Source organism: Amyelois transitella, chromosome 2, assembly GCF_032362555.1.
Source record: "Amyelois transitella isolate CPQ chromosome 2, ilAmyTran1.1, whole genome shotgun sequence".
Lineage (NCBI taxonomy): Eukaryota > Metazoa > Arthropoda > Insecta > Lepidoptera > Pyralidae > Amyelois > Amyelois transitella.
In genome coordinates, this window is record NC_083505.1 from 13,560,644 (window position 1) to 13,842,500 (window position 281,857).

The following is a 281,857-nucleotide window of genomic DNA, read 5'->3' on the forward strand; positions in this document are numbered from 1 at the left end:
CCAAGACCCAGGCCAATCAGAGAAAGTTCGTTTCTCATCATGCCCTACCCGGGATTCGAACCCGGGACTTCTGGTGTCACAGACAAGCGTACTACCGCTGCGCCACAGAGGTCGTCAAATGTTACTGTACTTCTGAGATTTTAACGTTTTACGCCTTCTTATGTCCCGACAAATACACGAAAATAATAAGCAATTATGTTCATGTAGTGTGACCAACTTATTTATTAATTTAAAAATTAATTATAATTTTAATTATAGCAAATGGACTTCTTTACAATCGAAAATAACCATTTAGTAATGATGATTTCACTTCGAGATTTGCTTTCATAGATATGATTAAATACGATACAGCAAGGAAATGCTACCGCCGTCTTTGCCAGGGCGGCCATTTTAATTTTGGTTATCTTTTTTTTTATTTATAAATACATTAATAAATATCACATAAATTACGTCTTTCATCATTAATGTTCAGACAGAAATTAAATTCAGAATAATATTTTTGTTACCAAATAAACATAATGACTATGTAATGCAAAATTTCAGACAAGTGTGTCCCCGCTCCTAACTTTAAGCCGGCCGAATTAAACTGAACTTTCCAATAGCAGTTACACGGAACACCCGCGCACAGTTAACCGTTTAGTGCACATCATTGAATGCAGCCGAGAAGTGCTTGCGGTGATAATTGGGCCTAAGTTTTGGTGTTCAAGTTCTGAGGTTTCGTTTGGTGGTATTCACGACGCGATGTACGTTAGCTAAGTTTTCAGCTAAGGTGTTGTTGGGGTCATGTGAGGAGCGATATAAGGTTTTTTGTTCTTTTTTTTTTCGATCTAATCGAAAATCTGTGTCTTTTATATGTATATTTATTTTTTTCACTTATGTATTGATCAAACCAAAGCGCGCTACCTTTTGTAAAACGTCATACGCGTCAGCCAAATATATACTTACTTAGTAGTAATGACTTTTAAGAAATTCATTTTATTCATGGAAAAATCTATGTAATTGAAAAAATGTAGTCTTTAGTTCCAGTTAAATAAAGCAATTTTTTAAATAATTTGATTATAAAAGTAATTAACCTTTGCAGCGTAAAAGAGCAGCACTTAGCCGGCTAGTGCCCGCTATAGTATTAATGAACACCACTTCTTCACATTCCGCGCCGCTTAACAAGATGATACAGAATTCAGAACAAAACCAACAACTCGTTTTAATTATGTAACATTAACACTGTGAGCGCTGCCTTCGCGAAAACTCCATATCTGAAGAAACAAGAGCATTTGTAGCGCAATAATTAATTCATAGTCGTTGCGGTGACGACCCCCCTCCCCGCTCCCGACCCGCCTCACCCCCGCTCGTCTCTGCACCAAATTAGCACCCACACGACGCCTAATGACACACAAGTTTGGGAAACTCCAGCCTCTCATATTTTCGCCGAATACAAAATTACATTTTGAAACGAGATTGCACTTTTCGTTTCCTGACGCGGTTTTCAACTCGCGACTTAATGGAATTGAGATAATTTGGCCTGTTTTCGTATAATTAAGGTGAACAATAAGGCCGGCTGCGCGCGGACCAACTTTTCGAATTAATTAAAAAGATGGCGCTGGCTTGCGTCACCACTTCCGGAAAATCGCCGCTAACTAACCCGCCTATCTCACATCTACAAAGGTCGGACAAAACTTTAATACGCTTTAAAAGTTCCCGAATATTTCACTGTTTTAGCCACTTAAGACAAATTGCTTCGGCCGTTTTAGGGATTTTTTCCCGGGCAAACTCGTTCGCGGGAAGGGTGTAATTTCACCGTTCGTTGGTTTATTTTGTGGGTGAATTTCGTGTTTTTCATCGGGTCGACGCCTTGGTAACTCGCTTGCAGCAAACGAGGCTTACGACTTACCTTTTGAGGTTATAAATTATGTCTGCTGAAACTTATACCTGTAAGGCATTTAACTGAAGTATTCAGAGCTGTATTTTTTAACTTCATTTATGAAAGTTTTAATACTGATTGACATGCGAAACTGTAAAATATTTGAACTTACATAACTGCGATGTAATTTAAGAGAAATGGTACAACACGATATTTGGGAATATATAAAATGAAAAAAAAAAATATAAAATTTTAAAAATTTAATAAATAAGTATGCATAGGTATATATGGGACAAATTACACAGATTGAGTTAGCCTCGAAGTAAGTTCGAAACTCGAGATACTAACTCAACGATACTATATTTCATAATAAATACTTATATCGATACACATCCAAGACCTGGGTCTTTCTGGGCCTTTCTCGTTCAAGTTAAAAGTTCGTTTCTCATCATGCCCCAACCAGGAAATTTTTCCCTTCATGAATTGGATTGGTACTTGATAGCTATTTATAAACCTAAATGGCCGCCGAGTACACTATACCATTCTATCGAGAATCACTGAGGACGCTTTATACTCGACTCGGAATAGAAACCGAGTAATAATCCTTACACTAAGAGCATCTTCGGAACTATTGTTAAAGATAACAATTAGTTCTATAGTTCTCCAAGGGCCGTGAAGTGTTGTATATACGTTTCACGTCTTTATCGTTTACTGGGAGACAGAGCTAAGAGCCAACAGTCTCGAAAGGGCTACGTTCAGCTGTGTCCCTTTTGTAATTGAGATTCATATTAGACAAAGGCCATGACGTTTAGCTGTATGGGTTAGTGATAGAATTGGTTTAATGGGATGTAGAATCTTAAGTTTATAAGCCTTCCTCTTGATACTCTCTTAGAATGTACAAACCTTTCTTTTTATGCCAGCATGTAAAATTATTTTAGGCAGTGCTAAGAAGCAAAAAGTTTTTCATTTCAAGGCTTACAAATTGAGATTCTTCTTTAAGGCGATAGGTAAGCAACTTGTCACAATTTAATTGTCAATTCCATCATAAACTAGCTAAACGTGGCCTTTCAGACTATTCTAGTTTGTTGGCTCTGTTTACACGGTAAAGGATAAAGACATACATATATGGAGCATTCCATTTCAAGTGCCGTGTGATTCCCGGCACCAATAGAAAAAAGAATAGGACCACTCCATCACTCTCCCGTGGATGTCGTAAAAGGCGACTAAAGGGTAGGCTTATAAACTTGAGATTCTTCTTTTAGGCGATAGGCTAGCAAGCCGTCACTATTTGAATCTAAATTCTATCTTAAAGCCAAATTGCTGAATGTGGCCTATCAGTCTTTACAAGACTGTTGGCTCTGTCTACCCCGCAAAGGATATAAACGTGATTATATGTATGTATGTATGCATTCCATTTCAATAACAACACAGAAGCAATTCGCGTGACCCCTCCCATGCACGCCGCGGTGTCCGATACAAGACGGCAGTAAACCCGCGCCACTCCATCCACGATCACATAAATATCGCGCACTCAATAAAATCACCAAACAACTTCTATATATAAATTCGATTGGACCTTAACTAGTTGGAATACGATCGAGAATCGTCCGGTTCCGCGAAACGCGAATCAGTCACGTATGGGTATCGGTTGTTTACGATAATTTGGAATATCCGCGCGTACGCCGCGCCGATACCAAAGTTGACTCGCGAAATGTCCGGTGTTGGGAAAAATACAGAAATAAATATTATTTTACCTGTTATATCTGCTATGTCAGCTTAATAGCATTGTGATTTCCATGATCACACGAAATGGCCTTTGAGTTTTATGGTATTATTCTATCTGTGATAAGATGTTATAGTTCCTAGGTCAAACCCCGCCATTACGCTTCGAAATCAGTTTAATTTTCCGACAATTTTCTCTCCTATCCTTGATCCGTTTTGATATCACCTTCTCTTCTTGATTTAAACACAATTTTCAACTAAAACGATTTACCTAAGCCATGACTTCGGCGCCGAAATTTCTGCGTGCCATTTCAAAATCGGGCCACTTTGTAACGCTCGTTTTAGGAATAATGGCGAGTGTGGGCGCATCCAAATGTGACGCAGGCGGATGGCTGGTAGGTATTTTCAATGATTTCACACCGATTTATATAAAATGAATCGTGACAGGACAGGACTTTCGTGATTTACCTTACTAATCTATCCACCATATGGAGCAACTTTGACATACATACATATGGTCACGTCTATATCCCGTACGGGGTAGACAGAGCCAACAGGCTCTTTGAATCGCGATATTTTTAAGAAAAAATGGTAAATACGAGCGCATTCTTATGTCAAACGCGCGCATGATTGGTATTTTAAAATTACGTCACTCTAATCCAAAGTCTTTCGCGAAAATGAACAGTAAGAGTGGGGATTAATAAATAAATATATGTATACGGGACAAATTATACAGATTGAGTTAGCCTCGAAGTAAGTTCGTGACTTGTGTTACGAGATACTAACTCAACGATACTATATTTTATAATACTAAATACTTGTATAGATAAACCTCCAAGACCCTCAATCGGAGAAAGTTCGTTTCCCATCACTCCCTGGCCGGGATTCGAGCTCGGGACCTCCGGTGTCACAGACAAGCGCACTACCGCTTCGCCACAGAGGTCAAATTGGGATTTTGGTAAAATGGGGATTTACCTAACATACCGTAGGTACCGTGCCTTTAAGAAAATTGAGCTGTGACTTGATGCTTCATTCCTGCTGCGGGTATGGACGCACCTTTATGTAACATAAGCGGCTGGCTGGCATTATGTGTTTTTTTTTCCACATCCACGTGTTTATAAAATTTACATTTATAACTACTCGTAGTGTTATAACTAGTGGGAAAGGTCGGAGTGGGAAGGCCTAGACGAACGTATCTTGATCAAATTAAGGACGTCCTGGCAAAGGGTCAGGTCAAAAGTACCCGAAACCGCCGAGCTTGCATGAAAGGAGTTATGACTGTGGATGGAGCGAAGGAAGTATGCAGAGATCGTGGCAAATGGAAAGATGTAGTCTCTGCCTACCCCTCCGGGAAAGAGGCGTGACTTTATGTATGTATGTAACTAGTATTGTATCTAGTCATTTTGATTCTCTATAGTTTTAGAAATAATAGTAAATGTGGCCGCATCCTAATGTAACGCATTTTGATGGCTGGTATTTTGAATTATTCCTCACGAGGTTATCGCGTCACGTTTGATACGTGCGTGCGGGAGAGGCGGATAATCTTGAGTTATTGGAGAGACAACTCATATTTTGTTAATACACTTTGAAGACAGATTTCCTCGAGCAACATATATACATATAATCACGTCTATGCACCTTGCGGGATAGACAGAGCCAACAGTTTTGAAAAGACTGAAGGTTCACGTTCAGTCAAACTAATAAAATAATTTTGTAAATTGACGCAGAGGTAGATATAATTAGACTTAAGTTATGTTGACGTCAATTTTTGAAAATAAATCTATTCTATTCTAATCTAAATAGTAACAGGTTTCTAACCCATCGCCTACAAGAGGAATCCTAAGTTAATAAACCTGTTCCTTAGTCGTCTTTTACGACATCCATGGGAAAGAGACGGAGTGGTACTATTCTTTTTTCAATTGGTGCGCGAGAACCACACGACACGCTTAATAAATTTTTTTATATATCGGTTTATGGTGTGGCCGGTAAGATTTACTTCGGAGAAATAAGTTCCCAAAAAGTTTTATATCATTTTTAAAATTTTTTGTACAGTTATTTTTAGTATTGCTACATATTATGAAGTAAAGACTGTTAACTGTGTATATGTATGTGCTAATCACGGAAAGCTGTGGATGGATTTTGATAAAATTTGATGTATCTGAAAGAGTATTTTTTTCTCAGAAAGGTTTTTATCTATAAATGCTACACGTGCGAAGCCGGGGCGTTTCGCTAGTATTATTCAATATAATAGATTCCGTCTCTATTTCTACTCCTTATTTTGTGCCGGAAGGACCCTAAGCACATCACTTCCGGGCCCACCGGAACTCACACAATGACCGTAGTGTGAATAGACGTATACTATGTTGTATTATTATATACTGAAGCCAGTGATGTGCATTCCACATGGACGGAAAGATATATCATCATCTCCTGACATTACTCCATTTGTGTTCTGCTTGTTCTGAGTTATACCTCTGGCCATGATTTGGATAAAACGAAAGTTGCCTTAATTGTCTGTTACGATATCCACGAAAATTGGTCAGAGTGGTTATTATCTAAAGTATCAAGAACTATATAATATAAAATTATAAGAATCTGAAAACCAAAAGGCACTATCTGAGCTAGCGAGCACCATCTTAGGCCTCATCTTGCTTACCACTAGAATGAGGACAAACGCGCACTCAAATCTATTATACCTATATACAAAAGACATATGATACTAAAATTAGACAAAAACTTATGATAAACATACTAACAAACATGACGTTAAAATTTCAAGGCACTTCACGAGAAACCTCCTTTCACACTCGTACGTAACACGGTCGCTGCAAAACTTCAGGAACTTTGTTCAGAATTTTTCACTTTTTTTTTCGTTCCGTCGTCACGGAAACTGCAAGTTGCTCAAAATAGAGCAAGCCGACGCGTCTGCGCCTCAAAGTTAAAAGTCTTGCTCCTTTTATATTGAACAAGGCATTCGATCAAAAGTCCGCCAGCTTTTAGTGTGAGAACGATTCGATTTTATATTTTGTTGTGTTTGGGTTTTGGTGAGGTAACCTTAATCCAAAAATTATATACTACACGGGAATATGTTTTGTCAATGGTGACATTTGTCAGCACGCTAATTTCAACTGGATGTCATATCCATCCATTGATTGGGAAAAAATATGTTTTAATTTTTTTTTGCCTTTAGCTAATTTCTTATTTTTATGTATTTTACTAGAGGCCGCCCGCGACTTCGTCCGCATGGAAACCCTATCAATCCCGCGGGAACTCTGGGATAAAAAGTAGCCGCTATGTGTTATTCTGGGTCTTCAGCTACCTACATACCAAATTTCATGGTAATATATTTACTGATAAACTTGGGACTCTTCTTTTAGGCGATGGGCTAGCAACCTTTTTTTTTCTCACACTAAGCCAAACAACTGAGCGTGGCCTATCAGTATTTTAAGACTGCTGGCTCTGTCTGACGTGATGAATGAAAAAAAATCATATTTTTTATTTGGTTAATTTAATTAAACTCTATTGCATGAACATAAACATAACATAAGTCTCATTAACAGTGACTAAGATCACAGGTTTGCACTTTTTTCAATCCTCATAGCTAGTGAATATATTGATTTATTTTATAAACTTAAACACAATCAACAAATTCAAGCATATATCCGAAAATCTATTCGTTTGAACATTATACTTCGCAACTTCGGAGTCGTTGCTATTCACGGTCTCATTCCTCACATGATAAGTCCTAATAAGCCAATTGTTACGTATTTTTACTCGTGAGCTATTTCTAAGAAATCCATATATATATTATCAGCAAATGTAGTACTAAATTTATCTAACAGGCGACGTTGACATGGCGACAAGAAGCACCTCCAATTTGTGGAAAATTCTCTTGAATATTATAAATATACTTTTATTATTTCACTGGAGGTCGCCCACGACTTCGTCCGCGTGGAAACCCAATAGAAAAAGAAAAGGAGCACTCCATCTCTTTCTCATGGATGTCGTAAAAGGCGACTAAGGATTGTAAACTCTTGTTTTAGGTGACGGGCTAGCATCCTGAATCTTAATTCTATTATTAAGCCAAACAGCTGAACAAGACCTATCAGTCTTTTCAAGACTGTCAGCTCTGTCTATCGCGCAAAGGATATAGACGTGACTAAATATATTTAAGTAGATTATTATACATCTTGCTCTCTCTCTCTCACCATGAAGAATAAGATAAAGTTAATACTTACACAGAAGGTTTAATATCGATGTCTTAATGATATATTTATAGATATTTATAAATAATCATACAATAAAACCACAGGATAGCTTGGACACGAATGACATGTATTTTCAAGATGCGCGCGCATGGGACGCCGCACCACAGATAAACAAGAACATAACAAGAAAGAGTTTGTATAACATTTCAAACTTCTTTGAACATATATATCATTCCTCCACACTTATTTTAAGAACCTGTTGAAAATTATGTACATTAATCATAATACTTATTAGATACATTTAAACTAAAAATAACAACTTGTTAAATTAGTAGATATTAATTACAAATACTTTCTGTAATCAACCCGTGGAACATTTCGTCTAGGGCGAGTGAGAGTTTCCGGCGGATCTACCACCGTTGCATCGCTACTGACGCCCTGCACTTGCTCAGAACTATGCTCGGCTGAGGAGTCATTTTCAATTTCAATGATTCTCTCACTTTCCTCCTCCTCACAGTCTCTGCCAACTTCCCTGTCTCTATTATTTGTTACATGCTGAGGTTGTGAACTCATTTGAGTTTCATCACTTTGAGTTATCGCAGCCGGTTCTTGGGAAGAGACAGCAGTAACAGGACTCGAAAAAGAAACATCATCAAGCAGATGGCCATCAGCTACTTCATTCTCACCGCCGGTATAATTAAGCAGTTGATCAACATGCCTGATACAATATTCATCTAAACTATCTATAAAAATTTTGTACATTTTGTTACCTACTTTCTCTTTAATTATTCCTAGTTGCCAAGTTTCCATCCGCGCACTATACCATCGGCACCACACCTTGTCTCCTATACCAAACGATCGCCTACCCGGCACAGGCACTGAGCTGTGCTCTCTTTCCGATGGCAAAATAAGGTCGAGACGAGTACGAAGTTTACGACCAAACATTAACTTGGCTGGCGTTTCTCCGGTGGTACAATGCACGGCATTTCTATAATTGAATAAATATCCTAAAAGATGTTCCTGAATTTCGCACAGACTTAAATTTTCTTTAAGTATACATTTTAACATCTTTTTACATGTTCTGACAGAGTTTTCGGCTTGTCCGTTACTAGGAGGGTGGTAAATAGGTGACGTCATATATTTGATACCATTTGCTGAGCAAAATGACCTAAATTTGAGAGAATTTATTTTCGTGTCGTTGTCAGATACTAAGACGTCTGGAATACCAAAAGTAGCAAATAATACTTTAAGCTTAGTAATTAAAGCGGTCGTTGAAGTTCCATTGTGCATATACAAACACTCCAACCATTTGCTATGTGAATCCACAACCACCAAGTATACCCTTTGCCCTATAGTCATATAGTCGATGTGTATGCGCTGCCACGGGCGGGCGGCGGCGGGCCAGGGCGCGGGCGGGTCGCGCGGCGGGGCCCCGCGCGCCGCCACGCACGCCGCACACGCTCCCACCCAGCGCTCGATGTCGCCGTCGATGCCCGGCCACCACATTCTACTACGAGCATTACTTTTACTCTTGGTTATACCTAAGTGGGAATCGTGCAATTCCTGTAACATCTTATTTCTAAGCTTTGAAGGTATCACTATCCTATGTCCTCTCAAAAGACAACCATTCTCAAACTGCAAATCCGATTTACATTGGAAATACGGTAAAACAGACGTACAACTAATTTTTCTGGGCCAACCATACTGCAAATATTTTACTACAGTCATTATGGTTTCATCTTGTTGGGTCGCTAGTATGATATCTTTCAAGGCGGTAGCCGGTGACGCCGCGTCCAAAAATTTCAGGGCATAAAGACTGTCGACATCCTTACCATTTTCGTCGATTGACTTTACCTGTAAAGGAGCGCGTGAAAAAAAATCTGCTACTGCATTGTTTTCGCTAGATACATATTGTACTGTATAATTATAAGCCGATAATATAATCGCATACCTTTGCAAACGCAAGGCTGTAGTTATCGGTATACCGGACTTATTGTTAAATATCGATACTAGCGGCCTATGATCCGTTTTTAAAATGAAAGGATCATCACGGCCATAAAGATACTGGTGAAATCGCTTGACGCCAAATATAATGGCGGTCGCCTCTTTTTGAATTTGGCTGTAATTTCGTTCGCTAGCCGCTAGGGATCGCGATGCATATGCCAGGGGCCGCTCGGCGCCGTCAGCAGCCCGCTGAGCCAGCACCGCGCCGAGCCCGGCCGGGCCGGCGTCCACGCTCAGCACGAGCCGCGCGGCGGGGTCGAAGTGCGCCAGCACGCGCTCCGAGGCTAGCTCGCGGCGCACGGCCGCCATGCTGCGCCGTTGTCGCTCTCCCCACTCCCACGGAACATCACTTCGCAATAGCTCGTGAAGAGGGTTCAATAATGAAGACGCATTAGGGATAAAATTTCTATAATAGTTAACTACACCTAAGAACCTCTTTACCTCACTGACGTTAGTCGGGTCTGGCGCGTTTAGAATAGCCTTCACTTTATCGGGACAAGTTTGAAGTCCTTCCTTGCTAATAACATAACCTAAGTATTGTACGCTTTCCTTGAAAAACTCGCATTTTTCTTTTTGAAGTCTTAATCCAGCATCATTCAGCCTACTCAGAACTTCGTGCAGTCTCTTTAAATGAATATCCGAATCTGATCCGGTTATACAAATATCATCCAACCAGACACTTACCCCTTTAATGCCTGAAAGCAACGACTCCATTGACTTCTGAAAAATTGCCGGCGCGTTCGCCAAGCCGTAAACTAAACGAGTATATTTAAAAAGCCCTTTATGCGTATTAATTGTAGTGAGATCCTGAGACGATTCCTCTAATAAAAATTGATTGTAGGCATTTTTTAAGTCAATTTTACTATACCGTTCACCACCTCCAATTTTCGCGAACACTTCCTCTATACGAGGTAACGGATATTTATCAATAATAAGATCTTTGTTTAATGTAATTGAAAAATCACCAGCAATCTTGACTTGACCATCGCTTTTTAAAACGGGAACAATAGGTGTAGCGTAGTCAGAATGGTTAACGGGAACAAGAATACCTAACTTGACTAATCTATCAATTTCTTGTTCTACTTTTTCTCTGAGAGCAAAGGGTACACTTCGTGGTTTAAAATATTTAGGATTGGAGTTATCCTTAAGCTGTAATTTAACTTTAAACTTATTAAACGCACCCAGCTCGTCACGCCACAAGTTCGAAAACTTTGCCAGTAATTGCTCTAACTCATTCTTATTTGTAACAGAGCATAAGCCGCTTGTTATCACTAAATTAAATGCAGACATAAAATCCCTACCTAATAGAGGAGGACCTCCATTTCTCACTACAAAAATCTTTAATTGCTTTTTTGTATTACTATAGAACACTTCAATAGTAAAATATCCTAACGGAATTATTTTACTTCCATCATATAGGCACATTCTTAAATAACTCTGGTGCAATTTATAGGTTGAAAAATATTTTTCATACAATTTCTCGGAAATTACGCTATTACCAGAGCCTGAATCTAATTCCATGGAAATAATTTTACCACCTAAACAAACATCAATCAAAATTGGCTTATCGGTTACATACCTCAAATTAAAATTTTGACATTCCTCACAATTCAAGGCAATGTTTTCAGGGGCTTGATATTCCATTGTCGAATTGCAATGATGAATCTGATGGTCGGACGATTTTTTAGCCGCTGTACACACTTTCTTCAGATGGCCTTTGACACCACATTTCTGGCATTTATAAGTCTTGTAGCGGCATTTGTCACTTGTGTGATTTTTTAATCCGCAAACCAAGCAACGACATGATATATCCGCTACGTCGCCGCGCGCCGCGCCGGGCCGCTGTTGATCGCCTCGGCCGGTTTGAAATTTTGCTCGCAGTATCGGCTCTTCCTTCAATATAGCAGATTCTTCTTTACACATGACTTTCGCCTGCTTAGCACAGGCCGCTTGCTCCGCTAACTCTATAGCCCTCGTCAACGTCAGCGTCGACGCATTTTGCTCAAACAACTTATCGCGTTCCGGGCCGGCGCCCAAGCCGAGGACGAAACGATCCCTCAGATTCGTTTCCAAAGCGGTGCCAAAGTCGCAATAGCTTGCCAGACCTCTCAGTCGCGCCGCCCAGTCTCCTAATTTCTCGCCTGGACTTCTACTAGCTCCGTAAAATATCGCCTTGTCAACAAATGAGCCTTGTCTTGGTTTAAAATGACTATCGAGTAACTCAATTAATCTTGTGAAACCTAATGTGTCCAATTCCAAGGGATACGCTAAATTACGCAACAAGCGATATGATTCTTCATCAAGATGAGTTAAAAGAATACCGCTTTGGTTTTCTTCCTTAACGCTGTTGATCTTTATAAATTGCGTCAACTTACCCTTGAATATAAGCCATTCGCTTACTTTGTGATCAAAAATCGGTAAGTTCCCTAGGAATGCCATTTTCCTTCAATATTGTGGATAAATTGATCCCATTCGTCGCCAAATGATATATTTATAGATATTTATAAATAATCATACAATAAAACCACAGGATAGCTTGGACACGAATGACATGTATTTTCAAGATGCGCGCGCATGGGACGCCGCACCACAGATAAACAAGAACATAACAAGAAAGAGTTTGTATAACATTTCAAACTTCTTTGAACATATATATCACTTAACCCTCAAAATTCTCATGTTTTTTCGTGAAGTACCAGATGGGGGTCGTCATGGCGACGGTGCCGGCTCAGCGGGCCCAATTTGCGCGGCGAGCCGACTGCACTCATTACTAAGGGTTTTATAGATCGAGCCAGAAGGGGTTAAGCTAGACTTTAATAGGGACTAGGATTCGCTCACGAATCTGCACAATGGTTGAGGAATTGATGCGTGATATTTTTGTTTCTATATTTGGTTTTATGGTTACTGAAGGATCGACTGACAGATAATGTTCTATGGCATTAAGTCCTGTTGTACATTTTACGTACATTAATCCAACTAATATTATAAATGCGAAAGTTTGTGAGTGTAGTATGTCAGTATGGATGTTTGTTACTCTTTCACGCAAAAACTACTGAACCGATTACCATGAAATTTGGTATGTAGGTAGCTGAAGACCCAGAATAACACATAGGCTACTTTTTATCCCAGAGTTCCCGCGGGATTGATAGGGTTTCCATGCGGAAGAAGTCGCGGGCGGCCTCTAGTTTTAAATAAATAAGTATACCAGTATATTATAAACTCATGTAGGTAATTATTCTGTGACCTGCGTGGTTTAATAAGACCACTCTTCTTGCTCCTCATAATAGTAAACGACAACTAAGGCACATTCCTCTAGCACAAGCGTCCATGATATGGTCTATCAATGATGAACAAACATGGAGTTTTCCAGCTGTTCTCCTCACAGATTATAAATCTGAAACACGAGCAGGCCGATCAGGGGAAAACTCGCAAAGCGATGACCTACTACCCTGCCACAGTCTAGGTCCCAATCCCATCATTAATCATACATACATATAATCACGTCTATATCCCTTGCGGGTTAGACAGAGCCAACAGTCTTAAAAAGACTAAATGATAGAATTGAGATTCAAATAGTGACAGGTTGCTAGCCCATCGCCTAAAAAAAATAATCTCAAGTTTGCAAACCTATCCCTTAGTCGCCTTTTACGACATCCATGGTAAAGAGATAGAGTGGTCCTATTCTTTTTTGTATTGGTGCCGGGAACCACACGGCATCCATTATTCAACCATAGCATTTTAACATTCATTTTTTATTTCTAATAGAAAACTGCTAGGTAGTCTTATTTCATTTCGAATTCCATGTTTATGTGACTATAAATTGAACTTCCAGAGGTTTTCCATTAAACATTCTGATTGCCGATCTCGTTGTGGGCAAACTTATCGCATTAAATACAGTTTCACACAACGAATCCAAAACTACTAATGATAATGCCCATTTTGCGGAGTGCTGTACGTAAACATGCGAACTTTTCTAATTAGCCACTTTGAGAACTCGCTCATAATAACTAAATGCCGGCGCTGGTTTTGTTTGAATTGGATAGTCGATTCAAACATGTGCCGTGTGGTTCCCGGCACCAATACAAAAAGAATAGGACCGCTCCATCTTTCCCATGGATGTCGTAAGAGGCGACTAAGGGATAGGCTTACAAACTTGGGATTCCTTTTTTAGGCGATGGGTTAGCAATCTGTCACTATTTGAATCTCAATTCTATCATTAAGTCAAATAGCTGAACGTGGCCATGGCCATTCAGTCTTTTCAAGACTGTTAGCTCTGTCTATTCCGCAAGGGATAAAGACGTATACGTAAGTACGTACGTATTCAAACACACTCACATGGCATCACGCCTCTTTATTTATTAGGCAGAGGCTTTTTAACTTGCTTCGATACCTATGTATATACATACATACTTCTTTCGCTTCATTAACTGTCATCCACGTTTTCATACAATCTTGTCGAATTACGGTATTCTTGACTAGTCAGTTAATGAAAACACAAAATAGCTAAACGTTAGTGGGTTAGAAACGACAACGCTCGGTATCCCTATGGATTTCGTCAAATTTTAAGGTCAACAGGTCAGGTAAGGTCACAGGTGAAGCTCGTTTGAAGTGGTTAGCGTTTAAATATTGTAAACGTTCTAGTGAATAGGTAGATTAAGGCAAGAATACCTTTAATGGATAGTTAAGAATATACATGAAGCAAAAAATGTATGCAGAGATCATAGCATTCTTCTTTTAGGCGGTGGGTTAGTACTATTTGAATCGCAATTCTATCAGTAAGCCAAACAGCTGAACGCGGCCTTTACTTTTCAAGACTGTTGGTTCTGTCTACCTCGCAAGGGATATAGACGTGATAATATGCATGCATGTAGGGATCATAGCAAGAGGAACGAAGAAAGGTGGCCCACGATTTCTCTCTTTTCATTCATATCTTTTAGAACTTGTCAATTTGGTTTTCAAAATGGGCAAAGAATTTTAGAACTGAGTATCACTTACAGCTTTTAGAAAACTACGCGATATCCATTCATTGAAAATGCGGTAACGAGGTGTATCCAAATATTTCAAAGCATTAAAAAACAAAGTAAGATAAGTCCGCCATTGCAAGTGATTTGTTTCTTTTATAACTATGTGCTTACTATTTTCTTGTTACTTTGTAAATTTCTATACAATAAAGATATTACAAACAAACAAATTAAGCATAAATCGTAATCTTCATAACGAGCAGCCAAAAGGAACACCTAACACCTTAACAAGTTTTCTGTTTGCGAGGATTTAAGCGCGGCACTGATTGCTTCCAGCTTTCCAATTAAACTTGCGGCGTGACCTGAACATTTAAATTAGTCGCGTCTTCTTGCTAAAGTTTCTTATTCCCCCACTACCACGGTTATAACTATAACTATTACTAGTAGTAATAAGTATAATTAAGGACGTCCTGGTAAAGGGTCAGGTCAGTACCCGAAACCGCCGAGCTTGCATGAAGAGAGTTATGAATGTGGATGAAGCCAAGGTAGTATGCAGAGATCGTAGCAAGCGGAAAGAGGTGGTCTCTGCCTACCCCTACGTTAAAGAGTCGTGATTTGATGTATGTAAGTATTACTAGTAGTGAATAATTTGTTGCTACTCGTAAATGGGTGACTGAGGTCCTTCAGACGAGGGCGATAAATCAGACACGTGAGTGGCCGATTAAGAATGGAATAATTTATTTAACAACAGTATTGCTTATATACGAGTACTAAATATAAAATGGATCGTATTGTATAGTGATTAAGCAAGCTCAATGCATAATCCGATGTAATATCACAATTTTATATCTTGCAGTAACAGTGGAGAAATTATGGGCGACGTTCAGATTGGTATGTGACCGGATTGAGATCCAGATATTCATTCAGCCGTGTGGTTCTCGGCACCAATAAAAAATGAATAGGACCACTCCATATCGTTCCCATGTATGTCGTAAAAGGAGACTTATTGATAGGCTTATAAACTTGGGATTCTTCTTTAAGGCTATGGGCTAGCATCATTAAGCCAAACAGCTGAACGTGGCCTGTCAGTCTTTTCTATAGATTTTCTATAGATGTAGACGTGATTGTCTGTAAATATATAAGATCAGATAGTGACATAATACTCATATTTTTTAAATTAAAAAAAAAAAGGAAAATAAGTTTTAAAAGGATATTCGACTAAAATCGTTCGTATTGTTAATACATTTTGTTGTTATTATTATTAAAATGACAAAATTTTGTAGCTGTTCAAGTTGATTTCCGATAATCTGTTCTGAAAATAAGCCCGATCGCTAATTGAGCAATACTGTCGAGCAATAATTTTATTGGGATGTAATGAAATCGAAAATTTACTGGAAGCAAATTACTTGAAACTTGCGATGTTTGCTCGGAGCGAGTTGTCGGGGAGACTTGTTCATTGTCATTGCTTAATTGTAGGTTTAATTTATTGTATTGTAATTAAAACTGTGGCATTACTATTTTCCCGCGACTCCGTCCTTGTAAAACCGAAATATGTATAATTTCCGTTACTGTGGAAATTTCGGTTAATACTACTTATATTATAAATGCGAAAGTTTGTATTTCAGTATGGTTTTTTGTTACTCTTTCACGCAAAAACTACTGAACCGATTACCATGAAATTTGGTATGTAGGTAGCTGAAGACCCAGAATAACACATAGGCTACTTTTTATCCCAGAGTTCCCGCGGTATTGATAGGGTTTCCATGCGGATGAAGTCGCAGGCGGCCTCTAGTTTTCTCATAGTGCAACAAGACCATATGCCCAATTTCAAATCTTTAAAGGGCTCTCAGCAGTTTGGACTGAGCTTTGACAATTCAGTCAGTCAGTCAGTGCCCTCTTTTATATCTTAAGGATATAATAAATCTAGTGGTGATAAATTGTGTATGTTAAATATAAGTCCAAGAAAATCAACCTGATAAATTTCAATTATATCATCAGCTGGATAGCATAATACTGAAAGGCAAAATCTAATCAAAAGCCACTATTAGCTTTGTCTAATTCCTAGAGTATAAAGACAATGTGTGTATTAGAAAAGCCAATAATCACGAGAGTTCATTTCAATTAACTAGTATTTTGATATATTCCTTATATGCAACAAACGTAAAATTCCTTCATTCAAATCCCTTTTGACACAATATCAGTGCGGAAGCCAAGTACTATCATTTAGAGTTCACCAAAGTTATTTGTCAGTTGCGGCTTCTATATTTGAACTTTGGAGCATTTAATGTGAACACCACTTTACATGTACCGTGCACAATAATCGGAAGGAGCTTTTGTTCCCGGGACACAATGCCTCGCCAGGTATTAAACAGTTCGGACTTAAATTGAAAATTTTCGTCGAAGCGCGGAAATAATGGGGAATACGTAAGGCTAGTTTCAGAATGACGCCGGCGAGACGCGCCGTCGGCCAGCGCCACACGCGCGCTTTACTGAAGCGGAGCGTGAAACGAGTATCGAGTTTCCTTCTAGAGTATATGCACATTGGCAACAAAGACGTGCGCCTCACGATCGGCGCGTTTGAACTGATGTACTATGTCGATTTGTGCTAGTATATACGTGTCAGCCGCACTCACGAGCGCGACGCGGCTGGCAGAATCCCCGTAGTTTATATGTAAGTTTCTGGCGCACCTGCAATGTCGTCCGAGACTTGAAATTGTCAGCATCCCAAGTCGCATTGAACCACACCTTTACGACTTGTGTAATCTCGCGACGTTAGAAGCCAGCTTTACTAGTATAATTGCGGCACGCGCGTGTGTGAAGCGCGTCTCGCCAGCGTCACTCTGAATCCAGCCTTATAGAAGTCGAGATATTGTTTAAGGCTTTTATTAGTCGGTAACGAAATTACGCTCGAAGGGTTTGGAGCTCGCACGCTGATTTATAATGTTTATTGTAAGGTGGAGGGTATTGTTGGTGCCCTTTGTTTTACTTTATATATGTCACCTAAATTTTTCCTGGTCCCTTGCTCTTGACAAATTAATCAATATTTGACTTGGAATAACGTATGCATCAAATTTGAACGTTTCGAGCTGATGTATAGACAAAACGCCTTAACTAAACTTATTTTTTTCAGTACTTAACACACCATGGGAAATACATAGACGTAGAAAAAAAGGCAGACGGAAAAGGCCAGGCAATTGAAGCACCAATATTATGCCAGCCCATTGTATATGTATATATGCACGGCTCACGCACACATTCTCACCGTGTGACAGTTGGCCGCCATTACGTCATAGATTACGTCACGAAATGGCAAGTTTTCTGTCACTCACGCAAGCCTACAGCGCCGCTATTATAATGCTTCACTTTTTTAAGCCACACTCAGTCCGCCTTTTTTTCTACGTTTATGGGGACATGCTTACTTTTTAAATGTAACAAAAAATCGTACGTATATATAGAACTGCTAAGCTCGCGAGCCGCCCGCGCTCGAGAGCAAGTCAAACACCACTCGCGGAATGATGTTTGTCAAAATAAAGGACGCGGACAAAAGGTCTTCGGGAGTTCCCGACAACGAATCAAGAATAGTGGGTAATGTTTTTGGATGCTAACTAAAATTGAGCATGAATAAAGAGAGTAAAGAATGTATCTGCTTTCTTCAGGAAGAGGCGTGATTTTATGAAGCTATGTAAAGATTTCATTAAAATACTGCCGTGTAGTTTCCGGCATTTTAGAATAGAACCACTCTATATCTTTCCCATGGATGTCGTAGAAGGCGACTAAGAGATAGGCTTATAAACTTAAGATTTCCCTTAGAGGCAATGGGCCAGAAACCTGTCTCTATTTTATTCTCAATTCCATCATTCCACCGTACAGCTGAACGTGACTTTCAGTCTTTTCAAGACTGTTGGCTCTGTCTTCCTTGCAAGAGAAAAAGTCGTGACTCTACGCATGCATGTATTAAAAATGCACAGCAAAAAGAAATGAAGAATAAATAAAGAAAATAATACATTATAAAGAACAAAGGTAGAAAATGGGTTTGACATGAGATAATTTCGATATTTAATTTAACTACGAGTGCCTATTTAGGAATTTGCACCTTAAACGTAAGGTTGAAATTGGTTCAGATATATTATACCATCCTGATAATGGTACGTAGACCTTTGTCTGTGTGTCTGAATAGCACTTGGCCAGTTTAAGATTTATACAGATTTCGTAATCACACTAAATATTAATTATAATTGCAACTTTCAGCTTCAATCTCATATTATAATATTTATAACAATATTTTAATATCAATATATATCAATTCCATTTATTATACCGTCAGTCAAAAACCATACTCAATCAACCGTATTTATAGCTGCAAATTTAACCACTCTTAATTAGTCAATGCCTGATTGCAAATGTATTCATCCTTCCATGGTGACGGCTTTGCGAATTAGAGTGTATACCCGGCTAAATTATAGAGCCGTGTTCTGTACACGCCGTGTCCATTATTCAGCGCTCATTATTCACGGTCGTGTATTCATTACCGCTCGCAGTGAGAAGGGGGGGGTGACGAACGGGTTTACCCGAAATAATGAGATTTTTCGATTGCCAGTACTTAATGATCGGTTTTAAACGTTTCAATTCGTTTTTTTTTTAATATTCTACTGGAGTGTTTCGGTGGCCAGTCTTATTTACTTTTTCAAGTATGATTACTTTTTTTGTGGAGATGAAATTCAGTATTTATTACACTTCAATTTGTTCCGAGAAACTTTTTTAATCTGTTCTTAGTGAGTATTTATTTTATCTATTTAATCTGAAATTCACGAGATTTATGGTCGGGCAGGTAGCCAATGTAAAAAACTTATATTGTCTTGCTTGCTGTCTCAAACTTTTGAAGGAAGGTAACATTTAGAAATTCTTTCTTTCGAGGGAGGTTACGTGATTGTACGTTAATAAATAAAAAACCAAAATTATTTACCATCCAATAAAAACAACACACCACTGACAGGTGAAATTCGCTTCCAGCCGTCATTGGCGAAGTCAGAACAAATGAACATTTCGATTTCGTTACGTTAATAAAATCATTGCTCGACGGGACGGCTTAATTAGCAATTCGGTTAACTTTGGATGCCTATTGGCAGGAATGGATTTAATAAATAAAAAAAGTGTCATAAAATCAACCGCGCCCTTTGGTGCCCGGCAACAATTAAAAAAAAGAATAGGACCACTCCTACTCTTTCCCATGGAAGTCGTAAATGGAGACTTAGGGATACGCTTATAAACTAGGGATTCTTCTTATAGACGATGGGCTAGCAACCTGTCACTATTCTCTCTTCTCTAATCTCAATTCTATCATCATGCCAAAAAACTGATCTGTCGGTCTGCTGTCTGCTCCGCAAATGATATAGACGTGACTATATGTATGTATGTAACATGAACCTTATTATTGAATATACAATCACCAGTTAGCTTTAGAACAGGAAAGTTTCGCCCTAGAATTCGATGCATTTTGAATTGTCGTCATATTTATTTTATTTCATTTTTATTTCAAGCATCAGGACTTATACAAATTTTGTTAGTATATATATAATTTCATGAAATACTAAGACATAAAATAAGTCCAGATTATCTTAGTCATGGAATAAGAAATAACTGCACTTGTAACTAAGAACCGCCAATGGTATGTGGTAATATACTAAATTTTCGTCGTTATTAACACAAATGACTCACCCCGAACCTGATCAAATAGGGAACGACCCGACGAAAGGTCAGGTCAAGTTTACTCTAAACCGATGAGCTGATGAAATGATACATGATGAGAGTGATGAATTTAGTTGAAGTCAAAAAAATTGTGACAAGTGGAAAAATTTAGTTTCTGCCTAATAAGGTAATAAGGCTTCATTTTACATACAAACATATCCTCACTTCCATATCCCTTGCTAATTCAAACTAATGTTCTTTCTTATGCTTATTATGGCAAGTTCTTTTAAGTATTTTCAAAAGATCTATAACGTAAATTCTTAGATCACTCATCAAGTAATTCGGTGTTTCATCAAGGAAGCTACGACCGGACGAGTTAAGGCGTTGAGAGCGGTGACAGCGCTAAGCCCTACAAAAGAACGGCTCAGCGAGTTTACTTGGGACCCTCAGTGTTACAGGGCGGATGACATCTTCTGTTGATAAACAGGATGTGTAAGAGATAATAAAAGGAAATTTATGATTTCTTTTACAGTTTATGTTCATCGTAATCTAGCTGAACATAACATTCGAGTCTTGTTACTATTTACTCTGTCTAGTTAGGGAGAGACGTGGTATGTATGTTTATTGATTTTATTCACGTTTAAGACTTCATTAATGCACAACATTTTTATCCACGAAGTTAGTTACTAATTGGTGTACCATATTTATTTATGTTACTTATTTTTTTTTCTAGGAAGGGAGATTATTATCTGACCGTAAAAATGGGACAGGGCCGGCCTCGTTGAATTTTTAAGGGCCAAATTTCGAATGTCTTAAAAAAGTGAGATATAAGGAGTGAGTTTGGAGGAAGCGTGAGAGGTTTGTAAGGATCGTAGCAAGTGGCAGTTTGTAGTTTCTGTCTACCCCAACAGTAGATAGGCGTGATGGTATGTATGTATGTATTTTTCCTATAAGCCCCAAGAAGCTAAACATACTATTCAAATTAACTGAAGCTTCTTTAATACATCTATATCATCAGATTTCCTACTAAATGCAATACAAACCATAATATAGGCACATGACCAAACACAGGCGCCCCAACTAGTCGTACTAAATTGCGCAATTTCTGCTTCTTACATTACTTAGAATTACCCCACATTCTGGATGCGGGATCAGGCCGGCAGTCCGGGACGCGGTCACCGCACACGCATGAAATATTGCGGGAATTCCCGCCTTCGGGTTATTTGCAAGGTCTAGATTTAGCCCTGGGACAGATAGGGTAATGGAGAGGAGATTGTTAATGTATTTTGCTTATGTGTTTCGCTGAGATGTTTAACATTTGAAATTTATCTTAATCTAAATGAAGACATTTTTGATACGTTGAACTTGGGATTCTTGTAGATGATAGGCTAGCTCTATCACTATTTAAGTAAATCTCAATTTCATAATCTGCCATCATAATCTATACAGCTGAACGTGACCTGTCAGTCTTTTCACGGCTGTAACAAATACCAGCGCCCTTTTCGGGAGTCTGTTCATTTTGAAGAGTTCCGTTCCGTTATGCTCTTTTTATGGGATTCTGTGTCCGTTTTGGAAAGAAAGTTCCGTTCTTTTAAAGGCTAAGGGCTTAGAAAGTTTGTAGCTTGTAGCTTTTGCCAAATATTAATATATTATATCAATGATATATAGAATCTTGCAATTAAAAATAACGTGAAAGTGTGCCGGCGAAGGCCTATTTTCTGACTAAAATATTCATTTTGATTTTGTGTGTAATTTTTTATTATGATTATTGTGCACTATTTTAACATGACACAGGAGTGGATAGATAACTCAATTCCTGTTCTGTAAATAACCACACGACTCGTACCAGCGCATTATCACTTTGTTATAAATATTTAACTCTTGCTGCTCTTAATAATTTAGCATTTACGAGGACATGAACATGACAATCATCTCAAATGGATAGCTTCTTGTGTTTATCTCATGAATAATATCCGCACATCACGACGTCATTTCGCCCCACTGTTATTACAATGCGGCTGTCATTCAGACAATGCTCTTAACATATTGGATCCCTAACACGTTTCCTCGGCCTAAGACGGACGAAACCGGACGAGCCCCATTCACTTCGCATGAAATATTGCCCCCCCACCCCCCCAAACTCTGGACCGTCCGGATACCTTACGATCGAGTGTGGGAGTGATTTTACTAATTGTCCCTCAGATGTCCCTTATAATTTGGCGCGTAACGCTGGGATAGGTGCGGGCTTGGAAGGCGATTGGGATTAGGGTGACCAAGCTTCGAGAACATTGGGAATTTATTGAGCTTTGAAATGATAATATCTTATGTTTAAAAATTTGTGTTACTTTTAGGCGATGGGCTTAACAGTCTGTTTGGCTTTTGGGTCTTATGACTATTGGCTCTGTATACCCCGCCTTGGATAATGACATGAAATGTTCTTGTGGTTTCCTGGAAGAGATTGTTTAATGCGATCACGCCGCCTTTTGTACAAAACCTTAGGATAAGTTAAGTATAAGTAATTGTTGTCATAACTATCAAAACATGTGAAATATACATGTAATGCAATTGCCTATTTTTTCTGACTTATAATCAAACATAACATGTTTAAGATAGACAGTAGTTATTTCCTCAATATTTACCTTAATATAATTCTTAAAAAACCACTTAGATATCAGATGATAATTATGGAATCGTTTATAGTAGATAATAGCTTTCTATGTTTGCCAATTTATTCATGTTTATATATGACGCAGTTCTAATATTTATTACATCTCATGCTCAGTCTGTAATCGCTTATAAATATTAATTGAAATAATCACCAACACTCCGTGATGATATAAATAATTCACCTCGCCAATTCTGGAAGCATTTGTGATGTCAGCTTTCCCACAGATTCCTGCCGACATAGCCACCTCTAGGCCGAAGTTACGAATTAATCCGAAAGCCTATTAATTAAGCTTCAAGGGCTTTCATGCGATCGGAATGGAGCCACACTTAGTTGTAAGATTTACTGGACCGCAGTGTAATCGAAATGGCTGACATTTTTGTTTGTTTGTGTGTGTCGTAAATTCCCTTAAGTTTATTAATTACATACCTAAACTGAATGTACTTATTAATATGGAGACCTAGATCAAATTGGGAGCGTTTTAGCAGAAGGTATGTCAAGAGAATTTGAAACTGACGAGCTTGCATGAAAAAAGCTTTGAATGTCATTCACATTCATAGCTTCTTTCATGCAAAAAAATTAGACATTGCATACGGTGAAAATGTCTCTTATTATTAAAAAAAAAAAATTATTCTTTTGTTTTGTTAACTGAAACTTATCAATAGATTTGGATGAAACTTGGCGCAGAGATAGGTTAAACCTTTAAGAGAACCGTAGTTTTTCTCATATAAATTCTAACAATAGCTTAATCCCAAGCATACGTCTAATAGATAGTGACAAAAAAAAATTACCAGCTAAATATTTTATACATTCCTTCACCGCTGCAATACTGAAACTTTCGACACGAAGCTTGTGTCCCACTTTGAGACAACACGGCGTACGGCCTCGCACGTCGTGACTGAAGCCGTCAAAATAGTTGGAAATAACAAATTCTGCCGAGAAAGGAAGTGCGGGTGACCTTTCATACGATAACGCCTATCAGGGGAAAGCGGGCAAATTAATTTTGTCACTCACGGGGTAGACAGAGCCAAGTCACAAGAGTCGAAGGCAATGGTTAGCACCACCTTTTTGTACAAGAAAATAAGCTTCCTTTTATTTTTAACATTTTTTATTTGCCACTAGATGAAAAACAACTTGCACTAGATAATAATGTGCCTATTGCCCTTAGTTGCCTTTTATAACATCGATGGGACTTTATCGATTATAAAGTGATGGGAACCATACAGCACAACCTAATATATATTTTTTTAATTTCATTTCACCACTTTCTTGATAGACACTGATGAAATTTTACATACACTTGCCACGAACCCCGCATACTTCTTTCGCTTCATCCACATACGTAACTCTCTTCATGCAAGCGCGTCGGTTTCGGGTACTCTAGACCTGACCTGGCCTTTCGTCAGTACGTCCTCGATTAAAAAAATTAACGGTACAATATTCCGCAAATCTAAACACCATTTCTTCTCAGCTCCTTGTCGGACAATAGGCGGCACGCACGCGCAAAGAAAGCGTATGAGTTCCTTCACGGCGAAAATAAATTCCTCGTGAACGCTTTCTCTTCACATGCAAATTATTATTATTGTGGGGTTCGCATATTAGCCGCCTTTTACCGGCTTATTTTCAATTGAACGTTTCGTATTGGATTTCCTGAATTGCCTTTTGTAATTGTGCGTAGGGGCGTTATATAAAAATCAATACTTAGAAAGTAAAGTTATACTTCTAGGCAGATGCTCATAAACTTCTTGTTCAAATTAGGCTAAGTATTTTGGTAGTAGAATAGGACCACTCCATCTCTTTTCCATGGATGGCGTTAACGGCGACTAAGGGAACGGCTTATGAACCTAGGATTCTTCTTTTAGGCGACGGGCTAGCAACCTGTCACTATATGAATCTCAATTCTATCATAACGCCAAACAGCTGAAAGGGGCCTCTCAGTCATTTCAAAACTATTGGCTCTGTCTACCCAGCAAGGGATATAGACGTGATTATATGTATGTATATGTATCATGACAAAATAATACGCTTGCCATACATACATATATGAATGCAATGCATAATATTAGTGACATCATCACGGTTTTCCGGAATCACGTGGCGTGTCTAAATTGGCATGCCAAATGCCACGCGAGTCATCCACTCATAAAGGCTACATCCGATCAATGTTTATTTCCAATGGAACATTCTAGTTTCTCTCTGTATCTGTGCGATTGGAAATGTAATATTTAGAATTCAATACCAGTTTGAACTTGCCCATAGTATCAGGTTTAGTGAACTAAATAAAATGAAAAACTTTACCTTGGAAACTAAGCTTTTCTACGCTGCAAAGAACAATCTCACTCCCAATACCTTTTAACCCGCGCTAATTTTTATCCGCGCGGATTTAGCGACACCCACAAAAAAACACATGTTTTTCGCAAGTCCCAAGGCAACTATAGTTTTTACCGAGCTGAAAAGCACCCTATGCCCTTATCCAGACTCTTAATTATATACGAAAATTTTCAAAAAGATGACGCCTGAAGATAAACAAATAAACTTTTGTCTACCGTTCGGTTCAACTGACGTCACTCGTGGGGATTTGAAAAAAGGCCAGGACACGAGTGTAAGTTACTTACTGGTCTTACTGGTCGCCTATAACAGCAAGATTCCCACAGACGCGCCGGGCTGCCTGAGGGCATCGTGGTGAAATACCCATCCCATCCCATCCCATGATGCCCTCAAAATGGCAAGAAGGGTACACTAAGGTGTTTTAGTGGGTAGGCTGGTTCATTAGGTGCCAGGAGTCCCACACTGAAGACCCGGGGGGTTGTCCGTAAAAAGGATTTCCCCTTCGATGATAAAAATATATATATAAATATGTTTCATTAGAATAAGTATTTAAGTAGTAGAATAGGACCACTCCATCTATTTCCCATGGATGTCGTAACAAGCGACTAAGGGATAGGCTAATAAAATTGCGATCCTTTTTTTAGGCGATGGGCTAGCAACCTGTCACTATTTGGATCTCAATTCCATCATCAAGCCGAGCAGCTGAACGTGGTCATTCGGTCTTTTCGGGACTGTTGGCTCTGTCTATCCCGTAAGGGGTATAGACGTGACTATATGTATGTATGTATGCAACTATGACGTCACGCGGCTACAAAATTCGTCAGTCCGGGCCGTGTCCGGTTCTCCGGCAATCTGTTGCAGTGAAGTTAGTATTGCGAATTTAGCCATTCATTACAGCTCGTGTGACGCGATGCGTTACAACCAGATTGGTTTGCATATTCATTTCGGCCGGAATATTTCTCTTTAATTAAACCTAATTTTGACATTAGGCAGTCTGTGTTATGCGGGATGTTTTAGCGCTTGCTTTTGCGTAACCTACTTTGCGTATAGCGTATAGAAGCACATTTGTCTAATTATAACTTCCATGCTAGTCTTAAAAGGAAAAAATCTTACTCTTATAAGTTAACTAGCTGTCTCTCTCGTCATTGCAAAAGTCAATCAAGAGAAAGGAAAATAACGTAAGATTGTTTTAGGCGATGGGCTAGCAAGATTGTGACAGATGTCACTATTTGAATCTCAACCCCATTAATATACCATACAGCTGAACGTGGCTTTTCAGTCTTTTCAAAGACTTTTGTCTCCATTTACCCCGTAAAGTATAAATACTTGATTAAATGTATGTATGTATGTATTAAGCGCCTCTTTACACTAATTAAAACTGCTTTTAAAACGGAGCCGTTGTGATAGAACTTTAAAATCGCAATTCAAATTCAAAATTCAAATTCAAAATTTTTATTCATTATTATAGGATATTATTATATCGCTTAATAATTGTCGTATGGTTTAACAACTTGGTTGACGTCAAATAAATTACTTAAAAACTAAGTTTACTGCCGCTTCCAAGGCGTCAGTGCAGAAGAAGCGGTAACAAACTGCACTGCAGCATTTTCATCAACAACGTCAACTTCACAATATTAAATTATACTTAGAATAGAATGTGGACGGGAGAATACATTGTTCACGGGAGATTTATATATTTATGAGATTTAATATTGAAAAAAGAAATATATATATATATATATTATGAATTGCCAATTTTAAAAAGATTTATGTACAGAGTGTACTGAAATTTTGATTTAAGTTCAAATTAAACTACAATTAATTACGAGGTTCCTGTGCCAAGCTCGAGCCAGATGTTTTTATCATTAAGGTAATCATCAGTCCTATAATAAGCCTTCCCACAAAGTACTTTCTTTACATACTCTTTGAATTTTCGGTTGGGCATATCAAGAACAGACTCCGGCAACCTATTATAAAATCGTATACAGTTCCCCATAAATGATTTACTGACTTTGCTAAGCCTATGAAACGGCATGACTAATTTATGTTTATTACGTAAATTTCTATCAGTTGTGGCACTAACTTTTTGAAAAAAGAGGTATTTTTCCTAACATACATTATAAGATCAAAAATGTACTGGGACGCTACTGTAGGTATGTTTATTTTCTTAAAGAGTTGTCTTAACGAGTCTCTTGGTCCTAAGCCGTAAATTGCGCGAACGGCCCTTTTCTGAATTATAAAAATAGTTTGTATATCAGCCGCGCTACCCCATAAAAGTAAACCATAAGATAACAAGCTATGAAAATAGCTAAAATATACAAGCCTAGCTGTAGCTACATCTGTCAATTGTCGGATCCTCCTAACAGCATAAGCGGCAGAGCTAAGTCTATTGGATAGTTTAGAAATATGAGCACCCCACTGTAGCTTTGCATCAATTATAATTCCTAAAAACTTTGTATTTTCAACAAATTCTAATTTCTGGCCTTCCAGTGTTATGTCAGTATTGGCCTGCCTTACGTTTGGAAGGGTAAATTTAATGCATTGGGTCTTATTAGCATTTAAAAGAAGATTGTTGGTTGAGAACCAGATAGATATGGCCGACAGTATATTATTAACCGAACTTACATTTTCGCTATGGCGATCTAATTTAAATATTAAAGAAGTGTCATCGGCAAACAGCACTATACCCGCCTGTTTTTCCACCATAAAAGGCAGGTCATTGACATATACCAAGAAGAGGAATGGTCCTAAAATTGAGCCCTGAGGAACACCCATTGAGACGCTTGATCCGCTTGACTTTACTCCATTAATATCTACAGTTTGAAGCCTATCAGTCAAATAGGATGCCATTAGTTTAGTTGATTTGAGGTCAAACCCATATTGACGAAGTTTACGCAAAAGTGTCTGATGATCTACGCAATCAAATGCTTTAGAGAGATCGCAAAAGACTCCAACTGAATCCTGTGAACTCTCCCACGCGTCATAGATTTGAGTAACAAGTGCTACTCCCGCATCAGTGGTGGACTTCCCGGCAGTGAACCCATATTGTTGGGAATGGAAAATGTTATTGATTTTAAAATATTGTTGCATTTGATTAAGCATCATCTTCTCAAACACCTTGCTCAAAACTGGCAATATAGAAATAGGTCTATAATTGCCAAGGACTGTTTTCTCCCCTTTTTTGAATAGAGGTATTAATTTGCTACATTTCATTAAATTTGGAAAAATACCCTCATCAATACATTCATTAAATATAAAAGCTAGATCAGATGCAATAATATCTATGATTTGACTTATGATACTAACAGACATACCCCAATGGTCTTCAGACTTTTTCAAATTAAGTTGTTTGAACGCCTTTAATATATTATCAGAGTTAACATATTTAAATTTAAAGACAGATTTGATGGGAGTTGTGTTATTATTAAGTAGGGTTTCAGCGCGCAATGGACAAGAGTCAACGTCAGAAGTTAGCTCCACAGGGATTTTTGCAAAGAAATTATCAAAAGCATTTACTATGTGCTGAGTTTTAGAAATACTTTTGTTACCGGATGATATTTGTTTAATACTGTCTCTATCTTTGATTTTGCCAGATTCTTTATTAATAATGTTCCATGTTTCTTTAATTTTATTTGGTGCGTTGTTTATTTTACTACTTATGTGCAAAGACTTAGCTTGCCTGCAAACTTTTTTAAATAATTTTGAATAATTTTTGACATATTCTACAAAACTGGGGTCAAAATTGTATTGTTTCTGGGCATATAAGTCATATAACTTATTCCTACTCTTGTGAATACCTACTGTAGCCCATTCACTGAACTGTAATCTATTACGAATATTGACTTGTTTCTGCTTGAACCTTTTTGAGTATTCAGCAGAAATCATATCAAATAAATTGTTATAATGTTCATTAGGATTATTTCCAGAATATGTTAAAGTATTTAATTGATTTGCAATGTTTATTTTAAATTTTCTTATGTTTTTGGAAGAAAGAGGTCTACACATAATTTTATCATTATTTAAATTGTTTAAGGACTCTTTCTCAAAGGTAACATATTGACCGGTGTGATCCGAGGGCAATTTGTGAATAATTGATTTCCGTATATAAAGATTATTGCAAAAAAAATTATCCAGACACTTGGCAGATGTAGATGTTATTCGGGTTGGTTCGAAAAAAACATACTCTAAATTATAAGATTTAAACAAATTAATAAATTGTATACTAACGGTTGATTTAACTAAAATGTCAATGTTAAAATCACCACAAATAATTAATTTTTTATTACATTTTGAGGTAACATGTAACACTTGATCCATTATTTTTAAAAATTGTTTAAATTCACTGTTTGGGGGACTGTACACACAAACAATTATATGATGATCTAGCTCGGCACAGGTCACTTCGGCACACCGCTCAACCGAAAGTCTGGTTATGTCTGTTCGCTCTTTACAGCGAAGACCGCATTTGATAAATATCATAGACCCACCTCTAATTGCAGACTTTCTGTTTAAGCAGCTCACAATATTATAATTGTTTAGGCTGAACATCATCTCCCCCTCCATGAGCCAATGCTCAGTCAAACATACAATGTCCACATTTAATTCTTCTACAACTAGTTGTACTTCTAATTCTTTGCCGGGAAGACCTTGTATATTTTGATGGATAATTCTTAACCCTCGAGGGTTTCCCGTTGTCTGAGTGTGCAGTTTAAATTAACTGTCAAGTCAACAGAGTTACCATCACACAGAGTTGGCAATTCTGTAGTCAACTTATAATTAATATTTCGCTTACAATGTAAACTCGTCCAAACATTAATATTACTAGCTACCAATGTAGCAATTTTGTTCTTATGGTATCTGGATAGAAATATTCTATCATTGGTCTTAAAACAATCACCTATGAAATTGTTTGTGTCAAAAAACACAAATTTGTCACTGTGACGACATGTCAACGAATGCATAAAATTATTGAGTAGGTGAATGTTTTTATTAAGTTTTGGAGACTGGCAACTCATATATGGAAAAGCACATAAAATTATTTGGTTAACTTTTAATTTATTCAAAGATTCAAAACAGTTAATTATATCTTTCCTGCCAATTTTAAAACTATCACCAATTAATATTACTATGGTGGATTTATTATTTAAATTTACATTATTAATTCTCTTAATAATTTGGGTAAAAGATGCATTTGGCATGCAGTAATTTATAAAAGACTGATTTAGGGTATCACAGAAATATTTACCCATATTGCTACCAATACCGTCTGAAAATAGCACTGTATTATAATTATAATGAGGTTTACAGGGTTCAGAGTTGGAATAAGTATCAAGCAAATTACCGGCACTGGGAGTGGGTGAAAGCAAGGTAGAATCATTGATATTGGGCTTGTTGAATTGCCCGCAGGTACATTCTTTTGATAAGAATTCAAGAGTCTCCTGGTTAAATGTACTGTCATGAATCAACTTTTCTACAGCCAACAGATGCTCAGTATTTTGCTGTCTTTGTTTATCATATTTATTAAACAGTTTAGAATAGTCATCCTGTAATTTTATGACATGAGTCTCCAATCTGATCCTATCAACCTCATATGCCTCTTGATTTTCTACCATTTTTTGATTGCAAGAGCTGATTTCCCTTTGTAACCTACAGTTCAATGAACTGCTTTTTATTAAGCATGATTTCCTAATGTTATTATTTTTTAATTGATATTTACATTTCCTAATTTTTTTAGAGAGTTTTAGGTATTTTTTTAATTTATTATGGCTCATATCAAGTTTTGGTTTGTTTTTATACATATTATCATAAGAAGTGTCACTAGTGAGATCAATAATTGAGGAATCAACTGAGGGTGACATAAGTCTACTTTCAATGAGCTCATCAAAGAGGCTGGACACCTCCTTTGACTGATGCGACTGGGCATCTTGCTCGTGTCTATTTATCAGCTCATATGCCTCACTCAGCTCCCTTTCTAATTCAGTAACACGTCTGAGTGTCTGCTCATACGTATCACTGCATTGGCGGAAAGAATCTACCACTAAATTAAGTCGGTTAAGCTGCCCGGTTAAGTCATCACAATTATTAAGACTCTCAGCAAGATGTTGTTCGAGCTTTAGATTTTTATTTCGCATCAATTCATATTCACGTTCATTGTCTTCCCTTTCCAGTAATAATTGCTCATTGTCCTTTTTCTCAGCCTTGAGTTGAACTAAGGCTTCCTTCAGTTGCATTTCCAGCTGACGAGCGGTCACAGCACGGGTTGAGGACGACATATTTTACAAAATAAGATGTTATAAGTATAAGGAAGACAATGAGAGTTTGATGTGTGTAAAATAATACCAGCAAAACCGACTACCGTACTAAAACCTAACCTAATTCAAAAGTAAACAAACGTCAAATTCGGTATAGGAAATAAGTGATTTCGTAAGATATTTAATAAAAATTACGCAAAACAGTGCACAAGGACGCGGTGATTGATATAAATTCGTGAGGAAAAGTAACTATTGTACAGTTCTTACCTTGTAAAAGTTGTAAAATAAAACCGGCAACAGTTACCCACAGAACGTCAACTTTGAACACTATCTTTTCACAAGATACACCGAATTTGACCTTAAAAATTAAATATTACAATTACACTATGTGCATTCAATGAATTTATTTTATTTTTTACTTATTTTTAGTGTATTTTAATTAAATTTACAAATTTTAAATACGGAGCAATGAATATGACAATTACGCTCCGGGGTTGCCAGCCGCCAAAAAAAGCAGAATGTTGGAAGAACTCGGTAACAGAATGCTGTAGGAATCCGAAATTCCCAATGTTCATGTTTCACACGGTGTCGTATCATATTTCGAGAGACGATGGCTCGGCCTGAAGAAGACGGCGGCGGAAAATAAAATAAGATACGGAGGTATCACTTCTTACACTTTTAACTTTTTAGGGACAAATGCTGGGAACTTACCTAATATATAGTGACCTAATTTCTTTTGTGATTGAAGAGTTTTTTAGAGGTTTTTATATTGTACAATTATGGTGCGTTTTTAATTTTTCATGTGATGGCAAAAAAGATGCATTAACGAAATGCTATCTTCAAGCTAGCCAGCTCCGTCTTTCCCCGTTATAAATAAAAACGTAATGTATGAAAGAAAAAAGGATGTACATAAACTGAAGCTTTGACTTGTCTCTCCATTAAAGATGCATACATTCTTAATTTAAAAGGTGTATCTTCTGTGCTCTTTTTTATTTTGCTCAATTGAGGTGAGACGGCGCATTAGTCAAGCGTCCGATGCACGCGGTCGTCCCACTCTTGCGTCACTTGATGTATGTGCGTCCCGCTCTAACATACATACATACATACATAAAATCACGCCTCTTTCCCGGAGGGGTAGGCAGAGACTACCTCTTTCCACTTGCCACGATCTCTGCATACTTCTTTCGCTTCGTCCACATTCATAACTCTCTTCATACAAGCTCGGCGGTTTCGGGTACTTTTGACCTGACCCTTTACCAGGACGTCCTTAATTTGATCAAGATACGTTCGTCTAGGTCTTCCCACTCCGACCTTTCCCTCCACACTCTCCTTGTATATCTGCTTAGTCAACCTGCTTTCATTCATCCTCTCCACATGACCGAACCATCTTAACATACCCTTTTCTATTCCTGTAACTACATCTACTTTCACATCACAACATTCCCTTATCACGCTGTTCCTTATCCTGTCACTCAATTTCACACCCATCATACTCCTTAACGCTCTCATTTCCACTGCATTTATTCTGCTTTCATGCTTCTTTTGCCATACCCAACTTTCACTCCCATACATTAATGTCGGGACCAACACGCCCCTGTGCACAGCCAGTCGAGCCTCGCTAACGTTCCTTGATATATGTGCGTCCCGCTCCCACCGTGAGATATGTGTGGCCGGCGCAGAAGATGCACCTGATTTGTAACCCTAGAGGTTTCTTGCACTGTTTTGTTCAGTAAAAGTTGTTATTCTTAGAAGTGCATGTTCTCTGTCATATTTTGTACCAGTCAGTAGAGTAACCGTCTAAAGCCACATTAAAGTTTGGACGATTTTGGAAAACATTGAAGAATATTTTTAACAGAGTTTATCTTACTGTTGATAATGTTCAGAAGTATGTAGGGGTCGTGGTGAGTGGAAAGCTGTAGTATCTGTCTACCCCTCTGCGATAGAGACGTGACTTGATATGTATTAATGATGTGGAAATCTTAACATTTAAAGTTCTTTTTAATTTGGGAAAACATCGAAACACATCATTTATTAATATAAAAAAAGAAACTAATATAAAAAAAATCCTGCAGTAATATTATTCCAAACAGTATTATCGTTCTCTTTAATCCACATGGTCATTAAAGTTTCAATAACGTCCGTATACTCAACAATTCTAATACTAGAAAATGCTATAAACTAAAAACGTATAAACAAAAGCAAAATTTCTTGATAATATTTCAATTTTACACACCTCATTTCCTAGAAAACGGAAATACCTACTATATAATTCATGTTTTAACAGTAGTACACAGGAATATTAAAATTTCCTAAGCACCATGTTTTGTAGGCTACGTGTACCTACGTTCCACCAGTATTTACTCAGTTCATCTTACAGTATACCCGGCTCGCGTAACTGAAAACAATTTAACAGACAGAACTTATAACTGAGCGTCACAAAGTATTTAGGGCACAGAAGAGTATACAGTGAAACCAACCACCAAAAGTAGTAATTCTATAATTAAGACAAACCGGTGAACGTTGCTTATCAGTCTTTTTAGCTCTGTCTACCCCGCAATGGTTATAGACGTGATTATATGTATGTATGTACGAAGAAGCTATCTTATCTTATGTCAGTGGCCTTTTTAACCGACTTCTAGAAAACAAGTGGTTCTCAATTCGACTGTATTATATTTTTTTATATGTGTTACTGATTGATTGATTAACATTAACAGCGCAGCTATTTTTTATTATTAATGAAAACGTTTTCCCAATTGCCCACGGGAAAATAAATAAACGGGTATTTTATTGATTTTCTTAATAATTCTTAAAATGCTATAATATTACAAGAATTCTTAGAATTTTAGTTCCACCCAACATACAATTACTGTTAAATATTGCCACTATTTAATTTTTAAGGTTTCTTCAGATGTACGTTACTAAAATAAAACGAGATCTCGTATCTGTTAATATTTTATAATTTAAACATACTCAACTTTATTCACAGTGTTAAATCTAAGTGAGTGTACCTATTTCACACAACACTCGTGTATTCGGGCTCCGACGGACATAAAAGCTAGGGCTTCGCTGAATGAGCACCCTACACGAAACCATTTTGCCACAACCGAGACACGACCCGCCGCCTGAGAATCCACAAAATTACAAAACCAGACAATACAATCGCTAAAAACGTCATACATTGCCGTTTTAATTCGAAGTAGAAGTCTATTTGAGGTGTGAAAACAGTAATGGTATTTACATGCGGAGATGGAGTCGATGTTTATAATTTACAAGCACATCCTTTGAGTGCGGCATGAAGACACCAGCTACTTACACACCGACATTGTAAGCTATTGTTTTAAACAAACTTCATTGCTGGCGCGTCGAGCAGCTCTCGGGACGTCTGCGCCTGTTAACAGACAATGTATATTGTGGAGACTCGAGTGGGCATTCTGTGGCACTTGCGCTACAAGAAGGGTACTCCACTTTGATAATGATAGTTTTGACATGAAAGAGAAAAACGTTATTATGCGAGCACTGAGCCAAATCAATTAGGATGATAGTTCGCCTCTCATGTCAGATGATTTTAATAACAATATTGCCTTTGAAAGGCACGTTAGCATATTATTTTTTATCATATAAAATGTTTAGCTAACATTTTGAAAACGTTACGGTGTTTTTACTATATTTGAAATTATCGAAGTAATAAAATGAAACATAATATGGTTTTACTTTGATGTATTTTTAACATACAGTTTCTTTCAACGTCAAGTGTGCAAATAAGTATTTCGGAAAAAAAATCTGTAAAAGAATCAAATAATTTTGTACGTATTTTAAGAAGGGGTAAAAAAATACAAAGTGAGACAAAGGTGACATGTTAAACATCTCAAATAACATTATTTATACGAAAGTTTATGAAATGAAAGATGATAATACATGTTCTTTTATGAGACACATTTTAATGTATTCGTTTGAGAATTCTGTTGGTTTATTAAAATACAGCTTCTGAGGTAATATAGGCCTTTACTTTTTAGTTTTCTCAGAATCCTTAAGTCACGCCGGAGACTTCAGGTTATTAAATAATGTTTTGACAAAAATATATGATGAAATGTAATTTAAGTATCAATTTCTATGGTATTATTATTAAGAAAATGTAAGATTTTCGTACACATGTTTCAAACGTTACGGAGATTAAACAAGTAAAGTCAGTGATTTTGAGACGTTCCATTTATGAAATCAGATACCACTGGCCTGAGATTTAGCAGCTTTATTTAGGTCTATCGTCATTATAAGTGTATATATCAGAGTAAGACGGGTTAAGTCTTTTTTATATGCATATAATGAAATCGATTCTATAAGGAGTTAATTGATAGCAATAAATTGGTAATGTGTGTGTGTGAGTGCATATACGTAAGTCTTGCTAATGGCCGCCTTCCGTGCATGGCAGGACGCACGAATTTAGTGCTAGCCTCTTGCCACAAAATAAATCCAACCCTAATCTAAATTACAAATCAAAATTATATTTATTGCTAAATTTTGCCACTTACCGTTTAAAAATTGTTGTGCCGTGTGGTTCCCGGCACCAACACAAAAAAAAAGAATAGGACCACTCCATCTCTTTCCCATGGATGTCGTTAAAAGCGACTAAGGGATAGGCTTACAAACTTGGTACTCCTTTTTAGGCGATGGGCTAGCAACCTGTCACTATTTGAATCTCAGTTCTATCATTAAGCTAAATAGCTGAACGTGACCATTCAAGCTTTTCAAGGCAGTTGGCTCTGTCTACCCCGCAAGGGATATAGACATGACCATATGTATGTATGTATGAAAAAATATTTAAAACAGTTATCACGATCATCTGTGAAATGCTTTGCTAATAATGCGGCTTTCGGTAAGCATTTCTTTAAATTTCCCCGGAGCAAAGTTCGAATTTACTAATAATATAATTAAATATTCATGAATTCAACAACTCAGCCAAACAGGGCGTTATATGTAGTACTAGCTGACCCGCGCAACTTCGTTTGCGTGTATCCCGCTACTTCGACAAATACAGTCAACGCACCAACACATATTGGATACGCCAATCTCGATCTTGGGTAAGGCGAACCTCACGCTCTGCTGAAGATTCTCTCTCTCTCTCAGCTCTTACACCATCTCGAAGCTGACTGAGTCGCGCCTCACGCTCTATTGACGATTCTCTGTCCCTCTGAACCCTACGCCTATCTCGATCTCGGCTGCGGCGGACCTCACGTTCTGCTGAAGACTCTCTCTCTCTCGCAGCTCTATATCTATCCCGAGCCTGACTGAGGCTTTCCTCACGTTCCGTTAACGATTCTTCATCTCTTGCTGAACGTGTTCTTCTGGCATTCACTGTACTACGACCTATGTTAGAACGTCCACGTCTTCTAGGCATGACTATATTTAATTATTACACACACATTATGACACTAACTCCCATATTATTCGCATGTGCCTCAGTAAAAAAATATCTAAATATGTACTTAGAAACAAAAGAAAGATACCTATTCTATTAAGTTCTTTTTCTGAACTTATCTTACCTTAAATTACGATTTTTTTTTTAATTTAATTATTTCCCTAATATTAAATTGACCTAACTTTAAATTTTAACCAAAATCTTAATAGAAAATATCAATCCATAAATTACGGTTTTATATTTTAAAAAACTAATCTTACTAATAAGTGCGATTTAATACTAACCTTAGAATACAATACCTACTATTATCATACAATTATTGTTGTCGCGCTGAAAAGCACGTTTTATTTTTCTCAAAGAGCTGCGATAAATAAACGCGTCCGATCGCTTCCAATTTCAAAGTGCTAATGGGGAGCCGCTGTTTTTTTTTTTTTTGACTATGAGAACATAGTTTGCCTGAGGGGCATTCACTATTACAGCGGGACGTTTTTAGGCGAGGGCTTGATGCTCCTCCTAACAGCCTTAGGGAGCCGCTGCCGCCGACGCGCTATTTATAGAGACGCTGCCCCCGCCGTCGCGGCCGGCCCGTACCGTGCCGCAATACTAATATCGTGATATCTCCTAAACTATATGTCTAAATAACACACTGTAAACTGCAAAAATAATCTAAATTAAATGCTCGTGATGATGAACTTACTTATTTTGATAAGGATATATGTATTATTGGTTATATCACCAGTTAAACATCACCCAACGAATTAAATGTTTTTTTAATACAGAAAAGTAGTTTTTGTGACTTAAATAAAAAAGCTGGATATATGTCATCGCGGACTTTTTTGTAGAACTAATAAAGACCAATGTTTTTGCTATACATTGTTCTTACTTGTATCCAACGGTATAAGCGGCGCACGCACAAATGCAATCTTCAATTAGATTTTTTTTCTGACTTCTTGGACATAAATCGCTATAACTCAGCTAATATAGTTTTAATGTATTTCAATTATATATAAAAACCTGTCGGAGAAAATACTCTTTCTATTAGTGAAAATCGCATCAAAATCCGTTGCGTAGTTTTAAAGTTTTATGCATACGAAGGGACTACAGACAAAATGGGCGACTTTGTTTTATACTATGTAGTGAAGTAAATGATAAATAAATCATTGCATATTATTCTCAGTCTGGCAGGGCCGAAACCAAAGGATTATTGCGAATGCGTCAAAATTATTTGAACGTGTCTATAATTATGCAGGGAATACTCATAATTAAATAGGCTAATTAGATAGCACGAGCCTCTAACGGTGTTCTGATGACACCCGCCATTTTGTTAAGCGCTAAAAACATATACACATATCATATCTTTATTCTTCACGGAGGAGACTGAACCAAGAAACCAACGGACAGAACTATCGCTGTCCCGTTTTACGTCATAATAAAAAACGAAATAGCAATAGTTAAACAGATGAACGCGTGGACTTTCAAATAAATGCCTATGAGCTTAATCTAACCCATTAGACATAAATAAATGCTAAAGTGTGTTTCATTTTGTTGTGTGTATGTATTTGGCATAATGTTCTTTATTTAAAATCTGTCAAATATCTCATTTTGTTATGTGTATGTATTTGACATAATGTTCTTTACTCCAAATCTGTCCAATATCTCATTTTATTATGTGTATGTATTTGACATAATGTTCTTTACTCCAAATCTGTCAAATGTCAATATTATCCCGGACACAATAAATATGGCCGCCTGTTTGACGCCCGCCGCTAATCAAGCCAATTACAGCCGATGTTAGCTTTGTTTGACTGATTATAATTAAGTGAATTGCGACTGTTACGAATTCATTTTAACGATTGATAAATATTTACTGTTCACTTTGTTCATTATTGCATTAAGTGTAATTATTTAAATTTTAATATTATTTTTGAATAATTATTTACAGAGGATTACCTACCAAGCTTCCATGATTTATAACTTAATTATTACATATTAATTTTGTATTGGGTATTTAATGTTGACCTTTTTTTAAAAAAAATATATAATTTTCAGTAATAAGATATAAAGTTTTAACATATATATTCATTAACATCAAGGAAAATAAGAATAAAACTTCAAATAAAGAGAAATTCAGTACAAGGGCACTTCTAGAGATATTTGTGTATTGCTTGTGTACATAATTATTAAGATACTAGCTTTTGCCCGCGGCTTCGCCCGCGCAAATGTATTTTCGATTATAAGGATACGCCATATAATTTCACCCATTTTTTAATCCCGTATCGTGCGGGACTGTGAAGTTTATATTTGATTTAAATTCATATGGCTTCTCCCGTCTTGTTCCGTCTCCTCTCGTTCTCCCAACCTGTTGTGTCCCGTCCTGCCCCGTCCAGTCCTATCCTGTCCCATCCCATCCTATTTAGTGCCATCCTGCTTTCCGCAACTGATACGTATTTTTTACTAACCAATATTTAAGACTTCTCGCACTTCGACACCCATCAAAAAACGAAGTTTTATACAAACTTCCAACCCTTATTTTTCGTCCTTGAGATGCAGTTTTCAAAATCCAATGTTTTGATGATTTATTTCTTACTAACCAAAATTTAATTCTAAAATTTCATGTGCCTAACGTTAAAACTGACGAAATTTCATACAAATTTACAACCCTTATTTCACCGGGATAGGAATGCAATTTTTAAAATCTTATTACTGTATTCGAATTTTTTACTAAACAAATCTAACATTTCATGTGTCCAACATTAAAAATGACAAAGTTTCATACAAACTTACCACCTCTATTTCACCCCCTTAGAAATGCAATTTACAAAATCTAATTAATGAATTATTATTTTAATCTAACCGTAAATTTAAATCACAATTTTCTGGTGTCCAATACTAAAAATGACGAAGTTTCATACAAACTTGCAACCCCTATTTCACCCCCTTAGGAATAGAATTTCCAAAAATCCTTTCTTAGTGCATCCCTCCTAATTAAAATCTACCTTTCTGATAAATTTCATCTTTATTGGCTCAGTAGATTTCGAGATTTCGTGATTCCTAATTTCGCTTTTATAGATCTGATGATGGTATTCCAGGGAAATCAAGGGCAAACCTCAAATTTACAGGCAATTACGTTTTTGACAATTTCATAGATCTGTTTAAGTATTTGCGTCTGATAGTCATCATCCCATGTGAATGAGCTGATGATGGAAGGTACAACTCCTCAACGGTTAGGAGTTGAAAGAAAATTCTTACGAAGTTATACGTACATGTGAGGCTATTAGGTTGACCTGATAATAAAAAGTAAATCTCATTAACGTTAAGAATTTAGGTGAAAATGGATGCGGACAAATTTCGTCTCTTCACTTGTTTCCTTTTAGCTGTTTGTATGGGTAGTGTTTACACAAAATAGGGATTTAAAGGCGTGATGTTATTAATGTTATGCATGTATGTACATAATTATGTATGTTATTATGTATGTTAAAGAGACGACTGAAAGTTGTCATACAAAGTCTTTTTTTAAGGATGGGAAATCATCAAATGACCTCTCCCGCTCTGGGTGGAACGGAAGGGAGTGTAAGACTTTTACTGACTAAAACCCACCTCGTTCCTTCAGTTGCCCTTTGCGTTCCGGGGCCACGGTATCTCGTTAGAACTTTCCCGCAGCCCCGGCTCAGTTTATCCCGTTTCCCCCCTTGGGGGTTGACATTTCAAAAATCCCTTCTTAGTGCTCACTTATGTTACTAAAGGAACCTCTGTTCAAAATCTCAGACTCCTATACCGAGCGGTTTCGGCTGTGCGTTAATAAATCAGTCACCCAATCGCACCCTCTAAATCACGATTGGAGGGTAGTTTGAAAAAACTTATAATGTCAAACATATTTACTTGCCTATGTACGTGTTCATGCCAAGTTTCAAGTTTATAAACCCAAGGAATAAGATTTTTCATAGAAACGTTTTTACCCCTTTTCCCCCCCTTGGGGGTTGAATTTCCAAAAATCCTTTCTTAGTGCTCCCCTACATATCCCAAGGAACCTACATTCCAAATTTCAGCTGTCTACGACCAGTAGTTTCGACTGTGCGTTGTCTGTCAGTCAGTCACTCAGTAACGGAAGAGTTTTATATATATAGATAAACTTACTGACATTAATGAACCTTAAACATATTCATTCGAACGAACATCTATATATATAAAACTCTTCCGTTACTGAGTGACTGACTGACAGACAACGCACAGTCGAAACTACTGGTCGTAGACAGCTGAAATTTGGAATGTAGGTTCCTTGGGATATGTAGGGGAGCACTAAGAAAGGATTTTTGGAAATTCAACCCCCAAGGGGGGGAAAAGGGGTAAAAACGTTTCTATGAAAAATCTTATTCCTTGGGTTTATAAACTTGAAACTTGGCATGAACACGTACATAGGCAAGTAAATATGTTTGACATTATAAGTTTTTTCAAACTACCCTCCAATCGTGATTTAGAGGGTGCGATTGGGTGACTGATTTATTAACGCACAGCCGAAACCGCTCGGTATAGGAGTCTGAGATTTTGAACAGAGGTTCCTTTAGTAACATAAGTGAGCACTAAGAAGGGATTTTTGAAATGTCAACCCCCAAGGGGGGGAAACGGGATAAACTGAGCCGGGGCTGCGGGAAAGTTCTAACGAGATACCGTGGCCCCGGAACGCAAAGGGCAACTGAAGGAACGAGGTGGGTTTTAGTCAGTAAAAGTCTGACACTCCCTTCCGTTCCACCCAGAGCGGGAGAGGTCATTTGATGATTTCCCATCCTTAAAAAAAAAGACTTTGTATGACAACTTTCAGTCGTCTCTTTAACATACATAATAACATACATAATAACATACATAATTATGTACATACATGCATAACATTAATAACATCACGCCTTTAAATCCCTATTTTGTGTTAACACTACCCATACAAACAGCTAAAAGGAAACAAGTGAAGAGACGAAATTTGTCCGCATCCATTTTCACCTAAATTCTTAACGTTAATGAGATTTACTTTTTATTATCAGGTCAACCTAATAGCCTCACATGTACGTATAACTTCGTAAGAATTTTCTTTCAACTCCTAACCGTTGAGGAGTTGTACCTTCCATCATCAGCTCATTCACATGGGATGATGACTATCAGACGCAAATACTTAAACAGATCTATGAAATTGTCAAAAACGTAATTGCCTGTAAATTTGAGGTTTGCCCTTGATTTCCCTGGAATACCATCATCAGATCTATAAAAGCGAAATTAGGAATCACGAAATCTCGAAATCTACTGAGCCAATAAAGATGAAATTTATCAGAAAGGTAGATTTTAATTAGGAGGGATGCACTAAGAAAGGATTTTTGGAAATTCTATTCCTAAGGGGGTGAAATAGGGGTTGCAAGTTTGTATGAAACTTCGTCATTTTTAGTATTGGACACCAGAAAATTGTGATTTAAATTTACGGTTAGATTAAAATAATAATTCATTAATTAGATTTTGTAAATTGCATTTCTAAGGGGGTGAAATAGAGGTGGTAAGTTTGTATGAAACTTTGTCATTTTTAATGTTGGACACATGAAATGTTAGATTTGTTTAGTAAAAAATTCGAATACAGTAATAAGATTTTAAAAATTGCATTCCTATCCCGGTGAAATAAGGGTTGTAAATTTGTATGAAATTTCGTCAGTTTTAACGTTAGGCACATGAAATTTTAGAATTAAATTTTGGTTAGTAAGAAATAAATCATCAAAACATTGGATTTTGAAAACTGCATCTCAAGGACGAAAAATAAGGGTTGGAAGTTTGTATAAAACTTCGTTTTTTGATGGGTGTCGAAGTGCGAGAAGTCTTAAATATTGGTTAGTAAAAAATACGTATCAGTTGCGGAAAGCAGGATGGCACTAAATAGGATGGGATGGGACAGGATAGGACTGGACGGGGCAGGACGGGACACAACAGGTTGGGAGAACGAGAGGAGACGGAACAAGACGGGAGAAGCCATATGAATTTAAATCAAATATAAACTTCACAGTCCCGCACGATACGGGATTAAAAAATGGGTGAAATTATATGGCGTATCCTTATAATCGAAAATACATTTGCGCGGGCGAAGCCGCGGGCAAAAGCTAGTTTATATATAAAACTATGTATCATATTTCCACTAAATCCTTTGTGAATATAGTCAAGGCGATAATAGTATTATGAATTTCAAAATAACCTAGCACAAATTCTGCAAATACATAAATGAACAGCAACAACCTGCCATTAGCAGCCAATTGAAAATGAAAACAAATCAAATGGCAATTTGCAAACATTCAAATTTGGAATTCAATTGGATAAAAAAAAATAGTTTTCGATTGGCCACTCGCACACAAAGAGCTATATCAATATTAATAACAGTAAAAGTAAATATTTGGCATTGTTATAGATTAACTATTGTGCAGAAACAAAGGCGCGCTGTGATTGGCCGGCTCGGACATGGTTACCAGAATTTGTCACGTACGGGCTGCGAATAAAATAAAAAGCCGCTCGCGACCTGATTGCGTGTTTAGAGTGTATCTATGTAAAATGATTTGACCCTTAAATTAATTAGTTCCACTTGCTAGCAAATTTATATAATTTAATCTAGGCATTGTAAAGTTAGGTACATACATATATCATGTACCTTACAAAATAAACGAAGCTGATAGTAAAAAAAGCCATGGTCCACGGTCAGAATGCTGAAATCGAGATGCAGTTAATGTCAGGTTGCTACGCTTTGGTCAAAAAGTCTACCCGGACCGAGAAATTATTCTATTTTGAATGAAGTATTTGAAGGTGGACCTTGAGACACTTAAATAAATGGAATTGTTATTCATAATTCCCTGATTTATAACCTGATTCTGGATGAAATTGTAAGAAACGCAACGTATTCCGTTGAATCTAAAATGGTTGATATTAATCCGATGAAATAATTTACGTCGGTGAAGTTACACAACGTTTTCTACCAAAATATCGTGAATACAGACGTCATGCATTTTATTACAGTTTTTATTGAGCGATTACATAAATTTACTTTAATGTGCCGTGTGGTTCCCGGCACCAATACAAAAAAGAATAGGACCACTCCATCTCTTTTCCATGGATGTCGTGAAAGGCGACTAAGGGATAGGCTTATAAACTTGGGATTCTTTTTGAGGCGGTGGGCTAGCAACCTGCCACTATTTGAATCTCAATTCTATCAATAAGCCAAATAGCAAATCGTGGCCATTCAGTCTTTTCAAGACTATTGGCTTTATCTACCCCGCAAGGGATATAGACGTGACCATGTGTATGTATGTATTTAGACTGAGCCAACAGTCTCAGTTCTGTTCAGCTGTAAGACTCCTTAATAAAAGAAATAAGACCTTTTTTTCTGTACAATAATTGTTTTGTACCAAGCCTCTAGAGACGAACGAATCATATTAAGGCGAAGTTTATTTGCAAAAGCAAATTTGTGATGTACGCTGAGGATATACAGTTTTGCGGTTATTAATGTTATCAATCCTAAACCCGGTGTAACATTCATACAACCGTCACAGTTCAAAGTTTACAAGTTATGTTTAACTTATAACCTGATAGTCTATAATTGAAGCGTTCTCATAGCGACTACTATAATTGTTTACCATACTATTAAGTTAAGCTTACAATTTAAAACTTAATCAAATTTATCTTATAAGCTTAAATAGAAAAGCGTTTCAACATCTGTTTGATTAGAGATAAGATAAATTCAAATTATTCATTACTATGGGAAATTTCAAACATTAGGTATACACATTTAATAATTGTCATATCTCTTGGTTTCACAAACAACTTGGTTTAAAACCAAGTTTACTGCCGCTTCCAAAGCATCGGTGCGGAAGAAGCGGTAACAAACTGCACTTTAGCATTTACTTCAATAACGTCATATTAAAGCAAGATAAGATAAGATTAAAATATTTAGAACTAGTAATGGTTTTTATGGTCTATAAATATATAATTTACTAGATTTCGCTCGCGGCGTTTAAAAAACCGTTGTTCACATTATGTGTGTTAAAAATTATAGTGTCGAGAGGTTACACGTAAACATTCAATCTTACTTTCACATCTACAACATTAATATGGATATACATTCATACATACATATCATCACGTCTATATCCCTTACGGGGTAGACAAAGCCAACAGTCTTGAAAAGACTGAAAGGTCACGTTCAACTATTTAGCTTAATGATAGAATTGAGATTCAAATAGTGACAGGTTGCTAGCCTGTCGCCTAAAAAAGAATACCAAGTTTGTAAGCATATCCCTTAGTCGCCTTTTACGACATCCATGGGAAAGAGATGGAGTGGTTCTATTCTTTTTTTTTATTGGTGCCGGGAACCACACGGCACCACATATATTAATATGGATATAATAAGTGTAGTAGGCATAAGTCTCGTACCTGGTTACCAAAGATCAGTTACGAACGTGGATTTAAGAAAAAAATACTATACCAAGCGAGTCCCAGACCATAAAGTATAAGCAGAAGAGGTAAGAGATAAGATAAGAGGCCGAGAAGAGAGGAAGAGGCAGCAGATAGAGCTGGAAAAAGTAGCTGTTAATAAAAGACGAGCTTCCATTAATGAATTAGCATACAATAGCAGCATTTAGAGAACAATTCACTACGATTGAACTGTATTTGTGTTTATCATTAGCTCGATCTAAATTTCCAACCGTAATCAAGAAAAGAGGTTCTAAATTCGAAAGATGATTCAAAAGATTGTACTCTGTAAGTTTATGTGGCCCATTAAGAGTTGAAAATGAAATGAAATTTACAAAGATGATGAGATTAGAAAACGGTCCAATTTTTATTGAAAAAAGGGTAGCAAATTATTTTCCCTAATTTTAATGCTGTCCTTATTAAAAGAAGCAATTTAATTACTATCTAAGATTGTTTCGTGGAATAAAAAATAATTTGTTTTATCCCTTTTTAATTTCATCTTTGATATTAGAGGTAAAAGTTTGTTTTGAATTGGTTTTGAAAAAAAAAACAACTTTCCTGTAAGAATTTCTTAATTATTTCATAAATGAATTTGATTTAAAATATAACCAGTTTTACAAGAATAAAATTTAATAAGGTCAAGATATTAATGGTAGACTTAACATCGTAGAAGTGCTACGCCGTAGCGATATTCGTAGCAGTGCTACACTATTCGTAGCATGTATAGCAATGCGACACACTTTTATTACTTTCTTGTAGGCTCTTGAGTGCTTTCGATTTTTTTTCATTATAAGTCGTGTGGTGCCAAGCATTTTATAACTTGGCAAATCCATCTATTTCTCGTTGACAAAAGAAACTATGGGAATATTTTTTTTTTAAACTAAAATTAGATCTAGGTGAGGTCTATGTAACCTGTAAAAACCCTCTTGTAACCATAGGGGGACCCCGAGCCCTAAGGAGGACTACGTAAATAAAAGAGATAAAAATAATCAAAATATATCTGATTAAGTTATTTCTTTAGATGTTGTACATTTCTGAGAAAAGCTTGAGGCATTACGAGCTAATAAAGAGATAAAATATCAAGAACAATACGTTTAATGTTGTAATTAAGGTACTTATAATTATTTCCCCGAATCGAAACGTTCCGTTTGAGATTTGACTTTATACAAAAAAGTAGGGTGCCATCAAAGACTTGAATTGGCTCACAATTCGTTATAAAAATTCATGGAAGCAGATGTGTAATCGCCGGTATAAGTGAATTTTTTAAGTCTATTCATTTGACAAAATTTGTATATTTTGAACAAAATTAATTAAAAGAATCCAAACAAATAAAGTAAAAGTAATTTTTTCACAGAATTCTTTTTTAACATAATACATACAATTGCATTTTTTTAAACAAATACCGGTGAAAATAGCTCACTGTCAGTGATAATTTTTTAAACATAACAATAATGTTTATTAACAGCAAAAAAGGTAATTCCAGTAAATTTTCTTCATTATTATTTTTTCAAAATCTACGCAACTATATTAAATGCTACTGACCTCCCCATTATAACCTTTTGAAAATAAGTTTATAATATACCTTTCCGCAGTTTAGTTATTTTGAAAAGCAAAACCTTGAAGATTCTTACGCAAGTTCATGTTTCTTCATTACATTTTTTCATTTTTGTTGTTGAGCGAACTCCGAGCAAGGTAAAGAGGGGGTGTCTGGAGGGCCGACTAATTAATACATACCTAATTAAGAGAGCCTCTCAAAGAGATCCGCAGGGCCTTCAAAGGAAATGTGACGTGATATTTGTAATTTCGGTACGAACATAACCGTGGCAGATATAATTCGGAAAAAAGTTACGTTTATGTCAACAAGTTTTTTCAAGGAAATATATTTGTCGAAAATATTTTCAGGTTGAATTAGAGGGTTGGCCTTTCTCTCGATCTAAAAATAAACTTGCCAATTGAATGTTGCGAGCTTTCTGGGCTTGTAAGGACCAAAAAACTAGATTTTTTTTTAATTTTATTGAGATTGAATACTACTAGGTACACGGAAAAATTAAACAACCCAGCCTTAGTATAGTAGAAGTATACTAAGTAGGCTTGCTATATTTGAATCTCAATTCTATCATTAAGCCAAACAGCTGAACGTCATCTATCAGTATTTTTAAGCCTGTTGGGTCTGTTTACCCCGCAAGGAATATAGACGTGATTATATTAGCAGAGTAGCCCATAATCTTTCATAGTAACCTGACCGAACTTCAAACAATGTTGAAATATTTGTCTTTGAATCAATTTATTTATTCAACCATGGATGAAATTTGATTCTGTAAGTCCAACATACCTAATTCCGTGATCACATCAAGTATCACACGTTAAGTTCGTATCAAATCTCCAAAAAACCTAGCTTAATTAACTTGATGGTTATGAAACTGTGCAGATTTTTATTGAAAGTGCGCTCTCTTATGAAGATTCCACTTCACAACTCTTTTGTGCCCGATTCTAATTAATTCTTCAGGAATCCGGCTTATACCGGTTCGGAGCGGATTGTGGCGGGAAGATGACGACATGTCTTTTCAATTAATTTGTTTAATTACGAATATTAGCAGCCGCCGCATTGTTTAATGTGCAAATTAATTTCATGAGGAAGTTTAATTTTAGCAATAAATCCCTTTATCTTCTCATTTCTGTATTGACTTTTGTTTGCGACATCATACACCAATAATGTTAAAATAATATTAGTTCCAATTTTAGTTAAAAAATATCATAGTGCTCTCGAACCTATACTTATAGGCATTCACGGAAATTATCACTCACGGAAAATTATGAAACAGGCTGGTTTGGGTACGTGGGCGAATCTGCGTATATATCCTAATACCATACTAATATAATAACATACTGTCAAACTCTTCTATCACTAATAGTAGCTTTTATTTTATTAAATTTTAATGTTCACTAGAAAGTGCCGTGTGGTTCTCGGTACCAATAAAAAAAGAATAGGACCACTACATCTCGTTCCCATGGATGTTGTAAAAAGGCGACCAAGGGATAAGCTTATAAACATGGGATTCTTCTTCTAGGCGATGGGCTAGCAACCTGTCACTATTTCTCAATTCTATTATTGAGCCAGGCAGCTGAATGTGGTCTATCGGTCTTTTCAAACTGTTGGTTCTATCTACCCCGCAAAGGACATAGACGTGATCATATGTATGTATGTATGTAGAAAATATGAAACGACTGATATTTACATTTTTCACACTTCGAATTAATCACAATTCACGATATTTGCACTTCATCCGGCCGGATTCACATTTTTATTTGAAGCAAGCACCAATTTATCAATTCCGCTGATATTTTAATGCTAATTTGCATTTTACACGAGTTATTTACTGCGACCGTTATTCATTGCCGAATTAACGCCGAATAGTGAATGCACACTGACGTGAAGTTAAATAAATACGTTCTGACGAGAGCGTAGTAACTGATTTTATCACTGTGACATACGATGATATTGAAAGAACGTAGGTACGACGAAAGGATTTTAATTAGTCATGGATTTTGTGCCGTGTGGTTCCCGGTACTATTACAGTGCCGTGTGGTTCCCGGTACTATTACAAAAAAGAATAGGACCACTCCATCTCTTTCCCATGGATGTCGTAAAAGGCGACTAAGGGATAGGTTTATTAACTTAGGATTCCTCTTTTAGGCGATGGGCTAGCAACCTGTCACTATTTGAATCTCGGTTCTATCATTAAGCCAAATAGCTGAACGTGGCCATTCAGTCTTTTCAAGACTATTGGCTCTGTCTACCCCGCAAGGGATATAGACGTGATCATATGTATGTATGTATGTATGTATGGATTTTTTAGAAAAATATTATAATATGAACCTCTTAAAATTTTACTAGATAAATGTGAAATGTTTAGATATTTCCAGTTTCACCTTAGGCTGCACTGAAGCACGGAATCCTTTTTTTGACAAATCTGTTTATCTTTATGGTCCTTGGCATCTTCAATTTTTTATCCATTTGGCATTCATATCTCATTAAGAAATATGTTATTCAGATCAGTGAGAATGCCACAAAATAACAAACAAATATGGCAAATATTGAAAATTATCGGAGGCTATAAACGGGAGCTTAATGGCGGCCTCGTAAAAAGCTATTTATTTATTTTAGCTTATATTTCTATGCAATAAAGATATTACAAACATACAAACAAACAAAGCTGTTTGAAAATGTGGTAAATAAGCACTAAAGTGACACACTGATTTAACATTAGGGCAAAACATAATTTTATACTTGTAGGGCAGTGTTTACAATGAAAATACATAAAAGAGGAATTGATTTACTGACTGACTGACATATATACGCTCAGCACAAACCACTGGGTTAGAAATTTAAAACTGCGGCGGGATCGAAAAACGAGATATTTTTTTTTTATAGAAATAAATAATTCATGTCATCCATTCGTGGTTTAAACTGTGTGTCTACTTACCTTGAAATAGGTTTATGTAAATTGGTTTATGAATCAATCTAAAAAACCACTACAGCTAAATACACTAACTTATATTTATAACCTAGAACTAAACAGGAAAAGTCAACATTTTTATAGCGATCATGTAGTGGTTCAAATAGCTGGAACCGGTTTGAAGCGGCCCGAAGTGGTTCGGGCGGGTTAAGGCAAGAACTTTTGAAATCAGTGTTTTATAAGACCAAAAGGGTTTAGAATACTTAGGCTTAAAGTACGGTAACTAAAAACATAGTTACATGCGAAAAAATTTTGTATAACTACTGTCGAGTGGCCCAAATGGCTGGAACCGGTTTGAAGCGGTTCGAAGTGGCTCGAGCGGGTAAAGACTAGAATTTGCAAAATGAGCGTTGTAAAGCACGTCGCATGTCGGAGCGGAGTTAGGCCGCAGTGGAGCGCTTTAAATTGATATTCCTAGTGTAATAAAAATGTTTAATAATTGGACCTAATTATACATGTATCGGTAAGCTTTAATGGAAATAAAATGGTTCCTTTTGGCGGTTCGTGATTGCGTATTGCGATGTAGGCAGCAGTTTAAAAAGTAACATTATCATACATACATATGGTCACGTCTATATCCCTTGCGGGGTAGACAGAGCCAACAGTCTTGAAAAGACTGAAATGGTCACGTTCAGCTTTTTGGCTTAATTATAGAATTGAGATTCAAACAGTGACAGGTTGCGAACCCATCGCCTAAAAAAGAATCCCAGGTTTGTAAGCCTATCCCTCAGTCGCCTTTCACGACATTCATGGGAAAGAGATGGAGTGGTCCTATTCTTTTTTGTATACACATACATATGGTCACGTCTATATCCCTTGCGGGGTAAAGAGGGGATGGAGTGGTCCTATTCTTTTTTGAATTGGTGCCGGGAACCACACTACACTAACATTATCATATTTTTTTTAATTTATCAATTTATAAACGACACTGAACGGCTTCTTTAAGCTATTATGAGTGATATGATGGATATGTATAGAGATAAATTAATTTTCTTGTATTTTGTTCTCTATTAGTTATTGAAAGCTAAAATATACAGAATCTCTAATGTTCCAAAACATGATGGCTACAAAAATAAAACAATTTTCCATTACGTTATCTGTTATGTCAGTAAATTCATTCATATATTTTCGAACAAGATGACTTTGCAAAAATGTACGTATCATATCATATGCATACCAATCAAAATTGTGTCTCACCGCCATACTATTATGGATCAATTTGTTTTAATCATAGCTGTGTGTGTAACCCGCTCCCAATCTGAATGTATTGTACGATGCGGCCGTACAAATTGGGGACAATGTATTGTGTCTATCTATCTGGTACTCGGTTCCACGGAAACCTATACATGACAAGGACTGGTTTGGATGTTAGGCCGTCTACTTGTTTATGTATTGTAACGATATATGGTTTATACTTTATTTATTATTTGTTTAGACTTAGACTAAGAGGAAACTTTGTAGAATGGCTCCACTAATTTCTTAAGAAATTTGTTCTAGTAGTGTTTATAGTTGGTTCCAATCTTTGCCATATACTCACACTTTTAGTTTGAAGGTAGTTACATAAACATTCAATCATTTATTGCATTGTAGGTACCTATAACAGTAAAATTATGTACCTTACTATGATTTCAGTTTGAATTTTGAATTCAAAATTTCATCTCAATTACATTTTTATTATATTAAATGCAGCCGCTTGCACTTAAAATCACTAGAGACGTCTCAAATTTCAGCAGCAGTCAATCGAAAGATTCATCTCTTTCTTGAGTCTTTCTTCATAGAAATGTTTTTTATCTCTTACGTGGTAGATAGAGCCAACAATCTCGACAGTTGGCCCACGTTCAACTGTACGACTCGAAGGTGGATTGAGATTCGAACAGTGACAGGTTGCTAATAAATCGCCTTAAAGAAACAACCCAAGTTTATTAGCATAAACCATTAGCATCTTTCTCCTTGAAGAAATTCCCCCCACTTATAACCCTTAAGCAGTTAATTTAGAATTATTTCTCTGATCTCCCAAACGGATCATCTCTTCATTATTATTATTAACGAGAAGAGACGGGACAAGACGGGAGAAGCCATATGAATTTAAATCAAATATAAACTTAAAACAGTCCCGCACGATACGGGATTAAAAATGGGTGAAATTTTATGTCGTATCCTTATAATCTCAAATACATTAGCGCGGGCGAAGCCGCGGGCACAAGCTAGTTATTATTAATTTTATCCGATCTGATCCACTCTGAAATATTTTCTATTCCGTTCTGACCCCTCGTCCCCACTGACTGGGGGATCAGAACGAAATACATATTATTAAAATAAAACTGATCCACCAGGGTATCACATCGTGGGGATCAGATCTGAATAACTCTTAATCTTAACTTAGTACACTGTTTATAGTTACTACTTTCATACAAGTTATTACTTCGTGCCGCTGCGCCCCTTTTCACAGCCGGTGGAGCCCTATAAGGCAGCCCTGGGACTTCGCCTTTAAGCTATTACAGAGCTCACTAAGTTAAATAGTTTTCTCTGGCGGCTACTTGCTGGATATCGTGCCTATAGCTACTCGTAAACACACGCCCTCTTAATTATTGTTACTCTAGTCCTAATAAAGGTTTGTAGTTATTCTATACATACATACATACAATCACGTCTATATCCATTGTGGAGTAGACAGAGCCAACAGTCTTGTTAAGACTGATAGGCCACGTTGAGCTATTTGGCTTTAAGATAGAATTGAGATTCAAATAGTGACAGGTTGCTAGCCCATCGCCTAAAAGAAGAATCCCAAGTTTATAAGCCTACCCCTTAGTCTACTTCTACGACATCCATGAGAAAGAGATGGAGTGGTCCTATTCTTTTTTGTATTTGGTTATAGTTATTCTATGGATATTAAAATTATCTCTCGTCTCTCTTACCTGCGATGTTTTACCTAAACGTCGCTACTTAGATACCTGATCCTTAACTTAAGTAATATTTGTGTAACGAGACACAAAGTCAAGCTTGTTTATATAAATAACACCCACATAAGGACTAATAAAACCTACGCTTGCCTTTGTAAGTAGGTAAAACATTTTCACAAAGACATCTTTAATATATATACTTAACCTTTAACTGGTGACAAGCGGTCTCACAGGCCGAGCGGTGTCAGTAAAACGTCATTTCATCCCCTTCCCTGCGCTTCCTTTGTTTCAACGTCTAAGTAGCTGTAAATTTAGATGCGTCCACGCCGTAGATTGACAGAGTGACAGTTGTGTCGTATTGTCTTTTATTCGTAAATTACAACAACATAAAATTCGGCAGCGGTCTCTCAGACCTCGACGTCGTCGTCGACGTCACCACTAACGTAACTTTTTTACGTAATTTCGCTATATTGCTTTTTCTTGTTTTTACGGTAATAACTAAAAATGAGTAATTCTGCACCTCCAAAAAAGAAGCGTAAGGAGTCAGGAGTTGGAAATGTACTGTCAAATACTCAAATTGAAGCGTGTCTGGCACGGGACGACTCAACTGGGTCGCAAGCAGAAAATGTTCCTGAAAATTTCATCCCGGAGTGTTGGGTTCTGATTTTCCACCTGAACCTCAAAACTTAGAGCATAGGCCGAAAATACAGAAAACCTGTGCCAGTTGTCCTCCTAAATTAAATCGCAAATCAAATTACTAATGTTATACATGTAAAAAGTATGTGTGCTTGCAATGTGCCAAACAATTATGCCCCGACAATCAATAAAAATAACCAAAGTTTGACAAATGCCAGTTTTTTTTCAAATGATACGTGTGATTAAATAATTTTTTTTTATTGATAACAGTATCGTAACTATAAGGAAAAAAAGTATTTTTGTTGAAATTATCTTGATTTAATTTTTTTTTTGTGTGATTATTGATCTCATCTTTAAATTTTAGTTTTTTGTTCCTAATTACATTTTAATAGCATGTTAATAATTAAAAATAACATTCAGAGTCCATTGGATGATTTTATTTTATCCTTTTATACATTAATCAACTGTTTTTAAAAACAGAGGTAAGCTATCATAGATACTTTCGATGCTATAGACTATTTAACAGCAGCGGCTTCTCAGGCCGCGCGTCACCAGTTATGTTACACAAAAACCATGTCACCCGTCAAAGGTTAAATGCATACACTTAGTCACGTCTATATCCCTTGCGGGGTAGACAAAGCTACCAGTCTCGAAAAGATTGAAAGTTCACGTTCAGTTTTATGGCTTCATGATGGAATTGAGATTCAAATAGTGACAAATTAATTGCCCATCGCCTACAAGGGGAATTCCAAGTTTACGAGTATATCCCTTAGTCGCCTTTTACGACATCCATGAGAAAGATATGGAGTGGTCCTACTCTAAAATAAGAAGAACTAAATAATATCTAATACCTTAACACTAACACCAGTGCAAGTCTTAACAAGGTGGTCCCAACAAGCCTTTATGTTTATTTGTCTGCGAGAACGACTGAACCGCGCAAATTGAATTCCACGAGTTTCGCAATGCACTTAAATTACGCCGACTGCGCAGGTTACTTTACTTTAAGGCTAGATTTTCGGAATATGCTAATGCTGGAAGGAATTACGTTTCATTTCTTGTATTATGTTAAAGAAAAAAAAATTTAAAGTAATACGTTTAGTAGTAATGGCTACCTCAATGGTTATTCGGAAGCGACTCTAAGAAAGTTCCTTTTAAATTTATACAAAATTTTGTTTGACTAGGAGACGGCTAAATACAGAAACACAATTAATATCTAGTGCATCTAATGATTGGTCCATCCATCCATCCATATAATCACGTCTATATCTCTTGCGGGGTAGACAGAGCCAGCAGTCTTGACAGACCACGTTCAGCTGTTAGATTTAATGATAAAATTGAGATTTAAATAATGAGAGGTTGCTAGCACATTACCTAAAAGAAGAATTCCAAGTTTAAAAGCCTATCCCTTAGTCGCCTCTTACGACATCCACGGGAAATTAGATGGAGTGTTCCTATTCTTTTTTACGAGTAATAAGTTGGTGCCGGGAACCACACGGTTTCTTCTCTTTTATAATACGATCTATTCTCTTTTATAATAAAAATAATTGATCAAAATGATTCAATACCACAAACTCAGTTATATTTCTAGTCAGTATACATACAAATTGCAGTAAAAATATTTTAAAGCTACAAAGTGATGCAGTAGTGTAACTTACACTGCGTCGCTTGTAACAGTGTAATTGTAAGTTGGTTCTGCCTCCCGGCGTTGCTTGCTGCGGCCGTAATAACCCTAAACACGGGTTGTTCGTGAATTATGTTCCCAAATTATATGCACTGCCCCCGAATGACGGGCCAGAGAAAGCTTTTAAGGATTTATAGTTCAGCCAGGCTTACAAAAATATTTTTTTTTTGGCTTTCATTTATTTTACGGAGAATATGTAATGGATGCATTAAACTTATATTGTTTATGGATGACTTTTGCTACAAATTTTTATTTTGTACACACAAAAAAATCGTTGTCTATTCTTTTAAGCAGAGGTGACAAATAATAGTTAGTTAATTTTTTTTAAAGTAAATTCGTAGTTAAATAATTTTTTAAGTTCAATTAAAAACGGGTTCCATGATTTCGTCATGACAATAAAAAAAGAAAACAAGAAATTTTTTTGTTGCCGTGTGGTTCCCGGCACTAATACAAAAAAGAATAGGACCACTCCATCTCTTTCTCATGGATGTGGTAAAAGGCGACTAAGGGATAGGCTTACAAACTTGGAATTCTTTTTAGGCGATTGGCTAGCAACCTGTCACTATTTGAATCTCAATTCTATCATTAAGTCAAATAGCTGAACATGGTCATTCAGTCCTTTCAAGACTGTTGGCTCTGTCTACCCCTCAGGGGATATAGACGTGACCATATGTATGTATGTTATTTTCTCCATCCTGTCCCCAGAGCCGCATTTTTCCACGTTCGTGCCGCGTGCCGATGTTATCCGTAATCTCACAGCAATTTCATTCACTTAACACCAAATTGCTGACCATCAACCCCCCAATGCCTTACAATTGTTTGGTCGTATCTTGATTGAAGCTAGAGACGGTGGTCGAATGGGTGAGGTGACCGGTTAAAATGCGTGATGCGCAGAGTTCAGAGACACAGGTTCGTATCCCACTTCGACCATATACTATTTCCAAAGTTATGTACGTTAGTTTCAAAAGTGAGGAGTGAGGGAAACAATTGTGAGGTATATATATTGTGGGGTGTTATTATACTCGTATTAGTATAGATATGTGATGTAATAGACAAGATGCATATAAAATACAAACGTCATTGTAAGCATACTTCACGCTGCCTTCCACAGACACGATCTATTCAGAGTATGAAAAATGAGATAGAGAGTGATTGGCTCATCAACAAAGAAGAGAACTTATTAAATCAATATCTGAAAATTAAATCATTAACACGAGCCCCGAAATTACTTTATTATTCAACATAAAATATACTATATAATTAAACTTAACAGTTGTCACGGAAAAAGAAAATTTTCGAAGTAGTACCATAATTCTCTTATAAGTAATAATTAATACTCTTATAAGCTATGTCGTTTTAATTACAGCTATTAAAGTCACGTAGTTTTTGGTGGTATGTAATTTCGTGAATAAGTGAGCAGTAGTAGGACGCTTTATTTGCCAAGTTGTGTAGAATTTCGGGGTTGGTAAATATTAAGTGGTGTTTGAGCCTTGTACAAACGAACTAGTTTATATTGTTATTGATTGAGCAAATTAGGATTACAATGGAAGCTTTTACTTATCTAATTGGTATCTGATCGCCTTTTACAGTAGGTACTCTGGCCAGGGTAACTTGGCAATGAGTTAGCGACTACAACCAGTATTCAAAGCTATTCATATATACATACAGTCACGTCTATATCCCTTGCGGGGTAGACAGAGCCAACAGTCTTGAAAAGACTAATAGACCATGTGTTTCTCAAACTAGAATTACCCCATTAGCGGGATAATGAAGTTGATTATTAAATCTGCTAAAAATTATAATGTCAATGAGAAAAATAAGCGAAATAGTTATTGCTTCATCGCTAGACATGATTTCAGTTCATAGCGATAAAATAAATAAGTCCAAAAATTGATGTATTTAAAATTCTTATAAATATGGGATTCTTGTATAAACGATGAGCTAACAATCTATTCCTGACCCTTTCTCAATTACAATTAAATGTGAACTTTTCGTACGAAAGTCCCTTTAAATCTTGTAAGAGAAAATGCCGTGACATGTGTGTTCGAAATCTTACAAGAACCAACAAGACGGCTCACCTAACTCGCTTGTTTAACCCAAAATCGTTCTACACAAAAATGAATGTAACAAAAAAAAATAATCCGCGACGACCGTCAAGAGTGAGCACGAACGAAATTAAGTGTCAGGAGCAGTACATAAATCTTATCAGAGGGCACACGCTCTGTGATTTTAAACAATCATGTTGCGAGAAAAAGTACACCCCCCACAATAGGCGCCGTGGACTGAAAGCATGAGTTATGAGCGCGCGGCGCTCTGCGGTCGCGGGGTACAACCAAATTAGGATAAGAACTTACCATGTGATTTTTCGGCCAGCGTTTTGTGTGCGGTCGAAATGTTGGGTTGATGGCTTATTGGGTTGGGGGTGTACAGATATTTTGATTTTAAGTGATATTTATCTATTTTTTCACCTTCTTTACTGCCATTTCTTTCTATAATAATATATATATATATATAAGGGACAAATTACACAGATTGAGTCAGCCTCGAAGTAAGATCGAGACTTGTGTTACGAGATACTAACTCAACGATACTATATTATAATAAATACTTATATAGATAAACATCCAAGACTCAGGCCAATCCGAGAAAGTTCGTTTCTCATCATGCCCTGGCCGGGATTCGAACCCGGGACCTCCGGTGTCACAGACAAGCGTACTACCGCTGCGCCACAGAGGCCGTAAATCTATATCTATTGCGTAAATGTATCTTATCAATTGTTAATTATTATAATATAAACTTGAACAATTTTGAAATTATTAGAAGGAGTGAATATTTATTCCCGTTTTATGACATTTACAAAAGAGATTCATCATCGTTATCTTGACATTAAATCTACTGCAGGAAGAACAAAAACTTTCCTAAAATACATATTTCTAAATCTTTTACATGATTCAATACTATTTATCGCTTGAAAATCATGATACCAAATTTTATTTTAACTTTCATACATACATATAATCAATCTATATACCTTACGGTGTAGACAGAGCCAACAGCCTTAAAAAGACTGAAAGGCCACATTCAGCTGTATGGCTTTATAATTGAATTGAGATTCAAATAATGACAGGTTGCTTGCCCATCGTCTGCAAGAAAGAATTAGCCTTTCCATTAGTCGCTCTATGGAGTGGACCACTCCATAGATTTCATAGTGACGGGAACTACACGGCAAACATCATTTTGAGCCGGTAACAGTTCACACCTTCATTTTACCGTTAAAATACATACTCTCACCTGATATTTTCCCCAGTCCAGGCTCTTTAGTGCAACATTATTACTTACTTGAAATATTTTCTCGCAATTTTCGCCGCAAGTGCGCCGATGCGGTGCGGTGCGGCGCGGTGTGGAGTAAATCGAATGTCGTCATATAATAGAACGGACTCGCTCGCGCCCGTGAAATACTCTACGTAGCGAACGCCAAGCGACCTCGATATTAAATGGTGAATGTGTCGTTCAATGTTCCTTTTTTTTTGGTTCAAATATCAAACATTTCTTCAAGGGATCTGCAGAATATCATAGAATAGAATAGATTTATTTTCAAAATTGAATACAAAGTATCACTTATTGACGTCACGTCACTTAAATCTAATTTTATCTACTACCGCTACCAAAGCGCATCTGTAGAAGAAGCGGCGGAACAAACTACACTGCAGTATTTTCACCGGACGTCAATTTACAAATATAAATCGTGGACGAATGCACATTGTCTAAATTAAAAATATGAATGAATATAAAACTAATTATTTCAATAATGTATGCGTTAATTCCCGTTAGCATACATTAATAATTATGCAACGCGAAAGTTAAGTTTGAAAAAAGACACATACTATTTAACTAGTCAAAACGTCAAAAGATATCTTAATTAAATTTACATACATATTGTCACGTCTGTATCCCTTGCGCGGTATACAGAGCGAAACAGTATCCAAAAGACTGACAGGCCACATTCAGCTGTATGGCATCATGATGTAATGGAGATCAAATATGTTTTTTTTTCCGTATATTGTCAAAAGGACTAACTAAAATTATTTTAGATAATTGCCAACGCCTAATGTCCTCTCTTCCCATGGATGTCGTAAAAGGCGACTAAGGGATAGGCTTCAAAACTTGGGATTCTTTTTTAGGCGATAGGCTAGAAACCTGTCACTATTTGAATCTCAATTCAATCAATAAGCTAAATAGCTGAACGTGGCCATTCAGTCTTATCAAGACTGATGGTTCTGTCTACCCCGCAAGGGATATAGAAACGTGATGATATGCATGCCAACGCCCAATGTCCTCTATACCTTATAATTACCATGTGAATAATAATTGATCAAGTGTACACCGAGCCTAATTTCTCCATTCGATTCTCTCGAGCGCTCATTATGTCAAGATAATCTGCTGTGTAATCTAACTACATAATCTGATGCCATCTATTGTAATTTCATCAACACACACACACAAAGTAACAGATTACAGAAAGATAACAATATCTTCTTGCTATGGAGAGGCGGTTAGTCGTTTGTAAATCTGTAAATCTTCTTGAATGAAATGGTTTAATATCTGAAAATGAAAGTAAATCGATGGTTTTATAAGTGAATAATTACAAAAAATGTGAAATAGCGCCTTATATAAATACCTAAGATTGTGTAAGTTTGCGAGTCCCTGGATTAATAAAAGTCATTACTTAGTTTTATTGGTGACTTTTATTAATTAGTTTAAGATTAATTCTCAAGGATTACCTTAGGTAGTGAATTGAGAACTAATCTCGTATCGAAAAACTCGATCAGATGGTCAATGTAAAAAAAAAGGATTAATTTTATTTATCAAGAAATAGTCAAAGAAAAGTTTAATAAAATGTGATTCTATAAGACAATGCTATAATATAACAATATCTTCTTGCTATGGAGAGGCGGTTAGTCGTTTGTAAATCTGTAAATCTTCTTGAATGAAATGGTTTAATATCTGAAAATGAAAGTAAATCGATGGTTTTATAAGCGAATAATTACAAAAAAATTGAAATAGCGCCTTATATAAATACCTAAGATTGTGTAAGTTTGCGAGTCCCTGGATTTATAAAAGTCATTACTTAGTTTTATTGGTGACTTTTATTAATTAGTTTAAGATTAATTCTCAAGGATTACCTTAGGTAGTGAATTGAGAACTAATCTCTTATCGAAAAACTCGATCAGATGGTCAATGTAAAAAAAAAGGATTAATTTTATTTATCAAGAAATAGTCAAAGAAAAGTTTAATAAAATGTGATTCTATAAGACAATGCTATAAGCAACCTGTAACTTTTTGAATCTCAATTCTACCAATAAGTATTACAGTCTTTTCAAGAATGTTGACTATGTCTACCCCGTAAGGAATAAAGACGTGATTTTATGTATGTACGATTATTTAAGATAAATAAATCTTACTACAACATGCTTTAGTAACTTATGACTAGTTACATCTGTAAAGACATTAATTTGTTATACAAAGCTGACAATCCTGTTACAATTCGTAACGTTATATCAATATTATTAACTCGGGATCAAATAAGCGTCGCCGTGAGAGACGGCGGGAGATGTGTTGAGGTGTTCCCGAGTTTGAGAATGGGACTGAATATTATTTTAGTATCAGTTATTTAGAGCACCAACTCCACGTAGAAAGTGGGGAAAGGTAACGACAAAGAAGAAGTTATTTGGAGCACAATTCAGTAACCATCATAGAAGATAATATAATAAATTGCTTCGAGGCTGTGCGGTTCTCGGCACCGATAGAAAAAAGAATAGGCTACTCCGACTCTTTCCCATGGATGACGTAAAATACGACTGAGGGATAGGCTTATAAACTTGGAATTCTTCTTTTATTTGTCACTATTTGAATTTCAATTCTACAATTAAGCCAAACGTGAACGTGGCTTATCAGTCTTTCAAGACTGTTGGCTCTGTCTGCCCCGCAAGTGATATAGACGTGATTAATATCGATACTTCTAGAAACTCATGGTGTAGAATAATTTTAACGCTTTTATTATCAAATTGAGACTCAGATAGGTAATTTATAATACTAACAATGCAATTGTTAACTCCTCACAAAAATATAATAGAAACCAGATCGGCGTATTCAATTGATATCAAAAAAAATCAGTAGTGGGCTTTGAAAAATGTCGTCATCGGATCGCGATGTCTATCATGGCGGGGTAAAGTGACCAATTTGAGGAGCTCTCCACGTAATGGACGCGGCCGGCCATGATTCAGGAGTGGCTCTTTGTTTTATTACATCTTCGCGAAATATCGGGTTTCTAATCCTTCCTCGCAAATGGATAGTTTGTTTATTCCTCGACGGAATGAGCAATATTTTGACGGATATGTAAGTTTTGGCCTAATTCTGCTTTTTGGTGCAAATCTCGCTGAAATGAAAGTGAAAAGGGAGACGCAAGTAGGCTTATAGTGTGAATAACTGTTTTATTAATTGTTAAATTACTTTTTATATGCAACAAAGAGTTTACAAATAAACAAGAACAGTAGAATAAAGTAAACGGAAATAAAATAATTTATTCACAACAGCATAAAACTATGCGACAGCATACAAAAGCGTCTCAAACTAAAGCAGTTCATATCACGTGTGAGGTACAAACACGTAAATATTTGTTCCGGCGCGATTACCGTTTCCGGTCCGGTGGGCCGGCAATTACCGGAACGTCGCGTACGACTCGACGGATATCTAATCGCAGATTAATATGGATTATTATTAATGTTACACCGAATTTTGGATTCCCAAAGGACAGAGAGATAACAAAACAGTTAAGTAGAACTGGCTTGTGGGTACACGTGTATTCCTTTATACAAATATTATAAAGAGTAAATATACTCATCTTTTTTTTTCATAGAATATATAATTCGTGTGGTTTTGGAGATTATAACAAAGAGTAACTACATAAATATAGATGTTTGTTTGTTTATTGCACAGAAATTTAGACAGTTAAGTACAAGTAATAGTAATAATAAAAAAAATTATAATAAATCACTTGCAATGGCAGATTTAGATGAGTACTGATCATCATGTTTCATTTAAAAAAAATATTTTGATAATTTTAATCTACTGTAGGCGATGGGCTAGCAACCTGTCACTATTTGAATCCCAATTCCGTTAATTTGAACGTCTTTGCGAGACTGTTGGCTCTGCCTACTCCGTAAGGGATAAATATGTGAGTATATGATGTATGTTTGTATATATAATTTTAACTGTTTCTTTTTTGTTACAGGTAAATCATAACTGAAAGAGTGCTTTTGAAATTTTTTTAAAGTACTGAATTACAGTAAGTAGAGATTAATCCACTACATACAATAATTGCAGCGTCGAATCTCTCAAAACAACTCAACAAAAAAACTCAAAATTAAAATAATTAAACCATAAGAAGGTATAGTTATCAAAAATATTACGTCTCTCTGCCATATACTCTCAGATTCATAATTATACTTGGCTGTTCCTTCAAAAACCGTTATATGTTATCTGATAAAGTAATGGTATAAAATTGTGAAGTACATTAAGAAAATTAAATCATTTTGGCAAGACGGCTGCTTGGCTGACAAAAGCTATATATTTTTCAGAGCACTGAAAAGGCTGTTTGCATGACATTTACTTAGACCTCGCGATCGCTTATTTTTTTAACAAAATTGTAAATGTCCTTTAAACTAGTTAACCGATATTGATGCACCACAAATAAAACATTTTAAACTTCATCAAAATCTGACGGTTTGAGAGTAACCGCGCCACAAACGTGAAATACATATAAACATACAAAAAAAGTAATTTCGTCTCAAGTTGATTGGTATAAGCAATTCTTTTTCTATTTTTGTCACTATATCTTCATTCGCATCACAACATCAATACTACGACCTTTGTAGATCGTGTTGACCTTTAATATATGCTTTAGAATCGATAATCACAACCGAGTGATAATCGATACTCCGTCGCAACGTAATAAAAATCGAATCAATCATAATAAAATGCCTATAATTTGGTCAGGTGATAATGTTTGAACACGCACGCCCTCCTCGTGGCGTGTTCATTATCTGTTTGTAGTTTTGTTCAGATTTTACTAAAATACTTTTATCTGGACTGTTTTGGAAGAATGTTAAAAGTTTAAATATAAAAAGTTATGTTTCTGATTTCCAATGTTCGTCAATAGCTTTGAATGATTCAAGGAACATAAATCAATACCGCATTAAGTGCTCTCGAGTCGTGCCATAATTGAATTGAGCTAATTATATCTAATTATAAGAATTAAAAATAATAAAAAAATTATCGCTGTTCAAAATTTTTCAATTGGGTATTTTAATATAATTTGACTACCTTAACTGTCTAAAACTAACTTAAATAAATTGTTAAACCTAGAAATAACAATAAATGCGCAAATGCCTACTCGAAAAACAACCATTTTGCAAATTTCGATCCCCACCTCTTATTACACCATAATAATTTTATAACGAACTAGTTGTGCCCGCGACTTCATCCGCGTAAAATAGTTATTTTGGGCATCGTTGAATCCCTCAAGGCTAAATATTTTCCCTGTTTTTTTTTTTCACATTTTCCATAATTTCTTTGCTCCATGTAGTTGCAGCGTGATGTTATATAGCCTTTCTCAATAAATGGTTTAATTTTCTTTTCAATGCCAATATAATTTTTCAAATAGAACCAGTAGTTCCTGAGATTAGCGCGTTCAAACAAACAAACAAACTCTTCAGCTTTATAATATTAGAATATCAAAACAGCGAATTATTCGTCATCTTATTGTCCCAATGACAGAGAACTTAAGACTTTGTTACATTAAATCTTGCCCTAACCATGCAACCACAGAACTCTCTCACAAAACGTTCCACCCGCAGCGATCACTCACTACCGCCATTGATTTACGACGTCGCCGCGCAATCGCAAAAATCATGATATACGAGTATCACACACTCCTGGACACACACTATTGTCCCATTGTCAGGATCCTGTGGCGTGGAATCATGGTTTTGTTCAACGTTGAACGATAATAGGTGATTTGTTATGCCTACCACTTATTATATAGAAATGATTTTTACCTTTTCTTGGACGATGCGATTTCTAAATACATATTTTGTGAATCTGACCTTTAAATGAAATAAATTCACCTTTATTACCACGCAATAGCGTTCCGTACAAGGTAACTTGATATGTGGTTGACTGTACACAGAGGCAATGTTCACCTGATCGGTTTATTAATGAAAGAATTGAGATTTTTTCGACCGAAAAGGTGATGCATAAATTTAAATTACATAAATCTGAAGATTCAGAAGACATTTTCCGTTGGACTAGATAGAGGCGCCCCTGGGGCCTGAGATCCGATCAGAATAACACAGACATAAAAGTATCGCCAGTATAATCGTATGTGCCGAGCTGTTAAAATTTATGAGCAAAATAAAGAGCAAACAAACCTCCCTCCCCTCACCCCGCAGCTTTTACAGAATATAGATGGTACAAAACTGCACCGCAGTTGAATCGAGTCTGCTGAACATCGATAAAGGGATCTAAATATGACTAAAAAAGCAGAAAATGTGGTTCAGTTTGTACTCGCTTCAAACAAATTTTTATTTTCTCCGATTTTAATAAACAGTTTCCTTAAATGTGTTTGGCTTTGTTTAACTTGAAAACTGATGCACAAAATTTCTCCCTTTATTTTTCGTTTTGTGGACAACAAAGTCGCGGGAAACAGCTAGACTTTTATTAAAGAAGATCGAAGCTACACGTTTCTGTGCCACTCTATATTGTGTCCCGCGTGTCATTTATCACGTCGCATTTGAACACAACACAACACAACACGATACGACACAACGCTCGCCGATTGACAAGTTAATTCATTTGTCGTTGTTCGCTGTACTCAATATTCTCGATTCTGAACATTGTGAAGCATTGACAGCTATGCGACATTCGGCGAGATAATGATTGTTTTACCGCGTAGGTCTTTTACATGCCCCTAAATAGCATTTACTGCGACTGAGGGACCCATCCTATAAGTACCATCCTAGTACTATAAGTAAATAGTAAAAGCCGTAGATTAAGAATAGTTACCGTAGGTTTTACCACGGACCAATTGCTTGCCTGAGGTCTGAACAGCCAGTATGAGATTAAATAAGTTATTACACACATATTGAAAGTTGATCCAGTAGTGTAAAAAGCCACAGTATGATATCAAATTATATTAACATATATTTAAATACAGATTTACCAGTGAACAAAAGGAAATTAAAACCAAAATCACAGCCACAGGCATATTGACAGAGCAAAATATCAAGGGAATAATGCATTAATTTAAGAAATTGAATATAAAAATAGCAAATTTCATTTCACTAAGACGAATGCGTAAAATTATAATATACCATCATCTCTTAACAATCCAGCTCGTCTCAAACAAATGGCGCGCTTAAATTCAACCGCGTTAAATCCGAAAAAAAAAATACGAGTAATATTATTTTGATGAAAGTAATAAAGGTACGTAAAAGCCGTTGGTGTTGCCAGTGGCCATAATGAGACGTCTTTGGTAGGATTACTGTGGTAATGATTCCTTGGCGTTAGTCGAGCTTGCGTTCTCAGAAAGGTGAGGAGTTTGGAGTGCATTTACGACCAAAAAATCTGGAATGGGTCAGTTTTATCATTATACAAAGCGACTCTCTTCTGCCTTTCGCAACCGTTGCAGAGGAACTTAACCCATTGGATTGTGGCAACATCACTAACAACTCACGCCATCTGCCATCATAGTGACAATTACTATGATAATGTTTGGAGTTGGTGATGAAGCAAGTTGCTTCCAATTACGTCGGGGACATCACCGTAGCGGGAGAGATGATCTTCCGCCAAGCTAAGTAATGTGTCTGGGGATCTGCGGCTTCGACGAAGTTGAGTCGGAGGTTGTATTTATGCGCCAATCTGTGAAATCATTAATATCGCGATTCAGACTCTTTGTTGCTATTGGCTGAGCGCATTACATTTTTCGCTGTGATTGACAGATGCCGTGTCGTTAATGAGGTCGCAACTGGATCATTTTTAAACAGTTGTCTCAATGTGCATGTTCCCTCATGATGATTTCTATCGCCGTAAACGTTTAGCAATCAAACGTTTATAATTTAGAAAAGAGACATTGGTAATGGCCGCCGTAGGATTTGAACCTGCGCTTCCCAGCGCGTTATGCCTTTTTATTCGGGCACCTCAACCGCTCGACCACCCACTACTACTATACTAATTCCTACGTTATATTATCTTTTGATAAATAAACTAAGAGTACTGGGAGGCGATTATTATTTCATCAGGAGGTGGGCGTACGGGTATTAAATTGTGGCGCTCCGGGCGCGGTAGGAAATGAATTGTGTTTGAAGGACCGGACGAGTGTGAGTGGGATGAGAACTTACTCGATAACTGTTTAAAATTGAGTGCGTTTATTTTTATCAATTCGTAAAATAGTTATCCACATTTTTGAGTTATGATATTCGGTTAAATTGTATTAAGTTCATATTTATTATTTATTTCTACATGATTCGTAAGTTCCCGAAACCGCCGAGCTTGCATGAAGAGAGTTATGAATGTGGATGAAGCAAAGGAAATATGCAGAGATCGTGGCAAGTGGAAAGAGGTAGTCTCTGCCTAGCCCTCCGGGAAAGAGGCGTGATTTTATGTATGTATGTATGTATTCGTGAAGTATTTATGACGATATTCTTAGAATGAAATATTTTAATTATAAAGAATAACAGGTGAATACTTTTGTAAGAAAATGTTGGTATTATTAAAAGTGTACACTTATCTTTATATAGAATAAATAATATGAGTCGTAAGCTTTCTTTGTAGCACAAAGAAACATGTAGACATTTCTTCGAACTACAAGTTATTAATGAAGGCTCTTGTACTTACTAGCACTCCACTTATCAATGTAGGTGATAGTAATTCAGTGCGCGATCAATATCTTTGTTTCGATTCGAAACTAAATTATCAATAACGATAATTCTACCTCATTCGACGATTTATGACGTGAATTATGAATAAAGATCAATAGGATAGTAATTAGTGATAGTTAAGTGGTAAACATGTCTGACTAAGAAGCGTGTTGTGTCGGGTTTGAAATCGATTGTGGGGACTCTTACGGCGTCTTTTTCCTCCTGGCTTTAGTCCCGGTTGCATCCTCTCTAGAGAGGAGCCCTGGGTATGCCTTTGACCATGGATCCTGGATTGGGGGAGTCAGGTTTTTACACGAAGCGACTCTCATCTGACCTCCGCCACCTTTGCAGGTGAACTTATTCCGTATTGGATCATGGTTATATATCTAGCTGTCTGAATGTGCACGACGTGTGTGTGATTGTGACAAGTTAATAGCTTATGGCTTAAAATAAGACTTTCATGTTTTGTAAGTCTCCATTTGATAAACTTTTATAAAAATCGGAGGGACAGAAGCGATTTCTATTTACTTTGTTATTTTTGCTGGCGGACTTATTATGTAGAAATTTTTTTATGACTTATTTCGTAATTTCTTTTAGCTAACCCGAGCATCTGTTAACGATACCAGTTGTTCTAACAGTGAAAAAAAAATGTTGTGACAAATCATGCAACATAAACCAACTGAATATGTTAATTATACAACGAATACAAAGACTTAGAAATCAATCCATTTTCAAACATTATATTTACCTTGAACTAAATTATTATCTAGGCTATATTTACAATTGTTTAAAGCGTATCACAATTGGTGATGTGTTTTTTATGTACCGATTATTGAGACAGCATACATTATGTCCCAGCCGTCATTACATGCCGGCATCATTACATGCCCGCCGTCATTACATGCGCACTATCATTATACGTCAACTGTTATTATGCCTTTATGATTTTTATTCGACCTACTTTTTAACGATACGTTTTAAAATCATATTTCCTGTTTTATATATGAAATTATTATATTTCAATAGTAACAAGTATTGATAAAATATAGTAGGAACTATGAAAAAAGGGCCCATAAATGAAAAGATAAATGGTAATAAGCTGGGTTGGTGAGGACACATCATGGGAAGAGAGGAAGGTCATTTCACTTAAAAAACCTTAAAGATGAAAGTGGAAGGTTTAAGAATTTGGGCAAAACCAAAAAAGAGATGGATGGACAGAGTAAAAGATAGCATGAGTAGAAAGGGAGTTACCAGGGAATGGCAAGTACAGAAGTAATTGGAAAAAAGTAGCATACTGCGCTGACGCCACGTAGAAAGTGCGAAAAAGTAACGACAAAGAAGAAAACACGTTACTGTGGTATGATGGCACTTAAACATTATATCGGTAGATTTTTCATTGCGTTTGAATGTTGATTTGACTTTTCCACATCAGCTGAAAATAATAAGTCACTGAATTTTGGAAACAACTACTTGAGCGACAATCAAAAAAAGATAAGTCACGGAAATATTTTGTTACGTACGTACATGTATATAATCACGGTTGTATCTTTTACGTGGTAAACAGAGCCAACAGTCTCGCAGTGACTGATAAGCCATGCAGCTAAACGTTGGGTCTGATTTCACCGCAAGGGAAATAGTCATTATATTAATGTATATTATGTTATAATACTGAAACGGTTAACTAAATCATTACTCTATATTAAATCATTGATTCCAATTCGATTATACCCAAAACATTCTAACGGTTACCTAATCGAATCTGGAGGCTTAAGCTCCAAATTAATGACCAATATAATCCACAAAAGCACGAAAGCTCCAATTGAAGCGGTCTTCCAAATCTTCCAGATATAAGTTTCCGAGTTATGGATAAATTCGGAGCTTCATAATCCACATCGGAATTAATTTATGGAGTGCCTTCCGCGACCTCTCGTTGAAATATTAACGCAATCAAGGCTTTGAGAACTGGATTAAGTTAGATGATATATACTAGTGGCCGAGCCCGCGGATTTACCCGTGTCCCGAGGGAGGATTTATTGTCTAACTACAAAAAGATAATCGTTGGTATATTTTTACATCATATGTGTAATTTTGATTGTATACCTATTATAGTTTTGGACATGCTTTGGATTAAATATGCACTGACATATAAAGAAAAACCATTTTTACTTTACTTGGTTTCAAAACCGGAACCACCGGTTTTTTTTGTGAAACGAAAGTTAGTCCACATAAGTGACTTATGTTAATTTTTCTATTAAATTATTAAGAAATAATCTGGAAAATATTCCTTAAAAGTCATAAACCAAAAAAAGTTAATTATACAAAGCTAACTAGAATTAAAAACTACAAGAACAATTTTAAAATCATGTGTTTATTCCTACAAGGAATCTTCGAAGCGGAATGTTTGCTACGACAATAAGCCGTAGCAAATACTGCCGTCGTAGCTTAGCTTCGTAGCACTCTGCGTAGCCTGTAGACTTTCGTAGCACTTAGTTCGTTCAAGCAAACGTAATGCGCTTAAACGCGGATTTAGTATTATAATTTTATACTAATGATTTTGTTCTACTTTGGTAGTGTTAAGAATTATTTCCCGTGTGGTTCTCAGCATTAAAATAGAATAACATGGGCGTGCACATGATCTAGTGCAGCTTTTGCCATGGTTCAATATGGGTCAGGTTCCCCAGCAAAGGATCAAAAAGTAGAAGGACGGAAGTCGCTACGAGTAACAACCTGTCTTGCTTAATTCAGGATTAAAGCATTTATCAAAGGCGTAATAGTAGTAATTGGCAAGTTTTAGTAGTAAATTAATTTGCACCATAATGCGCATTATATTTTTTGACATAATTTCAGACGCGGCATGAACACCCGATGTGATCAGTTTATCGATTTAAAGTTCTTGCTAACGAGGATGACATTAACTTAGTGTTTACAACAGATGTTACTGCGATAAGTTGTCAGTAATGTATTCATTTAGAATTCAACATACATTCTAGATTTTATTTACGCATTAGTCTATTCATCAATTTTTAGAACTTATTCGTTTTAACAGGTCTCTCCCAATACTCCTTGGCTCATCATAGGCATTGTCATAGGTACTTAAATACTATTTACCCAGGTTCATTATAGCAAAAGTATTTAAATTGAAAAAATGACTCTTCCGAATTAAGTAAATTAGTTTGATTATATACCAATTTCCTTAATGATAGAAAAACATTGGTAAAAACCTGTGTGACAATGAATCAATTTGGGTTTGGTTCCCAGTTAAGATGAGATGAGAAGTCGCCTAACACACTCCCAGTATTTATTGTGTAGTTAACCGAACGTTAAAATTATCGATATTATCGATAATTCTGTCGCGAATGCAAATCACACTCGAAACACGACGAGTGTAAAAATCCTCAATGTAAATGTTACGCCGCGTAAGCTTGAACCGGACACATCGATTATGCACGCCGCTCAGCCGGACCGGGGTAATTGGGACTCATTTGACTTAATTGCCACTTGACGTACGACAGATTCGATAGCGTTTTCAAAATACGCGACCTTGATTTTGAATTAAGTGCGTTATAAAAATTTGAATTTCAAATGAGGAACAAAAGATGACGCGAACATCAAAAATTGTAGATAATGAAATGATAAAAAGTCTTGCATGCCAGTATTTTAACTTACTTACAACCCATATTAGGCAAAATCGAGAATTTAATTGAAAATATATACGGTCAGAGTACTGAGGAACCTCACCTGGTCTCGATCTCTGCCAAAGAAATCTAATTATTCATGTTAAAATATTGATTTCAAAGAAATCGTATTGATATAAAGCCATGCAAGTGGTAAATGGTGAACGTTTCGTTACAACTTAGGATTTCTCCATCTCATTCTCATGGATGTCGTAATAGGCGGCTGAGAGATAGACTTATAATCTTAGGATTCTTCTTTTAGGCAACGGGCTAGCAACCTGTCACACAAATCCTACCATTAAGCCAAACAGCTGAACTATTGGCTCAGTCTATCCCGAAAATGATATAGACGTGATTATATGTATGTATTATAAATTTGATTTTCGAAGCATTTTAATTTTGGCGATTGAGTGCAGTAGAAGACAAATAACTAGTCAAATCATGTTTCTTCTCCCATTTCACTAACAAATTCGCAACACTCAAATCGCTCGATGCAAACTTCCCGTGCGCAGAAAAGTGGTCGGAAGAAACGGGAGCACGACAGAGTTGTGGGAACTTGCAATATTTCAATTTTAATATTGTGTAATGGTGTATAGTTTCTAGTTTGCTGCGTGCCAGCTCGGCACACAACTCGCGCCAATATCAGCTCTCCGTATATTAAATTTTATATCGAACTAGCTTCCGCCCGCTGTGTTCGTGTGAGCGGAATCACTTTAGTTATTATCTCTTTTTATGCTCGGTTCTAAGTAAAAATTTTGTATATTTTTTGTAACATAATTACCTTATTTACAATGTTCTATTCACAAAAGTTAGCTGCCTGCTGACCTCTTTTACTCTATACTGGAAAGAAAAATAAGAAAGACAAAAAAAAACTTCGTCCATTGTTTTGTATGTTATCGATCATAGTCATTGGTGATATCCGAGTCATACATACATCCATAAAATCACGTCTTTTTCCCCAAAAGGTAGGCAGAGACTACATCTTTCCACTTGCCACGATCTCTGCATACTCATCCACAATCATAACTCTCTTCATGCAAGCTCGGCGGTTTCGGGTACTCTTTACCTGACCCTTTACCCGAATAATTCCCAAGTAAAATACATGTCTTTATAGTACATAAACGTGAACGTTGTCTGTCGGTACGTTTTATGATAGTTCTACTAACAGTTCTCACTTACTAAGTTATAATAATGTATTTTGACTTAGAATTAATTGGCAGACAATCGCGATGAGAATAATCTTCCTATTTTGAAGTTGGTCCAAAAATCAAATTAAACTGGTCTGGAAAATTCACAATATTATCGCAAAAACATAGAACCTGCTGATTCCTGCGCGCCACGATAATACTCGGTAATGGCTAATTAATTAAATTCATTGGTTTTGGCGCTAAAAGCTGAGTTGCATTATGCGTTCACTTGTGTTGGACAATACATTACATATGAATAGAACAATAGGTGCGTTCGTTGCAGCCTCAATTTGCCAAATTACTGACAAAAAATACATGAACAGGTCGGTTTCAAATTTAAAAAGCTTAACTTAGACAACTTTAAAATTAAGTATAATTCATTTTGATAACTAAGAACACCTGCCCCCGTACCACGGCACGCGCTACGCCGTTTTGATCGCGTGAAAACCTATTGCTGTTTCGCTTTTTATTATAACGTGAAATAAGACAGCGATAGTTTTTCCCGCGATGAAAACGACGCCGCGCGTGTCGTGGTACGGGGGCTGAAGTAATACCATTATATGAAAAAAAGTCTCTTTAATGTTGTAAAAAAACCATTTCCCAGAACATGGGTAAACAAACAACAAAACTACATCTCAATTATCGCTAGACCAGGCCTTATCTGTTAATTATTTTAATTATGATTTACGTTGAAAATACAACGGCTTTCTTAGCGACACGCGAGCCGGGCGATATTTTTTAAAATTCTGTCGAGAAATTCAAAGGAGTATATTTGCGTGGGCCACCATTTTGAATTTGTATTCGTGCTCAGTTATGTACATCAAAAATTCTACGCTATGCATACCTAGAATAAATAGTCAAAAGAAGTTTGGATCCGTTGAATTGTTGAATTTTAGAGAATTGCATTCACAAATATTTCTTATTCACATGTAAATACGCATCGAGCAAAAATATATAATCTCTGCTTACCTATACGGGAAAAGAAATATTATGTTTATCACGCCTTTTTCATACATTATTTGGAAGAACTGCCTCTGATCCTTAGGCCAAGTTTAGCTAGCTAGTGTAGTTATTTTATGATTGCAGACAACATTTTTCAATTTAAACGGGACAAGAAGCAGCTGACACTTTAATACCTTTCTTTTTTCAAGAACAGCATGGAAGAGAATTAAAAAATTAATTGGAAACAAATCTATTTCGCTCATCATGTAGCGAAATAGATTTGTTTCGAATCAAGTATATACTAAAGTACGAAGTAGCCTTTTCGGTTCTGAAAATGACACTGGCATTTATTTTTGTACAGTACCCAGCACTGACAGCACGGCCGTTTATTTCTGAACACTTATAAGTATCAGAGTTAAACAATCCAAATATAACGCTGCCTGCCTGTAATGGCGCCGTGGCAAACTTCCCGCAACAGAAATCAAAACATCGGCGACAAGTGTCGCGGCGCTCACAATATTTCGTGCGGCTGTCAGCGCAAACTTGCTGCTATTTATCGCTTAGAAACTTCCACCACCCCCCTACTCCTGGGGCACCCCCTCCTCGGCCTAACCAACCGGAAAACTATTGGAGTTCGAAACTGAAGTCTCGGCTGATAGCACTCGTCAACAAGCTCTTTGAAGGCGGAAGAGTATTTTACAATCGCTTAATTAATTTGAGCGTTTGTAACGTCGTCTTACTTATACTGTAAATGCGAAAGTCTGTCTGTCTGTCTTTGTCTCTGTTCCGCTTTCACAACTAAACCGCTGGACCTTGTAACACTGGCGGCTTAACAACAGAATCGATTTTGATAAACTTTTTATGTATATAGTTAATTATCCGAATACGCAGTAATACAAGACTTGAATTGCAAACAGAATAAACAATGATGAGATAAAATTAACCGTCTTATAAATCAACAGCGTATCATACGAAGCAAATTTCTTATATTTACTCGAATACTTTCATGTTTGTACAATTACAACATCAATTTCTTCTCTTTATTTTTTGAGAAAGCGATATGCTTTGATAAAATAATGATTCGTTTTTCTTTTGCCATGTTTTTAAGAAATAGTGAACAAAAGAGTTGTCGTTATAAAAATTACAAGAGAGTTTTCATCAAAAGTATTCCATTATACTGTACATTGGAATAACAAGTTTCTTCGTTAGATAAATTTGTGTTATAAGGCAGATTGTGTTCTTGTTAGAAAAATTGTGTTTAAGGGCTATGAGACGTACCTAAATTTTTATAAAGTTAAATAGAACGTCTTTGAAACTTGAAACTCTTGTCTTTCGCAAAACTCCTATATTTTATTTGTGAATAAATGCAACTTTAAGTTATTAAAATTTACGCTAACATCTTAAGATGAGGCGCAAACAATGACTACATAAAATGACGCAATAAATTGCATACACTAGCTTAACTACGCGAATCGACACTTTCATTGACTAAACATGATATGTATAATAGAAATCCAACTCGAGATTTGGAAATAAATGCAACTCTACGTTTCAAAAAATTTGCGCTTACATGATTGAGGCACACACATAAAACGGCGTAATGAATTGCAGTCTTCCCACAAACCCTCATAGTCATCAGGCAGCCTTACTTAGCTTTCCAGGCTGTATTAAATGTGTCTATGAATTGTATCATTTATTTTTATTTATTTATTTAAACTTTATTATACAAAATACAAATTTATAGCACAATTGGCGAACTTAATCAATTTGTTTAAACCGTAAAATATTTTTAATATTAGCATGATAATAACTTATGTTATAACTTAAGGCAGAAGGTCCTTTAAGTGGAGACTAAATAGATTAACCGACTTGATAGAGACATAGACATAGATCTCACAACTTTTTACGGTAGGTAGACTGAGCAGCGAGACTTGGGTTTTTTTACAGGATGTTTTGATGGCATCTCACATCTTTTTGTAGAGTCCAACTTTTTGGTACCATTTCATTTCGTTCTTCTTCGTACGCCCTTACCCACCCTATATATGGGAGGGGGTCCCGTTATGCCTCATATAGTAATAATACTAGTATACAGTAATAATGATTCATAAACTGCAAATGTAACCTTGTAATCCTATACATTTATATGGGAATACAAAGTTATTCTTGCAGTTGGTGTATTTAGAAAACTATACCGAAATTACAAAATATTTAAGTTTTTCCATGATTAAGACACTAAATTCTATTTGTATTCTAAATTTAAAGCTTCTGTCTCCTAAAAGTGCCTTAGACTTTTGATGATGGGTGAGTCAGTGAGTGACAAAATTCTGAAACTTTAACAAGTTGACATTCTTAAACAACTGGTTAAAATTGACTAAAATTTTAAATATGCCATGTTTTTATAATGTCTGATTAGTTACTCAGGCAAAGTACAAAATTCAGGCTTATTGTTTTATCCTCAACCAAAATATAGGGGGGTCGAAAATAGCCTGAATTTCTTCGTGAAAAGGATGGTATGGCCGTGGCGCTTTTATTTTTTTGCTCGACTTGGCGGGAGCACTGCTGTACACCCTGAAAAATATTTTGAATTTGGATAAATTTTTCAATGTTGTTCCTTTGAAATTTATGCTTACATCTTAAGGTGAGGCAGATACAAAGACTAAATAAAATAGCGTAATGAATAGCACCTTCCCACAAACTGTCAGTGCTATCAGGCAGCCTCGCTTAGCTGCCGACACTGCATTTAAGTGCGTCTATAAAGTGTCAGGCGGCGGCAGGTGTCAGCCTTGCGGCTCGAACCTGGATAAGCTAAAATTAAACTCGGCTGCGACAGCGACCCGACCAGGCGACGTGTGAATAGTTAATACGATGAGGGCGATTTTACTAAAATGGTGAAGATATGTAACTTTAGGCTTTCCCTTAGTCGCCTTTTACGACATCCATGGGAAAGATATGGAGTGGTCCATATCATACAAGTTTGAGTTTTCGTTTATCAGATCCATGGCAGCAAATGCTTTTGTACCAATTTTTATGAGCGATGCTTTGTAACGACCCTTCACTATAATTTGGGAGAACCTACAATATGTTTCACATCACATTTTACCGCATACATCAAAGCAACAGCTATTTTATTACTTTCAGCGTAGATATTATAAAGAATTTTCAATCTAGAAAGTGGTTACGTAAAAAGGATTCCACATATTTTCCGATAACAGTGGCAGAGACAAAGTAAAATGATCGCTGCATAGTTGGCATTCAGCGGCCGTGCGTACTAAACTCAAGTTGTTATACTCAAGATCCCGCTGCGATACAAAGTTGGTAGAACGATGATCTTCTTTCTTGTTCTTTTATATTACGAGGAAAAGAGACGGATAGCGTAATAAAAGAGTACCATAGAAATTAGCATTATCTTGACGAGAGCGCTCCGTGCTACAGCTGAACATTGTGATTTTAAAGGCTTGCTTGTAGTCGTTAATTGTGATAGACGGACAAGGAATAAAAATGCTTTGTTGCGCAGCTATGTCTCAGATTTGGTGTTGCAAAAATATTTAATTAAAAATTTGTATGTATGTATCTAAGGAACGAAATAACTTTTGGCCCGCTGGTGATGATGGTGGTGTGATTTTGCTGTATTTAAACTCTATATAAGATCTATCATCAGAATTTTTAAGTATTTTGGGGAATTCATAGAGGTTAAGAAGTTTCGCAATTTAATAAATAATTTAAGTGTTGGCGAAGTCTAAGTTGGAACAACTAGTAATAAATGCGTATAACTGTTAATATTAGTAACGTTCCGTGTGCAACCAGCAGGCTGAGCCGCTGTAAATCAGAAAGCGCTATCCCCGATAAAGCGCTTTACGACGCCGCTAATAGAGCGCGGTAATGAGACGCGGTGCGCCACAGCAGACTGCTGACAGTAACTCAAGTAACACCAATCAATATTTAGCAGATATTCGAATAACCACATTATTTGCATAGCGACCACAGGTTGTAAAGTTGCCGTGGTATGTTGTATGGCAGTAGTTGGAGGAAAAGCAATATTCTGGTGGAAAAAGATAAGTGTTTGCTTTTTCTTTTAATTTAAAGATTTTATACGTTTTACAAGTGCCTCTTAATTAGGCCCTTATTCTTTCCGATAAAATGCCACAAATAAAAGTATAGGCATCATAACTCAAAAAACCACTTTACGATTTCTAAATGAATATCAATCAACAATATGGCCCAAAATGTTAAATTACATACAAAAGTTTATGATATGTAAATTACTGTAACTATTTTACACCGTGTGGTTTTCGGCTCTTTTGAATTGGTCCACTCTATATCATACCCATGGATGTCGTAAAAGGTGACAAGGGAAAGGCTAATCAATTGGAGTTCTTTTAGGCGACGGGCTAGCAACCTGTCACTATTTGAATCGCAAGATATATATCACGTCTATATAGACGTGATTATATGGAAGTATGTACTGTAACTTTTGCTATGGCACAAGATTCTCCTTCAGTACTTTATGATTAGTTCTTTAGTTTTACTGCAGATTAATGTCTGAACACAGTCTAACATCTTGCGATGTAACGCCACCTTCTTTCCTACATTGTCGCTTTATGACCGGTTTAATGAGTGATTTAGAGTAATGACCGCCGTAATGGCAAGTTAAGAATTGGGGAGGCGAGAGTAAAGCCTTGTTTTATTTTTGTTTGCTTCCTCTCAATAAATTAGTGTTGTTTTCGCTGTAAGATTGTTTTTTGTAATATATCTATAACCAAATAGAACATGGGACACTTGATTATAAAATAAAATCAGGAGCCTAAATCTCAAATCTAAAAATTTCATGATACATATTAAAATCATTGAGGTGTTTGAATTTGCTTGCGTTAGCTGTACAGTGAGATACAAGAACTATAATTTCTTCTTAGTTTGGCATTGTTTTCATTTGTATTGAACATAAATATTATAACGTTTATATACTTTGCGGGGAAAACAGTGTTAAGAAAAAAGACTGTAAGGCCACGTTCGTCAGTTAGCTGTATGGCTTAAGATGGAATTGAGATGCAAATAGTGGCAGGTCGCTTGTCCATCTTCTACAAGAGTAATCCCAAATTAATTAGCATTTTCCTTCTTTTCAATTTATCGGGAACCTCACGGTACTGAAATGAAAATGTATTGAAATATATACGATAAGATTTACTTGAATTTTTCTGATCATATTTCGATCATTGTTTCTAAGAGTGGAGCTGAACTACAGCTCCGCTCTTAAGAGATTCCTTTTGAATTGTTCAATAACATTCTTGACTAATAGACCATTCTATTAGTACATTAACGTAAAAACAATTTGATAAGGCCGCGCGCGGCGACACCCGGCGAACTTTAGCAATAACGCATCGCCAATGCTGATTTATGACGAAACTCTTTGCTGAGGACGGCTCGCGGGCCATGGTGAGGCCTCGTTTTAATACTCTTTATGGGACCGTTATTTAGAATTGACAGGGTTATTTGAACATACTTCCCAGAGGAATAACATTTTATAAGTTGATTAATTTATAGTGCCGTGTGGTTCCTGGGACAAGTACAAAAAAGAATAGGACTACTCCATGTCTTTCCTATGGATGTCGTTAAAAGCGACTAAGGGATAGGCTTACAAAATTTGGATTATTTTTTTAGGCGATGGGCTAGCAATCTGTCACTATTTGAATCTCAATTCTTTCATTAAGCCAAATAACTGAGCGTGGCCTATCAGTCTTTTCAAGACTGTTGGTCCCACAAGGGATATAGACGTGACCATATGTATGTATTAATTTATAGTGATGTTAGGTCCTGAATTCCAAAGCAAGCAGCATTATAGCATAGCATAGCATTAATAGCATTAATGAGGTCTAAGGTACAACGCAGCGATAATACTCTTATAATGCCTATTCAATCTTACCTTGAAATACCCAAGTTATATGTATCGGAGAACTGAGATGCGAACAGAAATCTGATCCATTTGTCGGTGGAGCCTACTCGTACTTCGACGAAGAAGGGCTCAACATACACATCAGATCGATTGCCCAGATTCTGAATTCAAATCTCGTATATAGATACATACATACATACATACATAAAATCACGCCTCTTTCCCGGAGGGGTAGGCAGAGACTACCTCTTTCCACTTGCCACGATCTCTGCATACTTCTTTCGCTTCGTCCACATTCATAACTCTCTTCATACAAGCTCGGCGGTTTCGGGTACTTTTGACCTGACCCTTTACCAGGACGTCCTTAATTTGATCAAGATACGTTCGTCTAGGTCTTCCCACTCCGACCTTTCCCTCCACACTCTCCTTGTATATCTGCTTAGTCAACCTGCTTTCATTCATCCTCTCCACATGACCGAACCATCTTAACATACCCTTTTCTATTCCTGTAACTACATCTTCTTTCACATCACAACATTCCCTTATCACGCTGTTCCTTATCCTGTCACTCAATTTCACACCCATCATACTCCTTAACGCTCTCATTTCCACTGCATTTATTCTGCTTTCATGCTTCTTTTGCCATACCCAACTTTCACTTTTTATATAGATAGTGTCTAAAAATTCAGGTATCACTAATTATTTACCTTAATCAGACTGATACTGTAAGATATAATTAATACATTTAACCTGTGCCTATTAATAACACCCTGTACTTTTACCATAGGTGACAGAATGAATAGAGAATTACAAAATGAATTCAAAAATTCTACCTACGAAAAGGTTAATAAGCTTGAATGCTTCTTGTAAGCGATGGGCTAGCAACCTGTCACTGTTTGAATCTCAATTCCATCATTAAGCCATGCAGCTGAAAGTGGTCTTTCAAATTTTCTTTCTTCCACGACTGTTGTCTCTATCTACCCCGCAAGAGATTTAGAGGTGATTATATGTATGCTATATATTCCAATTTTTATTTTAACTGTAGGCCTATCACCCTCTCATGATATTGAGACGGAATTATTTTGTATGTATTTAAAAATGCATTATTGGCTATAATTATAAAATGACCCAGCCCCGATTTAATTAGCGTGACTCGCGTGATGCACGTCACTATTGCGACACTCTTTGTTTGGTTATTGTCTAATGAATACCCTGAGGTGAGGTTTTTAACTGATTTTCTGTTGAAACTTTCGCGTTGCATTCTAATATTTATAAATACTACAGGTTTTAAACGCGCACGCCACGTAACTACCTTTATTTTATCTCGTGTGGTGAGGGTTTTATTAATCATTGTTTATGGTCAAGCCTTTATCGACGAGTTACGATCAAATTATATGTTTAAAAAAATAGGTATATATTATATTAAATATGGTATCCTGATGCGTATTGAAGTTTGTTTTTGCTGCCGTCCAAAATGTTATTTCATATGACCGACCACTGAGCAAATATTTGTTTTATCATTTTGTTGGTACCAAGTAAATGATACTGCAGATCAAGGAATGAGACTGTACAAGTTACTATCAATATAAAAGATTACATAACGACGTCAAATAATGTTTAATAAAGTTACTACCACTTCCAAAGCGCAATGTTGTAGCGGCGAAACAAATTGCATTGCAGCGTTTCATCAAAGATCTTGATTTTTTTATTATAAATCTTATATCTAAGGCTTTCAATTTAATATATTAATGGGTTTCTAGGTACTTTTACCTTTGACCTCTATAATATTAGGTTAGCGTCTAGACCGCTGAAGCTGTTAGCCGAATAACGTGAAACTAGATGTAATTAAAGTGATGGATATATTGTAACCCGACTTGGGAACTAATTAATGTTTCCCCTAAAATAAACCAAGGTGACCTTTTCATGTGCCGCGTGGTTCCCGGCACCAATACAAAAAAGAAAAGGACCACTCCATCTCTTTCCCATGGATCTCGTAAAAGGCGACTAAGGGATAGGCTTACAAACTTGGGATTCTTTTTTAGGCGATGGGCTGGCAACCTGTCACTATTTGAATCGAAATTCTATCATTAAGCCAAACAGCTGAACATGGCCTATCAGTCTTTTCAAGACTGTTGGCTCTGTCTACCCGGCAAGGGTTATAGACGTGACCATATGTATGTATGTATGTAATAAGTGATGTTTGAAATTAATAAAAAAAATTATGTAAATTTGTAATTTGAAAAAAAGAAAGGATTTCCAGAAATTCCCACGCGAACTAAAATTTACACAAAAAAAGAATAGGATATAGACGTGACCATATGTATGTCAACGTAATCCAACTTTAGTTAGCAAACTAATATTGTAACAGCTCATAATAGCGCTGCCAGTTTGACAGTCCGCCAAGGGCCGCGCGAACACTGTTTTCATTGAGGTTGTTTGCTGTGAGCGGTTGATGCTTGATGCTTGACGCAGTGAAAACTATTAGAGTTGCTACTATCGTGATGATGTAATGATGGATAGTGATTGAACGGGCCGAGGGTCTGTTGTCTGTCTAGTCTAAATAAAAAAGAATTTTCCCGTTCAAGATACGTCTTGTCGTCTCGTCGTCTTATGGTCGTCTCCCCAGTGTCCAAGTCGATTGTCCTTTTTTTCACAGTCTGTCAGTCGGTTTGTCATCTAAAATGTTAAGTCAGAGTCTCGTTTGTCCATGGAGGCCGAACGGCCGCTACAGTGATGATGACATAATTCAAACTGCACCTGAGGTGATGTACCACCGATGAGACTGTAAAAATGATAGAAAAAGTGTGGAAAATTTTAAAAACGTTAAAAAGGTGTCATGGAACCAGACTTGTACATTTCTGTTTACAATAAAAAAAATGAAGATACAATTAAATTCCTTAACTTTATGCCAGCAGATGGTGGAATTATTAATTACAGAAGAATTCCTAGTTCCAAGTTCCCAAGTTCACGTCACACTGCGCCCTTGAATTTAAGTCGAACCAGTGCACTGCTTATTGTAAATGTAGATACGCACTAACATATATATAAGCACGTTTATATACCTTACGGGGTAGACAGAGCCAACAGGCTTGGAAAGACTGATTGATAGGCCACGTTAAGCTGTTCGGCTTAGACACAATTGAAATTCAAATAGTGACAGGTTGCTAGCCCATCGCCTAAAAGAAGAATCCCAAGTTAATTTTGACTTGTTAACTTTTACGACATAGATAAAAAGGTCATATTCTTTTACTTTTGGTGCCCGGAACCACACGACACTTTTTGTTATTTTTCCACATTATTTTATTACATGACCAGAATGTGCATTTTTAATTCAGAACTCATAAGTACCATCGAAGTTTCCGAGGTGCCGCGGTCAGAACTACTAGTTATATACGCGCAGCCCTCCCGCGATTTATTATGAAACGGCCTCTATATGAACTGAATAAAATATGATGCTCTAATACTCTGTGCGTGGTTGGAATCGAGTATCAGGAAGGTCTAGGCAGCTGCTGAAAGGAGTACTTACATTACATTTAAATTAATTGTTTTCATTTAAAATCTTCCAGATTTTTGTAGCGATTACACTATTATCTAAAATCGTCAAGTTACTTAGTTTATGATTGATAGAAAACAAAGCAAGAAACACCAACGCACTAAAGCTACTGAATGTGTAAATAATCTGCCACATTAGAATTATATGTGTGTCCGTGCGATTTTTGGCAGTGCATTTGGCACTTAAGATATCATAGATAGAAATCCATCTTTCCTATGGATGTCGTAAAGGGCGGTTAAGGAAATACTAATAAACATAGTATTCCTCTTGTGGACGGTAGGCAGCCAAAATGTGTCGCTATTTTAATAAATATTCCATCTTAACACTTCCACCATACAGCTGAACGTGGCCTTTCAGTCTTTTCAAGACTGTTGGCTACCCTGTAAGGGATATAGACGTGATTATATGTATGTACCCATATTTGTAAATTGAAACGCTGCAGTAACTATAGGTACCAACATTTTCTTCCAATTCTTTTACTTACGCTGTGGAATAAAAGTAATGTTTGACGTCAATAAGTTATAATAAATCCAGTAAAAGGACAATAAATAAACTGATACTGCACCAAGACGCAGCCGGAACTATCATCACGAGTTACAGAAATATCAAAAAGCAACTTATCGGTAAATTTTCAAACAATAAATTACCGATCTCATAAAAATGTAAACTAACAGCTCAGCAATCTTAACTGCCCGCCGCCCCGGCGTTCCTCGCCCACCTCTATTGAACGCCCAGCTATATATCTTCGGAGCTCTTAAACGAAATAGCCCACTTCTCACCTGACAGTTAATAAACTCCACACTATGCACTCGTAAACACGTGTAACGATATTTTAAACAACAATTTGCTGTAAAAATAAAACGGTAAATGTAATTGTTTAATTTTATTTATTTTGTGCAATTTGTGGTAGTTGTTTAGCAGTTTTATGTACAGTTTGAGAAACTTTAAAAACTTTGCTGAAAATAAATTATTTAGTATAAATTTACATCACTTCGTTACTAACCAATTAATGTACACGGCGACAATAAAAAGAATATAAAAGTTGAATAACGTTAATTTAATTTTCTTTAAGTATTAATTTCATACCACAATACTGATATAATGCGGTTTACGTCGCTCTTTCCAGATTTAGACAAAAACTTGTCATATATAAATAGCACTTACTTTATGGCAAAACGTAAATTCTACATGACCGTTCTACCCTGGTTGGTGATGGGAACAATAGCTGGAATGAATAAAGGGGCAATGTGGTGACCGCGGGCGGCGCGGCTCGAGCCCAGTAATTTCGGCCTATTTGAGCTTAAAGACAGTACTTCTATGCCGTATACTGGCATTAACTAAATCGCCTAACATTTCCACTATGATACCTCTTTGAACTTACCTTTAAATATATTTTAGTTTTTGGTTAAAATCTATTTGTAACTTAGCTTTGCCTTTCTTTAATTATGCGTGTGTATACCAAGAGTTCACAAACATATAAATATACTCGATTTAACATATAGATTATTTTAGAAATTACCATTGACTTATGAGGATTAACGGTAAATGTTTAAGTTATTTTGGAACAGAAAAGATGCCTGAATTAAGATCTATATTTGACTAACAACTTGTTCTTTATTATATGAGTGTCGTTATAAGTTTCTTATTTGTCAAAGTTAGGATTTGGGTCACAGCGTCTCTATATTTATATAGGTATATTTGAGTTTAATCACTAAATTATATTTGACGAGCTTTTACCTGAAGCTTTGACCCGTGAATTTAACGCCATCTACAAAAAACAACGAATTAAACGCCACCTTCCACTTCATTTCCAAACCAAATAAAATACAGGTTTTTCGCAAATCCCACAAGTAACAAAAACAAACAAGCTTTCACATTTACAATATTATTTAGTATTACACATTTATTTAATAAACATTGTCAGTGCAAACAGAGTAGGTATGACGAACGAAACTTTCCATTTAATACCCTCGCTTTGAGGCCAGCACTTTAATTTAACTGTTGAAAGCTCGGTCACAGGTGAGTCGAGCTTTTAAACCGTATTTATTTTACTGCAACGCTATTTAGGCTTAGATAAATTAAATACAAGTAGGTACGTTTACTTACTTTGAAAGGGTTAAATAAAAGCTTTTTATTCAGAACTTTAATTTTAAAATAGAACGCAATCAAAATAAAGTACACTTTCCTGTCGTGGGCGTGCTGGAAGAATTTTCTCTACAAATAAGTAGTGCCCTTGTACTGGGCATTATTTTACGAGTAAGTTTTATTCTTATTTTCCATGATGTACATAAATTTAAAAATAAATAGTAAATAAATTTTATCAAAACAGGAAACTGACTGACTGCAAATAACAACGCACAGCCTTAACTGTTAGATGTAAACATTTGAAGGTTGGCGTGCACCAAGATTAAATTTTCTGAAATTCTCATTGCGGGCATTGAGAATTTTAGATGGGAAAATACAGTTTTTCGTTATTTTACAGTATATATTTTTAAACCCATTCCGATTTGAAAACCTATCATTATTTGTGCTTCTAATAGACATATTTACATTGTCCTTTTGTGCTATAAATTATTCCGGCGGCCATAATATGGATCACTTGGCCGTGTGGTCGTCATTATGTCAAAGGTCGCACGTGGAATTCAATAATAGACCTAACAAACCAAACACACAACCACGCTAAATTTAGCTTTCTCACTTACCATAGATTAGAAGTCTGGTCTTAGACAATGTTTCTGAACGTTTTATATCCTCGACGTCAATAAGCGATAACTTGAATACTTTTTTGAAAATAAACATACTTATATGTAGTCACATCTATATCCCATGCGGAGTAGACAGAGCCTACAGTCTCGAAAGGCTGAATTTTGACGACAGTCTGAAAGGCCACGTTCAGCTGTATTGAAACTAAACTTATTTCTATTTCTTACAATTTTAAACCAATAATCACTATTTACACTGTCATTAGCCGCTTTCAAATAAAAATTTATTTTTGAATTTAATTAGAAGTAAATATACAAAATGCCATTCATTATTATTAGTTACAACGTCATGTTCATTAGTACTTACCACTTAAATAGTCTGATCGCACATTAGTGATGTTTTTATGAACTAGGCCGTGTGTTTCACATTATACTAAGCCAAATATGTGAGATTATTAGAAGATATGATAAAAGATCAAAACGTACCATGAAAAGGTAAAGAGTATTCAAGTTATGACAATATAGCAACATCGTTAGGTCGCATAGTTGAGTGGTCGTCGTTATGTCACACGTCGCACGCGGCGCAGCAGTCCGACTTGACGTATAGCCAGCAAGCACGCCGCACCGCTCCATTACGGCCGAACAAATCGCAAGATTGTCATCTCCTGACTTAATAATGGTCTGCTAAATGTTACATTAGTTGCTATTGAAAATGTTATTCAGACATGACATGTAGGTAATGAGTTTTTCGACTACATTACGTGGTATTTGTTGATATTGTAACAGAATCAAAATAGATTTTGATATACAGCGTTAGATTATTACATTGAAGTGTGAAGGTATTCGTTGATCTGGTTCTAATTCGAAACATACATACATAAAATCACGCTTTTCTCAGAGGGGTAGGCAGAGACTTCATCTTTCCACTTGCCACGATATCTGCATACTTCCTTCGCTTCATCCACATTCATAACTCTCTTCATGCAAGTTCGGCGATTTCGGGTACTCTTGACCTGACCCTTTGCCAGGACATCCTTATTCGTCCTTAAGGTAGAATATTGTTCTTGATAGAACCACATTGCATTAATATGTAAACATACACTATATGATATTACCTGTGGGACATGAGACTTCCTTCGCATTGTACGAACGAAAATATCGGGCGGTGTTTTCAATATTAAAATTGGAAAGTAGGGAATAAGGTAATGCATGAATTTGCTATAGAAAGAAAAATATCAAAATTGTATAAAAATAACGGTCTGAGTTAGTATGAATGATGTACCTATTACAATAACATTATTAAACTTACCAAATATAAAATTGTATGTATGTATGTATATCTAGGATCAAAGTTTACATCAGATGGCAAGTGTGATAGTGATATTGAAAGGAGAGTGAACGCGGGGAACATGGTGAATGGAGCTTTGCATGCCTTTATGAGCAGTCAGAAACTATCCAAAAAGGCTCGACTGGCTGTGCACAGGGGCGTGTTGGTCCCGACATTAATGTATGGGAGTGAAAGTTGGGTATGGCAAAAGAAGCACGAAAGCAGAATAAATGCAGTGGAAATGAGAGCGTTAAGGAGTATGTTGGGTGTGAAATTGAGTGACCGGATAAGGAACAGCGTGATAAGGGAATGTTGTGATGTGAAAGAAGATGTAGTTACAGGAATAGAAAAGGGTATGTTGAGATGGTTCGGTCATGTGGAGAGGATGAATGAAAACAGGTTGACTAAGCAGATATACAAGGAGAGTGTGGAGGGAAAGGTCGGGGTGGGAAGACCTAGACGAACATATCTTGATCAAATTAAGGACGTCCTGGTGAAGGGTCAGGTCAAAAGTGCCCGAAACCGCCGAGCTTGCATGAAGAGAGTTATGAATGTGGATGAAGCAAAGGAAGTATGCAGGGATCGTGGCAAGTGGAAAGAGGTAGTCTCTGCCTACCCCTCCGGGAAAGAGGCGTGAGTTTATGTATGTATGTATGTATAAAATTGTCGCCGAGCAGTTTTTAAAAAGATGGTTTAGCTGAAGAAGACAATAAACAAGTAATATTATATCTTAGACGCTAGACACTACACACTATGATCACACTAGTTCCAGAAAAAGAATCCAGTTGGCTGGTGACATCGTCGAGATTATCGACTTCGTCGACTTAATATATATATATTTCTCGTCCGTGTAATTCTTTCATTATAGTTAAACTTAATTACATGATTTAAAAATTTGAAATTCGTCTGGCAATGTCAAAAAATACAATTTGTCATTTTATTCAATATTGGTTCATTTTTGTTTCAGGTAAACAAAACACCCTATCGTCTAATAGCCAAACCGAACCAAGGCGAGTGTTTTAACGTGTTTAGTAACTCGTTCGATGTGAACGTTAGCGAAATGACAGAGCGTCGTCGCGAATGATCCTCTACTTCCGAGCCGGATTTCAACACCTCGCTAAGGATGTGCCACAAAAAATGCACACATTTTTTACTTTTAGTGTAACTTTATTTATATCTTAAGGATAAAGAGATGAAGAAGAAGAATCCCTGAACTTAAGTTTTATTTTACAAAAACAGGAAACAGGAAATAGCTACTATTTAAGAAGTATAAATCCAAAACTTGACACACATATTGTTCAATATAAAGCTTTAGTACGAATTAGTATAAAATTTCAACTTAAATTTTTTTTTGCCGTGTGGTTCCCGGCACCATTACAAAAGAATAGGACCACTCCATCTCTTTCCCACGGATGTCGTAAGAGCCGACTAAGGGATAGACTTGGGATTCCTCTTTAATGTAAATCCCTGCCAATCTAAGGTCTGCCGCGCCGATGGATGCATGGCTAGGGGCGAGCCTAGTCTCGAGCGTGCCACTTCCGCCATGGGGTTGGGCGACCCCCAGGTAATGGCTAGCCTTACCCTGGCATGCGGGGCTCTGCTGGGGCGGACAAAATTTTTCCCTAGCGTCTCGTGGGAATCGCATGGATGCAAATTTTTTGAAAGAGCACCTAGATGGCGGCGATGGTGTCCGCACCCCATCACGTCTCGTTCCCGGCGGGAGCGGTATGCGGTCTGCTGAAAGCCGCTTTGCGACGATGAATGTAAGAGGAGGAATGAAGGATAAGATTGAGGAAGTATGCCAGATGATGGATGAAAGACGTTTGGATGTGTTGTGCGTGAATGAAACGAAGCGGAAAGGATGCGACGCGACGCAGCACGGCCCTTACACGGCGTATTGGTCTGGAATTTCCAGTACCAGCCGAGGCTGTCAAGGGGTCGGTCTAATTCTTTCTGCACGAATGGCTGAGTGCGTGAATGAGTATGAGTGTGTCAGCCCTCGTCTTCTATGGATTAGGCTGAAAGTTGGAATCACTCGGATCTTCGTTCTAGGTGTTTATGCACCTTGGGATGTGGGTTCGAGGGGTACAACATCAGCAAAAAGCGAAAACGAGGAGTTCTGGAATAGTGTAAGAGAAGTATTGAAAGTTACCAAGCCAAATGAGAAGATTATTATGTTAGGTGATTTTAATGGATGGGTGGGTGTAAAGCGTGATGGATATGAAAAGGTGCTTGGTGCGTTTGGTGACGAAAAGGTGAATGATAATGGAAGAAGTGTATTAGAAATTTGTCTAGAGTGGGATCTTTTTGTGTCGAACTCAATGTTTCAACATAAAGAGATCCACACCTACACAAGAGTGGAAGGTATTTTAAAAAGTATGATAGACTTTGTGATTGTAGATGAAAGATTGAAGAACAAAGTGCTGGATACCCGTGCATATCGCGGTGCTGGCATTGACTCGGACCATTTACTGGTGATATCCCGGATAAGGGGTATCTTCAATCGCTGGCGGCACAGGGTAAGGGAGCAAACCAGCGCTTTGGAAAGAGTAAAAGTAGAAAATTTGCAAGATATGGATGTAGGTAAGAAGTATATTAATAGACTGAAGGATGAATTTGAAGATTTAGAGGAAATGAGCGATATTGAAGATGGATGGAAGGAATTTAAAGAAAGAATTGTGAAAGTAGCTGTTGAAGTGTGTGGTGTAAGTAGAAGAAGGAAAGGAAAAAATCACAAAAATGCGTGGATGAGTAAAGATGTGCAAGAACTTGTGCGATTAAAGAAGAAAGCATGGCTGGATTTGTTAGCAGCAAAAGCTAACTTAAGAATGCAAGAGGTTATAGATGAAGATGTGAATGAAGCACGTAAGGAATATAAGAAAATGAAAGATTTGGTTAAGAAAGCTGTGATTAGAAAGAAAGAAGAGTATAAAGAGGATTTTGATAAAAGGCTATCAGAAGACTTTCAGTCAAATCTGAAAGTATTCTGGAAATCCGTAAGGTCAGCCCGAGGAAATACTATAACCAGAGAGCTGACTAGGATCAGATGCCAGGATGGTAGCGTTGTGAAAGGAGAAGAATGTGTACTAAAGATATGGAAGGACTATTTTGAAAGTTTATTTGAAAAAAAGGAAGGAAATAAGAAAGATTTCTGCTATAGCGAAGAAAAAGAGAATGAGATGGAAGGCGAAATTGAAATGTTCGAAATTGTGGAAGCACTTAAGAGTATGAAAGCGGGAAAGGCTGCTGGGTGTGATAGAGTGTCGGTCGAGATGCTTAAAGCAGGAAAAAGCGTAGTAGCTAGTCAGTTGTACTGCCTTTTCAATTTGTGTTGGAGAAGCGGCCGAGTACCAAAAGATTGGTGTAAGGCTGTTATCGTGCCACTTTACAAAGGAAAAGGGTCACAGCTGGACTGCAAAAATTATCGTGGTATAAGCCTGCTTAGCGTCGTCGGCAAATTGTATGCTAAGGTATTGATTAATAGAGTCAGGAATGAAACTGATGACAAAATATGGGATGCTCAAGCGGGATTTCGAAAGGGAATGGGATGTACTGATCAGGTCTTTTCCTTGCGGTGCATAGCCGAAAAGTTTTTGGCCAAGAGTCAAAAAGTCTATTGCACATTCGTAGATCTGGAAAAGGCCTATGACAGAGTTGAGAGGAATGAATTGTGGTCAGCACTTTCTATGCATGGGGTGAGCAGTCTCTTAATACGAGCACTGAAATCCTTATATGAGGATTCGAGTGCTTGTGTCAGGATAAACGGAGCGCACACTGAGTGGTTTAAGATTGAGAAAGGCGTTAGGCAAGGATGTGTTGCGTCACCGTGGCTGTTCAACCTATTTATGGATAGCTGTTTGACAGATTTGAAAGAGTCTAAAAGTGGATTAAGGATGAATGAGTTACTCGTCAAATGTCTGCTCTATGCCGACGATCAAATGGTATGGTAAACTGTATGCATGAAGCTTTAAAAGAGAAAGGAATGAAAGTGAACGTAAGTAAAACTAAAACACTGGTTTTTGAAATGGAGAAAGAAATGACAGCATGTAATATTTTGATTGGAGGAGAAAAAGTGGAGCAAGTGAAAGAGTTTGTATATCTAGGATCAAAGTTTACATCAGATGGCAAGTATGATAGTGATATTGAAAGGAGAGTGAACGCGGGGAACATGGTGAATGGAGCTTTGCATGCCTTTATGAGCAGTCAGAAACTATCCAAAAAGGCTCGACTGGCTGTGCACAGGGGCGTGTTGGTCCCGACATTAATGTATGGGAGTGAAAGTTGGGTATGGCAAAAGAAGCATGAAAGCAGAATAAATGCAGTAGAAATGAGAGCGTTAAGGAGTATGATGGGTGTGAAATTGAGTGACAGGATAAGGAACAGCGTGATAAGGGAATGTTGTGATGTGAAAGAAGATGTAGTTACAGGAATAGAAAAGGGTATGTTAAGATGGTTCGGTCATGTGGAGAGGATGAATGAAAGCAGGTTGACTAAGCAGAGAGTGTGGAGGGAAAGGTCGGAGTGGGAAGACCTAGACGAACGTATCTTGATCAAATTAAGGACGTCCTGGTAAAGGGTCAGGTCAAAAGTACCCGAAACCGCCGAGCTTGTATGAAGAGAGTTATGAATGTGGACGAAGCGAAAGAAGTATGCAGAGATCGTGGCAAGTGGAAAGAGGTAGTCTCTGCCTACCCCTCCGGGAAAGAGGCGTGATTTTATGTATGTATGTATGTTAAATTTTTTTCATTAATTTTGCAATAAAATTTACTTATAATAAAATTGAAAGCACCGTTCGCCACCCCTAGGTCACCCGGACATTAACTTTGCTGGAATATTTCAAATTCGTCACAACGCGTGTGAGTTTGCGCGGAGTTACCGCGATCGCGCTAATCCACTCGGCTGAGAATTAACTCCGCATTTCAATATGAGCATCAAAAGCTGCTTTTTGCAGGGAAATCGGCTTCAAAGCTTTTAAGCGAGAGAAACCTGTTTTGTCAGTAATTGTAGATTATTATTAAATAGAAAGAAACATTAACGCGTTTTAAATTATATCACCATTAATAAATTGATGGAAACCTTATTACGTTTTAATAATCTTCAGATTCCTTGTATGGTTGTTTTTTTTAACAAGGTTTAAACCTAATAATATAGGAAAATACTAATCTAGCTCTTTATTTATCTTGTACAAATTATACAGATTGAACTATCTTCAAAGTCAGTCCCAGGATTTGTGTTATGGGATACTAATTCAACGCTAAAATACTCGAAAATACTTGTATAGAAAAACATCCAAGACCCAGGCTAGTCAGTGAAAGTTTGGTTTTACTATATCTTGACCGATGATCGAAACCTTGTCGCAAAGTCAAGGAACAAAAATTTTAATAAAATGTTACAATTGAGCAGTCCTTGTTTAAAAATAGGTTAAAAAGTAGGCTGCTCTGATTACCAGCCATAATCAAGGCGGCTGTATTTCACCAGGTCGCTAACAACAACTCAAAATAATTTCACCACAATTTGCATGCGAGTTAAAATATTTTAAGTGCATTTTATTTCTGCACAGTAAGGGCTGAGCAATGTGTGCATAGGCGGTGTTGTAATTTGCAAGTGCTGATTGCTATTCCCCTCGGATTCCTAGTGACAATACATGGTCAAAGTGGAACATACTTCAATTCAATGCAGATAATTGAACATATTAAAGGATTAGCCTCTGTGGCGCAGCGGTAGTGCGCTTGTCTGTAAAACCGGAGGTCTCTGGTTCGAGGCCCGGCCAGAGCATGATGATAAACTATTTATTTTCAGATTGACCTGGGTCTCGTATGTTAATCTTTATAAGTATTTATACTAAAATTTAGCATCGTCGAGTTAGTATCCCGTTACAAAAGTTTCGAACTTACTTTGAGGCTAACTCAATCTGTGTAATTTGTCCCATGTATATTATTTATTTATCATATAAAAGAGTTTCAATCAAAAACGTCCATGATACTCGATCTGATATTGCTAAAATTTAAAATCGTGGTGCACAGAGAGGCACATATTTGAATCCTACCGCGATCATATACCAAATACAATGTTAGTATACATTAGTGTGATCCTTACCGATGATCTTACGGTCAGAAAAAGGAAACTGACACAACTAGATTTGCAGCTAATATATAGATATAATGTTATATATTTTTCTATTTAGCTAGATCTGAAAATTCGTGAATACACATTGATGAGAAACAATTGTGCAATTGTTTCTCTACTACTATGTCAAAATAGACTTTCGCCAGCAAACTTTGAACTAAACGTCGTCAAATTAAATTAAGTTATTTTTTAATACATAAAGTTGGGAACCCGGTTTCTAAGGAAAGGTGAAAATAAATAGATATTTATAATCTAGTTGGAGTTGATCCCTCGTGGGCTCGAAATCAGCCGGAACGAACAACCGATAAAGTCCGCCCGCTTAACGACCCCCAATTTAATTTTACGTTTAACTTCCTATGTTCCAGCCGTTTTATCTAAAATACAATGTACCACGCCATAAAGGTTTATAATAAAATATGGTACTCTCGAGTACAGAAGTTAAATTGAGCCGCGAATAATAAGGTAAACTATGACGTAATTAAAATTAGCATATCGCGAGTGGATTATCGGCGCCACATTGGATGGGCCGGGACATTGTAGCGAAATGCAGGGAAATTAACACGGTTAAATTAGTTCCAACGAGTACATTGTAGTCGTGGTGTTTCATAATGTATAAGCTGTTTGGAACGCGTGTTTTGGCGTATGCATCCACACGTTCAAATTCGGCAATTTAACGTAACTAACGTACTTTATTGTTTGAGGTAACAAATTTTAACGTCAATTAACTTAAATTTGTAGTAGTAGTAGTAGGTTCGTAATAATTATTTTTCCGACATTAAAAGTATTAAAGACCAAGGTTATATAATCTCATGACCTCGATACTTAATGATGCCACGTTTTGAGATTTTTAACCAGATTTTGTTTCTGCTTTGTGGGTGTAAAAATTCTATAAAGCCTATACCTAATAGTGCCGTGTGGTTCCCGGCACCAATACAAAAAAAGAATAGGACCACTCCATCTCTTTCCCATGGATGTCGTAATAGGCGACTAAGGGATAGGCTTACAAATTTGGGATTCTTTTTTAGGCGGTGGGTTAGCAACCTGTCACTATTTGAATCTTAATTCTATCATTAAGCCAAAAGGCTGAACGTGGCCATTCAGTCTTTTCAAGATTGTTGGCTCAGTCTTCCCCGCAAGGGATATAGTCGTGACCATATGTATGTATGTAAAATTCTAAAGCCGATATCAGTACAGTCACTTCCAAATGTCATTTTTATTTATAGAACACATAGCAGTATATCTTATTGAATGGAATTTTTCTGGAGAACGTAAAAAATACCTAAACCCGAGGCACCCCACGGGACAGATAAGTGAAAATTAGCGTGCTCACAATTATGTAAGTGTACAACAAGCTATAGAATTAATCAGCAAAGAGCTGCGTATCACTCGGCAAATAATTAGCGGGCGCGTGCGTGACCAGCGCGCGTACGTCACCGCGCAGATTTACCAGGCCGCCACACAAGTCTATTTGTTTAGCTTCTAATTGGCTCATGCTGTTGTTTGTTGTATAAGAAGTTTCTTTAGTTACATACATACATACATATGATCACGTCTATATCAGTCAGTCTTGAAAAGACTGATAGGCCACGCTCAGCTGTTTGGCTTTGTGATAGAATTGAGATTCAAATAGTGACAGGTTGCTAGCCCGTCGCCTAAAAGAGGAATCCCAAGTTTATAAGCCCTATCCCTTAGTCGCCTTTTACGACATCCGTGGGAAAGAGTTGGAGTGGTCCTATTCTTTTTTGTAATGGTGCCGGGAACCACACGGCACTTTCTTTAGTTGTTGAATGTTTTATGTTAGTTTCGGCCGGTCCATTAGATCTGATCTCTTGTTGAATAATATCAAAATCATTTGGAGGTAACATATAAGTTATTGTCAGAAACTGCGCTTATATTTCTAGAGGTAGTATGAAAAACTTATAGAAATATTATGAATTCGAAAGTGAGTAGACAAATAAACAAATAAGTTTATTTTTTCCCTCTTGACTGGTTATCTACTGTATTAATCTTCTTGATATATCGCGTTTATATAATTGAGAGTCTGGCGTTTAATTCGTCGGTTTTTGTAAATAGCGCCAAATATACGCAGGCGAAGCTGCGGGTTAAAGCTAGTTTCTAATAATTATAACTAATTGTCGACTTTTGATTTGTTTAAAATAGAATCGTTTTTCTACCAGATACATACTTCATCCAAATTCATAATTCTTTTCATGCAAGCTCGTCGGTTTCGGGTACTGTTCACCTGACCTTTTGCTAGAGCGTCCCTGATTTGATCAAGGTACTTCCCATTCCCCTTCATCCCCTTCCCTTTCCACTTCAACATCCTCATTCACAGTACTCTTGTACATATACTTATTTGCTTAGTCAACACATTTTTGCTTAGAAACCACGCAATAAACGTATTGTTAATTTACTGTACAAGCTTAATTCTGTTACTATATATAAATAACGAAATACAAAATTTCCGAAATAAAAATGAAAAAGGGATCAAACACGGTATAACCAAACAGTTTTCGATCGACAGTATTTTTATAGGGAACGCTTAGAAGTCACGCCGCAGTAGCCGGCAGTCCGGCCCGCTCCCGGCCCGGTCCCGGCCCGGCCGAATTTACGGCGCAGGCTGATTTATCGCGATTACCTGCCGATACCGTAAGTCAGCTCTTCACCAATTAACGCTAATCGCCTTTAATAGATTAAGGTGATTTATATATGCACGTAAGCTATTGTTTGTACTATGAAGGCTTAGCTAAGTGGGGTGGATTACAACATTTACCGCAAAAATATACGAACTAGCTAACAAATTATATAATTTTCGTATGTGGGAGTAATCATAGTGAAACTTCTAAAGGTATTCTCTCTGTGCTGAATCAAAATCGGTTCAGTGATATTTGAGTTTCATTGATACCAATAAGAAACAATACATACCTATTTTTATTTAAAATATAATAAATACGGAAGTCATAGTGTGGATTGAGCCAGTTTGATATTGAGGATAGAGTTAAATAAAAATAGACAGTTTTAGTTTAGAAATTCTATTCCAATATCGGATGTCCACGCTCGGTGGAGTGACACGTGTGGACAGCCCGCTCGCGTCACGTTGTCAATCCGTCCACACGTCACGACACGTCTAGGAAGATATGAGAAGTCCGCATGAATTTCAGGCACGAATTGGGAACTAATTTATGGATACGAAATATTTTTATCGCACCCAAACACATATATGACTTTATTACTTACGTCAGAGAGTCAACATTGAAAGGTCATTATACAGCTGAATGGAATACCCATAACACTGAAAACATGAATATACTACTAACATATCCCATGTTTATCGGAAAAAGCCTTCTACAATCACATTGTAAATAACTTTGTTGCCTCATTTCATTGCCATGTGGTTCCCGGCACCAATGGAAAAAAGAATAGGACCACTCCATCTCTTTCCCATGGATGAAATAAAAGGCGACAAAGGGATAGGATTATAAACTTGGGAGTCCTTTTTTTAAGAGATGTGCTAGCAACCTGTCACTATTTGAATCTCAATTCTATCATTAAGCCAAACAGCTGAACGTTTCAGTCTTCTGATGAATGTTTTGGCTCCGTCTACCCTGCAAGGGATATAAGTATGTTATGTCACTCATTTTACTTTTTTACCATGAAATAAATGTTCTCATATTCCGCAAAAAAACCATCGGCCATTAATTCCAGTGGCAACATGTCCGCCCTTGAGAACACGGTCTATTTAATATGTCCCGCAAAGCTATGCAATTTGTAGTAAAATGTGGTCGACCCGGACCCGAGTCACATGCTTGCATTAATTCGGCCGCCAGCCTCCAATGAGCCACTGGGGTTGTGGTGCCAGATCTGAGTGACTCGAACTACATTATTTAAACTTAACACTTAAATCGCTCTCTATCAGTCATGTAGCGTAAAAGTTACTGCTACCTGCCTTCCTGCCTTCCTGCCTGTGACTATATATAATAACATATATGTATATTTATACATACGCTGATCATTCTATCCCTCACAAAAAATTACTTGCTTTCGCAGAACACAAGCGCGATATGGGGAATTCAATAGGCGGTGGATTTAGCAAATCCAAGCTTAAAGCACAAAAGTTCGCTCGACTGATTCGCTCGAAATGATCAGATTGAAGAGGGGGGAGGGGGGCGGAGAGGGGAAGGAGGCACTGGTACTGCTTCTATTCATCGCAGGTTTTGTATGATACTCGGAAAACTTAATCTATTTTGGCATGCCCTAACTTGTTACAGAATAGAATGTTATGACAGCGCTCTTGTTGGTACCTACATTCGAGTTATTTTGTGAGAGATTATTGAAATCTCTTTTATTATAGAATCTTGTACGTTTTAACAAGACATAAAGAATAACTTTTATAACTATGTACTACGGGGATTTCTTGTTACTGTGTAAACTTCTATGCAATAAAGATATTACAAACATACATAGAATAGGTTTCACATGTATTAATTTGGTAAAAAAACATTAGTAGAAATCGCTCAGTAGACAGAAATAAATGATTGATACATACCTTCGGAGGTCTCGGGTTTGATTCTATGCACGGACAAATATTTTTTCTTTGTTCTCTTTTTATTTGTTCTTACCAATTTTCTGATTTTTTTTTTGTATTATGTGATTGTGCCAATCAGAACCATTGCAATTTTTTGTATTTTATTTGACTGTTCCATATGAAACCAGTTCACTAAATGGTATCAACAGGGAAGACTCCTTCTGTCACGATCGTAACTCAATCGATGGTTTATAATTAGCAGAAAGGAATTATCTGAACAAAAAAAACAATGCCTTACCTATTTTCGCTTCATAATTCAAAATACTGCACGCTCGCCACACTTACAATGTCAACGCCAGTAAATTTTGCTCAGTCGCAACGAGGGATATGAAAAAAGCGGTTTTGCGGAGTTCCCTGGGAGTGGCACGCACTCGTACTCGCGTCGATCAAAGCGGCGGCTTTGTCAGAGTCGGCCGCCTGGAAACTGAACGCTGGTAACTGGGGACAGGATGTGGGACTCACTGGATGTGCCGGGAAAGACTTTACAGTTTTACAGAAACGCCGTCCGCTTGGAAACTGAATGCTTGTTAGCTGAGGACAGGATGTGGGACTAACTGGTTGTTTCAGTAAAGAGTTTTGAATTTTAAAGAAACGCTAGCTACCTGGCAACTGAATGCTAGCGAGCTGTGGACAATATGTGGTACTAACTGGATGGGTAAGAAAGTATTTGAGTTTTACAGACATAGTGGAAAAGAAATTGTTACATAAATATCAAAAGATATACTTTGGGCTGAAAATCATAATGCGGAGGCAGCGACTACAACTGCAGCAAATAGGTATAGGACAGAGTAAGGATCAAACAAATAAAAGCTTAAATATCAGAAAGCGAACCCTGGGCTCCGAATGTAACCAGGAGTGTAATGAATAAAATAAAAATTAAGCAAGCAAAGATGAGAGAGAGAGATTGTAGAGAATTGTGATTATGGTGAGACAATAAAGAAAGATTTAGATTTATAGTTTGAGTTTCCCTGTTAATTTAAAGTTAGAATCTCACAATACAGTGTATGAACTCCCAATAAATAGAACTAACCAAAAATGCTAGCTTCCGATAGTATAATCTGAAAAAAGTGAAAATCTTTTCACTGGTATTAAAGCAACTCACAGAATCTTAGGACACAGTGTAAAATGTATTTAACAAATTGCTTGCTTTGAAGCTAACTCAGCCTGCCATTGGGAATATCTCAAAACAAAATAAAATCCGGATAAACAGAAACCTGACCCTTTGTTAGAAGCAATCTAACTTTCAGTATCACTGAATTAAATTCCTGTGAAATGTGCAAATTCTATGGAACAGTTGCTGTCCATACAAGGAAATGAAACTGTGTAATTATCCGATTTTTATTGTAACATTTTCAAATATTTTAATAAACGTCCATCATGCCATCTTAATATAATCGATCTCATAATCTTAGATTGCTATAAAATCAAATTAAACTTTACCGGTAACAATAACGATGTCTATTATTACAGTAAAAAAAATTGAAATGAATAAAAAGGCAAACTCTTACACGCACCTTACACTTGTTAATTGCTATGACCAACACGATACATGTAGAATACAAACAAAACTCCGTAACCTTTTATCTATATAGAAATATTTCAATCCACGCAACAATCCCATTTGAAGGACCGTTCAAAAAGTGCAAAACATCGGTTAACCCTCCCGTCGTATTTGTCTGGCTCATAACTCGGAAACTCGAAACCCGCGGATATTAGTTCTTCAATAACCGTAGTTCCGCTGTGTCACTGGACGGGTTAGCTGCAAACTGCAATACAGTTTAGAAACGTGGCGCTGGCAGGTAGGATGGATGGGTAATCGACGGCGTTATGCAATGCAAATGTTTTCACGGGGTTTTTTTGGAGCGACGATTTTTTAGCGCGTGTGTTACTCACCACGAAGCAAATTGTGAAGTTTCATCAGGAAAACGTTTCTATTTTCAAAAATTCATAAAACGCTAGCTTTTTAATTTGTTGTGTAGGTTCCTTGTATGTCATTTTAGCCAACATACGAGTACTTTGGTAATCAAATAATATGTTATTGGCACCAACTATGCTCTGGTTCTAGGACCCAGTAGAATCACAATAACGGCACCTTTATTGAGGTCGGTTACAATACTAGGCCAACGAATGAGGTTGTCTAATTATAATAACTCCGCAAAGACACATCGCCATGCATGCGACCCGGCTCATTCTACGCATCACATTCAACACGCACTTACCCCTATCTCTTTGTCGGCCCTTTGACACAGGGCATTTACACAGAACAACGAGAGAACAAAGGTGGCGCATTCATTTTTAATTAAAGTTTTTCAAGAATAATTATCGCAAGTCAACGTCTTTCTATCATGTATAATACATGATAAAAGACCTTGCTTTAATGTAAGTATGAGTATATTTAATATACACTTATATCAAACCCCGGTGTGATTTTTTATTTAGTTTTGCAATATTTTCAATTGGAGTCTCCACTCCAATCTCCAGTTAACACAGCTGTCGAATCTCTGTACTTTATTTTGTAATCCTTGAGGCGAGAATAAGCGCTTTTATTTCGGCTTACAATATTTTTCAATAGTTCAGTGTCGTATTTCTGTAATTTATATTTTGTAATCCTAGAAGCGAGAGCACGCGTGAGTGCTCCCAGGCAAATGCAGGCGTTATTTATACGGCGATGCGACTCGGCGCAATGGAGTGCAAACCCATTCTCGACTATTGCATCCTTTTCTAGTATTTTTTAATATTTTTATAGGTGGGAGGGGTGTACAATGTCCCATACGAGCGACCCGTCCCGAATTGGCACTGATGTTATATATGTATGTACATACATCATTCTACACCGTAAAGCGACTTTGTTGTACACTACGAGTATGTTGTGATATAAGACCAGTTTTACAAAAGAACATAACAATAACAGGGACGGTTCGTGTCTCTACTAACTTTCTTAGTTCTAAATTAAACATGAGCCGCCATTTGGCACCGGTTAGGATCTTATCACTATGAACATTAATTATTAGGCTTTATTATTGTAGTTATTTGGTATTTACATGTAGTATGTACGTAGCGAACAGTAACGTAAGGCGTAGAATATCCAATAAAGCAGTTGTGTATCGCCACCGGCGAGATGTTGTGAGAACCTTAAAACATTTAGGCCCAAGTTACACATATTAAATTAAAAAAAAAATATATTAGAATGCGTCAAAATGTACAAATAATAGTAGAAAACAACTGACGACATACAAATAGAGCTATTTGTGATGTTTACTGTAGCGAAGCCCCGCCGAACGCCCCGCCCCGCCCCGCTGAACGCTCCCATAAACAAGCGTTTGCACGCGGCACATACTCGTCTAATACAAGTGTTGTCTTTGACACTGCACTGCCAAGAAAAATGTGAGGTGTTTCGGTTCAAAGGCGGAGGAAATATTTGAAACGTAGCAACGAAATTGTGTCTTAAAATTTTTAACGTTACAATCTCCGATCTGATGCCGGGCAGAAATGATTCTGTGTCCAATTTTTCGTTTTGAAAGCACTTGTTCAATTTTCGTTCGTTTATAATTCTATCTATATTGTTGTTACACTTACATTAAATCACGCCTCTTTCCTGATGTAGTAGGCAGAGACTACATCTTTCTATAGTCATAACACTCTTCTCAAGCTTGGCGGTCGTGGGCACTATTGACCTGACCTTTCGCTAGGACCTCGCTGGTTTAATCAAGCTACGATCATCTTGGCCTTCCCAGTCCAACCTTCTCATGCATTCTCCTTGTTTATTTGCTTAGTCGACCCATTTTCTTACATCCGTTTCACGTGGCCAAACCATCTAGGCATTCCCATTTTAGACACTATAATTATCTTATATTGCATCACAATTTCCACTAATTACACTGTTCCTTTTCCTGTCACTCAATTTTTACTCATTTCCATAGCGTTAATTCTGCTTATTGTTAGATATCTAAGTAAATTAAATAAATGTTTCAAATTATCTCTGATTCTTCATAGATTTTGTCTTTGTCTAATATACATTTAAGAGTAAGGAATCGTTTACAATCTATATTATGTAGGTTAATTATACGATGGTTATGTCGTGTTATCGGCTATGTTAGCGGCCTGTGCGTGTAGCGGTCGCGGGATCGATGCCCGGCCTACATAATTTAGCCGGGGTATACGTGATGAGTCGATTGATTATGTACCAAGTTTCAGCCCTTACTTAATGGCACGTACATATATTCATAGCATGGCCGGATCATCTCTATTATCGAAGCCATAATACCCTTGTAAGTTATAGTGCCCACAGTGATCAAGTGATTTAATAAGTAGAATTATCATACACACACATTTTACGTCTTTACAAAAAGACGGTTTTTTTTTTTTAAGTAGACTAATCGGTGACGAATCTAATAGACTCGGGATAATTGTATTCCACCTATATCTAAATTTTACGTTTTCAGATTAAGGTACAGCCACTTAAGTGTATTTCTTATTATTAGGAAAAAAATGTGTTGAAAGTGCTCCCTGCGGGCTGTCTCCGCCACAAGCTTTCACATATTCCTCAGAAGAATCCGATGCGTCAACAAAAATTACTTTCTCGTACATTATAATATCAAGTAAAAATAAAGCTGAATTGGAGTTTCGCTACTAGGCACGAAAATAGATATGATGTTATCAAAGTCTGGCAATATTCAGTTAGCGGGAACTTCAGAATGCTGTCTCGGAAAATGTTTTCACGACATCGACGGTTTCTGAGTAAAAGTGAAATATTTTATGTTAAATATCATATACACTGAGAGCTTCGTAATTTTTGTGGGGTATGGATTTTTCAACTTTGTATTTTTTACTTATATGTTAAAAATCTATGAGATTCGAAAACTGTAAGCACTTCGTTTCTGGCTATGCAGAAACCTCATTTTTAACATTCGCCATGATCCACGCATGAAACTTTTAATTTAATTCTTCATTCACATCGTAACGATTACATATTATGCTACACGTCTTTACTTGACTTACTTGATTTACTTCTATTATCAAAAGAGGTATCCAATATAATGTGAACTCCATAATTCTAATTTTCATTTAGCTTTCAGGGTCAAATACGGCCTCTTTTGTCCTATCAGAATTTCTTGTGACATAAAAAATGTATGTACAGTATGACTATTCAGAAATAGGTACATACTGATTCGGCGCAAAACTAGAGCGACATCAAAAGAATTCCCGGTTCTTTACTTCCGAAATTCCCGACGCGATGCAATATCCGGACTCCGGAGTCGGACATGTGCAACAGGGTCTTAATGCAGCAGTGCACACGATTGCAATGCTCTTAAAAATTTCCAATCCGTCGCTTTTTGCCGAATCTGCAGTTGCTAACAACGAGTTTTGCTACTAAAGCTGTGTATGTGTAGTTCACAGTGGTTTAGTGAACTTTCAATGTGCGAGTGATGTGTGCTAGTGATAGCGTGTTAATGCTAAATGGGCATTGATGTACCTAATACTTCTCATTTGATGGAATGGAACGATTTGATTAAGAAAGATGGCAAGTGAAAATGGAAATTCACAGCGTCAATTTTGGCGTAACAGTTACCAATAGGAGATCGGTAACAAAGATTTATTTTTAAAATAGATGTTCTACTGTCGAATTATGTTCTATTAAAATACTCGACTACCAGATGTCGATACAAATACGCACTTGATCAATGTGAGCTTTCAGGATATCAGAATAAAAACAAAAAGAGAGCAGTTAGTCGCTATCGCAACTGGATGAATGACCGGCAAAGTGTTTCTCAAAAACGAAGAATTACTTGCGTAAATAAAGAAACTTTACTGACGTAATCTGCATAGCCGCCTAGAGAAAATTTGATTTTCTCTTTGGTGTAGCAAGAGGCTCACTCGTGGCGATTGTTGTTGCTGATTGAAACATACGAATAAACACAACTTTCAACTTAACACCGTTGCTGGAGCTGCGCCGCTGTTCCGAGGCATTAAACCAAGTCGATGATAAAAAGATATTTCCTATGTGGCGGTCGAGGCTAAAACTTTACTTCTCCTACAAGCGGAAATTCACACTAAAATAAGCAAAATCTACACCATTAATCTTTATCGATTCATTCATTTTAAACGCCCAATAAATCGATCACCAACTCGAGTGCTCCAGAAACCCGAACGAGATTCGAAATGAAGTCTGAGTGAGACATAAACAAATCGGCAATATCCATCGGAGTGTATCTTCACTCGCGAGATATCTAATTCAGGGCACACAGTCAATATCGTTAGAGAGCGCGTGACCCGCGTCTCAACTCGCGCGACCCGCCAAGCGCTAACTACACGGATAAAAATTAAGACGCAGCGCGGGGAACAAATACATTTTGGAAAAATATTGAAGCGGGTAGAGGTGACAGCGCTAGTGATATTGGTAACAATATCTGATTAGCTCACTGAGGAAGAGAACGCTTGTTATCATAGCATTTTTGCAATGTTTAGATGATTATTCTGTTTGTAAATAATTACATGTACAATTTCCAAATTATAAAATGTAAGAATTTTTTTTAATCTTACATTTTATGATGATGTGTTATTTAACCGATGTATTTTCATAGTATTTAAAATCCGACATTGTGAAGTTAGTGAAAAACTGGCGACCTGTTTACATTGCCTCACTGCCAAAACTTACTCGTATGTTCCATTCTACAATAGAAAAGAAAATACATTCATGAACCATCAAACATTTTTTTTGGCAAAAGTAGGTAGGTACCTATATTTATTACCCTTTGGCACTCTGCCTTAACTTTTTGAAGGGCCGCCTAAAACATCGCGATATATTGCAATGGTATCGACATGGCGTTTACAACTATGCGGAGTACATGTGGAATTTAATGGCTGTTCCAGTTTTATTCCACAATATAGATAAATATTTTCGCAAATGGAATTGAAATATTAGGATACGCCTCCTGACAGGGAAGAAGTGTCAAGTTAAGACGAAAATTCATTGAAGAAAATATTTTGAAAGTGTCTACGGAAAATGATATAAATGGAATAACAGAACCTAAATTACAAAATTAAATAAAAAACAGCGGGACAGCACTAAAATATTTTTTTTTTTAAAATAAGTATACCATACCACAGAGGCACTAATATAATCATATAAAAAGAACACAGTTACTAATTTGATATATATATATATATACATAAAATTACGCCTTTTCCCCGAAGGGGCATGCAGAGACTACATCTATCCACTTTAATTTAATAAAAAAAAAGTAAAGAACCATCAAAAGTAAAACTAAATTATTCATAAGACTTCAGTTCATTTTCTCAATATATCGACTCTCATCTGAGTTATTTAAACATTGGCTGGTAGAGCGATACTTTATCGGCGCATCGGCATATTTTATGCAGATGTCATGTGATTTGCCTATTGTTTCCTGATAGAGAGTCGGGTGTCGGTTGTCGGGGGTGTCGCGAGAGCTGTGATTGTGGGCTTTGACTCATTGTGACGGAAAAATAACGCGATTGTCTGTTGTTTGTATTGAACTGCAAAAGTGTACGGCTGCGCGTCTTGTTTACAAACTGTTTGAACTTACATGAAAGAGGTATTTTGATGTGTCTGTTCATAGTTTCGTATTTAGACAAACGATTAAATCTACTTTGAAGAAGAGTCTATAAATTTTAATCATTAAATTTGTTTATCAAGATGGTCTTTGATAACGTTCGGGGTAAATAGGTTAAGTGGTTCCAAAAGTAGATTCGTAATCGCTCCCAGGCCACCAATTATGACATGACACAAAAACGATTCTCCCCATTTCTGTATCGTTTTAAAATAATTATATCTAAGTGATGTAATTTCCCTTCACAAACACATAAAATTTAATTTGCCCTATTACAAAGTGGAATAAAAAACGCGTCCCTCACCAAACCTCCGGCAATTAATTATACAACATGACAAAAACACAACTATGCGTTTAGTAAATCCGCGGATTATTTTCGTGACTTGTGACTCGTGACTCGCAAGTCATGGCTCGGTTAGTGTTTGCAATTAGATAGCGAACTTTGTTGATGAAACTTTAATGAATGTTTACGTAGGGAACATACGATCGTCACTTATTAAATTAATTATTTCATTGAAAACAATGATTTTAATTAAAATTTCCATCTTTATCAGCTTAGCGTTTAGAAAAGTAACAACAAACATTCTGTAAAAAGAATGTGTAGTAAGTAAGCAAATTACAGTATTAGTGTCATACGAACAGCCCGTAAAACTTAGCTAAGTTATTTCACTGTCATAGTCCATTTACATTACAGCTATCCGAAAGATATTAAATATATTGAATTACTTACTTTAAGCCTCGACTTCGCATAGAAATAAAATTATGTGAAAGTTTTTCTTTATGGACAAATTATATAAATTAAAAACATTTAAGAATATAACAGAGCCAACTAAAGAGCAACGTACAACTATAAACCTTACTACATAGACTTACGATCTCTATTCAAACACCAACTTATTTCCAACCTAATGAATTCCCAGACAAATGAACCCGCGCTCGCGAAGGAGTCTAGCACTTAGTGTTCAGTCACGTTAGGGCCATCTGCGGCCGCGCATTACGCTCTGAAAAAAAAGCTCCGAGCACTTAATGTGCTTAAAATTAGTTTAAGCTTTAAGAAGCTAATGGGTCTGCACTCGGCTGGTTTACATGAAGCGCACACTACAATGATATAGTAAATGACATTAAATGCAAAAGCATTTAGAACATAAACTTACAAAAGTAAGTAAGGAAAATGTTTGATATATTATTATTTATTAGTATGAGTAATATCGTAGTCAAAGGTGCACCATTTCTCTTCAGAGGGTAACTAATTAAAGGTTCCGTTTTTGCCATTAAGCTGCCGAACTGAAATGCTGTCAAATGTAACTGTCCTGACGAAGTGGCGGGTATATAACTAGTGTGTATGACCTTTTTAAATATAAATTTACCTTAAATTAACATTAAATTTCCCGTACCCACGGGATTCTTAAAAATATCCTTATTCCTGCAAAATTTCGTAAATCGTAACATATTTATGGACAGATTGAAATATACTCTGACAGACTTTCGTGTATCTCGCATTAACAACATCTATACTGCCTGTGATAATCCTGTTTATTATCTCCCAGCGTACAGTACGCAACAACAAAACAGAAAAACCGAATGCAATCCGCATAGGTTCAGCGCCATGTTTAAATTTGCAATTCAACTAGACCACCTTCGCCCTAACTACGAGAGACTCCTCCATATTTGATAAACAAATATGAAAATGAGCAGATCCGTCGGCGGGGCTGAATAATGTAACCGTATTGTGACATCGACATGTGCGGGAACTTGTGTAGTCAACTAGATATATGAACATATATCTATATGATGAATGAAAGCAGGTTGACTAAGCAGATATACATGGAGAGTGCGGAGGGAAAAGTCGGAGTGGGAAGACCTAGACGAACATATCTTGATCAAATTAAGGACGTCCTGGTAAAGGGTCAGGTCAAAAGTACCCGAAAACACCGAGCTTGCATGAAGAGAGTTATGAATGTGGATGAAGCGAAGGAAATATGCAGAGATCGTGGCAAGTAGAAAAAGGTAGTCTCTGCCTACCCTTCCGGGAAAGAGGCGTGATTTTATGTATGTATGTATGTATGTATGTATCTATATTTTGCTAGGAAGGGTTGAAGATCTAGCAGCACAAGATAATCTTCTGTCAAAAAAAATATAGCATGGGATCCTGTTCATCCCTCTGGGAAAAATATAATTATTTGTTTTTCCAAAGACATTCCGATTACGATTCGCTCATCAAAAAATCACCTGAACCTAAGTAGCTTAAAAGTATGTGTAGTTCTGTCGTTAAATACATGCCGTACATTCCACTGCTCAGCACACGTCACCTCGCAGAAGTAAGAGCGCGCCATTCCCGCTAAATAAGGACAAAAATGCGACTGAATCCAGGTGCTTTTCTTTGTCGATAAATGCATCGTGTTGCTAAATTCCCTTCCCTGATGAAGCCGACTTCTTCTATGAGTATTTTTATTTATTTTTATAAAAGTTTTCTAACCTTAATTAAAAAACTATAATCATATATTTGGCTTGTTTCTCATGGAGAAAGGAACATACTACGGCTTTCCGCTTTTCACGATGTTTACAGAATTATCTTGCTTTCTATACATTTATAATTTTTTCACACATTCTCGCCGATAACTGTTAACCTCTGATTTTTTCAAGAAACCTACAATTCGGCCCCTAAAAATTCAAGGAAGCTGGCTCAGTCCCGATCACTCAGATCTGCTCCTACCTTTCAGTGCTGCTTTTATTATCTAAACTAGCTGTGCCCACGACTTCGTCCGCGTGGAATAGTTATTTTGAGCATCATCAAGGATGAATAATTTTCCCTTATTATACTTCCCTTCATTTATACTGTAGTGAAACCTTGAGACAACATCTGTCTCTCTGTTTAATTGTGTACGTGGCTAGGGTCATATAGCTGCTTTATCTCAGAATGCTCAACACATGAAATACCGTTAGTCTTTAATAATAGTTATCCTTGCGGGGATACCGTTGTCGGCTATGGACACCACGGCCTCTCATGCCCTAGGAGTGCCGGCCGTTTAGGGCGCCATGCCGCCCTAAATTATATAATCCTCCTAAAACCAAACGGTCTGGCTCGGGATGATGCCAAGAGACCGGATGGTATGACTTTGGTACCCTGGAGATTGGGGCGGCCTTTTGTGTGGGATGCTACTTGTCGACACACTTGCGCCGTCTCATCTTCAGGTTACTAAATCTAAGGCCGTTTTGCTTCAAATGAGGCAAAAAACCTCAAAAGGCGCAAATATGTAGTTATCGGGATCAAAGTTTACATCAGATGGCAAGTGTGATAGTGATATTGAAAGGAGAGTGAACGCGGATGGTGAATGGAGCTTTGCATGCCTTTATGAGCAGTCAGAAACTATCCAAAAAGGCTCGACTGGCTGTGCACAGGGGCGTGTTGGTCCCGACATTAATGTATGGGAGTGAAAGTTGGGTATGGCAAAAGAAGCACGAAAGCAGAATAAATGCAGTGGAAATGAGAGCGTTAAGGAGTATGTTGGGTGTGAAATTGAGTGACCGGATAAGGAACAGTGTGATAAGGGAATGTTGTGATGTGAAAGAAGATGTAGTTACAGGAATAAAAAAGGGTATGTTGAGATGGTTCGGTCATGTGGAGAGGATGAATGAAAACAGGTTGACTAAGCAGATATACATGGAGAGTGTGGAGGGAAAGGTCGGGGTGGGAAGACCTAGACGAACATATCTTGATCAAATTAAGGACGTCCTGGTAAAGGGTCAGGTCAAAAGTACCCGAAACCGCCGAGCTTGCATGAAGAGAGTTATGAATGTAGATGAAGCAAAGGAAGTATGCAGGGATCGTGGCAAGTGGAAAGAGGTAGTCTCTGCCTACCCCTCCGGGAAAGAGGCGTGATTTTATGTATGTATGTAGTTATCGGTAATATCTATACTTTTGAACCTTTTGGGGTAGAAACTCTGGGACCGTGGGGCCTATCTGCCCATCAGCTTTTCCGACAATTGTCGAAAAAGCTAATTGAGGGATATCTTGACCGGAGGGCTGGAAATTATCTGGCTCAGAGAATCAGCATTGCCATTCGAATTGGCAATGCTGCCAGCCTTCTGGGCACATTCCCGCATGTTGATGCTATGCAAGGACTGTACAATTTATAAATTAAATTTTAGTTTGTAGTCATCTTTTTTCTTTCTTTTTATAAGTAGCTTTAGTTTTAATTTGATTATTGCATTGAATTTGATAATTGTAACCTCTATTATTGTCCTAAGATGATTTTCTTCACTTAGGGTTATTCTATTATTTTTTTTAATAATAAATACGAAAGTTAGTCTTGAGTGCCGCTGCGTAGTGAAAACACGTGTTTATTCTAACCTATTTCAGACTTTTTCAAGTTTAATAATAAAAATGTAAAAAAAAAAACGCGCTAATAGTACACTACCTCAGAGGTGGCAAGGAAACGGATGCATATTATGACGCTTGCAACTTTTTGCATCGTTATATCACAGAAACGGTAGCTTTGTTGAAAAAAAATATTGATACCTTTTTTATAGATAACTTTATGATCTACAATTTATGTCTGAGGTAATTTTCCGATTTGAAAAACTTACCGTTTTAAAGAAAATTGCGATACACCCATTTTTTACCTTTGACCGTGAGTAAATTTTTTTCCTTAAACCGGAATCATGGGGAATTTTGAAATAATGCTTTTGATTGTGTTTTAAATAATTATACTCATTTTCAGCTTGATGGGAATTAATGTAGCTATGTAGTATTTTTTTCATAGTAATTAGTAGCGGCCCGCTTGTGCAGCAAACGGTTCAAGCCAAAGCCGACTTTAGGCGCTACAGGTTACGGCGCTAAATCCACTGCGGGTAATGCAACGTGTGTTCGCGGTTCTACAGAACAACGTCTATGGATAAACTGAAAAATTAAGATTTTTTTTCTTCGTATTTTTTCGGGATAAAAAGTATCCTATTTTACGCCCAGGATAATAAGGTATAATTATACCAAGTTTCATCAAAATCGAACCGTTAGTTTTCACGTGATGCCTGAACATACAGACAGACAGACAAAAATTTTTTTAATCACATTTTTGTGTTTGGTATCGATCCAGTAACACCCCCTGCTATTTATTTTTTCAATATTTTCAATGTACAGAATTGACCTTTCTACAGATTTATTATATGTATAGATTTTCAATGTACAGAATTGACCTTTCTACAGATTTATTATATGTATAGATTATGTACACTTAATTTTATGAACCTTCAGGGTTACCTCAAAACAAAGCAGAAAAACAGCTCCACTCAAACAATATCTAACATCAACAAAGACAGATTTATCCGGAATGAACTGATTTGCATAAAATTAAAAGTGGTTAAGTCCTGATGAATAAAACGGCGCGCCTCGGTGGCTCCTTTGGAAATCTCTTTTATGATTATGCGATTTGTTTTCAGGGTTCTGCGGGAACTGGCAATATTCTATTACCCGGCTTTAGCAGGAAGATATGGCTGAATGGTGGCCAGATGGGAATTACTTTCATTATTTTTTTGTTCAAGGCTCTGGTGCAGGCTTGAAATACTTCACAACTTTTTAAGAGAAAAACCAATATGTTTATGTGATTCTTTTATTAGTTCATTAGTTAGTTTAGTTTTAGATTTTATACTAAAATAATATCTTGTTTTCTGTGTGACAAAGTCGCCTTTAATTGAATAAATGGACTAAACTAACGAGTTTGGATGAAAGTTTGAAGCGAGTATGCAGGAATCTGACAGGAAGCTTAGCAAAGATGTAGCTACCGCTCCGAGGCCTGATGATGGTACTTATTTATAATCGTGACGTGTCAATTGTTCCTACGGGCCCAGCAAACAACGCCCGACTCGAACCTGACCATTTTTTCAACCGCGGCCGTTGAATTTTCCACGCAAGCGATTGCATTAGAATCACGGGGCATGTGAGCTCGATGATTAATGGGGGGTTCGGCCCCTAATGCTACCCTTGTTTATTCTAATGTTGGCACAATGAGCCAGCGGACGGGGCCCCACATCCTTCACGCGAATTAACTCCTTCTGACAGATTTTTTTTCCAAAAAATAACGGCCTCTTTGTTATTAAACTAGCGATCCTTACTCGCAAGATGGTCTGTATTATATGTTAAGAAAATGTGTTTTTATACAAATATTTTTTATACATCTTAGTACACCTCCCTCATTAGTCACGCAATTTTTCAGAGATGTCGTGGTCGGCTTCCGAAGGCGTACAAAGTTTAGGGTTCGCATCCCGGGTCATTTCGGATCTAACCATTTTTCTAGCAACGTCATTAAATTTTTGCCGATTTTCTGCATTCAGTGATGGAAGCCTGCGTGGACGTTCTAAGACTTATTACATGTTTCGCTGTGATTCAAATAGGTAATGATGACTTTGATAAGCAAGAATTAAAAAAAAAAATATCCCTTGTTATCGACTTTCAAATAAGAATATTTTATAGAACTATCTCGGCACCACTCATGTCTCTTCCAATATTCTGGTTACACGTATACGAAACCAAGCCATTATGAGAATCATCAGATATGGATTGATTTGTCAGGTCTATATTAAAAAGAGGCATTACATTGAACTTTGTACTGTTTTAAAAAATCGGTCTACAAATAATCTAAGAATTATTGAACGAGAAATAGGATCGAAGACGATAATGCTCCACGTCTGCTTTTTGTTTGGAATGGAATCCTTCATGTGAGAGCTTTTTGCTGTAGACAATCTGGGTGCTGTAATGTTGTTTGCAGCTTGCTGTCTGCGGCCGTTTTATTTCTAACTCTCTCTGGAGGAAATAAAAACCACGTGGTAATTGTACTATTTATTTATGGAACTTAAGATTTAAAACAAATAACAGGACAAAGAAATTATCAAAAGTATCGAGTGGTCTAAGCCGCCAAATGATTTTTTGTTAGTAAAATGATGCACTTAGTTAGCACACTATACCGAAGTAACACTTTTTGAAGTACCGAACACACAACCAAAATGATTTTTTTTTGTTAGTAAAATGTTGCTGCACACTATACCGAAGTAATACTTTTGTATTTTGCGGAAATGTACGGTTATTATAATTATTCATTTGATTAATATAGATAACTCACATTTTTTAATAAATGAATTGTTAAATTTGATTCTTTGGTACAAAATCAAATAATCTTAAGTTACATAAATCTCTACAGATATCTTTTTACACGTCAAGTAAAATGATTCACACAGTCACGAGCGGCGAGACAAATGGAGTTGCTTCACGGTTCGTAGCTCCGCCGCCGAATTGTGGAAAAACGCCTGCGTTTGTAACTGTACGTGCATCATTCATAGACGGTACACTAGGGCAGATACTTTAATTCGGGCAGGGATTTTCCTTCTCAGATTTATTCCAGGCTATGTTTTGAAGCTTATCAGATTTATATAGCAATTAGAAAATTAACTTCCTACAGACATTGATCTCGGTTACATCGTACCACTCTGCGGAGGAGCCCGGGATGCGCCTTTTGATCCTACAGAGCAATTGGCGGCGTGCCGCGGAAGAGCTGAATATGGAATCTGATGAACCAGTCTTACTAAGACAGTAATCAAAACTGAAGCTATCTCTTGAAATATAACGGAAACACAGTCACAAATGTTGAAGCAACAATACTAACCGCAACTCTATCGCAGTCAATGGCGTCTGCAGTTTCCAATTCACAGCTCCGGCCGCGTCACGGCGGTATCGGCAGCCATCAATAAAGTTCCGGCGTCACGGCGGCTCGTCACGGGCGCCGAGTGACAGCGCGCGAGATACCGCGTGAAATATCACCCCGGCTCCGTGCGTGTTCCTGTTGGGAACTTCTGAAAGGGTGACGGGCTTCAGCGGTACGAGTATATTGTTGTGCGGGATGCGCTGTGCTGTGCGTGTTCTAGACAATTGTGTTTTTTATGAGTGAACTTTGCAGCAAATTAAATAAATATATACGGGACAAATTACACAGATTGAGTTAGCCTCGAAGTAAGTTAAGGACTTGTGTTACGAGAAACTAACGTTGAAAGTTTTCCTGAGCAACCTACATGACTCTTCGTCGCAAGTGAAGAGATTTAGTCTCTACCTGTATGTATGTTCCTCAGATACTTCATAACGAAAAAGAAACCATTAAAAAAGAAAACTGAATAAATTATTTTACGTGAATCGGAAAATGCGTTTTATTCTCAGATTATAATTGCAGTATTACCGCCCGATGTACAACTTAATCAAACTAGTTTTAAAAGTATAAAACTCCTCAGCGCCGGTCGCTGCCGCTGACAAGCTTTCGCCTCGTATATTGATAGTTTTTTCACTCGTCTAGACGCCAGATCCTATCTCGGATTGACAGCCATTTTTTATAGCAAAACGACGAGATAAAAAAATACATTTTTCTTCACCGCGCGTCACGTATCACAGTGGAAAATGGAAAGAAAATAAAAAAGAACGCTTCGACGTGGTCGCTGGTTGGAGCAGATGTTTTAATTAGAATACGAATTATTATTATGTTTTTTTTTATTCACAGAGCTCTGTAAAAGGAGACTTTGAATAACTAACACTAATTAATATTTGCCATTTTGCTAAGAAAAAGGCTGAAGCTAATTACACATTGCGGATTTAATTACTATAATGAAACTTTAGCTTGTATAATATTTCATATTTTTTTTTATTTTATCTTTTCAAATTTAACACGTTCGCATTCTGATTTAAAAACCAATGTATTTGTCACACAAATTAACCCTTTATCAAACAAAGCACTTCCCTTTTCGAGTTGCCATCTTACATGCATACATATAATCACGTCTATATCCCCTGCGAGGTAGACAGAGTCACTAGTCATCAAAAGACTGAAACGTTCAGCTTAATGATAGAATTGAGATTTATATAGATAGGAACAGGTTGCCAACTCAATCCCAAGTTTATAAACCTATCCCTTAGGGTGCAAGAACCATACGGCACTATTCCCAACTTAATATTATGTAATAACTCATTATACAGTATTATAACAAAACTGGTACGCAATCGTGTAACGCGATAAAAATTACAATTACAATTAAATTAAAACAATTTTTTGTTTCAGCTTCGACGTCCGCGGCAAGCACCTGTCGGAGGCGCGCCACTGGTCCGCGCCCGAGGTGTTCGGGCCGCGCGCGCACTTCGCGACGGCGCCCGCGCCGGCCGCGCTGCTGGTGCGCGACGTCAAGCGGCGCGACGAGGGCGTCTACCGCTGCCGCGTGGACTTCAGGAACACGCAGACCACTAGCTTCAGATACAACCTCACTGTTGTTGGTGAGACATTACAGTTCTATTATAGTTACATTTTTGCAGATTTAAAAAAATATATTTATATATTTATATCAAATATATAAATATCAATTTAAAATATATTTATATCAACTCAAAGGTGCGCGCTAAATTTTGACCCAAAAAATGTTTAATAGTTTCTCAAAATTTGGCCAACTATGAGGCGACTTTTACAACTACGTATAAGTAGTCAATCAAGTTGAAATCATGCATCAAAGTAAGGTTTCATACATCCCTAATAAGGGCAAAAAATATTAAGTCTATGTTGCGTCAGCTGAGATATTTTTAGTGGTTTCAAGTAGAAATTGAATCCTTCATGCTTTTTTTGAAATATTTTCAACCCTAGATAAGATCATTCTTTAGAAGCGATTTAGAGAAAAGTAGCAGCCGCAAACGATTTTTCAAACAAATCTTTAAAGCAGAAACACAAAGGTTTTGTTCCGACCGAATGAAGACTTCCAAAACTGTTGCTTCACAAAGCGGCGCGGGCTGCAAGTAATTGTACGTTTATTCACGTGCTGTACAGCTGGGCGCCTTTGGCGAACTGGACTCACGAGACGCTGTTATCAATAAATAAATAGATTGATTTATATTGATTGATATATAAATTTGAGTTAAGTGCAATCGACATCAGGACATGAGTAGCGTAACTAGATTTTTTTAAATATTATAAAAACATTATGACAAATAGAGTACTTACAAATAAGACGGGAATTGTAAAAGGATGGAATTCATATTTATATTTCTACAAAGTTTTAGGTACTGTCTTTTTTGTACCCAAATTGCGACACGCCAGTATTGTCCTGTCTACTATAACAGCCTTAAATATACATATAACATGTGGAATCCACTTACCACGATAGTATATATTTAAATATTCTTATCATACATACACACATATAATGTCGTCATCTCTTGCAAGATAGACTGAGCCAACAGTCTTGAAAAGACTGACAGACCACGTTCAGCTATTAGATTTAATGCTGGCATTAAAATTCAAATAGAGACAGGTTGTTAGCCCATCGCCTTAAAGAAGAATCTCAAGTTTATAGGCATATCCTTATCAAAAACTTATTTCCCTTTAATGCCTGTTCTTTGTGTGCCAATGTGTTTACACTTTGCCAAGGGGGTAGTTGCACGGTTGTACGGACAGAGAGCGATGGCCCATAAGTCTATCGGTGAGTTAGAACGCGTCCTCACGCGCTGCCGCCTGCGAGTGCACTCGTATATCTAGGAAACAATACGATCACCTAAATTCAGAGACGCTCCAAAGCAAACAATTAAGGCGGATAGAATGGTTGTTTACACGGAATTAGCAGCAAGTGTTTAGTGTTTTACTTAGTGTAAGTTTATTTGAATGAGATAGCAATTTTGAGATATATCTTGGTTCGGGAATGCCTTAGCATCCCCGATCATAGATGATATTAGCGGTTGGGCGCGTTACGTACAATTCGCAAAATGTCCAGTTCGCAATTGGTCCAGTTCGAAATTGGTCCAATTCGCGATTGGTCCAGGCAATAGACCAATTTCGAACTGGACAATAGGACATTTTGCGAATTGGACATATGCGCCTAACCGGATATTAGAGACTCAAATTTGAGGCTGCTGCTAGAAATCGCGCAAGTATAAAAGCACCCAGTACTACATATTTTTTTTAAACTTAGCAATATCAAATGTTTTTTTTTTATTTTAAACGGCAAGCTGTAATTTCCACTGATTCTACTGACTCAAATTACCTTCCCAAAGTCACTAAGTTTGTTTAAACAGAGCATAATGACAAGCAAATTCTCACCACACTGCTTAGGTACCTACGAGTGTACTTTATGAATACGTATGAGCGCGAACTAGCAAGATTTGGATAATTGATAAGGGTGCTTGATTGATGCCGGCTTTTGTCATAAATCGGGAGCGAACCCGGCAGGAATATTCAGGAAGGCATGTGTACACGGATCTCAATAAGCCTTCATGGAGCCCGTTATATTAAATTTATTATCTACTTCAAATATTTGCTAATAATTTCGACGTCATGTGTAACGTTTCGCCAATGTGTTTGCTGAACGAGTAAAAATTTAATACCTTTCGTACCTACATCACGTTAAATAAATTAAGCGTTGTTCTGCATAAGACGGTTTATGTAATTAGGTCAATTTTTTTGTGCTATATCTAATCCCAACTAATATTTTTTACGAAAGTAAGTTTATTTGTTTGTTGTCTTTTCACGCGTTATCTACTGAACCAATCTTCTTGAAATGATGTATAATGACGAGCCTGCCGTCGTAGAATAGATCGCGCGACGCCATTTTTATCGCGCGTGCTATAAAACCCTGGCTGATGTAGGACACAGGGTACTTTTCATCCCGTTAAAAACTACTTATAGATCCTATGGAATTTGCGAAAAATCTGTTGCGTTTTGTAGGTTGTGTTTAATTAACGCAGCCGAATCTTTCCATGTATGTATGTAAGACTGTTTAAGTCTGTTGGTTCGGATTCCCCACAAGGGATATAGACGTGATGATGCGCCTAAGTCAGTGTTAGATTCACGGAGGTCAAATTAAATCGTAGAACTTTTTCAAATACAAACACTGACTGTACCACCCAATTTTTTAAATAGTCCGATCATGAAAATGCAGAAATATAGTTCTCGTATCCAGCCCACGTAGATAACAAAGCACTATTCGTTACAAACTTTCAGTTCGCAGAAACTATAAACTACGCAGATCGAACTGTGCTGCACGGCTCGACAGCCGGAATGTTATTATGTAGCACGAATACTAGTTCCAGTGGTCAATATCTGCCGTTATGTTGACTATTGATATCTGTGAATTAATTTTCATAGAGATATTGACACTTGTGTTATAAAATGTTTTAAGCTTAGTTTCATTTGATGTTGGAGACACAATTGTGTATTGGAATGTTTTAGTTTATTTCTCCTTAAAATGTTTTTGAAATGGTTGCCCTTTTAGTTAAAGGGTTATTTTAGATTACACACTATATAATTTATATTATTTATTTTAACATCAAATATTTTCTGTCTCTCTGTCTGTCGTTAACATGTAAACTTGCATTGATCATAGTCAAATCTCGAAAATCCTTTGTACGAGATCAGTTAACTTCTTTAAGTCTATATATACCTCCTACAATTTGTATCTTGTTTATGCAGTAATTTGATTCGTTGGTCCGGTTACTTGCAATACTTATCATAAAATCATAAGCTAGAGTTTTCTTTAAAACGAGTATTGGTAAGTCCGTAAATATTTCCGACAATACATACATACATTCATAAAATCACGCCTCTTTCCCGGAGGGGTAGGCAGAGACTACCTCTTTCCACTTGCCACGATCTCTGCATACTTCCTTCGCTTCATCCACACTCATAACTCTCTTCATGCAAGCTCGGCGGTTTCGGGTACTTTTGACCTGACCCTTTACTAAGACGTCCTTAATTTGATCAAGATACGTTCGTCTAGGTCTTCCCACTCCACCTTTCCGATAAATAAATATTTCCTACAAACAGCATAATATCTTGTTTGTGCAATCATCCATGCCTGTTCACTGGTTGGGTTACCTCCAGGTAAGCCAGGAAATCGATGGCTGGATTAATTAGGGCATTCCGCGTCACCGACTCCGCTGCGGCGCCCACCGTGGCTATAACCTGTAAATAACGACAGCTTATGAAATTTATCAAATCAATTTTTACCACAAATTTAATTTTTAACCACGCAAGTTAGTTACACTTGACAAAGGTTACATTTAACCGGTTATTTTAAGTCACATTATACATATGTTAATGCACTTTTCTGAAGGCGAAGGCAGAGATTTGATCCTTCCACTTGCCAAGAGCCCTTCGTTCTTATGCTTCATCTACAATTAACACTTCCATTTTCTACGTTTCCTGATCCTGCTTCTATGCCTCTTCTGCCACACCCAAAACACATTTCTGTAGTTAAACGTAGATATAAAAGGTACTAAAATTCCACAATGCAACACCTGCGCTCCTTCCCCGCTGATTGGCTGTTGTCGCCTCACATAAAACAAGATTTCAAAATCGTTCCTGTTTTCTTGGATAGAATCAAACACCGCGCTCAAACAAAACATCATTCGATATATGTTCAAAAGCTTACCATAATGACGATTTCTGTAAAAGCAATCTTTGAAAATTGCTTCTACAAATATCTGAAATAAATCAATTCAAACATTTTTTGTTAAAAATTCAATTTTTGTTCAAATGTTTGTTAAATGTAGTTTTTATTATTTACTCATTAATACATGCTACCAAGAAATGTTACTCGGGTTAGTAGGCAAAATTCGAGATACGCTTTTGTAATCCTCTTCGATGTACACCTACAAAGAGTCATTGGAAAACAATCGGTACGCAGGAAGGCGAGCGAACCCAATGAACGAACTCTCTGCCCTTCAAACAAATGCCAAATAAATGCTAATCGTTTAACACCACGCCTCGCTGGATTAACTCCTATATTAATTGTGCCCAAGTGAGAATGCCACAGTACTGTCATGGGCGAAAATAACGGCCCTTTTATAACCTTTATTTTCTAAACAAAGATTACTGAATCTCTTTTTCATAGGCAAAATTGTGATAAATATTAAACGGAGCAGGATAATAAGGAGATATGTAATTTTTTTTTCATTTTCATAGATGTTGCCCTGTTTAGGTCTGTGTCTGTTTCTCAAGCCATCTAGATCAGCCTTAAGCTCTTGACTGCTTACTTGCTTCGCTGTACTCCAAGTAGCTAAATGTTTCTTAAGTTTTGGTCGTCCTTCAGGATTTTCAATAAAACGCACAAACAAAACCATTGAAAGCGACTTATTTAATGAACTCCCAGCTGCATCACGTATTTGACTCACTCCTACCGTCAGTTTCAATTTCTACTATATAAGATACTTGCAGCACCGAAAATTTCCAAGAATTAATATAAAATCTAAATAGTGCTTGGAACTCATAAAGGCAGTTATTCCCCGAAATGATTCATTTATAGTCAGTCAGCGCTGCGCAAATATGGAAATCTCATAAAGCGGGCTGAACTAATCACTTCCGAGTGAGCCGCGCGGCGAGGTGTGTGCCGCCTAGCGCAATGTGGCGCTACAGAATATCTAATGTACAGAAGACAAACCAGAAATCGTATGAGAGCTAATGAATCTAAGACTAACACGAAAGTCACGAATCACAGGAATTTTCGAAGAACGAGTAATGTCACTGTAACCTAACTGTGAATCTCAATTTTATCATATTTTACTTGTTATTTTGTTCACATCGTAAAAAATAAAAACGTGAAATGTGTTTGTTAATTGGTTACTCGGAGCAAAGCAGTGGAGATTACAATACAAAAATAATTAAGCGATCCTTATGTAGACAGACTTTCAAGTAGTATAGGACAACTATTTATGATTTGTATGTGGCTGCTTAACATTGATCAAGGTTTGCGAGTAATATATAATTTCCCTCAAGGTTATATCTCCGTACGTACGATAGTTCACAATGACGCGACATTGCCTACAACCGTGAGGCAGAATGTGATGAAGTTTAATTGGGACAGCATTACTGGCGTCATTTGTACGACTAGATAGCTGTGAATAATTTAACGACAGTTATTTATATACTAGCTGTTACCGCAACTTCGCCGCGTGAAATAATTATTTTGGGCATCATTGAAACCCTCGAGGATGAATAATTTTCCCCGACTTTTTTCACATTCTCCATTATTTCTTCGCTCCTAATAGTTGCAGCGTGAGGTTATATAGCCTAAAGCCTTCCTCGATAATTGGTCTATTCAACACGAAAAGAATTTTTAATTCGAACCAGTAGTTCCTAAGATTAGTGCGTTCAAACAAACAAACTCTTCAGCTTTCTAATATTAGTATAGATAACTGTGGAATGTATCAATCAAATTTATAATAATACTCTATTAGGCCATACAATTTTTTTTTAAAGTTTAAATATACATAGTTCAAAGTTTTTTGAATATGCGCCACCTGGGTCCCACTTAAACCGACCTATATGGTTGAGTACTAGCATGATTCTTCTTGTTTAAATCCTTTAAATTTTAAATGAGATTTCTATTTACCCCCTCTCTTCCTCCTGGCTTTAGTCCCGATCGCATCCTTACCACTCTAGAGACAATCGGGGTATGTCTTTGACCTTGGATCCTAGATTAGGTGAGTCAGGTTTTTACACGAAGCTACTCCCATCTGACCTCCGCAACCTTAGCGGGGAAGCCTAACCCATATTGGATCGATCATGGTTATCTGAATGTGCGATTTCCTCACAATGTTTTCCCTCAACGTAAGTGCGTAAGTATATTTTTCAAACTGTCATAGGCAAATTCTTGATACTATCTGTTCTGGGGTCATTTATATCATTTCTCTTCATCCATTCATCAATTTTCAAACAAGCTCGCCTGTGTTACGTAATCCTCGATGCTGTCTTTAACTAAGCAGTGAGAAGGCAGTAAGTAGCGGCGGCTAACGACTTGCGCGCGCGTCCCGGGACGGGGCGGCTCCCTCCGAGATCGGATTACTCCGGGACAAATCTTGTTAGATCGCCGTTTGTGTTCTCAAACCGGATTTGCGTGTACAACGTGCCTGTGCAAACATGCTGTAGATATGTATGACCGTTTATTAGCTGATGCCCGAAGATAATCTTGTGGAATACTACTCTGTCAAGAAAGTAGCAGGAAAAGATCAATAATACACAAACTGTTTGTTATTCATCCAAATTTATTTTATCACCTTCAAAATATGCTCCTTTAGAAACGATACACTTACGCCAACGAATAATCCAATCATCAAAACATTTTTTAAACGCTGTTTCCGGAATTGAGGTCAGTTCTCGCCGCGAATTCTCTTTTATGTCTTCTACCGATTGAAAACGGGTGCCACGAAGTGGTAATTTGAGTTTAGGAAAAAGAAAAAAGTCGGCTGGAGCCATATCTGGTGAATATGGTGGTTGCTCGATGGTATTTGTTGAGTGTTTGGTTAAAAATTCGTTCACAATGATGGCCTTGTGCGAAGGTGCATTATCATGGTGCAAAATCCAAGAATTTTCTTTCCACAAATCTGGCCTTTTTCGTCGGATTTGCTCTCTTAAACGCCGCATAACACTCAAATAATATTCCTTATTTACCGTTTGACCTTCCGGCAAGTATTCCGAGTGCACAACACCGCGATAGTCAAAGAAAACAGTCAACATGACTTTGACTTTTGAACGACTTTGGCGTGGTTTTTTCGGTTTCGGTTCAGTTGGAAGGCGCCACTCCGAAGCTTGTTGACTAGTTTGCATGTCAAACTCGTAAACCCACGTCTCGTCACCAGTAACAATGCGTTTCATGAATGTTGGGTCGGAATTGACTCGTTCTAGCATGTCCTCAGCGACTCTCATGCGATTGAGTTTTTGAAAAAAATTCAGGTCTTTTGGGACTAGCCGAGCGGCAACATGTTTCATACCCAAATTATTAGTTAAAATGGTACGGATCGACTCGTGAGATACAGAAAGTTCGGTGGCTATCTCTCTCAAAGTTGAATGAGGATTTTCAGTCACTATTTCCTTCACTTTTGCGATGTTAACTTCAGTTGCAGACGTTGATGGCCTACCGAGAGAGCGAGGCAAATCTTCCATCACATCTCGACCGCTTTTGAACGCTTTGTACCACTCATAAGCACGAGTTTTTGATAAAGTCGATTCACCGTAAGCCTTCTGTAACATTTTCAGTGACTCCGAACACGATATTCCATTGGCAATGCAAAATTTAAGACAAACTCTTTGTTCGATGTTTTTATCCATTATGAAATTAGCAATACACACTAGATATGATATAACTAAAAATAGCACTGTATTTAATGTAAACAACAGATGCAACTCAAACTCCGCGCCAAAATGGAAAACAGTTGTGCCAATCTAACAACAACAAAAAAAACAAAAATTTGAATTTGGAACCATAAATAAATAATCCATTCCCGATACTTTTCTGACTGAATGTATTATTATCATCTTCTTTATGAAATTTTAGTGCCGCGTGGTTTCCAGCGTTTTAGAATAAAAACACTCTTTATCTTTCTCGTGGATGTCGTAAAAGACGACTAAGGGATAGGCTTCTAAAGCTGAAATTTAGTGAATTTAACTAAAATTTATACTAATATGTCCAATGATAATGAATGCAATATCTTGCTGAAATTGGCTGTATTCACTCTCGCCTTGATAATTTCCAAGGTTAAAGAGAGATAATAAGTATCGGAAAAAAGAGACTTGGTGCGTGAATTCTAAATTAACAATTACTCATTACCTTACATCTCCCCATTTTCCTTGTATAACACAACATTTTTATTACCAGCACCATGAACAAAATCGACTCGCAAGAAGACATTTCAAACATTTTCATTGACCAAAAATAACAAATCTGAAAACCCTTTAACTCTAGGATCCGAACAAGGCCTCCGCAGTGCAAACAAATAACTACACCAAGCCGTTATAACCCTGAAAACAGTAGAACCCGTTGTTATTTGCCCGACTCAATTCCCGGCGGCGCGCGGAGCACATGTCTGAGAAAGTAATATTAAACACTCGATCATCCGCCAAATGTTTGCCTAATGTTATTTCATAATAGCAGCTGAACAATACACCCTGTTCTTTCCACCTTTATTTATATTTATAGCGCCATAAATGTAACGCAATTTCTTTACTTGTGTACATGGAAGAGTTGGTGGACTAGAGGGACTAGCAAGGCATCACGGTTCAAATCATACGTTCCCAAGTTACGTATAATACGTAGTTTAAGAGCTACCCGATGTTCCAGAGTAATATTTAGAGAAAATTTGTCAAAAAAAGTTCAGGGTCCAGACAACTGAATGAGTTCAAGCAAGGTTTGATTGTCATGTTGCTAGTGTCACAGATCATAGGTTTTGCGAAGCAAAATTATGTTAATTAGTGCCGTGTGGTTCCCGGCATTAATAGAAAAAAGAATAGGACCACTCCATCTCTCTCCCGTGGATGTCGTAAAAGGCGAATAAGGGGTAGGCTTATATACTTGGGATTCTTCTTTTAGGCGATGTGCTAGCAACCTGTCACTATTTGATCTCAATTCCATCACAAAGCCAAACAGCTGAGCGTGGCCTATCAGTCTTTTCAAGACTGTTGGCTCTGTCTACCCCGCAAGGGATATTGACGTAATTATATGTATTTATGTATGTTAATTTAAATATCTGACAGGTTTTTAAAAGGTAATTTACTTTATTGTTGCCTTATTCTACTGTAACATAAAATTTTTGCAACACTGTTTATTTGTTGTTTCACAAACGCCACTTACTTTTTATGGTTTCCGAAGATATATTACCTTCTTGTCATAATAACGTAGTACGTTTGAACAAACTACTCGCCACTAAAATATGTACGTCGGGGCGAAGACAGCGGGTCACTGGTACCGCGGTATTAATCATAAAGATATGTGCACGTGATTTATGTCTGTCTGTCCGTACGCGGCATTTACAAGCGGCGGATGCGACTAGTTGCAGTGGTGTGTCATTCTCAAATGTTTTTATTTGTTTGATTTAATATTGTGCAGTCACGGGGTTCTAGAGTCTTGTTTATTTATAAATCAATTTTTAAATAAAGTAAGTTGTGCTCAGGAAAGTTATGTACATACAAAATAATCACGCGTCTTTCCCAGAGGTATTTCAAAGACTATATAGTCTTATATAGTCTTTGAAATACCTCTTATATAGTCTTATAAAGTCTAATATAGTTCTATATAGTCTTTGAAATACCTCTGGGAAAGACGTGTGATTATTTTGTATGTACGTCTACAGCATGAATATTGAAAAATCTTGTTTGTTGATATTATCAGTAAATTAGTTAACTTCTTTTTTTTGTTATGAAAATATATAGACTTAAGTTATGAATAAAGAAAATAATCGTGATAACACCCATTCAGGTAACTAAATGCATTAAATTCTTTAAATAGTTTCAATTAAGAAGTGCACAATCTTACTCCATTAACGACCGTTCCGAAACAATTTTCCTGTATAATTAATAGCGGAAACATATTACAGAATGCAGTAAACGCGATCGGAAAGAGCCCGGGACCGAAGCAATTAATCAGGGCCATACAGCGCAGGTGATTGCTAACAGCTCCGTTCGATTAGCATCCACCCTGGATATAAACTTGAGTTCTATAGCTTTATGCATAAAGGCGGTAGTTCTTCGACGCGTGCCTGCGCAGTGCCACCGCAGCCGGCCTATTTCGGTCGGCTCCGTTTAAAGCATCAAAGCCCAATTGGGTTTTACATTCGACACAGCCTCGTCCAATCTAACTTTAGCCTCTAATACTGGTTGAGCGATCTGCTGCGCCTAACAGTGTTGCCAATTTTGAAGAATTGCAACACGTGTGTGGTAAAATTTTCGCCTTATAGTGGAAAAAAATATTTTTTTTGTGTAGGTATTTCTGCTATAATAAAAAATGGCGTGAAAGTTTGGCCCCAGATTTGCGTATTCAGATCATCATTATAATTCCTGTTTAATTCATTCCTCGTTTGCCCTTTATGCCTTTGACTATTATGATGTTTATAGTAAACTATTTCCTAAGATAATACAAGTTGCCTAATTTTAATTCGCAGTGATTGGAATAATAATCACTTACTTATATCAAAACTGAAAGTTAAATTGATTAAATTTGAACTGTTTATTATAATTATCTGAAGCTGCGGCAAGTAATGGAAAGTAACAGGATTTGCATCAGAAATCGAGCAAGCAGCTAATATAAAGACAACAGGGTAATCAGATCTCGCGCCCGGAGCCCGGCGCTGACGGCCTCTCCAAGTGATTAAAGTTTAAAACTCGATTGAGGGTGATCGCGCAGTATCGCTGTCACGCTGATAGCAAAGGGAAAGTAGACTGGGAAAGTAGTACCTGCTACTTTGAAAGCCTTTTTATTCGTTATTGTATATTTCTATTGTATAAATAATAGATATGGCTTCAAAATTCGCAGTTTACTCGAAAGCTTACATGCCGTGAAAAGCTTTCTCAAAGTTGTTAAGGTCGGTGTTATGTGTATCATTATTCTGATGATTGTCCCGGCTCAGAAATCCCTAAGTATGTATCTTAATGTAAGGCTACTCCCAAGTTCCTAGACTATGCTTATCATCGCTTAAATATTTAGACAAAAGTCTGGACGAGCATTAGAATTTTGTTTTTCTAACCAAAATATGCCACGATCTAGGGCCAACTAGTTACCTCTTTACTACTAAGTGGACAAAACAGCCAAAACTTCATCAACATTTGATCCCCACAAACATGCAAATTGAACCATAAGTTGTACGACTGCAAATCTTTTTAGTCGGAGCTTTAAAAGGTGCCGGAGCCGACCGAATGTTTGTCTGTGTACACACGGCTCCTGTCCCCTGAAAGAGTGCAATCCAATTAATGGTCATGTTGGTCCTGTACAAAGAGTAATTACATGCCGGCCTCGGGGACAGAGCAAACCAAACAATATGACGGAATGCGATTGATTTGGTCTTACGGCTTGTTTGGAGTGGCAGGAGTAAATGATAAGCATGCACTGAATGTCGGATTATGAAATTATCTTATTATATGTATAAATGAAATAATAATAATATTAAAATTGGCAATTTTAATGGTAAATCGTCAGCGTATCATGCATCTAAGATAAACGCTTTTGAATAGGATGGATTATTTACAATGTTACCTATAAATCGGATTGATGTTACAATATTCCGCTAGATCCGCCATCATGTAAATGTTGCGTATAATCAATCTATCTTTTCGGATTAATTTTATAAATGCATTCACAATTACAAGTTTACAAATGACCACATAGATTGCGCGATTTGGGATGCAAAATATCTTATTTTTCCAGTACATCGGTTTGTTGTAACTCCACTTCTTACTTCTTCCAGCCCGCTCACATATATTAAATAACTTTTTGCTTGCCCACAGTTCCCCCAGAGAAGCCGGTGGTGGTGGACCGGTGGGGGCGCGTCATCAACACCACCACGCTGGGGCCCCACGAGGAGGGCCAGGACGTGCTGCTCACTTGCAGGGTTCTCGGAGGTACGTATGCAGAAAGAAACATTGTTTTTAGCCAAATGTTTGGTTTTATCCAAAATTTTCTTGGCGAAATACATGAGGCTACATTCGGTTATTATATAATTGCTGGAATTATAATCATGTACAAATTAATATATGAACAAATTTCAGCACAAAACCCTTAGCATATCTGAGAATTCAGCATCTAGTAAAAATCCATGTAGATTGATGCTTATTGAACTGACAAAGTGATAACCAAAGTGAATGACGTTGTTGTCTATAAGTGTGCCATTAAACACAAGTTATCTAAGAATTTGCATTAGAATTAAAACAAAAAAAAATTTAACTCCAATGCAAGAAAAAAACATTGTTTATTACGTACATATACCAAACACTGTGCAAAATAAACAGCTCTTCAACAAACGGCGTGGTCTACACGTAAATAAATTCTCCGATGGCATTCTCTACGGCGTCCTTTATCCTTTGTCTGTTTGTTTGTTCGTGCGCTTTTGTCCGTCCTCGCCAGGGCCGGACCTCGGCCCGCTCCGCTCGGATTGAATTAGTTCAGGTCTGAAGTGCGCGGACGGCGATCTAATTCCGGATGTCAATGGATTTAATTTGGATTTGTGTTGACACGGACAAGTATGCGCCGGGCTGCGATATTACTATCTTGTTAATGAGTTTCTGACTGTAGGGTCAGTGTTTAATATAATGGTTGGAAATGTTTATTATTAGGATAGTAAATGTATACAACTATACATAGATAATTACTCCTTGTCGTTTCATTTCCAGAGTTTTTCTTTTGATATGTAACTTGGTGACGGTGCTAGCATAACGAGATCTTTTGGAATTGTTATAAGGTTGATACCTTAAAAAGGGATTTTTATTGTGTCATTATATTTAATGTTTGACTAAATTATTAAAGCCAGGAGATTAAGGTGTTATGAAAAATATAGGAAATAAATCCAAAAAGCTTAAAAGTCACATCAAATACCGCAAAAGTTTCTGAATTATATAATTGAGCAATGGAATAAAGCGCAGAACTTGTGCTACTGGCAAATTTAGATTTTCTTACAAGAGCCTATTTATTTATTCATTTTTTTATTGCCATTCAATACGCATACATGATCTCCCAATCCATCGTCGTTGCACGTCGATCAGAACACGGGTGCGGTGACATAATGACGTCACCGACCCCCGCTCAAAGTGTCACCTCGCCACTTTAGAGTCGATATCAATTATGCAGTGACAAAATAGTTCCGGGCGGCGCGCTGTCGTGACTCTAAAGCCACAATCACGGGGCAGGTCGGGGCAGGATCCGCCGCACTTTGTAAAATAACAGTGTTACAGAAAAAATATTCCTATAAATTTTACCCTAATTATTTATTTAGTTATACTTTATTGCACGTAGAAAAATAAACAGCAGATGGGCAAAATGCCTTGTGGTATTCTCACGATAAAACACCACGATTAGGCTTGTTCACGGAGTGTTGTGTGTCACATTGGAGTTCACCGAATTTGATTTTAAAAAAGAATCATTATTATTCTACGCATAATTTAAGAGGCAGTATTATAAATATCACCTGCGACCCATCGCGACACCAACAATGATCCTAAATCTAAAGTCGTATTCCGTCGCTCACTGTTTTGCCCACTTTCTCTTTGATAACTTCGTTTTCTTTGTATTGGATTTAGGTATTTGTAGAATAAACATGAGACGAAATAGCAACTTGATTTGAGAGAACGTCGTGATTGTTCGGCCCCCGCCTGCAGCTGTCTTTTTGTTTCATTGTCAGAGAATTATCTCTGGCTGCTTGTATGTATTGATTGCCTTTGTTGCTGTAATAAACTGACAGAACCTTTTGTACAGAGCCCCGCGTTTTTAATGATTAACAGTTTTCTTTTACTAGAATTTAAAAAAAATTCTTTTTGATATTTCCGTTAGAATCACTGTAAAATAAGAAACCTATGTTAGACCTTTATTAACACAAAATTTAATTTAATTCGTTCGAGCAGTTTATCTGACAATGCGTAGCAGACAGGCGGACAAGAAAACATATCGCAATTATAATATTAATGCAATGCTCAATCTACTTGTATGCGTTCCCTTAAAAATCGTCTCAACTCATTTATTCCTTCCAACTTAAAAAGAAATAGGATCAACAGGCTGGAGGGCGCCGGCTCCCCGCGCCGGGAGGAAGCCCACCTCATCAGAAAAACATCTGCCTGAACAACAATTGATTTTTCGGCCGCTATCAGGAAATACGCTCCAATCAATTTCTCGATTATGCAAATTCGCCAGCCTCCGTCAATTCAAATTTCGTCGGAGGGTATGCTATAATCGGATGAAATCCGTTGCGATTGGACTCGTGTTTTAACTAAATGATTTTCGGACGGCTGTCTTTTGTTTGATCACCGCAAATATTACATTCACCTAGTTACTTTAACTCTATTTGAACGCAGTGAAGCTGTTATGATAACTCAGTCATTAATCCCTCTGACGTAAAAGATTTTATTTACTTATTTTTGTATTTATATTCTTCTCCTAACATGTACGTACATATCCCGTCTTACATATTATCTAATCAGAGATTGACAGAGCAAATAGCCACAAGACTCAAATCACCTTTAGTTGGATGGGGCATTACTAGAATCTTTCGAAATTAAATTCACAAATTGTTTTTGTAGATTTCCCAGTGTGAGGTTATGGGCCTTTTGATGTGCACTGCATATAATGATATCGGAGGCAGAACAACGGTTGGAGTGAGTCGGGGTGCGGATAGTGATACGGACAAATAAAAGGTTTTCTGTCTGTGAGGCCGGTCGGCGTGCAATATACTACTGTTCATATTTGTAACGTTAATTTCTATAGCAGTCCTACATTTGAATGCTCATCCAGTTCTTATTGTATTCCGCTTTTATTGTTGAAAATGGTTCATACGAAAAGTTTGTAAAATACAACGACAAATATTTTAACGTCGTTAGTACGAAATATTATGGTGAAACCTTTTGTTCTGACAAAAGAAAACTACTACCTACTCTCTTCATCTCACAAGCGAATCATCGAAACCCCAATACAAACTTGTAATAGCAGTAATAACGCAAACCGTCGCGTTCTTGTTTGTGTCAACACAAATCCAAATTAAATCCATTGACATCCGGAATTAGATCGCCGGCCGCGCACTTCAGACCTGAACTAATTCAATCCGAGCGGAGCGGGCCGAGGTCCGGCCCTGGCGAGGACGGACAAAAGCGCACGAACAAACAAACAGACAAAGGATAAAGGATGCCCTCGGAGAATCTATTTACGTACAGACGACGTGGCTCATCGAGGACTATCGGATCTGCGAGGTAGTGACTATACTGTAAAATTTAACTTGAAAATCTTAGACTGAATATTTCACTAAATGTAGATATTTTGTAAAAATTGGGCAATAGTCAATAGAATAATTAAGACATGCCAGGAAAGTTAAATGTTACGGCTTGCTTGTTGAAATGACGGCACCGTTGATCATTTGCATTGTTCCTAATCGTTGTGATGATCATTTGCATTGTTCCTAATCGTTGTGATTATCATCTAACGAGCATGTTAGACAAAGATACTATTTTGAACAAGTTAGATGCAACAAAACAGGTGTTTTGTTGCATCTAACTTGGTGTTCGTACTGTAGGTAATACAGTCACTGAAATACTTTCCTTGAGTAAGCTCAAGGAGCACAGCTGATGATATAATTTTTACCAGATTTTAAGGCTGTTGTCCCTATCAAATTTTTTGCGAGTGTATTAAGAAACAATAAATAAATACATTTTAGGTGTGACATTGAGCGTCTGTGGTCGAATCAGTAAGATTAAAATGCGTATCGCGTAAAAAGGCACAGGTTCGAATTCCATCCCGGCTATGTACCACTGACTATTTTCGAAGTTATGTACATTAGTTTGAAAACTAACCGATGCTTTAATAGTAAGGGAAAAGAACGTGAGGAAACCTGCATATTAAGGCAACTGGATGTGTTACCCTAATTGATCCAATACGGGTTAGGTTGGCCTGCAAAGGTCGCTTCATTTTAAAATTTGACTCACCCAATCCTGGATCCATGGTCAAAGGCATACCCTGGGCTCCTCTCCAAAGTACTGAGGATGCAACCGGGACAAAAGTCAGCAGGAAGAAAAATGACATTTTAGGTGCGCAAAACCCTTTGAATGTGCAGTTATTTTCAGGCCATCAAATTTTTCTACCGTTAGCTTATTTGACGTGTCTATTTGCAATAGGTCTATGTCGCCGCTCCGACTACATTTAGTTTTATATTTGTTTAACGAGTCGCCGCTCTCACTCGGACAATTTTGTTCCTTGTTCAGGTGGAACTGATGGTTTCGATTCAACTCTGTTTATGTAGCCTGGGGAATAAACAAATTGTGCTACTTTGTACTGGACAAAGAACCTTATGCTGGGGAGATATTGTATAGTTTTGTATAATCGTCTGCTAAGTCATTTTATACTCTATTTCACGATAGGCTAGGTATTTTATATGATACTGTATTAGTGTACCTACTTTGTTTAAGAATGTATGAGTGTTTTGATGGTGTTTGGAGACGACGAAAAAGCAAATAAGCAGAACTAAAATTTGCTAAAATAAATTTACACAGCAGTAACAAACGTAACAAACAAAATAATCCTCATAAAAAATAACATCAACCTACTGTAGGTTACAAGCGGTTCACAGGTAGCCTAAGTATCCATAACACAAGTCTAGAACTTGCTTGAGGTCAAAATATGTGAAATATCCTATTTATACATACATACATACATATGGTCACATCTATATCCCTTTTGGGGTAGACAGTGCCAATAGTCTTGAAAAGACTGATATGCCACGTTCAACTATTTAGCTTAATGATAGAATTGAGATTCAAATAGAGACAGGTTGCTAGCCCAACCCCCAAAAAAAAAAGAATCCCAAGTTTGTTAGCCTATCCCTTGCCTTTTACGACATCCAAAAACCGAACAGGAACCACACGGCTCTGTCATTGTCCTATTAATATTAATATATATTCGTCCCCAGGTCGTCCAGAGCCGTCGGTGCGATGGCTGGTGAACGGGGTGCTGGTGGACGAGGAGTACGAGCACAACACCGGCGACGTCATCGAGAACCGCCTGCTGTGGCCCGCCATCCGCAGGGCGGACTACGCGGCGGTCTTCACCTGCCAAGCGGCCAACTCACATTTAGTGCCGCCTAAAGAGCTGTCGCTCGTCCTGGATATGTTCCGTGAGTTTTTTGTGGCTTTGTTTTATTTTCTATGTGAATTGATGTCATAGAAATCTATAATAGTATTATAAAGCTGAAGAGTTTGTTTGTTTGTTTGTTTGAACGCGCTAATCTCAAGAACTACTGGTTCGAATTGAAAAATTCTTTTTGTATTGTATAGACCATTTATCGAGGAAAGCTTTAGGCTATATAACATGACGCTGCAACTATTAGGAGCGAAGAAATAATGAAAATGTGAAGAAAAAACGGGGAAAATTATTCATCCTTGAGGGCTTCAATGATGCCCAAAATAACTATTCCATGCGGACGAAATCGCAGGCACAGCTAGTTATATATATTTATATATTAAAAGATTCATCTAAGACAATAGAAATAACATACCTATATTGTAGTGTGGTTACCGACTCTTTAAAACTGGACAAATTCTTCCATCGTCTATTTTTGATAACTAAAGGAGTTTGTGACGTCGTAATGCAATGCGCACAGTTGTGAAGCTGTCAATTAACATGAGAACAATATGGTGTCTGACAGTGATAATTGCCATCAATTAACTACACATTTCCCAGTACTCAGCCACTCTTATATCATTTCGAATTCAATGGTAGCAACTTTAATAATAAATCGTCATCATTTGTATATTCCGTGTCACATTAGTCAAAATAATTCATCATTCCTTGACAAGAAATTATTAGGGGAACCGAAATAATATTATGATGAAATGTTTAGTTTAATAATGTGTAACTTTGTACTCTCTTATGGTCTTTCGTTAAAAAAATACTGCAATAAAATAATATTATAAACTAGCCAAAACAGCTCCAAAGCAAGCTAAAGAATGGCAAAACAAACTCCAGAGGCTAATCCTTTGCTTCATTACAGCAAAAGGCCCGGAAGAGGATGTTTACGGCGCAGAAAGGCTGGAATATTAATTCGGCTCGGTTTTATAGTTAATTGAGATAAAGCGCGGCCGCCGCTGGCTCCTCGCCACAATTATGGACATCTATCTATATTACGGAATTCTTTTCGCTAATTGTTTTTGGGGAGTGACGGCTACAAATTTTAACATAATGAGGGAGTTTTGCACCTTCTGCGTCGGGGAACACTTAATCAACTTAATTCCTAATTCATTTTTCGCTTCAGTGAGTGATTCATTTGCTTCAACTTTGAGACGAATTTGTTGAGATTTGAAAACGCAATAATTCACACAATGTTAACAAGGGTACAATTTTCAAGTGATTTCTTCCGGAGTTGTAATTGGAGGCTTGGGTTTGTTATCCCTAAGAGATCCTAACTTGGTTAACACGTTGATGCCCTAAGCTTACGCTTCAGAATCTTGGTCACGGGCAGATCCTCTCTGAGTTGAAAGTTATTCTTTCAAAATTTTAGAAAGACTAGGTGGAAGGATAAATAGTGAAATACCTTACTTACCGTCGCATTATTTGTTATAGTAAATCTTATTTTAAAATCCTCTCGGTCTTTGCTCCCCAAAACCTACTAGTTAGGGAATTATTTAGAGCCACCAAATTAGACCTGAATTTTTACCAGACATATTGAGGTCGGAGTGGGAAGACCTAGACGAACGTATCTTGATCAAATTAAGGACGTCCTGGTAAAGGGTCAGGTCAAAAGTACCCGAAACCGCCGAGCTTGTATGAAGAGAGTTATGAATGTGGACGAAGCGAAAGAAGTATGCAGAGATCGTGGCAAGTGGAAAGAGGTAGTCTCTGCCTACCCCTCCGGGAAAGAGGCGTGATTTTATGTATGTATGTATATTGAGATAAAACGCGCTCAAATAATAGTAGTTCTACTAGTAGGAGTACTTGGTAGAACTACTGGTATAGGGGGACATATTACGTCTTTATCCCGTTCGGAGTAAACAGAGGAAATTCTTAAATTAAAAAATAAACATGCAGTATTTAGAGTTGCAGTAAGGTATATATTTCGATATGACGTAGTCAATTCTATTGTGAACAGCCATCGTCCGGCAATTTATCGTGCGAACATCATTATTAACTAAATTAACGGAAAATATTTTCGCCTGATTCAATTTGGCCAGTTTCATTTTATCACGTGTAATTAAATTTAATTATGAAATGCACGTTTTCATATTCACAATGCGGTACAATTTTATTACAAGCGTTGTCATTATGTTTTTCTCTTAATTGATCCAAAGCTCTTAAAAGTACCTTACTAAGATTTGATAGATAGATAAAATGTTTATTCGAAGGTGCCATAGACACAGAACAGATAGAACACAGGTGTGCTGTAGCAAGTGGTCATAATTCTGAAAGAGTACAAAAACGCTGATCATTTATCACCATTTAAAGTAGATGCGGGTACTAAAAAACAAAAAGTAAATATAAAAATAAATATGTGGGTCTTTTCCCGACCACCTTTTGACCTATATTCAGTATTTTCATCATCTCGTTCCCAGTGAGACCGCTGACGGTGGAAATCAAGAAGCCCGCCGAGCTGGGAGAGGGCGGCGTGCTGACTGCGGAGCGCCGCTACGAGGTGGTGTGCGAGTCGGCCGGCAGCCGCCCGCCCGCGCTCGTCACCTGGTACAAGGGGAAGCGGCAGCTCAAGAGGATCGAGGTGAGTCTTTTCACCACCAGCCATGGCTCTACCAACCTACAGGTTATATGAGCCGAATCATGGAAGAGGAGTGCTGCTATCGCGTTTACTGTCTTCAACAGTGCATACTTTCTTGACTCCATACATAATCTCTACCCTAGAATACTAAGCCGTGTGGTTCCCGGCACCAATACAAAAAAGAATAGGACCACTCCATCTCTTTCCCATGGATGTCGTAAAAGGCGACTAAGGGATAGGCTTACAAACTTGAGATTCTTTTTTAGGCGATGGGCTAGCAACCTGTCACTATTTGAATCTCAATGCTATCAATAAGCCAAATAGCTGAACGTGGTCATTCAGTCCTTTCAAGCCTGTTGGCTCTGTCTACCCCGCAAGGGATATAGACGTGAACATATGTATGTATGTAGAATACTAAGGAAGGCTGACTTTCAAATTAACAATATAAGGTCACCATCAACCAAACGACGCATGCTATTGACTTGTCAATTTTAAAGTCCCATACCGCTCGCATCCAAATAGGTGGATCAAGGGCTGGCGATATCGCCAGTGTCCGTGCTGAAACCGTTCGTCCGGCTGCAGCCCGGTCAATTACTCCGGCTAATCAGAACCGGACAAAACGCCGGCGACCAGGCTTTCATTATACGTTGACTGTTGATCATTTTCACCGTTATTTGAAGCGTTTGGGATGTATTAATTTCAGTTCAGTGCAACTGCGGTGTTTCTGCATGTTTGATAACAGGTCAACGACTTTGGACCTAATTGTAACTAAAAGTTATAAAATTATTATGGATTCTACAAACTTAACGCACCCAGATTACCGAAAATATATTTATTGTGAAAATAAAATTACCATTCAACATTACACAATTACAATATCACATTACCCGAAATTCGTTCGTTATTTTATTTTATGGAAATATTATGCTTTAATTAATAGTAAATTTCCTCCGCGAGCTAAACGCTTGATTACATATCCAGGGCAAGGTCGCGGTTAGTGGCGTCAATATATTTTAATTTGCGCTCGCAATTATCACGCTATTTATTCGGGAGGCCGACTCACTCGCTCGGCTAATTGTCACGGGCGTAGCTAGAGGCTGGACCTGTGCCCGTTTTTTAACGCATTACACGAAATATCCCCTTTAATTTCTGTATCGACAAGAAATCTAAATCCTCTGTTTGTGCAACTTATAAACCAAAATTTCAGATGTATAGACTGAGCGTTTTGGGCTGTGCGTTAAATTGTTAAACAGTTAGTCAGTCAGGTCCTCTTTTATATATTTAAAACAGAAAAGATAGATTTTGTGGTCTCACAGAAATCAATTGTTCATCGTTGTTTAACTTATCAAACTTTATTAAATTAAAGAAAGGAAACTTTCTTCTTTGTTATATAAATTTTTACGGCAGGGCAAAATCATCTCTTCACCGTAGTAGCTACGCCCTTGCTAATTGTATGCGCCATTGATCGCTGAAGTCGTTCATGCGGCAAATCTGTAATATGTTTCAATATCCCAACTTCTACGGATATATTGCGGGCCTGTTTACAAAGTAAGCTTGCCTACTATTATTTTTGAATATATCGGAGGGAGGTGCCCGGGGTGGGCCGCGGGAATAAATATTTGCCGGTGTATTATCATCTAAATTGGTCTAATGTATAGTGGAGGCGACGGGACTGAGCAGTCGAGCAAACAGACGGAGTGTTTGCGTCGCGTGTTTGTTTGTTATATTGAAGTCGTTACAATTATGATTAAATACGTGTGTATCGTGTGTCGTGTGGAGAACATCGCCTCGAGTGCCGACATGACATTCATGACGCGGGTTGAGAGCTATACGCTTGATTAATAAGGAGCCATTGTTATTATGCTAATGAATGATAAATGTACATTTATATATTTTCGAGACGAAGGGAAAAGGGGTAATAAAGTTAAAGTTTATCAGATAACGAGAAAAGATTGATGGATTTCTATTTCTTATAGCTTTCATGCTTGTCTATTACCGAAGAAAATACATGGGAAGAGGAGCAGCTGCCTCTTTTATCGGGCAGTTTGTACAAGTCAATCAAATGAAAGGCTTAGGATTCCTTTTTTAACGATGTGCGGGCAACCTGTCACTATTTGAATCTCAATTCCATCATTTGCTCAACGTGGCCTGAGACTGTTGGTTCTGTCCACTTCGTGAGTGATAAAGACATGATTTTATGCACGTATTGATAAGACGAAACAGTTAGGACTGTTACTGAATAAGCCAAAATCTAGTAACTACGAGTATCAATTGTAAAATCTCGAATGTCTCAAGGAACAAAGCGATAGCAAACCTGCAAAGTGGCATCTCTAGTCGCTATCGGTTTTTAAACTCCGGCCGATTTGGCTGCGAGATTAATAGGGGATAATTATCTGCCGCTGGCCAGCCGCCAGCCGGCAGCCGCCCGCGTCCCGCACACGCGCCTTCAGACAGGGCCGGGCTGGGTAGTATTAGTTTCAGGTGGTTCTCGATGTTATGGTAGCCACACAATTGTAATATAAAAAAAAGGAATGACATCTTGAACAACCGTTTATATATAGTGACTCTTAAATTACATTCGAATGAAAGGATTTTCTTATCCATATCAACAAAAGGCTTTGAATACTTAAAACCAATTTGGCACGGTAGACTGTAAGTTCTTAAAAAGTAACATAGGGTAAATATTCAACAACATTTTCCAAGAAAGCGAAGTTTTCGGTTATAATTGACGAGAATCTGTTTATGTATATATCTCGTGGGAGTATGTGTTTCTTTATTACTCTCGCTTTCCAAGCCCTTAGCCATTTTTTGCCAGTCCTGCCCCGGCCGGCCCGCCCCGTCGCCAGGAGTCGCCAACTCACGCGTACTCCCGCAGCCTGCAGCTTCGTACTCAACAGACAATCTCGTTTTCCAAACTCCAATCTCGATAAAACTGAAAAGAATACTTGTGCACTGGTTTCCACGCGACGCGCACGTTTTCAAGTTATAAGCTCTCGATTCGATGATATAACTTCAATATTGGACTGAGATAACGAGTCGGATTACGAAATGTGCTCTCGAACTTTGATATTTCATAAGGTATTATCTTTAGGGCACATTTAAATAGACTGACTCGGATTCGCCCATGTCTGCCGAATATTTTACAAGACACTTGTTACTATTAACTGGAATCGAGTTTCGGGCATTCAGGGCCGCCTGCTCTCAATAATCGGTAGCAATAATCGGGTATAGGTATCGATTATAACAATGAAAGGCTAAAAGAAGGCTGGCGGCGCGCCAACGCTGCACGTAAGTGCGCGATCACGCGATACGGGGATATGCGGAAATCGAAAATCGATGCGATAAAACTTTTATTTGATCCGATTTGAATAGTCGAGATGGTATTCGAGTGCTCGGAGAATCCGCGGTAAGTGATAGGACCGTATCGCCGGCCACCGGACCGCTGCGGATATTCTACTTTCAAACGTCGATCTCCAGACATGGCCGGACATGATATATCGCTCGGCGGGATCGTGGGAATGCCAATAATTCAGCGATGCATGCCGGAGTGCACTCGCCGAGATGAAAATATTTATTTTTAAACCGCGTTTTATTTGTCCGCTTCTGGCGCCGAAGCCAACCGAACTGTTACAACCAAGTGTGCAGTTCAAGTCAATACGACAAGTGTGTAAATCTAGTATCAACAATGTTACAATTTAATCTTTTAAATATATTAAAGCTGAAATTGTTTGACTAACTGACGCATCACCGCAGCCCAAACCGCTGAGGCTTAAAATTTGGCGTGTAGGGTCTATATGAGGTCTAGGGATGCATTAAGAGTGGATTTCCTGAAATTCCCGTGGGAACGGGAATTATAGCGATTATTCGTTTAACGCGGACATCTTCTAGTTTAATATAGAGATTTATCTTTAAAACTAACCTATTCAATGCATTCGGGACTACATTTACGAAAATTGACCATACATACTACTTACCATTACAGGGAATCAAACCCACTCCCTAAACTAACCACCTTATTCACCGATGCACCGACGGTTTGGCAGGGCTCCAAAGGTGCCAATCGATCCGCCTGGCGTTAGGTAACTTCGCGGGTAGTGGACGGTAATCTCACTCCGTTTAGGAAAACTTTTCTTAATTAACTTGAAAACCCACTCATTTACCTATATCGGATAAATACTAAGTCCTTCCAAGCTGTTAAAAATACCTATATACATAAATCACGTTTTTATTCCTTACAAGGTGAACAGAGCCAACAGTCTCGAAAATATAGAAATGGCCCATTTTCAGCTGAATGATTTATTGGTCGATTTGAGATTCAAATAGTGACAGGTTGTTAGTCCATCGCCTAAAAGTAAAATCCCAAGTTTATTAGCAAAAGCTATGAATATTTAAATACTGACATGCTTCAAAGTACAGAATATGGGATTACCTAACTATATGGAACAGGTGAAAAACAGTTCAATTTAAGTGATATCTCATCATTCTCTTAAATGATTACGCCAGAATATTAAAAAGTATTTTTCCGTATAGTGGAGAATTATACTTATAAAAGATGCTGAATGAAACCACGCTTCATCTTCATTCATCACTTGATGCAAACTCGTCAGCTTAGGGTACACATGGCCGGACCTTTTGGCAGGACGTCCCAGATTTGATCAAGGTACACTCGTCATTCTAGGCCTTCCTCATCCAAAGAGAAACTGCTTATAACATTAACACTAAGTAAACAAGCTTTATACGAAAAATATAAATAAATAAGTATCACGGGACAAATTACACAGATTGAGTTAGCCTCGAAGTAAGTTCGAGACTTGTGTTACGAGATACTAACTCAACGATTACTATATTTTATATTTTTTAAAATAACTTTGCCCCTAAAAATAATACTGATCCCCCAAACCGGAGCTTTATTAGCAGTTATTATCAGAAATCGTAGCGAAAGACGGTAAGCAGTGGAGTCAGTCCGGTTCGTTTCCCGCTGCCGGGCCGGTAATCGGCCCGGATTACCGGCGAGCCGCCAATTAGTGGCCCACGACGTCACTACTACTCCGGCGCGGGATGTCTTACAAATACACTCTCGTATACAACTCATAGTTATATGGAATCCAGATTATTTTACTAGCTATATACCGATATAGTATATAACGCCTATTAGTAACGTTCTAATGAATTATTATATTTGTATAAGATACGTTCGTACGTAATTTCTATAGCGAGAAAATTTCCAAAACTTTCTTTTCTTATAAAACACGAAAATTAATACATATGTACAGTACATACAATAACTTCTATATCTTGGGGGGTAGACAGAGCCAACAGTCTCGAAAAGACTGAACGGCCACGATCAGCTATTGTAAATAATAATTGTAGGTTACTAGCCCATCGTCTAAAAGAATTCCAAGTTTTTTAGCTTATCCCCTAGTCGCCTTTAAGACATCCATAAGAGGATGTAAAGAGGTGGAGTGGTGATATTCAAATTTCAAATTCAAATACACGCCCGGAGAAGAGGCGTGATTTTACGTTTGTGTTTTTATGATCAATCATGTCTTAACCAAGAGAATCGTAAAATAAAATTAAACATAACACAAAAAACGTTTCAGTCAATGAAAATGATTGACACGGCGCTGGCACGAAAACAAAAAGCTCTCCGCAATCCAAACAAAATGTATATTTTCAACGGGAGAAAAGCACAGTTCAAAAAATAAAAAGCTCCCAACTTTGTGGGCAGGAGTTAGGACAACAGAACTTTCTGCGCAGTCGCAGGTGTTACCTTCACTTAATTTTATTTTCTTTAAGAGTCAGTAAATTTAATATCTTTGCTTCTAACTTACCTTCCAAGATAACTGTTTATTCGTCCTAAAATACCTTTTAATGTACAAAAATTATAACAAAATACTATATTTTAGCTAAGATAATGCACAAAAGGCCTTGTCGCATTATGCATCACGCCTTTTTCCCGGAAAGGTAGGCAGCGACTACATCTTTCCACTTGCCACTATTTCTCATTTTGATTTCAAAAATAAAGCAAATAAAGCTTCTCGTATATACTTGTATATAGCTTTATTTGTGTTTACTCATAACTCGATAAAAATAAATCGAAGCACAATCTGTCCATAAAATTGACATTATTTTTATTGGCGCCGTACAAGACGTTCACAATACACGACTATCGGTGATAACATCGTTATTGCACAATAGTCCGGACTCCGGACCGGTCCGGCATTACGTATGCATGCGTTCCGGCCGTCCGGCAGCCGCGGCCGGCACAAGCGCCTTCTAAATATTTTAAATCGTATTACTGACAAGTGCAGGTTGTACTCATAGACTTGTTAAAATTCAAGACTTGTGAAATTGAATCTAGAAAAATAATGCAATTTTTTTTCATGACTTGCAAATCAGGTGTCATACACCAAACCTCTGAATTTTAACTAGGTATTATACATAAAGGTTGCAACAGTTTGAATTTTATTTGAACCAAAACGTAAGACTGGCAGGTGATTAAATCCATGTTATCAATTTTCCTGAAATTATCCAAGAGCAAAATTTTATTCGCATCGTTAACAGAACATCATCATACATAGTCTATTCTCAACTATACTAGTCTATGGGTCGGCCCAGCGGGACGAGCGGACCATTCCGCCGGAACTCTTTGATTGTTGTGCAAATGGTGTCGTGCGATTGGTGCGCCGATAAACTGAACATGTTGTGACATGTTTCAAGTCACACACATGGCCTTTACGCTATTTACATACATAATAATCGATGACAGCTCTTTTCCGGAGAGGTAATATGAGACCTTATTCAACAAACTTTTCATGCAAGATTTAGGGTACTCTAGGGTGAATACCCCCTGCAGAAAGCAAAAATACTCAACCAAAGACAGGTTCTACACCGCTACATTCGCCACGACTACTAAATGTAACCTTTTTATATATTTTTCTTTATTTTCATTGGTATCTGGGAAACATACATACATACAACAATCAATCCACTTTCCCGAAGGGGTAGGTAAAGACTACATCTATCCACTTGCTTCATGCAAGTTCATCGATTTCGAATACTCTTGACCTGACCTTTTGCCAAAACGACTCCGATTTGATCAAGATCCGTTGATCTAGGCCTTCCCGGTCTACCAGCCTCATTCACAGTTCTTTTGTATATTTGCTTAGTCTACCTGCTTTCATTCATCCTCTCGACATGACCAAACCATTTAAGTTTTCGTCTATTCCTGTCACTATATCTACTTTCGTATTACAACATTTTCTTATCACGCTGTTCCTTATACTGTCACTCAATTTTACACCCATCATACTCCTAAGCGCTCTTATTTCCACCGAGTTTATTCTACGTTCGTGCTTCATCTGTCACACCCAATATTCACTTCCATACATAAGTATTGGGACCAACACCCATATGCACTAAACATATACACTATGTACACAAAAAGAGTTATTCGTTTCTTCATAACATTGATGTTGTCTGTTTGATCTCAGGAAATAGTTGGAACTAAATAAAAATATTCAAACAATAGATAATTAATATAGTTAGGTACAATTGGTAGCAATTATTCAAGACATGACTGGCTGTTTATAATAACAATACTATCGTTATGAAATGTTAATGGAAGCCGGCCGAGCGAGCATCCGCGCACACATCGACTCGCAGACGACAACTCGTGTGCATAATCCGACACAACGCAATTAATAGGCGCCAGACCACGACCTATCAGAATCTAACTGATGTAGGATCGGTCAATAACCAAACTTATGTGCGTAATTCAGAATAGAGTCATAAATAATAATCGTGTAATTTGAACCCGATAAAAAGGATAAGTCTTCATGATTTTTTATTATTTCTGGTTGTGATCCACAGAATAACTGCAACCTTTATTAGCGAACTAGTTTAACAATATCGAGACGTCTTTCCAGAATATTTCTGACATTTGGGTACGCCGGAGATAGGGTGGTTAGAGATTTGTTTCTCAAATAGTTTGCAGGTCGTGACCGTATCGGCGTAAACGACACTCTTGCATTTCGTCTGCTATATCCTGTGGCTATGTCAGAGACCAATAGGCAGCTGCAAATGTGGGAATTCCTCACGCAGTCTCTTCGTATTCCGGGCAAAACGTTTTCATCTCCGTGACACGAAGCAGCTCGACCTAGTGCCAGTCTAGCATTGACTAACAGGCCTTACGATGATCCATTCGGACTTTACGTCAAAACCAAACCGAAGAGATGTATGATCCATTATTTACATGACCTGCAGCAATTACTCTGCACGTTAGCAGTTCAGGCCATTGTGCCAATTACTCAGAGCCTGCCGTGCTCTGTGCACCGGCCTGCCAGTGACGTCACATTACGTAGTTAACACGCAATATGCATAATATCAGAATTCAGGGTGGCTTGCGGCGGCCGAGCTGTGCCAAGTCCGTTCCTGGACATTATAACGTACATACTGTTCCGTGGTTCGGACAATTTGTTAGCAAAAAGGAGTAATGAATAATGGACACGATAGGTTACATTTCAACAGAAATTAAGAAATATATTTTGAATACAATTTTGCATACTTTAAAACATTTCATTTGTAAAAGGAGATCATAACCTTTGTAGAACTTTTTATTAATTTCAATATAAGTTAAATTCAGTCGGGGCAAGTGGGGTTCCCGGCACCAATAGAAAAAAGAATAGTACCACTCCATTTCTTTCTTATGGAAAAGACGACTAGGGGATAGGCTTATAAACTTGGAATCTTCTTTTAGGCGACGGGCTTGCAACCTGTCACTTTATATGAATCTCAAATCTATCAGTAAGCCAAACATCCGATCTTGGCTTATCAGTACTTCCAAGACTGTGGCTCTGTCTACCTCGCAAGGGATATAGACGTGATTATATGTACGTATGGTTAAAATCAAGAGGCATTTAAATTGATAATGATAACAAGCGAGGTACATATAGTTAGCGGGCCCCGCGCCGCCGCTCGCCTCGATACGCTCAATTATCTCTCAGTTAAACAGTTGTGAACTCCGCCCACTTTAGACAGCCACTTTATAATACCCATATTGTTGCGTTAAGGGTTAATTTTAGCAAACTATATTTCATGATATAGATTCGTTTCATAAGCCGAGCTAGTTACAAAATTAATCTATTACGAAGTAGTCCTATTTTTTTTTTTTTGCTTATAATTTGATAATGATTTGAGCAAGAAAATATACGCCTGGTCTACCCAGGTGAATCATGCAGGAAGTTCAAGATCTCTGACTGAAAGAATAGCTTATTTTGTATCCAAATTAAAAACAAAATAAAAAATAAAAATATCTCTGAATTATTAATACAGTACGTTCAGTACGTGGCCTTTCGATCTTTTCAAAACTGTTGGCTCTGTCTACCTCGTAAGACATAAAGACGTGATAATATTTATGTTTGTATATAATTATTAATACTATTAACGTTACTGTATTACTTTGGGCTCCACGTGCCATGTTAAATCCTTGCCTTTTAATAACACAGTTATAATTAAAACATAAGCAATTATGAAGTCGCTGTGAAATGTCATTACACCAAAAAAAGAGTTAGTCTCGGAATCCTTGGAAAAAAACGCAAATATTTAGAGTGTAAGCAATGTCGAGTCTTCCTGCTACAAAGGCGAGGAGGGGATGACCCGAAATTGCTTTCGTAAACGCAAATAAAAGTAAAGGGGAAAATAGACGCATAAATAATTTACTGAGTCGCGAGTCGTTGACTGCGGCGCGTGGTGCCGGCCACGGGAGGCAGCGGGGGCGGAGGCGGTTTGCTCATTTTGACCCTTCATGTAAAAAAGTGGTGTTCGACTATTTTTTTCTTAGGTCTCAAACGACTCATCCGTTGGCTTCGTTTGTAGAAATACTGGTAGTTAGTAGTAGTAGTAATAGTTATTCTTTCAAGCAAATATTTTTACAGCCTCAACTTTATCCGAAACGATTATTTTCTAAGTCTCTTTGAAACAACCAATTTAAAGTTATTTATTGATCTTATTAAAAAAGAACCATTTGTTGTAGAAGTTTCATTGTTCGTTCGTCACGCAAAAAATATTGATACTTGTAAATAATAATACATACATACATACATAAAATCACGCCTCTTTCGTTTCTTAGTAAATAATAATGCTGTGAAATACTTGATTTACCCGGGTGAAGCCGGGTTGTGCACTAGTCATACTCCAAATTAAACTTGCAAACTCCATTAGTAGTTTAGAAGTGGTCAGTTTAAAACAGTCTAACTTCGGAGCAGACTGCTACGCCAAAATGTCGTAGCCTCGTAGCGGTCGTAGCACCTCGTAGACATTCGTAGAGGCCATCTACGTGTAATATGCATTGAGACAATGAAAAGGTCGCCTTTGGTCTTACAATGTATATAGGTTATCAACTTACAAACATATAACATTTTTCACGTCTCTATCCCTTACTAGGCAAACACCATGTTTTTTCTTCACTGCACTAGATGAATGTCTTTTCTCTTAGTCGATTTTTACGACATCCGTAGGAAATTAATGGGGTGGTCCTATTCTAAAGTTCTGATAATTCACCTTAAAAGCAAAGGCTTTTTAACATTTAAACAACAAATTAATTAGGTGACTTAAAAAAATCAATGTCATAAATATTTAATAAATTGTTCATGAAAACCTGTCAGCTGCGCAATCGTGCTATTTAATAACGGTCCACTTGGGATGACGATGGTTTGGAAATGATTCAGCAATATCATTATCATCAAATGTTATCTACATTAATTAATACTGAATTTATCTGAACATACATAGTTTCCAATTTAAACAATAATATGTAAAATTGTTTAGAAACAAATGGCAGACGCTTCTAGTATACAATATTTCATCGATTTGTAATATCTGCCCTCTTACCTTAAGAAATATAAAATCCAGTTCCCAAATTCCATTCGCCTCATGACCTTCTGCCCTTCATCAATATATTCCATCCTAGGATTGAAATCTTTCTTCCAAAATGCGATTACAAGCCGTCGCAAAAGTGAACGATATGACGACATCGAATAAAAAAAGAGCGCGCACAAAACAGAGGGCGCTGGAAACGATCTCGTTTGCATGACGCGGGGACGCTCTGTTCGGGGGTAAGATGGGGGTAAGTTCATGGTGGAACGATGTGTCACATTTAGAAAACAAAACACGGGTGTTTTATAACCGCCTTTGAAATATGGTGGTTCTCAGTTTGACCTGTAGGTATGTTTGTTTGTCAGCGATTTTATTGCGTTTCGCTGATACGATTTTGATGTGACTTTTTAGGAAAGTGTTTGTTACACTTAAGAGAAAGTTTTACAAATTTAACCGATATTTAAAAAAGGAGGATTACGATTGGAGGCGGTACTCATTTTGATGTTTGTGCCCTTATCTCTCTAGTGAGGATCCAAAGGCACGCCCGTGACCACGAACCTGGTAAGTCACTAAGTTTGACTTCTATTGGCCTGATGGTGTAAAAGTGGGTGTGTGTTGACTAAAATAACAGTACGTTAATAAATTACAGTAAGGAAACCTAAGGCTTCCGTTAGCAGAGTTGTTAATGTATTTGATTTGAAAGCGATATAAATCGAGATTGAATCCCACTGACGCTATGTTCCAATGACTTTTTACAGCAACGTATATTTTGCATGCTTACCGAAAGAGTATTTCTTTCGTTAAATAATAATTATTATAGAAAATATGCACATTCAGGGGCACGTCCATTTTCAGAAAGAGACAAGATAAATGCACTTAAAATTAGAAATAATTAAGTAAACAGTTTGAGTTCTAGTTGAAAACAAACTTGCACTAGTCGGTCTAGACTCCTTCCGTAGTCATTTGCACTATATTGAATCTTGTCGAGTTCCACGAAGTTGGACCACTAGCGGTTAGGCATATTTCCGCTGGTAATCCAGAAGTACGGTGCGGTATCGTGCGGTGCCTTGCGGATTCGGGCGGTTCTGTGCGGTTTAATACAGTGATATATAACAAAACTAAGTTTAATGTATGTTTGCAATAATACATACATACATAAGTATAATCACGTCTATATCCCTTGCGGGGTAGACAGAGCCAACAGTCTTGTTAAGACTGATAGGCCACGTTCAGCTATTTGGCTTTAAGATAGAATTGAGATTCAAATAGTGACAAGTTGCTAGCCCATCGCCTAAAAAAGAATCCCAAGTAGGTATGTAAGCCTATACCTTAGTCTTAGTTAGTTTGTAATAAATTGTGCCAAGTATGATGTAAAGTAACCACAGAGCCAAGAGAGATACATGTTATATCCAATTTCATTTCACTGAGTTCATAATTCATAGGAACGTCAACTGCCTCTCTGTCGTGTGGTTGCGAAATTTTAAAATAGGACCACTCTATCTCCCGTTAAAGGCGAATTTGCCATGCTGACCTGATAGCATAGAAAACCATAGTGTTTACTAGCTGGTACTCTTTGCACGCAGACTGTGTAGTTAATTTTAGAAGACGAAAAGAGGCTTGTAAATTTGACAATGGGCTGGCAATCTTTCACTATCTAAATCTTAATTCCATTATTCAATGCATCCAGCTGAACTTGGCGGGCTTTTTTGGGACAATCGACCTCGTAAGTTATAAAGGAGTGATACGTGTATGTTACATACATACATACATAAAATAACGCCTCTTTCCCGGAGGGGTAGGCAGAGACTATCTCTTTCCACTTGCCACGATCTCTGCGTACTTCCTTCGCTTCATCCACATTCATAACTCTCTACATGCATGCTCGGCGGTTTATGTTATTTATTAAAAATTCACCACTGAAAGTTCGTACTATCATAATTAGCTGCGAAATATAGCGACACGTTCGTGGGCGGTAATTAAGGTGCGCTTCCGCCAACAGCCCTCAGCCGACACCTCGTTGACAACCCTACAATTGCGGTACCTCACGTTACCTTTATTTCTCGTTGCTACACGCGGGATAAACGGTCAAGAGTGAGTTGGGCTTGCACACATTGGTTCCGTAATGTTTGTTGTTTTGTTTTGGTGCGAAAGTGACGAACATTGTTTTTCTTTCACTCAGTTTTTTTGATCTTAAAGGCATTTTGAAATCCGAGACCAAGAGGGCAATCACGAATATTTGTGTACAATATTTCTACTACAATTATGTCGGTTTGTAATATTTGTATCGTATTGGTAAAAAGGCATAAGATGTTGGCTTAAAAATCGATGTTATTTTACGGCAGTTTTCATTATCCTACTGATGTCTTTCTGTGCTTTTGATAAGAGTAGAACTTATCTAAGTTTGCTTATTCAACAGTACAACAGATAATCACATAACTAGTTTATGTTATAAGCTTAAAATATTTTGCTTATTTCGGAGTCTATGAGTGGAAGCACCAATAGTCGATTAAAGGAATTAGTAATCCTGAAGTGCGCTTGGCAGCATATTATCACTGTTCAGTTAAAAAGATTTCTAAATTAGCTTTGTAGACGGGTTTTCGGCTGACTTCAGCTCAGCTCAAGACGATCATTCTATTAGCGTTTAGCGACTGCGAATCGTTTGTTGACCCTCCTAGCGCCCGGCCGGGACATTTTTACACTGGAATTTCATACTTTATTGAAACGACTTGAGGCACATTCAGACTCCATATTATCCCATATATTTGTTGAAAGGGTTTATTTGCGCCCTTTTATCGAATTTGTTTGCGCTACTTTCTGAAGCCTCGCTGTGATGTTAGCAATTCTACTATAGCGAATATTCGGAGGAATAAATGCCTGGATTTTATTGAAATTTAAGTTACAATACAATAACTCTTTATTGCACCACGATACATTACAGTAAATTCACATCTACTTGATTACTTACTTGCTTGCTTGAATGCATGTTGCAATAAGCAACCTTATCACATGAAGCGATCTTTTCCAGAATTTAAGATTAGAACATTATTTGTTGTTGATTGGTGAAATGATCCTACATTCTAAGGTGGGAGAAACTATATACAACACTAACGTGGACGTCAGAAATGGGTAAGATTCACCGATTTTTAAATACGTTAAAGCCAAAGTCATCATAAACCCACAAAAGTATGAAAAAAACTGTATAGTTATATGGTTTTTTTGTGCAATAAACAGTTTATAAAAAACAAAGAAGATTAAAATGAGCCCGGTCACAGTACAGGCTAAGGGCCAGGGGTGCAGACGTGAACAAATGCCGGGTGCTGACAGCATGTTACAGGGAAATTTAGCGCAGCTACGAGTCACTTAAGTAATGTTCACCTACATGTAAATTTTATTTAAAAACACACATTTTTTCAAATTCAACATAAAGCCGCCAAAGAACGATCAAATCAGCCGGTAACACGTAGAGGCCGACATTCCCGGCAGCACGGCGGGCTAAAGGCCAGGGCGCAGACGGGAACAAATGCCAGGTGCTGATAGCATGTTGCCGGGAGATTTATCGCGGCCCGCCTCTGCAGGCCACGAGGTTGCTGTTCGACGATTTTGTACTACAATGATATGGTTTTACTCGTTTTTAGTAGAGTTCCTTTTTTAAGGACTTGCGCGTGATTTAACGTGGTTCTGTACTTCGAAGGAAAAACTTGCTTTTCGATAACCGTTTGTGTGAGAAGACATTTTTCTCAAAAAAATCAAACAAAAAATTTTAAATTCATACAAAACCTAACCCCATAGGAATTTCATATAAAAAAAGAATCCTCTGTTTACTTTCGCGTGACTAATATACTTTTATTTATATTCATACAAAATTTCCCCAAAATAGTCTGTTAAGTGGTTAAGCCCTGAAAGCAACAGACAAACAGACTTTTTCATTTATAAACATCTGTGAAAAATCCACACTTGAAGTCAAGTCAAAGCAAATTAACGATCGGTTTGACTTTTTGGTCTCGTATTCTGCTTTTTCACAAGGAAATCACGACTTTCAAGGCTATACACCGTAAACCTTATTTATTTATTTATTTACTTTTTTTTATTCCTAATGTGTCTTAAAATATGCACAATATTTTGGTTAGACAGAAAGTAGTTTAACCGAATAGCTTTAACAATAAAAATGAGGCACATCACCCTAGTTGCATTGAAATTTCCCCCGGAACTGACATCGTTAGAGCTTCCTCTTTGCTTATTTAGAGCTGAACGTAGCGTCTCCAGCCATGTTGCAGCCAGCTGTTTACCAAGTCTGCTAATGAGAATGCACTTTATGCTCAAAGAACTAGAGTTTACTTTGCAAATGCGCGCCAACGACATTTTAATTTTGGCTTGTTTACATGTGTTATCTAGCCCCTTTGAGTGATTAGAAAATAAACCTAATGCTGCCTTTGAGGAGCCATTTTGAAAATCAGATACCGCGTCGAGTGAAGTGGAGGCACTGGAGTGACGGCACTAGGGCAGGTTGTAATCACGTAAAACTTTGCATTACCCATAACCTCGACAGAAGGAATAATTACTTGTAAATAAGTGTAAATAATATTATGAATCAAATTAAAATTTCAGTAAATAAATTTAAAGATTATTTCGATTTGTAGTACCTAGGTATGTGTTAAACTGTGGATTACAAACTGAAAGTGCGACTTTAGATTAGGAACACTACAACAGCTCTATCATGAATTTCGTAAAAGGCTACTTAAAGAATAAGCACAAGTAAAAATAAACATAAGAACAAATATGAAAAAGTGTAACTTGAGATTCTTCTTTTTGACGATGTGCTAGCAACCTGAATTTAAATTTGTAAACCTGACCAGGTAACCAATACATGGCCTACAAGACTATGATAAAGTCATGATGCGTGTATTGAAAACCAAAGGGGTTCCAAACAGTTCTAAAGCCCAGAGCATCACAGCAGCTAAGGCCGTATCTCAGCGCGGATTGCGAGAAAGCTGACTCCCCGGGCTCCGCGTGCCGGTGGCGGGCAAACAGCGGCTCTCGGCTCGCTGTTTGCTGATCAAACCCCGGGCTCTCGGGCGATGGAGCCTCTCGATACTCGATTGGTTTGTGTGGAGTGCAGCTTTATAGAACTTGAGAGATGCTGTTGGAAATTAGAGTATTTCTTCTTTCATACACACTTATATCACACATTTCGTAATTGTTATGAATAGTTACTAAGGACACGTTAGCTGGATGGCTTCATTACAAAATTGATTATTCAATAGTAACAGGTTGCTAACGTTTCATTATTTATACATATGTGTATCACGTCCCGACCCTTGTGGGATAAACTGAGTTAAACATCTTTAAAAAAAAACTCAAAAGAAAGAAAAAAGACCACGATCAACTGGAGGACTTGGTTATGGAATAATTCACAAACGAACAAGCAAAAAGTGAACAGTTTATGAAATTTGATTACTTAAATACACACCCATTCTATTTGATATGGACTCACTTGCCAGCCATGAGCGCCGAGCATTAGAGCTCGCGATGAACCACGGCTTAATTACTAAGGGTCGAATATTTCGATGGAACTTGTTTGGGAGCCGTAGCCAGGCATCTGAACTTGGACGCTCCAAACTTGGACTCTTTGCGGGTATTCTCCACTTAATTCCATTTCGATCCAACTACAAACTTCCAAACATCTGCAAATCTGTACGTACTGCGGTCTAAGCAATGCCAAATCAGTGTTCTTTGTTTTGAAATAAAAGACGGAATACCAGATGATTTACATAATATTACGACTCTTTTACGAACGGGTAGGCAGAGACGACATCTTTTTATTCGCCGCGATCCCTGCATTCTTTGCATTTGGGTTGTCACATCTCCACTTAAATCAAATCTCCTATCTGTTTATAAGAAGAAATGAGAGAGAATGAAAAGTGCAGAATCTAATCCCTTAAAGGATGTGACCAATAGATCAGGGTTAAGGGTATTTTTTTACGTCTTTTCTCTTCTGGCAAGTTTATAGGAACTTTAACTACGTGCTCCGTTCTTCGCCTCATTACATATCCATTCAAGGCTCGCATTTACTGTAATTGGTGCAACTTCAATGGTGCCACAGATGTGTTCATTGCTAATCGTTTGTTTGTTTGTTTATAATATATTGAGTGCACAAACATTTACACAATTACAAGAAATAAATCACTTGCATTGGCGGACTTATCCCATGAAGTCTTATCCCTCTTCCTGTCAACCGGAAAACAATTAACGAACTAAATAATTAAATAAGTAAAGCGGCAAGTTATTGTGTTATTAGCAAAAATATAAATGTAATTTAATAAATTAATAATCAAATTCCTAATTTGAATTTCGAAAAAGTTTTGACTAAATATGAGAATTGTCATTTCCTCAGTTTATAATTAAATATACATATAATCTATATCTCTTGCAGGGCAGACAGAGCCGGCTCAGCTGTTTGGCTTAAAATGGAATTAGGATTCAAGTAGTACCAGGTTGCTACAGCCCATCACCTACAAGAAGAATCCCAAATTTAATTAGACTTTCTCTTGTGTTGGAGTGGTCATATTCCAAAATGTCGGAAACGACACTTATAAATTGAAGCAGGAGTTATTTAAATAAGTACAGAATACCGGCACCACTGAACAGCCGCAACCAGCCACAGTTTATCGCGGCCGCCATAACTCGCGATAGTTCTAATTGCGAAATTCAAATCGCGTTTTAACCCCGGCTTGATTACGGGTGCGCGTAGATGTACATACAGATAGACGGAACAGATACATTATGTTTACAACTCTGCCTTAACATGAGTGTTTTGTATTTGAAATATGACTAAAATTATTTCCAAGTAGCAATTCTATACATGTGTGATTCTTTCGGTTCGTTGAAAAGCTGAAAAGTTTGAGAAGAAATTATATTATTGATTCATAACGATTCATATGTAGATACTTCGCAGAAAATTGCTGCAAAGTACATAAAAATCGATTAAGGAAAACTAGGCTAGAAAATACATGGTAAATGAGGGTGGACCAACCATTACGCTGTCACAATTTTTGAACTTCTTTTTTCATCTGCAAGCTCAAATTAGCCTCTGTTTTTTGAAGCTCTACTTCCTCATCGGGAAAGACTAATCACGGTCAAATTCATCATTTTATTTATGTGAGCTTCAACCATGCCAACAGGCTTTGGGTACTCTTGATCTGAACTTTGCCCACGGACAAATACTAGCTAAGAATTATAAGAACATATACCAGAATACATACAAGATCTATCGTCACATATATCTACGTTTTCCTAGTTCAGTTGGACATTCCTCGGGAGTCCCCGGCATTCTCCGCCAGCTGCTGCGCTGGCGCGCTGCCAGCCGAGTGCATTACCCGACGATAATCGACGCATCGCCGCTGTGAACAAAAAAGATTTCCAGCGAACGGATTTTACTGCTTTTGAGCTGTGAATAAGAATTGACTTTTTAATAAGTATAGAAGTTTTCAGACCTAATTTATTAATCATGCGTTTAAGATTCAAAAGTTTACAATATGATGATGTCCGATTGCCTTGAAGAATATTTTATGTGAATGTTTCACCGACCTTGGAAACAAAACAAAAACTCACCACTGTACCACGCGGGTAATGTGGTCAGTTTTTGTTTTTGAGTACGGTATAATGATTGATTTTGAGCATAAAAGTTGGGAAAATGAGTAATTTAATTTGAATAAAAACAAATTTGACTTTTTTGACATTTGGCAAATTACATACATACATACATAAAATCACGCCTTTTTCCCGGAGGGGTAGGCAGAGACTACCTCTTTCCACTTGCTTTCTTCATCCACATTCATAACTCTCTTCATGCAAGCTCGGCGGTTTCGGGTACTTTTGACCTGACCCTTTACCAGGACGTCCTTAATTGGCAAATTTTTTACGAAAATTAAAAAATGATAAATATTACCCGAGATACTTTAGAAAGAGGATGATACGAGCTACTGATCGGCTTGAAGACAATTTTTACTTGTCCCACCCACATCACAGCAGAACGGAAATCCTAAACAAAATAAATAACATCCCTACTTATTATTCGTCTATCATAGCTAACAGCAGCGCAAGTTTCATACACAGGAATTAGTCGGGATCCAGCGCTGAACAATCGACTAATCTGGTCGACACAACTTCCTCATCAGAAGTGTAACTTCGTTCCCGGAGCGCCCCGCTGCATAGTGAAGGAGGGAAGTTTGCTTCGGATGCGAATCTCCCAAATTAGATTGCGTGAACCTGGCGTTAATGCGATGACGAAATATTATTGTAATGATATTGTTTCTGTTCTTATCTTACAAGTTCAATGTAAACTCTGTATACTATTGGCGAATAAATTGTTCTATCCATTCAACTTAGTTATATAAAATAATCATATCTACGCCAATCTTTAAATTGTTTTATTACGTGGATAACTGCTTTCATAACCTACTGCATGAACAGCTTGTTCGAAATCGCAAGCACGTACAATTTCTACGTTTTCTGATGACCATTCATTACAAAATCCACTTACAAAGATGTGCCTGCCAGTGAAATGGGCACTATGTTGTGCGCGGGACAAAGTATGCCAACTAAATCGGCACAAAGAGGCGGGCCACTTCAGCGGCGCCGTCTAAGCTACAATAAACTTAATTTCCCGAACTAAACACTCCGCCCGGCTCCGCTTGTCCCCCTCCTCCCCCTCCACTCCCCCACCTCTAGATAAACTGACTCCGTACACATTGTTAAAACTATCTGTAAGAGCCGTCGACAATTCAGACTTGTTATTTCTGCGTCAAAACTTCACAAGTTTGAGGCTTGAATTTCAACGCGACTATATTTTTGAATAATAAATAATTTTACGGTTACTAAATTTAAAGTTTAGGTATTTTCAAAGTTTAATTTTAAATAAGTGTTGTCAGTGACTTGTAATATGCGGTAAGTATATACGAGTAATCTCGGGCTTCATCAAAAAATAAAATACTTTTTAGTCAATTGTAAATTTAGGTAAAAAATTTTTAATTGTTGTTACTTTTCTGTTGGCTCGGTCTACCCTGCAAGGTATATAGACGTAATTACATGTATGTATGTAAACTTAGATTACTCAAGTATTTCGTAGAAATTTGAAGGACGGTATGAAGATTAAGACGTTTTGTACCACGGGCAACAGGCATTATCTGTATAGTACACCATACTTTAAACTTTTCCTGTACTACCGACTAAGGGAATTAATGGTTTTCAAGTCCATCACTAAGCCATACAGCTGAACGTGGACTTTAAGTCTTTTCAAAGCTGTTGGCTCTGTCGACCCCGCAAGGGATAGAGACTTGATTTAATGTATGTTGAACTGCTTGTTAAGAAGGTATAAGTTCTAATGCTTTAGAGTTACGAGTATGAATAACGTCTGACCAACTAAAAGCGGTGCTTGGTTGCGTCCGAGCACACTTAGCGGCCGAGAGCTGTTTGCTTGCTAGGCAAAATAATATTTTTAATAACATACCGGAACTCAAACTGAGAGACTACTAGACGAAAACCTACAGAAGTAACTATTTCGAGACGACAAGATATTAGGATTACACATTTTGGGTATCTCGATGACATAATCAAATTTCATGAAAATAAGTTTACAAATATACCGTCGCTAAAACAGTCTTGTTGCGAGGGTTTCAGAATTCACAGAGATTTTTTTAAATATCTTCAAAGAAAGCTACCTATAATTTAATCTAAGTGTCATCAATTTTTTATTTATTTTATGATTGAACAAACAAACAAACACCTCCAATAAGGCGAATCTTTAGTCCCGCCCTCTGCCCCACAGCAAATAGCTTCGTCGCAACGATATTGAGTCGTGAACTTCAAACCTTTATTGTTTTCTTTCGAAATACTCCCACTTATTAATGTTATTACTCAATACGTTGCACAAATATTGAGACCTTTTTCAATCTTCGTCCTTATGATACTAACATTAATAAGGTTGTACCACCTACGCGTCTAATCTTCAAAATAAGACTCGGAGACATCGCGTCGTGTTTTTATAATTCACACAGTATAAATGTTAACCTTTTAAAAAAAATGCTGACCTTTTGCCTTACCAATACAAAAAATAATAGGACCACTCCATCTCTTTCCCATGGATGTCATAAAAGGCGACTAAGAGATGGGCTTGCAAACATGGGATTCTTTTTTAGGCGATGGAAAGTGACAGGTTGCTAACCTGTCACTATTTGAATCACAATTCTATCATTAATCCAAATAGCTGAACGGGTCGTTGTTTTCAAGACTTTTGACTCTGTCTACCCGACAAAGGATATAAACGTGACCATATGTATGTATGTATTACGCCAATGTTAGCTTGGCGTATGTATACTGGCACAGTTAAGTTCGCTCAATGTTTGCTCGTCTATAAAGCATAATTAATAACATTAATCCCGGTCACATCTGCTCCATCTCCATTCCCGCACTAGATGCGCCTCCGCCCATACAAGCTAATGCACCTGCTCTCAAAGTACTGACATACAATGTCTTTCTTCACGAGTGCTCACGAGAGCAATGGAATACAAGTACTATGTAAAGTTCTTGTAGGTGTGAAAATTCCTAGCACAGTATTAATTTTTAACATTGATATGTTGCTGTGTGGTTTCCTGCACTTTAGAATAGAACCTTGATATCATAAAAGGTGGAATTTCTCTTGTAGGCGTTGTGCTAGCAATCTGTCATAATTTAAAAACCAATTCGATCATTAAGACAAACATCTGAATGGTAGCCTTTCAGTCTTCTCAAGACCCTGTCTACCCCGCAAAGGATATAGACGTGACAAAATGTATGTTAGAACATGTTTAAAAAACTGTTGATCGAATGTTATCGACTACCAATTTTTTATAATTCATATTTATCTATCATATATTTTTGTTATATTATGACTACCGTACATAAAATATTTGAATTTATTTGTAAATCCTTGAACAATATGATTTATCCATATCACAACTCTATAGAAACGTCATCACTAGAAATTCTTCGAGGTGTTCTAATTAGAAGCAAGTAGGTGGTGACGATGGGTGGGGGGCGCGGGGTGGGGGAGGTCACGTGCCCGCGATAAATCCTCGCAAACAATTCCACTCTTTGTACGCAGCCTATAAGCTCATCGCACAATGAGAATGCAGCAAAATTATTATTTTTTTATTTAAATTAAATAAATATCTCTCCGTAATAAGTGAAGTCAAACCCAGTTTGACATCGCTAATAAATGAGCCTCAATATCTAGTGTGATTCAGTTGTATCTTATTATATGTTGTATGATATATCTTCTCGACAATTCTTTTTCCTAGCGTCCTACTAGCCTAAATAATATACTAAGCTCCTTCCTTCTGTATCATTTAACTCACTATGTTCCCTGTCCCTGACAATGTCAATGAGTTATGTTCTTCTACGGACTTTATATTTAGATCACGCCTCTTCACTGTCATTTCCAAAACGTTTATTCAAAGAAACACCAAACTTACCCTCATTTAAGTAACCTAATTGTCTTATGAGTATTTTATATTTTAAAAATTTGTCACAAAACTTCTTACTGGTTTTTCAGTAAGATGCCAGTGAGCGTCGCTACCACGATTTTGTTATTTCTTTCGTTTTAAATTAGCGGGGCGTCACGTCGGACAAGAATGTGTCTCACACGGGCGTACGCGACCCATAGCACACCTTTGCGAGACTCAAACTAAGAAAAATAAGCTGGCTTTTGAAAGGAAATTAAACTGAATGAATTATGCTCGTATATTTTCTATAAAAAAGAATGAAATTAAAAATGATTTACCTAACCGTGATTTCATAAAAGAAAGTTATCAAGTCTCTAGTATTCTAGGCTTTGTTGTTATAGGCATTACGAGAAATAAATGAAAGCATTTTTTTCCATTATTTTGTAGGTCTGATGCTAAAATTCACTAAAACCAGTAGGTATAATTAATACTTACAGAGTTTAATCATTATAGTATTAGTTATATAAGTTTTGCACATCAAGCAAAATAAAAGGCGAAATAATGACCTGTACGAGTGGCTGCTGATGGATTATGATAAACAGATTCCGTAATTTATGAACGCCGTAGGTATCCTAGTGTATGCCATGATCACCTCGTCGATCAATGCTAGTTCGTCGGCGTACATATTGATCGATGGTTTCATATTCCCAATGCTAAAATTCCACATTATCTTAGGCTGATATGGATATTAACGTTTATTAATTTATTGAGAAAAAATAATAAATAAACTCCAAAATCTAAGTGTAAATGAAGTGGAAGTTGTACGGCACACCACGGCTGATTTACAATCTCATTTATTTTCTTTCAGCGGCTTTCAATGAAATTTCTAAAATGAAAATGATTCTTGGTAATGTTTTATTATAATGTATTGAAGTCCTAGTTATTCAATCCTGAAATTCAGAAAAATAATCAGTTCTTTCCAACTTATTTCCAAATTTCAGTGGCTTACTAGTTTGTATTAACAATGGCAGCGATAATACCACAAAAAGACATCAAAATATCTCTCAAAGTTTATTAGCCTTTTCCTTTATTGACTTTTACAATCTGCACGTGATGAAACAACAGCTGACACACACTACCGGTTAAACTAGCCAAAATAACACAGTTAATAATCTAAGACATATTCGATACGTGTCTATTAAGTATTCAAAATATTACGTCATATTACTATATTATCTTAGATATAGTCGAAAAGCTAGAGTCACGAATTCAGCGAGCAGCGAGCACCGATACCATTGAGACGGGCGTTATCCGGCCCGGTCCGGCCGGCGCCGGTAATCCGATTAGCTGTTATAATGCCGATCGCCGTTCGCTGTAACTATTGTCTTTGGGTTCGGTTACCGGACACCGTACGCGGTCAGCCCTCACTAATTATCATTAGGGCTGAAGATATATAGCTATGTAATCTCAGGATTTCTACAAAGAGGCTTGAGATATTTTCACTCATACTAATGGAATACATTTTATTATTTCACAATATTAAACCTGCTATAAAGTGACATTTTCCATTAAATATCATGTAATTGTTAATTACTTGCCAACTAACCCCTAATAAGTAGACAACACTATTACTCCGCCCCGAGTGCACTCCTTGCACAGTGCTCATTGTCGTCATATCTTGATACATTATAAATACCAACTGAATGAATAGATATACTTAATCATTATTTAGTCAAATATTGATTAAGTATATAACACTTTTATTAAGCTCGTGCACGATTTTGAAGAAAATAAAAACATCTGTACCATGTGAAAAAATCACACACCGAAACTCAAAATGGCAGGAAAAAATAGGTAGAATATTAAGTTAAATTTAGTGAACTTTTTTTTTTAACTGAGATACCTTAATAATGTTAAAATTATGAGATAGCTTCCAAACACCTACTTCTAGTCATAATTCGTCGTATTTCCTTTAAACTTATTACAGGTACTTCAAGTTCGATCAAGTTCTTAATAAGCAATTAATTTAATCACTCATTTCTCCCCAGAAATCTAAGACAATGGCGGTTTAATCGCGAGTCGAGTGCGACTGTCAATTTTCTTTACCGTCCGTAATTGCGGCGTCATTATCTGACGTCGGAACTCAAACAACGAGTACTCCATTCAAAGAGCATTGCGACCGAACCCGGGGTAATTAACTAGCTCCGCAAACAGCTGGCAATGTGACCCTCTTCACGATTAAGGCGCCAATCCGCAGCTACTTGCAAACACGCTGTTTGTGGGAACATTCGTGGGTAGAACGAGCAGGGGTGACTGAGACCAATCTACTAATATTATTAATGCAGAAGTTTTTAAAATGTGTTGATGTGTGTGGTTTTACTCTTTCACGCAAACACTCCTGAATGGATTTTTATGAAACGTTGCGGTAGGTAATATAGCTAGGAAACTGGAATAACATAATACATTAAAATTTAAACAGACTTAACAAGGGACGAAGTAGAGGGCAACAGCAAGTGAATTAAATAAATGTTTTCATGGTAGTTATGAAAGCAATTCATAAGAATCACGTCTTTTCAAATATAGGCAGGGCTAATAAGCTTTAAGAATGGCATTGTGTTCAAAAATTGACGTGATGTAACTATTAATTTTTCCTATTAGCTAAGGCAACCAATGGATAAAAGTGAATTTTGAAGGTATTTTTTACGGTCCAAAAAAATCTAGTGTGTCGGACGAATCTCGCGGGGCGTTAATTTCCGTAGACAGCTGGCATCAATGGAACCGTACCTACCCCATACTCCATTGCATCACACGCACTTATTAATTCAAGAGAATCACATTTGGGACGTCTCCGCGTAACGACATCGGCGGTAATGGAATTAGAGCGAACTAGCGTAAAGCAACTTTTCTTTTATTGCGTCAGCAAGCAGAATTAGGAATTCCTTTCAGAATTATGATTTTTAGTCATTTTCAAAATTATGAGTTTCTATAGATAAGGAATATACCTAGACATTTTCTAAAATTTCTGTCATCAATGCCTCGAAAACTTACTATGAACGAAAATTGGTCAATGGCATGGTTCAACTATACTCGTAATGATTTAGATTTTTATTTCGTTCTTAACAACGGCAATCTTCTTTTTCACATTTATTTGACTGTAGTTATCATATGGACCATGGCCTCGTGCGATACAAGATGTCGTAGATTTTGTTTGTTACTCAACTCAACGGTGAAATGTCGTCAGAGTTAGTTTTTTTTTGGGCAATCAATTTTTGAGGAGTTGGTGAATAATATAAGAACAGATAAACTAGATTCCAACATTTTTTTTGCTACGATAAACAGAATCTATAACCTGCGGAATCTAAAACAAGGGGTCGAATTGATTAAACCTTTAATCGGCTACTTGTTTGGTTTCAATTGTTCCAGTAGTGCAGGCCGCCGTCACTTGTTCCTGCAGCGCTGCAGCGCTGTACATCTCTACAGCTTTTGTGAAGCGCTTCATTATCCGCGTTTCTCGCCAACATTTTAATAACAATAGCATTTCTCTTCAAATGCCCCAGTACAGCTATTTACCTTTATATTTTCAACAATCCTTGTATAATAGCCCTAGATTTAATGCACGAATTATTTAGAAATATTTTGGATAAAATACTATTGTATTGTTTTCAGAATGTAATTATTTTAGTCTATCTAAGTTAACAAATTAAGGCATATGTCTGACATACTTCGAAATTCCACTTTCTATTCAAAACTTTCTAGTCCCGGCTGTTACCGGACACTTTCAGATATATTATTCTGGAAGGAAAATTATGCATTATGATTTATTTATATGATACTAAACTTATACTGTTATTAGTTATTTCCAAAATATAAACCAACGTAATGTAAATGATCTAGAGGAATGTCTGCCCTATTGTTTCGCGCGTAGAGCGGGAAATAAGCTGTTATAATTTACTGCGGTATTTCTGTGACGTTGAAATCTCAGCTCAACTCGAAATTGGACGCGGCTTAAATTCAAATCGCCTAAAATATAGAGGTGAAGTGGTAATTCAGTGACAATCGCCGGAGAATAATGAGAGGCCGCCAATCCGCGCCTGCGAATCCTTCCTCGGAATTTTATTGTCTAATTACCCGTGTTTCATGGCGATTTATTGCGTTTTAAATTATGCACGAAGGTGCTTCGTTTCCTCGCTCGCAATTGCGGGAGTTTTCATTAGCGGAGACGCTCCAAAATAAATATAATTAAATTACGACTGGGAGCTGGACGACTGCGGCAGGTGAAGCCTTTTTTAAATGAACATTCTTTAGTATATATTTAGTTAAGAGTAATGTTCACTGCCGTGAAGAAGAATATCTGCAGATAGAACTTTAATGAATTACCATTTACCGCAGCTATAATCTATTGAAAGCTAGCTTAAGCGAAACTGGCTGGAAGGGCAAGACCTAAATTCTAACTTGTCATCACTGTGAAAAATGTTTTACGCAAGATTCAATTTTGATAATTCTGAAAACCGTCAAAATGAGAGAGAAATGGCAGATGTCGAACTCTGAAACACAACATAGGTGCAACTAGAATACACATTGAAAATAATGAGATTATGCTGATGAAATCCAGTTAATATATCAGCAATGAAAAAGATGATAAAACAATTTCATATAGAGAAATTAGCGTTGCCAGTAGGCCTTATGCGCAGGAGTGTGGCGTGGATGGCCATTGAGAATGATGATAAAAACATTTTCGTTGATTATAATTTATTCGCAACCACTTTTATTGTCAATACCAAAGTATATGTATGAATATTGTTTATGATACACAGCTAGTACAAACGACAAGATTAAAGTGCTGTGCCAACATTAAGGCTAAGTCGTGTTGAGTAATCAACAGCCGCATTGACCTACACTAATCCCCCAGACTAAACAAACAGCTATTAAGCATGGCTCACACCATACACAACCGTTTGCGTTTCATTGGGCGAGCGTAAGGATCTGTAACTTTTAACTGGGCCTGGTTTCGGACAATTTTTTGATCACTTCATTTAAGTGTATTTGTTGATAATTAATGTGTTGACAACTGCTTGCGAGTTCTTTGTTTAGTTCTGACGATAGACCTCGTTGTTTCCTCGTTTGGTTCTTGTTAGGCACAAAACAGAAAAATTCTTACGTAACGTGTTTCTTAATGTAGGAATCTTTAAATTTATATTTCATCTAAATACTTTTCATTATAGTCATAGTACTCTGTTGTTCCATTATCATACATCGTGCTTGTTTCTCTTAGACCCCTAAGACAGAAACAATGGAAGTCTCTGCCTACCCCTGAATTCTCTCTTCACTCATTCACTAATTTTTACTTTATTTACATTCCCAGAAGACAAATAAGCCAATGTTTTATACATGATTATAGATGACAGTATGCAGTAGGCCTTACCCTGCCCTTAGTATGCGCAGTTATGATTTTGTTGTCCGAGTATAGTGTGATTATGCGGCGAGTGGCAAACAATTAGCGAGCAAACAGACAAACACACAGGTGTGTGCTGAGGACAAACAACGGCTTGTCAATCGCCCATATACTGAGATATGTCGGTGAGAATCGATGTAATTAAGACTAATTAATGGTTGGGACTTGGCCGGTGAGAAATTCATTTACTACAATATCCTACTAGTAATTTCTTTAATTACTTACTAATCATGCAATGATGAATGTGATATGATTATGATTTTTTTCTTGAAAGCAATTTTCGTCTTAAACTACATTTACAGGAACAAAATGCAAGCCTATTCTATTTCTTCAATTCAATAATTAAATGTCGAAGCTATGGACTAGTTTATCTAACGTTCTTAACGTTACAAATATTGTTGATCATGCAGTGTGAACCACGGCATGCCACCATATCACGCAAGTATTGCCTCATAGCGCACAAAAATCAATGCCCCAAACAGTCCGTGCAAAATAGGCAGTCATTCTCCCTTTTAGTGGCCTCGCCATAAAATTATGAGAGCAGAGACAGACGCGCCACGGAGCAAACAAAACAAGCGCCCTCTAGCGGTGGCCGTCGTAAAACAGCGGCTTTAATTAGACAGCGGGGGAACGCTTTAATTTATGCGCACTCGCAATAAAAAAATAATTAAAGCGCTTCAGCGCTCTAAATTATACGATACTGTATCGTACCTTTCGCCCTACGATTTGTCTGACGTCCGGATGTACGTTTCGTGTTTACTTTTTCCATGTGCACTGAAAATGTAACAGGCATGCCTGGAATATTTTATAGGGAAGTGGTTACGCCGGAATTCACTTACATCTGCGGTATGTTTTTGTTGTTTTGAATATTTACTCGTAGGAGTATCATTGGGAATAGATATTCTATATCACAAAAAATATTTTATTTCCACAAAATTATTAATGTACATAGAAGATGTAATTTTAATAACATACCTTATCTTACGGGGTTGACAAGACCAATAACACTTAGAATCAAAAAAGACTTTTCATCGGATGCTTTTGAGATCCAGATATAGTGACTAGCTCACCCCATAAAAGGAGAAATAATATTAGAGAAAAGTCTTAATTACGAAGCAGTTAGAATGTTTTATCTTCAGTACCAGACCAAAGGAAGCTTCATATTTTATTATTTATCCTTTGAGAAAAAAAGAAGTACTTCAAGCGTTCCGAAATATACAAATGAATGCTTCAAACAACTGGCAAAATTAATATTTTGGAGCGTAATTTTTCGTAACAAGTATAATGACTTCAATCAAAGGTATTCGGGAGACGACGACCCGCCGATTTAAAAAGTAATTAACGTGGGAAGCGGCGCCAATTAAACGGAGATATTCGGTAATGACCTCCCCCTCCCCCTCCCCTGCCACCGACTTTAGGCCCTCAAGTTGCGGGAGATTCAGTAATGACGTCATAGATTCTTGGGGTAAAATTTTTCATTCGGGAGAGGACATTGACTGACATCAACAAGCAGTCCAAGCCGCTGGGTCTGGAGATTTGACACTTGGCGTGTAGGTTCTATGGTCTAGGAGTGCACTTAAATCCGCCAATCTTTTCAAAAATTTTACGGGATTTATTGTTTCACGCGGGCGGAGCCGCGGGCGCACTGTAACACCACCTCTATACGCGTTTGAATACAATCTGGTTCGCATGATTATGCATTCAATATTGTTGGCTTACAGAGCTTTGAATATTTATTTCCCAGCTGCCATCTATCGTATTCCCACAAAACCGCAATCATTTGGGAAACCAAAGCGTTCGGGTGAGTAATATTATTTTATGAAGCAGAATGCAGCAGACGAATGTGCGGCCGCGCCGACCTCCTCGGGACACTGAGATGTGGTCAGGAAGGTTGAGACTGCATTTGCGTGGATTATTATTTCCGTACCTACCATGGCCAAATAATGTTTTATTGCAGTATACTAGCAGCACGGTGGAAATCAAATATGTTCGAACAAGCGATGTATGATGACTATTTCGATGCTCGAACTACTGAGAATGAAGGTGGCTTGACATCACTTTATATACTACTCGTATAATGAAAAACAAGATGATAATTTCCGGAACAAAAGAACGTTAGAAGCTGCAATGTACATTACATTGCAGCTTCTAACGTTCTTTTGTTTGCTGTTTCTGTTTGTGTGCTAAATAAATGGCAATTGTCTTCTTACTTACCATAATACATTGTTTTTTGAACCCTGTAATTTCACAAATATATTTCTTCTTTCGGGTTGATATCACAACAATTACTAGTGAATCGTAGGCCCTGCCTGACAGTGTATGTACAGTCGTGGCCAAATGCACCTGACTACCCTTATCGCGGATTAGACTTAACGTGAGTCGGACATTTTTTACCCATCGCAAATTGTACCATCGCGCGTGAAGTGTTAATGGTAACTTTCATCAACCTAAGGCTTTAACAACCTGCATATGAAATATTCTAATCCCAAAAGGTTGGAGTATTATACTAGCTTGTATGAACAGGAAGGAAGGTTCATCTGCTTCCGCCTGTATCCATAGGCCTATTGCACAAAGCGTATATGAAACAACGCTTGGCGCCCCGCCAGCGCCGCCAGCGCCGCCTGCTCGCGAATTATGAAATTGCAGCAGACGCGTGCCGTGATTAAGATTTTTACTGCAGCCTAAATGTATAGCCATGTCTGATCGAACTCCTGATTTTTATATCAAAGTGATAATAGACACGTCTTTTAGACAGTCAACTAAATTATTTCAATTTCTATAGGCGTCTGAAATCGCTGATGTGGAATATGTCCGCACTTAAAACACGCTCCCTAATTTTCACAAATAAGGTGGAATTTATGAATTATGTATCTTTCATAGCCGTATATCGTATTAAAATTCCTAGGCGCCAATTGAAATCATCAACCAAAGATTCATATATTGAGAAGCCTGAAAATTGGCTTTCAAGAAGAAAAAATGTGTTCACTATTTTCAATATTTCAGAAAACAACGTTTATCGTCCCTAGATGTCCGTTCTTCTGTGAAATGAACTTGTATTTCGCTGTTATATCGCCGACAATCACGGTTATTTATTTAGGGCGAACCAATGGCCTAAAACAATCGCAGACTTTCCGTTTCCTGCACGTTTCACGGCCTACTTGTTACGATTCGCAATAAGCCGTTCCTAATTTCTTTCCGCAAGATCAAGTATTCATTCGGCGATATGAAAAGGAGCGGCGCATAAAGGAATGCGGGATTATTCTCGGCATTATAACATCCATTGAGGCTGTACGTGACAATCGCGGGCCGCGCGCGACGTGCACCGCCCGCGCTTAGGATTTATCGCGCACACGTGATTGTTGTGGCGATGGAAAAGGCGAACGAGCCCGCGCCGGCCCACTGCTGTGGAGTCAAAGCTTCATTACTATATTAGTTGCCATAACATAATATTTGATTTTGTATTTATAAGAATACCTCTTTGAGAAAAGAAATCAAGTAAATTGTATGATGAAAGCGAAAAGTCTGTTATGAATATACACCATAATAAGCAGAGACGTCCCGTTATCTCACACAAATAGCTACTTAGTCGCAACACACTTGGTACCGAATTGGTATCTTGGTAATTCGAAAACCATATTTAATAATTTGTAGTACTTTTATGCGAGGACTCTCTTAATTTATTTAATCTGTAAAACGATGTTCGTACCGTGTCGAAGGCGGGGCTCACAGGGCGACGTAATCATTGCATTATTGATAATCACGCCGACAAAACACTTGGCACAACAGTCGTATTGAAACCTTCAGACTTCTAGTTAATCTCAGAGCGTTTGAACATTTTACGCCTTTGAGAGATTTAATATTGCAAAAAGAAGCCGGAGTTTGAAGAAAGTCTCGAGTGACGAGAGCGTAACCTTTTTATTTCTCGAGAAATCCCGGTTTGAGATTCGAATGAGGTTAAGAAGTTTATCTGTGATTCTGCCGAGGTCTCGGTTTTATTGCGGGGGCGGCTGCAACCGTGCGTTTGTCCGGGCGGGTCGGGTCCGGGCCGTGTCCGGAGGTCGGCGGCCGGACAAACAGAGGCGGTTTGCGTTTACCTGCGGGTGTTCCGCCCTCAATTGCCGTCACTCCGACTACGGTCGTGGTTACAATGATTCAAAGTAGAACTTGAGTGGAAGTACAGTCGCTGTGTATTAGAGTGGGTAACCTGATCCAAAGTAAGGCTGTTCTACAATCGTACCATAGTTGACGGGAATTCTGAATTAATTTTAAATATAATATCTACATCATGCTCAAGTCTTTGCTTCCTAATAGCCTGACGTTCAATTAAGTTTTAATAAACCATTTACGGGGAGCCATCCTCTTTATATATGAGGAATTGAAGAACTGAGTCCTAAAAATAATTTCCATCGTTATCTAACCTAGTATCAAACTCACAATACTTTAGGAAATTATTTTTAAATGAAGGACAAAAATACATTTATCCCAATTTTTATGTAGTCATAACTAACTGATGATTCTACTTTACAGCTGGAAAACCGAGAAAACCTGACGGTGAGCAAGATGAGCTTCGTGCCGTCGCTGGACGACGACGGGCGCCAGGTCACGTGCCGCGCCGAGAACCCCAACCGCACCGCGCTGTTCCTGGAGACGGCCTGGACCATCAGCGTAGTGTGTGAGTACACCTCGTCGTGGTGAGAGTGCTGGAGCGGCACAAGGGGGGCTGCATGGATGATGAAGAATTGTAAAAAGATCGCATGAAAGTCTCTGTTAAGAGCTAGCTGCCTACGCTGGTACATATGGTCTTATGGAATTACGAGTATTTGAAGAACAAATATCTTTTTATGGCTTGACCCAGATAGGCAAAGAATTTTGGTTTCACTTTGCGAAAGATGATATTCTTGTCAATGATGTCTTAACTGAAGATACTTTAGACTGAGCAAAGTGGCAAGAGAAATGGAAAGCGGTCCAGAACAAGTGAGCAACGAGAGCAATCAAGCACACCATAAAAGGATAGAAAAGCTAAATAAATAAATATATACGGGACAAATTACACAGATTCAAATTCAAAAATTTTATTCATTATTATAGGATACTTCATATCGCTTAATAATTGTCAAAACGTATGGTTTAACAACATTGGTTGACGTCAAGTAAATTACTTAAAACTAAGTTTACTGCCGCTTCCAATGCGTCAATGCAGAAGAAGCGGTAACAAACTGCACTGCAGAATTTTCTACAGCAACGTTAACTTAACAATATCTATCAATTAAACTTAGAATAGAATGTGGACGAGAGAACGAACGATTGAGTTAGCCTCGAAGTAAGTTCGAGACTTGTGTTACGAGATACTTACTCAACGATAATATATTTTATAATAAATACTTATATAGATAAACATCCAAGATCCAGGCCAATCAGAAAAAGTTATTTTCTCATAATGCCCTGGCCGGGATTCGAACCCGGGTCCTCCGGTGTCACAGACAAGCGTACTACCGCTGAGCCACAGAGGCCGTCAAAACTAAGTATGCCATACAACATCTCAGCATGCGGCCGCATCCTCCGCCGTAATGCTCCACAACCACCATTTACTAGCATTACCTTCTAACTACCCATTATCTATGCAGATCCCCCCGTGGTCCACCTGCGGCTGGGCAGCTCGCTCTCCTCCACGGACATCAAGGAAGGGGACGACGTCTACTTCGAGTGTCACGTGAAGGCCAACCCGCTCGCCAGGAAGCTCAACTGGTTGCATGACGTAAGTTATATTTGCATGTATATGCCAAAAACTTTGAACGCATCAAATTTTGCAATTCCGGTAGGATTTCGTTAAAATGCTCTCTTAATGCTGCCAGATAACAAATAAAAATAAATAATGATCATGCCTCTTAAAAATTTCTCATTTATTACATAGGTACTTACTCACTGCTTTTATCTAGGAACATATTAAAATTTATTTATAAAAAACTTCCAAAACTGTCCTATGAATAGACAAAATGTTGAAAATAGGAACAATTAATCTAAATAATAATTAAAGTTATATTCAAAGATTCTTTAATAAAGTATAGAAAATAACTGACATTCTTTGTATTTCTAAAATTGAGCCTTAGGCTTCATTTACATTTTTATCATCATCTCCAAGTAAAAAAACAAATTGCAAATAACATTGGATTTAAGTTTTTATGAATGATCCTCAAAAGAAAAAGTATTTTACAATTCTGGGATTTCAGACTTCATTTTAATATTCCACATTTTTGTCGAAATTGAAAAAACATTTCCAGCCCTTCAATTAATCTGAAAGAGTAACACGCTGAAATGGACAACATTAATTCAATATTGAAATTCGAGCCGCTTGAAAAGATTGACTGTAACAAATTAATCCAACAACAATGGCTGCATAAAGTAATAGACGCTGTACGGTCCGATAATCGCTTTGTACCGTTGCTGTGTTTTAATCAGCGACTTTTTTATTTTACGTTCGGTTCACCCTTTCAGGGGCAATCAGTCGCGCGACACGGATAGCGTCGCGCGTCGCCACCCGCGCCCGCCTACATGTTGTTTTTGCTGCATTGTTTCTACTTTTTGTTGCTCGCAGGTCGACCCACTTCCCCGCCCGTCCCCGCTCCGATGCGATTGTTCCTGACGTCCCGTTTTGTTGAGCGACGTTGATGCGTGCCGCGTTTCGTCGTATGTTTATTACGGTCTCGCTGAAGTGCTCGCTCGCAGTCACCGCCATACGATTCTCATGTCATTCTTCTTGTTTATAAACGCATTAAGCTGAGTAGGTTATATGTGTGTTATAAAGTTGGTCCGCTTAGGCAGCAATGAAAATAAAATTTTATTCCTTTTTTTTGAGTGTTTTATCGTGGACTAATTTAGAATGAAAAGAAAGCTCAAATAACTTCCCAAAATCACAATTCGTGTTGTTAGATTATCTTCATCATTAAGTTAGTAAGGATTTTATTTAAAAAAAATATTTACAGATTTTATTACTAGGTTTCACCTTTGTTACGGATACAAGATATTATACGTCTCCAAAATAAGGACAATCTTAAACATGCACAAGACAAAACTTATTTTCATTGTACATTTCCGTTTGTGCAATTGTAAGAATTGTATATTGCTTGAAATTGCACCGTCAGCCGTCTGAATTTCGCCTGCGACAATATAATCCCTTTATTCGGGGCTGGAAACGAATGCGGCGCGACATTGCAGCTGCGTGTGTCGGCCACTGACCGGTCACCCGCCTTCTGACTGTATCATTGTCCCTAGAAAACGAGATAAATTATAGAACTAAGAGATTAGTAGGGAGGGCCGTGTGGTTCTCGGCACCAATAGAAAAAAAAGGACCACTCCATCTATTTCCCATGGATGTCGTAAAGCCAACTAAGGAAATGCTTATAAACTTGGGATTCTTTTGAATCTCAATTCTTTCATTCCGCCCAATAACTGAACGTGGCCTATTGGTCTTTTGAGACTGTTGGGTCTGTCTACCCCGCACGGGGTAAAGACGTGATTATGTGTATGTATGTATGTTCACCCACGCCATGTTATCGCCACCTACACGAGCATTAGCACCACCTCCAAAAATAAATACAGGTTTTCCGCAAATTTCACGGGAACTATAGTTTTTACCGGGATGACAAGTACCCATTATTCTAGTCCATACTGTTTAATATATATGTAAAGTTTCAAGTAGATTGGTGCAGTAAATAATGCATAAAGAGAATACAACAAACAAACTTATTGTCGCTTTTATAATATAAGTTGGAATGACCACGATGTAGGCGAATGATTGGATTGGAGGTTTTGTCGCAACCCTAATCGCACACACTGCGACACGGACATCAATAGGCAGCCCTGAGCGCAACTGGACAAATATTTACGGCAGTTTTGTAAGCCGGCCGGCGAGCAGCGACGCGCGTCATTGTTTGTATGCGATTGTTTTTGACTAATGGCGCCGGCGACGCCGATACGCGCGAATTAAGCGATCCAATTTACTGCGCTGTCCGCGAGCGATTAACGATTTTTTTTACGTATTTATTATATCTATTTATTAGGAAAGACAGTTACGTTAACACAATTTTTGACGACAATTACGTTAACATAAAACATTTCAAATACATAATTTATGCTTTTGATTTTCTTTACAATTTTGCAGTTACATGATTAATACCTAAGTCCTCCGCAATTATCTTTTTATTTCTATCATTAAAGCACATTCTATAAAATGCACTTGTTTAACAACCCCTAGTCTATCCTTAAACAAAAATACATAGAGCGTTCTTACTCTATTCTAAAACTAGACTATTTCTTGGTATCCCTTTGAGAAGTACAAATGAAAAAAGGGCTGCGGACACAATCTAGATTTCACCTTAAAAGGCAAATAATAACATTTGGCAATAAACGGCTTTACAAAAATAATATAAAGCAACAGCAGACAGATAAATAATGTGTGGAGTTTCTGTGTAAAACAGCGCGAGCGGGCTAGGCTAATACCAAATATTAATATTAATCGGCGTTGTTTGCGCGCCATTTTTGTTTTACGATGCAATGGCGGTCAGTAATGGCGCGGGCCATCTCATAAGAGGGTCTCCGAAGCTTTCTGCGACAATGTCCTCGTAAATTATTCAGTAGCGATGTGAACATTAGCCGACATATTAAATGCGGATTGGAGGTGCGAGGGTCGGCTCCCTCGTTAATGCTGATTTTTTATTCAATTTTGCTTTTTTGACAACAGAAATACTTACCTCAATTTATTTGGAGTTTGGAGTGCCAATCTGTCAGTGCCTTTTTGTAGCTTTCCCTTTTTTGTTACTACGCTTTTATTAGCTTGGGTTGTATGTATGTATGTATGTATGTATGTATGTATGTATGTAACGGAATCTTTGAGCTTAATTTTCACTGATTTCTAAACGTCTGATCAACTTGGAACTTTGCACACGTATCAAGGACCGATGACAATGCAATATTTTGATAAGAGTTTCTCATTATCCTTATTAAAACTGCCAGGATTAATAAATTCATTTTTAGATCCTTCGTATGAGAGTAAGAGAGACAGAGATAGCACCAGTGCCAGTAATCTCCATACAAGAAACCAAGAAGTTCTGACGTATAATGAGTCAAAAAGAGATGTAATATATTTCCATATAATGTTACTATTAACCTGAGGCTTCTTTATTTCATCGCATTGCTCCATTTAGAATTACCATTAGAAACCATAGTAGAATTAGAAGAATATTTTAAAACAATAAAAAATATATAAGTAATAAAACAAAAGTAATTAATGAAAATTGAACAACTAAATTTACAAAAATACAAGAATAAAGTTACTACCTACAGAACTTTGCGATATTTAATACGTATTTAACATATTAATGCAATTCTTGAATTAACATTAGGTATCTTTTGCCTATTTATAATAGCAACACTGTAATACTCGTTTGGAAAATGAGTGACAGTTTTTTATGTCAAATAAGTTTTGCAGTAAGTTTTGATTGAATTCGATTCGAACACCTGTAAACTTTCTTTCTGTTGTTTTTTACCGGTGCCTGTGTATTTACCTATTTGCACTTTGTTTTGTGCTGATAACTTGTCGTTATTTGGAGTTTGGAATCTTCCGTTGAGTCGAGCTTTGTTCTTCCGGATATTCGTGTGATTTTATCATCTGAGATTGGACTCTGACTGTGTTTACTGTGTTGTGCAGATATTTTGAGATAGAACTCCTGTAAAAAGTACCTTATTATTTGAGATAGGAGTCCCAAGTTTGTGTTTGTTTTTGTGAAAGACAGATTTTACAACAAAAGTGCCACGATGTCTTCAGATAAACTTTGTTGCGTTCCTGGTTGTAAAGGCAGTGGAGGTATGTTTGAAATATTTTTGTTCCTGTATCAATCTGCCTCTTAATCTTGTGGTTTGATTCCTGGCAAGGCCACAATCGAAAATTATTACGTTTGCTGGATAGTCAAAAATATTATTAACAGTGATTTATCACTATAAAATTCTTTTCAACTGGGTTTAACAATCATCATACATACATATAATCACGTCTATATCCCTTGCGGGGTAGACAGAGCCAACAGTCTTGTAAAGACTGATAGGCCACGTTCAGCTATTTGGCTTTAAGATAGAATTGAGATTCAAATAGTGACAGGTTGCAAGCCCATCGCCTTAAAAAGAATCATGATGATGAGAATATTATGAGATTTAATCCAATCAGGCCACATATAACTTTAAGAAAGTTAGTTGTGAAAACCTCCGGCGATGGGCGCATGGTTGCGAAAGTCTTTTCTAGTAAGATAGTTATACCAGAAGTGTTAACTTCCAAAAAATAATTGTATAAAAAAACTAAAAAACTACCCGTTTTATTGCAAATCGAACTAAAAAATAGAAAATAAATAATAGTTTAAAAAAAACTAAAAAACTACGCTTTTATTGCTAATCAAACTAAAAAATAGAAAATAAAAATTAATGACAAAGGAATTCAGTAGTAGCAAGTCGAACAATCAGTTATAGTCAATTACCTCTGATTAAAATTATAACAAAATTAAATTTATAAACAAAACAATTTAAATCAGAGTAAAAAGCGTGGGGTGCATTTTACTTCATTTTCATAATTCTCTTGTCATAAATATATGCTAATAGAATGATTTTAATATTTACTACATCAGGCACCCCACGCTTTTTACTCAGATTTAAATTGTTTTGTTTATAAATTTAATTTTGTTATAATTTTAATCAGAGGTAATTGACTATAACTGATTGTTGGACTTCCTACTACTGTTTTATAATTCCTTTGTCATTAATTTTTATTTTCTATTTTTTAGTTTGATTAGCAATAAAAGCGTAGTTTTTTAGTTTTTTTTAAACTATTATTTTATTTTTAACGCCCGTTTTTATGCATTGATTTTATCGCAGCGAATTAAATAAATTTTACTGAATCATGACAAAAGCCAATCGTTTAAACACGGGACGAATCAATACTAACTTTAAATAAATCTTTTAACGCGAACATACGCGTTTCAGTGGCAGAAACTTAGTCGGTAAAATGGTTTTTCCTAGTTTAAACTAATGAAGTTATTAGAGAAGTAATAGGTTTTTTTTAAAGATTATATTGAAGTTTTAATACCTATGGCCTAAAGGTAATTTTAAAATTGTACTTTGGCAAATATATCAGTGGCAATAAGTGATCGGTAGCGCTGGGAAATCTCCGAATGTGGCGTGGCGTGGCGTGGCCGGCGGGAGCGACAAGCGAGACAACCTTTTTCATACTATTGTAAATCTGAATAAGTAAATTAAAGGTAAAGGAATGAATGCTGGGATCGTGGCAAGTAGAAACGTGTACTCTATGTCTAACCCTTACAAGAAAGAAACGTAATCATTATACATATATGATCTTAACATTAATGTGAAAGATTAAAGTAACTTATCTAGCAACGTTGATCTGAAACCACTAAGCGGATTGATCGAAATATAAATAAAATGAATTTCCCACGAGACTAAAAACACTCAAATTTGTGCACAGCAAACAATGTATTACCTACTAAATAAACTTGTATGTCTAGCTAGAGGAGAAAGAACGTCATGGAGACAACAACAAATGCAATCGAAGTAACGTGCAATAGATTGATAAAATTAAAATTTTAGATCATCGACATGATCAAGATCTGCTTATTATTCTTATTGCCATTTTCATTATGTTACCAAAAATCCAATATATAGGCAAATATGAAACATGAAAAGCAATACGGCCGTGCATCGTCACGGGATTCAATCAGCGAACTATGAATGGGGCACATTCCGCATTGTTACCGGGTGCCGCCCGCGCGAACCTACTCGTGATGCCAAATAACATTATTGTGAAACAAAACACAATTCGTCACGGCATCTGCTTAAGCTCGACAAACTTTAGACGCTACTGATATTTATTAGTGAGTTCAAAGTGGAATTAATTAAGTTATATTTATGATTTTCCCAGACTTGACGACGTTAGATAAATTATTTTACACTAAAAGTAGTTGACGCTAATTAGACGCTCAGACTGGCGAAAATTTTATGTAGAATTTATTGGATTATCCCTATCTCTTCATTTTATATTGTGCGGGAGTTAAATATCGTCGCGACGTCGTCTTACACTACAATAACATAATTAAAAACTAAAACAAACAAGATAAAATCATTTCTTCTAAGGAACAAATCTTTTATAATACGAAATTGTGAATGGGACACATACAGATCGCAGATTATAAGCTATTACTTAACCGCAAAATCATTTTATGCTCATAAAATTGGGACCCAATAAAAAAAATTTAATGCCTTAAAGCACTTAAAATTTTGACAAGCATTTGTGGGTCGTACACACAACGTCACATTAAACTGTCCGAAGTCGTTTCAATTTAGGAAATATAACGTGGGTACTGCAGTCATAGGCCTGGCCTACCTAAGAAAAGCATCGGTTAACATTCTTACATAAATAATTCATTCAGATTACAATCGGATCCCTTAAATCGGACACTTTATCTACCTGACCTCGTACCTCCTTGTATCTCGTTGATACCGGCGCTGCAGTAATCGTTGTTGGAACGCGCCGTTTCTCTCCACGCAAAAAGAGCTATTATGTATTATACATAAATAAATTCATTATATAATATAATGAATTTATTTTCGCCCCTTTTACCGAGCGTATAGTTGCGATGCCTCTTCTCTCATAAGGAAACACGAATTAGTGTTCCCGGCACCAATACAGTGCCGTGTGGTTCCCGGCACCAATACAAAAAAGAATAGGACCACTCCATTTCTTTCCCATGGATGTTGTAAAAGGCGACTAAGGGATGTGCTTACAAACTTGGGATTCTTTTTTAATTGATGGGCTAGCAACCTGTCACTATTTGAATCTCAATTCTGTCATAATGCCAAATGGCTGTGGCCATTCAGTCTTTTCAAGACTGTTGGCTCTGTCTATCCCGCAAGGGATATAGACGAGACCGTATGTATGTATGTACGAATTAGTTAAAGAATTAAAAATTAATAATGTATCAAAATCGAATCAATCACAGTCAGTACACACAATAAACAAAGTTCTTAAACAGTCCCTCGAACTAAATATTACACCTATATTCGTAGAAGCACTTATTTAACGATCGCGGTGTCCCAACAAAAAGTAATAAACGTATATCAGTGGGAGCGTGATGAACTACGCCCACACTATTACCGCTTCAAACGTTTTCCTCAAAAAAGTAATAAGTAAAACAGAGGTGAGCGGGGGTGAGGCGCGGCGGCCGAGAGGGGGGTACGTCCCGCCGGCCCTTATCACTGCGTTATTACGAGATAAGGGCGCAATAACTGGGGAATAAAACACTACATCTCGACGTAACTTAGTTTTATTTTGGCTGTGACTTAGTTCGCGGTCGGTCATTTCGAGTGCACACCGGAAAGTTTTACCGTGTGCATATGGAAATTATGAAGAAGTTCATGGAAAAATTCTCAAACTCAAAATAAAATAACTTCACTTTTTACGCTTTAGTATCTTTGAAATCTCAGCAGTGCATAGAGCGTCAAGGACTACGATTCATTCCTCTATTATCAACTAAACATTTTCAGGAATTGAGAATAACCATAACCTCCTATGTCGAGAAAATGAAAAGGAGTGAAACCAAAATCAATTTTGTTGTAAATCATTGTCTTGCCAATCTCATTTTCAAAATTTTTTTATTAAAAGAGACATCTACCTCTGTGAGCCGATAAATTCGTTGCAAAATATGCTGAAAATGATGACGTAAGCATGTTGTGGATACTCGGAGCGCTTGGTCGCCGTCACAATGAGAGCCTCGAGTGAACAAACTCTTTGTAACGTTCGAGACTGATTTATAGTTCGCCGTTTAGGTTCATTTTTATTGTATCGAGACGAGAAAACCTTTGTTCACGGAGGTCGAATAATCTCCTCCTTTTTGAAGCCTTTTTAAAAAGGATTGCAATTTGTTGTACAAATTGCGCAACTGCTGATATGATGCGTCTTATTAGCGGCCAAAAACTAAAAGCAAGAAAACAATTGAGCACATTCGAAGATTTTGTACATGATAGGATATTTTTACACATTTTTCTTAACACGGATATTCTACCGAAAGAGATTTATAATTCATAATGCTCGAGTTCCAAAATGGAATGCGAAAGGAAGACATTTCGTACATTATTGCTGTCATGTTCCAATATTCACGAGATCGACCTCGGGATGGCTGCCGATGAAAATGCAATTGTTTATTTTGCGTTAGCGGGGTCGAAGGGTCGCGGAATGTATCAGACAGGACATGAAATTAAATTTCTGCTAATGAAGTCGCCGGGGCCAAACAACACTGTTTACCCTCCACGACTCCCGTTGTTTTCAGGACAAGAGGGAAATTAAAAAAGACGTTTTAAAAGAGCGGGATTAGGGCCCTCTGTGGGAGGGCTGTTTGTTTGTTTGTAGAGCAGCGTGTCGTAAACAACGCGCCGTCTCCACAACAGGTGAGCCGGACGTTTCATTATCGCTGCTGCGGACTTTGGGCTAAATGTTCGGTTCGTCCTTTTTTTGCTGAACAAAGTGCTTACAGGCTCTATCGACAGCATGTATGTAATCTTTTTTCCTACATTTAATATTTGCTATTGTATCAAAATTGTCCTTTTAAACCTTACGTAGTCATTGTTAATTAACATTGCATAATCTGTAGATTCTCAAAAGTATGTAGGGTTCGTAGCAAGTGGACAAATATAGTCTTTGCCTTTCTCTCTGGCAAAATTATTGCATCATCATGTTCATGGAGATGAAAGTTTAAATTAATATACTTGTAATAATATTTTGATCACTTCACTTGCTATTTGCGAATACCATTCTATTTTTCCGCACAACATCTCGAAAAATAGGTTCACTCAAAACTTTCCAATCCACGAAACGGAGACAACTGGAGTAAAATAACGATATCTTTTGCGAGCTCAACAGCCATATTGTTTCAGCTTCTGTCTCGCGGCACAAAGAAACAGGTACCCATATTAAATCCAATAACAGAGGATCCCTCTCGGAGAGAACGTAAGCAAACAGTGTTATCGGGTGGAAAATTTTCTCTTTATTCGTTAATGGCAGCTATTTCCCGGGAGGGGGAGGGGGGTCCCCGACGACCTGCCGTGATCATCCGCGAGATTGTGCCCAAAGAAACTCGTCCGCTCATAATGGACAGCGCTGATTGAATCACTTGCACTCCTTTCACTTCGAATTGATTCCCGATCAAGATTTTCGGAACATTTCCTACGACGAACAAGTAAATCGCCACTAACGGCCTTGCCAGCCCTTAGCTATTTGAAATTATACCCATTTATGTACTTTTCTCTGCCGCTTCGCTTGCGTAATTTCTGAAAAATTTATTTATGAGAAGTGCGGTAGAAGGACTTATAAAACCTTCAGAAAAACTGTGAGACTTCATTTCCGTGACAATGTTCATCACGTGATAGAAATTTCAGCAAAATTTGCTCCGTGATTTCACCTACCTACAGAAAAGTCATTTTCGTTTTATTAATACTCCCGCTGCAAACAAAACAAAATTCTATGTTAAAATATACGATCACGTTTAGAATTCTGATCTACAGTCTGTTTTGTCTGCACTCACAAACACACGCGATTAACATTTCAAGAGGCCGAAGGTGGTCCTCATTAAAAGGGGCGCGGAGTGAGGCTCGGGTACGTTCGGAACAATTAGTGCCCTACGCCGGCCCTTTTTTAACGAGACTCCTTTCCAGTAAAACATTTACGCGGTTCGGGACGCTCTTATTGTGCTGTGTTTATCGCAGCCCACAGGAAAACAATATGGGTTGTGCAAATTTGATGATACTTCCATGATTTATAGTTATTTTAAAGGCTTTTATTTTTTATAATAAAAGTCAATCAGAAAAGTGTCATCTCATCATCTTTATCCCTGAATCCCACCTCAATAAACTTAAATACAGTCTTGTGACTTTTAACTATGTCTGCCCTGCAAGGAACGTCTATATATATTTAAAAAGAGTACGCGAAACTTGTTCTAAGAACCTGTCTCTAAATATAGATTACATTGATAATCACCGACTTCCACAAAATTAAAATAGCACAGCAGGAATTTTTTTTTTTCTTGACGTGTATCCTATTTGATTTATCTAAGTTTCGATGTAACTTAGATTAACTAACAACACATTTGATGTAACTTGGATAAATAAAAAAATAAAATTGCAAAGGCAAGAGAAATTTAACGGTTATTGAATTTGAGTACTAAAACGAGTGTTGCTCCATGTACATGCTAAAATTTTAACCCCGATCTAGTAACCGGAGGCGCTCCACGTCTCGGCCGAGCCTGCATCCGGTGCCGTCAGATCTGATATTAATTTAATAACTGGTGGTCCGTCGATCCACGGGATAAAATATGAAAATATGATTTGCGTTACTGCGGCGCGCGCAGCTGCGTCTGTCTGAGTAATTGTTGAGATTATAATGTGTATAAATTTACCAAATTTATGAGGGTGGGGCGTGGATTTATGCGGTGTCTTATTATTGTGACGGCTCGTTCGCGGCGGTTAATTACGGTGGGTGAACAGAAGATAAATGTATGGAGGCCTAGCTTAATTCAAGTCCCATAATACTAATATAAATATTAAAATGCATAATTTTTATACGTGTAGGTAAGTTTCGAGATAAGTTGACATTTGTCTTAGATTTTATAATACTCACTCTGACCCATCTTTCTCATATTATCTACCTGGTCAGGTTATTTTTTGTTCTATCAAATGCGTCATTTCGTTCTTAATTTGAGTAAAAATAAGTAGAAACTTTCCATTTTGTCTTTAATCTAGAATTTCACTCCATTTTGACAATATAAATTCTGCATAACAGCTTAATACTGTATTTAACTTTGTCTCCGACTATGGTCTCCTCCGCATGGTGGGTGCTAATTGATTATGGCTGCTACCACCATCGTATGAGGTTGGTTGTGGGCTGCAGATGGCAGAAAATGGAATGCTATTTGTATATGTCCTGAAGAGATACTTGAGCGATGGCACGACACCTCGGTTTTATAACTCTAAATGTTTAACATATATTGATGATATTTTAACTTGTGGCAGTATAACACGTACACAAAATCTGTTGCGGAAAATGCTCCACTTATATTCACTGTCATTTGCTTTACTACGTTTATAACATTATGCGATGTCTTTTACAAGTTATATTAGTGAAATTTCATGACAGAAAATAAAGTATAAGTAAGTTATTCAGTTTCATACCTAACAAAATACAGGTAACAAGATTTTATAGTCAGGACCTAATTTCAAATAAGTATTACAACGATGGGTTAGCAACTTGTCACTATTTGTATCTTAATTCCTCTATCAAGCCACACTGCTGAACTTAGTCTCTCAGTATTTTCGAAACAGTTTGCTCTATCCGCCTTATAAATAATAAAAACGCGAGTGTCAATATGGTTGTATTAAAACCATATAATAAATATTTTTATGCTCATGTTTAACCGAGATACTTATGCTGCGATATCCCTATTTCCCCATCCACACTAACAAGCCTCCCCGAGCGGCTTCTTTAATATGAACTAAAATATGCCTCCAGCTACTTGCAACTCATATACATACATACATACATACATAAAATCACGCCTCTTTCCCGGAGGGGTAGGCAGAGACTACCTCTTTCCACTTGCCACGATCTCTGCATACTTCTTTCGCTTCGTCCACATTCATAACTCTCTTCATACAAGCTCGGCGGTTTCGGGTACTTTTGACCTGACCCTTTACCAGGACGTCCTTAATTTGATCAAGATACGTTCGTCTAGGTCTTCCCACTCCGACCTTTCCCTCCACACTCTCCTTGTATATCTGCTTAGTCAACCTGCTTTCATTCATCCTCTCCACATGACCGAACCATCTTAACATACCCTTTTCTATTCCTGTAACTACATCTTCTTTCACATCACAACATTCCCTTATCACGCTGTTCCTTATCCTGTCACTCAATTTCACACCCATCATACTCCTTAACGCTCTCATTTCCACTGCATTTATTCTGCTTTCATGCTTCTTTTGCCATACCCAACTTTCACTCCCATACATTAATGTCGGGACCAACACGCCCCTGTGCACAGCCAGTCGAGCCTTTTTGGATAGTTTCTGACTGCTCATAAAGGCATGCAAAGCTCCATTCACCATGTTCCCCGCGTTCACTCTCCTTTCAATATCACTATCATACTTGCCATCTGATGTAAACTTTGATCCTAGATATACAAACTCTTTCACTTGCTCCACTTTTTCTCCTCCAATCAAAATATTACATGCTGTCATTTCTTTCTCCATTTCAAAAACCAGTGTTTTAGTTTTACTTACGTTCACTTTCATTCCTTTCTCTTTTAAAGCTTCATGCATACAGTTTACCATCTCCTGTAACTCCTCCGCTGATGACGCCAGTATAACCTGATCGTCGGCATAGAGTAGACATTTGACGAGTAACTCATTCATCCTTAATCCACTTTTAGACTCTTTCAAATCTGTCAAACAGCTATCCATAAATAGGTTGAACAGCCACGGTGACGCAACACATCCTTGCCTACTCATATCACATTATATATTTGTGTCAAAATTATTCTGCTAAGCTTATTTAATATTCAACTTTGTATTCAAACGTATAAATAACAAATGGGCTGGAAATAACTACCTAGTCTTTGTTTCCTACGCTTCGTTGCCTTTCACATTTATTTTGAGCTGCTCTATTTACGAAATCAAAAGCTTTCGCATTGAATAGTTCATGTATCGTACTATTTACACATATCGTATTGTTCTCTTCGGGGAAACGTTCTCATTCCTGCGACTCCAAAAACAGAACCGGAGTAATTATAAATTTTAGTCTTTCAGACCGCTGCCGTTAATACTTCCAACTGAAACATTTATAATATTAAAAAATTTTAATTTAATATTTAGCACCAAAAGCAAACAAGCGGCTTCGAGATTAGAATAGAATCACTTCGTAGAAGACACTTAAATATGTATATTACACTAGTAAAAATTACGGGTGTTATTTCGGAGCGGTATCACTACATTTGAATATTGAAATAATAAATGATTTTAGAAGATGCTTCATTTGCTTTTGGGTTTCCGATTTTATGACAAACCAAGCATCGAAACATAACATCAGTCATTGTTCACTATTCCCCCTGTCTATAAATTTAATGTGGCATTAAAAAATATTTTGTCCCCCAGGACCGGCCGCTGGCGCACAACGCCACCGCGCGGGTGTTCCACAGCAACCAGAGCTTGGTGCTGCAGAAGGTGACGCGCCACAGCTCCGGCCGCTACGCCTGCTCCGCCATCAACTCCGAGGGCGAGACCGTCTCCAACGAGCTGCACTTCAGAGTAAAGTGTGAGTTTGCAAATTGAAATATAATGTGTGTCTTATCTACCAGATTAACTGGAAAACCAACATCTATGACCTTTAAAAAGTGCTCCGCTAGAGATAGTCGGGAAAGACCAAAACAGTGAGCCTTACCAGATATGATATATATATATATCATTGAAATAAAACTATAAGATCGTCAAAGTGGACTATTGAGAAAAACCGCGAAACAAAGTAAAGATTTGCTGCTTATTGTTACAGTAATACTTAATACAACAAATAAACTTAGCCCTTCTTCGTCTCTTTAAATAATCATTTACTGAGAAGTACCATAAGTACACGACACGAGAGCCAGCCTAATCTCCGATCGGTCGTAATCGTTAACCGGACTACAACTTTGTCTCCGAAATCCGCAAACGAGTTCCCCAAACGAAATCATTTTAGCTGATACCAACACTCGGGGCTAAAGGATAAAGGCGCAAGTTAGTGGACAATAAGGCTTCGATCGGGAAGTTCCGCCGCGTCCCCGAGCACACATTACTCACGGCTTCCGGCCACTTTGCCAACTAAGCCAAGCCTCATCATATTGGATTTAGTATCTGTGGGATTGTAACACTTCACGGGGAAAGTTATCGTTTAATGTGCGTCGTGTGTATTAACTCGGGCAATCAATATAAATAATTCTTGTGTTACTAATTGCCTAAGTGACTGATTACAATAGAATAAAGGAATAAAAAAGGATAAGAAAGCCATAGGAAGCTGAAACTATTAATGTATGTTTCTTAGGGAGCACAGGATAGCACCAAACGAGTTTGTCTCCATTTTCCTGCATATATAAGAATCAACGGGAGCCATTGTATAACGCTGGGAGAACCGCAGTTTCTAGTGTATTTATCACATTAATCCTTATATTATTCCGATTCCTGTTATACTAATTTAAATAGATTTCATTAAAGATTTCGATCTCAGTTGGCTAATTACTTCACCTGTTTGTATCACAGTCGTAAAGATTTTAACCTCCAGTTAATCAAAGGCAATAAATTTAAGACGAAAACAGACTTAATGAGTCGAGAGTGTTTTGGGCGAGGGGTGCGTCTGTTGAGGAGAAGAGTCGTGAACACGCCGGCTTCATTACGGCGGGGTCGGGGTTCGGAGCTCGGTGGAGACAATTGGCACAATGCAGCTCTCAGTTGCATCAATGAATTAATTGCGGCGGCCGTGCGTCGTATTGTGGCGGCTGCTGTGAATGAAGGGCAGGGCACGTATCGAGTTCTGCAGATAATTACTGTGGCGTTGCTGCGAGCTTAATACGAGTTTAAGGGTTATGAAATCAAAACAATCAAATTTGAAATTGAAATGATAAACTTTTCATGAAAGAGTTTTTATTTGCTCTTGATTTGCACTGGTTTGCATTTTATTACAGCTGTCAAACTATTTTAGGTACTTTCGTATTTTTTTAAAGTGCAGTGAATTTAATGCTTTCGCTCTTGAGCTCGGTTCTCAAGATAAAAACGGAACCCTCGTAAGATGATGTCCGTCCGTCAGACTGTCAAAACCCTTTTCTCAGAAATGGGTGGTGTCAGGATTACGATGACTGTACAGGCGTATATGACAGAAAAGAAAATTCGCCAAGATACAAGACCATAATAAAAATAATGGAACAACGCCGGCCAACAATTTTATGTTTGATATTAATGGTCATCCTTCGAGTCCCGACCTGAGTAGGATGAGTAGTGTATCGTAGAGCCTACAAGTAGATTTAAACGTGTGATATTGGATAGCGCAGCACGTAAATATGAAAACTGAACGAAAATTCACGTGGGTGAATTATTTTTTCGTGTAGTTTAAATATATTTACAATAAATAAATGAAATCATTTTCGTTAAGAACTTACTTCCCAAATTGTACTTTCAGATTGCATCAAAAATATAGAAGAAAGTCCTACCGATTTTTTTATAAAGTTGTGTATATTATTAAAGGTTGCGTGTAAAATAATATTTCATACCTCTTTACTCACAGTGGAAGGATAACAAGCAACTAGAGAAGTTATCATTTGCACAAAGAAGCAGCTGTGCCGTCCTCGTAACTGCACCCATGTTTTAGGGCTCATACACATCAAGACGATACGATTATGCTGTCGTACACGACACGATGTCGTATCGCAGAAACTACGAGCATCGTAAATATTTCCATCGCTACTTGCAACAGCACTCTGTCGTAACATAGAAACACACGAGACACTGATCTGTATGAAGTGCTTCCAAATTTAATCAGAGACGACAGACATCAATGAAGTTGGCCGTATAACAAATAACAATTTTAGGCAAAAAACTGTTGTTATGAAATTTTAGGCATCGTTTAATATGGGGCAACATATTAGTCAAATTCAAAGGTTCGCATCGACCCCGCCGTGCCATGCATCAATAGATACGATGTCGTTTTGTGTTGATGTGCATGAACCTCTCACATAGCAACCGCCCCGCCAAGTTAACTCCCTCTAATTGTTTCTCCCGCTCCGCGGTGACTCAGAAAGGAAATGCCGGATGGCCAAACTTCCTTCTTTCGTTTCAAGGCTTAATATAGTTAGTTACTGCTTTTATTAACTCTAAATTTCTTCTTATTTATTTTGAGTTCTAAAATTGTGGCAATAGCTTTCGATTCGATATAAATATTTCTTTTTTGTATCTAAGTTCCCTTCTTATATTTTCGAATAGAAATGAACTTACTCAATATCTAAAGCAAAAGAAGTACCTATGCAGAGACCGTGTAGGTGGAAAGATGCTTTTTGTCTTCCCTTCCGGATATGAGGAGCGCCCAGATGAATTTTGTTTTTAATCTTGGTTGTATTTCTTGCTGTTCAGAAAGTTTTGTAAAATATTGCTATTAGAAAAAAAATATAAAAGGGGCAGTTAAAGGTTTAATGTAAAAAATATACTAACGTGATGTCCGATAAAAATTAAAGAATATACGAAGGAATACCTATTCAATGGTATATCTTCTTAATAAAAATATAAATCCGACAAGAGACCTTACTTATAAGAATGATAGAGAATATAAATGATGCCTTAAATATGCCAGAGAGAAGAAGTTCTATGTAGGAACTGAATTGATAAGTGAAATCACAATGAAACAACAATGTATAAGGCAAGAAGAATTAGTTGAGATTTATCTCGGGCTGAAAGGATTTCTAAACAATAGTCAATTAGGCGCGGATTGGATTGCGGTGATAAAGTCGAGATAAGTAATGGGAATCAATGGGACGCGGGACGCGCCGTTCGAGGCTGGATAGGGATAAGTAGTATATAACAATAACAAAAACACCTAGATTCGTAAGGAATTTTAAGAAGGTTTACTTCTGGTAACTGAATCGGCTGAGTAACAACTTAAAACTAGGTATAAAATGAGTATTCTAAATACGGTTGGTACATAAATTAGAAGTATTCCCTAGGATAATGAGGCACTCGCCCGCCAGGCGGACTTCCTACCGGCGCGCTATTTTCCGCCCAATTAGGCGCGTCACAAACGCCTGCCTAGCCTCAACAATTTCAACACTAAAGTCCAAGTTATAAAGTTCAATTTAGTTTAATGCCCCGCAAATACGCACGATAGCGCTTGCTTCTCAGGCCTAGGACCCATGATCTAAACTCTTATTGAAGGCAGATATTAGAGTAACATAAATCAACACGTAACGACATGTGTCATGGAAGTGTCAGTTATAATTTTTGGAGCACTTATTGTTAAGAGTTAAGCTCTTCAATGTAACAAATTGAGGCCTTTTGTTTGTTTGTAAACACTTTATTGCACAAAATTTTTTTTATAATGTAATACTACTAGGTACTAATTGTAGAATTTTATTTTTTTTTAATTTTATTTTTATTTATGCCTACTAACATAGTTATAAGTATACTAACATAATGAGTCTGGTTACTTGAATAAATAATTTTTCATTTTTTCATTTAATACACATATCCTATCCGTCAGGCATCAAACATATTGAAATCATTGCTAAAGTCTTTTGTTTTTGCGATAAAGCGTTAATAAATTACCCGAGCCGACTAGCAAACGAAATAATAAAATTACAGAATTAACTCCGACAGCATCAAATATGCTTATCCTCTTCATAAACAAATCGCTGTTGTAGCACAGCGCGTGCAACATTCGCTCAAATTTTAATAATATAACTTTTAATTAAAATAGCCGCGTAATTTTGTGGCGCATTAAAAATAACAGATTACGTTATCGCTTCAATTTGGGAGTTTAATTGAGTCCTCGTTCGGGAATTCAGAATGAAGCATGGCTTCCTCAGGTGTTATTCTGAATTGGAGTGGCCGTGTTACGGTCACTTTGCAGTCAAATCAGATGCCAAGGTGTGTAGTTTTGTAGGGTTGCCTAACGAATGACACTGGGCAATATCGTAAAGAAATTGTTAAAATTGTTTTATTTGACAAATTTACAAGTTGTTAGTCTGTTTGTTTTTTTAATTGAATTCGCTAAACACTTGAAGCCATAACGACAAATTATATTTTTCTGAAAAACCTGAATGAATGTTGTTTATAATTTTTTGTAATTATTATATATTTCGATCTCACTTTTGGGGTAGCACTTTTTAGCATTTTACAAAAATTGGTGAAATATGAGACTGTTAAGTGTAACATTGTTAGAGAAACTCACCCAACACCATAAAGACTATTAAGTAATTTCCTTCTTAATTGTTGTCTGAATCAACCCTACCTGCGTATTTGGTAAAGGACCCAAGCGGACGTCACGTATCAGCATTCGCGTGATGGGATCCAGGCGGCAGTAATGTGCCCGGCCAGCCCCTCGCACGCCGCCCAACATTCAGCCTCCACTTACTGGGTTCGATGGGATACGATACCCTCGCAATCAATGAGCCGGGGATTTGTAATCAGGGCACAGATTACAAAGTTCGGGAGAAGGTTAAAAAAGTACAATATTTGTTGGATGTATTTTCTAGTAGGTAGCTGTTTCGCTCGTAGGAACTTTAATTTTTTTATTAACCTTAGCGTATTCGTGATTAAGTCACACTTTCACAATTAGATTGATATCAAAATTAAATCTATTACGATCTAATAATCAAATATTATGTTATGATTTATGAGTTATTTTTACAGCCTCTATTTACTCCACGTCCGCGTTAAACGTATCCTACGTTCTTTTCTGTACTCCAACACATGCATACCTACATAATTTCATGATGGTTGTTTCAGTACCTATTATTTAACTGTGAAGGCTTTATTAATAAACTTGTGAATTTAGCGACAAAAAGCGACAAATTTAACGCCGTCTACGTAAAAGCGACGCATTAAACGCCACCTACAAAAGTTTACAGATTTTCGCAAATCCCACAAGAATTACAGTTTCTTACCGGGATGAAAGGAAACCTATGTCCTTCTCCACACTCTTGATTTTATATTTTACGTCATATTCTATAGAATATATATAGAAGAAAAAGCACTGCAGTGCAGTTTGTTACCGCTTCTTCTGCACTGACGCCTTGGAAGCGGCAGTAAACTTAGTTTTAAGTAATTTATTTGACGACAACCAATGTTGTTAAACCAAACGTAAAAAATGTGATATTGATTTTGATTTTTTGCGTCGTATGGGCCAGGCTCTAACCCAGCAAGTTCTGAGATTGGCCGCAATAAATCAGGGACTGGCTCCTCGCGCAGAGCCACTGGATTAGCCGAAGCCACGTCCTGCGCAGTGGATCTCGCTACCTACATCTAGTTCACTTATATTTCGTACTTTCCTATAACTGTTTAACACTGTTTTACGACTCGGCACTCTGGAAATCAAATTAATCTATTTGTATTTTTTTAGTTTTGCAAAATTTCATTATCCGTTACCAACGTTAAAATAGCTGAACGTGGCCTATCAGTCTTTACAAGACTGTTGGCTCTATCTACCCCGCAAGGGATATAGACGTGATTATATGTCTGTATGTATGTTACCAACATTTTAACAATGATGAATATTTAAACTCGAGTGTCCATTCATTAAATAAATAATAATAAATAAATAAATATATACGGGACAAATTACACAGATTGAGTTAGCCTCGAAGTAAGTTCGAGACTTATGTTACGAGATACTAACTCAACGATACTATATTTTTATAATAAATACTTATATAGATAAACATCCAAGACCCAGGCCAATCAGAAAAAGTTCTTTTCTCATCATGCCCTGGCCGGGATTCGAACCCGGGACCTCTGGTGTCACAGACAAGCGTACTACCGCTGCGCCACAGAGGCCGTCATTCATTGTGTAAACAAACATACAATAAAATAATATCATGGCTTTATAATTAAGGCACACAGAGTAAACAACTTCTAAAAGTCTCGGATGACACGAAATGATAAGAAGCAAGAAGCAAAAATGATAATGAACCATTATTATTTTAAAAATTTGATTTATCTGTTTACAACTTTATATTTTCTTTTTGCAGTTGCATTTCCTTAAATATCCTCAAAAGTAAGTTATCTTCCAGACGCGCCGTCGTGCCGCAGCGGCGGCGTGGCGGTGGTGGGCGCGGCGCGCGGCGAGAGCGTGGTGATCGTGTGCGAGGTGGACGCCGACCCGCCCGCCGCCGTCTTCAAGTGGAAGTTCAACAACTCCGGGGAGACCATCGACGTCGCCGCCGACAGATACACCTCCAACGGCAGCGCGTCCAGTCTCAAGTATGTGATAAATCCGTTTGTTAGGATGCTCTGGATGGTTTGCTTTGGACGTGTCATTCTTCTTCGTAAACGATGTAGTTTCTACTCTAAATGAAAACCGGCTGTTCTACACAAGCGCAAGCAGTAAAAATGCTATATGGACATTTGCAATTCTGTTTCTATTATGATGTCTGAGAGCTTGCTTATTACATATCTATTGGGACGTTAAGCAAGCTCGGACAAAATGAAGCCAACACTAGAAACATTAGAAAACAGCCTCCGACCTCTGAAGCAAAACAGTGAAAGATCAGACAACAAAATTAAATTACCTCAGACACTTCTCGTACTAAAACAACACTAGAATTTGCATGTTTTCTAATCGTCTACAAGGGATGCTTATATTAATTTCTTCCTGCCCTGCCCCAGGTACACGCCGGTAGCGGACCTGGACTACGGCACGCTGTCGTGCTCGGCGGCCAACGAGGTGGGCGCGCAGCTCGCGCCCTGCGTCTTCCAGATGGTGGCGGCCGGTAAACGCTTCATTTGTTTGTCGTGCTCAAAAAAACAGCGTCGCTTTCTGGTCATCTGTCTTTTCTCCAAATGCCTATCAATCTGGCTCAAGGAGACCAGGGGACAACCCTTTCAACTAACAGTAGATCAACATCGATAAAAAATTACGAGTAAATAATGATGCAAAAATATATTGGATAACGCTACGGTGATTGACTAGCTTTTTGTGTTTGACAGACAGACTGAGACTTAGAATTTTCTATAGCTTTAAGGTAAGAAAATTCTTAAGTCATTTGGCCCAGCAAAAATATTAATTGAAGTAAATATTCGATCTGCTTAGGAAAATGAATTGTAATACATTTACACAGGAATTAAAATTCTATTGTTTACATTCTAGGCAAGCCGCATGCACCACGCAACTGCACGCTGTGGAACCAAACGGCAGAGTCGGTGGAAGTGTCGTGTGTGGCGGGTTTCGACGGGGGCCTGCCACAGAAGTTTCTGCTGGAAGTGGTGACAGAGCGGGGAGAACCCAGGTTAGACCATCTGATACTCAAAAAGAATTTTCTGAGATCACTAGAACACTATCAATCAACCGAAACAACTAGTCAATTTCAACTGGCAATGGTCCTACAATGAAGCAGGCCACCTTGTCATTGTAATCCTATTTTAAATTGAAAGGCCCGAAACCCTCTCAAATTAAGCGTTTAAGCAATCTCTTTCAATGGAGACAATTCGGTGGTTGTTATTGACTTACAATTTAAATGTAATTCTCGATTGTCTTCTGACAATTGACGTGAAATCCGAAGTACTTATTCAAGACTTGTAGAACAAATAAAATGTTAGAATCCAATTTACCCCGCTGTGTCACTCGTCAACAGCCTGAGACTTCTTTGCTGCCTCCGTCTGAGTGCTTATTGTAGGAACGCAGGCAACATCAGAGTGAAAACCCGTGTCAACATGGGGGCTCATTAAAGTTGCTAAACAGCGTTAATTATGAATTAACTTGGAGCTGACACGGGACTGGGCTGCGAGCGCCTTTCAAAACTCTCGTTTCATTTAATTCTTTTTGTTGTTCATTATTTTCTCATGTTGATTATGCTAAATGGAAGGCACATTTGTTAATACGTTTTTCTTTTATCACCAGACCTTAGTCGTTCAAATAACTTTGCTTTACCTTTTATTAGAGTAATGCTGTTGTTTACATTCTTATATAAGGAATAAATTAATAAGGAGCTGTATTTTAGTATAACAATTTGCCTATATAGAATTAATTTCAATTATTATGTCATTCGCCAAATGTTGCTGCACGTCATCTCCTCTCTTTTACCACTATGACTTATATTTACACTTGCACAACAATTTAAAGAAAATCATAACAAACAGACTTTCGCGTTATTTTGATAAAGAGGCTATTTGCTGGTGCACAGAGCCAACCTGTCGTCCGAGGAGCCGGCGTGGACGCTGCGCGGCCTGGAGTGGGACGTGCGCTACCGGCTGCGCGCCGTGGCCGTCAACGGCAAGGGCCGCTCGCCGCCCGCCCGCATCGACGACATCCTCTTCAGCGACGTCGAGAAGCGAACAGGTGCCGTCTAGCTGCCTTTCTCTCTGACATTTACATTTTGCAGCGACTAATATCGTTACAGTTCAAATGAAACGGAGGACCAGTGCGTGTGGTTCCCGGAAATTAAGAATAAAACAGCTCTTTTTCTTGAATTTATTGTAATAGGCGATTTGGTCTTGAGATAATCACTTGCATCTATTTCAGTAACAACAAAAACTAAGTTATCATTTCAACATAGGAGGTAAAAGTAAATTATCTCTGAGTGACTTTCACATCCTGAATCGTGGTCTTTAGCGGACCCTGGTTTCCTTCTAAGAAAGGACGTCACCGAGACAAACTCTAGGACAATCATGTTTAAAGAAGCAGGACAAGACGGAAACTATTTCGTTACAAAGTACGCGAATTCCATTTGTTGGTACAAGCATATTATCGAACTCGGTATCGGAGCATTAAGGACCCGACGACGTCCTATCGGGCGAGGCATTTGCCATCATTAGGCGCTATTGAGACATACGAGCGGCACGATAACTAGTTTTTGTTCTAAATCACTCAGCGGAACTCAATTTGGAGGGTAAGAGAGCGCGTCCCCGGGGGCGCGCTAAGTGGAGCGTCGGAGGGAAGTTCAGAAAAATAACGCTTTTAAACAGCTTCGACATGACCGAAATACAGTAGGTATCTGATAACAGATTAAAAAGAATTAAAATTACCTGATTCTTTTTAAAACCACACTTACTAACTTTTATCATGACGCGCTAAGAAAAATTATTATATTGGGTAACAAACAAAGAAACATAAAAGAGCCACGAAAACTGGCAGAAAATATAATTCAGAATGTAAAGTTCTCGACCAGTTATTGAAATCGCCTGAAAACATAAAAGTGTATGAGAGCGTTGAGAGCAACTTTCAGCGATCTGATCAGAAAATATTAACACTTTACATTTAGATGGCTTGAAAATCTGCCAGCTGCTATCAAGTTATAGAAAAGGAATTTCATGTTAACATTTTTTTGTGTAAATAATTATATCCAAGCGTTCAATGTGGTTTATTTTTGTCGCATTAAGTATTGTAATTTTACTGTTTGATGTCTCTGATCTCATTATGAAAAATTTATTTAAAAACCATAAAACTCACTAAAGATATCGTGCGGCCGTTTTTTAAATACCTATATAATCACGCGCGCGCCTCTTTTTTTTTGTTTAGTTATATGTATCATATCAGATAATAGACGTAACAGAAAACCTTACTAGGGTCTTACAATGTGTGGTTAATCGACCCTGTAGATTGTTACAGGTTAGTAACATTTGTCGATATCATAAGGTTCGTGCGCCGTACATCGCCCGCCGTAGGCGCGTCTGCAGCCCGCAGATAATCCCATTTTAATTAAAGCGGCTTGGATCCACTGAGATTAATCGAGAGCCTCTCAGAATGCCGGATGGTTGGCTTCTGCGACGAGATACCGCAATGACGATGTCGACGCCTGATTGGCTGAATTCTTAGACAGTAATTAGACACAGGTGGAACGTGACAAGAGAATCAATATTAATAGGGACATGTGAGGAATTCTTCGCTCGCACGAGTAGCTGTCTCAGCATGTACCGAAAAATGCGTTTTGAATATGGATTTAATACCTGACGATTGTGCTTGAAGTTTGAAAAATGCATGCCATTTGAATGAAACGATTATCGCAAAACGCACTACCTACGAGTAATAGGTACATACAAGTATTAGGGCGTTTCATGATACTCGTAATCGTTCTGAATGTTTTCCAAATCGCGCCGAAGTGTGTGTGAAATGGCGCGAAAACATTAACGCGTACACATGCGTCGCGGGGGGGCGCGGGGGGCGCGGGGGGGCGCGGGCCCGGTGGCCGACTGCCCTTTAATTTTTCGCCTGACAGGCCGCCCACCACGCCGTGATGCCGTCGCCTCAATCGGCCGGCGCCTGCTTGATTTCATTTAGCCACCTGCTTTCAATCCAATTTCGTGAGGAATCAACGTTTGCTCCCAAAAATCCGTAAGAATTAGGTTAGAAATGTTATCGTTATAAATAGTTTATTTTTATCGTAACTATTCAGCCTGAAAATACATATAATAAAAAATAGGTAAAAAAACTTTTTAAGTTAAACGGTTTTATGTTAAACATACATTGCAATGTTTAATATAAATGTACTAAAAACCAAAAAATAATAAAATAGATACAGTCGTGGGAATTATAAACATATGCATAGACTAGACTAAAATAAAACCGTGGGGCACGTCAATTGTCTACAAATTATAGACTTAATGTGCGATAGAAGAATCGTTTAATTCGTCGTTAGGCAGTTGGCCCGCAGACGGTGCGCAAATTACTTACTATTTTGCTGGCTAGCGAGGAATCGTTTCACTGCTCGTAGTTTGTCTTTAATCGACAAAACTTATGATAAAAGTACTACTCGCTCAACATTATGAAACCCTAAAACTCGCTTAATCGAGCTTGCTAACTTGTTTCCACATTCTAGCCCTACTTATCACACGTCCATCGTTGTCGGTTGAACAACTGCCTAATTATAGTGTAACATTACAAAACAAACATTTTAATCAACGATTGTAGACAATTGACATGCCCCACGGTTTTATTTTAGTCTAGTCTATGCATATGTTTATAATTCCCACGACTGTATCTATTTTATTATTTTTTGGTTTTTAGTACATTTATATTAAACATTGCAATGTATGTTTAACATAAAACCGTTTAACTTAAAAAGTTTTTTTACCTATTTTTATTTTCTAGTTTTTAGTTGTAACGAATAAACTCAAAAACTACTGGATCGATTTGAATGAAATTTGGCACAGGGATAGACTTAACCTTCAGGAGTAACATAGGCTACATTTTATCCCACTGCTTAGATTTTAATTTTGAATAGTAAATTGTATTCTACTTGTTGAGACCTTTCATTTGATACCCATGTTGATGGGATTGATAAAACCTAAGTTATCCGCCATTTTGTAGAGGCCGCCATCTTGGATTTCAATTTTTTATAGTATATTGTATTCTGCTTGTTGAGCCCTTTCATTTGATACCCATATTGATGGGATTAATGAAACCTAAATTATCCGCCATTTTGTAACGGCGGCCATCTTGAATTTATAATGATAATGAATAAACATAATTATATTGTCACCAAAATCCAAAGTGTATACAAAATTTCAGATTAATCGGTTGACAGGAAGAGGGTGAAATTTGAATTACTAAATTTGACCCAAGAATAAATAAAACAAACGGGGTGAGCTAAATAAAACCGTTTAATAATAAATAAAACATCTAGTGATTTAAGGAACTGAGTATAAATATTACTGTAAATGTAAGTACTGAAACTTGAATGACAAACAACGGGAAATAGTAAGTACACCTACAGCGAGCTAACTTTTATATCAAATTTAAATTTAATTCGATACAAACAGTTTTTTTGTTTTAATTTAATATCATCTACCTATTTAAACATTAATATTAATTAATTCAACTTCACAACAACTCGTTGGCAAATATTCTTCGATGAAGTTCTGAAAAGTAATCAACACATTTCATTTCTAAAGTTTCTTAACTCCCGATTGCAAAATATAAACTTCTGTTGGCGTGCTGATATTTGTTTTATTTTATTTCCTTTAAGAGAACGTGTAAGATTGAGAGCTGTTTGATACCTGCAGCAAGTGCGGCGGGCGCGGCAAACACTGCGGCAAGACGCGGGAATTGAAAACAAACAGCTATATTTGCCGCGAACGATTGTAAAATCCAATCGACTCGCAGATCGTTGTTTGTGATCTCAATCCAACACAAAAAGAGAAAGAATATTTAACTGTATTATTATTATTTTTATAACTTTATGCAAAATACTTATAGTTAAACTCATTAGTATATAAATGAACATAATCATTAATTTGTTAATATAACAGAATATAATAGAAAAGTTTTATTTCAAAATTGGATTAGACAGCGATTGAAAACATGCAAAGACAAAAGTGGGATACCTATAAGGGATAAAGGCATCCCCTATTATAAGGACAACGTTTTCGTTTTCTTTTTTAAATCGATCACGCTGTGTAACAAACGCATCGCCGCGCGCGCCGCTACGTACGGCGATCTAGAACAAAGGCGGCTCGGCGCTGCATCCGCGCTCATACATCAGCAGCTTGGCGGCGATTACCTCGCCCCCCTCACTCCTCACCCCTCCCGCCCGCTGACGAATGGGCCCGCGCAGCCAAACAAAAATGATATGTTTGTCGGAGTCATTTTTGTCCGAATCCCTCGTAGATCCTATTTCTGTGCTTTAATATTGAATGCGCGCGAGTTTAATGGATTTTTAAAAGAAAAGCAGGGCGATCGATTGGTGTGTGACTCTGTTGAAATAGAAGTTAAATATTTTTAAATAGAAATTTTAAAACTAAATCCGTTTATGCGACGGCAAGCGATGCTGTGTTTGATCCCTATAGAAGAAGTAATTGCTTCATTCCATGGCGTGCAGTAGATGCACTCCGTATGCAAGACCCGAAGCGGGGCCATCGGCCGCACCTGCAGCGCGCCCCGCGCCGGCGTCGCCTGCATGCAAACTGCCGTTTGACTGCCGGTCACCATCGCTTTTACTCGTTATGGTTTTGTCTCTCAACTCATAATTATTAGGTAATGTAATGGTAATGTTTAAAATTTTACTTGCTACTTTGTTAACTTTATACTTGTAGACAAAAGGAATTTACTTTTTATTATGTTCAACAATAAAATTGGATAAATAATATCAAAACACTTATTGTAACATATGCGTAATCTTTTTATTTACATTTCTGCTATTATTCCTTCATTGTTTAGATAATACAAAACTATTGTTACCCATAATAGAAATTGCTTGACTAAAGCTTAAAATAAACTTAGTACAAACATCGCGTACACCACATGTTCGAGTTAATGCATTCCGCAGATATATAGAGACATGAATTTTGTTTTTAAAGCCAATTGCCAGCAACAAAGTCTGCGACGACGCCATAAATTGCCGCGATCGTTCGCGCGAAGTGCCGCGTAAAATATGCAGCGGTGTGCAGCTGCGCGCCACCAGGTGCCGCCTGCGACTGCCGCAGCTCTGATGCAAGATATTCACGCTCTCACACGCCAATCTAGGTGTCGCTGTTTTAATCAGACAGGCACTGAAAGTTCTTTGTAAGAAACTTTGTTGAGGACTTATAGACTAAAAGATGCTGCGGCCAGAACTGGGCGACCGAGGTCAGACGGAGGAAAAAGAATAGAATGGAGTTGTAGAAACTAATAACAAAGGCAAAAGTACGAGTATACCTTTGACTGGATCGTTGGATTAAGTATGTTCTCTTTATATTGACAAGATGTAAAAGCTGACGTGAAAAGTCGTTTTTATAGGATTCATACTGACCATTTGGTAATGAATAAATTACTTGAAGAATCATTCAAATATCCCATAATCGCCTATAAAACTGAAAAAGTTTGATACATTCCTGAAATTGTGAAATTAATCGGAATGAATATTAACAGTGGGTGCTGTTATCGGCTGCAATCGGAATGCTCTGCGCAATATTTGCTATTAATTGGGATCGGAAAAATACAATAACGCGCGATAAATCAGCGGTGAGTAATGACCGGCCGGAGCGCGGGCGACGGCGGCTCCCTGATCCGAGCGACAATACCGCGCTGCACTTTTGACTTTACTAGGCATTTAAAACTTTCTATCAGAATAAGTTCTATTTGAGTTGCATTGTGGCATGAAACAACAATATTTCATAAGTATTTTTGCACTCATACCATTTCACCGTGAAACACATTTGAAATTTTCAGTCCACACACAGGTGATTTTTTTTAATCTTTTTTATCGTTTTACGAAAATCAAGCATTGTGTATCCAGGCGTGAGCAGCCGGTCGAGATGGATGATCCTGGCTGAACAAAGCGTCGATGCGTCATTGTTTCCGTCGGGAACGAAGTTGTCTCCGCAAATCCGTCGGAAAGTTCCGCAGTAACAGTAATTAGCGCCGCTCGCGGAGTTGCGGTGCGCGGCGGGAGAGACGCCGGCGCGTCGCCTCGAGTAGTGCGACGTGGCACGTCAACTTTCAAAAACTTTTGTACATGCACTGCACCATATAAGTTTAACGATAACCAAACCGTAATAGTTACGTTACTAAATCTCCGGCTTAACAAAATACCAAATGTGACGTTATATGCCCAGGTGGTCTCATGAAAATAAATCGCTATCAATTTAATTTCATATAAGTATAAAACTTTTCTACTGATTATCCTAAACTTGCAATAGGTACTACCGTCAGCAGGTAGTTTTATTGTTCAGTCCACTGTCCATTCGTATTCAAAAACAGACCTCTGTCATTGAGTTTGAATTATTGATGAAGTTACAGTTAGTCAACAAGTTGTCAATAAATTATTCTTTTGAGAGTGACATTATTTGTTTCGTAGCAATATAATTTCTGAATAGAAAAAATAAATAAATAAACATAAAAAGGAATTTAAAAAATAGCCATTTAATCTTACAGCAACATCGTATCTTTGGATTAAACTGAGATGGTAGTAGGTACTGCGGGCGCAGTACAGATGCTGCGAAGAAAATTTTTATTTTCGCTAATAAAATGAAAAGTAATAATTTAGTTTCTTCAATCCTTCTGCCATCCCCTTTTCACATAGAATATATCGTTGAAGTTGTAAGTATTATAAGGATTCTACTACACACAACACAGTGTAAGCCGAGTATTTCCTTTGAAAACGTCTTCATTAGATCTTCTCAGCCCCCCGTACTGCGAGGCGCGGGGCCGGTGGCACCTTTCGCTCGTAAATAACCTTAAATTAGAGTCAAACCGGCAATTTGCATGGAATTAATGTAAATATTAATCATAAGGGCGGTATTAATGATTAAAGTTTGCACGGACGATCCCTCCCGCCCCGCGCCGGCACTAATGTATTCATTTGTGAAGAACCCGCTTCCGAGGCCCCTTATCAATATAAAACAGGACGTTTACGCAGCTACTTAATTATGACATAATATTAGCCCAAAGTCGCTTGTAGCTGGAACTATGAGGAAGTGTTAGCTATACTTAGTTCAGAGACGATATAGATTACTTAATGTTATCTTATGTATAACAATAAGCCAAGGTATATAAAAGAAGTTTTATTTTTCAGAAATAAACTTCAAATAGTTCATTGTTATAATTAATTGCCATTTATTTGGTAAAAGTAGCTAGCGCTAAAGAGCGTCAATTGTGAAACGCTTCAATCGACGCTATAGGTTTATTCCAGTCGTGTTCTGGTTCTTTCTTTTGAATTAAGTTATGAGCGTAACGAGTCGCCTCTTCGCTAATTCCATCCACAGATTACACGCTAACAGAGCCTACGAATCGTAGTTGTTGTAAACGTTTCTTTATAAAATAATAAAAAATTCTTTGTCATTTTATTAACTTTTAAAAAGTTTTTACTCAATAGATTATACTACAGAATAGTTTCACCTTAGTTTCATAGCCTCTTATTTCACTTATACTACTCTGTCAAGAAAGTAGCAGGAAAAGATCAATAATACACAAACTGTTTGTTATTCATCCAAATTTATTTTATCACCTTCAAAATATGCTCCTTTAGAAACGATACACTTACGCCAACGAATAATCCAATCATCAAAACATTTTTTAAACGCTGTTTCCGGAATTGAGGTCAGTTCTCGCCGCGAATTCTCTTTTATGTCTTCTACCGATTGAAAACGGGTGCCACGAAGTGGTAATTTGAGTTTAGGAAAAAGAAAAAAGTCGGCTGGAGCCATATCTGGTGAATATGGTGGTTGCTCGATGGTATTTGTTGAGTGTTTGGTTAAAAATTCGTTCACAATGATGGCCTTGTGCGAAGGTGCATTATCATGGTGCAAAATCCAAGAATTTTCTTTCCACAAATCTGGCCTTTTTCGTCGGATTTGCTCTCTTAAACGCCGCATAACACTCAAATAATATTCCTTATTTACCGTTTGACCTTCCGGCAAGAATTCCGAGTGCACAACACCGCGATAGTCAAAGAAAACAGTCAACATGACTTTGACTTTTGAACGACTTTGGCGTGGTTTTTTCGGTTTCGGTTCAGTTGGAAGGCGCCACTCCGAAGCTTGTTGACTAGTTTGCATGTCAAACTCGTAAACCCACGTCTCGTCACCAGTAACAATGCGTTTCATGAATGTTGGGTCGGAATTGACTCGTTCTAGCATGTCCTCAGCGACTCTCATGCGATTGAGTTTTTGAAAAAAATTCAGGTCTTTTGGGACTAGCCGAGCGGCAACATGTTTCATACCCAAATTATTAGTTAAAATGGTACGGATCGACTCGTGAGATACAGAAAGTTCGGTGGCTATCTCTCTCAAAGTTGAATGAGGATTTTCAGTCACTATTTCCTTCACTTTTGCGATGTTAACTTCAGTTGCAGACGTTGATGGCCTACCAGAGCGAGGCAAATCTTCCATCACATCTCGACCGCTTTTGAACGCTTTGTACCACTCATAAGCACGAGTTTTTGATAAAGTCGATTCACCGTAAGCCTTCTGTAACATTTTCAGTGACTCCGAACACGATATTCCATTGGCAATGCAAAATTTAAGACAAACTCTTTGTTCGATGTTTTTATCCATTATGAAATTAGCAATACACACTAGATATGATATAACTAAAAATAGCACTGTATTTAATGTAAACAACAGATGCAACTCAAACTCCGCGCCAAAATGGAAAACAGTTGTGCCAATCTAACAACAACAAAAAAAACAAAAATTTGAATTTGGAACCATAAATAAATAATCCATTCCCGATACTTTTCTGACTGAATGTATATTGTGTCCTTATAATACCTGTCTACATGATACATTACTAGCTGCATCCCGGGGCTTCGCTGCCGTAGGAATGTGGGGATGAAAAGTACTTATTATATTATTTCAGGATATAGTCTACCCGTGTTTAAGAAATTTTGATGAAAGAGTAAATACATACAAAAGAAGAACGAGAATATAAAGAGAACTAAAATAATTGTGTAGTCTCTGTCTTTTTCTACTCCGTGCTCCGTCGCTAAGTCCTGATTGAAACTCAATTTAGCTTAGAATTAGAGACAGGAAATGCGAAAAGCTTTTAGTATGCTACTGCCTCTTGTCGCTTCATCAATTCTTTTTACTAGTTAATTGGACTGAAATAGGTGGATAGTTAATATATTTTTGTCTGCACCTTTGTCGTATTAAAAATACTTAGTCCAAAAAGGAGAAATAAAATAAGAAAGAACGTTCAATTAAACTGTATCCAATCTTATGTGTATAAGGACATTACAATATAAACAAATTATTTTATCATGCAAGACCTAACGTTGATGTATAATCATTTATAAAAAAAACACGATTGAAAGGATTTTAATATGACGAGAACTGAATATCATTATACATATCAAAAGTATCATTTACTGACATAGGAATTAACGGATAATAATAGATATCAAATTCGGCCAAATCACACCAATAGCCCTCTTATTTACAATAATGTCAAAAAAGCGTAAATCTTATCTTCTCTGTCTTCCTGTTACTTTGGTTAATCCCAATATATAAAGAGGGATGATTGGGAATCGACTGGATTATACTCGAAAGGAATCGACTCAACGGTCTTGATTTTCGAATATGAGAGAAAAACAAACTAAATATACAATTGTAACTGTAATTTTTTGTCTGCAGCATCAGAAGCCCCGCTAGGCATGGGCGGCGTGCTGGGCGCGGCGACGGCGGGCGCGGGCGCCGTGTGCACGCTGCTGGCGGGCGCGTGCGCCGTGTCGCTACGGCGCCGCCGCAGACCCCCCGCCGCCAAGACGCCGCCCGCGCCGCCGCGCCGGGAGGATAAGCTGCCGGAACATGACGACGCGGAGCCTGATTTAATACCTAACAATTATTGTGAGTATTTTTTATTCAAACATAATAAAAATCTATTTAATTAGAACTCCAATGCCTTAGCCACAGTGAAATTATTTGGCTATTTTCTAATTCTTATTAAATAATAATTAATAAGTATATAGTATAGAGCTAATATTAATCGGCAAGTACTTTCAAAGCTCTCGATTTACAAATTGACAAATGAGTTTGATCCACATTTAAATAAGTGGTAGATACGTGTGAAACATCAACTAACTTGTAATGGCACGTCCGCGGCTGCTAATTCTAATGCGGCTGTCAATTACCTTTCGCACGCAACTCAGCTTGTAAATGTTTCAGGGAAAATACCAATTTTTTCACATAATTATACTCTTTGAGATGAAATCTCTGAATTCCACACATAAACAGCTCGGAACTTCTTTGATTTTGGCGGTTTATTATTACCCCATTATATTTATTGATTTGCCAGATAAATTGTACTTAAATTAATTTCAATTGTTTAATGTACTTACTTAAAATTTCTCATCATAGAATACTTATACAAACAAATTCCTATATAAAATTTGTAATAAAAATGACTTATTGTTTTCTTACACCATTAATCATCCGAAAACACCAATACTTCCAAAACAGAATTCTGGATGATGAATTTCAGCGTACGAGTATCGGCAAATATTCCGGCGCGAATGCGGGCCGGTGCGTATGCGTTAGCAATTAAAAAGGCGTGTAAATCAGTTTAATGTCTGTACGTGTCGGAAACGAGCCGCGTATTATTATAATGCCGTGCGGAGTTATTGCTGTCATAATTCCGCTGACGTCACGCCCACGGCGCGGATACCGCGGCAGTAGGTACACCGCAGAGAACAAGCTGGCACCAATGTCGATGTTTAAAGAAAACTCAGCTGCTCTTATTCAAAAAACTAAGAATTCGTGCAATACTTATTATTTAGAAATACTTTAAATTATTCCTCTATTTTTTATTTTTCAGTTGTATAATTAGATATGTAATAACGAATGTTATCAAGATTTGACTAAAGTTTTGCTTCCGTCTATCAGAAAGATTTACCTTTGAACCTTCGCGTATTTTAACAAACTGAAAAAAATGTGAGACAATAATTATTGTTTGTTAAAATATATATCTAATTACTTGATTAATTATAATTAAGCAAGTGACGGTGTGAAATGTTTTTTTCGTTTTTTTTTTTCAATTTCCATCATAAAGTGACGTTTAGTGCTTGGTCTCTGTATCAAATAGCATCTGAACATGCCGCCGCAAACAAAGCCGGAACGAACGATAAAAATATTTGTGCGCGCACACTGCGGGCCCGCAAATTGGCCGGCGACCGTCGGAAATACCTACAGTGTACGCCGCGATCGCACTAGCTTACACTCACTGATGGAAGTAGTAAATAACTAAGCTCATGAGATTTTCTTATAAATATTTATACATTTTACATATAAATTCACCAATCTTTTTTGTAAAGTTTTCCATGCCACGATCACTATGCAATGAGATATGAAAAACCAACATTAATATAACTTTAGTGATTCGATCTGATAACCTTCGATCAACTATAAACAACCTGATAACTTAAAAAATTATAATACAAAAATCTAAATAACTAAGCGATATTATATGAAAGAGAGTTACAGAGAATTTCAGAAAACCCATATTACATCCTTGTTACTCGTACATGTAAATTTATATTGATGACATCATTATTTGAGTATGAATTAAAAAATCAAGTATCAAATATCAATGCGGTGTTTATCATTTCATTGTAAACGGAATAGCAAGTTACAGGGAACGAAAATATTGTAGCGTCGGCGGTGGCCTAATGCCTTCATTTATATTCGAGAGCCGCCGACAGCAGGTGGCCGTGGGGAGTTGTTCACAGATTTAAATTGATGCATATATACCTAGATGGATAGGGCAGCTACCTTGTGTTACAAACGAGAATCGCTTTCCAGGTTACGGGACCTTGGATAGTTTACATAAAAATCATATATTATAAATAACCGAAGTGTATTGTTATTGTTCGCAAAAAACATTGAACCAAAGTCGTGTATTCAGTATAGTGAATAAATGTCATAGCCGTTCATCTAGTCTCACAAAGGATTTAGAGGTTCATGGGTACATCTTAGAAATGCCTAAATAACGTTGTCACGTTTGCTACAACAAATACATATTGGTAGTTGTGACGTAAGTGTGGAAACTATCAAAAACTATTTACTGGCGGTTTCCGCCTGACGCGGCGACTGCGGCGAATGTGGCGTCATGAATATTGAATTGATGTTCGTGAATATTCAGCGCCGCGCTATTGAAAACAAACGCCGGCGGGCCTCGGGCGCCTCCGTACTTACGGCGAGTATGGGCTCCGAGAGCGGGCGCGAGTGGCATCGCTAGTTCTCGAGAGCAAATAGTGAATTCATTTACTTACTTCTTGCAAATTTTCAAATCACTAGAAGACATCCGCGAATACCGCAATACATAACATCAGAGTTTCTAAAGAAAGGTTCCTTTACTTTAGTAAAATGTAATAAAGTCAACAAAGCCAGTCTAATACTAATAAATAGAGCTTGAGCTGACAGCAGAAGCCACTTTGAGCCACCTTCGGCTATTTTCTCCATTTGCTACAAATGCGATTACCTAATTCCATTTTAAGACCTACATAATAATATTTTAATTCCAGTCCTACGGCACTGATATAACACAAATGAATAAAGTTGGCCTCTAAAATGAGACATTTACTTTCAAGAATCCGGACGTAAAACGACGGAAACATAAGTATAGTGGTGTGGTCGCGGCGAGGCAAGTAAAGCTATTAGCAAAGGCTATTTGAATAAACTGCCCACCGTAGAGTGGGGAGGGGGACGGGCGGCGGCGAACCAATTAATTATTTCTTGTGTCCTGACTTACGCTCGCCTCCATCTTTGAATGTAGTGATTAATCAGGTTTTTTCCCGGAGAGGATAAATCTCCGGCCGATCTCCGGTACCGCCGCCGGATCCGGTTATTTATGTGCTGGCCGGCCGCTGTCCCCGATGCACCCCCGCGCGACCCCGATACCTTCAAACGAAATGAGAAGGCAACGCCAAATGTACTAAATGTAATACATTATGTTTTCTCGAGAGACATAGAAAAAAAAGACTTCCAAAATGGTCAAAATCTTTCTTTGCATTGGGATGTACGGTCGCGTTCATAATTGCAGTCATAGTTCGCAAAACTTTATAGCTTGCACCGCTGCTATCACTCACACATTCACACAAATAACACAATAAACAACAAGTTGGGTAACCCGCCATAAAGAAGAGGGTAGTAAAAAAAAAAAAAGGCGTCCGCTAATCAACACAGCGACACGCCACACAGCGGAGATCCATGTGGAACAGTACGAAAATAATGGCTTCATACCGACCAGAATATTAGCGGAACAGTTCGACACATCAGTTTACTGTTTTATGTTTGCACCGTGAGGGACTACACCACAGACAGCCAGCAAGAAAGCCGTATTTATCAGAAATAAATAAGCAAAAACGTTTAGAATTTGTTCGGCAGTATTTGGATTTTGACTGGAAAAACGCGATATTTACAGACGAAAAGTTCGTTTATTTTATGTCATCACAACACGGTAGACTTCATTTATTTATGGCGAAGAAATGCAACTCGGTATGAAGAAAAAAATATTGTGCCAAATATGGAGTCTGGACACATCTCTGTAAATATGTGGGGCTGGATGAGTGCTGCTGGACCTGGGGAACAGGTGTGGATAGCAGGACGCGCTACAGCTGATCATTATGTGCAAGTGCTGGAAGAAACCATGTTACCAACTGTGCGGTGTATTTATCCGATTGATGATATGCCAACAATATCATTTGTGCAAGACAACTGCCCTGTGCATCGAGTCCATATAGTGCGTGAAAGGTTCTGCCAATTTATATTAAAAGTACTAATTACTTAGATAGTAGGTATTTTAAGGACAGCTTCAATATCTTTTCTTTATGAAAACGAATAATTAAGCTGTAACCTTAATAACAGGAGATAAGTGGATGATACAATAAGTGTAATATGCTGTATGTATAGCTTTATTAATCATCAATATGTAAATAAAACTATAGGTAAACTGTTTCAATAAAATTTACTAATTTTAATTATTGAATGTTTTATTTTGCTCCTTCTTGTTTAATATTTCTTGCTGATTTCCGTGTTTGAAGACACGGGTTTTGTAATTCTTAGATATCAGTTAGTTGGTTAGTCAGTCAGTTACTTAGTTCAAATGGCACCTTAAAACATTAAAAATTGTCAATAACACTAAAATAGACAAAAAAATCCTTGAATAACTTCGGAATCCAAGTAACGCTAGTAACTAGAACAAGCGAGTGTGAGCAAGCGAGATTATCTAATATATCTTAGATCTCACTTGCTCACACGAAGTAATAAAATTGCTACCCAATAACTTTCAAAGGAACCACTACCTATGTTAGGGTCGTGTGCAGACAAACTTTCAACCTTATTGAAATGACATAAGTCTGGCAGGCTTCCCTCTATAGGCAAATCTTATGCAAATAATGAGAGACGACGATATTTCGATCGACAATTATCGGGCCCAGTTCGGCCATCGTTGATTGCCGTCTCTTTCTGTTTTGTTATGTTATATGTCATAGAATAATAAACTCTTTTACTTAGTAATCATTGGTATTAAAGACCGTATTCATTTGAAGGAATATTTATTCTTTTAAATATGCATGTGTGTGTGTATCTAGTGGAACCACAGTGCACGCTATTTTAACCCGTAAGAATTTTAAAACTATGACTGCAGATATGAACGCGATCGTACTTTGTAAGCAAACAAATATAATTATATTGAAAGTGTAGTAATATTATTTCGATTAAGTACAACGTATAAATGTGAACGAAAAACAAAAGTAAAGTCAAATCGTTCTATATCCTAATCTTGCCATGAGTCATCGTGTAAGGAAAAACTGGTCACAAGCTAAAGAAATCAAATCTGCAGAGGTGCGGCCTCCGCCATAGTAAAGTAGAACAAAAGGTTAGTTATTGAGAATGTGATTGTATGTGTGTGAACAGATCCATAAACTCATTTAAGTTATATGTTACTGCTCAAATAATCCGAAGCGCGTATCATTATTTTTATTATCCTTCCTATCCTATTCCTAATTCTTTATAAAATTAAATAACATTTTCTTTTTATATGCACCAAAATTATAATGTTGCCAACAATTCTTAAAAATTTTAAATGTCTTTCCTGTCAGCAACTTTAAAGTATTGATAGAATCATAGAGTATGAAAATTAGAGTTGCAATTAGAATCTCAACCATTTGAAGGGAAATTTGCATTTAACTATTTTGAGACAAAAACTTTTTAAAGGCACTTGATAACGACTCGATTAAAATAAAGATGATGTTCTGTTCCCGTCGTGCTACGCCACTGCGGCAGCCGGACTGTCCAATTAGGGGCGGGCGCGTCACGCCGATCAATCACGGCGTGTCCAGCGCGCCTTACCGCGTCACGCGTTCTCGCCGAACCGACAGCGAACCGCAATACTTCCGAAAGCTTACTGCCAAATTGTGCGTGTATCACTCGCCTTAATCTGCGGTGAACATTGTTGGATGAAATCTATTTACGGTTTTGTGAGAATAAAAAGCATAAATAATAATAATATAAAAAAGGCCTCATTGCAAAGGCTCAAAGTTGCTAGAAGTCTTATATGATTTATTATTCGGGCCTTTTCTTTCTGAATATTTTAACTTAATTAAAGATTGTAATTCATTTATATTCAATAGAATCATAAAAAATTCATACGCCTATTGCACGCAAATATTATAAAATCCATTTTGTTTGCACTGGACTTCTCAGAATTTTATATTGTTAGATTTTCTTGATATTAACGGTGTGTTATCACGAAGAATATTCCTCGTTCCAGGTGAAGCAGCGAGCGCGCCCAGCCTCGCGGTGTCGTCTCCCACGAGAACCTTGCCGGTGCCCCTAACCCAGGTAAATTGTTTATTTATATATTTACACAGAAAATTTCAACTCAAATGATCGTATTTGAAAAAAATTGATTATCTGAGTTATAGTATATATGTTAGCTACTTATGGAACTAAAGTGAAAAGAAATATGTCGGAAAGCGAAGCGGTGAAGGGTGCCGCCGGAAACACGCAGAGATGACACATACCACTATCTCAATAGAAATCACTTCTGATGAATTCGAAAGAGGTAATTTTTTTTAATATTTCTCCTGTACAGACAAAAGCCATACTACATCATGTTAACGATTCGTGGTGGTAACTTGATATTCTTGAGATTCCAGAGTTCCTTGCTTAACAAACTCACAGCTCATCGGTATCATGAAAAATTGTTTGTTATATTATATTGCCACAAAGGAAACTTATGAAACTTTTAATTAACTTCGAGCAAGATGAAATAAATATTGAAAATCGTGCATATGCTCTTTGTCATATTCGCCACCGGTTTAATTTCCTTTCCATAAAACGACATAGACTTTTATACAAACTAGGGATGTCCTGCTCACTGTAATTCAAAACGTGCTAGCTCATCGGCTCCCCGCTATAAATACCTTTTAATGGATACTTTACGGGCGACGCGCGATCGAATCGACGCCGGTTTTCACGATAAAATATTTCATAGGCGGACATCCCTTTTATACTTTCGGGTTTGAAAAGACGAGCCGCCCATAAAAGCCGCCTAGAGCCACATAAACTCCGCAAGTCTTGTCCAAACGAACTACGAGTTAGCACGATTTTATCTACTTAAAGTTAGCCGTCGTTTATTTTATGTGGACGTTTGGCGAGTCAGTGCCTGCGGGGGCGGGCGGTATCTTTACGAGGGAATCTCAATAACCGTCTTTATGTCATCGCAGATACAGCATCATATTTCTGTGAAGAGTCCCGCGGGAGCGCCGTCCGCAGTATCGCGCGGCACTTGGCGTTATCTCGCGCGGACGCCGCGGGCGCCACGCGACAACACCTCGTCACCAGAATGACAGCTCCGCAGATATGACCACTTCTAGCTTCACGTTTACCCGCTCGCCGATATTAGATTCAATTTATGTTTCAAAGCCACTTTTACTTAAGTAGTTGCGTCGCCAAACTCATAAAATTCATACTTGTACCTGAATAGACCAACACGACAGCTAGAGATATAGATTTAATGTTTTGAGAAAATATACAGTTTATTAGTTTGCCTTTCTTCTTCTCCCAGGTTCCGGAGTACACTACACTAAAGTTATAATTGATAAAGCAAATCCCCGCTGCAGCCGCGCATTGCCGCGCCGCACTCCGCATCCTTACTTGCGAAGTTTCGATTGCGGCCGCTAGTTCACACTCGGGATGAGTTCGGATATCGCCGACGCCTCTCAATTGAAATATTTACCAGCATAAAACCGCACCGAACCGTTCGCTGCGAAGTTTAAAATATTTCGAGATCTTCTGACATCAAACTTTATCGTATTCGCATGAAACTTCGTCCCGAATTTACTTTGAAAAGTCCTCATCAAATAGAAACATGGAAGTTCATTTAACTCAGTTACGAACCGATAAAGTAACGAACGAGTTGAATTTTAATACTGCCTTGTCGGCAAATCCGAGTCGGGCTGATCGTGTTAATTGAGTTGTGCCCCAATTAGACGGAAAGTTACCTGAAGCGGGCGGAGCCGCGAGGCGCGTGACGCGTGACGCGGGCGTGCGATCCATCGTGCATGAGATCGGCGGCCGGCGATTACTCTCGCGGGACGCTTATTGTTCACTAGATCACGCATCCGGGCACTAAACTGCAGCTGCGCCCAAATAATTCTTCTTTCCTATTAGGTTTTCTCAATTCTCGGCGTACATCGGCGTCATTGATTTATTAACGACCGCAATATGTTACTGAAAAATTTTACAACTGCCTTGGTTTTAAGACTAGTGTCTTAAGCTTTTTGAAATATATAATTTTTTTATTACTACCTCATACTAGCAGAGTAGGTAGTTATACAATTGGTGCATCTAACTTAATCAATAACTGATGTCACTTGGACTTATATCTCTACAAAACCAATCGGTAGATCTTATAATTTTACGGTTCGACGGAAAATCACGAAGGGGCTGAAGTGCCGGTGCCTACAACCCGGCAATAAATTTACCTTTCATGTCCGATTTTTAACTAGCTATATAAAATGTCGACCATTGTCTCCGGAGCTCTAACAAGGGAAGGTTTAATTAAGGCTCGCGATAGTTTTATCAGGCGGTTCTTTTGTCATCACCTTCCCGGGGTTCAGGCCCCGTGCTCGCTTGAATTAGTTTTAATTTGTCGTTATCTGCCGCGCGACAATGGCGGCGCCACTGCAGATGTGCCGCGATACCAGACATTACACGCGCAGTTTATGTCCGGGAGCCAATTATACGCTGATTGGACGGCGAAAGCGAGGACAGCGAAAACATTTTAAAAAGCTTTTCTACTGAACAAATTATATGTAGAGTGTGTCTAGTCAGACCAATTGTGGTCGTTAACGCCTTGTGTAATCTGATCGATTTTATATAATGATAAAAACTGGAAGGAATTATTGGTTAGTGAAGAGAAAAAAAAACAATACTACAAAGGGTACCTACTATTGTTTCTTTTGTTAATCATAATAAAGACGTTCCTACGACTGGGTGAACGAGATTTTCTCAGAGTCTTGTAACTATTAGCTCTGTATAACCCGTAAAGGATTAAGATATATTCCACATAGCGATTTTACAGGTGCATTGTCAATTATTAGAATTCTTCTTTTCGGCGTTATGCTAGCAATCTGTCTGTCTATCTGAATAAGCCATCCAGATGAACATGGCTTTTCAACATTTTGGAGACTGTTTTCTCTATCTATCGTAAGGGATAAATATGTGATAAATGTATATATTATGTAGTCAAGAGACATTGTGTTGTTCCAGGGGTGTAACGGCCCTGGCGCGTCGTGGACGTGGGGCGCGCGCGCGCGGCCGGCGCCCGCCGCGCCGCCCGGCGCCGCGCCGCTCGGCCGCAGCGCCAGCGCCACGCTGCGCGCCGCCGACCTCAACGTGGACGCCATCAAGGAGAAACTTCTAGACCATCGGATCCCGGAGTCTTGCGTTTAGTGTGACCACGCCGACCTGTCGGACTCGCCCGCCACTTGGAAGAATGAACTACCATCATTACGTACCAATTAAAAACGACCAAGAATCAAAGCTGCGAAGGACACCACGCATGATGAGAGTGACAAAAAGATGAACAAATAATGGGGGGTTTATTTTTTTGCACAATTGACACCCAGAGAAGAATCAATGACGTTTTTTTTATGGTGATAACCCGGAATGAGAATAAAAATGTTGATTATCTATAGATAGTGAAAAATGAAACGCACATATCAGAAGTGAATATTTTAAATAGTTCAGTGTTCTTGAAGTTCTTTCATTTACGAAATTAAATACAATTCAAAACTTTAAGACAATTCTTGAAGTCCATTTACATTAATTTAGTTTCAGTGAAGATGAAGCACACAACATATCGATAGTTTATAAAATTAAACGAAAATAATGAACACTTGAAACAAAGTGGGGATGGAGGAGACAGAATCCGTAACCCTGGATTTAGTTTGCGTATCCTTCGGCGCGCAGCTTCATATCTTTGTTAGGCAACGTTACGAAGTTGAACTGTCTGCGTATTGGGTGAAGTGATGAAGCGCAGGATTTTTAATATTTTTTTTTGCGAAATGTCTCAGATCCTTTCTTGAATTTGATTGGCCTGTCGCCACAGGTATCTTTGATTATTGAGATTCCTGTATCCGTCACTCACTCGAACCAAGTGCAGGTACAAGTATTCCAAGGAGCGGACGGGCTTGTTGCATTGTAAATTTCTGGCGATTGTCCGTGTAAATGTATAGCTAGGTAGCGACGCCTCGCGGAGGCTGTTAGCGCGCGGGACCTCCGACCACATTTTTACCAATAACATTAAGTATAGGTAGGTACATTTATTTTATCGCCATGGTTTTGATAATGAAAACAATATCTTTTTTGGCTTTACTTGAAGCTACAGACAATGAAGCTGTATGTTATATCAACGCGAAGGCTTCATCGCCCCAGCGATATTAAATTGATTCACATATAAAAGAATTCTTTTTAACATATTTTTTGTAACATATATTATAAACGAGTCTCATTGACCTTATTTAATTTTGTCTAATTGTTGGTTTCGCTTTATTTCCACGACGCACTACGCCCGTCACGATGCGCTGCGGAGCGCCCGTCGGGGGTCCCTACGCGTCTCCTGAGTGGAAGACTACATCTAATTTTGTTTTAATGAACTCTGTGATGTAAATAGTAGTTTAAGGACTGAGTCTTTGCCACTTTTTTACATGTCTACCAGTCTCTAGTCGAATCTACTGAATATCGATATAAATAGGTAAATGGATTCATCGTTATTTGTATAAATCGAATAAATCTATGTAAATAATGTTTGTACTTGACTCTTAAGGTTTTAATCGGCTTAGTGGCTATACGGGCTGCGGGCGACCGCGACCGACACGTGATCGGCCGGCGCGCGGCGCTTCTTGTTATATTAGTACTCACATATCTTTAAAACTTGAAACTAAGGTACTAAACAAAGAAATTTGTAAAATTTCTTATATGGTGTAAGCCACCTCTAACTGCCAGTACTTTAAGCATATCATCAATCAATAATTGTTGTCAAAATATAAAGTTCGGCTTCTGAGATGGAGTCGCAGTCGGCCGCTGCCCAGCCGCGCCGCGCCCGCGCGTTACCTCTGTATATTTGTAGTCGTTACTCATGATTCAGTATGGGTTGGTTGTTGGATGGCAAACAGTCAGGCAGGCAAAAGGATCAGGGACTTTCTCATGAAATACGCGCCCAGGACTAATGATAAGGAAAAAAATGTACGCATAGTCTTTTGTTTGCAATGTTTATTTCGCACCGACACAAATTTATTGCTAATGTAAGGTTTCTGTTGGTATACAACCTCTAGTTGTTACAACATTATTATCTGTTAAGGTTTTTTGGTAAAAAATCAAGAAGCCGATAAACTGCTTATTGATATAATTGTGGAAATATTTGTTTTTTTTTTATCTGTATTTTATTAATTTTCTTTGAAAATTTGGATGCGTTTGAGGTCAATCTGCTGATGGTTAGAAGATTTAACAATACCCAGAGCGGCTATGAACATGGCCTACTGTGAGTGTGGGTCAATCTATCGTCAACATTTACCTTAAAACAGGGAAGATAAATAGATATCCGTAAAAATCTTTATAGTCCCAAGCTGATTACGTTTTGTTACAAATACTAATGATCAAAAATTCATAAACTGGAATTGTGCGATTCAAAAATGATTTGATATTTGCTTGCTTAAAACAATGAAAACATGTACAGAGGTGAAGCGAGGCGCGTGCGCAGACGACGCGTATCATCAACTATATCAATTATTTCACGGCGTTTAGTTCCACAGACTGACTTCATTGTGAACTTGTAGATAATATTGTTAGGTATTTACTTTAAGAGAGGTCATTTGTTATTATAAAGTTTAAATCAACTCAAAGAGTTCGCCCTACTGTTGACTTTTATTTTGAATGAGATTAAAGTTGTCTTGGAAGTACTGACGTTGTTTTATTGACCCTTTCTGTTTTAAATTTTAATGAAAGAGGAAGTTAGTTTCTTATGTATATGTTTATTGTTATAGATACACTGTTATGTTGACATCCTTTACAGTCGGTATGAGTAGTTTAATATAGTACTTATTCTATACAGTGAAGTTGACAAAACAATATAAAAATGTAATATACGTAGGACCTCAGTAGGTCAAACAATAATTTTATTACATTTTACATATGCTTAAAAAGAAATCTTATAACAAATAGTTTCTACGAAATTCGTCAATAAATTAAAGAACGGTTTAAAATACGACTTTGACATAATATAAATAATAGATGATTACAATTTCACAGTTATCCTTAAGTGTAGTTATTGAACGCCTCTAGATTTGAGTAGAATAGCAACATTTTAAACAGCAATATTTTTTTTCTTCTCACTGCCGAGTATTTATCTTCAAATTACGTACAAAAGTTTGACATAAAGTTGCTTTATTTCCGATAGGTACTATCATAAAGAAGTAATGGGCGGTAAAAAACATTAAATGTCCACGAAAAACTTTGGATTTCCAGTTCTATCAAGGGAAGGTAGTTGTGAAAGCCAGATGCCCTGCACCCTAGTAGACCTCGACGCTCTCCTGATGATGCACGGTGTCCTGCCTGAACATCTCCACGTCGGCCTGGCTGTCCGCCTGCATCAGCTTGGCGCGGCCCTCCTGTGGAGTGTTAATGCATGTCATCAAGTTCGCCGGCAACTCCACCTTCGTTAAACTATGACTTCCTAAAAAGTAGCCCTTTTTCATTTCCCAAAAATCAGACCTATTTCAAATATAATGTTTCATCAACATCGGTTCATCAATTTCACCATTTTTTTAACTGCAAAAAAGAAACAAACAAATTTACCTACTTTTGCGCTAACAATAAATGTCGGATATTTCCATTTCAAGAGAAAATATTTTTGTTGTAGCGATAAATTCAACTGACTGATTTTATAAAAAATTGACAGACGTAAGTATGAAAAGTAATTATGGAAATTTTCACAGAAACGTGGCGCAGGAAAACATCTAAGTCCTATTCTGTACCACTAAAAATGTGTTATCTATACTAATATTATAAAGCTGAAGAGTTTGTTTTGTTTGTTTGTTTGTTTGTTTGTTTAAACGCGCTAATCTCAGAAACTACTGAACCGATTTGAATAATTCTTTCACTGTTAGATAGTCTATTTATCGAGGAAGGCTATAGGCTACATTTTATCCCGGATTTCCTACGGGAAACGTCAACAATGCAGGTGAAAGTTGAATGAGTCGGCCATCTGCGAGCTTTCCACGCGAACGCTGCGCAAACCAACAAAGATATAGTAAAACAATGTACTAAAGATGTGAAGTACTCATTTTTTGCCACAAAAAAGTCCGCGAGAGCATATATCTATCTCTTAAGGTTTACTTACAATAACCACTTTTATGTTCATTTTTTAAGATTATTTTGTCATTATAAACATAAGTTATTTTGAAACCAATTTTCTTTAATTCAGTATTAATCCTTATCCAAATAAATATGTTTATTACTTTCGGCTTTTCATGTAGACTAAAATTGCCATTTACAGTATATAAATCAGACGAATAGGTTTTGAGATATTATGGTCGTTATAAGCAATTTGCAGCGAAACATTTTATACGGCGAACCAGCGTTCTTTCTAATACGCGTGACCGCCCGCTATAAAGCCGAGGAGGATGTTTGCAAAAATAAATATGATGCCCAAATAACTATTCCACGCGGACAAAGTCGCGGGCACAGCTAGTGTACAATAAAGTATTAACAAACAAACAAAGAGTAGATATCATCAATATGCCACGTGGATGGACCGTGGTCTCCAGGTTCTCGGAAGTAAATCAAAATGACATCCAAATAGACAACGCACCTCACACAGCAGACACGAACACATACTGCGGGGAGCCCTAAAAAAATAATCTTACTTTCTTTTCATTATCTTTGCATAATCTACACCAATTTAAGAGCGTCGGTGGTCGAGTCGGTAAGGTGCCCGGTAAAAAATGTTCAGAAAAAGTTACTCGTCTTATGTTAATACACCTAATAGCGTTTAGTCAATAATAGGCAATTTATTCCTGTCATTTTTCTGACGTTAACCTGAGAATGAGACTCCTGGAGTGCGCATTTTGAGCAAGATTTTGATGGGTAAGTCAGGGTTTTACATGAAACGACTCACACCTCACCCACGCAACGCATGGTAAATGAATAAAAAGTATTCGAGTGGACCAACCTTAGGGTGCATGAGTATAAAGGGAAGTTCTGCGACCAGCTCGCCGTTGAGGGCCCCGAGGTACAGCTTGACCTTGGCGCTGTAGCTCACCACGATGCCGAACGCGTCGCGCTGCTCCGGGTCCAGCAACCTGGTGATCCAGTTATTAAGTTACTTATAGATCAAAGGTTTAAAGTTACAAAATGTTTTGCCGAAAAGAAAACATGTTTGTGTCACTTATTTATTAAGAAGTAAGATCTTTTACACAGTTTAAATATATTTTCAAAATTACATTACTGAAAGACACTTTGTCACAATTTATCGGATGATCGGGCTCTTTAGCATGAAGAAAATATTGTTATATATTGAGTCCAGACGCCAAATAGAGCCACGATACCAGCACTCGTCTCACAGGACTTTGAGAGAAGTACATGCACTCACAGGGTGGTGGACGCGAGGGTGGTGTCCGTTCGCTTGAGCTGGCCGTCCAGCGCGATGCCGCGCTTGTCGCGGTTGTGGGCCAGCGACGGCGACAGGTGCAGCACCTTCTGCAGGCTGGAGCCGGGCTGCAGCGGGCAACCGTCCCTGACGCACGGAAACACAATTCAAATCATCTGCTTCTCAGCATCTGACCAGGTTACATTCTTCCTAGGGGCGAAACTAAGACCAATAGCTACCAATTATGCTGCACGGAGCCATTTCTGACTACTCTTTGCAACGTTTTTACGGAAAACATCATAGCTTGGAAACTAGTTATGATCGCTTTGAAAGAGATTTAAGGCTTAATAGTAAGTAGGTATTGTGCTTATTATTCAATTTGTATCATAAAGTCATAACTCACTGCGTCTCGACGCTGGCGACGACGTTCCGGTACTGGCCGCTCTGGAAGAGCACCACGTCCACGCCCTGGCAGATGCTGGCCTTGATCTTCTTCACCACCTTGTTGCTGTTGTTCCTCACGCACATGTTCACCGCCACCGCCTCGCCGTGCATGTACAGCTGGGAATGATAACTCTCCAAGTATACAAATAACAAATAGATCCACTGTAGGTAGAGTAGTCCCAGTAGTCGGGAACAAATTGAGTGACAAAATATGTAAAAGAATGATATTCTCGTCTTATTGCAACCTTTTTTTATAAGAAAAAGTATGTTGAAAAAGATAACATAATAGGAAGAATAATACAATAATTACACATATTATACTTTGAACCAATATCATCATCCAGATAAGTATCTTTTCCCAGACCAAAATTTACAATGTTTTGAAGAAGTAGGTATAACATTTTTACACATACATACACATGGTCACGTCTATATCCCTTACGGGGTAGACAGAGCCAACACTCTTGAAATGACTGTAGCCACGTTCAGCTATTTGGCTTAATGATAGAGTCGAGATTCAAATAGTGACAGGTTGCTAGCCCATCGCCCAAAACAGAATCCCAAGTTTGTAAGCCTATCCCTTAGTCGCCTTTTACGACATCCATGGGAGAGTGATGGAGGCCGTGTGGTTCTCGGCACCAAATAGAAAAAAGAATAGGACCACATTTTTACACATGTAGGGTATTTTATCAGGTGTCTTGTAATATGGTTCTCAAAGAAACATCACAGTTCTCAAAATTAATTTGAGTTACATGTGACTCACCTGTTTGTCGAGCGTGAGCTCCAGCTCGAGCTGCCCGGGCGAGAGCACGAAGTCCTTGCGCACCACGGTGCAGGGCTGCGGGCCCGCCTGCGCCGGCGCGAACTGCACCTTGCGGATGCCCAGGGCTACCGTGCTCCTGCGCGTCGCCAGGCGAGTGTCAATTGTATAAAGTTCTATTACAAAGTCGCATCGGCCTTAAAGTATTTTTTATTTACTGATTCACTAGACTTATAAACTGAAGATTCTTCTCTTAAGCTATGGGCTAGCTGTTAACCTGCCCCTGTCTAAATCTCAATTCTGCTGAACGTGGCTTTAAGTCTTCGACCCTTTGATCCAATCATTAAGAAGAATGACAGTTTATTTTTAAAACACTTTCAACACGGCTTCAGCTAAATGCTTTATGCTGGTATTAGATTTAAATAGTAACAGTTTTTGTGTGTGGGTGTGTTTGTGTGAGGTTTCCAGCCATCGCTAACAAGAATAATCCCGAAGTAAGTAAACCTTTGGATGCTAAAACTTGTGATCAAACACAACCCACCTGCGATGCGAGCGGTCGATCTCTGAGTCTCCGACAAACAGCTTGACGTAGTAGTGCACGCCGCAGGGCTCCCCCTCGTCCTCGAGGCCGGGCTGCAGCGTCACGGAGCCCGGGGCGCCCGCCGGCACGCTCAGCCGGAACGGGAGCGCCGACTCTCCGAGTTTCTTTATCAGTCGCTCCTGTGGGTTGATCATACATTAGCCACTATAGAATGCACGTCTCGATCATTCTTTAGCAGCCTGTTTTCAGAATATGGTCACTCATGATCTTGTGTTGACATCAACCTGTGGGACATTTATTTGCTCGGGCCTCAAATCAAAAAGGGACACCTAATATACCTATGTAAAACAATCAAGAATATCAGTAACTGGTACCTGTGTCTTCGATAAGTCATATTTCCTCTTCTCGGGCGGTGGGTAAATCTGCTCCGAAGCCAGGAACAATTCCTTGTAGAAGTTAAGGCCCATGACCTCATCCTCCTCGCGACCATAGCGGAACGTGCACACGACCTGCCCGAACACCTTGCGCCCGCGCACGTACTCCTCGTCGATCAATACCACGCCATCTATTGAACACGCCATTCTCAATATTTAAAGATAATATATCGTCATATTAATATAAATAATGAAAAATGAAAATCACTATTACTACAAATCGTCAATTTTAAAACAAGACACAACATGCATGTGATTATTATTCTTGCTGTAATTTTTTTATGACATCAACCCGCTTTGAGAATAAAACAAAGCAACCCATTGAAAGATATTTGAGCTATTTCTAAATAATACAGGTATTCTGAAGCGCGGCCGTATTACGTATTACGTATTTAACTGACTTCGCAGAATGAGGTTGTATTTATAAATAGTATTATGCAACGCGAAAGTTTTAAATAGGTTTTTGAGAACTATAGGGTAAGTATCACATTTATTTACCCAACATGATACTCCTAATTAAAAAGTACTCGTACCTTTTTAATTTCAAAATAATTATGAATATCGTTGAAGCGAAGTAGGTTACTGGGATACTGTAGCGAGTATAAATATATAGTCGCCGCCTGCCCCTTCGGGAAATAGGCGAGATTTTACGTATGTATACTCGTATGGACCCGCTACAAAAAGGGAAGCTATAGGAATAAAATGATGATGATGATTTCCCATCATTCTAATGCTTATTTTCACATTATATTTGCCAACGAACAAATCATTATGAATAGTTTAGGTTTTATGATTTCGAATATAATAGAATCTTTATTTGCTTTTGATAAGGGTTTACAAATGGTGTGGCATAAAACATATTTCCTCCTGATCAACCATTAAGAAAGCATGAAAATATAATAATACTACACATACGTCACATTAGGCTTTTATCAGGTTCACAAATCAAGTTGTACGGGCTAAGTCAGAGTTCCGAGCTCAGGTAACAAAACATCACGCGCCCATCGGTCTCCCGCGAGTCGGCTGCAGGCGTAATGAAGGGGCGTGATGGATGGCTCCGGCAGGATGTCCGGATCCAACGTTTCTTGTTTGAAGATACATTTATTCTAAACAAATTACTTCTGCCTCCGGGAAAGAGTATGTAAAAGCTATAAAAGTCGTATCGTATTGTTCCAAGGTCAGGTAGCAAGCACGGCGCGCTCAGCGGCCGCCGGCGTGATGAGAGGCGTGATGGATGGCTATGGAGGTTCGCGAGTATTAGCCAACGTATGAAACCTAAGGTTTCTTGTTTGCGGTTGTTTCGTTTAATGAATGATTTGACGGCTTCTTGCTGAATTAGCAAAGTTTTTGAGATAAGTCGGGTTTTTTTAAAATAAATATTCACATCAATCATTCTATAATATGACTCAGTAGTACCTACTTTGAGATTAGCTCAATGCTTATTATGATTTGTTTTTTCTATCTCAGCTAAGGCTGACAAGTTAATAACATTTACGGGCGTCAGCCAAGTAAACGATATGAAATTTATTGTCTGTTGTAAGTCAGTCGGTCCGTTTTCGTCAATTCGAAGGAACTTTCTAACTTACCGACATGTATTTAAGATGGCGGCTTTTTGTATTGGTACGTAAGTAGGTTTCAAATCAAGGAGTTTATTATTATTAATTTAAAAGGTGTATCTACTCGAGAGTTGTGTAATCAAATATTACATTTGTAAACTTTATCAAAGGACTTAATAAACCAATAATGTTAAGCTTCAATTTAGCTAGACATTATCTCTTTGGTTACAAATAACACAAGTTTTTGTATTGTTATAAACAAAAATTTACACAAAATTTACTTCATCTAACAAACAACTAACAACACCTATGGGAAGCCCTGTCAATAACTTTATTAATTCAGGACACATACGAACCTATAGGTTCCACGTACGAGATATGATCGACGAACTCCCGCTTCCCCATGTACAGGGTGAGCTTCCCGTTCGGGGCGCACTTTTTGAACACTTTGAAGTTGTACACCATGTTGATGCTCCAGCAGCGCGAGCGACGCAGTCTGCGCACGGGCGGGTGCCCGGGTTATATACTGGAGTACTTTGCGAGGCTTCCCGCTAATCTTGTTTAGCTCATTACTGCTCACGTGAGGACGGCGGCGGAGCGCTCAGTGACTCATTACCGCCGTAAGCTGCTTCCTCATCCGAAACTGATTTGTTCTTCTTTGGAGTGGGTGTCAGGTCTAGATATAGGTCTAAAACATCTTGGAGGCAAAGCTTCTAAATAAAAAATCTAAACTTAATTGGCAAAGTATCTGTGGCGCCATCTCTACGCCACTCGTCACAACATCCAATCAAACAACTACTGTCAATCATCGCGAAGAAATTGACGCGCTCAACCAATAGCAGCGAAGAATCTAAGACGCGATTTCAAAGATTTCACGGATTGGAACTATATATACAACCTCCGACACAACATCGTCGGAGCCGCGGTTCCCCAGGCATAACACCTAGCCTGGCGGAAGATCTTCCCTTTGGTGGCGGTCGAGCCGAATCATCGCTCCCGCTACATATCTGTCTGAACTAACTTACTTTGTATAATGTAGTCTTTGTAGTCGATTTTCTTATTTTTATTAGATACCAAGGTTTCTTCTATCCTACACAAATCTACTGAGCAATTGTAATTTTTGAAGTTCTCCCCGAACTGCTAAGATTAAAAGCAACAAATTTTTTTGCAATTCTCGAACTGAAATGATCGTTCAGTGTTTCTTGTGATGTGCACAAGTTTCTGTCCGAAACGTATCATCGGATTCTCATACGTATTCAATTTCGTATTTATGTTACGACAAATATTATCATCGATAGGCTCGCGTCGCCGGGACGTCGTAAAGTGTCCGGGATATTGAATAAAAGCCGAGCGCGGGATGGAGCCATCGCCGTAAACTCGTAAACCTACTGAGGGTCGACACAGCCTTATTTATCCGGGGACTGCGGGAATAACAACAGGCCCGACATGCCATAGCTATAGATTTTCAAGTAGGCCGTTATTTATAGACTAGCTGTGCCCGCGACTTCGTCCGCGTGGAATAGTTATTTTGGGCATCATATTTATTTTTGCAAACATCCTCCTCGGCTTTATCAATTATAGCTGCTAATTGTTATGCGACTTGGCGACGACTTGACCCACATCATTACCCGCGACGGAACGGAGACCGTATAGTGAGATGAGAGGCCTTTGCCCAGTAGTGGGATCTTACAGGCTGATACTTTACTTTAAAATAATAATAAAATTAAAATAGTAATATCTTCTAAGATGTTCATTGAAATTAACGCGTATTAGAAAGAACGCTGGTTCGCCGTATTAAATGTTTTGCTGCAAATTGCTTATAACGACTATATCTCAAAACCTATTCGTCTGATTTATATACTGTAAATGGCAATTTTAGTCTACATGAAAAGCCGAAAGTAATAAACATATTTATTTGGATAAGGATTAATACCGAATTAAAGAAAATTGGTTTCAAAATAACTTATGTTTATAATGAAAAAATAATCTTAAAAAATGAACATAAAAGTGGTTATTGTAAGTAAACCTTAAGAGATAGATATATGCTCTCGCGGACTTTTTTGTGGCAAAAAATGAGTACTTCACATCTTTAGTACATTGTTTTGCTATATCTTTGTTGGTTTGCGCAGCGTTCGCGTGGAAAGCTCGCAGATGGCCGACTAATTCAAGTTTCACCTGCATTGTTGACGTTTCCCGTAAGAAATCCGGGATGAAATGTAGCCTATAGCCTTCCTCGATAAATAGACTATCTAACAGTGAAAGAATTATTCAAATCGGTTCAGTAGTTTCTGAGATTAGCGCGTTTAAACAAACAAACAAACAAAACAAACTCTTCAGCTTTATAATATTAGTATAGAAGTATTGTTTATTTAAGAATTCCTTAAAAATAATCATCTGTCTCTCTTCCTCTCCTATGACAGGCCGCTGTCTCCTTACACAATTCGTATAGGACCGGATTTCTCGGTGGGATGCATTTTAATAGAACTGAACGAGAGAACATTACGAAGAGAATGATTTTTATAGGGATTGGATTTTAATAACCAAATATCTCTTTCTCACCCCAAGACGGCCTTTTTTTCAATCATACATTCAAAGATTACTGGAATGCGCACACTGGCGACAAACAATTATACAAAAAAACGAAAAAAAAAAATTTATAATTACTTTTATGATTCATTTCTTATTCATTTCTTTCTTTCTTAAGAGAATAACTTAGATTCAACTAAATCATCACACCGAACATAGAACACATTATCATAACGCCTTCTTTTATTCCATCGGCAAGTAGTGCGCGGGCGCAGCGTCTGCGGAGTCAGCGAACTAAGACGGTGACGTCACCGCGCGGCCGTCCCGCGCCGCGCCGCTATACTACAGTTACCCGACGACGCTCGCCGCGTAACCCGTGCCACTTTACTACAAATAAACAGACAGACAAACATAAACAAAAGTTGAAACCGGTTCCATACAACGTGTTAAGAAGTCCTTATCATCTGGCAGACTTCATCACACATCAAACATAACAGGTAACCAGTCGATTTTGATAAAATCAAGAACAAATGTTTGATCTTACGGTACATAGTTACGTACTAGACATGTCAGGTCAGTGGAATTTCAATCATGCATCTGATGAATGTGCCTTCCCGAGTGCATGGTAAACAAATATGGTAACACTCCAGTCATTGCTTTCTCTTATGGAAGTAGTGTATCAGATATTTTATAATAGATGGCGTTAGAAGCCTACCACATATATCAATGAACCGACTTCAAAAGAGAGAGGTTCTCTAAATTTGTATAGTTAAAAGGTCAATTTCTTTTTTCTTCATCTAAATCAATAAAAGTGACTCTAGTTCAAGACATGTACCTATATACTTTCAGATGCTGTTTCCATTGGTAAAGTGAGCTAAGTTTGGGAGTCAGCGCTCGCAGTCATGGGCGATCACGGGGACTCCGCCCCGGCAGGTATTCATTACTTTATCATACCAGCAGACAGCCATATTTCAGACCAGACTTGTATTTAGTGTTCGTATAAATACCTTCTTTCTCGAGACAAATAAAAGTTAATTGATAGTGTAATTGAGTGCAACTGATATTCTGATGATTCTGCCCTAAAACAAATTAGATCATTACCTAAAGTTCTGACGAGTAAATCAATTTACATTTGTTAGTAATGGAATATAAAATTTGTGCTACATCAATTTATTATACACCCCAGCAATATTTATTGTAAACAATTTATAATAGCATGATTTAACATAAGGTTAAATGAATTATTTTTTACAAGATGGATGGGTTAGCACATTTTCTGCATTTCTCCAACTATCCTGACTTGAAGTGATTTCGGATCAATTTCGAATCTTCAACTATTTTGGTTATGTCTATCTCGTAAGGAATAGAGATGTAATGTACGTTTGAAGGTGTGGTGGAGCTGCGAGAGGACGTGCCGCTGAAGGCGGGCGCGGGGGGCGGCGCGTGGTGCGCGGGGGGGCCCCGCCTCATCGCCCTCAGCTTCGCGGTGCTCTCCGCCGCCATCACGCTGGCGCTGCTCGCCCAGATCTACTCCGGCGATTATGAGGTTTTTAGTTACTGTACTACCTATATGATTAAGCTGTAAAAGCCTTAAGGTTTTAAAGTTAATAGCATACTAAAGCCGCTGCCCCGACGGTATACAAGTTTCTTTGAGCCACCTCGTCCTTCGGCTTTTACCTTCGTGCAAACCAATCTCAGAATCACTCATCTCTTAACATATTCATATACTAGTGCATCTTTTAACTATAACCCGTTATGAGGTTTTTGTTAATCAACTTAGGATGTTGGAAAAATTGGTTCTGTATATTTGGGCAATAAAATTGGGGTATTTGTGAAAAATACCGCTATTAGATTTCTGCTATTGGTCCGATATATTTTTATTTCGCTAAGATATTTTTTTTTTTGCTTTAATGGATTTATGCATACGGTATAGCTGTGCATCATGGCCGTCTGTTTGTGGCATCGCAGCTGGTCCCGCACGGCGTGGTGTCGTCGTCGGCGGCGGAGTGCTCGCGCGCGGGCACGGACGCGCTGAAGGCGGGCGGGCGCGCGCTGGACGCCGCCGCCGCCGCCGCGCTCTGCCTCGCCGTCGTCGCGCCGCACCGCACCTCGCTCGACGCGTATGTCTTTACTTATTGATTCTGCTGTCTTGAAACGTCACATAATTGAAATGAAAATATAAAAGAACATTAATAATCGATTAAGTTTGGGCTGACGTCGATGTGTCAGTAGCTGTTCTCTTTAATTTATTGCACCAAATAAAATGTGCATACAAAAGGCGGACTGCTATACTCTACCAATGTACCGCATGACCTAACAGAAAAATAGTGGGTTATAACCCACTATTTTTCTATAGGCTCTCTTTTTCTTCACTATTATCTCTATTTTTCATTCTTCTTTTTCACTATGTACGATATAGTAGTTTATAAATTGAGAATTCACAGAAAAATAACATGCATGAGTTAATTTTGTAAGCATTGTATTTAATACATTTTTATTAAGAAAAGCGCCATCTGTGCGCCCATTATCGAACTACGCCATCTACCTTAGTAACGTCAAACCTAAAGTGCGCTGTGCAGACTTGTACCTATTTATTTTTGACAGTATGCTCTTGTTCACGACTTCTCACTGCGAAATGCGAACGACGCACGATAGATGGCAGCACTTTATCAAGATTAATGAAAAGCGGGAGATTTAGACTTTTAGAGAGAGATAACATCCCATTGAAAACATTCTTTAAAATAACAAAATCCCAGAACTCAGTTTTTCTGCCGTAAAAAGTTATGAGATCTATAAAATACCAAGTCTTTTAATTTATTTAAATCCTACTTGAAGGAAAATGTTAATGTTTATGACTGGCCGTTGAAAATTCTTTTTATATTAGTGGGTACAAGCCAAGGGCCAAGTCACACAACATTGACTCTCATATAACATGTTTCAGTAATGTGAACAATAAAAGTGTAGCGGGAGCGATGATTTGGCTCGACCGCCACCAAAGGGAAGATCTTCCGCCAGGCTAGGTGTTATGCCTGGGGAACCGCGGCTCCGACGATGTTGTGTCGGAGGTTGTATATATAGCTCCAATCCGTGAAATCTCTGAAATCGCGTTTTTGGGTTCTTCGCTGCTATTGGCTGAGCGCGTCGATTTCTTCGAGATGATTGACAGTAGTTGTTTGATTTGATGTTGTGACGAGTGGCGTAGAGATGGCGCCACAGTACTCCCCCCCAAGACCGGAGGTCTGAAGTCTTGATCTTGCTGTGCAATCTGTGCTTCAGTAGCTTGCAAGTGCCAGTTGTCTTCCAGTGAGTCGGAAGTTGCTCGAAGTCCTAGTGAGTCAGGAGTGAGCCGTTGCGTTGCTCGTAGTCTGCGGTGAGTCGAGACAGTAGAGAGCGAAGTCGACTTTTGTTGGCGCCGGGAGAAGTCGTGCAGAGCTGCCACGCTGGAGAGAGGAGCGGCCGTCGAAGAGATCCAGGCGTGGGCTGCGATAGATGCGTTGGTCGCTGAAGTCGATGAGAGTGAGTGCGGGTGGAGACAGGACCAGGAAGCTCGTTGAGTTGGCTGCGATGGACCTGCTGCGATACCCAGTTGCTGGCTTGCTGTGAGACTGCTTGCGGAGTGAGGAGTGATGCTGAGGATTGGAGTTGATGATGATGGAGAAGGTTGCTTCCAATCACGTCGGGGTCACCAATGTAGCGGGAGCGATGATTTGGCTCGACCGCCACCAAAGGGAAGATCTTCCGCCAGGCTAGGTGTTATGCCTGGGGAACCGCGGCTCCGACGATGTTGTGTCGGAGGTTGTATATATAGCTCCAATCCGTGAAATCTCTGAAATCGCGTTTTTGGGTTCTTCGCTGCTATTGGCTGAGCGCGTCGATTTCTTCGAGATGATTGACAGTAGTTGTTTGATTTGATGTTGTGACGAGTGGCGTAGAGATGGCGCCACAAAAGTAATAAAACATGTTAGGTATTCAGATATTTAACAGGTTATTAATTATACCTACATGCTCTTATAATCTCCCAGCGTAAGATTTGTAAATCCGTAATACATCTTTAGATAAATCATCAATGCCTATCCGGAATCCTGTAAAATGAGCAAAAAAAGCTCATTCGCTGCTAGAATTTACTTTGTCATACTGATGTACAAACGTAGATTTAAAATAGCATACATCCATCCATCTGATGTATGATTGATGATAAAGATGTACTAAAGTAACTATATACTTAGTTTATACCTATATACATACAGTCACGTCTATTTCCCCTGTGGGGTAAACAGAGATAACCGTTGAAGAGATTGAAAAGGCCACGCTCAGCTGTAAGGCTTATGATGGAATTGAGATTAAAGATTTATAAGAAGGTTTAAAAATGTACATATATCCATTTTAATATGTACATATTTGATCGGCACATTGTGGTTCATAGACAATCCTGCGGGAACATTATTTCTGTTTTCCAGATGAAAGATCTCTCATCATGTGCTTCTCATGTCCTGTGTTTGTTTGTTGCCTCTTCGTGCTTTATCCACTCTACTAATATTGAATCTGTGCATGTACCTGGGTAGTAAGTAATAAGATACTTATTTCTAAGGGCGTTACTTTTTAGGACTCAATCAATACCTACCGCAAAAATTCAATACATTGTGCATACTTAGAAATACTTACAAAGTTATTTTTTACTGTTCCTAAGGGAAATTTTCGCGAAAGAACCTGCAGGGAAACTTTATCACAATAATTCCTAAAGTGCAAGGGACGTTGAGAAAGTGCCTATGTGATTTGCTAATAAATTAAAGAGTTTTTTTTTTTTAAGTATCTATAAATAATATTTTTTACTAATCAAAAATATCTCCCTTTAAAATTCACCGTATTTTTTCTAACACTAAGACTAATGAGCATATCTCAGAAAAATTGTCATTGGTGCATTGTAAGGGTAGGTTTGGAACCAGTGCCTCCACACCCTGTTCCTGCGTCAATTCCAACAGTCCAATTATGATAGTTTGACAAGTTACACTGGTTTAAATTTAATGAAATAAAAGGTACCGTGTTTATTGTATGCCTACTGGTAACTGCTCGTGAGGGCACTGCTCGTGCGCGTGCGCCCAGCTACTAAATGCCTACTTAATTGAACAAGTTCATGAATAATAAATAACGAACCACTTACAGTAATATTACATTAATTGAATTAAAGTGTCGCCTTTCCAATTTTAAGGTAAATAAACAGGACGTACTCAGATACCTACACAACCGGTATTTTACGAGTTCATGTACTGCCACCCACCTACATATGTATATGTACCATGAAGGTAATTTTTATTATCTGCATTCCTTTATATACTCTTACTAGATTTGCATGTAGCTGAAGAGTTTGGGCACACTAATATATGTACAATTATAATAATATCAGTAAGTATAGGTAAAATTTTTAGATACGTAAATGCAAAATAAGTTACATAAATAGCTACCTACATAATTTGTTTCTTAGCCAATTTGCGAGACGTGTGGCCGTGGTTCAGAAGCTTAGTGAAGGCAAAGTTGCGCATAACTCGAGATGAAAATGTTGGCAGAATACCTACATACTGAATGGCTTAAGGCGGGTAATTTTAATCAATAAGGTATGAAATTTATTTTGCGATCTCGTCAATATTATCAAAGAAAGAGCTTCAGAGGACAAGGTAATTTTGGGAGCTCACCAACAAAAATATGGAACGGTTGCTCGGCGTTGCTTCTAGTGCCTCCTCGGTCAAAGACCTTTGCCATTTGTTAAAAACTAATGATGTTATTTACAAGTTTCAGAGTCTCGCAATCTTATTCTATTTAAATCGGAGTTTATAAAATACTTTCAGCTCAACATGGCGGACTCATAGCGGGTTGTAGAATTTTCATACATTTTATTATCTGCTCAAGTGCTCAGTAATCGTTTTAATAACGCATCTTTAACGATCATTCGGCCTGGTTTCTGCCGAAGAAAATCAGAGATTAGTACCTAGGTATTATATTAGTATGCGATTTCGTTATTTCCATATTTCTATATGAAACCGCATACCGCAAAAGTTATGCAGGTAGTACTTACGAGTATTTAGGTATTTTTCAGTTATCTATGCGTTTAACAAATAGAAATCCATCATAATAGGTATTTTATTTATTTAAAACACAGCCTAATTATTGAGCCATGAGAGCTAACTACTGGTAAACTTACTGCTAAAAGCAATTTTTACCTGTCAGGTAATTGTATACAGGTGTAGTAGGTACCTTAGCAGCGTGTAAAGGTGTCATATTAATTTTGATGAACAGGGGCGGGTCCATGCTGTACTGGGAGTACCGCAAGTCCCGGTCCCAGCTGCCGTCGCTGGCGGAGTGGGGCGGCGCGGGGGGGCCGGGGGACGGGGGCGGGGGGCGGCCCCCGCGGCTGCTGGTAGCGCTCGCCGCCTTGCACGCGCAAGCAGGCGCCCTTCCCTGGCGGGACGTGGTAAAGCCTGCGTTGTTACTGGCCAGGTATCGTAGTATTCCATGTAATCCCCGATACTATTGTATAATACAGAACCGCTGCATTTACTTGCCGTTGACGTTGCAAAAGACGATTAGGTGAATAAGCACTTTAACCCAGTGTAAACCTTTTGTTTTCTTTCGAACAACCGTAATACAAGCTGGGTAGATGACAGATAGATAGCTAGATTACAAGGATGTCAAACGAGGATCTCTTAGGCGAGCCACGAACCTCCGGCTCCCCGCTGCAGAGCACGCTTCCGAAGTAATCGCCAGGACGGCGATGGTAATTCCAAAGTCATCTGAACATTCCTTTACTGCTTCGCAAGTGGGCGCGCGCGCCCCGCCCTCTCCGATATATTCGCTTGTTGTTCTATCAAGTCACATACCTAATTTTACATACATTTTATACAAACATGACATATTCATAAGTATTTCATTGTGATTGTAGTGGGACGGCCCATTCATACCTACTGTTATTTTTTTTACTCAAACAAAACTCAGGAAAAGTATGTAACGTGTGGTTCCCGGCACCAATAGAAAAAAGAATAGAACTACCCCATCTCTTTCCCATGGATGTCGTAAAAGGCGACTAAGGGATAAGCTTATAAACTTGGGATTCTTCTTTTAGACGACGAGCTAGCAACCTGTCACTTTATATGAATCTCAATTCTCTCAGTCAGCCAAGCAGCTGAACGTGGCCTATCAGTATTTTCAAGACTGTTGGCTTTATCTACTCCGCAAGGGATATAGACGTGATTAAACGTATGTATGTATGTACGTCAGCCCTCGATTCAAGACATTGTCAAGACATAAGTATTCCTTCTCTTCCTTCTCTCACACTCCTCTCTCTAAGTATGGTTACCCTAAAAATATGAGCGATAGGGATGATAAGATATGCCTTCCTAACGTTCGTGAACCGCCCTGCAGGAAAGGGTTCGTGGTATCAGCGGGGCTGGCGGCGGCGGAGCGCGCGGCGGGCGTGCCGAGCGCGGCGGCCGGCGCGCGGTACAATGCGCCGGCGCTGGCTGACTATTTGCAGGCGATACAGAACAAGACCAGCAAAGGTAATCTTTCCTTCTAGTGTGTTGTCAGACGTTTGATAGGAAATACGAAGTTTAATTCGCTCTTATTAAACAAAAGGCAGGTTCCTACTGTTTTCACATTACAAACGCAAGGTCGCTGATAAAATCAAATTCCTGAATTTCCCTATGCACAGAAACCTACTTTCAATTGCGTAGATAAAAGTCTTATGTACGAAGATGGAGATTCTTGACAAGTCTTAGATTTCTGTCGATTTTATTATAAAATCTTAAGGTGAGGAGTTTTTGCAAAGGCTTGTCATCGCATCAAATTACTCCATTCAAAACAAGTTTCTGTAAACGCTCAAGACACATCTGTGACCAAAAGCCATTATAAACAGATTAAGAGATCTAAGAAGGGCATCTTGTAAGCCGTATTTCAGAGTTGAGTGAGGAGTGGCGGGCGTGGAACGGCAACATATCGTTCGTGGCCGGCGGCGCGCGCTGGTCCGAGGCGGGCGGGCGGCGCGTGTGGGCCGGCGGCGCGCGCGCAGCGCTGGCGGTGGACGCCATCACCGCCGCGCTGCAGGCTGCTGACCAGGACGACGCTGTTCACAGGTTCATTGCTCAGTGTTACATTAAACAGTTCGTTGAGTGATTGGTTTGGAACGACAACACAATGCCATAACGACGTGCTGTGCGCAACACAATTAAAATGCCGATTGCGTATTGTCTAATCGAAGTCTGAGAAGCATCTCAAGCGTGCCTTCTTTAATGTTTTGAAATGTACTTATTGTTGTAACACATAAATGATGTCTGAGCAAACATATATATTTACAGGTCTTTTACGAGGTAAATGATAAGTTCAAGGTCGTTTTTATCCACATGTTCTTGAGATGGACACCTGATCGCGACGTTGGCCTACAATAAAAGTAAATCTTACAAACTTTATCGGTTGTCCATAAGAACCACCTTTTACATTTGATGCAGCCAAGAGATAACTATTTCTAAAACTATGCCTACTACTTAATAATGTCTGGCAGTGGCTAATATTGCTCAATTCATTCAAGACAAGAACTGCATCCCGAGTTACGCAGACAGCGAAATGCGACTCTCGTTGTCACATTGCCAAGATATTTTAGCCTCAACCGCTGTTCTATTGTATCTCTGACAGCGAGGGCTTCCCAAACAAGTGGACATCTTTATGCGTGCTTGTTGTGTATGACAAACGCACTGAGATCGTAATTTAATCCCCGGTATTTGGTTCAAGCGCCGGGCCGGGGCTATTCTCCAGTAAGAATTTCGAGAAATCTATTCTTAGTTGTCTTCCATCTATGACTGTTGTAGTTTATTGTTTTGATATTTTAGAATTATCTGACTGATATAGTTACATTGATCTCAATTTTCTGTGCGAGTTATCAATATGAGTCACCCTCTGATCAGTGTCAAGATTTAAAAGGAATATTATGTACTAATATATAGTACAATGAGCAGGGCGGTGGACGTGTTGCGGTCCGCGCGGCCGGCGGCGGCGGGCGGCGCGGCGGGCGGCGCGGCCAGCGGGCTCGCCGTCGTCGACAGCTCCGACACCTATCTCGCGCTCGTCACGTGAGTACTCAACAATCATGTGGCTGTAACTCCAAACCATTTTGTCCTCAGGTAGGATGTTTACAGAAATGTAAGCGTGTTGACATGCTAGACAAGAAAATTCTGAACAAAGCACACGTCGTAATTAATTGAAAAAATGTCACCTTCCTATATCTTCATGGTACAACCGGATTATGATTATCTAGTTTTCCATTGTTTGCGATATTTTGTTGAACGATCACATCTGTTTCAGCGGCACTTCTGTACCATTCGGCTCGGGGCCGCTGGTGGCAGGCGGCTGGCGCCAGGACCAGCCGGCGCGGCCGCTGGACCTCGCGCCGGCGCTCATCGCCGACGCCCGGCTCTGCGGTAAGGGTTGCCAAGCGTTAGTGTTCAATTATTTATTGAACAAAATATTTCAATTAATATATATATTTAACAACATACTTTACGGTGTCCGAAAATAGCACAAAATGCGGGTTTGGTTTGACCTACTTTGTTTATATTTACTATTACCTGACACCTCTAATATATACCTACATTTAAATTATACCTATTCATCAGACAAATAAAAGTAAAAATATGTTAATTTGAAATGCAAATATGGATAGGTAAGTATTTAATATTCATAATAACGACTGAACATTCCAGAAATTATTTCAAGTGAACAAGTAGGTATTTAACGTAAATGATTATTTTGAGTTAGATATTTATTTCAGTCCTGAAGCTAGTATTCATGCTTCATACTGACATTATTGGTGGACATATAAAATAATAATAAAATCGAATGACACATTAAGTACACTTACCTATATCAACTTAAATTCGTGTTAGACAGAAAAGCCTCTGGCCGTTTCTCTCATTCATTCTTTCATATAATCACGTCTATATCCCTTGCGGGGTCGACAGAGCCAGCAGTCAAGTTCTCATCCAAAGGTAGGATTTTTGTACTTGATACTTTTAGGCAGCTATGCTCTTCTGAGTTTACCCTCTTATCTATCTGTGTTTTGTGACAGGCACACGATACGTAGTGGGTGCCGAATCGTCGGCGGCGCTGGTCCAGGTGGCGGCGGCGCTCGTCGCCGGCGGGGGGGGTCCGCGCGGCGTGGAGCTCAGCGTGGAGCGCGCGCGGCTGGCGCTGGCGGCCGACGGCGGCGTGCTGCCGGAGCCGGGCGCGCCGCCGCCCGCGCCGCCCGCCGCGCCGCTCAACGCCACGCCGCCCTTCGCCGCCGTCAACGTGGTGCAGCAACGCGGCGACGCGCTGCTCTCGTGGGCCGACAGCCGCGGCGGGGGACTAGCCTCCAGGTTTTAGATTCAGATGCTTAGCTTAACAGAACAGCAATAAATAAATCACAAGAACAAAATTGTAATTAAGTATTTATTAAGCCTAATAAATTATTTCTTTGTATTAATCCATATGTTTTAGTACTTTAACTTAATAATGGCTACAGTTCAGCCAGTCGGTTTCACGGCTCCAAGCAGATTGTACAAGGTATTTACCTAAATATGATACCTATTTATTTATTGCACAACATTATACACCCACATACTCAAGTACATGCATGACCTTATTCTAAAAATGAAATGGACAATGTGTAGGTGTTCCAAACATATTTCATAATTTTAAAGCTATTGCTTTAATATTATTATTGCAATAAACCTCACCTCTGAAAAAAAAAAACTACTAGGTCAGTTAGCTGAGTGCATTACCCTTGCATTGCCCGACTCATAAAAACTAAAGGCGAGTAGATCAAAAAATCAGTAATGATTTGATGAAACATTTATAAAATAATAAGTAGGTACGAGTATTTAAACCCGGCGGCGACGCGCGTGCCCCGCCAACCGCGCAGATTAAAATTATTATGAAACTAGCTGTTGCCCGCGACTTCGTCCACGTAAATTTCGAGTTGAATCTTGATCATACCGTCAGATACAGACAGACAGACAAAAAATGTAAAAAAAAAAATCTCTATCCATTTCAGTCAAAATATTAAATGTACAGACAAAATATTTTTAAAATAAAATATTCAAACAACACAAAAAAAAATATTTTTATTAAAAAAAATATCTTGTTTTTGTTGGTGCTCGAACTTGGACCGCCAACTTCACAGTCTCACGCGCCAACCACTGGACCATCGAGGCCGTTGCCATGATGTCGAAATTAAAGTAGACTTTATACATACATATGGCCACGTCTTTATCCTTGCGGGGTAGACAGAGCCAACAGGCTTGAAAAGAGTAAATGACCACGTTCAGCTATTTGGCTTAATTATAGAATTGAGATTCAAATAGTGATAGGTTGCTCGCCCATCGCCTAAAAAAGAATCCCAAGTTTGTAAGCCTATTCCTTAGTCGCCTTTTACGACATCCATGGGAAAGAGATGGAGTGGTCCTATTCTTTTTTGTATTGGTGCCACACGGTACTAAAGTAGACTAACAAACCAAAAATCTTTTTACGTGAGAATTACGCATGGTATGTGCGGCAAAACCAGAATATCATCAAACTGATTTTCACTTATATATTTATGTTATAGGAATTATGCTGTCGTACAATGATAAATGACTTTGAATTTTAAATTTCGTATCTTATTTTCAGGCAAACTCATGCCTTACCTAAGTTCATTCAAATGTCGATAACTTTTTTTGGGAACCGATTTTGATGAAACAAACTTTAAATGTTTTTAGTTAAAACAAAGCAATTGGTGAACTTTTAAGTAAATTGGTTCAGTACTTTCGGAGATAATCGTGATCATACATACAGACAGACATTAAAACAAGAAATTAAAAATAAATATTTTTGCCTTCTATTATTCATTATAAGTGTCCCTCTATCCATTTCAGTCAATAATACTAAATGTACAGACAAAATATTTTTACTGTTTTATTATATGTATAGATTTTCTGTCGCTGATGAACTAAATATTTTCATCCGTCAAGGTCAAGCCTGACAACTGCGGGCAAAGCAAATCCTTAATTGCACTATTTTTCATACGCAATTTGTACATCTGAAAAGGACCTTGAGTAAATGCTTGTTTTTGTTTTCAAGACTTAGGCAATAACATCAGGCACAATAAGTCATGTTTGACATTGGCTCGACTCCGACAGCTATCGGCGATGTTGTTTTCAAACGAAGCGTATGTAGGTCATGACGTCATCGTTCAAACTATATCAAGAAGCGATTGCGAGCCCACGCGAGAGCCGGCGGAGCAATTATCTCAACGACAGCATCGTTAGGGTTTACTGAAGGCGGCCGTTAAACGCGAGAAGTATGGCCGGACACGTGACATCTTGTCACCGCACTCACTATATTACATTCATTTCTTGGCATCGTACTACTAAAGACATTCATTTTAAAACTTCGTTTTAGTGTTAATAATGTACAAAGATACATATTATATATAATATTTGTGCAAGAACTCAAGGAACTCCATCTTACATTCGATGCAGCCAATGTTGCTAAGCTAGTTAGCTAATCTACTGTGATGCAGAATCATTTAACGTGATGTTTATTTACAACCATTGCTACGGTCTCTGATCCGCTCTCTCAATCATCCGTTAACACAACAAAAGTGATCAAAACCTCATACAATCGACCTACAGCTTATTATTTAGAATACAATCAAATCATTCAAGTGTACTTAAACAAGAAAAAATTAATGCACAGCGATTACAATTACGTTTTCTAGCAACACAAATTGCATACTTAGAATTCATGATACAACTAACTTCTTTCTTTCTTCGGTCTTTAGAATAGAATAAGTAATTGTGTGAAGTTATAAAAAGGGAGAAGATAAAACATTCCTTTTTAACGATTGTATGTATGTATGTAGTTAATTATATCATATATATAATATGTATATTTGGTGTTGGCGATGTAATGTGTTGAGGTTTTTCACTGAACGATAGTACTTGTTCGGTAAGCCCTTTCGGTTATCCTTCAGGGAGACGCTCGTTGCAATAGTCTAGAAATATTTGCGTAGTGTTGTCACTAATTAAATATCCATTGTACCGAACTGTGTCGCTGGTGAACACATGCCGCGAGACAGCCGCACGCCGCATTGATCAGGTGTGCGGCGATGCAAATAAACGTTTTGTTCGCTGCAAAACAATTACTGTTACAATAGAATCCGGTCAAGCGCGTGTCTGGCCCTGTTCAGAGCGTGGTGTCGAAGACTTTTCAATGGAATACATATGACAAAAGCTGAGCATTTCAAAACACAAAACCCCAGAAAGTACTGTGTATTTACCAAAACATAAATAGTTAATAAATAGATTGAAAGTAAAACAAAAATCAAAAAAAATAAAAAATACAGGTCCAGGACAAATTTACACAGAGTCAGAAGAAGCAAGTTCGAGACTTGTGTTACGAGATACTAACTAACCGATACCATATTTTATAATAAATATGTACTTATATAAATAAACGGCTTGAATCCCACCGCGGCTATGTATATTAGTTTGAATACTAACCGATGCTCTTACGGTTAGGGAAAACATTGTGAGAAAACCTGCACATTCAGGCAACTGGATGTGTAACCATGGATCCAATACGGGTTAGGTTTACCCGCAAAGATTGTGGAGTCACTTCGTGTAAAAACCTGACTCACCCAATCAAGAATCCATGCTCAAAGGCATACCCCGGGCGCCTCTTCAGAGAGGTGAAGATGCAACCGGGAGTAAAGCCAGGAGGAAGAGGACACTTATATAAATAAACATCCAAGACTCAGGCCAACCGGAAGTTATTGATTATCTACGAATTATCTGAAGTTTGTTTGTAATGTTTTCATTGCAGCTTTCTACTTTTTATCTTTTCCAATTTCATAGTTTTTAGAGGGTGATCTAAAAGTACCTAATAAGTAAGTATACTAATGAAGTACCCAGGTACCTTTAAATTATAATTGACTCATAACGGGGCAATAATGAGCTGACATGTCGACATCACAAGGGTTTATGGTTCACGGAACCTTAAAAATTACTTGACGGTCGAAAGATTCCCACGCGTGTCCGTCCGCCGTGTTGTTGCCCCTGTAAGCTAACATACACACATACTCTTCAATTAATCAAATCTGTACGTTTGTTTTTTCCCCAATGGCATTGTAATTATAAAATCAAAAATATGAATTTTAAACGTAGAAAAATTCCAAGTTTTAGTATTTGTTAGGTAAATGTATAAACAATGAAGAAGAAAAAACTAGCAGGTCAAGCAGTCACGGCGGCGCCGGCGCGGCCGCACTCGCGATGAGCACGCGGCGCAAACATTCGCGAAAACAATGACGGCTTTTCTAATTTTCTGCCAGCGATTGAATATTCATGAAGCAGGTAGGTATTGCGAGACACACGACACATGCTGCACCTCTCGCAGGGGAGGCTCCTCCGCTCGCCGCTGCAGAGGCCGCATGCCCGCTCACCTCCCGTGCCATCGCAGACCAGCATCGCGGGCGAGTCGTGTGGACACCGATGTCACGTGATGGCGGTGGTCGGGTAGCGGTACCGCTGACGTCAGAACTATTTGTTCAGACTAAACAATGAATACTTATTTCATTCGACAGTATTAAAATAATGAAATTTATATAGTTTGTATTAACAAAACTCGAGAGGCGACATTGATTTCGCAATTCGAAATCACTTAAGTAGATGCAGAGTTGATTTTTATATTTATGTTTAATGGAATATAAATCGGCATCCGGTTCCGTGAAATGAAATAACCAAAAACGTTTTATTTTATAACAGTACACCTAATAAAACTTACATTTTTATTTTCCTGTGTCTTAATTGTGCTTATTGATTGACATGTTGTCCCTAATGAGGTAGGCAGCACCTAAGGTTGAATAGTGACCACGTTTACCTCTGTGGTCTTGTGGGTTAAGTTGTGAGTTAAATAACTTTTGTAAAAACTCCTTTTTTGAAGTCGGTTAATAATCTGAAAGTTGCTCGTTACGGTTCGGTTATTAGTTAGTAATTTAGTTCAATTCCCACACTTGCAGACGAACATGTCCAACCAAGAATATGGAAGATTTATTTTGCAATTAAAAGTCAAAAAACAATGCCCCGTCATATAAATCGCACCGCATCGCTGCGCACGCGCGCTTTAATGCCGAAAAAATATTACAAACTTCGGACGACGAGCCTTGTCCACTAACTGTTAATAACGATTTACATTTACATGTTGATATTAACTTCCTTTGTTTTGTTGTAGAAGAAATGAAGGACAGATACATTGTCGGACCTCCGCTATGCAGACACAGTCGATGGACCTGGTATGATATGTATACGTACAACCATTGTTAGTACTGCTGTACCCAACTTTTATGTCAAGGAGCATATTTTTCTTGCTATATTAGGCATAAATTAGATAAGGAATGACGCAAAAACTAAAAGTAAGTAAAACCTATCTTAGCTCATAAATATTCAGAGAAAATCGAACATAAAGAAATATGTAAGTACCTGCGTACAGTACAACCTATGCTATTATGGTACGAAAGTTTCTTAAAGGCTGTAAGTGCGATATACCTGGTTGAATTACAAACATGCAACCTCATTGGATGCGTGATATTCCACTTGTAAAGGAGTACGTTTGTATGTCAGTGCACAGTGTGAGGAAGTACCTTTGCTGTACAAGTGTACGCTGAAACGCGAACTGAACTCTGAATGCCTGTTCCAGGCCACAGGTGTGCTATTATCATCGAAATATAATCAAATAAAAGTAATTCCATTTTATCTGTAATTAGGCTCGTAATTTGTAGGGATATATTTTGTAAGTTATATCGTTTTAGCTCCTAAACTCTGAAATTTCTGCGGTGTTTTACAGGCGGACGGCTAAACCCATTAAAATTTTTATTTATTTGTATATTTTTTGTATATTTTTGCCCACATTTTGCCCCAATCATACCAAAATGGTTTGTATTCTTTCTTTCTACTTTTGGGCATTTCTCTCTGAGGAAAAAATAAGGGATTCCTCCCTAGGGCCAGCGGTTCGGGCTTTCTGTGCATTAACAGTAAATCAGTCAGTCAGGGTCCCCTTCTCCAGTTATACAGATAAAGTAGAAGTACGTAAAGTCCATGGAGGAATAGTAAACTACGCTGTAGGTGGGCGACTTTCGCGTTTGTGCGAGGCAGTTCGTGTAACGTTAGTAATGTATAGATCTGCAAATAAACATTTTTGTTGAATTATTCATTACATATTTTCATAGAATATTCGATATTTGAATTCGAACATGAAAAAAACGTACAATGAATATCAGCTGGGTATTTTCTAGTTAGTGTAGGTAAAGTTAGTTAGCATTTGTAGTGCGCAGTTATCATGACATGGGGATTCTGATTGCATCACCCACGCAGATACAGATGCGCATGCTCACTGCAAACATGCAGACAGATACGATACTTAGTTCACTCAACACACTGCAATTCGTATACTCACTATTTTCCTTAGTGTGAGGGCAGGAAACTGTATGCATGCATCGTGAGGCTTCGGCAAAAATTCAGCAGTATAGTCGACACATGTTTCGTCCAAGAATTCAACAAACAATATCAATCCGCTTCTTTAGGCTGCCCTTTAGATCGTAACCTTTCGTAACATTATTACCTACCTGACTTTCTCATATATTACCCACGGAAGTGGGCGATGGGCTAGCAACCTGTCACTATGTGAATCTCAATTCCATTATAAAGCATACAGCTGAACGTGGCCTTCCAGTCATTTCAAGACTGTTGGCTCTGTTTACCCCGCAAGGGATAAAGACTTTTAATATCCGTGCCCCGCGGGAAGAATTTGACATGTTTAAAAAAGCTATTTTACAGGGCGGCCATTTTAAACTTTGGCTTCCTCTGGAAAATGCATATGTTTGTTACATTTATAACTTATACTTTATCTAAGGTAAACTTTTTACGATGATTCGAATAACGTACAGTAATTTGCATAATTTTTCTTAGTTTTTGAAATAATCGACATGTCAATATGCGTACCGACGACTTATCAAGTGACTTATCCACTTATCAATATATTTTCCAGAATGTAAAGATGAGTTATCAAGTTTTTCACCTATTATATTTCGTCTTTTATGTAGTAAACAACAATTTTAAACCAAAACTGTTATTAAAATCCTTGGTGGATGGGTAGCAACTTCATCTGCATACATTGCGACCTTGACTTGCTTGCGAAAACTGGGCCGCTGTTATTAAAAATGTACCCCCAGAACATTATTTTCTATTACTATCATCATATTTCTATTACTACATATGTACATACATAAAATCACGCCTCTTTCCCGGAGGGGTAGGCATAGACTACCTCTTTCCATTTGCCACGATCTCCGCATACTTCCATCGCTTCATCCACATTCATAACTCTCTTCATGCAAGCTCGGCGGTTTCGGGTACTTTTGACCTGGCCCTTTACCAGGACGTCCTTAATTTGATCAAGATACGTTCGTCTAGGTCTTCCCACTCCGACCTATCCCTCCACACTCTCCTTGTATATCTGCTTAGTCAACCTGCTTTAATTCATCCTCTCCACATGACCGAACCACCTTTTCTATTCCTGTAACTACATCTTCTTTCACATCACAACATTCCCTTATCACGCTGTTCCTTATCCGGTCACTCAATTTCACACCCATCATACTCCTTAACGCTCTCATTTCCACTGCATTTATTCTGCTTTCGTGCTTCTTTTGCCATACCCAACTTTCACTCCCATATATTAATGTCGGGACCAACACGCCATGCACAGCCAGTCGAGCCTTTTTGGATACTTTCTGACTGCTCATAAAGGCATGCAAAGCTTCATTTACCATGTTCCCCGTGTTCACTCTCCTTTCAATATCACTATCACACTTGCCATCTGATGTAAACTTTGATCCTAGATATACAAACTCTTTCACTTGCTCAACTTTTTCTCCTCCAATCCAAATATTATATGCTGTCATTTCTTTCTCCATTTCAAAAACCAGTGTTTTAGTTTTACTTACGTTCACTTTCATTCCTTTCTCTTTTAAAGCTTCATGCATACAGTTTACCATCTCCACTAACTCTTCTGCTGATGACGCCAGTATAACCTGATCGTCGGCATAGAGCAGACATTTGACGAGTAACTCATTCATCCTTAATCCACTTTCAGACTCTTTCAAATCTGTCAAACAACTATCCATAAATAGGTGGAACAGCCACGGTGACGCAACACATCCTTGCCTAACGTCTTTCTCAATCTTAACCACTCAGTGTGCGCTCCGTTTATCCTAAAACAAGCACTCGAATCCTCATATAAGGATTTCAGTGCTCGTATTGAGAGACTGCTCACCCCATGCATAGAAAGTGCTGACCCCAATTCATTCCTCACAACTCTGTCATAGGCCTTTTCCAGATCTACGAATGTGCAATAGACTTTTTGACTCTTAGCCAAAAACTTTTCGGCTATGCACCGCAAAGAAAAGACCTGATCAGTACATCCCATTCCCGTTCGAAATCCCGCTTGAGCATCCCATATTTTATCATCAGTTTCATTCCTGACTCTATTAATCAATACCTTAGCATACAATTTGCCAACGACGCTAAGCAGGCTTATACCACGATAATTTTTGCAGTCCAGTTGTGACTCTTTTTCTTTGTAAAGTGGTACGATAACAGCATTACACCAATCTTTTGGTAGGTACTCGGCCGCTTCTCCAACACAAATTGAAAAGGCAGTACAACTGACTAGCTACTACGCCTTTTCCTGCTTTTAGCATCTCGACCGACACTATCATACCCAGCAGCCTTGCCCGCTTTCATACTCTTAAGTGCTTCCACAATTTCGAAAATTTCAATTTGGCCTTTCATCTCATTCTCTTTTTCTTCGCTATAGCAGAAATCGTTATTATGTCCTTTTTTTTTCAAATAAACTTTTAAAATATTCCTTCCATATCTTTAGCACACATTCTTCTCCTTTCACAACGCTACCATCCTGGCATCGGATCCTAGTCAGCTCTCTGGTTATAGTTTTTCCTCGGGCTGACCTTATGGATTTCCAGAATACTTTCAGATTTGACTGAAAGTCTTCTGATAGCCTTTTATCAAATTCCTCTTTATACTCTTTTTTCTTTCTAATCACAGCTTTCTTAACCAAATCTTTCCTTTTTTATATTCCTTAAAAATAAAAGCTAGTGACAAAAATGCTTACAAATGTAAAAACCTTTTTATTGTATTCGATGGAGCCTGATGTGAGTTACTTTTTACGCAGGCGAAGCTTTGGATAACAGGTAGTACGAAAGTCAATATTTATTAAAATATAAAAATATTGTGAGATTGATCAAAGTTATGTACCTACCAAACTAAAAAACAATTATACTTGCGTTAGATTAACTAATTATCTGAATATATCAATTTACTATGTAAAAAAATAAATAAATTTTAAATGTATTAATCAAAATATTAAGTAACGTATGTATGATATAAATCGAGTATAACCGATTAATTCGTTTTATCAGTTTACATCGGGGAAGGAGGTACAATTTGTAAAGGAACAAATTCACATATCAAATTAGGAACCTCATTTGTTTTCAGATCGTAAGTTGATAAAACAACTTGTAATAATTTTCGCAAAAATTCTGAGAATTCGAAAATTGATATATAGTCTTGTCAAGAAAAAAACCCTAATTATCGAGTTATCCACATACTACCAAATGCAATATCTCCGCAATTATTCTACCAATCTGGCTGTTTTTTTTTGACAAGGTGAATAATAGGCTTAGAAAGCGTTTGGACCAATAAAAAAAAAAACATGTAGGTCTAGTTGTCAAGATCTTCCCGCGCGCCACGGATATATATGTAAGCAGAAATTTTAAGCAGTAAGTAGTAAAGTTCAAGTTTGTGACGTACCAACTCATCTTGGCGTCGAGCTAAAGTCTACCTATATTAAAAATTTTTTTTGCCATGTAATAAAAAACTTATCTTAGTTTAGGTAATCTTTGGAAGAACCTATCATGCGATGCGATTGCGATTAAAACAAGACTGTAGACTGAACACAGAGGCGGCCCTACCCAAACTTCCGCCAAGGGGACATCCTATTTGGGGGCAATAGATTGCTTAATATTACAATGTAACGTACTTCTATTTATATTTTACAAAGTACCTAACTAATTTCTTTACTAAGGGAAGAGATTTAAAAAAAAAATTACAATCCTTATTTGTTTTTATTTTCGTGAACTCATCTTCTCAACATATTATTGTTTAATATGAGAATTTATGTGCAACTGTAATAATTACATGTGGAAATTTTTAAGCGTCACATCAGATATTTGTATGAACAATATGACTCTCATGTGGGGTCAGCGCCAAAATGCCACTCACAGTCGCCTTAGAGTTTTTTTTGTAGTTATACAAATTTATTGCCGTGTGGTTTCCGGCACTTAAGAACAGAATCACTCCATACCTTTTCCATGCATGTCGTAGTTGCTCAAGGGATTAAACTTGAGATTCCTCTTGTAGGCGCCGGGCTACCAACCTGTCCACCCCCACAAGGGATGTAGACGGGCCTATATGTATGTTGTATGAAATGTATAATTATAACAATTTAATGAGATTTGTAGGTTCTGGGAAGAGTCATGATACTAAAAGTGGTTATGGCTAAATAAACATTTAACGATATAAATCAATTGCGGTGCGGTATTATGTAGACCAATACATTGATAGAATAGAAATACATTTGATGGGTCTCATGCGTATCAGCTCAGTTTTCGTGTAAAATAAATTCAAGGTTTTTAATGCAGTGTCCATTCTCATTGAATAACGCGGCAAACATATAGGTACAAGAAGTTCCGCAATACAATAAACTTTTTAACTTAACAACATATTTTAATCAATGTCGAACTTGAGAAATTTTACCACACATACTTCCCTACGAATGCGATACATTTTGATAAAACTGTCTAATTTGTCGGTTATGTTTCATAAATCCCTTATCAAAATATGTAATAATGTTGCTCACAGTTATCTTTTATTTAGAAATTGTGCGTAGGTACTACCTTAAGTAAATATGTCACACGGATGAAGACGGGGGCGAAAGCTCTGACAATAAATGAAGACATTTTGTTTAAAATTCTTAATTTAAGCCAAATTATCACACTAAGTTTTACAAGATAAATATAGTGCGTCGTGTTTGGCAGGGAGCGGCAATCGGTTTCGAAACTAATTGGAGGCACGCAGAAATCCGGTGAAGTGTCATGTCCGAGCGCGTAAACAATCTGTGTTGTGGTGCGAGGTCGCGGCCTGGTTCGACGCGAGCGCCCCGGTGACGTCGGGAGTGCACAGCATTCGGCCGATATCGCGATATGACGATGCTTGTCAAGAGGTCCGCACGACACGACACGACACGACACGTGGCGTATGGTGACGCTTGACACGGGGCGTATGCGTAAACATCACAGTGTTTTGAACAGAATAAACGTCAGAAAGAGCCTTGGGTGAATATTAAAGAATAATTGTCAGGTATATGGTTATTTTTGCTGGAGAAAATACAAATAAATTATTGTCACCATAGAAATCTGAATAATTAACAGACATGAATGATTATTGATTTAATTAATTTAGATAGATAAATATAAAGATTACTAGCATTGGCAAAAGGTGTGGTCTTTCCGCGGATATCGTAAGAGGCGATTAAGGGATTAAACGGGAGGTAGGCAGCAGTGCCTACTACGCTGACAAAACATATAACAGAATCAATAGACATTGCGGTCACCAACCCGCCTGCCCAGCGTGGTAACTATAGGTAAAATACGCCCATTTCTGGGGAGGCCTTAGTCGACTTTTATGGGCTGTTAAGGTAGTGTACTTAATGGTAATTTTTAATCAGTAACTCAATTTTATAAATGAATGGCATCGAACACTAGAATGTTGTTCATTAAAGCATTTGTTTTTCATGTTATTCATTAGTTTTTTATCAATTATTGTAAGTATATTCTACAAACTTCTCTTTGTTGTGTATGATAGGAGTAAGTTCTTCCATACCAACACGATCGTAAAATAATAGTAATAATTTAGTTGTTACACGTGTTAATTGTTTTCCAGTGCGCAAGGCCGCATAGGGCAATACCCGCGCGATATGGAGCAATGCATTATTTTTCTGCGGCCGTGCTCTTCGATCTGAACCTTTACCACAAAACTGCAATAGCTCATACAACAAGCTGATTCTTTAAACTAGTCTCAGAATAAGAGAAGTTGTAACTTACTACAAAATAATAAATTCTCAATTTATTTTTCACGTGTCTCTTTCAGTGTCAAGAGTTTCAGTAAATAACGCGATGTGACGTGCAGACGTAATTAAGTTTATAGATACCATTCATCTTCTTCCTGGCTATTGTGCCGGTTGCATCCTTTAGAGAGAAGCCGACTCCCGTCTGACCTCCGCAACATTTGCAGGGAAACCTAAGCCGTATTGGATCACATGGTTACACATACAATTACCTTAATGTGCAGGTTTCCTCATGATGATTTCGCTCACCATAAGAGGATCAGTTAGTAATAAAAACTAATGTAAAAAATAACTACGAAAATAGTCATTCATTGAAAGGAAAACAAACACAAATACTAAGTAACTAAGTTTCGCTTTTATAGTATTAGTTTGGATGAATGGATGTTCCACGTTAAGAAATAACAATGTGAGCCTGGGACAGACCATTTTTATGATCACACATTTATACCAATAAACGTAACAACCATCTAAATAGACCAATATTTTAAATATTATTTATCCTTATACGCAAAGACAAAACCACTGCATGGATTTTGATGGAATGTTTAATTCTAATGAGGCAAATTGGACATGTTATTATCGCTTGTGATTCCCAGTATCTCATAGATAGATACAACATCATAGAGGTTAATTTATCATTAAAACTAATAGGTTTGTTCCCTGCTGTGCGATAACTATAAAACTTTTTGTTTTGATAGCATATCTTAAGAGCGCAAAAATGATTGATAGATAATCACTATACGCTGTTCACCTGGCGGCAATAGCTGCGTGACATTAATCATTAGAACAAATAGATCCGCTATGCCGGATCTAACAGATCTGTTGAACAACTATCAACCTATAAGCAATAAACATTGTAAACATTCATATTGATGCACGCATTGATGAGTGACATTGAATGATTACATAAACAACGACATGTCTAACTCACACAAACGCCCGTAGATAAATTATGTATTTTATACGCCTGTGTATCTTCAATGCGGATTGAAGATCACGCACTGCTATCATGGTTTGATTCACAGTGAAACCATTTCTGTCCCTTCAATCCAAAAAAGTACCTACATGATGAAGTAAACGTAAATTAAATGTATCTACTTAAATTTAATACTCGATGTGGCGACATATCTACGCCGCATGTCACAGCAGTCAATCAGCGATGCTATTAACCAATAACAACGAAAAGTCTTAAACTCACAAGCAAAGATTTCCCGGATTGGAGCATATATACAATCTCTGATACATCATTTTCTGGCGGTTGAGCCCGAATCATCGCTCCCGCTACACTCGACTTTTATAAATGAACTAGAATGAATAATAGGAATGAGTCCCTTTATCGTGTAAATATTATTACAAACTCATTTAGGAAGGTACCTTTTAAGACATGCAAACGAAAATTAATGCGAACATACCGTTTTTTCTGACTTTTCGACCGACACCACAGGATGGTTGATGGGACACTCCATCTCTTTCCCATGGATGTCGTAAAAGGCGACTGGTAAAAGGCGAAGGAATAGGCTAACAAACTTGAGGTTCTTTTTAGGCGATGAGCTAGCAACCTGTCACTATTTAAATCTCAATTCTATTATTACCTAAGCCAAATAGCTAAACGTGGCCATTCAGTTTTTTCAAGACTGTTGGCTTTTACCACAGAATGATTCGTGTGCCTGATACATACCTGTTGTAAACAGAATTTTTTTTTTTTTATTAGGTCCTTTATTAATCCACTTTACATCTCGTGATCAAACCTATATTTGCTCAACAACATAATCACGATTATGTTAATCGGCACTGCATTCCAACGCGCGGCTTTGCCTGAGATTAGTTTGAAAAGAGTGCCAATTTATTAATAGAGCACTTCAATAAAAGAGCTATTATTATGTTAAATGATAAGAAGTAAAAGTGGTAGCGGCGGCGTGTTGTGGCCGGAGAGTGCCGTAGTGTTGTCAGTTTGCCACGGCGCCCCCCGGTGCCCCGCCCCGCGGGCGCGCGTGGGGCGCCGGCTCCGTCCGCCGCAGCGTCGCGGCCGCGTAGCGCAGTCGCAGCGCGCGCGCCTCTTGCTGTCACAGTTTGTTTCAATATTCGCGCACGGATCCGTGTTTTCATGTGTGTCGTGCTCTCGGAAGTACCTTCGCCGTGAAGCGTCTCTCCCGGGCCAGTTGGAAATAGTTCCGGGACAGGATCATATCTGCGCCCGTTTGAGCCTGTTGTCTGATGTACTGTTGCAATTGCACTGGAAATTCCGGCCTTTGACGGCCGCCTGGAAATGTATCTGTTCCAAAGCAGCTGACTGCTTCAACTTGACCTAAATACTAGGTCTTTTTATCACCCAACGTTCTAATGTGTTTGTAAGTATGAATGTAGTACATTCACTGAAAATTACTTCGTAAACATTTTAACTTTCATCTACGATTATTTAAGTACCTAAGACCTTGTTGTAAACACAACAATTAAAACCAGTTGTGGTACTACTATACCATTCATAGCACATCAGCCTGAACCCAACTGTTTTTTTTAAATATAAAAATGGAAATTTTCTCGGTACTATAATAGTTGGTTCTAAGTTAGATATTTTTTCCTAAATTTAGTTTATAGTTTTATAAAATGGTTCGTTATATTTAATAAGCTATATTAATTTAGTGACAACAAAAGAAATGGCTCTACATTGAGGTTACCTGCTCAATCAAAATGTTGTTGATGTTGTCACACCCGCTGGCGGACAACCAAATTAGAAGAAAGTAGCCAAATTGTCTATTTGTGGACTGCGCTCTCCGCACTAACAGCTATTGTGAAATTTATATATTTATCACACGCAACAGAATACATACGTTATTATATATATTATTATAAACGACATAAACACATACCTACATAGGTTCATATCTGGGGTTGTATTCGACAAAATATACTGAAATTAGCTTTTGCGGGCCTTCACTCTCACGGGAATTTCTAGGCAAAAATTAAGTAAAAGAGTTCCGGTAGTTTTGAGTATTTTAGTCATATAATAAAAATCTTTTCTCATACACCTAGATACCTAGATGATTATTATACCTACCTACTTAGGTATAGTAAATAAAAGTATGGATTAGATTGGACAGTACCCCCATCTATTTCTTTGCAACCGTTATTTTGAGAAAACTTACTAAATAACAGAATTCTGTTCCTTACCAGGTCTTTACTCCTGTGGGAATTTCCAGAAATAGAATAGATTTCTTTTTATTCTTAACAAATAAATGGCGTTTAATTTCAATAAAATCTAGTAATTCAAAACTATGTCGTGAGCGTATGCGCCCCTACGTGCCCTCGCGCCCGTGTGCTATCTAAAGATCCGCCGCCGCTGTGGACGGCACTTCCTGTATTGGACGTTTGTATAACCGCATGCGCAGATTGCCTACAATTTAACAAATTTAAAGTATTCCTAGTATCACCCATTTGTTATAAGAAAAAAACATAAGTACATTGTCCTATTATTTTGCAAAAAATAATAAAATCCTTTAATTGTTAACATCAAAAATATAATAATAATGTCTTAATGAGCAGTGTAAATATCTGAAATAACTTATCTATACTAATATTATAAAGCTGAAAAATTTGTTTGTTTGTTTGAACGCGCTAATTTTAGGAACTTCTGGTTCGTAATGATAAATTATTTTTGCGTTGAATAGACCATTTATCGAGGAAAGATTAAGGCTATATAACATAACGCTGCAACTATAAGGAGCAAAAAAAATGGAAAATGTGAAAAAACGGGTAAAATTATTCATCCTTGAGGGCTTCAATGATGCCCAAAATAACTATTCTACGCGGACGAAGTCGCGGGCACAGCTAGTATCCAATAATTAGACTTTTACCGCTTTCAATTCCCAACGGTATCGATATTTTAATCGTGACTTCGATTCCAACTCATAACATTAACCAAATAATATGTATAAATAAAAAAAAAACTTCCTGTCTGCTCCATGACTTGCTGAACTTACGGTGAAGTTCTAGCTACTGCAGTCATCAGCCAAAGAGTTTGAGATGATAAACTAAAAATCTCATTTTTCAAATTAAATTTTTTTACTGTTTTAATATATGTATTGAGAGTGTAAATAATACGAATTTTATTATATTATAGGTAAAGAATTTACACAGTTACATTATTATTAAGTTTGTAAGATTAGATTCTTTCCCTTATAATATATTCCACAATCATAACCGACCACAACAAGTTAAAGTAAATCTACTTCACATTGAATTCACATTAAACTGGAGTGATTATTTTTTGCAATAATTGCATAAGCAGCATTACGAGTTCTGGCATTGAAACCTACTTGACGCATACTTCTTAGGTAAGGATTGAACCAAAAGGGATATTTCATAAAGAATGAACGGACTTCAAGGCTTGCCGCATTTCAATAATGCTATGGTATAAGTATAATAATAAATACTATCACCACACCACACTTTGGTTTGTAGATTCCGAACAGCAAAAGCAAAAATGTCGCGTGTATAGATATTATTTTTGTATCAATTAGGGTTCAATGAAACTTGTTTATCTCACGGGAATTAAACACCGTTACAAGAAGCACGCCGCAAACATGAACAATAAATAATAATCAGATACTAAGAGTACTTAATCAGATTCGTGAGATTGGTAGTCCAAACTAGCCATTTCTTAATAAAAAGAAGAGCAGTTACTACGTCGGCGGTCTAACTAGCTAGCGTGCCAAACAACAGAGTCGCTCGGCTGACCTCCGCCAACTTTGCAGGGGAACCTACCTATCACTATGGATATTACAAGGACCCAATGATCATGCTAGTGCAACTTATATGCACTAGGATAAATGTGGCTTCCGTATCTGATGTCTATTTTACCAGATATTTTTAGCATAATAATAAATAAATATATACGGGACAAATTACACAGATTGAGTTAGCCTCGAAGTAAGTTCGAGACTTGTGTTACGAGATACTAACTCAACGATACTATATCTTATTATAATATACTTATATAGATAAACGTCCAAGACCCAGGCCAATCAGAAAAAGTTCTTTTCTCATCATGCCCTGGCCGGGATTCGAACCCGGGACCTCCGGTGTCACAGACAAGCGTACTACCGCTGCGCCACAGAGGCCGTCAAAATTCCATTATTTCGCTCGCTATTTATTTCAAAATTCAAGCAAATTTTGTACACGTAATACTTCCGAAGCCTCTTACAAGTACATATAACATTTTATTGTTTTTAGGCCTTATCTTAGTAAAAACATTATCAGTTGGACCGCTGCCATGTCAGTGTAGCGTACCTTACGATGGCCCATACAACGAGACACAAAGGTCACAAGAAGCTTCGAAATGGGTAAATATTTCACTAAATACCTGTTGCCCAAAGAAGCCACGGCAAGCGCACTTCTTTCAGTTCTCGTGTGAGACGTGTTGGCGGTGAAAAGTGTATTTTTATTGGTTTGGCCCTAAAATGAGCCCTTACATTCATTTGATTAGTATAAAAACAATTTATATTCGATCGAGGAGGTTTGATAGAGGTTAGTGATCACTTGTTGTTAATTGCAGAGGACGCAGCGGCGGCGCGTGGTGCGCGGGCCTGCTGCTGCTCGCCGTGGCGCGCCCGCCGCCTGCGCGCGCGCAGCCCGCCGCCGGTAGGTCATGCTGCATTACTATTATCATTCTGCATCGGCTGTCTGACTTTTTATGTCTGTAATAAAGATTTAAGACCTATGTTAATTCTCTTTAGCTCCGCCGCTCCTTTTAATTGAATGCTTTTTAATAATACAAAATGTTTTCTGCGGAAATTGCTGCAGATCCACTCTTAGTGCACTCCTAGACCGCAAAAGAACATACTTGCCAAATTTCATATCTTTAGACCGAGCAATCCGGGCGGTGCGTTGTCTAACAGTCTCTCTCTCATCTCTGCGTGTTCCCGGCCGCACCCCCCACAGAGGTGTTTCGGGGCCCGGGGTCCGCCTCCCGACTTCCCTCTCCACTTGGTCCGGTTTTCGGCGTCCTCGGATTTCAGTCCATTGGCTCGCATTTTTGCTCATCTTTACATTGTCTTACAGTACGTTGTGCTTTTGTGCGGGGCTCAGCTCCAGTGGGAAATTTATTTTATATCTGTGCCTTTCGTGAAAATTAGTCTAGTAGTTTTTCATTTTACTTGTTACAAAAATATAAATCTTTTCTCTGTATTATTAGTGTACGAGATCAGTACATTTAGATTGTCTTCTAGTTGGAAAGTTGAGCGATCCCATTTAGGGTTATACTCTTACTCTTATATCTACCGGCGTTGTGTACACATTGCAATTTATTTTGTTCTAAGTATATTTCGAAGTAGCTGCTGCCCGCGGCATTGTTCACCGTCAATATCAATACAAAAAAATTGATCCCCGTGTATTGCCCCCCAGCCCCCTTAGAGGGGTAGGGGGAGAAATTTTCGTATACCAGTTTTTAAATTGAACGAAGCCCAACAAATATCAGTATAACTGAGGGATCTGCATTTAAATCGGAGCGGTAGATTTCGCGTGATGCGAGTAAACATATACAAACAAACCGACAGACTAAATAAAATAAAATCATTTTTGTGTTATGACGGTTTTTTATAAATCCCCATACGATATTTTTTCAATAACTTTTAAGAGCAGACATTGTATCCCAATATTGAATTGTAAGTACTTCTCGTGTCCGGTGGTATTTGGCAGGCGGGGGCACTGTTCCATTGACTGCCGTTTGATGACCTTAATGTTTTGCTCGGTAACGGGTAATAATATTATATTAAAGAAACGACTTAAGTAGAATTGGGTGTTTATTTTTATAAGTACCACAGACGAACTAAGTCGGCACCCAGTTAAAGTTTAGTAAGCACGAAGCTCTAAATAAATAAATATAAATATTATGTCAGATCGTTCCCTCATCCACAGGATCACTCCAGTGGCCGGCCGTGGATAGTGTTCTCTATGAGGCGTGATTTTATCTATTAACGTATGCTACCATCTAGTAATGATCCACAATTACAAAATTTGAACCTAAATCAAAATAAGTACTTATCATCAATTTATTTAAATATGTCATTCCACTAAAAATAATATATAACTATTTAAATTTCGATTTATCAATCGTTTAGAGCGTCGATGGTCGAATCAGTGAGGTGCGTGGTTAAAATGCGTAATACGCAGAAAAGCACCGTCCCACCTCGGCCGTGTACCAATGACTATTTGAAGTTACCTATGTACTTTAGTTTTAATACTAACCGATGCTCTTACGATGTGTGAAAACACCGTGAGGTATCCTGCACATTCAGGCTGGATATGTAACCATGATCGATCCAATACGGGTTAGGTTCTCCTGCAAAGGTCGCCGAGGTCATATGGGAGTCGCTTCGTGTAAAAACCTGACTCACACAATCTAGGGATCCATGGTCAGACTCCTTTCCAAAGTGATGAGGTTATGCAACTGGGACCAAATCCACGAGGAAGGATGTATTCTTTCGTCCACATTTATATTCTGTTTGGACAAATATGAAATTGACAAAAAGCTGCAGCGGAGTTTGTACAGCTTCTTCTGCACACTAACGCTTTGGAAGCAGTAAACCTACTTTTAAATACCTACGAGTAATTTATTTGACATTGATAAATGTGAAACCAAAAAGATATGTCAATTATTGTGATGTTCAAATGTATGTATGTAACATTTGTAAACTTTACTAAGTAGGAACAGCAAATAAAGTTACCTATTACCAAAACCTATTACAAAATAATTTTAACCTAGGTATTTATAAAATCTTTGAAAAGTTACAATAAAAGAGCTAAGTACGAGTAGGTACTTAGTCCTTCATACTCGTAAGTTAAATGCATACCTATTAACATATCTTTGAAAATCACACACATTGCAATCCCCATCGATATTATTTTAAAGTGCTGTATTACAGCACTTTTAATACCGTAAGGGCTGAAGGGTCTGATACATTGCACATTTATAAATACAATCTATACATATATATAATAAATCTGTAGAATATTGAAAAAATAAATAGCAGGGGGTGTTACTGAATCGATACCAAACCCAAATATGTGATTAAAAAATTTTTTGTCTGTCTGTATGTGTTTATTTAACTCATAAAGGTTTCATGAAATATAAGCAAACAGAAGGATTTGTAGGTGTCGTGAAGAAAACTGCAGAATAAGATATGTAGATTGCACTGTATTGTCACAATACTTTTAAGGATATTTTACACTTTCACAATATGCACTGATGAACTAACTAACTAACTTTAAATTAATATAATCAATAAGTTGGACTAAAAAATAAAACAATAACTTCAATTCGGTTTGGCGCTAATCATACAATTTTTGTTCCTTTTTTTTAATTTCACTTATTTTCCAGCCAGTACTACCTACTAACGAATGAGGTTGTGTCTCATTTTAACTGCCTGTTTGATCATACCGCCCACCAAGGACAGAATGTCCTTTATTTATAAAAAAAAAGTACTCTCTTGGTAAGAGCGTTATGAATTGTCAGTTATTCGAACTCTTATAAAAAATTATAACTATTACCAACTAAAACTATCCCGCCCACCGTAAGGATCTACTAATGTTTGTTAACATCAAACTTATAATTAGTTAAAAAATGTACAGAATATGGGTACGATTGAATTATCTTTTAGAATACATAGAAATTGCAAGTATTAAAATAGTTTACCAAACAAAATACATTTCGTAAACGTAATAGCATGGTTCTCTTTAATTCTGTGCTTTAATTTGACCTGACAAAATCCAACCTAATGTTGTATGTTGTGCTATGGGATATCGAGAACTCTCTTTTATCAATCCATTCTGTATTATATGTGAATACACATCTGCACCTAACAAAATATCTATATTACCAGGTAAATTAAAATATGGATTAGCTACTGGAAATGTTCTGGAATGTTTCCAATGTAATGAAGTTGCCTCTGTTGGTGGGACGTAATTTCCAATTCCATTAAGTACATAAGCATAAGTTTTAATTTCAACACTTGGATATACAGTTGATTTCATTTTTAATAGCACTTTGTACTTGGACTTTACTGATCTATGACCTAAACCAAAAATCTTACTTTTTACTGGAATTTTCTTTAAACCTAAGTTATTGACTAAAGAATCTAAAATAAATGAAGCTTGTGAACAATTATCTACAAGTGCAAGGCCTATATGCTTAGTATTCGATTTTGATTGAACTTCTACCAATGCGGTAGGTAACAGCACTGATGAATGTGAGTTATCTCTACTAAAACAAGTTAAAATTGGCTCGTCTAGCCCGTTTGTAGATACTCTTTCATTATTTTGAGAAACAATAGAAGAAACTTGATATTGAGGATGAAGAAGTGAGTGATGGCGTTCATTACAGATTTTGCAATTAGTGGTCTTTAAGCAATAGTTAACGGAATGATTCCCTCCTAAACAATTCATACAGATACGATTATTTATAACAAATTCATTTCGTTTACTAAATTCTTGCAACTGAAACTTTTTACAAAAACACAATTTGTGTTGACCTGAACAATATTCACAAAGGAGTTTTGAACTATTTGCAATATAAAATGACCTCATATTTTCATTTTCTTGTTTACATTTTATTAATTTTGATTGTGTACATTTATTTACAGGTTCTATAAATTCTAGTGCTCTATATCTACATGAAAGAAAACTAAAAAGTTGTTCTAATGTAGGTAAATCGTCTGGATCTGTGTTTGTCACCTTTAATTCCCATTGTTTCCTGGACTCGTCGTCTAATTTGAGAGTCACGATGTGTATAACGATTAAGTCCCAATGACTCACATCGATGCCCAAGTTGCTTAGTGCGCTCATACAGTCAGTGGTGGTATCGAGTAAATCCTTGAGAGCTGATGCCGATTCAGTGACCATTCGATGCAGTGCAAACAAACGTTTCAAAATGCTATTTACAAGGTATCGTTTATTGTTATATCGTTTTTCAAGCCGAGACCAACACAGAGTGTAATTTGAAGCCGTTACAGGTATATGACGGACAAGTTGTTCTGCTTCATTCGTAAGGTGACATTTTAAATAATGCATTTTTTGTAAGTCGTCCAGTAAACTATTATTATGTATAAGTGTTAAAAACATGTCTCGAAATGTAATCCATTCAGTGTATTTTCCAGAAAATGTAGGTATACAAATTTTTGGTAATTTAATTCCAGAGGCAAAATTAATATTTTTGTTTTGCATCTTAATAGAATTTGAATTCTTAAATGTTTTCAAACTTAATTTCATACTCGTCTTGCACTCTATATATACTTCCTCGACTTCATCATACATAGAGTTCGTTATATAGTCTGAATTCTGAAATTCTGATTGCTCTAATATGTTAGGTATACTGTACAGCTTATTATCATTGTTTCTAAATAATATCCAATCATATTCTAAATTTTCTAATCGAATCTCGATGTTTTCAGGAGATATTTTATCAGATGGATAGTTTTGAAAATTGATTAATGCTTTAATTATTGATGATTTTAATTTATTTTGCACGTTTAATATAGCTTCCATTTTTGATGAACTAAACGAAAGTTTTACAAACGCAATGCTAATGATCTATTTAGTTCTTCTTTAATTGTTGATCTTCTGGTGCATTCTTGAAATATAAAGATATAAGTACTCACAGATTTGCCTTCACACAGTCTCACTCACAATTCAACATCACAGTAAGTGTATAAATTGTTCAGTTCTTCTGGCACTGGACTGCATGTTTTACTGCGTTTCCTAGTCTCCTACTGGGCACGCTTTATTGTGATTTCACTTGCGATGAGATGTTTCAACACCAAATTAAAGATGGAGAAGAAAAATTCTAACGTTCTTCTGAAGTTGGTTATAAAGTATGTACAAGATGTATGAATTTTTTTACAAAAGCTCAGAAAGGAGGTATGAAAATGTTGTACCAGATATGTACAAAACAACATATCAAGGACGATAAAGGACGCCAATTTATGTGGCTCGATTAGGACCAATGTTTTTTTAACTCATAAAGGTTTCATGAAATATAAGCAAACAGAAGGATTTGTAGGTGTCGTGAAGAAAACTGCAGAATAAGATATGTAGATTGCACTGTATTGTCACAATACTTTTAAGGATATTTTACACTTTCACAATATGCACTGATGAACTAACTAACTAACTTTAAATTAATATAATCAATAAGTTGGACTAAAAAATAAAACAATAACTTCAATTCGGTTTGGCGCTAATCATACAATTTTTGTTCCTTTTTTTTAATTTCACTTATTTTCCAGCCAGTACTACCTACTAACGAATGAGGTTGTGTCTCATTTTAACTGCCTGTTTGATCAGTATGTTCGGAATCACGTGAAAACTAACGGTTCGATTTCGATGAAATTTGGTATAATTTTACCTTATTATCCTGGGCATATAATGGGATACGTTTTATCCTGGAAAAATACGTAAAAAATCTTAATTTTTCAGTTTAAGCGACCTTCTGTTACTAAAACATCGAAACATGCTAGGCAAATCCTAGCCATATTTGGGTCCAACAGATATTTATAAGATGTCATCGTCAGAGTTACTCAAAATGGAGAAATAAACCATCCACGCGAAGACCGACATCCGCGCGGACGGAGTCGTGGGCGGAAGCTAGTACGAAATAAATACCTATAAAGAACATTTCAGTTACAGTTAGTACCGATAATGAAGTGGGATGGCGGGTGACGGTGAGCGCGGTGTCGCCCGACGGGAGCGTAGCGGGCGGCGCGGCGCTGGCGCGGCTCGCGGCGGCGGCGCTGGCGGCGCGCGGCGTGCCGGCGCAGGCGAGCGCGCCGCCGGCCGCCTGCGCCGCGCCCGACGCGCCCGCCTGCCTGGACGCGATGCTGCGCGCGCTGGCGGACGGCGAGCTGGACGCGGCGCTCGTGCCCGCGCCCGCGACCGCCGCGCCCTCCAGCCCGCTCCTGCGCGACGCCGGGCTGGAACACTTGGGCGTCGCCGCGCCGCCGGTGCGTCGGGCCTGTCTCACCACGCGGGGTGTGCTGCGCTCTATTCTCGACCTTGTTGACGTCGATCTAGCCCGCCTCTATAAGTTGTCTGCTGATGACCTCGAGCTCATTTCTAGGTATCGTCGTACCTCAATAATTATTATTGATAATTTGCTTATTATTTATGCATGTAATGCGATGCAGTTCAATTAAATATTTCCTAACCTTTTAGGCATAAAATTAACAAAAAAAATTCTACAGGTTTCCCTGCCAAAACAGCGATTGTGAAAGTGAAACTTACGTTCCCGAACAATGTCACGATGACAATATACCTTGTGCTACTGTGTTGACTGGAGATAAAATCGAGTTAGATGTGATGTCACGTGTTGTGCACGAACATGGACTATACGCGCGAGTGATATCCCTGGGTATGAATCTTCCTGTAATAGCTGCAACAATAAAAGACCGGAATTTAGTAGTATGTGACCGCGCACCCGAATTCACCCAGCTGGCAAACCTGACCGCGCGCACACTCGGCCCTCCGCCATGCCAAGACCATTGCCCCGCAGGTCGCTGTCGCGCGCACTCCAACTCATGCCCGTTCGAACCGCGACAACTCCTCAAATTTGCTAATGCTCGATCATTGACACGGTCCGCAACGGCGCTTCGAGTTCTCACACGGCTGTGGTTTGACATTAATGAATTTCGCGATCTCATCGTGCAAGCTCATCTTAATGGTCCAGCTGCAGCGGCAGACGCTTACCTCGATGCTCATCCGCAAGCCGCCCCTCTCGGAGAGGTACGCACGGCCGTCTTGATTCCTGTAAACACGTCACGAGAGGCGTTTAACGCTCGGGCCTTGGTCGCAGCTGCCGCTCTGGCCGAAGAGGATCTTATGGAGGCCGGGATCCCTAGCGCGGCACACTTTAAGGCTGAACTCAGCGACGATGGATGTGCGGCTCCACATGCATACAAATATCTTACAGACGCGCTGGGCACGGGCGAGTATGGCGCGCTGTCGGCTGTGGCTGGTCCAGCTTGCGGCGCGGCGTGGGCAGACGCGTCTAGGCTCAGCCCAGCGCACGTGCTGCCGGTTCTAGCGTACACCCCGCAACCCGCCCCAGCGCCACCCGCAGCGTCGCTCGCGCTGTTGGCGGCGGGAGACTCGCGAGATCTCTCTCTAGCGTGGGGATCAGTGCTGAGACACTTTGGATGGCGGCGATTAGCGGTTTTAAGTGAACCAGCCACGCGAGCTTCATTCGATCATTCCACCTTGCAAGTGGATGTCGTTGTGCATATCGAGTTATCCGAAAATGCAGATAACCACAGTGACTTGATCAATCGGGTGAGTGTGTTCGAATTTGTTTAAAATTAAAAAACAGTTTTAAGAATTTTTCCAGACGCGTAATTTTAACTTTAATAAGAAGTCATTGTTTCATCATCATTTGTCATCTCATCGCAATACTACTATGGAATAAAAATAAAGTGCAAACATAGGTATTATTCGTACTAGCATAAAATTAAACTAGCTTTATTCACAGTATTGTAATGGTTTGCAGTGGATAGATCGCGTAAAAGCTGTAAACGCGCGTATTTTATACGTGAACCTAGAAGACGTTCGTGGCGTGCGCGCGGCGCTGTGTGCGGGCCGGGCGGCCGGGCTGACGGGGCCGGGCGGCGCGGTGTGGCTGCTTCCGGGCGCCCCGCCGCCGCACTGGCTGCGGCCCACAATAAACGACATGCCTGCTTGCGCAGTGGACCAGCTCGCTGAAGCCGCGGAGGGACACTTGAGCTTCGCACCAGAATGGTTGGTGGCTTGGCGTGATGGAGAACATGAGCAGGTAACCAAAGAATGCTTCACGTAAAACATATTTGCCGTGTTGCACCGAATTCACTCAGATTTTTCATTGATGCCATTTTCCAGGCGGTAATGATATCGGATGACGAGAGCGCGAGGCGGTCGCGGTGGCGGCGCCGCTGGCGCGCGCGGTGCGAGGCGCGCGGCGGGCGCGGCGCGGGCGGCGCGTGCGTCGCGGCGGACGCGCACGCGGCGCTGCTGTACGACGTGCTGCGGCTGTGGGCGGCGGCGCTGGACGCGCTGCTGGCGCGACTCCCCGCCGCGCTCGACGACCTGCATCAGCCGGAGCTTGTACGGTCCGTGGCTAATGGTATTATTTATGCATGCGTTCGTAACTTTATGTAAGCATTTATTTATTAATAGTGAATTTTGCTTGTAGAAGACAGTGAGTCTATTCTGAAATATTTCAATCAATATAATAAAAAAACTCTTCCGTTAGTGAGTGACGGACAACGTACAGCACAAACCGCTGGGTAGACAATTGAAGTTAGGCTAGTAATATTTCGAAATTTGGGATGTCGGTTCCTTATGTAGTCTAACTAAGGGTGTATGCGGAAATGAAATGTGAACTGATCTTAATCGATCGATCAAAAACATGAATTTATTACTTTTGTCAGGTACGTAGTCTGGTGTGAATAGACCCCTATGATATACATACATACAGTCACGACTATTTCTCTTGCGGGATAAACAGAGCCAGGGATCTTGAAAAAACAAAGGTTTATGATAATATCATCTAATATAATATAATCTAATAATATCTTTGGGAAAATTTTACATTTTGTATTTAGGTAATGATTGACTGTGCTTTTACATAATTATTAACAACAGATATTTATTTATTTATTTATTTATTTATTTATAAATATATATTGTCGCTGTTTGTAATAATTTTGTTACTTTTTTATACATGGCGTTAAATTCGTTGATTTTATTAGATGGCGTTTAATTCACGCGGACGAAACTAAAAGTTAGCGTTAAAGCTAATGCAATATATATTACGAAAGAATTAAATTTAATTGCATTGTTAATTGAATATCCGTACTATTTTTCTTCTAGTTCGCTGATTGAAAATGCAACTACAAGCGATTACGTTGGCCTCACTGGTCGCTTCGAGTGGAGTAGCGAGACCGGCGCACACGCGCGCGTGTCGCCGCTGGTGCTGCAGCAGTGGAACAACGGCACGCGGCGGCGAGTAGCTCGCTGGACGCGCGCCGGGCTGGCCGTGGAGGGCGCCGTCCGCTGGCGCAGCAAGGACGGCGGCGCCCCCGACGACGGCGCCGAGCGCTGCACGCTGCAGCCGCTGGCCGACCTCCTGCACGCGGACTGCAGGACGGCGCTCGTGGCGCTCGCCGCGCTGCTGCTGGCGGCGGCCGTGGGCGCGCTGGCCGGGCTGGCCGTGCACTGCCGGCGCCGCGCCGAGCAGGAGTACCGGGCGCGCCTCGCCGCCCTCGACATGCGCACCATCTCTCTCAAGCCCGGCGGCCTCGACCGCTGGGAGGTGCCTCGCGAGAGGGTCGTCATAAACCGCAAACTCGGCACCGGCGCGTTCGGCACGGTGTATGGCGGCCACGCGCTCCTATCCGAGGAGCGGGGCTGGACGGCCGTCGCTGTCAAAACTCTAAAGGCGGGCGCCACCACCGAAGAAAAACTAGACTTTCTTTCCGAGGCGGAAGCCATGAAACGCTTCGACCATAAAAACATAGTACGTTTACTAGGAGTTGTAACGAAGACTGAACCAGTGTGCACTGTGATGGAATTCATGTTATATGGTGACTTAAAAAACTATCTGCTGGCTCGCCGCCACCTGGCGGGCGTGGACTGTGGGGAAGGTGCAGAAGAGGTTTCAGCGCGACGTTTGACTGCGATGGCGCTGGACGCGGCCCGCGCATTGTCCTACCTCGCTCAGCTGCGATACGTCCACCGCGACGTGGCTGCGCGGAACTGCCTGGTCAGCGCGCACCGCCAAGTGAAGCTGGCCGACTTCGGCATGACGCGGCTTGTGTTTGAAAATGACTACTACCGCTTCAGCCGCAAGGGCATGCTGCCGGTGCGCTGGATGGCGCCCGAGAGTCTGACGCTCGGCGTGTTCTCTCCCGCGTCTGACGTGTGGTCGTTCGGCGTACTGCTGTACGAGATCGTCACCTTCGGCTCGTTGCCGTTCCAGGGCTTGAGCAATAGTGAGGTTCTGGCTCGCGTCAAAGCTGGTCATACTCTCGAGTTACCACCCGGACTCAAACCACAATTGTGAGTAGACTACATTATAATTACGTTATCTTTTGCACATTATAGATAGTTACCATATTCCATTACGTATACGAGTAATTGATATTTAATAGAAACTTACATTAAAAATATGAGTAAAGACGGATTTATCGTTAAGCAATCTCTTTCAGCTGACCTAAAATGTATGTTTGTAACGCTGTTACTTGAAGCCGTTGATATGATTTTGGGGTAATTTGAAAGATACATAGATCCAAGCATTATAGTCACGTTTATGTCTGTAATTATCTTTCCCCGGCAGGGAGGGGCTGATCAAGTCGTGCTGGCAGCAGGAGCACAAGGCGCGGCCGAGCGCGGCGGAGGTGGCGGCGTTCTTGGCGGACTGGCCGCGGCTGCTGGCGCCGTGCCTGGCGCTGCCGCTGGACGCGCTGCCGCTCGACGCCGACGCCGACGCCGCGCCGCCCTGGCGGCTGCGGGCCGACATCATGGAGGTAGGACGTTCATTACATTACACAGCTCAAATCCTGGAGGGAAGGGACCGATTCCTACTTTTCCCACTTTGACCGGTATGTAAGTAGTATGCAAGGATCGTGGCAAGTGAAAAGATGTAGTCTCTGTCTTTTCCTCTAGGAAAGATGTGTGATTTTATGTATAAAAATTAAAGCAACAACTTCATGTAATTACAGTCTCAGTTTGATCTAAAATTTCACTGGCCTTCTGACATTAAGTCTAGGTATATATTATATTTTTGATGAAATAAAGTTTAAAAAAGAAAAAAATATATTCTTAAAATTTTCTATGAGCAGTTAGGCGGAGTGAGCATAATTTAATTATAAACAATAAATGTTGTGGTCCGCAGTCGCGCTGGGTGTCGTGGGCGGCGCCGCCGTCGGCCGGCACCGACACCACGTACCTGAGCTCGGACGACGCGCCGCCGCGGGACTGCGATGCTTTCCTGCCCACGCCCTGACTTCCAAAATACAATCTAATTCTTCCGAAATACTATCAAGAGTTTCGTTTTCCGTTTCGATGGAACCACTCTTAATGAACATTCCGTATTCTAGTCATAATTTTTAAAATGAAATCCATAATAAATAGGTACCTAACAAATTTATGCTTTAGACGACGGATTTATCTGAAAAACCAACCAATTGACGTAGATAGGTAATGCGAGACGTTAAGACAAAAAATTCTGGCTAAATATCTTCTTATTCGTCAAACCATGTGCAATGTGAACCTTCACACTCACATGGACGAAATTAAATATATTTGTCTGGGCTTACAAACTTAGAATTATTTTTATAGGCGGTGGGCCAGCAAGTTATCACTGTCTGAATCTTAATTCCATTATAAGGTAATTCATTAAAACGTGGCTTTTATTTATTTTCCAGACTGTTGGCTCTGTCTACCCTATAAAAGATAAAGACATGATGTAATATTTCAACATGCAAAGTTAAAGTCCCTAAGTGCTATAACGAAACTCTCATTAAGATTTGCCATTTTTTAAACTGTTCCAATCTCATATGATAACAACTTAGGTGCTTAGAGGTGCTAAGACATGCCAATAATACCTCATGATGCCAGAAGTCTGAAACCTACATAATATGTAATTGCTAGGTTTATGTTATATAGGTACGTCATAATTGACGGCATTAGTGCTGGGAAAGCTTTGAATAATTAACTAAGACTTCAGTTTTGAAAACCTGTTAGGTTATTCTCATCTGTGGGAAACTGGAAACAACCGATTGGCTTAGTACTGTCACTAGGTACACAACTGGGTACTAACTGTAACTAAACCTAGTTACGGCCAGTCCCAACCAGGGCACTATTATAAATTAATTTGAAATTTTAATTGTGAGAAAAACATGATCCTTTCTTGAAGTGATAGATATAGATATAGGTAGACATAGTTAATTAAACGATTAAGTAGGAAAATCAAAAATATAAAGATGAAAGCAAATTTTGCAAAATAAATATATTTTTACAAAAGTTTTACACATTCTGTTTTATTCCTCAATAATTCTCGGAAAATTTATGATACATGAATATTGTTATTATTGCAAAAACATTCGTGTTCCTATCCACTACTCTACAAGTATATGTATAATAGATACATTCACCTATGCCACCACCGACCTTCCTTAGACACACAAAGCACTGATAAGTGCCGGATGGTTCCCGCCGCATTAGATTAAACCACTGCAATTTCTTTCCCATGAATGTCGTAAAAGCATAACAAAGGGAAACACATTTAATTAGCCTGCGCTCGAACTGCTTTATTGCCGCGCCACAGTGTGACGAATTTGAGGAGGTTTTTATAAATCTTGGTTTGGGCCCGCTTCCAAACTGTGATGCTTCTGCTGCCTGCGCTGACATGCATTTGGTGTGCTCGAGCCTTTATGAGATCCAGATATTGACAAGTTGCTAGTGCACTGCGCAACCTATTAGGTATAAATAAGTGATTTATGTAGGTATTTAAGAAAACACTATCTTATTGGAGAGCTTCAGAGGTCACAGTCTTTTCTCAGATACCTAGTACTGATTTTGGCAGAACAGAATAAAAGCTGTAGAAACACTCCATATCTCCCTCGTTATCTTAAGTGGTAATATTGGGGAAATACTATGCACAACCAATGAAACTATTGTCGTAATTTGCTGTTTTCTTTAGTATTTCACCAATAATATTTAAAATCGACTTGTTTTGTTAATTATTCGATAATCGATACATATAATTTTAATAAATATAATGGCAACATTCCAATAATTGCACTACATGCACATGTAAACATTTGTTACCAAATCCTCCAATCATGAAGCGTCGCGCCATTTTAGATCAGCCAATAAGATTCCAACCTGTTTTATTTTTTATTTTAACCATTAAGCTTCACTTGTCAAATGGAATCAACAAATCACGGAAACTTATTTTGAATTTTCAGTCTATGGTAGTCCTTACATGATTGGAGATTGATCTTACCAATCGAAGACATTTAAACGTTTTTTTCACATTTCGTATGAAACAAGTGGGGATGACAGTTTTTCCTGTTTGGCATAAAATTTTTAGAAGTTGTCTTGATTGATTCTCCAACAAACAAACACGAATGTTCGAAACGAATAAATCATATAAAAATTATTGCTTTTTATTTTCGACGGGGACCCCATCATAGGGTGACACCACCAACTTCCGCACCGGGTGCCACCCAAGGTAGCTACGCCACTGATTAAAACCAATGGTAATTCGGATTATCGAAAATCCGGATAATCGATTTCATAGTCAAATTAAACAATATTTGAAATTTAAATGTTATATTATGTAACTAGCTTCCCCCCGCGACTCCGTCCGCGTGGATGGTTTATTTCTCCATTTTGAGTAACTCTGACAATGACATCTTATAAATATCTTTTGGACCCAATTACGGCTTGGCCTATAATAATTAAGGAGATCCCTCAATTGAGCTACTGCTGTTGAGTTCGCGTTCTGTAGTAAGTAGTCCGGTCAATTTAGACCAAAAAATAAGAATGAAGCTACATTTATTCCCATCAAGCTGAAAATGAGTATAATTGTTTAAAACACATTCAAAAGCATTATTACAAAATTCCCCATGATTCCGGTTTAAGGAAAAAAAATACCCAAGGTCAAAGGTAAAAAAATGGGTTTTTCACGATTTTCTTCAAAACGGTAAGTTTTATCGGAAAATTACCTCAGACATAGATGTAAAAATCCTCCGTGCTCTTGCCACCATCTATGTTCCAGCCGTTCTAGAACCAAACGGTCTGGCTCGGGATGATGGCAAGAGACCGGATGGTATGGTACTCTGGAGATTGGGGCGGCCTTTGGTGTGGGATGCTACTTGTGTCGACACACTTGCGCCGACTCATCTTCAGGTTACTAAATCTAAGGCCGATTCTGCTTCATATGAGGCAAAAAACCTCAAAAGGCGCAAATATGTAGGTATCGGTAATACCTATACTTTTGACCCTTTTGGGGTAGAAACTCTGGGACCGGGGGCCTATCTCCCCATCTAGATACCTCAATCAGCTTTTTCGACAATTGTCGGAAAAGCTGATTGAGGTATCTCTTGACCGGAGGGCTGGAAATTATCTGGCTCAGAGAATCGGCATTGCCATTCAAATTGGCAATGCTGCCAGCCTTCTGGGCACACTCCCGCATGTTAATGCTACGCAAGGACTGTACAATTTATAAATTAAATTTTAGTTTGTAATGATCTTTTTTTTTTCTTTTTATAAGTAGTTTTAGTTTTAATTTGATTTAATTGTAATCTTTATTATTGTCCTAAGATGATTTTCTTCACTTAGGGTTATTCTAATTTTTTAAATAATAAATGCGAAAGTTAGACTTGCGTTGCGTGCCACTGTATAGTGAAAACACGTGTTTATTCTAACCTATTTCAGACTTTATCACGTTTAATAATAAAAATGTTTAAAAAACGCGCTAATAGTACACTACCTCAGAGGTGGCATGGAAACGTGTGCATATTATGACGCTTGCAACTTTTTACGTCGTTATATCTTAGAAACGGTAGCTTTATTGAAAAAAAATATTGATATTTTTTTATAGATAACTTTATGATCTACAATTTTTGTCTGAGGTAATTTTCCGATTTGAAAAACTTACCGTTTTTAAGAAAATCGCGAAACACCCATTTTTTACCTTTGACCTTGGGTAATTTTTTTTTCCTTAAACCGGAATCATGGGGAATTTTGAAATAATGCTTGTGATTGTGTTTTAAAATGCATTTGATTGTGTTTTAAACAATTATACTCATTTTCAGCTTAATGGGAATTAATGTAGCTTCAAATGCCTAGATTGACCGGACTAAAGTATTTTTTTCATAGTAGCGGCCCGCGTGTGCCGCAAACGGTTCAAGCTAAATCCGACTTTCGGCGCTACATGTTACGGCGCTGAATCCACTGCGGATGACGTAACGTGTGTTCGCGGTTCTACAGAACAACGTCTATGGATAAACTGAAAAATGAAGATTTTTTTTTCTTCGTATTTTTTCAGGATAAAAACTATCCTATTTTATGCCCAGGATAATCAGGTATAATTATACCAAGTTTTATCAAAATCGAACCGTTAGTTTTCACGTGATGCGTGAACATACAGACAGACAGACAAAAAATTTTAGAACCACATATTTGTGTTAGGTATCGAGCCAGTAACACCCCCTGCTATTTATTTTTTCAATATTTTCAATGTACAGAATTGACCCTTCTACAGATTTATTATATGTATAGATATAGATAGATGAGTTTGACATTTGCACCTACGTCGTTTAGACAAAATGATTTAAAAAACAATTATACATATGTACATGTGGTTCAATCACATCTTTTCATTGCAGCCAAATCCCTGATGCGCTTCAGTTGTAACAGCTGTAAGTAACCCGATTCCTCCTGTCTTTTAAACCACTTAAAAGCTATTTCTAGAGTTTCAAAAGCTTCTGCGTGAGATGGTCCTTGACATTCATCTTCAGTTTCAGTCTCTTCTTTGAGATGAGAGTAGGAATGTGAAAAAAAATCGATTATGGAAAAAAACGATTAAAAATCGATTTTTTAAAAGTAAAAATCGATTTTTATACGTAATTTTTTTAAAATTAATAATCGATCAAAAATCGATTTTTATCATGCAATAAATGCACTCCGACATTAAGTTTTTGTCTTCTGGCTTGGAGCCCGGAACGCGAACTGCCTTAGAATACTATCATAGCTCCATAATATTACATTAACGCCATCTGTGCATTCTTTCTGTGCTTTAAAACAGTTTAGATGATTCATTTAATGAAACATTCTCTAGATGGAGTTAGTCGATGAACAGTATTGTACCAAAATTTGGTTGATATTTTATTCATTATTCGTTGCTGAAACTTCATTTATCAAACTTGATTGTTAAAAACTTTAATTTGTGTTGATTATATAGGAACTTACTGTTTCTGTTGTTTATTTTTAATGAATAAATCTAATGATATAATGTATATGGCGTTCATTTTGACATTAATTGAAAAATTAGGAAAAAAATCTATCAATATAATAAAATCGATTATTTATTAATCTTATATATTTTTCATACCTAAAAAATAAATCGATTAGATAAAAATCGATTTTTTATTAGCAATGTCATATCCCTAGATGAGAGCGGGAGTAAACATTCGGAGGCGCGTTTAAACTTGTCGCTACGTGTCGCTAGTTGCGCGGTACTACAGCCGTGACGCGAGTCCGGATAATCGGATGTTTGGATGATCGGGATTCGGAACTACTACAAGAAACACAAGTGTTACCAACAATCTTAAAGCATGGAGCACAACAATCTTTATTCCTGGCAGCCACAGAATATATAATAAACAATGACAACCCCAGTATATTAATGACACGTTGTTGTTTACGTCACTCACTGTCAATATTAATTTTGTCAAACCATGTCAAACAAACAAGTTGTCAAACAAAACTGAACAAAATTGTGATCGTATCTAGTACGTGATTGTGTGAAGTGAAATCTGTTTTGTAAAATTGTTTAAAGGTGTTGCTTTGATTATTATACTATTTATGTTCGTTACAATTACGTGAGTGTAGTATATATTCTGGTGTTTATCGCTGAATAACGTTGCTTTATGTCCACATTATAAGTGGCGAACATGGGAATCTTTGGCAACTCGTCGCCTTTTGACCAAGATGTCGGTGAGTAATTCCAATTATTTTTACCGTACCTATTATGACAATTTTAAGTATATTCAATTCGTTAATGATATTTTCTATGTGTGTGAATTTGAGAAGTTTTTATCTTGTATTTATCTAGAAATATTGTACTTAACAGAGCAATGGCCTATTATCATTGTTCAACTTGTAGGTAGGTATTATGAGTCACATATCTTTCAGTTCGTTCCTTTATAGGTATCTTATCTGTGTACCTGTTTGTGAGTATCTTAATTAACATTTAAGCAATGTAAGTACATACACAAACATAATAATTAACGGCCTCTGTGGCGCAGCGGTAGTACGCTTGTCTGTGACACCGGAGGTCCCGGGTTCGAATCCCGGCCAGAGCATGATGAGAAAAGGCCATTTTCTGATTGGCCTGGGTCTTGGATGTTTATCTATATAAGTATTTATTATAAAATAATGTAACGTCACTCGATTTAACGACAAACTCTCTAAAGCGTCGAAATCAATTGGCTTTGGTTGGTTTAGCTTGTATTCCATACAATGATTCACTCCACATAGCATTACACCCACTCTATATAACGACACAATTGAGTAATAAAAAGAAACTTTTAAGTTGCTAAAATTAGTAAAAACTGCGCACCTGTGTAAGATTTTTTGTTGCTTTATTATCCTAGCTTAACAACTCGATTGTCGGCATCATTCATACGGAGCTTTTTAAGAAATTCGTTCTTTTGTTTACAAATTGGGATTGCTTGCATGTGTAGACCATGACTAATAAGTAGGAGTCATAGATTACAACGTTATCATATTCTGCTGCTCACAAACTTTAAAACTGTAAACATGGCTAGTAAAAGAAAATCGATTCTTTTTATGCACATAACTACTAACACTAGACTGAAATAAACTTTTTCTTTTTCTAATTCTGATTTTTCTTCTCTCCATTTAACAACTACTCTCAATAACGCCATAAAAGGGACTGATCCCATCAGTGTCATTATATATAGAGTTTACACTGTATAGTAATCGTTGACTTAGTATCTCGTAACATAAAACTTACTTCGAGGCTAACTCAATCAGTGTAATTTGTCCTACATGTATGTATGTATAATAATATTATTCTAGAACAAGAGCAGAAACAAATCGTGTAAATAAAATATTTTTATTTTTAGTTTTTTGTCTGTTTGTATGTATGATCATGCTTATCTCTGAAAGTACTGAACAGATATACTTAAAACTTTCACCAATTGCTTTGTTTTAACTCAGAAAAACATTTTAAGTTGGTTTCATCAAAATCACTTCATTCAAATGACGCAATAAACTCTTTTGAAATTGAAATTGAAATCTCAGACACAGATCTGAACCCATATTTATAGGTATGTAATAATATGGCATTCTGTGTGATAATTAATAAATAAGTAGTAGAAAAATAATGTTCTATGGGTAAAGTTGCTAGTGTGATAAAGTTTTGTCACAGGAACAACAAGAGGAACAACAACAGGAAATAAATGGTGCTACCATTTATTTCCAGTTTGTCTGTCAGTTACCAGTATGAGGTGTTCTCATAACAACCTTTGTATCTTGAATTGAGATGGTTTAAATTAACACTAATAATGTTTTGTTGTTATTATGATACATACAAAAAAAAAGAATAAGAATTTTGGTACTTAGTTTCATTTTTACTTTTACATGTTCAATAAACAGATCAGACATAAGGTGAGGTATGATGTGAGGAGTGTAATATGGTTGATGATGGCATTAAGCTTAGTGTACCACCATTCAGCAGACTGCCTCTGTGGCACAGCCATAGTAAGGTTGGCTGTGTAACACTTGGTCCTTGGCTGTGTGACACCTCCGAAACAGCTTGACCGATTCTCATGAAATTTTGTGAGCATATTGAGTAGATATGAGAATTGGCCAACATATATTTTTCATAACTAGAAATTACTTAAAAAATATTAATATGGCAAAACAACGTTTGCCGGGACAACTACTCCTATCTATAAGTAAAGGTATTTATTATAAAATATAATATCATTGAGTTATAAATCTTGTAATACAAGTCTCGAACTTACTTTGAAGAGTTTGTGGCTAACTCAATCTGTATATATGTTGGAGAAGTTTTGTTTTTTGTTTTAATTTAAATCCTTTTTGTTAGCTGACCTCTTACTTATTTTTACGTTGGTAACATTAAGAGATAGAATAGTGAGTCTGTGGTACGATGTAAGACGTTATAAGATGTGTTTTTAAGAAGTCCAATAAATAAGAAGATTTACGATATAATTCCGCACTGTTTTACTTTCATTCCCACATATATTTATTTATTATTTTATTTGCTATATAAAAATTAAAAAAAAACCTTCTTTGTTGCTATTTTAACCACTTGTTATAATATTTATTCCTTTTTATCTTAGAAAGAGCAACAAGCGAGAACAACACTCATGAGGAGTGGGGATTGATCTTGGAGATCTGTGACCGCGCGGGCGCGTCGCCGCAAGCCGCCAAGGAGTGCCTGCGCGCCGTGCTGCGCCGCCTCGCGCACCCCGACCCCCACGTGCAGGTGCACGCGGCCACGCTGCTCGACGCCTGCGTCAACAACTGCGGCCGCAACTTCCACCTCGAGGTCGCCTCGCGAGACTTCGAGACTGAGTTCCGGCGCCTCGTGGCGCGTGCGCAGCCCGCCGTCGCGCAGCGCCTGCGCGCGCTTCTGCGCAAGTGGGCCGAGGGCGAGTTCCGCTCCGACCCCGCGCTCGACCTCATCCCGTCGCTGCACAACAAGCTGCGCGCCGAGGCGGGCGAAGCAGCGCCGGCGCGCGCGCCCGAGGCCGCGCCCGCGCCGCCGGCCGCCAGCGCGGCGCAGCGCGAGCAGGAGGAGCTGGCGCGCGCCATCGCGCTGTCGCTGCGCGAGGCGGGCCCGGCGCCCGCGGCCTCGCTGTACCCGCGCGTGGAGGCGCTGCCGGAGCCGGCCCCGCAGCAGCCGGCGCCGCGCAAGGTGCGCGCGCTCTACGACTTCGAGGCTGCCGAGGATAACGAGCTCACTTTCCTCGCTGGAGAAATAGGTGAGTTTAGTACTTCTTATTTAAAAGAAAATTAATTTAAAATATGGTCTAATAAGCCTTAAATATCTTACATTTGAATTTGTTTTTTGATAATACCAATAAATAAATGAATATCAAAGAAATTTATCACATAAATGAATTATCTATCTATGTACTATGGTAATCGGTTGTGGCGAAAAAAATATATAAATGAGAGTTGAAAAATAAATAAATGGGAACATTACTTGGGGTCATTAATATAGGTGGTAATATTACCTGATGTTAACAATTTCTCCTGGCTTCTATAACATTAATGAAATGGGTTTTTCCGACGACAGTTCACGTGACTGACTCGAGCGACCCGAACTGGTGGAAAGGCTACAACGAGCGAGGCGAGGGCTTGTTCCCGGCCAACTTCGTGACGTCAGAGCTGAGCTCGCCGCGCGCGTCGCCCGCGCCGCGCGCGCGCTCCGTGCAGTTCGCGGCGGAGGAGCCGCGCATCGACGAGGCGGCGATGGACGCGGCGCTGGCGCTGCTGCACGAGGCGGACCCCGAGGCGGCGGCGGACGACGGCGCGGAGCTGGCGCGGCTGGAGGCGCGCGTGGCGGCGGCCGGCCCGCTCGTGGACGCGGCGCTGGAGCGCGCCGACCGCCGCCACGCGCGCCTCACGCAGCTGTCGGCCGAGCTGGTGGACGCGCTCAACCTCTACCACGAGCTCATGCGCGACGCGCTCAAGCCGCCGCCGCCCGCCGCGCCCTTCCCGCCGCTCGCCGCCTTCCCGCCGCCGCACCCCGCGCAGCGGTGAGCGCGAGCTCGCGTTATATCCAAATATAAAAAGAAATATTATTAGTGTTTAAGATATTGCTTATATTATGTTTAGGAGGGGTGGATGACCTTATTATAGAGCATTATGACTATATGCTGAATATGTGATGTGTCACACATTTCAAAATTTCCAAGAGTGCATTATTGTAACTTCAAATGAAACTTGTTTGATATAAAAATATTAATTTAGTTTTAAAGTACCTTTTAATAAGTAGGATATAATTTATCTTCATAAAAAATCGAACTCCCATATGTTAAATTCATTTATGATTTGATTTTATTTATAACAAAATCATAAATTAATATGAAATGTGCATCAAAAATGTTACAACTGAACTTTATGTAAAACATCTATTGTATTAAATTATTTAAAAACAGTGAATATTTTGTTTTTTCTTCCGTCCATGTTGATTTCTAAATTAAGAACAAACAAAATGTGCCATCTGCTTCTCTTACTGGCCAAATTTCTTCTAAATCGGCCCTCTTTATTCGTTATAAACAAAAATACAATTGCTTATTATCTTCCGGTGGCCAGTTTAAAGCTGAAAATAGAAATCAAATAGATTTATTTTCAAAATTGGATACAAGGTATGACATGTTGACGTCAACATATCCAGTCTTATTATATCTACATCCGCTCCCAAAGCGCAATGCGCATGCACTGCAGCATTTTCACCGGATATACCTATATACATAAAATATTTTTTAACATACAGATACCCAGACAGATCACAGTTTAGTCAGTATTTTAACAATTTTTTGGGTATTATATATGTATTTTTAACGACAATCTGAACCAAGGGTGTACCTATCTATCAAGATCAAGTCAAGATTCACAATGCGAAATGGTTACTAACCGTTTACGCTATCTACCTAAACTCCGCATGGCCATAGCGCATTGCGATATTCAACCTAAATTCCATTAAATTGAGATTAAAATCCTATCAAATTGCACGATGGAAAGTCGAACCCCGACCGCATCCCCGATCCCGCCGGCACCTGACACGCGTTGGCCTAGTGACGCGACAACAATCGAGATGCGCACACGCCTTTGTCGCTCCCGAAAAAATCACTTGCTTTTGTTTGCGAATCCGCGAAGTTTTGGATTGCAGTGTTAGTGTGTGTTAGTAAACATGCCGCGACCGAGTAACCCACGAGGCCGATACACGAATCGGCAATACCTAGGGCAGTTTTGGACCATCTCTTTTATGCAGTTGAATTAAAAGTCATCCTGTATATAATATACTAGCTGTGCCCGCAACTTCGTCCGCGTGGAACAGTTATTTTGGGCATCATTAAAGCCCTCAAGGATGAATAATTTTCCCCTTCGCACCGGGGGTCACAGAAACTCAAGCTCGACACGTGTAGCGGAAACGGGACGGAGCTATCCAGACTCAAGAGACAGCAATGCAAAATTCTTGGAAATAAATGCAAGTACAAGTAATTGTTATCAAAAAATTTTCGATAGATTTCTAATTGTAAATACACTCACGCTATTGGCTATAATTCGATATTTTTGATTTGTTTAAAATAATTTCTTTGTATCATTGGTCATAATTTTGTACAGCTGATTCGTCCTTACTTTTTCCTTTGTAAATAGTTTTATATAAATGTCCAAATTTTGTAAATGAAGCATTCCATTCTCACCTCCTGAAACGGAGTATTACTTCACTTACTACAAACCCTGGAGAATCTCTTTCCAAAAAGTATGGCGTCAATGTTACTGTGGCTACAGACAGATGGCGCTGAACTTTGCTTAATAATATTGAAACACACTATAGGATGGCAAATTTTTCCTTACACATACGAGCTTATCACCCGGGCGGGTGGGGTTAGGTTTTTATGGGTGGGGTTAGGTTTTTATGGGTGGGGTTAGGTTTTTATGGGTGGGGTTAGGTTTTTATGGGTGGGGTTAGGTTTTTATGGGTGGGGTTAGGTTTTTATGGGTGGGGTTAGGTTTTTATGGGTGGGGTTAGGTTTTTATGGGTGGGGTTAGGTTTTTATGGGTGGGGTTAGGTTTTTATGGGTGGGGTTAGGTTTTTATGGGTGGGGTTAGGTTTTTATGGGTGGGGTTAGGTTTTTATGGGTGGGGTTAGGTTTTTATGGGTGGGGTTAGGTTTTTATGGGTGGGGTTAGGTTTTTATGGGTGGGGTTAGGTTTTTATGGGTGGGGTTAGGTTTTTATGGGTGGGGTTAGGTTTTTATGGGTGGGGTTAGGTTTTTATGGGTGGGGTTAGGTTTTTATGGGTGGGGTTAGGTTTTTATGGGTGGGGTTAGGTTTTTATGGGTGGGGTTAGGTTTTTATGGGTGGGGTTAGGTTTTTATGGGTGGGGTTAGGTTTTTATGGGTGGGGTTAGGTTTTTATGGGTGGGGTTAGGTTTTTATGGGTGGGGTTAGGTTTTTATGGGTGGGGTTAGGTTTTTATGGGTGGGGTTAGGTTTTTATGGGTGGGGTTAGGTTTTTATGGGTGGGGTTAGGTTTTTATGGGTGGGGTTAGGTTTTTATGGGTGGGGTTAGGTTTTTATGGGTGGGGTTAGGTTTTTATGGGTGGGGTTAGGTTTTTATGGGTGGGGTTAGGTTTTTATGGGTGGGGTTAGGTTTTTATGGGTGGGGTTAGGTTTTTATGGGTGGGGTTAGGTTTTTATGGGTGGGGTTAGGTTTTTATGGGTGGGGTTAGGTTTTTATGGGTGGGGTTAGGTTTTTATGGGTGGGGTTAGGTTTTTATGGGTGGGGTTAGGTTTTTATGGGTGGGGTTAGGTTTTTATGGGTGGGGTTAGGTTTTTATGGGTGGGGTTAGGTTTTTATGGGTGGGGTTAGGTTTTTATGGGTGGGGTTAGGTTTTTATGGGTGGGGTTAGGTTTTTATGGGTGGGGTTAGGTTTTTATGGGTGGGGTTAGGTTTTTATGGGTGGGGTTAGGTTTTTATGGGTGGGGTTAGGTTTTTATGGGTGGGGTTAGGTTTTTATGGGTGGGGTTAGGTTTTTATGGGTGGGGTTAGGTTTTTATGGGTGGGGTTAGGTTTTTATGGGTGGGGTTAGGTTTTTATGGGTGGGGTTAGGTTTTTATGGGTGGGGTTAGGTTTTTATGGGTGGGGTTAGGTTTTTATGGGTGGGGTTAGGTTTTTATGGGTGGGGTTAGGTTTTTATGGGTGGGGTTAGGTTTTTATGGGTGGGGTTAGGTTTTTATGGGTGGGGTTAGGTTTTTATGGGTGGGGTTAGGTTTTTATGGGTGGGGTTAGGTTTTTATGGGTGGGGTTAGGTTTTTATGGGTGGGGTTAGGTTTTTATGGGTGGGGTTAGGTTTTTATGGGTGGGGTTAGGTTTTTATGGGTGGGGTTAGGTTTTTATGGGTGGGGTTAGGTTTTTATGGGTGGGGTTAGGTTTTTATGGGTGGGGTTAGGTTTTTATGGGTGGGGTTAGGTTTTTATGGGTGGGGTTAGGTTTTTATGGGTGGGGTTAGGTTTTTATGGGTGGGGTTAGGTTTTTATGGGTGGGGTTAGGTTTTTATGGGTGGGGTTAGGTTTTTATGGGTGGGGTTAGGTTTTTATGGGTGGGGTTAGGTTTTTATGGGTGGGGTTAGGTTTTTATGGGTGGGGTTAGGTTTTTATGGGTGGGGTTAGGTTTTTATGGGTGGGGTTAGGTTTTTATGGGTGGGGTTAGGTTTTTATGGGTGGGGTTAGGTTTTTATGGGTGGGGTTAGGTTTTTATGGGTGGGGTTAGGTTTTTATGGGTGGGGTTAGGTTTTTATGGGTGGGGTTAGGTTTTTATGGGTGGGGTTAGGTTTTTATGGGTGGGGTTAGGTTTTTATGGGTGGGGTTAGGTTTTTATGGGTGGGGTTAGGTTTTTATGGGTGGGGTTAGGTTTTTATGGGTGGGGTTAGGTTTTTATGGGTGGGGTTAGGTTTTTATGGGTGGGGTTAGGTTTTTATGGGTGGGGTTAGGTTTTTATGGGTGGGGTTAGGTTTTTATGGGTGGGGTTAGGTTTTTATGGGTGGGGTTAGGTTTTTATGGGTGGGGTTAGGTTTTTATGGGTGGGGTTAGGTTTTTATGGGTGGGGTTAGGTTTTTATGGGTGGGGTTAGGTTTTTATGGGTGGGGTTAGGTTTTTATGGGTGGGGTTAGGTTTTTATGGGTGGGGTTAGGTTTTTATGGGTGGGGTTAGGTTTTTATGGGTGGGGTTAGGTTTTTATGGGTGGGGTTAGGTTTTTATGGGTGGGGTTAGGTTTTTATGGGTGGGGTTAGGTTTTTATGGGTGGGGTTAGGTTTTTATGGGTGGGGTTAGGTTTTTATGGGTGGGGTTAGGTTTTTATGGGTGGGGTTAGGTTTTTATGGGTGGGGTTAGGTTTTTATGGGTGGGGTTAGGTTTTTATGGGTGGGGTTAGGTTTTTATGGGTGGGGTTAGGTTTTTATGGGTGGGGTTAGGTTTTTATGGGTGGGGTTAGGTTTTTATGGGTGGGGTTAGGTTTTTATGGGTGGGGTTAGGTTTTTATGGGTGGGGTTAGGTTTTTATGGGTGGGGTTAGGTTTTTATGGGTGGGGTTAGGTTTTTATGGGTGGGGTTAGGTTTTTATGGGTGGGGTTAGGTTTTTATGGGTGGGGTTAGGTTTTTATGGGTGGGGTTAGGTTTTTATGGGTGGGGTTAGGTTTTTATGGGTGGGGTTAGGTTTTTATGGGTGGGGTTAGGTTTTTATGGGTGGGGTTAGGTTTTTATGGGTGGGGTTAGGTTTTTATGGGTGGGGTTAGGTTTTTATGGGTGGGGTTAGGTTTTTATGGGTGGGGTTAGGTTTTTATGGGTGGGGTTAGGTTTTTATGGGTGGGGTTAGGTTTTTATGGGTGGGGTTAGGTTTTTATGGGTGGGGTTAGGTTTTTATGGGTGGGGTTAGGTTTTTATGGGTGGGGTTAGGTTTTTATGGGTGGGGTTAGGTTTTTATGGGTGGGGTTAGGTTTTTATGGGTGGGGTTAGGTTTTTATGGGTGGGGTTAGGTTTTTATGGGTGGGGTTAGGTTTTTATGGGTGGGGTTAGGTTTTTATGGGTGGGGTTAGGTTTTTATGGGTGGGGTTAGGTTTTTATGGGTGGGGTTAGGTTTTTATGGGTGGGGTTAGGTTTTTATGGGTGGGGTTAGGTTTTTATGGGTGGGGTTAGGTTTTTATGGGTGGGGTTAGGTTTTTATGGGTGGGGTTAGGTTTTTATGGGTGGGGTTAGGTTTTTATGGGTGGGGTTAGGTTTTTATGGGTGGGGTTAGGTTTTTATGGGTGGGGTTAGGTTTTTATGGGTGGGGTTAGGTTTTTATGGGTGGGGTTAGGTTTTTATGGGTGGGGTTAGGTTTTTATGGGTGGGGTTAGGTTTTTATGGGTGGGGTTAGGTTTTTATGGGTGGGGTTAGGTTTTTATGGGTGGGGTTAGGTTTTTATGGGTGGGGTTAGGTTTTTATGGGTGGGGTTAGGTTTTTATGGGTGGGGTTAGGTTTTTATGGGTGGGGTTAGGTTTTTATGGGTGGGGTTAGGTTTTTATGGGTGGGGTTAGGTTTTTATGGGTGGGGTTAGGTTTTTATGGGTGGGGTTAGGTTTTTATGGGTGGGGTTAGGTTTTTATGGGTGGGGTTAGGTTTTTATGGGTGGGGTTAGGTTTTTATGGGTGGGGTTAGGTTTTTATGGGTGGGGTTAGGTTTTTATGGGTGGGGTTAGGTTTTTATGGGTGGGGTTAGGTTTTTATGGGTGGGGTTAGGTTTTTATGGGTGGGGTTAGGTTTTTATGGGTGGGGTTAGGTTTTTATGGGTGGGGTTAGGTTTTTATGGGTGGGGTTAGGTTTTTATGGGTGGGGTTAGGTTTTTATGGGTGGGGTTAGGTTTTTATGGGTGGGGTTAGGTTTTTATGGGTGGGGTTAGGTTTTTATGGGTGGGGTTAGGTTTTTATGGGTGGGGTTAGGTTTTTATGGGTGGGGTTAGGTTTTTATGGGTGGGGTTAGGTTTTTATGGGTGGGGTTAGGTTTTTATGGGTGGGGTTAGGTTTTTATGGGTGGGGTTAGGTTTTTATGGGTGGGGTTAGGTTTTTATGGGTGGGGTTAGGTTTTTATGGGTGGGGTTAGGTTTTTATGGGTGGGGTTAGGTTTTTATGGGTGGGGTTAGGTTTTTATGGGTGGGGTTAGGTTTTTATGGGTGGGGTTAGGTTTTTATGGGTGGGGTTAGGTTTTTATGGGTGGGGTTAGGTTTTTATGGGTGGGGTTAGGTTTTTATGGGTGGGGTTAGGTTTTTATGGGTGGGGTTAGGTTTTTATGGGTGGGGTTAGGTTTTTATGGGTGGGGTTAGGTTTTTATGGGTGGGGTTAGGTTTTTATGGGTGGGGTTAGGTTTTTATGGGTGGGGTTAGGTTTTTATGGGTGGGGTTAGGTTTTTATGGGTGGGGTTAGGTTTTTATGGGTGGGGTTAGGTTTTTATGGGTGGGGTTAGGTTTTTATGGGTGGGGTTAGGTTTTTATGGGTGGGGTTAGGTTTTTATGGGTGGGGTTAGGTTTTTATGGGTGGGGTTAGGTTTTTATGGGTGGGGTTAGGTTTTTATGGGTGGGGTTAGGTTTTTATGGGTGGGGTTAGGTTTTTATGGGTGGGGTTAGGTTTTTATGGGTGGGGTTAGGTTTTTATGGGTGGGGTTAGGTTTTTATGGGTGGGGTTAGGTTTTTATGGGTGGGGTTAGGTTTTTATGGGTGGGGTTAGGTTTTTATGGGTGGGGTTAGGTTTTTATGGGTGGGGTTAGGTTTTTATGGGTGGGGTTAGGTTTTTATGGGTGGGGTTAGGTTTTTATGGGTGGGGTTAGGTTTTTATGGGTGGGGTTAGGTTTTTATGGGTGGGGTTAGGTTTTTATGGGTGGGGTTAGGTTTTTATGGGTGGGGTTAGGTTTTTATGGGTGGGGTTAGGTTTTTATGGGTGGGGTTAGGTTTTTATGGGTGGGGTTAGGTTTTTATGGGTGGGGTTAGGTTTTTATGGGTGGGGTTAGGTTTTTATGGGTGGGGTTAGGTTTTTATGGGTGGGGTTAGGTTTTTATGGGTGGGGTTAGGTTTTTATGGGTGGGGTTAGGTTTTTATGGGTGGGGTTAGGTTTTTATGGGTGGGGTTAGGTTTTTATGGGTGGGGTTAGGTTTTTATGGGTGGGGTTAGGTTTTTATGGGTGGGGTTAGGTTTTTATGGGTGGGGTTAGGTTTTTATGGGTGGGGTTAGGTTTTTATGGGTGGGGTTAGGTTTTTATGGGTGGGGTTAGGTTTTTATGGGTGGGGTTAGGTTTTTATGGGTGGGGTTAGGTTTTTATGGGTGGGGTTAGGTTTTTATGGGTGGGGTTAGGTTTTTATGGGTGGGGTTAGGTTTTTATGGGTGGGGTTAGGTTTTTATGGGTGGGGTTAGGTTTTTATGGGTGGGGTTAGGTTTTTATGGGTGGGGTTAGGTTTTTATGGGTGGGGTTAGGTTTTTATGGGTGGGGTTAGGTTTTTATGGGTGGGGTTAGGTTTTTATGGGTGGGGTTAGGTTTTTATGGGTGGGGTTAGGTTTTTATGGGTGGGGTTAGGTTTTTATGGGTGGGGTTAGGTTTTTATGGGTGGGGTTAGGTTTTTATGGGTGGGGTTAGGTTTTTATGGGTGGGGTTAGGTTTTTATGGGTGGGGTTAGGTTTTTATGGGTGGGGTTAGGTTTTTATGGGTGGGGTTAGGTTTTTATGGGTGGGGTTAGGTTTTTATGGGTGGGGTTAGGTTTTTATGGGTGGGGTTAGGTTTTTATGGGTGGGGTTAGGTTTTTATGGGTGGGGTTAGGTTTTTATGGGTGGGGTTAGGTTTTTATGGGTGGGGTTAGGTTTTTATGGGTGGGGTTAGGTTTTTATGGGTGGGGTTAGGTTTTTATGGGTGGGGTTAGGTTTTTATGGGTGGGGTTAGGTTTTTATGGGTGGGGTTAGGTTTTTATGGGTGGGGTTAGGTTTTTATGGGTGGGGTTAGGTTTTTATGGGTGGGGTTAGGTTTTTATGGGTGGGGTTAGGTTTTTATGGGTGGGGTTAGGTTTTTATGGGTGGGGTTAGGTTTTTATGGGTGGGGTTAGGTTTTTATGGGTGGGGTTAGGTTTTTATGGGTGGGGTTAGGTTTTTATGGGTGGGGTTAGGTTTTTATGGGTGGGGTTAGGTTTTTATGGGTGGGGTTAGGTTTTTATGGGTGGGGTTAGGTTTTTATGGGTGGGGTTAGGTTTTTATGGGTGGGGTTAGGTTTTTATGGGTGGGGTTAGGTTTTTATGGGTGGGGTTAGGTTTTTATGGGTGGGGTTAGGTTTTTATGGGTGGGGTTAGGTTTTTATGGGTGGGGTTAGGTTTTTATGGGTGGGGTTAGGTTTTTATGGGTGGGGTTAGGTTTTTATGGGTGGGGTTAGGTTTTTATGGGTGGGGTTAGGTTTTTATGGGTGGGGTTAGGTTTTTATGGGTGGGGTTAGGTTTTTATGGGTGGGGTTAGGTTTTTATGGGTGGGGTTAGGTTTTTATGGGTGGGGTTAGGTTTTTATGGGTGGGGTTAGGTTTTTATGGGTGGGGTTAGGTTTTTATGGGTGGGGTTAGGTTTTTATGGGTGGGGTTAGGTTTTTATGGGTGGGGTTAGGTTTTTATGGGTGGGGTTAGGTTTTTATGGGTGGGGTTAGGTTTTTATGGGTGGGGTTAGGTTTTTATGGGTGGGGTTAGGTTTTTATGGGTGGGGTTAGGTTTTTATGGGTGGGGTTAGGTTTTTATGGGTGGGGTTAGGTTTTTATGGGTGGGGTTAGGTTTTTATGGGTGGGGTTAGGTTTTTATGGGTGGGGTTAGGTTTTTATGGGTGGGGTTAGGTTTTTATGGGTGGGGTTAGGTTTTTATGGGTGGGGTTAGGTTTTTATGGGTGGGGTTAGGTTTTTATGGGTGGGGTTAGGTTTTTATGGGTGGGGTTAGGTTTTTATGGGTGGGGTTAGGTTTTTATGGGTGGGGTTAGGTTTTTATGGGTGGGGTTAGGTTTTTATGGGTGGGGTTAGGTTTTTATGGGTGGGGTTAGGTTTTTATGGGTGGGGTTAGGTTTTTATGGGTGGGGTTAGGTTTTTATGGGTGGGGTTAGGTTTTTATGGGTGGGGTTAGGTTTTTATGGGTGGGGTTAGGTTTTTATGGGTGGGGTTAGGTTTTTATGGGTGGGGTTAGGTTTTTATGGGTGGGGTTAGGTTTTTATGGGTGGGGTTAGGTTTTTATGGGTGGGGTTAGGTTTTTATGGGTGGGGTTAGGTTTTTATGGGTGGGGTTAGGTTTTTATGGGTGGGGTTAGGTTTTTATGGGTGGGGTTAGGTTTTTATGGGTGGGGTTAGGTTTTTATGGGTGGGGTTAGGTTTTTATGGGTGGGGTTAGGTTTTTATGGGTGGGGTTAGGTTTTTATGGGTGGGGTTAGGTTTTTATGGGTGGGGTTAGGTTTTTATGGGTGGGGTTAGGTTTTTATGGGTGGGGTTAGGTTTTTATGGGTGGGGTTAGGTTTTTATGGGTGGGGTTAGGTTTTTATGGGTGGGGTTAGGTTTTTATGGGTGGGGTTAGGTTTTTATGGGTGGGGTTAGGTTTTTATGGGTGGGGTTAGGTTTTTATGGGTGGGGTTAGGTTTTTATGGGTGGGGTTAGGTTTTTATGGGTGGGGTTAGGTTTTTATGGGTGGGGTTAGGTTTTTATGGGTGGGGTTAGGTTTTTATGGGTGGGGTTAGGTTTTTATGGGTGGGGTTAGGTTTTTATGGGTGGGGTTAGGTTTTTATGGGTGGGGTTAGGTTTTTATGGGTGGGGTTAGGTTTTTATGGGTGGGGTTAGGTTTTTATGGGTGGGGTTAGGTTTTTATGGGTGGGGTTAGGTTTTTATGGGTGGGGTTAGGTTTTTATGGGTGGGGTTAGGTTTTTATGGGTGGGGTTAGGTTTTTATGGGTGGGGTTAGGTTTTTATGGGTGGGGTTAGGTTTTTATGGGTGGGGTTAGGTTTTTATGGGTGGGGTTAGGTTTTTATGGGTGGGGTTAGGTTTTTATGGGTGGGGTTAGGTTTTTATGGGTGGGGTTAGGTTTTTATGGGTGGGGTTAGGTTTTTATGGGTGGGGTTAGGTTTTTATGGGTGGGGTTAGGTTTTTATGGGTGGGGTTAGGTTTTTATGGGTGGGGTTAGGTTTTTATGGGTGGGGTTAGGTTTTTATGGGTGGGGTTAGGTTTTTATGGGTGGGGTTAGGTTTTTATGGGTGGGGTTAGGTTTTTATGGGTGGGGTTAGGTTTTTATGGGTGGGGTTAGGTTTTTATGGGTGGGGTTAGGTTTTTATGGGTGGGGTTAGGTTTTTATGGGTGGGGTTAGGTTTTTATGGGTGGGGTTAGGTTTTTATGGGTGGGGTTAGGTTTTTATGGGTGGGGTTAGGTTTTTATGGGTGGGGTTAGGTTTTTATGGGTGGGGTTAGGTTTTTATGGGTGGGGTTAGGTTTTTATGGGTGGGGTTAGGTTTTTATGGGTGGGGTTAGGTTTTTATGGGTGGGGTTAGGTTTTTATGGGTGGGGTTAGGTTTTTATGGGTGGGGTTAGGTTTTTATGGGTGGGGTTAGGTTTTTATGGGTGGGGTTAGGTTTTTATGGGTGGGGTTAGGTTTTTATGGGTGGGGTTAGGTTTTTATGGGTGGGGTTAGGTTTTTATGGGTGGGGTTAGGTTTTTATGGGTGGGGTTAGGTTTTTATGGGTGGGGTTAGGTTTTTATGGGTGGGGTTAGGTTTTTATGGGTGGGGTTAGGTTTTTATGGGTGGGGTTAGGTTTTTATGGGTGGGGTTAGGTTTTTATGGGTGGGGTTAGGTTTTTATGGGTGGGGTTAGGTTTTTATGGGTGGGGTTAGGTTTTTATGGGTGGGGTTAGGTTTTTATGGGTGGGGTTAGGTTTTTATGGGTGGGGTTAGGTTTTTATGGGTGGGGTTAGGTTTTTATGGGTGGGGTTAGGTTTTTATGGGTGGGGTTAGGTTTTTATGGGTGGGGTTAGGTTTTTATGGGTGGGGTTAGGTTTTTATGGGTGGGGTTAGGTTTTTATGGGTGGGGTTAGGTTTTTATGGGTGGGGTTAGGTTTTTATGGGTGGGGTTAGGTTTTTATGGGTGGGGTTAGGTTTTTATGGGTGGGGTTAGGTTTTTATGGGTGGGGTTAGGTTTTTATGGGTGGGGTTAGGTTTTTATGGGTGGGGTTAGGTTTTTATGGGTGGGGTTAGGTTTTTATGGGTGGGGTTAGGTTTTTATGGGTGGGGTTAGGTTTTTATGGGTGGGGTTAGGTTTTTATGGGTGGGGTTAGGTTTTTATGGGTGGGGTTAGGTTTTTATGGGTGGGGTTAGGTTTTTATGGGTGGGGTTAGGTTTTTATGGGTGGGGTTAGGTTTTTATGGGTGGGGTTAGGTTTTTATGGGTGGGGTTAGGTTTTTATGGGTGGGGTTAGGTTTTTATGGGTGGGGTTAGGTTTTTATGGGTGGGGTTAGGTTTTTATGGGTGGGGTTAGGTTTTTATGGGTGGGGTTAGGTTTTTATGGGTGGGGTTAGGTTTTTATGGGTGGGGTTAGGTTTTTATGGGTGGGGTTAGGTTTTTATGGGTGGGGTTAGGTTTTTATGGGTGGGGTTAGGTTTTTATGGGTGGGGTTAGGTTTTTATGGGTGGGGTTAGGTTTTTATGGGTGGGGTTAGGTTTTTATGGGTGGGGTTAGGTTTTTATGGGTGGGGTTAGGTTTTTATGGGTGGGGTTAGGTTTTTATGGGTGGGGTTAGGTTTTTATGGGTGGGGTTAGGTTTTTATGGGTGGGGTTAGGTTTTTATGGGTGGGGTTAGGTTTTTATGGGTGGGGTTAGGTTTTTATGGGTGGGGTTAGGTTTTTATGGGTGGGGTTAGGTTTTTATGGGTGGGGTTAGGTTTTTATGGGTGGGGTTAGGTTTTTATGGGTGGGGTTAGGTTTTTATGGGTGGGGTTAGGTTTTTATGGGTGGGGTTAGGTTTTTATGGGTGGGGTTAGGTTTTTATGGGTGGGGTTAGGTTTTTATGGGTGGGGTTAGGTTTTTATGGGTGGGGTTAGGTTTTTATGGGTGGGGTTAGGTTTTTATGGGTGGGGTTAGGTTTTTATGGGTGGGGTTAGGTTTTTATGGGTGGGGTTAGGTTTTTATGGGTGGGGTTAGGTTTTTATGGGTGGGGTTAGGTTTTTATGGGTGGGGTTAGGTTTTTATGGGTGGGGTTAGGTTTTTATGGGTGGGGTTAGGTTTTTATGGGTGGGGTTAGGTTTTTATGGGTGGGGTTAGGTTTTTATGGGTGGGGTTAGGTTTTTATGGGTGGGGTTAGGTTTTTATGGGTGGGGTTAGGTTTTTATGGGTGGGGTTAGGTTTTTATGGGTGGGGTTAGGTTTTTATGGGTGGGGTTAGGTTTTTATGGGTGGGGTTAGGTTTTTATGGGTGGGGTTAGGTTTTTATGGGTGGGGTTAGGTTTTTATGGGTG

At 38.3% G+C, this 281,857-nt stretch overlaps 6 protein-coding genes across 7 annotated transcripts; 4 read left to right on the top strand and 2 right to left on the bottom strand.

Moving 5' to 3' along the window:
* Nucleotides 1-8,130: 8,130 nt before the first annotated feature.
* On the bottom strand, nt 8,131-12,379 carry LOC132904381 (uncharacterized protein K02A2.6-like). Its single transcript, XM_060954621.1, has one exon. The coding sequence runs from the start codon at nt 12,229-12,231 to the stop codon at nt 8,131-8,133; it is 4,101 nt and encodes a 1,366-aa protein (XP_060810604.1). The 5' UTR covers nt 12,232-12,379.
* Nucleotides 12,380-17,194: 4,815 nt separating this feature from the next.
* On the top strand, nt 17,195-209,051 carry LOC106137737 (nephrin-like). Its single transcript, XM_060954627.1, has 15 exons — nt 17,195-17,340; nt 113,938-114,146; nt 126,121-126,234; nt 131,271-131,474; nt 133,906-134,066; nt 166,395-166,539; nt 167,492-167,622; nt 181,116-181,275; nt 187,760-187,949; nt 188,355-188,458; nt 188,836-188,974; nt 189,869-190,023; nt 199,731-199,943; nt 205,864-205,934; nt 208,869-209,051. The coding sequence occupies exons 1-15, from the start codon at nt 17,195-17,197 to the stop codon at nt 209,049-209,051; spliced, it is 2,325 nt and encodes a 774-aa protein (XP_060810610.1).
* Nucleotides 209,052-212,167: 3,116 nt separating this feature from the next.
* On the bottom strand, nt 212,168-218,445 carry LOC106137742 (arrestin homolog). Its single transcript, XM_013338646.2, has 8 exons — nt 218,337-218,445; nt 216,365-216,555; nt 215,991-216,169; nt 215,453-215,588; nt 214,649-214,806; nt 214,249-214,392; nt 213,829-213,958; nt 212,168-212,266 (listed from the first exon to the last, which is right to left on the bottom strand). The coding sequence occupies exons 1-8, from the start codon at nt 218,443-218,445 to the stop codon at nt 212,168-212,170; spliced, it is 1,146 nt and encodes a 381-aa protein (XP_013194100.1).
* A 2,379-nt stretch (nt 218,446-220,824) lies between these two features.
* LOC106137738 (glutathione hydrolase 6) lies at nt 220,825-230,977 on the top strand. The gene is made up of 10 exons (XM_060945606.1): nt 220,825-221,003; nt 221,356-221,439; nt 221,895-222,052; nt 222,475-222,626; nt 226,795-226,995; nt 227,917-228,053; nt 228,452-228,626; nt 229,503-229,616; nt 229,849-229,964; nt 230,612-230,977. The coding sequence occupies exons 2-10, from the start codon at nt 221,409-221,411 to the stop codon at nt 230,905-230,907; spliced, it is 1,380 nt and encodes a 459-aa protein (XP_060801589.1). The 5' UTR covers nt 220,825-221,003; nt 221,356-221,408; the 3' UTR covers nt 230,908-230,977.
* Nucleotides 230,978-244,844: 13,867 nt separating this feature from the next.
* LOC106137745 (uncharacterized) lies at nt 244,845-260,865 on the top strand. 2 transcript variants are annotated; one of them, XM_060944328.1, is made up of 9 exons: nt 244,845-245,168; nt 248,372-248,457; nt 254,491-254,926; nt 255,051-256,134; nt 256,349-256,630; nt 256,714-256,943; nt 257,707-258,894; nt 259,172-259,361; nt 259,730-260,865. In XM_060944328.1, exons 1-9 carry the CDS (start codon nt 245,161-245,163, stop codon nt 259,838-259,840), a joined length of 3,615 nt encoding a protein of 1,204 aa, XP_060800311.1. In that variant the 5' UTR covers nt 244,845-245,160; the 3' UTR covers nt 259,841-260,865. The 2 variants fall into 2 exon arrangements, with proteins under 2 accessions (XP_060800311.1, XP_060800314.1); XM_060944331.1 differs by having other exon boundaries at nt 254,497-254,926.
* Nucleotides 260,866-265,305: 4,440 nt separating this feature from the next.
* Nucleotides 265,306-269,790, top strand: LOC106137739 (signal transducing adapter molecule 1). The gene is made up of 3 exons (XM_060946135.1): nt 265,306-265,563; nt 267,960-268,604; nt 268,922-269,790. The coding sequence occupies exons 1-3, from the start codon at nt 265,521-265,523 to the stop codon at nt 269,386-269,388; spliced, it is 1,155 nt and encodes a 384-aa protein (XP_060802118.1). The 5' UTR covers nt 265,306-265,520; the 3' UTR covers nt 269,389-269,790.
* Nucleotides 269,791-281,857: the final 12,067 nt, after the last annotated feature.

Coding starts and splice junctions, on each gene's coding strand:
- LOC132904381 (XM_060954621.1), bottom strand. CDS start 12,231: ATGGCATTCCTAGGGAACTTACCGATTTTTGATCACAAAGTAAGCGAA.
- LOC106137737 (XM_060954627.1), top strand. CDS start 17,195: ATGACGCCGGCGAGACGCGCCGTCGGCCAGCGCCACACGCGCGCTTTA. Junction 126,235..131,270: donor CACTTGCAGGGTTCTCGGAG/GTACGTATGCAG, acceptor ATTCGTCCCCAG/GTCGTCCAGAGCCGTCGGTG. Junction 205,935..208,868: donor TGCCGGTGCCCCTAACCCAG/GTAAATTGTTTA, acceptor GTGTTGTTCCAG/GGGTGTAACGGCCCTGGCGC.
- LOC106137742 (XM_013338646.2), bottom strand. CDS start 218,445: ATGGTGTACAACTTCAAAGTGTTCAAAAAGTGCGCCCCGAACGGGAAG. Junction 216,556..218,336: donor CTCGTACGTGGAACCTATAG/GTTCGTATGTGT, acceptor CGTGTTCAATAG/ATGGCGTGGTATTGATCGAC. Junction 215,589..215,990: donor ATCGACCGCTCGCATCGCAG/GTGGGTTGTGTT, acceptor GGCGACGCGCAG/GAGCACGGTAGCCCTGGGCA.
- LOC106137738 (XM_060945606.1), top strand. CDS start 221,409: ATGGGCGATCACGGGGACTCCGCCCCGGCAG. Junction 222,053..222,474: donor TCTACTCCGGCGATTATGAG/GTTTTTAGTTAC, acceptor GTGGCATCGCAG/CTGGTCCCGCACGGCGTGGT. Junction 228,054..228,451: donor ACAGAACAAGACCAGCAAAG/GTAATCTTTCCT, acceptor GCCGTATTTCAG/AGTTGAGTGAGGAGTGGCGG.
- LOC106137745 (XM_060944328.1), top strand. Junction 254,927..255,050: donor GACCTCGAGCTCATTTCTAG/GTATCGTCGTAC, acceptor AAAATTCTACAG/GTTTCCCTGCCAAAACAGCG. Junction 256,944..257,706: donor CATCAGCCGGAGCTTGTACG/GTCCGTGGCTAA, acceptor TTTTTCTTCTAG/TTCGCTGATTGAAAATGCAA.
- LOC106137739 (XM_060946135.1), top strand. CDS start 265,521: ATGGGAATCTTTGGCAACTCGTCGCCTTTTGACCAAGATGTCG. Junction 265,564..267,959: donor GCCTTTTGACCAAGATGTCG/GTGAGTAATTCC, acceptor TTTTTATCTTAG/AAAGAGCAACAAGCGAGAAC. Junction 268,605..268,921: donor TTTCCTCGCTGGAGAAATAG/GTGAGTTTAGTA, acceptor TTCCGACGACAG/TTCACGTGACTGACTCGAGC.